The 288,358-nt window shown below is 41.5% G+C and overlaps 8 protein-coding genes, 3 long non-coding RNA genes and 1 other non-coding gene across 19 annotated transcripts in view; 8 read left to right on the top strand and 4 right to left on the bottom strand.

The window, feature by feature from the left end:
• The window catches only part of mtus2b (microtubule associated tumor suppressor candidate 2b), a 45,980-nt gene extending 43,524 nt beyond the window's left edge, over window positions 1-2,456 (top strand). For all 4 annotated transcript variants that reach the window (XM_031297483.2, XM_031297482.2, XM_031297486.2 and 1 more), the window contains one exon: window positions 1,218-2,456. In XM_031297483.2, coding sequence (XP_031153343.1) covers window positions 1,218-1,425 — 208 coding nt within the window. In that variant the 3' untranslated portion in view covers window positions 1,426-2,456. The remainder of the gene's footprint in view (window positions 1-1,217) is intronic.
• A 6,907-nt stretch (window positions 2,457-9,363) lies between these two features.
• Window positions 9,364-17,760, bottom strand: stoml3a (stomatin (EPB72)-like 3a). Of its 2 annotated transcripts, none has more exons than XM_031297488.2 (7): window positions 17,609-17,760; window positions 15,601-15,704; window positions 15,053-15,125; window positions 14,756-14,838; window positions 14,413-14,616; window positions 10,376-10,510; window positions 9,364-9,757 (listed from the first exon to the last, which is right to left on the bottom strand). In XM_031297488.2, the coding sequence occupies exons 1-7, from the start codon at window positions 17,685-17,687 to the stop codon at window positions 9,572-9,574; spliced, it is 864 nt and encodes a 287-aa protein (XP_031153348.1). In that variant the 5' UTR covers window positions 17,688-17,760; the 3' UTR covers window positions 9,364-9,571. The 2 variants fall into 2 exon arrangements, with proteins under 2 accessions (XP_031153348.1, XP_031153349.1); XM_031297489.2 differs by having other exon boundaries at window positions 15,611-15,704; window positions 17,609-17,755.
• LOC118495030 lies at window positions 9,882-26,766 on the top strand. Its single transcript, XR_004897318.1, has 3 exons — window positions 9,882-9,892; window positions 11,338-11,342; window positions 26,713-26,766. It is a non-coding gene; the product is annotated as an uncharacterized LOC118495030 (long non-coding RNA).
• On the bottom strand, window positions 18,855-27,021 carry slc25a15a (solute carrier family 25 member 15a). Its single transcript, XM_031297487.2, has 6 exons — window positions 26,885-27,021; window positions 25,526-25,784; window positions 23,142-23,282; window positions 22,059-22,234; window positions 21,792-21,950; window positions 18,855-20,729 (listed from the first exon to the last, which is right to left on the bottom strand). Exons 1-6 carry the CDS (start codon window positions 26,937-26,939, stop codon window positions 20,608-20,610), a joined length of 912 nt encoding a protein of 303 aa, XP_031153347.1. The 5' UTR covers window positions 26,940-27,021; the 3' UTR covers window positions 18,855-20,607.
• A 1,977-nt stretch (window positions 27,022-28,998) lies between these two features.
• Window positions 28,999-61,730, top strand: foxo1a (forkhead box O1 a). Its single transcript, XM_031297490.2, has 3 exons — window positions 28,999-29,631; window positions 58,002-58,193; window positions 58,839-61,730. The coding sequence occupies exons 1-3, from the start codon at window positions 28,999-29,001 to the stop codon at window positions 60,021-60,023; spliced, it is 2,010 nt and encodes a 669-aa protein (XP_031153350.1). The 3' UTR covers window positions 60,024-61,730.
• Window positions 61,731-89,612: 27,882 nt separating this feature from the next.
• Window positions 89,613-104,726, top strand: LOC116048388. Its single transcript, XR_004104619.2, has 4 exons — window positions 89,613-89,951; window positions 94,141-94,146; window positions 104,132-104,137; window positions 104,716-104,726. It is a non-coding gene; the product is annotated as an uncharacterized LOC116048388 (long non-coding RNA).
• Window positions 104,727-112,553: 7,827 nt separating this feature from the next.
• On the top strand, window positions 112,554-112,721 carry LOC118495031. Its single transcript, XR_004897319.1, has 2 exons — window positions 112,554-112,612; window positions 112,677-112,721. It is a non-coding gene; the product is annotated as an uncharacterized LOC118495031 (long non-coding RNA).
• Window positions 112,722-122,395: 9,674 nt separating this feature from the next.
• cog6 (component of oligomeric golgi complex 6) lies at window positions 122,396-156,048 on the bottom strand. Its single transcript, XM_031297491.2, has 19 exons — window positions 155,773-156,048; window positions 155,048-155,191; window positions 152,684-152,755; window positions 152,400-152,458; window positions 140,926-141,037; window positions 140,409-140,491; window positions 140,107-140,177; window positions 138,549-138,642; window positions 136,527-136,655; window positions 135,203-135,294; window positions 133,784-133,848; window positions 133,570-133,661; window positions 130,035-130,152; window positions 128,783-128,914; window positions 127,739-127,906; window positions 126,504-126,605; window positions 125,030-125,083; window positions 124,846-124,925; window positions 122,396-123,125 (listed from the first exon to the last, which is right to left on the bottom strand). Exons 1-19 carry the CDS (start codon window positions 155,908-155,910, stop codon window positions 122,978-122,980), a joined length of 1,953 nt encoding a protein of 650 aa, XP_031153351.1. The 5' UTR covers window positions 155,911-156,048; the 3' UTR covers window positions 122,396-122,977.
• Window positions 156,049-157,545: 1,497 nt separating this feature from the next.
• Window positions 157,546-217,936, top strand: LOC116048390 (LHFPL tetraspan subfamily member 6 protein). Its single transcript, XM_031297492.2, has 4 exons — window positions 157,546-157,861; window positions 158,707-159,224; window positions 211,499-211,597; window positions 217,395-217,936. The coding sequence occupies exons 2-4, from the start codon at window positions 158,840-158,842 to the stop codon at window positions 217,511-217,513; spliced, it is 603 nt and encodes a 200-aa protein (XP_031153352.1). The 5' UTR covers window positions 157,546-157,861; window positions 158,707-158,839; the 3' UTR covers window positions 217,514-217,936.
• Window positions 217,937-234,087: 16,151 nt separating this feature from the next.
• On the bottom strand, window positions 234,088-234,160 carry trnak-uuu. The gene has a single exon. It is a non-coding gene; the product is annotated as a tRNA-Lys (tRNA).
• A 395-nt stretch (window positions 234,161-234,555) lies between these two features.
• Window positions 234,556-243,514, top strand: nek3 (NIMA related kinase 3). Of its 2 annotated transcripts, none has more exons than XM_031297494.2 (13): window positions 234,556-234,909; window positions 235,258-235,351; window positions 235,444-235,541; window positions 235,629-235,712; window positions 236,786-236,853; window positions 236,967-237,053; window positions 238,416-238,470; window positions 238,688-238,888; window positions 239,186-239,300; window positions 239,908-240,060; window positions 240,182-240,304; window positions 242,515-242,632; window positions 243,121-243,514. In XM_031297494.2, the coding sequence occupies exons 1-13, from the start codon at window positions 234,793-234,795 to the stop codon at window positions 243,185-243,187; spliced, it is 1,380 nt and encodes a 459-aa protein (XP_031153354.1). In that variant the 5' UTR covers window positions 234,556-234,792; the 3' UTR covers window positions 243,188-243,514. The 2 variants fall into 2 exon arrangements, with proteins under 2 accessions (XP_031153354.1, XP_031153353.1); XM_031297493.2 differs by having other exon boundaries at window positions 234,557-234,909; window positions 239,908-240,075.
• Window positions 243,515-247,877: 4,363 nt separating this feature from the next.
• Window positions 247,878-280,605, top strand: LOC116048394 (plasma membrane calcium-transporting ATPase 1-like). Of its 3 annotated transcripts, none has more exons than XM_036001143.1 (22): window positions 247,878-248,008; window positions 249,716-249,944; window positions 250,478-250,675; window positions 251,203-251,460; window positions 252,472-252,597; window positions 253,245-253,364; window positions 253,892-253,894; window positions 255,686-255,829; window positions 256,580-256,794; window positions 258,498-258,740; window positions 264,360-264,601; window positions 264,679-264,916; window positions 265,788-265,967; window positions 268,310-268,397; window positions 268,772-268,878; window positions 272,087-272,278; window positions 274,183-274,396; window positions 274,732-274,943; window positions 275,627-275,734; window positions 277,474-277,659; window positions 277,989-278,159; window positions 280,292-280,605. In XM_036001143.1, exons 2-22 carry the CDS (start codon window positions 249,794-249,796, stop codon window positions 280,298-280,300), a joined length of 3,405 nt encoding a protein of 1,134 aa, XP_035857036.1. In that variant the 5' UTR covers window positions 247,878-248,008; window positions 249,716-249,793; the 3' UTR covers window positions 280,301-280,605. The 3 variants fall into 3 exon arrangements, with proteins under 3 accessions (XP_035857036.1, XP_031153357.1, XP_035857037.1); XM_036001144.1 differs by lacking the exon at window positions 247,878-248,008 and adding an exon at window positions 248,205-248,408; XM_031297497.2 differs by lacking the exon at window positions 253,892-253,894.
• Window positions 280,606-288,358: the final 7,753 nt, after the last annotated feature.

Here is a 288,358-nt window from a genome sequence, read left to right as displayed (position 1 = left end):
GTAGGCAGGCAGCCATCTGCCGCTGCCGGTTGGGACACATAGCCACTGATATACAGAAATATGATTCATTATAATTATAAATTGGCATGATGCACCATAGCACTTATAGTAACAACCCTGCAACCTGAAATGTTTGACTTCTGCCTTTGAAAGGAATGCTGCACTAGTCCATGGTAGTGTTGTTTTCATTTGAGTTTTAGTCTAGTCTTTGTGTCAAGCTGTCATTTTAGTTTTTATTCGTTTTAGTCATGTTCATACTCTTTTCAGTCTAGTCAAGTTTCAGTTGACTAAAAGTCTGAGCATTTAAGTCTTATTTTAGTCAGAATTATCCATGACTATCTTAGTCTAGTTTTAGTCGACAAAAACTGATGACGTTTGTCTTAGTCGTTTTCAGCTCCAGTGGTTAACGTCTAAAGCTAACGTTAAAATGAGATACATAAACCACAGCCTCATGAGTTGGCGTGAGATTTCTAAAATAGAAAGTAACGTTACGTTAATGTCATGACTTACCTCAATTTCATTATGGAATGCCTTGAGATGTCTCTTAAGGTTTGTGGTGTTTTTTCCTGTGATTTTGTGGCCGCATTTCTCCCCATCTTTTTCCACAACACATTCCGTTTTCTTTTCCACTGCTATGTAATGAAAGTTTTTCCAAATGTCGTTTCTTCTTTTTCTCCCAAACCCCGGCTGGCCGGCCATCGGCCCCTTTCTCTGTGTCAGACTTAATTTTGTTTGTTGTCGTTTACGCTAACTTACCACAGCTGCATCTTCTAAATAATGCCGCGAGTGGTCTTGAGGAAGTGACGTCGCCTGCGTCTGTGCAGGGTGACCTGATGCAGCCCCTTAAGTGAGACACAGGAAACAGAAATACTGCAAAATAATAATAATAATAATAATAACGCGACTAAACAAGACAAAGTAAAGTTATAACATTTCGTCTCGTCTCGTTTTGGTCAACGAAAATTAAGAGACATTTTAGCATAGGTTTTATTTTGTAAACCACATTTAGTCTCGTTTTTATTCGTCAACAATATTGCATTATACATTTAATTATAGTCATCGTCACATGACCAGCATTTATGTTGCGTCTTGTCTCATTTTCGTCACGTGATAAAGGTTCGTTGACGACAATATTTAGTCATAATTTTCGTTGACGAAAGCAACACTAGTCCATGGTCTTTATGTCTTGTCTTTCCCCTGTGCCTCGTCTTCCTCAGGCAACTCTCTGAGGATAATGCCAACCTGCAGGTGAACGTGGTGAAGGAGAGCAACGAGAAGAAGCGTCTGAGTCGCACTAACGAGGAACTGCTGTGGCGTCTTCAGACCGGCGAGCTGAGCCCTCGCATGTCCCCCAGCTCCTCCCCGATCCATCGACCCTCCTCCGGCCCAGGCTCCCCGGCCCGCCCACACTCCTACCATCAATGACTCTCTCAGTGGAAGCTCTTGTATCAAAACGCTTTCTTTTATCTGGCATCGGAAGCCCTGTTTTTTTTTTTTTTTACTCTTTGTCGAACATTACACTATTGAGATGGACGGACGCATTTCTTTTTGGAAATGCCGCTCACCCATGTGGTGCATTTCCCAAAGTCAAGCCCCAGGAATTTGAATCTCTGACCTAAAGAATTGTATTAATCACGCCTCTTATTGTTCAAAAGGGAATTCTCTGCCATCCTCTTTCACTTACACCTGAACGCCCCAACGAAACAGACATGCTGTGCTGTGCTACTGCAGCGGATTGTCATTGTCGACTTCAAAGAGTAGGATCAGAGTCCCGGTGCCTCATTTCCGTGTTTTTTTCGCCTCCCATCTACATCACCGCCTTCTCATCCAGCGCTCAGGATGATGGATGTACGAGACACAGCAAACATCCAAAAGTGCAACAAGGAACACAAGAAGCGCCTATGCCGTCCATTCTCTCCCACCAGCAATGTCTATCAAGGCATAGGCAAAAGTTTAAAAAAGAAATCACAAAACTACCTTCAGTAAGTTACAAAGTGTAGATTCTTCTCTGGGGTGTGTTAACCTTTTCATGTAGTGAAGTATTTCATATATCTGGAGTGTATGAATGACTACCCATTTAACCTCAATCATCCATCCTACTTTTTTCCTTAAACTACTGGATCTCAGTGTAGACCTTAAATGTATAATAACAACACAAGAACTGGCGCTGCAAAGATTAATCGATTAGTTGTCAACTATGAAATGAATCGCCAACTATTTTGTTAATCGATTAATGGGTTTATTCCTGCTTGTTAAATATGAATATTTTTGAGTTTCTTCACTCCTCTGTGACAGTAAAGTGAATATCTTTGAGTTGTGGACAAAATAAGACATTTGAGGACGTCATCTTGGGCTTTGGGAAACACTGATCGACAGTTTTCTGATATTTCATAGACCAAACAAACAACGGTAACACTTAACTTGAAGGTATCTACATAAAAGTGACATGACACAGTCATGACCAGTGTTGGGAAGGATACTTTCAAAACGTATTCCGTTACAGAATACAGAATACATGCCCAAAATGTCATTTGTATTTGTATTTGTATTCCGTTACGTTACTCAATTCTGAATACTTGGATTACTTCCACATTGAATTTCATTTTATAAGTGTAGGAATGCGGCCATCACATACAGCTTACTAAACAGGCCTATTATGGTGTGTTCTTCTGTTCCAACTGGCTGAATGTGTACCTAAACAAGCAGATAGATTTTTGTATTTGTAGTCCCGAACTGCATACTACAAAAATCTAACCGCAGTCTAAGCTACCACGAGCTAATTTTAGCTAACGTTAGCTAGCATGTCAAACGGGGCTAGTCAGTCTTTCAACAGCTCTGGGGCTAGTAAATCAGCACGTCAACTATAAAATAGCAAGGTGACCAGTAAAACTACAGCAGACGACTACCCTTAGCTAATTAAAAAAAAGAACTTACTTTAAGATGCTTTTTCAGGTTGGAGGTGGAGTCTTTGGACGCTGAAAGGAGGTCGGTTGCTGCCTCTGTTGTGCCGGTTCCGGCTCCATCTCTACCTCTAGCTCCTGCTGCTCCTCTCCATTGTGACTGATCACGCAAATAGCTAATTTTTTCGTTTTCATATTGGGGCTTCTGGGAAATGCATGTAGTTGCCTTAATTCATTCAGAGCGTGAATAAACTTGTGAAACAGAGAAGTATCGTCATGTAATCCATTGATTTCAACAATGTAATTGTATTCTAAATACCAACTATTTAAATTGTAACTGAAACGGAATACAGTTACTCATAATTTGTATTCTGAATACCTAACGCCGGTACATGTATTCCGTTACTCCCCAATGCTGGTCATGACACATGAACTCTAACCCTAACCATAACCATAACCATAACCATAACCATAACCATAACTTGTTATGACAAAAACCGAATGACACTTACTAAAAGTCATGAACATTTATGACTTGTTTATAATGTTTATGACACGTTCATGACAGTGTCATGTCACTCTTATGTAGATACACTCAAGTAAAGTGTAACCCAAACAACTAATCGATTAATCAAGAAAACAATCGCCAGATTAATTGACGATGAAAATAATCGTTAGATGCAGCCCTTATAACAACTCATAAATCCATTGAACTGCCAACACAGTATAACTATAGCATTGCATATACTTTTGTAAAAACTGTACATGTATATCTCTCTTTACAGCATGTTCTGTCTTCCAGTAAGGACTTCTATTTTAGGATTACCTACAGTGTGACTATATGGAGCAGAAGGGTAAAGGGGCAACACAAGTGACCTCTTATTCCTAATAAAAGCAGCCCAGGGTTCATTCAAATGAAACCAAGAAATTGCAGACAAATGGTGTCTCTTACTGGTCAGTAGGGATAGGAAAACATAATTATTTCCCACAAAAGTGCAGGATCTGTAGAAACCACCAAAGAGGAAATCATCAAACACAGCAGTTTGTCTGTTACTGTAGCTGTCATGTCTGGAGTTAAGCTCTGTCATTTATGCAGACATTGCAGTCAAAATGTGTTGACCTGGACACATCCAAAATCAAAAGTCAGTTATGTTGCATTGGTACACTTCTTTTTCTTTCTCTTTCTTTAAAGGGGAACTATGCAGTTTTTTTTAGCTTAATTTAACTTAAAGGGGTGGTTCAGAATTTTGGACATAGGACCTCATTTCCAAGTTAGCCAGTGTGTTATTTATGAGTGCAGACAGTTTTCAACACTTTTCATCCAGTCCTTCCAGTTGCAGAGTTCGACTACCATTAAAAGCAGTCTTACACACTCCACAGTACACCCGAGGCAAATAAATTATAACGCCAGACTATCGATGTAAATGTCTGTTGATAGAATAATGTTAGAATTAAAACTACCCTTGCATCGCATTGCAATAGTTATACTTTGTTCCCTGTAGTTGGTAGCGTAGGCTACAGCAGCGGCGGAGTGATATTACCTAGGCTACCGAGAAAGCCGGTTTACGTGACAATCACGCAAGTTTATTTACCTGCCGCTGTGAGCTCCAACTAATTCCACTCTGCCAGGCTATAACTCACATAACGTTAACCGGTACATGAAAGCACACAGGCTAGCAATTTGCATGTAAACTGTCCAAGCTTACGTGACGTTTCTGTCAGCAATTACATAAAGTTAGCGGTTAGCCCAGCCAGGTATCTACCAAGAGTGTAGCTATACCGTTAGCTAACGTTGTCACTCTCCACAATGCATTGAACTGTAACTGTTATCTCCACTAACGTTGTCAGTCTCAATCTATTAGTAGCAGCTAGGCTAACGTTATGAAAGGGGCTAGCTTTATTAGCTAGAGTAGCCTACCGAAAGTTATTACCTGTTCATCAGTAGCTGTTGGTGCATCTAGAAAGATGGATGGAACCGCATTCGTTGTCAGTGACTTGTGGTCCTTTAGATTGCGGGGTTTTTCAAAGTCGTCTGGTCTAAAATTATCACTACACATTTGCCACTTGAGTAGAGTCTCCGCCGGTATCTTGATGTCCAAGCCAGCAGCTACTAGGTGTCCCGACTGTAGTGTGCTTCTCTGTTTACTTTTTGGCGCAGTACTACTAACCGGAGCTAAGTAAAATTCCGGAGCTGCTGAGAAACTAGTCCCTCAAAATGTAATGCGATCATTGCGATGCAAGGGTAGTTTTATTTCTAACATTATTTTATCAACAGACATTTACATCGATAGTCTGGCGTTATAATTTATTTGCCTCAGGTGTACTGTGGAGTGTGTAAGACTGCTTTTAATGGCAGGCTAGCAGATACTGTTGACTTGAGCTAGCCTAGCCTAGCCCCAGCGAACTCTGCAACTGGAAGGACTGGATAAAAAGTGTTGAAAACTGTCTCCACTGATAAATAACACACTGGCTAACTTGGAAATGAGGTCCTGTGTCCAAAATTCTGAACCACCCCTTTAACTGAACAGCTTCGGAGTCATTGGAATGGTTATATGACTTTTTTTCGGGTTGAATGGTGGTCGTCTCGCTCCCCTCTAGCGCCTATGAGCGGAAAAGCCACCCTTGCAACTTTGGGCCGGTTCACACTATCGTCATGGCTGAGCCGGCAAAAAAGAAGCAGAAATCTAGGAAAGCATTGTCGGAGGAACAGCGAAAACATAGGACCTGCCAAATATCTATTCCGAAGCTGTAGGGGGAGCTCTATAGAGAAACCTGCATAGCGCCCCTTTAAGTGTACCTTATCAATGCTCTTGCAGCCGACTCAAACTATTGCTGTCTCTGTTTTCTGTTTTGAAATTCACCACAGAAAACCTTGTGAGCAAATATGATGGAAAATGTATTACGGCTTCCAAACGTTGTACATCTGATTGACTTTTGGCAAAAAAAATCCTTTTGAGAGGGAAAATACTAAATTTGACTTTGTTAAAGAACTCAAATTTGTCTAAATAAATAAGAAAATTGCGCAAATCTGCAAGCTGTTACCTCATTTCTCATTGTAGATAATAATCTCAGGTCTCGAGGAGAATTATGAGTCATCGAACGGAAGCAACTGCCATAATTTTGTTTTTGTATTGATTGTATTTTTTTATTTAAGCTTTTGCTCATGTTTACATAACCACTCAGCTCAACTGTCTGCTTTGCAAGATATCCTTTGTATAAAATGATTTGGATGCACAGAATATGTATAAATATTTTAAAAAGCACAGTGTAGTTAGCAAATATATACAAATACATTGAAGGGATATTGCTTTATTATAATAATGGGATATAATAATATACTCTCCCCAGACAGGAAATCTGCTCAAATAAGGATTTGGTTGTACATGAGGTTGAATATGTTTAACTTGGTGGGCTTTGGCTCTGACACACCAACCCGACGGCCGACCGTCGGCAGAAAAGGCAGTCGGACTGATCAGTCAAAAAAGTGCCTCGGAACACACACCGAAGCGACGCCGACTTGAGCATTAGAGGGTGACACAGGAATCAATTGTCACTCCCATCCCATCCCGAGCCCACGAAAATACTCCCATCACATCCCGATCACGTGACTGCATCCTGTCCTGCAAAATCCAGAGAGAAAGACTCCCAAATCCCGTCCCGCTCCAGTTTCGTTCCCTATGTTGTCTAAAGTTATCAGCCTCTGTGTGTGCCGTCTGTGTGTATGTGTTTGTGCACAGCTGCAGCGATGGCCCGAGGGAGCGAGAGCAGCTCCTCTGCTCTGCTGCGCTGATGTTGTGTGAATGCAGCGCTGCAGAGCAGAGCCATTTGTCTCTCACTGCTGGCTGGGTTAGGGTTAGGTAGTGACAATTTTTTTTCAAGACTCCTGCAGGTCACGGTATTCCCAATCAACAAATGTATTGTGAGTTGTAAGTGGTTCTCTTTTCTAAAACGAAATGCCTCACAAACTTTGGGCGCATTCACCGCATTGCAGCATAATTTTTTTATTTAATCTCCGGCTCCGTCCCGCTCCCGCCCGCTCCCGTTGATTTCTATGCTCTATCCGTCCCGAACACGTTACCGACAGTGAAATTGACTCCCGTACCGCGGGAATCACGTGACCCGCGGGAGTCCCGAAAAATTGTCACCCTCTGAGTGTACGTTCTGCGCGTGCGTGAGACGTAATACATCTCCATAACAGCAGGCGGCGCTACTCTGTATTGTCGCCCAAAAAATGAAATGACAGAACTTATCTCTAGACCTAGTAAACACAGAGCACACTGTCGTCAGTCATTGTTTTCATCAGAGAGTGTTGATAGTAGTCAAGAAGGATCTTTGTTGTCATTACTCGCTGAATGGAAGAAAATACGATGGCTAGTAATAAGAAGATACTGCCGTTGTCAACTCTCGGGCTTCTTGTTGTGGAAGAAGCACTGATTCGCTAGTCAAGGGCTAGCACTCCACCAATCAGATTGGTCATTGAGTCAGACCCACTGGCCGATTCAACAAGTCAAATCAGCCAAAATGAACGCCGACGGCTCCTCCGACTGACGATGGCAAGGAACACACCGAACAGACTCGAGTCACCGACCTCGCCAGACTGTCCGACGGCCAATTATCGGGTTGGTGTGTCAGAGGCTTTACTGTGTTCTGAAAGGGTGGAAATGATATTTCTCTCCATCAGGTACTCCGATTGCACTGATTGCCTCTGTGTCCTGTGGACATGACTCATTTACTGAATGTTTGTTTGACACTAGAATAAGAGGTTTTGTTTACAGTTTATATCCAATGTCAGAGAAGGTTGGTGTTTGACGTAGAGCTGGGTACATCTGTTGATTGGACTCCTGTTGTAAAGATTGTATTCAGTATTTCAGAAATTCATGCTCTGGATAAGTTTATATGAAAGCATGTCTTTATGAGGTTGCTGTGCATTGTTCTTTGTTTTACTTTTCTTGTGAATTTCATTGATTTATTTGTTGTCCTCCTCAAGATCTGCAACTGTAGCTTAGTTGGTTAAAATATTGTGGTCAGTGATGATGAGACACTAAAGTCTACACTGTATACGTTGCACTTTGTATTTAAGTATTAAATCACAATAAGAAAAAACGTGTACAAATGTGAGTTCTGGTGTGAATAGATCTTTAGAGGTGGGAGTGAATCACACGTCACAAGTCTCAAGTCACTGTGGTGAGAATCACGCAAGTCAAGTCGAGTCTCTGGTGTGGTGTTTGGTGTTTTAAGACTCCAATGTCGTCTTCCAGGCAGCGCTGCCTGGAAGGCACTAGGATTAGGCAATGGTTAGGGTTAGGTGCCTTGAAGTCGACGTTGGGGGCTTAAAACACCATCGAGCCTCTGCTGTAAGTCAAGCAAGTCACAAGTCAAGTCATACAGTCTGAAGTAGAGATGGCCCGATACCATTTTTTGCTTCCCGATAAGGATTCCGATACCTGAACTTGCGTATCGGCCGATACCGAGTACCGATCAGATACCAGTGTGTCATATATTTTATTATGTTTTGACAACTGTATACTACTATCCCTGTATGGATGTGATATTATTTCTATCTTTGTTGTCGGTCTGGCTCAGGTTAAACTCTTTGTGAAACATGAACAAACTTTCTTTTATTATCCAGTTTGACAGTCAGTTATAATGGAAAAAGAACATAAATAAACTACTTTAACATAGATTTTCTTTAGGGCTTTATTATGTGGTATCAGATCGGTGCATTAACTCCAGTACTTCCCGATACCGATACCAGCGTTTTAGGAAGTATCGGAGCTCATCTCTAGTCTGAAGTAGGTCAAAAATGTATATTTTCCTCCTATCTAATGTTTAAGCAGCCGATTTTTTTATCTAAAAAGACACATTCACCTAGCTTTCTTCGTGTGTTTTGTAGTGATGGATCAAGTTAGATGTTGTGGTGGTCGTGTCCGTGATTTCTGAGCTGCAGACCTTGCACACCACTGTTCTCTTCTTACTACGGTCATCGACTATACAGTATAATCCTTGAATCCAAATGTTATTATTTTTAGGATAACTCCCTGAATGACAGCTGCCTCCTGCAATGACCTCTGCTGTTCTACCACGCTCTGGAAGGTTGCCAGGTTGGCGCGCATTGCACGAAAAATCACCAGTCACAAGTCATGTTTCAAAAACAAACTTCTCAATGTCTTGAAAAGAGCAAATGAAAAAAAATGCTACATTAATAAGAAATCAGGTTCCTTCAAGTCATTTGTCTCAAGTCTTGAATACCAATTCAAAGGCCAGTCGTTTATCATTGGAAGTCAAGCAAGTCTCAAGTCCTCAAATTTGCGACTCGTCTGACTCGAGTCCCCCACCTCTGTTAAATACATAATGATTCTGTTTTGCCAATCTTATGAGGGTAAACTTTCTAGAAGAAGTGATAATGCAGACTGCTAGGTGTCTTAGACCTTACATTGTCTAAAAGAATACCACTGAAGCTTATATGAATGAATGAATAAATAATTTTTATTATTGTGTCATGCATAACAAAAAATATGCCCAGCTGAAACAGGCTTACAAAGACACCATTATTCACAGCAAAGGACCAGATACCAGAATAGCAATATAAATTGCATATAGTAAACAAATAAACCTTCTTGTCATTCCCCCCATGCTTTAACAGTAACAATAGCTATATAACAATAATATCATTACTTCATAAAATTCTGCAATATATCCATGGGCATAGGGAAGATGATGGTGGAGTTCTTCTCTGCTGCGATGGTATGGAGGGTCTGCAGGTATCGCAGCTGGAGAGCAGAGGGGGACTCCGAAATAATCAGAGAGGCTTCTTTCAGAGCCCTGGAGGCATTCATCTCTCCCTCTGCAGAAATGATCTGGAGCACACATAGAAAAACATTACTTTTTACAAATGTTCCCTCTCAGCATCCCTCCTTTTTCACTGTTATAGTGCATTAAGAGGGAAATTAAATGAAATCTTTCAATGCCCTCTAAAGGAGCCAAAATTGTAAGTAGTTATTATTTCAAGACTCCCCATATTTTGGTTCTAGTTCGGATCCACTTATTTTGATTGACAGATAAGCCATTGATTGGCAAATCGGCCACACCATAGTTATTGTGGGTGTGGTATGATTAATAAAGGGAAGTTGGAAACACAAGTACAATATTGTTTTGGAGTCCTAGCTTAAGTTGAGACCAAACACAGTTGTTTAACCATCAAATCACCTTGTTTCATCTCATTTCATATCATTAAAGAATCCATCAGTATTGTTTACTTTCCCTCATTCACACACATTAGCCTACAACGTTTTGGTAGGATCATAGAGATTTAATTCTGTAGGTATTTTTGAGTTTTATCATCATTTTCAAAACGACGACCGCATGGTGCCTTGATCAACAACAATAGAACAAAGGTGCATTAAACCCACTCTTCTATTGCTGGGACAGTGGCTATGATTTTGAAACGCAACAAAAAACTACAGCCTCTTCTTCACCTTGGCTCTGGCCTCCCGGCTGGCTTCTGCCTCTGCTGCCATGGCTCTCTGCAGCTGCTGAGGCAACTTCACATCCTTGATCTCCACACGCTCCACCTTAATACCCCACGGATTAGTGGCCACATCCAGAGATTCCTGCAGGGAAATAAGATAATAATGTCGAAAAAAAATGATGAAAAGTCATAGTATAGTATGTCAAAGGAAGTCATAGTATAGTATGTCGATAAAAGTCATAGTATAGAATGTTAAAAAAATCATGCCATAGTATATCGCAAGTATTGTATGTAGAAAAAAGTGCTAAAAAGTCATAGTATAGTATAGTATAGTATGTTTGAAAGAAGTCATACTAGAGCAGGAGTGGCCAACCAGTTAGGTATAAAGAGCCACAAAAAAAAACACACCATAGCAAAAAGCCACACAACACATGCATGTCCACACTACAACAGCAACAGTGTCTTCCAGATCTGATGACAGTCATAATACATAGCAGTTTTCATAGTTTTTTCTCACTTAGATTGACTCAGTGGGAAACCTGACAGTCTTTGTTATCCACAATCCCTTTCAGGTCTTGCTTGAACTCGGTTGTGGCCACTCGAAGCAACTCTCTCACTCATTTGTCACTAAAGGGGCTTTCAAACAATCGGATTCAGCAGTGAAAGGGTTAACGTGGAAGGTGATCTGTGGCCGCTGTTTTTCCTCAGGTTGCAGAATCTGTCCTCAAAACTCTGCTGCATTATTTTCCATTTTAAAATAATTGGCAAATGTATTGGCAGATGCATTCAAATGTGTTTTTTTTTTACTTATCTGAAATACTGTATGTTTCAGAAAAGTTAAAAACAACAATCAACCAATGACACAGCCCCCAGCCACACAGTAAGAGCCTCACAGGAGCAGGCAAAGAGCCGCATACGGCTCAAGAGCCACAGGTTCGCCACCCCTGTACTAGAGTATGTCAAAAAAAGTCATGGTATAGTAGTATGTCAAAGAAATGATAAAAAAGTTATAAAAAAGTGATGTAGTATGTCGAAAAAAGTGATAAAAAAGTCATAGTATAGTATGTCGAAAAAAATAACCTACAACCAATGTTCAAATGTACAAACAGCATTCTATCACACTTAACTAGCTCGAAGAAAATGATTAAAAAAAGTCATAGTATAGTATGTCGAAAGAAGTCATAGTATAGTATGTCTTAAAAAGTGATAAAAAATTCATAGTAAAGTTTGCCGAAAAAAGTGTTAAAGAAGTCATAGTGTAGTATGTCAAAAGTCATAGTACTGTATAGTATGTGGAAAAAAGTCATAGTATAGAATTTTGTAAAAAATTATGGCAAAGTATATCGAAAAAAGTCACAGTATAATATGTTTAATAAAGTGATAAAAAAAAGTGATAATAAAGTACGACAAAAAAAGTGATAAAATAGTGATGGTATATCAAACGTAGTCATACTATATAGTATGTCAAAAGAAGTCATAAAAACGTCAGAGTAGTATAGTTTGTCATAGAACGTCTGGAAGACCACGCAAACTCACACAAAAAGGCACAGTCTGCACCTTTGATCGAATCAGGTGCCTGAGTCTGCAGTGCCTACTTGCTGGTGCTGGTTGCAGCTAGTAAACCACTATTTAAAAGTCATGGTATTGTATAGTATGCCGCTAAACTTTGGAACTGACTGCCTTGTTTTTTTAAATTAAACTAAAGACGTATCTTTTTAATCTGGGCTTTACATTTTGAGTAATGTTTTTTCAGTGTTATTAATTGTTTTATAAATCATTTTTAACCCTATTATGGACATATTTTACAATAGAGTTCATTATCCATCTAGATTTTCAGGGTCCTGAAAAGCACAGTGATTGTCCTCTCTGCTATGCTTTCCTTTCAAATGTACGAATTGTGCACCTTGTCAAAACGCAAACAAATAAGCGTAAGGTAAATCTGAAGTTCAACAGTACAGCTTCAAAGTCTGCTGCACGAGCTGTCCGGAGAATGTTGATGGGTTACACATTGTATTCAAACTGTAAGTTCTTAGAAAAACACACAATGGCCCAATCCCAAAGTGAGCCCTGAGGAATAAGGGATCGTTCGGTATTTATGGAATGGACCACCGGAGGAAAATAGGGGAGGGTCATGTCTTTTTATTTTCTGCTGAGGGGAGGGTCATCCAACATTTTTTAGTCTGGGTGGGGGGGTCACCCAACTTTTTTATTCATGAAAAGAGCAAAATTTCAAAGGGGCTTGTTTGGTGCATATTTATCCATGTAGCTCTCAGTCTCGGCCCCCTAGCAGATGGTTCTGACCACATACGCGGAGTTTGCTGGGGGGGCAGGAGGCCCCCCTGGTGGCTCAAACGGGTAGTTGCATTGTTTCAAAATTAGTGGAATAATTACATCTGGCATGACCAGATATTAAATAAATATCGTTTATTCCACTTTGTTTAAACAGCGAAGTGGAGAGGCCTCATATGTGACGCTCATATCGGCCTTTCTGGATACACCGTATCATTTACCTTTTTGTGGATCTACTGATCGCTGTGGATTACTTTTTTTTGTGTCATTGGATTACGGCAAAATGCGGATCTTTTTTCTCAACGTGTCTTAACCTTTTATGGTGAGTTTGGAGAGGCATCTCAACAGACTGTAGGTCCAACACTGATTGTTCACTGTTACATTTTAGTTGAATTTAAGTGTCTGTCTATTGCATTCCAAAACAGCCGTGCCGCGATTGGATTTCATAAGGGCGAATTGTTAAATTGTTACAATGTAACTTAAAAACTTTAAAAATAAACATATCTGTTTTGGAATATAATGTTCAGCTTCGGCAGCTTTACCTATGTGCTAAAATATACAATGACGATAGTGACAAGTCCATAGCAACCGGTGTTGAATTGGTTATATCCCAGCGTCCTTTGCTGCATGGTCTCAGTGTTTTATTGTTTTATTTCATATGAATACTAGTTTACTAGAGGAGTAACTTAGTATTTGAAGTAATGCAGTAATGCATGAAGTGTGCATTTAGTTTCCATGCTTACTGTGTTTCCACAACAATGTTAATAAGTAAATCTACTGAAATGGCCACCACACCATAACAGAGGAGTGGGATGTGTAAGATGAGAATGCAGAGGTTAACTCCTGTATGTTATGGCTGTAAAAATCAAATGGTATCTATACTTCTTTGCTAAGTGCAAATTTGCACGCGAGGGGAGGGTCATAGGAAAATTATTACTGATGAGGGGAGGGTCACGTCTTTTTAGGTTAAAGGCCACAAAACTCTTCCTGTGGCCCCTTAATTAAATACAGTCCCTAAGGACTAAAGACTCACAGACTTAATTGATCTCAGGTGCTAAGTGTGTGCGTGTGTGAGGCCACATGGGCTCAGATAGGTATACATGGGATTGGGACAGCGCTTCACGAGCTCACGCGTTACCTTGGTGATGTTTAATAACAAAGATGTTGCTGACACTTGCCGGTTTGGGAATTATAATTTTAAGTTTGTTGCTTTCCACACGGCCAAGGTAAAGGAGACGGCTGCCTGATTCCAAATTTTTTCAAACTCTTGTTTTACAAGCTGGACAACAGGTTGGTCTGTGTTCCGTGGTCGTGTGTCGTGCCGTTGTTTACCTTTGTAATTTCCGGATTTCCCTATGGTCTCTGCGGTAAAACGCTTTGAACTGTGGGTAATTCCCTTTGGTGAAGTCTGCATCGATGCAAACTCACGGAAAGGGCTCGGTAAGTGTGTACTCAAACCCTCACGCCCTTTGAAATTCGACATTGGGACAACCCTAAGCCCTTACGGATTTCGCGAGGACGCGCACCAAAGTCTGTGAGTCTGTGAGTCCGGACTTTGGGATTGGTCCATTGACTTTAGTGTTTGGATGAAGACTAAAACAGAAGTAGTTGGTGTGTTTTGTTGTCCCTACGATGTCAAAAAGAATTCACTCATGAAGGGTTCACTGGAACATGAATTAATTTAGATTTTATGTTCAACCATTCCTTCTGCCCCCCAGCTCCTCATAAACCCTATTACCTAGAGTTTACCCTCACTTGCATACTGTGCGATATGCCCTCTCTGTCAGACAGCAGTTCTGCAAGGTTTTTGGTACCGAGTACATTCCTCAGGGTGGTTTGAGCAAGCAGCCGCGTAGATGAGTGTGCGTTGGACACATTGGCCACAGATGAGATGGGGCACTGTATGCAGAAGTACACCACGCCATCCACAGACACTGTCACGGAGTCTCTGGTTAGGATCTGCAAGGTAGAAAGCTACAATTAAGATCAGCTAGGGAGATGACAGTTTTCATTAATGATATAGACAAGCGTTGATACAGGAGAGACACAAATGATATTCCCACATGTAAAAACAACAAATGCACACAAAAAAATGTACCTCTTGTGGAGGGATGTCAAAGGACACAGTTCTCAGATCGACCTTCACAAAGGTATCCGTGCAAGGCAGAACAAAGAAAAGTCCTAGAAAGACATAAACCCTGCTTAGCGCTCTTTGAACACTGAATTGCTATTCTTTTAGCCTTTTCTTTAAACCAAGAGCACCATCTAGTGGGTTCAACAAATGCAACTAATGGTTCATGAAGCTTCATTTGGACATCACTACCAAATAGATCATAGTATGTAAAACTTTCTAAGCAGACTTTTTTTCACGTATGTAACACATTCAGTGACAGACCTGGCCCTTTAGGTTTCCTGTCGGTGATCCGGCCGAGTCTAAAAATGACGGCTCGCTCATACTCCTTCACTATCTGGATGTTAGAAATACAGCCAGAGAACATAAGAAAAAACAAAAGACAAAAACAAATTAGCGTAATGATGGTTTCTCTCAGAGCTCAGCCACTGTGTATAACGTGCACATTTCATCATTGGATTGGCCAACAATGCATTTTTCTGAATCCGTTTAAAAAGTATCATCTCTGAACAGATCCTGCCTAAATGTTCCTGGTTCTGTGTGTCACCTGTCCCCTTTATATATAAAATCAAAATGTTCTTTACTCAAAACAGCTTCTAAACTGTTTTGGCCAGACTGATACAATTAGTTAAAGCCTTTTCTGCCAAGAATTCACAAGGGAAATGTTTTAAACTTGGTTGGAATTTAAAAAATTGTCACAAAAACGGTCTAATTCCAGAGCAGTGAATACATATCCAAAACAAAGACATCTGTATAGGCATAAACAAATACTAGTCAAGCCACTTCATTAGTGTCCTGAGAATATACTCTACCTTAACACACATAAATATTGTGAGCGGAAGGGTCGCTGTTACAAAGAGGAGGGATATGAGGACCAACAGCCAACCGAAACATCCCAGTCCCTTTGTGTTTTTAGCTGTAGAGAGAGTAAAAAACACTTTACAAACTTGCATTGGAGTTGTAGTCATGCCACGACTGTCGAGTCCGAGTCAAGTCTAGAGTCCCAGTGTTCGAGTCCGACTTCAAGTCGGAGTCACCAAAAGGATAGTCCGAGTCGCGTCCGAGTCAAGTCACCATTACCTGAGTCCGAGTCAAATCCCAAGTCCAGAGAATAACGACTTGAGTCAGACTTGAGTCCAAGTCCAGGACCAGTCCGAGTTCATGACCTATTACAAATAAAAGTAGTCAGAAACTTCATCCAACTTCCAAGTCCTATTTGAATGCTTGAGTTCAAGTCCAGGTCATCAGTGTGTGAGTCCAAGTCCAATCACACGTCCAGAGAACAGTGACTCTAGTACTCCATCACTGAAGAGAGGTACATTATTTTGCACATTTTTCATCCCATTTTCATAATTTTCCATGACCTCTGTTCTGCATTAGTGAGCATTTAAATCCAGACCAAAGATTGTTGTGTTGTTCCCCTAATTAAACAGTAATATGATCTAGAGCTGAAGATCTTTGCCCGAACAGGTCTGGTCTTAATTTCTATCATTTTACACGGGCTCGGGCCGGACTCGGGCTTGCGCTCCGGGTTGCGCTGTAAATGAGCGGTCAGGTGATGCATTTCGATTAGTGCGAAAATGGATGCTGAGGAGGTGAAATGGGGGTTGGCCTCTGTAGGACTTATTTTATTTCTTTGTTCCAACTTCCAAGTGGCCTATAGCCTACGTTAGTTATGAATAAATTATGTTAAAAAATGTATAAATGATTCATTCTTGACAAAAGGCAAAAGAGCTGTGTGCGTGAGCACATTTGAATAATGTCGGGCTGTAAACAGGTTCAGGCTTTTAAAAAGCTGTCAATCAAAATGTACTTGTCGGGCTCGGGCCGAATTCTGTCAGGGTCGGGCCTTGTCGGGCCTAACCTTTAAGGACCAATTACAGCTCTAATATGATCCAGTGGGACAGCACCTTTTTATCAATGAGACACAAAACATCCATGCAATGAATGCAGTAATGTTACTTCACATACACATGCTACTGAACCTATTGATGCCCCATCCTTAAAATGCTTACCCTGTGATGTCGTTCTCTCTTTCAGTAATGTGTTAATTATTCGATCACTTATAAAATGTCAACACATTAGTAAAACAAATGCAAAACATCTTCAATTGCAGTCCAAAACACAAGGATATTGAATTTACAATGATGAGACGGAGAATAGAGGCTCAGGCTCAGATCTGAGAATCAGCGAATATTTGGCATTTTTTTTCTAAATTTGTTGCTCAATCAATCAACAAACTGCTCAGCATTTTTCAAGTGCTGTTAAAGGAAGAAGCTGGGACATTTTGGACTTCTCAGAGCAGTTTCACTGGAAAATACAATCATATTCAGTATCCAAATTTCCTAATTTTGTGCAAAAACACAAATTATGGAACACTATTACAAGCTATTGCTTGTAATAGTGTTCCATAATTTGTGTTACAAACCAATCCACGTTCCATTCCAAGTCCAAGTCTATTGACTTGGACTTGGAATGGAACGTGGATTGATTTTGTATTATGTTTTAATCCAAAATAAAATTACCCAAAAATTGGTAAGAATGTATTTTTTTTAAATCATACGAAATGGAATCCCAATTTAGGGTCTGAATCCGGTTTGATTGGACAAAGAGCTAATGTGCCAGCCAATCAGTATAACAGATAATTAATATATATTTTTGTTTATGTTTGGTATTTTTGCTATGTCTAGTTTTCTCCTTCTCTTCTCCTTGCCTTCCTGCTTGCACAATATATTGTAGTGCTGTAACGTTGTATTATTAGCGTGTAACATTAAAAAAAGAGATATACAATAATCAACACTGCTAGCAAAAAAACGTTACCTTCGACATTCTCCACAGCGTTGAGCTCCAGTTTACCTTGTGTAACCATGTCGGCCGTGCTGGACGTTGTTGAGATCATAAGTCCGTTTGTTGTCAGGTGCAAGTGGAGCGGCGATGCACCTGTTTACCTGTCTGTTCTTCCTGCAGGGTGTGGGTGTGGCCTGTCCCCTTCCCTCACACACACACACACACACACACACACACACACACACACACACACACACACACACACACACACACACACACACACACACACACACACACACACACACACACACACACACACACACACACATACGTGTGTCAGCAGGTAACATAACCCACAGAGCTTAACCAGCCCCTATGTGGATCCTGTTTTGGAAAGCGTAAAGCTCAGCTATATGTGCTTTTCCATTATTCTCCTACATTCATTTCCAGGAGTCTGACACCTGGTGAGGGCAGCTTATGAATAAACAATAAGTGGCATTAAAGTCGTGAAACATGAGCACTAGTGCAGGCACAGGGAGGTGTGAGCATGCTCATGTCTGTCCTCCCTCATAATGGAAATTTACCTATTCATCCATCTATTGTCATCCCCTTGATCCAGGTTTGGGTCGCAGTGGCAACAGGTCAAGTATGGTGGCCCAGACGTCCCTCTCCCCCAGGAGGCATCCATACCAGATGCACGAAGCACCTCGCCTGGCTCGGAAATTTACCCAAATTTAAAAAAAGAAAAAGAAAATATACTTATACATATTTCTTGCCAATTGTAATAGAATTGTTGAGTAACTGAGAGTAATGTAGATAATAATCACAGTATGTAAAACAGCCGGACTGACATGATGGGTGCATGTGAACCCAGCTTTAGTTATTCACGACACGACACACAACAGGCCCGCAGGTTTGTGGGTTTAAAATGCAAACTAGATCAATGTGTTAGTTTCTATGTGTGTACCTACCATCTATGGTGTGTACTCAGGGCTGTTTTATATTCAATCACGCGAGACCACTCATAATTTCTGGCAGTTTTTTTTTTTTAATTATTTCCAAAAAAGACAAATTCACTTAAAAAAAGACAAATTGAAATTCCTACTTATTTAGGTTATTATTTTTTGTCTTTAATTCCAAATTTTAAACTACAATTATAATCAGAACAAAATATATATATTTTTTGCAGCTTTACTTTGTTTTGTCCAATTTTCGATCCAGGCATCGTGCACCATGATCAAATGTATTCACAGCAGGAGAAGTATACCAATAAAACTGATGGATTTTAAGATTAAAACTTTATTTGAAATGACTGTGGCCAGCACTGTAGACAGTCCTGGGATACCAATAGCACCAATATGTTTAGGTCACATCTAATACGATACAACTTTTATTGTCAGCCTGAAATTCTTTTTGCATCCCTGGGAAGCACATATAAAAAGAGGACATAGATATACATACAGACATAAATAAGATGAATAGCACCAAAGGGCATACATGAAACATTACCACAAATTACACAAACACCCAAGTAAGAAAACAAAGCATACATGTATATAACAAGAGAAAATGACATGAACATACACACAGACAAGGTCTTGGAGACTTATAACCCTGAATAAATATTGCACTGGATTTAATGTAGCTGGTTTAACAATAGGATAGATTGATGTATGAAAGAGTTTTTAAGTCTGTTGCGATTGAAAGAATGAACTCTGAAGCGTCCGTTTGAAGGCAAAAGCTGATATTCTCTGTGCAAAACATGTGAGGAGTCATTTGAAATATTCCTGGCCAGTCTGAGCATACTATTATTGTGAGCTTCCTGAAAGGAGTGTGCTACAGGTAGTCCTATAATCTTTGAACAAATTTTAATTTGATCAAATAGCTTTGTTTTATTTTTAACTGATAGGCTACTCAGCCAAGCAGTGCTACAATAGAGCACGATACTCTGAATTACTGATGTGAAAAACAAAGAAATTATATGGCTACTAGCTCCAAAGGATCTCAATCTATGGAGAAAAACCCAGATATTTGTAGACTGGGACTTGACTGATTACTGAATTGTGAATCATCACTGGGGGCAGTTGACAATTCTGGGGTTTTCCAAAGATGATTTCCTCTGTCTTCGCAGTGTTAATAATGAGTGTTTTTATCACACCACTCAACTAACCAATCCACGTTGCCCTGGTACAGTGTAGGGTCATCAAATTTGGTAGACAGGGTCAATAGAGTGGAGTCATCTGAGTATTTTAACAGAAACTGGTTTGGCAAACTAGTGGTGCAGTCGGGAGGTATATAAAGTGAACAACACAGAGGAGCTAATACAGCCCTGGGGTACTCCAACATTAGTTGTATTTGGAGAAGAGAGTGTGTCATTTACTTTGACTAGCTGAACCCTGTTTGTGAGAAATTAAAAATACCAAAGAATAAGATAAGGATTAATCACTGCATCTTCCATACTACGACCTTGTTTATATGCAAATTGAAATGGGTCATGTTGCTTCCATAGATATTTGTTAAGGTGTTGAACCATGATCTTTTCCAGTGACTTCATGATCACAGATGTAAGGGCTATTGGCCGAAAATCATTATATTCTTTGGGACATTGTTTTTTTTTGGGAGGGGTCTAATGTGAGATGTTTTCCACGCTAGTGGGATGGTGTGTGTGTCAACTGACAACTGAAAGATGGATTTCCACACAGGGGCTAATTCCCAGGCAAAGGATTGTAGTATATGTGCACTGCTGTGGTCAGGCCCTAATGCCCTCTTTGGGTTGTTGCGCTGGAAAATACCCCTAACCTCCTCCACAGTTATGACAATCCTCTTAGCGTCAGAGGGTGTAATGGTCTTAATTACATTTACACATTCCTCACAGTGGGCAGTAGAGTCAAAGCGACAGAAAAAAATAATAATAATAATAATCATAATCAAACAGGACACAATAAAAACATTTGGTCATCTCATTTTAAAAATACACAGGGCAAGGCAGTGTTTCGGCACCATACTTTCTTCAGTTGCAAAGATGCTCCACATCATTCACCAGCTGTCTTCATCATGAACTTGCGACTGACCTCATAAGCCAGGAAGAGGGCTCCATTGGCAGGGAAGGTGCGTATCATGGTAGGAGTCAGGCCCGAGTACAGAGCAGTGAACCCTGTGGAACAAGAGATCCCCACAGGTGGTTAGGGTTAGTAATAAGTAACAAAATGCATTCACACTTTGTGTCACAGTAAGACCAGTAGTGGTGCATTCAGAGCTTTTCAAAGTCTTAAAGGTCCAATATTGTGAAAAGAGAGATTTCCATGTCTTTTTTATTATAAAGCAGGTCAGGGAGCTTTATAAATACTGTGAAAGTATCAAAAGGTTCACATCCACAGAGAAATGCACACAGCCTCTATTTAGGAGCTGTGCCTTTAATCGAGCCATTAGGACTTCCGTACGGTTGTAATGTCACAACTATACTTTATAAAGGTAGAAAGGGCCGATACAGTGCCGTTACAGTCATTCCCCGGGTGCAGTGAAGAATGCAGATGCAAAAGTTAGAAACGCTAACCAATCAGGGCAGACTGGGCTTTTTCTGGATGGGGGCTTAAAGACAAAAATGGAGCGTTACAGACAGAGGGTGAATACAGGTAGATTCAGACAGATAGTATGAGTTTTGTGAACATTAACATGTTCTAGTAGAAACCCAAAATACAAGTATAAACCTGATAATATGGGACCTTTAAAATTTTGGCTCCCCTTTTAACCCAGTCAGGGCTAGTTTTGTACTTTTCACTCAGGTTTTATGTCAATAGGAGGCTTAAGGTGTAAAGGTTTACTGTTTACACAGACGTTCAATATGAAAAAGTTACGCACTAAAGCTTTAACTCTTATAAACTATTAAAGTGAGAAGTGTGTCTCTGCAGAGGTTATTTCTGATTTCTGAATGTCTAAAGTGGTTATGAACCGAATGAAAGGGACAAGTCTAGACGGTAAGTGTGTGTTTGCATCAGCATTGTTCTCTACTGAACCAAGGTTATTCCCAAAAAGCCAAATTGTACAGTTGCTGTCTTTCAAACTATGATTGTATGGTCATGTGATGTAAACCAGTCAGCTGTGTTCCCCTGTTGTCGCAAATATGGTCTGGATGTAGAAACTTTAGAGGCATTTGAGAAGACAACAACAGACAAAAATTAATCATTTTCATCTGGTAAAATGCACGTTCAAATCTGACCTTCAGTGCGTATGATGCCCATGAAGGTCTTCATGAAGCCCTCTTGCCTCCCAGCTAGAGAGTACACCTGGATCCTGGACTTCACACAGTCTATGGGATAGACCATCAACCACAGACAAGCTCCCCCAAATCCACCACTGAACATGAGTGGAAGAACACCTGCAAAAACCAAAATGATTTTGTGGGTGCAGATCACAGAACCAAGTGCACATCATAAACTGCAAACATGTCTCATTAAATATAAATGAAAAAACAATATAACCATACCTATACTGTCCTTGTCCGTGCCCATGTGCTGCGCAAATTTAGACCGACACATTTCATAGGCTCCAAAGAAGCAGAAGTAACCTGGTATCTCCCTCACCATGGTGGATGTCAGTCCTTGGTAGAAACCCAGGGGGCCGTCTGTCTTCAACACTGTCTTCACTACGGCCCACACTGTGCTGAAGTCACACCACAAAACACAGTCAAAAGTGTATAAAATGATACTGAAACTGAACATGTTATTACACATTATTTTGGTCAATATTGAAATGGTGATTATTTACAACTCAGTCTCACGGCAGTTTGTGAAATGGTCACGTTATTTAATCTATTGTTTCGTGTACACGGACACGTTTATCTTGTTTTTTTCGTGGTGGTCAGCACGTTTTTTTAAACTAATGTATTTAAATGGGAAGCATCTTTCGTGATCACAGCACGACTACAGTAGCAAGTAGTATGAAATGCCAAAAATCCACGTAGGAGGGTTGGTCGGGGTAGTGGATGGGTCAAACAACACAGGACTTTCACCCCGGAGACCGGGGATTGTGTCCCGCGTGTTGCAGTTCCTTTCCCCATTCCATTCTTCTTTTCCTAAACCCAACCGTCCCGTTGTTGTCCCGTGTCCCCCAGAGACTGCGGATCGTGTCCTTTCCCCATTCTTCTTTTCCTAAACCTAACCTCCGTATAGATGCTTCCCATTACATGCTGACCACCAGGAAAAAAAAACGACATAAACGTGTCCGTGTACACGAATCAATAGATTAAAAATAACGTGACCATTTCACGAACTGCCATGAGATTGGGTTGTTATTTAACACGATTACTCATTGACTTTTGGAAAGATGATACATTTATTGAAAGCTAAAAAAACAGTGAAACAGTTAAACAAATCAACTGTGAAAACACCTTGAACAGTGAAATTTACCTTCATACTTTTACCATTTTCCATACGTTTTTTTTCTCTCCATTCTGAACACAAGACAATTCACTTAATCAAAATAATTGATTGTTAGGAGCTGAAATCGTAATCACGATTAAAATTTGATTAATTGCACAGCCCTACATTCTGTTTTTGGTCACACTAACCTTCTCTGTCCGCTTGTGATCCTGCCAGATGCTTCCATTTCGTGCATGGCCTGCAGGCGACATTTCACCAGCTCGGTGGGGCATATCGCCATGGAGGAGAAGATGGAGGCTAAAGACCCTGCGGATGCCTTCTGAATATCACTGATGAGCAATGAGAAGAAGTACAATGGAAGAAATGAATAATAAGGTTTTTTTTAAAGGTTTTTTTAGTGGATTTCACATTACGTTTCCAGCTGCCTCATCTGACAACCGCTATGTAAAGTTTCTGGGGGGCGCCACTGCACATCAACTGACAAATTATATTTCTCTCAGCTTGAACTACATCTGATACTTCAACTTCCCTGAGTGCTTACGCTTAAATGAACACTTCAGCTTCATTCAGTGCTTACACAAAAACAGAATCTTCAACTTGTTTCAGGACTTGCTTTGCGCAGGTAATCTACCTAGCTCAGTCTTTAGCAGGGCTGCCCACTCTTAGTCAATTAATCGACTAATCGGTCGTTTTGGTCTTTGTCGAGGAAGATTTCTTTAGTCGTTATTTTTATGATTTTTCATCCTGAATTACTTATTTCCAAGACACCTATGAGCATATCTCTGGTAAACACAAGTTTTAAAGTGTTTTTTTGCAAGATTCTTGTGGAGAAACTCAGTTTTACAGATCTGTCGATTAAATCAACTAATCGATTATTCGACAAAATCATGTGAGTGTTAGTCGCCAAAGAATTTCTTTAATCGAGGACAGCCTCAGTCTTTAGGATTACTCAGGACATTTAAATTCTTAAATAAAAACATACATTCCTGGGGTGACCTCTAGCTCACACAGTAGAATGTGCCCCCCCCCATGGAGTCCTTGGCAGTGGACCGGGTTTGAATCCAACCTGCGGCCCTTTGCTGCGTGTCATCCCCTCTCTATCTGTATCTGTACTATCTGATAAAGAAAAGCCCCCCAAAAATAACCTTTAAATAAAAAAAGAAATAAAAAAAGAAATTCTTTCCTAACCACAAATCCGAGGTCATTTTCTCTGCTGTAGTCTGCTGACACACAGATGCCCCGTATGTCTTTGAAAATGAAGTGCACTAAATGGAAAAGCATCCTATGAATGTACCCAAATTGATTTCCTTTGAGTGTGGTTACTAGTTCAGATCTGATAGAATTGAGGCTTCAGAGCACAAGGTAACCTTCTCATTAAATGCCAAGGGACTTACTCCTGGGCTGGCTACACACCATTCCCATCTAATATTTTTACATCCAATTACAGGAAGCATGTTGTTCCTCGTCACGTTGTTATATCTTTTCTCGAGATGCTCACTGTTCAGTTTGTCATGGAAAAGTTTAATCTCAGCAATGTAAAAGATTTAATTGGTTATAATGGTTTACAATATGGATAAGTTAGCATTTGGATTAAACAAGCAATTTTTAAAAAGGCTTCAAAAGGTCTCTTCTTGAAGCAGCCTGAGAGAAAATCCTGCAATGCAAAATCTAAATTTTCAGGTCTAAAACCAACTTTTTTTTTATTTACAGATGATTTTCAGAGAAAACCAACTAAACCAGTTGGATATATGGCAATAAAGGACATTGCTCTTTGTACTGGGGTCAACATTAATTGAGTTTAAAGGCTAATTCGTCCTGTTTGATCTGCTATGCCCTGCAGTGCCCTGCTATGCCATGAACTACTACAACTACTATTTCTAGTCACTGTTCCATTATCTTTACTGTGACTATTATTGCCACTGTTCATCACACCCCCAACCGGCACCGTCAGACACCGCCTACCAAGAGCCTGGGGTCTGTCCGAGGTTTCTTCCTAAAAAGGAGTTTTCCTCGCCACTGTCGCACTAAATGCTTGCTCTTAGGGGAATTACTGGAATTGTTGGGTCTTTGTAAATGATAGAGTGTGGTATAGACCTACTCTATCTGTAAAGTGTCTTGAGATAACTCTTGTTATGATTTGATACTATAAATAAAATTGAATTGAACTGAATTGAATTGAATTTGAAACAAGTTTAACGAGTTCTATGTTAGGGTGCAGCAAAGGATTAATTTTTGTTAGAGATGTATCTCTCGATTATTATCCAGTAGTGCATGGTGGAATGCTTTACTGCACAGAGTGTGGATAGAGGAAGCAGCACGTCATGGAGGACATGGAAGGAAATATGGAGGAGACGAGGAAATGTGAACCTTTGAAAATGTCATTAGCAGGAAAAACGTATGCCCAAGACAACTCATTGATGCTCTGGAAACTAGCTAAAGAACTACCGTCTTGGTTCATACTGTATTTGTTATGTCGTACAATACTAATATGTCAAATGTTGCTCCTCGCCACAGCAAGTTATGGAGCTTAGTGTATTATGGATACACAAATAAATACTATGAAATGTCAAACCTGAGACTGGCTCCTTTTTCCGTCCTGGACACAAAGCGGATGGCATCCTGGCAGAGACCATAACTCAAGAAGAGCACAGCGTTCTCACTGATGTTGGCTATGAGGGCTGGGCTCGAGCCTTTGTAGAGACCACGTAGTCCCACCTGCCTAAAGGTGGATGTAAAGCAGTGGATGAAGCCGCGGTACATGGTGGGGAATGTCTGCATCTTCACCTTTGTGGTGTCAAACGGCTGACCGCTCAGCACACAAGCTGTACCACCTGAGGAAGGATTTCAAGAGGCGTCTTAAGTTTCAGTTTATTTCCAAAAGGGAAAGTGTATATTAATGAACATTTCAAAGAATGTAAATATACAGGATTACAGCCAAAGACTAATTTCCATCATTAGTCCTTGACAGGTTGATGGTCCCTATAAATTAAAAATTACATAAATTACAGATCAACAACAGAGGACAAATTACAGATTATCCCAGCTAATGACAACAGGTGTGATTTTGCAGTAGCCATTTTTGTTTGGAAAATGAGGTGAGAGTTGATAATTCACGTATTGTGCTTGGTATACAGACAGTTCCACGTATTGGTTGCTCTAAAGGAAAAAATAGCCTGGCCAAATGCACTTTTCCTAAAGGGAACAGTGCAGTTACCTCTGGAGCCTGATCTGGTTGAGCTGTTTGAGTTCTTTTTTTATATATTCCTGTAAAGGAACTGTGTCAGATTCAATAAGAGACATACAACTGATGTCATGACTTATCAGAGCAGAAGTGTCCAAAGCAGAGCCCAGGAACAGTTTGAATTGAAAGTTCTCATACACCTAATAGAAGGAAAAAGGAAATACATGTACATGCATCTCACTGCTGTGTGTTTGAGTGGTTATCTTCAGCATACTATGATTATCAATGGAAAAAAGATTTGACTTTTTTAAGGCACTGAGGATGGACTAGATCACATGTGTCAAACTCAAAGACCGCTGGGAAAAATCCCCCCCCCCGCAAATTTTGATCAGGCCCGCATATCAATTTAGATTCACAATACATCTACATGTGCATCAAACCAAAAAGATGGGAAACTGTTTTTCAAACTGTAATAACGCAACATTTACAGTAAAGCAGAATTTGGCAGATTTGCCGACTTTGAGACTCATAAATTCCCACACAACCAGTGAGTTTGCATATTCATACCTGTGAAACAGGTTTTGCTTGACTTGCTAATCTCTATGATGGCTAAGGAACTTTTTTGCTGACTTTTTAGGGCGCAATGTCGATAGATTGATAGACAGATAGATAGATAGATAGATAGATAGATAGATAGATAGATAGATAGATAGATAGATAGATAGATAGATAGATAGATAGATAGCTCACCTATTGCTCCAGCCGAAAAGTCGATGATTGCCTGGATTACGGGATGTGGAGCCATTATAATTTATTAAATGCTGTGAATCTGAAAGTTAAAGTTATTTAACAAATAAAGAACAATAAAGTCACATTAGACTTGGTATCGAAGACTACAGATACAAGGCAGGAAAATTCAATATTTCAGTGAGAAAATCCGAACAAACTTTATGCTCGCCTCCCCTTCCTGCGGGAGTGTGTAATGCTTACTGTTCTTCCGCTTTCTCTGCAACGTCTTGTGAAATCCATCGGCGGATTGCAAGGTCGCTCGGATCCTTCCGTGCGTAAAAGTGTGCACTTTACGCACACCAAGCGCACAATGAGTTGCATCAAGCTATCCGGAGGAAGCCACAAAAATACAGGAAACTATTTATTTTAACCACGAAATGAAAGGATGTTAATTAGGCGTTGGCTATAATTAGACTGAACATCATGATGCGATGACTGTTGGCACTGCCGAGATTATTTTGATTGGATATTCGTCCTCCATCTTTGCTTTAAATAATTGTTCAATTAAAATGTATTTGGCAATTCATTTTATTTTGAAACTAAGTAGGCCCCTGTACATGTTCTATTTTTTAACTCAGACTTGCTTGACACTGTTGTCTGGTTGAAACAAAAGTAACACTGCATATCTTCACATTTTATTTGATAGCTGATAAGTTACAGCACAGAGTAGATGATAAGTAAATGGAGCACTGATGATAAAGAATCAACCTTGTGTTTTGGTGTGGCGTTAGTCTTTGTCACGCGGACTAAATAGAGAGCCAAATGCGGAAGAGATGATATAGTGACTGTGTCTGGTTGTAATGCCCACTTAAGCCACAAGATGTCAGTAAAGTCCATACTGAGGACACCCAGACAGCTTCTGGTCCAACAAAGCGCCGAAGAGCAGTACACCCTGCACCACCAGCTGAAGACAGCAACTGGTTGGTTGCGTTAAATTAACACTGAGCCTCGTTCCAATCAAAATATTCTTAAATATTAAAAAAAAAAAAAAAAAAAGTCTTTGTTTTTTTATTATACAGAGTTGGTATTATCATTATTTGTTTTAATGTAGCCCTGTTTATCTCAGTTTTGAGAATGTTTTTTAGGTGTTGTAAACACTGTCAACTCTATACTTTGAATTGGTACACGCTGTGAGTACTGGCTGTAGCAGCAGCAGTAGTAGTAGCGTATTCTTTTATGTGGATAACTTATTTAGAAACAGTCTTCTCAAAAGGAGGGGTATGGGGTGGCTGTTTTAATTTCAAATGTAAGTTGCTCAAAATATGGCTTGTTATCATCTCCAATAAAGATCAGATGGCAGATGAACTATTCACCCAAAAATATGTGTAATTAATGGATTAGGCTGAGAAATGAGAAGATATTTTCACATGAATTCCATTTTATTACCGTGTGACAAAACTACATCCAACATACATCCAAATATACATCCAAACACTGAGATCTAAGGAAAAGCAATGGCCTAATCACTAATCTCTGCAACGTGTGAACTGTTAGGCTACATCCAATTTGAAATCGAATACCGGTGAGCTGATCGCAATATTATCAGAGAGAGAAACACAATTGACAGAGAAAAGTTCCTTTTTTTTTTGGTCCTCAGATTAGATGTTTACTAGACGAAAGAATGAAAACAAGGACCGTTTCTTCACCCAACTTTCTCATTGGTGCTTTTCTGGTGTCAATCAAATGTGGGCGGTGTCAACTGACAAATGATACTTCCAGTAAATCCTCACATGCTGTACAACACAGAGAGTCAACAGGCTGTACGGGGCGCACACGGGACATCACTACGACTGGATAACAACAACAGAACAGTGGGTCGACACACTGTGGACACTCAACTTTTTTCACCGGAAAAGTCTTTTTAGAAACATACTTTTTATTACTGTTTTATTAGAATTTTACCGGTTTGGGATGTGACATTCAGTGTAGACTTTGCGCCCAGGCGGAGCACCATTTTCCCGGACAGATTTCTCTTGTATTCGCTCTCCTTTCAAAGGCGAAGTTGCGACTTTTGAGGGGCAACATTCGTCACTTTTACATGACATTGTAACACTTGGCTCCGTCACCTCTCAACCATGGCGGAAGCGGCCCAGCAGCCACACCTGGTGGAAATCGACCCGGATTTCGAGCCCCTGTCGCGGCCCCGGTCGTGCACTTGGCCTTTGCCCCGGCCGGAGTTTATCAACCCGGGCGACTCCAACACGTCCTCGCCGGTGCCGTCTGTGAAGCAGGAGCCCACCGGCAACGAGTTCATCAACAACCTTAGCCTGCTGGAGGAGACCGAGGACTTCGCGGAGCAGAAGCCTGTCATCCTGTGCACCGAGTTCCAGTGTCAGGAGAACTGCGTCCACCAGCAAGCTCCACAACAACAACATCAGCAACATCAGCCGCAGCATCAGCAGCAACATCAGCACCCGAACCCGCAACTCCCGCACCAGCAGCAGCAGCAGCAGGTGCCTCTGCTCTCCTCCCCGGTCGGCTCGGCGTCCCCGGCGGCAGCGGCCGCAGCTGCCGCCGCTGCCCAAAGGAAGAGCAGCTCCTCCCGGCGAAACGCATGGGGGAATATGTCATATGCAGACCTCATAACCAAAGCTATCGAAAGTTCTCCTGAAAATCGACTAACTCTCTCTCAGATTTACGACTGGATGGTGAAGAGTGTGCCTTATTTCAAGGACAAAGGAGACAGCAACAGCTCTGCAGGCTGGAAGGTAGGCTACGTTTGTTTTTTCCCTCTTTTTTTGGTACTTTTATCCATGAGATACAGTGCGCGTAAGTGTGTGTGTGTGTGTGTGTGTGTGTGTGTGTGTGTGTGTGTGTGTGTGTGTGTGTGTGTGTGTGTGTGTGTGGAGTTTACAGCATTATGCCCGGTAAAGCAGCTCCCTGTGCCAGTTCTCGTACAAAGTTTTGCAGTGGGCCAGTGGTTCTTAACACAGTGGGTTCACAGGGACTTAATTGTGCTGTTATGGTATGTTTCTATCTCCTGTGGTATCACTGTAACATCCCTCCAGGGATGTCTGGCTTTTCTGTAGCGTTTAATAGTTAGTGTATTGTATCTATTTATAATGCTTTTTGATCCCAGTTGTTTGTTATTAATCATCTATGCTTGTCACTGTTACCCCACACACACACACACACACACACACACACACAAATGTTTGACAAATAAGCACGCATGAAGAGTATCTGTAAAGTTGTTTATCATTTGCTCACAGTCATGGTCTGGTGAAACCATGTTCCCCGCTCATTGTCGTCCATCAATTTCATGGCAATTCAGTAAACTGGCCAATTGCAATTATGACCTTAGACAGTCATCTGACTTCTCCCTGCAGTATGTGATTTATATGAGTCTGCTGACTCAACAGGGTTCCCCCCCCTCCCTTCTTTGCCTTATTGCTTCCCTCAATGTGCTTTTTAAAAAAAATGGTGTGAGTTCTGACTTGGTATGTTTTTAGACAGCTCTCCTCTCCCTGCTGTTACTTTAGAATGTAATTTTAGATTTTAAGGCTAAATCACAGTTTTCCATATCAGAGTGTGTGCCTTGAATGAAACTGTGTTTGGACGTCTATGTCGCAAGGAGATACCAGAAGCATTCATGTGTCCTGGAAACTATCCAAAACATTACACAAGAGGGGACTTAAAATTTCTGATGTGGTGTGGCAGGCCCTCCCACTGAACACTATTGAAGGGCGTAAACCTCCCTTTGGAGACACATAGTTTCAGTGGTGTCTAACAATAAATTAATGACTGTCTACTTTCCCAGCAGGAAATCATATTGAGCCTGTAGTCACACATTGAGAGATTTATTACGTCTTCCCTGTGTTGTAGGCTGTCTGGGTTGCCAGTGAAATGTAAAGCAGTTGTGGAGGGTTTTTGTCTTCCCCTGTCAGAGCAGGCTCCAGTGTTTGAGTCATGTGTTGGGAGGTGACACATTCATGTCAGGCACAAATGCCAGCAAAAATGTCTTTTCTATTGTTTTTTTTTTACTGAATCACAAAGACAGATACAAAAAAGAATTCAGTCCAGACTTCTATATTTTGCCATGCACTGTTTTTTTTTTTAACCATTTAAATAAAAAAGTTGACTGAGCACAAATCCAAAACACCCTGCTCCATATTCATCCATTTTAACCGCAGTGTTGAGCTGTCAAACATAGTCCAGTCAGTCAAATGATGTGAGAGTGGAAAAACCCTTCAGTGTGTGTGGGAATAGGCTACACATAGTAAACAAAGCATGTACTGGGCAGATGTGGTGATATTGTCCAAGTAGGTTTTGTCCTTTTAAGAAAAACAATATAAAATCATTCTATATTGTTTAATGCAAGGGTCTCCAGGGCTTCTGTAAGAGGTGACTGTTAGACTCAATTTAGGAAGACTACATTTGGTCAATCAGCTTTTTCATTTACAGCAGTAGAAAAGTGGAACTTAATTCCACTTCACATTAGAGATTGTGTAAGTCTCAGCTGTTTGAAAATGTCCTTAAAGACTTGGCTGAAGGCGAAACAACTATGTGATCATTGATCAGTGATCACCATCTTTCTATAACATGGAATTTATATATTTTTGTATACTGGTTTATACGTTATGTAATGCTTGTTATATGTTGTTTGTTGTTAAATTTCTTTCTGTTTTGATAGTATTGTCTATATTGTCTATATTGTCCTTTTATCTCCCTTGCCCAAGGACCACAGATGTAAATTAGCTGTATAGCTAACTCTGGTACAGGGCCTGAACTGTTCATGTCAGGGGACAAATAAACTAATAAACTAAACTAAACTAAACATAGGGCTGCTCGATTATGGAAAGAATCATAATCACGATTATTTTGGTCAATATTGAAATCACGATTATTTTACACGATTACTCATTGACTTTTGGAAAGACGTTCCGTAATTATTGAATAAAAAACAAACAAACAGTTAAACAAATCAACAGTGAAAACACCTTGAACTGTGAAATTCCCCTCTAAATACCTTTCCCATTTGAGCTTTTTTTCTCTCCATCAAGAACACAGGACAAAATAAGAGTTGACTTTCAAAACGTAATGTGTAAAATAATCGTTTTTCTCGATTACACTGTTCTTGGGGTCGTTAGGAGCAGAAATCGTAATCACGATTAGAAATCGATTAATTGCACAGCCCTAGTTCAACATTACACATTGGTACTTTAAAAGGTTCAGCATCTATACTCTGTGTATTTTTGACATGGTGCTTTTAACTTAAAATGTGCTTTTCTGATCACTCCGTGTTAACCAGAGTCAAACTGTGTGTGTGTGTGTGTGTGTGTGTGTGTGTGTGTGTGTGTGTGTGTGTGTGTGTGTGTGTGTGTTGCTTTCCGTTAAGGACATTGTGCTTGAAAAGAGCAAAACATGTTTCCAAAAAAGCAGTGGATAATCCCAAATACTTATTGTTAATGAAACAAAATTAAGAGGAATGCATTCATGTGGAAATCCATTTCCGAGGACCCCACAATATCTGAATAAAGAATCTTTAGGCAGTGTGTGGCAAGGCGACGTTTCAAACACCTCCAGTGTTAGCCAAGTAGAGTCGGAGGTTGCGGCATATCAGAGAAGAAAATCAGGACTGTTGTGGACTTTAAAAGATAGGAGCGTCTTTCCCATGATCATTTTGTACTTTACAATGATGAAATTATCTTTTTTTGATGAGGAAGGAGACTTGTCACTTTGGCCCAAGGAGTGTCAGCAGTAGTAGCACCAGCACCTTGATGACCTTGAAACATGGTTATGGTCAACACTTACTCAGTGATACTCACTGGTTATAGTGTAATTAGAAAGTTATTATATAGCAGAGTGTAGTTAATACATCATTACAGACAATAGTAGATCATTGACATTTTGCAAAGGATGCAGCAGAGTCACAGTGACAAAGACTGTGAAAATGTCTGTGTCTAAAATAAACAGTGAAGTTTCTCAGTGTTGTTCCGTCTATTTAACCGTTATTGTGGGATTATTGGCTTGGAGAGGGGCGCTCAGTCAGCCACCGCCTGGGCTTGCTGCTTATCCTGCCATGTTGGGGGTGTAGACTGAGTAATACTGTGGGAAAGCAAAGTGCCATTCACTGCTGTGACGGGAGTTATTCATAGAGCTTCCCTCGGTTCCACACAGGGGGGCTATCACACATTGTCTCTGCTACTTCATAAGTAGCCTCAGAACCAGAGAGAAGCTGGGGAAAGATGAAAATGTTAAATGGTAATTTTGTGGCCAGCCATGTGATTTTTGTTGTGTTGTTTCTGCTTCAATGACCATTTGATGTAAATAGTAGTTTCCAGATGGTTTAGTTCATTATTCTGTATTTCAGTAATTGGTTCTCTCTATTTAAAATTTAACAAAATGTATATATTTTTTCTGTAAAATTCTCTAGTATAGCCTTTTCATCTGCGACGTCCTTGTTATGTTCTGTCCCGACTGAATGGAAACACGAAAATATGTAAATTGTGTGGCAGATCTCGTTCCAAAGACACCAGCTTTGCAAAAGGACTTACATATTCAAACAAAAGCACTAAAAATAATTAACAAACAACTTTTGATTTTCACTCGCTCTATCTTCAAGAGAGAATATAACAACACAAATGCGAACTATACATACATATAAATATACATATATATATATATATATATATATATATATATATATATAGCTGTGGTTTGTGGAAATATTGGGCGGAGTGTCATGTCATAAGTGAAGTTTGTGGTGGCTTCTTTTGTGCTGTAAAGACAGTGATCACGATGACAACAGGCACAACACAAATGCTTTGTTTCGAGGCACCAATGAGTGTTCAACACCCTCAAACACTGATTGTAATTCACTTTAGGTTGAGTCTTTTTGAAGTTAACCACGGATCATTTCTCCATGTGACTGATCTCTCTGAACAGATGGGGCTCTCTTGGAGGGAACAGGCTGAAGCACATGAAGTTTCCATTAATCTATGATTAAGGCTGTCTGCTCTGTAATTGTTTGAGGCCCGATGCCTGTTTCTCAGCGCTGCTGATCCTCCAACAGTCGGTCGTGTCTGAACTGAGTCATGACAGCCTCCACACTTCTCAGGCCGTCTGCGACAGTGTGAATTCTGAGGACAGTTGTGCCAGGTGGGACTGGCTTGGAGAAGCTCTCCGAGTGGACTGGACACTGGCCCTGGCACAGGACGCCAACAGGAAGAAGAGCAGATGGCCCAAATTATGTATCACCAAACCTCTCTGTAGAGCGGGTTATTTATTTTTTAATACATCCTGTTCTTTATTTCACGCCATAAAATGTTATTAATGCATATAGTTCAAGTCTTACAAACAGTGTTTCAGGCTGCAGAACACACACAAATTGCACACGTGCATTTTGCACACCATTTTGTAAACATAGCCATAATGAGAAATCCAGAGAGAGTTGTGTGGAGCTGATAGTCTTAATTAGCTTTGTAGCAACTCATTTGGCAATGGCTTGAATGTAACGGATGTTCAATAATATAAAATAGTCACGCGCTATAGCTTTAATACAGTACAATATATACATTACGCACACATCCTTGCATTCCTGCAAACAAAAAAGAAATCTGTTATTTCTTGTATTTCTCTACCATACGTATGTCACCACAGGATAAATATTTGGTTCCAGCCAGTGGAGCTGGATGGCTCAGGTGCTCTTTGATGTCAGTATCAGGATCAATTCGGTTGTAGCTTTTCTCTGTACATGGCGCTCTCTTGACCTGGAATTCCTCAACCTACGCTGGTAAACACTCCCACGGATCTCAAAACAAACTGTGCCGGAGCAGACAAACACGTAGGTCCGAGCAGATTGTACAGGAAGTGACACTAGGGTCATTACCATGTAAATGCACCCATTGACTCCACTGGTCGTACAGTCTTACAGTAAACACTCTAGGTATCAACGAGAGGAGAGGCTCAGATAGGTCGGGACGTAGCAAGTCGTGTGTGTGTGTGTGTGTGTGTGTGTGTGTGTGTGTGTGTGTGTGTGTGTGTGGCATCTCTAATTTTTTGACTTTTCAACCAAGTCATTGATCCCAGGGACCTGACTGGTGAATGATTAATGTCCAGAATGCAAAGTTGTGTTGTTTTAATTTAGTTACACTGACAGTATAAAGAGTCCATCTGAATATATAGAGCATCTCATTACCTTCAGGCTTCACTTTGCCTTTTGCGGCGTCCACCAGGATAATTATTAATTATTCTTGTCAGTGCTCCTTGGTGGAAAAACTATGTAGAGGTGACACTGTTTCTAAATCACCCCAAACTTAGTCTTCTGCCTGCAATTTCTTGTTACTTATCGTCTGACACATACAGTACGCCGATAACAGATATATCTGCAATAAGCTCACATCGTCTGATTTATCGGTGTAGCGCTGACCCCGCATTGGGTTTATCTGGCTGCTTATATTACAAGACAGGTTTCCAGAGACTGTGTTTTAATCTCGCCCATTGACAATGCAATAGAACTATACTGAGAAAAACAATAGAATATGTAGTTTACAGAGCCGTTATATTATGCAACTATCTTTCAGATGGGATTGCTCAGGCTTGAACTATAGCCAGATTTAAATAGTTATAGATAAGATGAGGCAACGTAAATGAAATCTTGTCAATCAAAGGGAGTACCACATTGGTACCAAATAGGTGTTGCCCAGCTAGCCTGGTTGACACCAGACCCTTTTCAGTTGTAACTGAGAGTGGGTCTGGGCAAGCTTCATTCACAGCTTATTTCCAAAGGGGCGTCACCAACGGACGCCGCTCAAATGCCTCTGGGCGCAATTGGATAGTCCTTCAACCAATCAGACCATCGATCCGGGTGATGTAGCAGCAACAGTGGCATCAACGGGTTGCTGCGCTTCGGTGGCCGTCATGTTGAATGTTAACAAAAAGCTGCTTGCCGTCGCTGCGCTATCGTCATCGTGTTGTGCCTCAACGGTTGTGATTGAATGGGCTCTTGGCCAGACTGACTTGCAGAGCAAATCTCAAAATTTTCCGGAAGTTCGTCAGGGTTTTCCCAGGCTATTGCCCAATCCTACTTGAAGTTACAATCTCAGAGATCTCTGCTTCGTTCTCTTTGGCGGCACCTATGGCGGTATGTGGTAAAGTATAAGGTGTGTTTTTGGATCTCACTTCCCAGAGATCCAAACAGTGTGTCGCCTGTGTGACATCAGTCAGTTGGCAGTTGAAGAGCAAGTCAGTTGCATTAGCTCTGCCTACCCTCTGTGGTGGACCGACCACTGCCGGGTTATAGAAAACGTGTCACTAACGGTGCGCCGCTTGTGATTTTTTTCTGGGAATGTCGCCACAGACACCCAGTTCATACTGTAATACTACAAATGTAGGGGCTTTCATCAGTGGGCCATAGGCTGGGTCGCCATCATGTTAGCTCATTCGGAGATAGATAGTGACATTTATTGAAATGAAAATCTCTGAGATTGTTACTTTAAAGGGTCATTTTAACTGCTTTAGGTTTAATTGATTAATAATTATGTCTTTGAGTCACATTGTACCTCTCTTTTGTGTTTTATCACCAATCCCAAACTGTGTGTTTCTCTAAGTCTGAATGTGTATTAGTAGGATAGGGAGCTGGATAGAACAGCAGTCCTCCTGTTTCTACTGGCTCAACACACACACACACACACACACACACACACACACCTCACCCCCCTGAGGCAGTCGAGGAGTCCGATCTTGGCACTGCCCCAAGACATGAGGGGCAGCTGTGTTTCTCAGGCAAAGAGCTGGGGGAGCTCTCCTCACCCTCCTCCCCATTTCCTGCCTGCGCCGCCTGCCTCTTCATTCCTGATTTTCTGCCTCTGCACAAAACAGGGCACACTTAGTGTTGTAAAGGGTTTCTTCCCCCCCTGCCCACCCACCGCTTACTGTCTTCAGAGAAAATGAAGAGATAAAGAGAGAGAGAGAGAGAGAGAGAGAGAGAGAGAGAGAGAGAGAGAGAGAAAGAGAGAGAGAGAGAGGCAGAGACTCAAAATGCTCTAAGTTCAGACTGGGTGACACTTGTTAGGAGTTGCATAACAAGACATTTACTGGAATCAGGGAGCCGCAGGCCAAAGTCTGGTGCCACTGGTTAGTCAGCGGAACTGTGAGGCACTGTGTTAGAGAGATGTGTGTGTGTGTGTGTGTGTGTGTGTGTGTGTGTGTGTGTGTGTGTGTGCGCGCACGCGTGCATGCACACATAACCTGGGCCTCATAATTAAAGCCCTGCTGCTGGCAGATGCACAGACAGACACGATGGCAGACAGACAGGCCGACGCAGGGAACATTTCTGCACAAACTTTTATATGTTTTTTTTATTGTGACTTGATATTCTGACTTTCCTTCTCTCCCCATCTGATTTCAATCTGGTATCTCCTTAAAACTGCTTGCCCCCCCCACACACACACACACACGCACACTTACAGTAGTACTTTGATGTGCCGAATCGCCACTGGCACACCGTTAGCAGCAGTGAGAAGTATTGATGAACACTACCTGTTAGTCTTTGATCTGCTCTGTGTAAGATGTCCTTTTCACTCGCAGTTAACATATTGATTACTTATTCCTTTCAATTTACAAATTTTTGAGTCTATATTATGTCAAAAAAGAGTGGAAATCCCCATCACAGGTTCCAAAAACCAAAGGTGACATCTTTAAAACCCAAAGCCTATTTCATTTATAATGATACAAAACCAATACGTAGGGCTGGGAGATATGGCAAAAAATATGATTTAATCAATATCAATATTTATCACAATATATAATTGTTAATGCTGCCAGTTTGAAGAGTATCCTGATAATAACTGAAGCCTGTTTCTCCCATTTCAGAAGAACCAGCGAATGTTTGTCTATTTTCTTTCAATGAGTGACTTAAATTATCAAAATGAATTGCTTAAGTCTACTTGTTGAGGTGTTTTTGGCTCAGCATGGTATACATTCGTGATGTAGATGAGTGACAAATGTTCAAAGTGATGTAACTGTGCCCATCCACACTGATCTGATTGGGCAACAGTGTGAAACTAGTAGCCCTGTAGATTGTTTCACAACCTCGTGTTGTCCTTCTGTCCCGCTCCACATGTGTTTACCTCTCAGCCCCGGCGTTCCTCTCTGCTGTCATCTGTCTCTTATTCCCTCTTCCAGGAAACATTTTAGGATATTAATGACCTCGAACCTCACTGGACGGAAATAAAAAAGAAAGCAGGCGTATCAAATAGTTTTTATGTCTGCGTGTGACACACACATGTTTTATTTATGGATCCAGCTACACTCCTACTCACCCATGCCAGCACATCACTCCAACTTTAAATGAGTATTGAAATTGACTCCATGTGCCGCTGCTGTCTGGGTCAGTGTTTCACAGTAAACCTTTAACAGCATGGTCCAGAATGCCATTGGAGGAATCCATCGGGCAACGGCAGAAGCTGTGAGACTTACATACCTCACACAGCAGATCATGTCTGTCTGTCTGGTTGTCTGTCTGAGTCGAAGAGGCTTTACGAGTTCAGATTCAGTTGTGTCATTGCTCTGCATGCCGGACCGTATTGTGAACACAATGATTTTCTTCACTCAAATGTCCCCCAAAAACATGCAGAACATGACATGCAAATAAGTTTGACTTCAAAGTGGCAATAATTGAGATTGCTGTTGCTCCGTAGAACAAAACAACCACAGTGGAGTTGCAGGGGGTTGACGTGCTTTTTGATGTTCCAGATGTTCAGCCAAACAGAACTCACTCAAGGCTTTTTGCTGCATCGAGAACCATCCATCTGAGCCACCGAATGAGAAATATTTGACAGCCGAAACAAAAACATCTTTCCTAACATTTTATGATATTTAGAAATGTTATAAAATGAGTGTGCTTCATTGCTTCATTAGACAGCCGTTGAATTTGAATGCTTTTGAAATCCCTTAAAGGTGCTGTAGGTAGGATTGCAAAGATCCAGGACTTGTGAACATCGACAAATTCTCAGTCCCTCCCCCCTTTCTGCTAAAGCCCTCCCCCCACGAGGGAGAATGAATGTGTGTGCATGAGCAGTGATTGACACGCAGTTAGACACCCCCCCTGGCCCTGATTGGTGCATCTGAACAGGGAGCGGTGGATTTTTGCAAATCGCACTACAGGCTGTAGGTGGTGCCAGAGGAGACGGATTTCTTTTTTAAATTACCTGCTTAGTGTAGTTCTACTGGAACATAGGGTCAGTTTCAGCAAATGTGACAGAAAGTTAGTTTTATAAGTCTTACCTACTGCACCTTTAATAGATTCATTTAGGTTTAGGCTAGAATTAAGGATATTTCACCAAAACTCCAAGTTTTCTAGTTAGATTACTTCTTTTCTATTTATCTCTATAATTATTATTTGAATGTTAAGTTGTTTTTGCTTTAAAAAAAAAAAGATTTGTTAGATTCAGAGCTCAATGAATGCAGAGACTTTACCTACTTGGAACCAATTTTATAAGACAGGTGAAAATAAAGTTAAACGTACTTAATTTGAGCATGATCTATTAAAACTGTATGTTTACTGAGCTTGAGTAATAGCTAAGTATAGTATCAGACACAGCTGGTAACGTGAACCTTATATAGGCTTTATCTCACTGGAAAGGACCCAGGAAAATCCCTGTAAAGTGCCCCTTTCATTTAGTGAATTCAAACAAATCATGTCAAATGTGCACACGGTTTCCACCCACCTCCGACACTGGCATCACACAACCCTGCAGCACTCCTGCCAGATTTTTGTTTTGTCAGTTCTTTCTCCGGATGTGGACCAGAGGACAGATCATTGAGTGAGTATAGAGCCCAGTAACTGCACAGAGAGTGTAAGTTGTATACAAAAAAAGATACCAGCAGAGAGTAGAGCCTCCTTCAACAGCACAGAGAGAAGGTGCCCACGCAGGATACACTACTCTGGAGTAAAAAAAGAAAAAAACCTAGTTGACATCCAGCGGCGTGGTCAGGTAAACAGTCATTTGGGATGAGTCAGACTGTTTTGTTTTTCTCCGTGCGGGTTTGGTAGTAGCAGGCCGAGAGCACGTGATTGTCTGTTTTGGCAGAGCGTTTGCCCAGGCCTGGCAGTTTCTCTCACAGAATATGCTGTTGCTCTGTCTACCACAACTTCTCATCAGTCAGAAATGTTGGAAAAAATCTCCCGTGGGGTTAACAGGAAGATCTCAGCATGGTTTTTTTTTTACAGTGCGAGAAGGGGAACCACTCTATGGATTTTGAATAATTTCACCATTCAAATGAGAAGTGAAAGCCCTTAACGCTTTTTTACACTTGAAAAATGTGGTGTCATATTAACTTCTCGTAGCTTCAGTGTGTCTGTGAACTGGCTGCAGTGCAGACACGCAGGGAGTGAGGAGGAGCAAACACTTTTACGGGACCGCTCACTGCTGAGGGCCCCTAACCACAGGCATTACCCAGACCCACATTGTTGTGCAATTCCCGCCCTAACGCGATTATGCACGGTGCCTGTGAGACTGGCCGGGCATTATCAAACAATCACACATGCATTCAGCCATGTGTGATTGTGTTCACACATATGATCGCTCACAGGAGCTCTGTGGCATGGGTGGAGATTGAAATGCGCACTTTAATCACAAGTGCTATTATGACTGTGCATCAGACAGCAGTATCCCTGCTTCGGTTGTCACGGGAACTAATAGTTTGTTTTAAGGTCAAAGTGTGTAACAGTGTAACTGAACCGCCCTCAGGAGTGTTGGAGGGTTTGCAATGGTGTCGCAACATCGCGGCACTATTGTCTGTGTTGTACTATAGCGAGGCTCTTGGCTGATGTAGTGTTTATAAAAGAAACAGCTCACAGGGAGAACAGAGGTTACCAGCAGTTAGGTTTCACTTGACATTTGCTTCTACCAGCACTATAGCTGCAAAGAATAATTGATTAATCTATCGGTTGTCAACTATTAAATTAAGTGCCAACTATTTTGATAATTGCGTAATCACGATTATTTACTTTTTAAGAAAGTAAAACAAATCTCTGATTCTAGCGACAGTCAACTGACTGTGACAGTCAACTGAATATCTTTGAGTTGTGGACAAAACGAGACATTTGAGGACGTCATCTTGGGCTCTGGGAAACTCTGTCCGACATTTTCTTACCATTTTCTGACATTTTGTAGACCCAACAACTAATCGATTAATTGAGAAAATAATCAACAGTATAATCTACAATGAAAATAACAGTTAGTTGCAGCCCTAACTTAACCTGGAAATCCAGAGTTCTCGCGAGAGCACAATTTGATTTTGCTCAGCGAGTCACTCTGGCACTCATGCCCCGTTTACACGTACATGGTTATGAGACATTTCCCTTCGTTTGTGCCCTTCGTTTACACGCAAACGGAGAATTCACCTCTGAAAACGATTCTTTCTAAAACCTCCGGCCAGAGTAGAGATTTTGGAAAACTTGTTTGCACGTTTGCATGTAAACTGAGACAAACGGAGAGGTTGAAATGTCCGTTTATGAAAATAGCCGGCCACGTGTAAACGTAGCATTAGTAATGATGCTCATTAACTATGCCCTTGTAGCTGAGCTGCACCAATCACATCGGTGTATCTGATATATAGGCGGGCCAGAGGCCAGCTAAACAGATGACGACAGCGCTGCCACGTCCAAGTCATTACTAAACATTGTAAGATGGCTACGGATGAACACCAGTTGCTTGAAACGGCTTTGGCTGCTACAATGAACGAGTTAGACTTGGCTTTTTATCTAAAAGAGGAACAGAAGACGGCGCTCCAATCGTTCCTTTGCACGAAGGACGTTTTTGCTGTTTTGCCGACTGGATACGGCAAGAGTTTAATCTACCAGTTAGCTCCGCTGGTAGCTAAGAGTTTAATCTACCAGTTAGCTCCGCCGGTAGCTAAGAGTTTAATCTACCAGTTAGCTCCTCTGGTAGCTAAGAGTTTAATCTACCAATTAGCTCTGCTGGTAGCTAAGAGTTTAATCTACCAGTTAGCTCCTCTGGTAGCTAAGAGTTTAATCTACCAGTTAGCTCCTCTGGTAGCTAAGAGTTTAATCTACCAGTTAGCTCCACTTGTAGCTAAGAGTTTAATCTACCAGTTAGCTCCGCTGGTAGCTAAGAGTTTAATCTACCAGTTAGCTCCGCTGGTAGCTAAGAGTCTAATCTACCAGTTAGCTCCGCTTGTAGCTAAGAGTTTAATCTACCAGGTAGCTCCGCTGGTAGCTAAGAGTCTAATCTACCAGTTAGCTCCACTGGTAACTAAGAGTTTAATCTACCAGTTAGCTCCGCTGGTAGCTAAGAGTCTAATCTACCAGTTAGCTCCGCTGGTAGCTAAGCGTATGGGTACGCTCTGGATACGTCACCCCCGTGTATTGTTGTGATTGGTCGTAGTGTTATCCAATTGAGTGCAGTGAGATTTTCAAATGCACACTTGGTGAGTTAGTCCGGACCCTTAATCTTTCGGATTTGGGTCTGGATTTCCAGGCTAGCCCTAACTAGCACCTACCGCTAAAAGCAGAATCACATCCAAAATAGATTTCTGTTAGCAATTTCCAAAGCAAGTGTTGGCTGTTGTTATTTTATCACCATGACTTGAGATGGACAAACATTTAGTTTTCCTGAGAGTATTTATGTATGCCCGGGGTACTGCTAGATATAAAATGTACTGTGTGGTTTGAGATTGTCATCTGTAGTTTCCCTCCAAGGTTCCTGTGTTGGATTCTACTGTAGGAAATGCAGCAGTGCCAGTCAGGCAGATTAGACATGTCACCACATGTGGACAAATTTTTTTCCTCTCTCAATGAATCATTCATGCCCTGGTTGAAGTAATTGACATGAGAGATTCCAACAAAAAAAAAAGGAATCGTGATCTGTTGACGACACTGGGTTTTGTCGTCATGTTAAAGAATGCAGACTCATTGTTCTCATTGTTTAAAGTGTTTAAAGAAACCGTCATTTGGAATTTTAGTCATATCAATCTCGACATGATCATAATTATTTTCACAGACGTTGACATACCAAAAGGTGAGAAATATTAGAAAGGTTTACTTTGTTTAAAGTTCTTTGCCTCCTTCTACCATGGTGCCATTTTTCCACTTCATCTCATATCTTCTATTCAGCACTAATATTAGGAGTTTAAACAAGACTGTCCTTCTCTGAGAACCGTTTGTTCAAGCAGCAATTACGACTCATCTTTACGTTTCCAGTGGCGGCGCCCTTTAGTTGCTGTAATAGTTACGACGGAGCTAAGCAGGAAGTAGGGTGATGAACTATGGGAGCGCCAAGTTCCTCATTAGGAGGCAGGTTGGAGTGATGGATGGGTCAAACAAACAGGACTTTCAGCCAGGAGACTGGGGTTTGTGCCCGGTTAAAAATAACAGCAAACGGTGAGTTTTTTTGAAAACTTTACAGAAGAAACAGAGTCAAGTCACGTTCAGCATCACATGCGTAACCGGAAGTAAAGTAACGTCTGATTTGAACCCAAACCACGATCTTTTTCTGAACTTAACTAAGTAGTTTTTGTGCCTAAACATCACCAAACTGGGACCGTTTCACAACGCTAGCGACCGTTACGTTCTCCGGTTTAAATATAAGGACATAAAATGCTCCTGTGGGTCGTATTAGATGGAATAAACGACCCACATCGTCGTATCTTTTGGAGGACTTGTTGCTTTAAACTGTTGTTGAGCTTATATCGTCAATCCAGTGATGTCAGGAGAATTATTCATTTAATGCCATTACTGTTATTGCCATTATCTGTTGAGTATATTAGTTATGATAGTTTTTTTAAGCCAGCACATGCAGCCTAGTTGTCTCCAGTGATTACACAAATGATCTATTTTGGAGAATCTATTACTTCTCTCTTCCTCCACCTGCTCCTCTCCCTTTTAAGAGATGCAAATTTCAGCCCGTGGCTGACAGGAAGTGGCAAAGCAGTACAAGGTTCGCAGTACCAGGGTAGTGATGTCATGAGGAGAGGAAGCAACACTGAACGTGACGCCAGATTCTGTGGCTTCTCCTTTTTCTAGTGTTCCCCTTCATTCTTTTTTAAAATTCTTCCGTTTATCTGCACTCAGAGCTGGGAAATGAAATGAATCGGTGTTATTGCCTAACGTTCCTTTAAATCATCATTTTAAATTCCCTGAATATTCATATTGAGATATTATGGTTCACACTCGTTTAAATAGAGCCAAAGTAAATTCTGGAGTGAGGCTTTGGTTTACTCATGTATGGCTCCTGTCCTGGACTGTACTGGTGCCAGCTTGATAATGACCCCTGTGACTGGGATGCCAAGTCCAGGTCTTGGTGCCCTGGTTTAATTACTCACATGCTATCTACTGTCCCTCACAAAAATGTGAGCCCTCACCATATACACATTTTTTTTCTTCAAATATTAATTACAGGGGCGCCTGGTTAGCTCACCTGGTGGAGCGTGCGCCCATATAGAGAGATTTGCTCCTCGATGCAGCGGCCATGGGTTCGACTTTGACCTGCGGCCCTTTGCCGCATGTCATTCCCCCCTCTCTCTCCTCTTTCAAGTCTAAGCTGTCCTATACAAATACAGGCCTAAAATGCCCCAAAAATAATCTTTAAAAAAATAAATAATATATTAATTAGAGGAGATTTTGGATAAATGTTGGGCAGCATTTCTGTAGTTCCACATTAAAACACTAACAGCACCCTTTTCATCTATTTATTGTATTTCCCTGGAGGACTTTCCACCAGCAAAATCAACACTTAGTAGCACAATGTAGCTTTTTTCATGGGGCTTGTATTTAACATTGCAACACACTTACAATTAATTGAATGAAGTGTGTCATCTAATGGTGCTGGTGCAGTAGCAACAAGGCCACATAACCAATCTTTCTAAGATTCCTTGCAAATAACAAGGACGCTTGTGATAACTAGTGAACAAAAACCAACCATACACAATTGTTAAACAGAGCAATATGTTTGTTATGTGTTTTGCATCTAAGATAGCCAAATGGAGTCACAATCTAGTAGTGAGCTTCTGTTTCAACACTTGAATAAAGTCCCCCAGTTCTGTGAGATTCACATTATGTATTTATTTTGCGGTGTCTCACTGTTATTTCCTTTTCATAATGAGCCCATGAAAAAACAGGACTTTCATAAAAAAAGACTACAATTGCTTCACTACACGTCATGAGGTTTCTTTTCATTTTTTTCTTTTGTGGCAGAGGATGAGTCATGCTCGTTTTAGAAACGGCAAACAGGTAAGTGCATTAGAGCCCTACGTACAGACTGCTTCAGGGACATTGTGCATATCGGAGAGTTTAAAGGAAAGGTAAGAAGCCTGTTTCAAAGAAATGTTTTTCTTGGAAAAATAGCATGGTTATTTTGTGACTTCAGACTGAGGCCATTATATTAGTATCCATCTCACATTTGGTAATATTATTGACAATATGCTAGGCATGACACAATTTCCATTTTAAATCAAAATCAAAAGCAGGATCGGCAATCCCCCAAGTATTTTTTTCTCTCTCCAACCTCGCCTACTTGCGCACGTACAAAGAAAACAACAGACACAGTGTAGCTTACCGGCTGGTAGCATGCAGCTAAAGACACAGGGTAATGTTAGCATACTGGCTGGTAGCATCCAGCTGAAGGCACAGCGTAATGTACCTGTAGCCTGCAGCTTGACTTTTCCAGACACCATGGCCACTGCTGGAGTCGGTGATGATGGAGAAACAACAGAACTTGAAAATCCTCCTGCTTCCCTGAAGCATATCGGTTTTTTACTGTTTATTCCTCGACGCAGCGGGCCCGGGTTCGACTCCGACCCGCGGCCCTTTGCTGCATGTCATTTCCCCCTCTCTCTCCCCTTTCATGTCTTCAGCTGTCCTGTCAAATAAAGGCCTAAAAAATAATCTAAAAAATGTTTTATATTTTATTATTTTGGTGACATTTTGGTGACAACAGGAATCATGGCGTTTAAGAGACGTTTTTCTTGTATTTTACTATTTTTATTCATTACAAACATTGTTTGTATATAGCATTTTTTCATAAAGACAGTTTAGAGGTGCACTTATTTAGTCAGTGCTTTACAGTGTAATAAAACCACACAGAAAAGAAGTGTACCAATGAGAAATCCTCTCAACTCTGCAAACAAATGGAGATTTATTGTCGGAATCAACATCCCACCATGAAAACAGCTCGGGGATATCCCCGTGTTTGCCAGGTTGAACTGGGGTAACAGGCGTGTACAATATAACCCCCCAAACACTCCACCCACCCTCGCGCGGTGGGTCAGGCCTTTGGACGTAGGCCGCCACACAGGCACCCAGCAGTGGTCTACACACTGCATCTTTATCCAGGCCGAGCAGGCAGCAGCCCAACCCAGCCGCTCTGCTGATCAGAGGCGAAAAATATCCCCGCTCCACAGACACAGCTCTGTGCATTTACAGACTCACATTGTGTTGCACATAGCAACACATGCACATATTTCAGCATGGTAAGCTTAGCCAGCACAACCCGGTCCCTGTCTGTACACATGAGCTGTGTGCTGCTTAATTCTGAGTCAGGAAATCAGCGAGCACAGGAGAGAACTCAGCACGTTAACACGCTGCTGGGACATTATTCTAAAAGTATTATAGTTGCACTTATCGGAAACAACATATGAATAGTCAGAAGAAAATACAAAATGTAATGTTAATCATCAGTCAGTGAGTCCCTGTCTCACCAAGGCAGCCAACATTTATGGGCCTTGCAGATGACACAAGGGCAGTAACCATTATAACACTATTTTATAGCATTAAATCACAATTTCTTTCAGAGAAAACTTGGGCGGAGTGATTTGCTTGCACCTGAGAAGCCCCGTGGTGTGGAGCAGAGAGTAGCAGTGCTTCGCCTTGCTGAGAATATAGTTCCCAATATGTATACTGTTAGAAGATGGCTGTGTCTCATGTGACCTTATTATTTGTACACGCTGTGACTATACAAATCACAACGTGTAAATAGGAAAATGTTGGCGTTATTTTGTCACTTATTGAGCCCGACAAGTACATCTATCAGCAGTGATTAGAGCGCATGTCGGAGAATAGCGCGGACATGCACTTCACACTGCGAGCGGGCACACGCACCACTCGGCGGAAAAGGGAGAGAAAGAAAAAAGAGACTGCGCCGCACGCACACAGCTCTTTTGTCTTTTGTCAAGAATGAGTCCTTTATACATGCTTTAACATCATTTATTCATGACTAACGTAGACTATCGGCCACTTGGAAGTTGGAACAAAGAGAATAAAATAAGTCCTCCAGAGGCCAACCTCCGTTTCACCTCCTCAGCATCCATTTTCGCACTAATCGAAACGCATCACCTGACCACTCATTTACCACGCAACCTGGCACGGGCCCGTGTAAAATGATAGAAATTAAGACCGAACCCGTCAGGTCCCGTCGGGTTCGGGCAACGATCTTCAGCTCTACAGTAGGCCAGATGGAGCCGGTTACCTCCAGGATCTGTGCTAAGCTAGGCTAGCGGTGGGGGCGTCAGACAGAGTTACGACACGCACAGAGATGAGAAGGGTATGTATGGACTTATCTAACTCTGGGGGATACGGGGAATAAGACAAAGTCCCAATAAGTCGGCGTGTTCCTTTAAAAGCAGTTGATGTTTCAGTTGAGGGCTAAAACAAAACGTTCAATAACTTATTTTATTAGTTTTTATTTGCAGTTTGCTGTGTAGCAGACATTTGTAAAATGCTAACATGAAATGATCATGTATCTTCACAATGCAATGACATTAAAACTCAATAAATGATCCAGCTGTGATAAGACAGCAGGCAATAAGTCCACATTTCTTCAACAACAGTGCTTTAGAGCAACTAAATGCTAATTTAAATTGACAACTTGGCCATTGTTATGAAGTAAAACGAGATTTGATTTGATTTTTATCTTACTGAGCTGAAACATATTAAGAGCTTGAAAAGAGAACCAATCAGCAAACATGAATTCGGTATTATTTTTTTAGAAATTACTTCATAGCTTTACCACTGATGCCAACAATGCTCCTGCATTATTCTTGCAGATGTTAATTACCATATAATTGGCTGTAGGCAACTTGTCATCCTTTTCTTATTGGCCTAGTGAAATGGAAAAGGGGAAGAGCAAAAAACAGATTGGGTTTTTAAGGTTTGTAGCCCAAGAAACATAAAATGTTCTTACAAATGTTCTGTTTGACTTGTTGGTTATAATATAATAATAATATATTGTTTAAAGTTTGAATGTAAGCCAAGTTTTCTTTTGGAGTGATTTGTCCAAATGTCAGACCTTGGCCAAACCAGAGGAAACGGCAGATGATGTATTATTCTCTCACCAAGTTCTGTTTGCTTGCATCCATAATGAGGGCAAATCATAAGTGGGGAACTGTTACTAAGATGTACAGTAAGAGCTTTATCCACCATTGTAATCCTGCTGGAAAAGCCTACCTGGACAAGGGCCCCTTCTTTCCTTTTTCCTCTTGTTTTGCCCAGTCAGACTACAGAGTTCTGAGTAGGAAGTAGTGGCTCTTGAACCCACTGTTTGCTTCAGCTAGTCCCTTTGCATTGCACCTACCAGGGTCCCATTCTGCAGTGTTTTGCATAGAAACCAGAGGCTTTAGTGGGATCAGTATCAGGACTGGCCAGCTCTTCCTGTGCGGATACAATGCAGCAGGAAGTTCGCTAATAGCCCCTCCACTGCGCCACTCGTCTCACACTATCATACGGCGATGAAAGACCCTGGAGTGTCAGTGGCTTTGCTGTTTCTCACCGTATGCACAAAACCACTTACGGACTATTTATCAATTGTCTGCAGCGGCTGTGAGAACGATCAATCTTAAGCTTAACCAATCATCATCCGCTCAGGCTTCCAAGTTCAGCTGTGTGTGTGTGTGTGTGTGTGTGTGTGTGCGTGCACTCAGATTCCTTGCAGAGGATTGTGAAAAGGAGATCCTGCCAAGAGGCCGTCAGTAAATACATTTGCAGACAGATTTGCTTCTGCATGACTTGCGTTTTCTGCCTTTCCATCTGCGCTTTATGATGGTCGTATAACTCAGCATCTCACAATGACCATTTTGAAGAGGCACTTTCCTGGAAGTCATAGACTGCTACTTGGGCTCATAGAACTCTAAAAGTGAATTTAAGGAGCTGCACACTGAGCACTCTGTGTCCAGGCCTCCTCTCTTTGCCAAATTGAATAATTGGAAGTTGATGTCAGCTGGTGAGAAAGGAAGCCTTTTTGCTGCAACACGAGTGTGAGATCAGCTGTGGCCAGTAGTGTACGTGCATGATGTCCCAGAGGAGCATGTGAAAAGGACAAGGGAGGAAAAGAAGACTAGGAAGGGGCCCGGATGGAGGGCGAGGGCAGAAATGATCTATTTCTGGTTCGAACCATGCCCTCTGGGTCAGGTTCCATTTTTAATCTGGGTTTTTTTATTTATTTTTTTACATAAATTGTGGCAAAACAGACTTATTTTTATATCACTGGACACATTTATGCTTCCCTGACTAGTCAAACCTGAGGCGATGTGCTGTGCGCTCGCTGCTACGCAACATTAATGACAACAATCATTTCCTTTTCTCCGGACTGTTTTAATGAAACCGAGAGTATAAATAATAATAAAAAGGCCCGAGGCTTTACATTTCCTTTGCTCTGCTTTTTATTTCCAGTGCCTTTTATGATCATTGCTTTATTGACTTTAGTAAATAGGTCAGTGATTATCACTCGTCAGTTCAAAATTGGTGCTGATGATAACTTATCAAACTGCAAACACATGAAGTCTTCGCAGTCTATGTAGATTGCTTCGGGAAATGTGGTAATGTGAAGGTGTATTGCTTTATTTTCTGTGTGTGTGTGTGTGTGTGTGTGTGTGTGTGTGTGTGTGTGTGTGTGTGTGTTCTTGTTAAACTACATTTGTGGGGTCCAAAAACCGTGAATACAGTATACTTGTGGGGTCTGGACAGCTTTGTGGGGCCAAAATGCTGGACCCCACAACTTTAAAGGGCTGTTTGAGGGTTAAGACTTGGTTTTAGGGTTATGGTTAGGGTGAGGGTAAGGGTTAAGGTTAGGCATTTAGTTGTGATGGTTAAGGTTAGGGTAAGGGGCTAGGGAATGCATTATGTCAATGACGGGTCCCCACAAAGATAGTAAGACGCACTACGTGTGTGTGTGTGTGTGTGTGTGTGTGTGTGTGTGTGTGTGTGTGTGTGTGTGTGTGTGTGTGTGTGCGTGTGAGAGAGCCAGATTCCTTGTATGTAGCTGAGCATGTGCGAAGATCAGTACGCCCAAACAGTGTCCTTTCTTTTTCAATTAAACACAAGACTAAAACTATCACCCTATAGATAAATACTGTCAAGCTATACCTGCTTAAACTATTACACCAATGACTATGACTATCCTATGAATAGCTTATGACTCAGCAAATCCTGTGATTCAGCAAATTAAGGTGGAATTTAGCTGCAGACTTGCAATTGCAATTCAAGTCTTTTGATCTTGTCTTTATTGACCATTGGTGTCTAATAAATCAGAAACCCCCCCATTTAAACAACCAGGCAGAAATCCCCCTAAAATAAAGCAAAAAAAAGAGAACAACCTTAAAAACAAGTTACATTTGATTTATAGCCGTTTTGAGGTAATTGGGTTTAGAAAGATTTAAAACAGCTTTCCAAAAACCTATTTGAAGTTGGGTCAACTCATAGTATCTTTAGCCAAGAAGAACCTACTCTATAAAAACAACTATTACCTCTTCTCTCTTTCTTACTCTTTCCCTGGCTGCAGGTGTTATCACTTTGATCTCAGCCAGTTCACCACAATATGCCTCCTTTAACCAACCTGATTTCATTATCTATTGGAATCAGTTGTAATCGGCCTCTGGATCACAGAATACTAAGTGCCTCTGACACGGAGGGGAATAACCTTGCCGCAAGTGTACCTTTTGATGACTTAGCGAGTAGAGTGGTACTCAGTGAGTGGTAGTTCCCCGTCACCTGTGGCCCCACCATCTCACCTGGAGCTGTGTGCTCAGCTCCATGTTGTTGTTAAGCGGGCAGACCTGCTGAGCTGGTGTTAGGCTAATAACAGGGTTACAGCTTTTCTGTCTTAACCATTGCTCTAACTCAGTCGGACTCAGCACAAAGCTCCAGACATGACCAAGCTACAGCTTTAGGGCTCTCTATAGGTTGTCCTCCTCCCAGCCGCAGACAGATTACACAGAAAATAGCTAGGTACAGTGCTGAAACACACCTACGGTTAAACCTGAAACATTGGTAATGAAAGGTGAAAAAGCCTGTTCAGGACAGCACCGTTTCTCAAATGAGTTCAGTGGAAATAGTGCAGGGAAACCACATTTTTTTCACTTTCATCGGTTCCATATCTCTGGTACATGTGTGTGAAACTTCTCAGAGAGCTTTTGGCGTGTGAATTTGTACCTGCTGCACGCTTTCAGTCAGTGAGGAGGGAGCATTGCTGCAAATGCTTTATAGCTATAGCTGTACGGGCTTTGCAGCTGAGGTTTCACTTGTGGCTTCACTTGATTCAAAGCAGCCCTGCAAGTAGGTGGTGTAGCGCTCTTCTGGGGATTTTTTCATTTAGACGAGTTGACATTTGAGCAGCTCTGAGAGCGTCAGCACCTCGGTCAGTGTGCCAGCATCGATCTGCCTCCAGTTTTCTGCAGGAACTTTGCTACTGTCTGCAGGGGAAACACAGGAGGAGAGCACAGGATAGGGTAGAAGTGAAGGAAGGGAAACAGAGGAGAGGGAGAGGAGGTGATAAGAAAGGAAACAGGATGAGATGAGAGGAGAAGGACACAAGATGAGGAGATGTAGGAGTTGGAAGGAGGTGACAGAAGAAGGAGAGGAGGGAAGGAAACACAAAGATGAAAGGAGAGGAAAGGACAAAGAAGGAGACCAGAGGAGGGGAGATGAAAGGAGTAGGAATAAGGCGAGAGGAGACAAGGTAAGAAGGAGAGTCCTTCATAAAGTGCTGTATTTTGCACATTAGAACTGGTTTGTTCATTAGTTAAGTTTGTTATTGTTTAGAGGTGCAACGATGAATCGATTAATCGATTAGTTGTCAACTATTGAATTAATCTCCAACTATTTTGATAATCGATTAATCGTTTGAGTCATTTTTTTATTAAAAAAAATAAGATTTCTCTGATTCCAGCTTGTTAAATGTGAATATCTTCTAGTTTCTTCTCTCCTTTGTGACAGTAAACTGAATATCTTTGAGTTTTGGACAAAACAAGACATTTGAGGACCTCTTAGGCTTTGGGAAACACTGATCCACATTTTTCACCATGTTTTGACATTTTTATAGATCAAACAGCTAATCGATTAAACGAGAAAATAATCGACAGATTAATCGACTATGAAAATAATCGTTAGTTGCAGCCCTATTATTGTTTAATAATTATTATTATTTTTATTTATTTTTTCTGGTATGATATGTAGCCTACTGTTTGTCTAGTTATAACTTGTATTTTGTAAAACTTTAATAAAGCTCTAAAAAAAAAAAGTAAGAAGGAGAATACAAAAAGAGGGAAAGGAGAGGAGAAATAAAGAGGCGGAGAGGAGGAGAGGGTGAAGTAGCAAACACTGTGGCCTTTCAGTAGTGCTGCCAGTGAGGGAGTTCAGACCAGCACAGTGTGTTCTTTACTGATCCATTCCCACTCTGTCACACACACACATACACACCCCTCTTTCTCTATTTCTTAAATAGCCTACACTCAAAACACATTCTCCTGCTCACACACACACACACACATACACACACACACACACACACACACACACACACGCACACGCACGTGCACGCACATCCAGACGTCCACACTACAGCCACTTGTTGAGTCATGACGTATCCAGTTAAACGTTTCAGCAGTCACACGACAACGGCACCACAACATTACTTTCATTTAATAAATATAGTGTGACATCAGGGATTCGTGCCAGTTGCTAAACATAAACTCTCTGGCAGTGGTGGGGTGGGGTTAGAGAAGGGGGCCGAAAGCTACATTTGCAATGTCCACTTGCCTCACGGCGTTGCGGCTTCGCATTCCATGCCTTTTTCTCTGCCTCACGACCGCTGTGTTTCCTGTGAGGCAGGAAGTCAGCTCTGTTTCCTGTCACAGTCCTCTTTCATGTGGTCACTTCCTCGTGTTTTGCCAGCACCGATCTGTTCTGTTGACTCGGAGAACGAAAGTTGGTGCATCTCGCGGCGGGTTCAGGCACAACAGAGAAAAGTCTTTTTCTTATCTCTTGCTACATGAGCTAGCCATCAGAGTTACAGTTATGTCAGGCCTGCTTTCATAACATTACAACATTTATTATGATTAGTATGATTCCTCAGTGCAACAAAAAGGTGTTTTTTTTTCACATTAACTATGTAATAATTGCAAGTAACATTGGATGTGTTGATATCATTTTGCAGGATACTCTGTCTTTGCACAATCTTTTCTTTCTTTTCCAAAGCTGTCTCCATTAATTTGTTGCATTTTTTTGTGGGAAGAAACAGAAACTCACTTTTGACATTGGACGGTGTTATTGTCATATTTTTATACAACACAAGATATAACCGTCCTCGAGCAACGGTTATCAGAGTTCACTTCTGTGAAATCGCGGGTTTTGTAACCTTGCTGAGGAATGTTGATTGTAATGGCTGCCTGGCTGGGAATCCTGCCTAAACTGTTTCCTAAGAGATACTAACAAGTTGGCTCTGATTACGATTGAACTTTGCACACAGTGATTAGCTGGAATGTTAAGATTCCTGTGTAATGCGGCCAGAGATAATTCAGTGTCACATACAGTCGCTGGATCCAAAAGAAAAAGTATGTATTTACATACAGTATATACATGTATATATGTATGTATAGACATAGACATACATATAAACATGTATATATGTATACATAGACATGTATATACATGTATATATGTATGTATAGACATAGACATACATACATACATGTATATATGTATGTATAGACATATACATGCACATATACATACATAAAAAATACATATATACAAACAAAGTAGACATATACATACATATATATGTACAAAGTAGCATATACTATGTATGTATAGGTTTGTTTTTATTCCCTCTGTATATGTTTAAGGTGTTCTGGTTCCCCAGTTTGGGATTAACGAAGTCTATCTATCTATCTATCTATCTATCTATCTATCTATCTATCTATCTATAAAACAAGTAAAATAAGTACATTAACAAATGTAGCAAGCCATGTGTCTACTGTTTTTGATTCATATATGCATGTCCTTGTGTGTGTGTGTGTGTGTGTGTGTGTGTGTGTGTGTGTTTGTTTCACTAAATGTCTGACTGTGTGTTCATGCGTGTGTGTTCATCCCATATCGCGTGTGTATTGAAACCACAATATCACTGGCTGCAGTGAAGAGAGCAACAAAATCAAACCCATACTGCGCTGCTGTTTGTCGTGTTGCCATTACACTAAAAACATGGGCTGGCTCTCTCTCTCTCACACACTCTCACACACACACACACACACACATACACACACACACACAGTGGGAGACAAGGCTTTTCCATTGGCCCAGACACCCTCAGCCACACTCCCCACACAGCACGCCGAGTTCTGCCGAGTTTTGGTATTTCCCATCAGAGCAGTTTTTATGACCCTTCACTTGTACTCCCCCTCTTGCGCCAAGACATTATTTCTTTTTTTTTCAAATGTTCTCCATCACCACAGCACCCAGCATATTGACTGTGAAATAAGCCAAAAGAGAAACTAGATCCTCCAAAGTGGACACTTAAGCTGTGAGTTTCAGCAGGGAGCTATAGGGCTGTAACAGGACATCCCGGCGTCTGCACTCACATTGCAGTCATTCTTTGTTGCAGCACAGCTGAAATTACCAGCACTCTTAGCGGTCATGGGAAAAAGAGGCTCATGACCAGACTTTACTCCTCGCATTTTGTCATAGCTACCGATGTGCACGAGGAGGACTGGTGGGGGGGGGGAGCATTTGCTAGGCTAATCAGGGAAGGGCTGTCACGGTCCTCAGATCATGCAAACTAGCCTGAGACTACTGGCTGAGGCAGTCAGGTCATTTGATTCAGCATTTTATTCATTCGTGAGCCCGAGCGCCTCAGGTCCTTCAGGGAGGAGAGGAAAGAGGCTGAGAGAAGGAGAAGTAGATACAGAGAAGGAGATGTTAAATGTTAAACAGGAAAAGGAAATAGGGTGTTGTGGCTGGAGTATTTGATAGAGCAGATTAGTCACTTAATTGATCAATTGATTGTCTGGAAGTTTGTCAGCAACACTTCTGATAAACGACTAAAGGGGGATTCCACCAATTTTACTCATGGAGGTCGGTTCACTTATCACGAGGGGTCCTACTCAAACACTCAATCTCAATCAATCTTCTGTGGCCCTGGTGGGAGCTTTTCAAAGTTTGATAAAATATGATGACACCACTATGACATCATCAGAGTTATCTCAGCTTGGGCTCAAGACATACAATTTTAAACTAAAAGCCATCGTTACAAACTGGGGCTGTGGCGTTTGAAAGATGTTGGCATTTAGGAGTCGGTGAGGGTCTAATAAAAGACGGAATTTAGTTGCATTTTGGAAAATGTAGGATGCAGTGTTTTAACCCTCCTGTTGTCCTCGGGTCAAATTTGACCCATTTTTTAAAAAAAAGTTTCCATTTCAGAAATGTTGGATTTCTTTCAACCAAATTGTCAAAGAAAATAAACCAACCATTACTCTTCACAAGTAAAATAAATGATCAGTTCACTACTGCTTTCTGAATTTGGGTGTTTTATTTAATTTGATCAAAATGAAAATTGAAAATGACAAAAGAACGTTGAAAAAAAAGTGACATAAATGTTGTAAAAAGCTTCAAAAACGTGAGAAAGAAATCGACAAAAATATCAAAAAAATCGCTGGAAACAAAACGACAAAGAAATCGCTGGAAAAATTCGACAAAAACATAAAAATAAAATTCTGGAAAAAATCGACAAAAACATCCAAAAAATCGTCAAAAAATTTCGGAAATAGCAACAAAAAATTGCTGGAGAAAAACGACGAAAACATCCAAAAAATTGCTGGAAAAAAATCGACAAAAACAAGATTCAAGAATGAGAAGAGATGGAAGAGATGAGGAGAAGCAGAGGTGAAGACTGTGAACCAGATGTGAAGCAGTGACTCACAGCAGGAACAGGCTTGATGACGTTAGCCACTCTGCACGCTAAGCTCTGCATGTGTGTGTGTGTGTGTGTGTGTGTGTGTGTCTGTGTGTGTGCTGGGAGTTCCAGCCTCTTCTTCCGAAACAACAAGCTTTACGCATGCACAGTAACGTCTGGCCAAGGCTCATTACTTCATGTTGTGGCCCGGACACAAAACGATATAGAGCCAGAGTGTAGATTATTCTCTGAGGGTGAATGGTCACTTCAATAACAGTTTGGGTTGATTTAGAGTTCATTTAGAAATCATAACAGGCTATAAAACAAAATCAAGTCTGAAGTGCCCCGGTACAGTACAGTGGTTCCAGTAAAGTAGGACAGAAACAGTGTCTCACGTTCTCTGGTTTGCTTAGCAGACATTTGCCCAATATTCCCCCTCTTGTTTGCCGTGTTTTAATAATGCTTCACTAGCTTCCTGCACAAAAAATAGTTTTTCCACTGGGGGTGTCACTAAGCAACGTTAGAGCGCTGTATTAATGTGTCTGTAAGGAGGAAAGATTAGTCTGTTTCCTCCCTTTGATTCTGTGCTGGTTCAGACAAGACACGTAGTCAGGTGGAATGTGAGTGTTTTACAATGGGCCCTTCTGTTTTTGTGAAGGAAATAAAGGCCCACATCTACAGTATGTTTGGAGATAAGAGTGTCTGCAGTGTAACCCTTACTGTAGTTCTGTTCAGGATGTATTGCTCATGAAATTAATTTTTGAGATCTAGTATGTGTGTGTGTGTGTGTATTTTTATTTATTATAAGGATCCCCATTAGTTGACGCCTAGACCAGTCATTCCCAAACTGTGGTCCGTGGACCACTAGTGGCCCGTTAGGGTACTGCAGGTGGTCCGTGGAAAAACAAAATAAAGTATAAAATAATTGTTTTTTAACCTTCATCTTACCAGGAAATTCCCATAAACATTAAGAATATGTATATTGATATACAATTTAAATTTAAATTAAATTGTTATTGTGTGATTACTAAAATAGGCGAGGTTTTGAAATTTTGACTATATCCAAGTGTTCTTATTACCGTATAGATTTAATACTCCATTGCTATGGAAATAAGCCTGTTTTTCAAATGAACGTGATTATGCCCTCGGGCGCTTGAGTAAATAAATAAATTAATTAAATATGTGGCAGCCGTTGTGTGCAGTAAACTTTCTTAAAGTTGGCCTATTAAGCGGTGCGGATTAATTCAAGTAGGACTGTGTGTAGGCATATTTTATTATGTGTATTATGAGGTGATGATTCTTGATTACAAATAGTGGTCCGCACACAAAAAGTTTGAAAACCCCTGGCCGTGACGACCAGCTAGTCTTCCTGGGGTCCAAAACAACATTTCATCAGACAATATTAAAACATTTCATGACGTTAAAAAATAAATAAAAGAAAACAAAATAAATACAACAATATCTGCTTACAGAACTAAATAACAAAAAAGACTCAAAAATTTAAATTAAAATAAAAAAAAACAATAACAAACCAAGCAAATAGAAAAATATCTTGAAAACAAATGTATATATTACAGCATATTACATGGCTAACATTAAGGTAGCTCACATAGACAAAGAAAAAAATCAAATATGTGTGTGTGTGTGTGTATGTGTGTGTGTGTGTGTGTGTGTGTGTGTGTGTGTGTGTGTGTGTGTGTGTGTGTGTGTGTTTGTGCACATGCATTTCTTTGAAATGCACATGGCATTAGATTGTTGAGTACCTAAAACAAATCTCCTCTTTCTCCTGTGTAATTCAGCTGAAGCCAGGCGTGTTTTTAAAAGACAACCACCTGTACGGATGGATTTGCACTTGTGTGCAAAAAGCAGATCGGAGGGGTTTCTGGGAAAAGGGCAAACGCAAATCTCTTTGTTTGTCTGCTCCTCACCCAGCTTCCCTCTTTCTCTCTCTCCTCCAGAACTCCATCAGACACAACCTGTCGCTGCACAGCCGCTTTATTCGCGTCCAGAATGAGGGGACGGGGAAGAGCTCGTGGTGGATGCTAAACCCGGAGGGCGGGAAAAGCGGCAAGTCCCCGCGACGCAGGGCAGCCTCCATGGACAACAACAGCAAGTTCACCAAGAGCAGAGGGAGAGCAGCAAAGAAGAAGGTACATGAATTAAAAAAAAAACAAACATCTAATGCTTTTTTTGCTCCGACATCGCTGATATTACATTTTTGAACCATGCCAAGATTTTCTTTTATCTCAATTGTCTCTACACTATTTGTCTATCTTTCAAATAAAAGGTCAGTGGGTGGCTCAATGTTGATTAGAGTGTTTTCATCAATTATTATCAAATATCATTTTGGTTTTTAAAGAGCTGGTTGATATGTCAACATAATGCATCATGATAAAGACCAGACATCATATGGGATATGGGTAATATTCTAAGCCAAAATTGGTCTTTTCTTGGTTTTACTGGCTACATTACAATTAAAAAATAAAATATTTTGGACTTAATAATTATCCTAGAGGAGAAGAAATTGAACTCTGAATGATTCAATGTGTTTACGTAGTCATATGCACACCTCTAACTTTTTTCTTATTGTTTCTTTAAGTCGTCATGTCTGTAATATTGTCACATTATTGATACAATATTTATTAGCAAGAATACTTTTGTATTATATTTTTAGTACCATTAAACCCTGTGTTTTATTGCCAGTGGTTTCTGCCCAAAGCATATGTTACACTGACTGTCTCTGGCACATACCATATGCCTATTGGTACACTGAGAGTGTCCCTGTCTCCCCACAGCTGTCCCTGCAGGGCGGCCCTGACGGAGGCGCAGACAGCCCAGGCTCCTACTCCAAGTGGCCTGGCAGCCCCAACTCCCACAGCAACGACGACTTTGATGCATGGAACAGCTTCAGGCCTCGGACCAGCTCCAACGCCAGCACTCTAAGCGGCCGCCTCTCCCCCTTCATGCCTGAGGATGACCTTGTGGAGGCAGACGTGCATATGGGCTACCCAGGAGCCCCCGGGGCCAAGATGACAGCCACGCTGCCCAGTCTCACAGAGATGACAGGCTCTCTGGGACACAGTTCGGAGAATGTCATGGAGAACCTTCTGGACAATCTGAACCTGCTCTCGCCCAACAACTCTCAGGTTGGAGGAGGGGCGACGACCCCTGGCTCCTCCCAGTCCTCCCCCTCTCCGATGATGCAGCCGAGCCCTGGGTACCCCTCTTACAGCTCCCCCAGCATGGTCGCTCATCCTCAGCAGGAGTACCGCAAGTGTGTGTACGGCCAAGCAGGAATGAACACACTGTCGTCAATGCCGATGCAGACATTGACCGAGAGTAAGCCCAGCTTCGGGCCCGGTATGGGCCAGTACAGCTGCCCCGCGGGGCTTCTGAAGGAGCTGCTGACGTCAGATACAGACCAGCACGGAGAGCTCATGCCGTCAGTGGACACTGTGGTGTCTCAGTCCAGTGGGGGCTGCATGCTGCCGCCATACAGCAGCAGCCAGCATGCAGCCAAACACATGGGAGGAGGGAATGGTCACCTGCACGGTCTCTCTCACACTCACCCCCACAATGTGCACAGCCAGGCCCAGGCCACGTCACCAGCTATGAATGGCCGCTTGCTCATGTCCCTGAGCCACAGCGGGGGCACCACGCGTTTGCCTATAGCTAAAAGCCCGATGCAGATGCCTTACGGCCTCTCCAGCCACCTCAGTGCGGGTATGCCTGGGGGCTTCTGCCCTCTCAACACCAACGGATACGGCCGACCAGGCCTGCCACAGCCCTTGCACCAGGAGAAGCTGCCCAGCGACCTGGACGACATGTCCATCGAGAAGTTTGAGTTTGACATGGAGACGGTTCTCCATGACACTCTGATGGACGGGGACTCTCTGGACTTCAACTTTGATCCGATGGTGACCCAACAAGGTTTCCCCCACGGAGTGAAGACCACCACACACAGCTGGGTGTCAGGGTAGAAAATCAAGTGCTGTTGCTGTTTTGGCACCATAAAAGGCACCATAAGAACTAATTTGAGAATATAAAAAAAGTGTATCTTAGGATGTTTAATACTCAACCAAACTTCATCCATCAACATTTCTGTTTCAAAAATACTCTTCGGATCACTTCAGCCGACTGAGACTAGTTGTGATCAGCTGAGGACACCCCTTTCCATTAGAGCCCCTGAAATGGTGAAGATGAAATCTGAATTATTTTTGAAATATCAAATAATTTGTACAAACTAAGTGCCAAACATTTTTGCCTTAACATAAGAGCCAAACTGAAACACGCCTCTCCGGTTTACTCACTAAAGTTACAGATGCTATACAGCGGTTGTGTCTGTGAATTTTTGCAAGAGACACAGCCAACTTTATCTCATCATCATCAGCAGCAGCAGCAGCACAATCTGTAGAAGTGCACCAACTCATACCATGATGTTTACTGTGTTTCCACAATCCAACTTTTTGTATGTACAGTGTAGTGATCATTGATTACCACTACGGAAGAATTATGAAGGCAATCTGGCTCATGGGTGTTTGTGGACTGACATGATGTAAAGTGAGAGACTTCTCAAGGGATCCTCGGATGATGTTACATAATAACTCGCTTTGTTGTTGCCCGAATGTACATAGTGTCATCATACGGTTTGTAAAATCAGGCATCTTAGTGTATTTTCTAAGACTGTAAATAGTGTTTACAGAGCAGAAGCAAAAGTCAAGGCAGCAGAAACTGGATCCGATTCTTTCAAACACGCGTGTCGAGTGGACCGATCTGTGCTTGAGGATTCTTCTCAATCAGGCTGTAAAAATGCTTACACACTTTCTGATTTCTTGTACATACATTAAAATGTATATTACAATGGTGTAGTAGATGTTTACTGGATTGAGTATAGAGTAGTAGAGTATATATGAGTATATATTTGAGACCTAAATTATTTGTGGTTAATATAGATTTATGCTGGTGCATAAGCTGCACTCAGACATCAGAATTGTTCTGAGTCATTGGTCACTCTGAACCTTAATACCACAGGGGCCTATTTATTGTGCCTAACAAAGTAGATATCGACTGCAGGCTTGAAGGGTTTTATATTATAGTATATTGTAAAATGTCTACGGTCCAGAAGATACTCAAATCCAGCAGTCTTGAAGAAAAGTACAGTGAAATCTTTATTTCCACTACCCTGCTTTCACTTTTTGGTTGTTGTTTTTTTTTTACAAGTTGAGAAGAAACGAGTGACTGTAGATTGTCACTGTTAGGGTTTCCTGAACGCTTCGCAGCTCTGTGAATGTTAAGAGGTCAAGGCAGGTTGGTGGATAAAAGATATTCTCAGTGCTTCTGAAGTCCCATACCTGTCCGAGATTGTCACTAGAGACACTGTGAGTAACCAACCTGTCCCGTGTTCAGTTTTAGAACTCTTTTTTTAAAATAAATGTTCTTCTTTGTCTCAAAAGGTTAGTGTGACTGAAACAGTACAGTCTGATTCCTTTTTGTCCAAAAAGAGCCCTCTGATGCTGTCAGTAGAATCAGCTTTACTGCTTTGAACGAGACTCCACTTTCACGCTGCCCCTCCTACCTCTACCCATCTCTATGTCTTTTTTAACATTTGATAGCATAAAGGTAACGTGACTCGATAGCTCCAATCATCTTCTTAATAACAAGTCTATTTGAATTATTTTTTAGCCCCTGAAAAAACGCCACTAAGTGTTAAGTATTTAATCTAGCATGTATATATTTGCATTTTCTGACTTGCTTTTCTCACTTATCGCTGTACTAACAATGAGCCTGTCAGCCTGTCAGTGACATATTATACAGAGTCACAAATAGTGTCCGAGATTGTGGCTACCTTTGTGAAGACGGTGTCTGGAAACATGACTGCTTCTAATGAAAGTCGACTGGTTCGGTGGCTGAAAGACCACGTGGTTTAGAGATAACAAACTAAAACTGCTTATTCTACATTATTGTCAATGTTTATTGCATGATTTATCCAGAAACCACACATATCAGCGTGTGTCTGATCATGTGTTGTCGAGGGCTCTGAGTATGCAGGTTTTTATTTAAAGTTCTTCAATTAGTTCGGTCTGTTCTCGTGAACCATTCTTACAAATAGCTACGAAAAAGGAATGCACTGTAATCCGTATGTATTTCACGTATTTATTGCTGATGCACCACAGTGACCACCGCTGTATAAGAGTGCTACAACACAGCGCTTTCGAGCGGGGGGGGGGGGGACGGAGTTTGCGCCCTGGGGAGAACACAAATCCAAACCACAATCTTTTTTCTAATCTTAACTAGTCGTTTTGGTGTCTAAACTTTACTGTGTCGATAGTATATATACACGACGTTCCACTTCCGGGATTGCTCCGGTGCCGCCGGAAAGATGTCACTCTTTTCGGATGTCTGTTACCTTCCGCTTTCTTTGTGTTGTAATTTTAAACTCCAGTGGATTTCTGAGGACTATGGTTAACTGCTCCTCAGATCTCTGCAGGGTAAATCCAGACAACTAGCTAGACTATCTGTCCAATCTGAGTTTTCTGTTACACGACTAAAACTACTTTTGAACGAACACGTTCCACCAAAACAAGTTCCTTCCTGAGGCTATTTTGCAGAGGCACCGTGGCTCATGTCGATTGTGATTGGTTTAAAGAAATGCCAATAAACCAGAGCACGGTTTTCTCCCATCCCGGAATGCTGTGTTGACTAGCCAGACCCTCCTCCGCAGCGCTGTGGAGGAAGGTCTGGCAATGCGAGACTACTGTGACGCTCACCATTTGTTGACTAAACTCAACTGAAATGACCGGCACCTCGCGGTTCTCTGTAGCTGGCTCACAGTCACCTTTTCTCAGCTAAATTTAGCTGTAAAGACGGCTGAACTTAACTGTCATGTGACCAGTGGTCACGTGACCAGCCGGCAGTCGCCAAATTTGGTAGGATGTCACACACATTGTTGTGCATTTCGTACAATATCATACGAACCCGGTAATGAGAATGCGTTGATTATTTTGGGTGTTTGGTTGAAATGAAAACTTGCATACTGCCAGTAATGGCACATGATCTGACATTGATGTTTAAGAAAGCCAGGGAGTGGGGCAGGTTTAAGAAGAGTCAAATGAAATCTTGACATTTCAAAAGGCCGTTAAAGAAGCTGCTGTTTGGCTTTGGTGCCAGGTGTTGCCTTTTCTTACCCAAACATGCCATAGTGTACTATAGCCAAATTTGCCTTTGAAGTCAAAGTGATATATTTAGCATTTTTATTATGTGATATGTTCAGAATTATATATGTTTGTGCCGGTCACTCAAGTCAGGATAAACTGTAATGAATCCATGTAGTCAGTGTCACAGGATTCACTCTAAAAGTAAGAGCTGTACTAAGTAAATTATATCTCTACATTTTTAAATGATTGAATCTATGCATTGTATTCCTTAATTTTATGTTGCTATTGTTATATTTTTTTCTTTGCTTTGAACTTATGACAGAGATATTTTATTGTAACATAGCGCTGTGAGATGATATGGTGTTGTTGTTGTCAAAACTCTATGTTCCAGATAGTTATATGGGGGAAAAAAATGAAGTTTATTTAGAAACTGACAATGTTGTATTTCTTGTATTTAGCTACAGTTTTTAGAAAATAGCATCAAAAAGCAAATTACTGAGAAAAACAAATGTAAAGATATATTGCATTTTTAAAATGGAAAAACACAATAGTCCTGCTCAGAATGCAGATTCTGGACCAATTTTTGTAATTTTATGAGTAGAAAGATATTGCACTTGTACTTACATTTTATAACAAAGTGCTCCTCGTAACAAAAGGAAGAGTTCCCATTAAATATTTTAAAAAATAAAAAATCTGTTACATTGAACTTATTTACAGGAATACATTGGAACTGTGCGGTGTAATTTGCAATCAATAAGAATATGTAACTCGTTCAATATTAATGTATTAAGACCTGAATAAATGTACTTCTGTGTTAAAGACGTGTCACATTTGTCATTCAACAATAACAAATATATAGCATGCAGAAGATGATATCAGCCCATTCTGGTTTGGTCCAAACATGTCCAAGAGACAGAGCTGCTCATAATCTGTCACCATTGGCTGAAGAAGGCTGGGAGATGAGGTGGAAAGCTAGTAAGTGGACTATTGAGCTTACATCATTTAGTTACATGCAGTAGAAGTAATCTACCTGGTTGTGTAAATGATCGATTGGTGGGACCTTATTATTTTTCAGAATAGAAGTAAGCTAGGTGGGAAACTTGAATAGCAAAACCAACCGTTTGAAATCCTATATGCAGGAATAATGATTACTTTTTCTTAAAGTGCAGATATTATGCTTTTTTGCTTTTTTCCCTTTCCTTTATTGTGTTATATCTTTTTGTGCATGGAATAGGTTTAGAAAGTGAAAAAGCCCAAAGTCCACCCCAAAGGCACTTACCATCTCCAACAGTAAACACTGTTCACAAACTGCTCCAAACAGCTCTATTGTAGTCCAGCCTTTACTTCAGAGACAAACGTGGTCACTTTGTAACACACGTTATAATGCTCGCCTAGCTGCTAGCGTGGCAATCCCTCATACTCTGTTTCTGACTGGCATGTGCGACTCCCAACAAAGATGGAACAGAAGTGAGATGTCTCACTCTGTAGCTAAAACAGAGAGCTCAACACACAGGGTGAAAAGAGGAGCTGCAGCAATGTGCAGTACAACAAAAATATGGTGTTTTCTGAAAATTAAACCATGTAAACCTATTCTGATATAACCTCTAAATACAATTATGAACCTGAAAATGAGTATAATGTGAACACTTTAATGCTGGGCAAAATACCAATATTATATCGACATCGATATATGAGGCTAGATATTGTCTTAAATTTTGGATATCGTGATATGACATAAGTGTTGTCTTTTCCTGGTTTTAAAGGCTGCATTACAGAAAAGTGATGTTTATTTTCTAAACTCACCAGACTGTTCTAGCTGTTTTATTATTTGCCTTTACCCACTTAGTCATTATATCCACATTATTGATGATTATTTATCAAAAGTCTCATTGTGTTAATATTTTGTGAAAGCAACAATAGTCGTACAATATCGCCGCAATGTCGACATCGATGTATTTGGTCAAAAATATCGTGATATTTGACTTATCGCCCAGCTCTAGTTTTTCCAATACATGCATGCATAATCATGGCAATAAAGTAACTGGAGTGATAATAGGCTAATGTGGCTAGTTTAAACTTAAAAAAAAGCTAAGTAAACAAGTGATACTCTTTTTTTTGGAAGCTACTAGCTCTAGGCTTCATAATATTAGCCACTACCGCTGATTCCAGCCTCCAGAGCAGTCAGTCACAAATTATTGTAAACCCAAAACTCCAATATGGGATATTATTTTCATCCATAGCACTAAGTACCTTAATACCTAAACTGTGGTTGTCTGGCCTAAGGTCACATTTTCATAATAAGCTTACTGACATTTCCAGGTCATAGTTGAGAGGGTTCTGTGTGGGTATGGGGAATTTACGGGGTGCTGTGTGAGTGTGAGGGGAATTTGGGTATGTGGGGTTGTGTTGTTGAGTGTTCATGTATGTTGTATTATGTGTTTTTAATGTGTGGACCCCAGGAAGAATGGGGGTCCAAGTAAAAAAAAATAACAAATAAATAAAAGTGAATCATGTAGTGAAGACCAGTACTTCACAAGACTAAAGCTTCTTTTTTTAATGATTATTGCATAGGGTTATTAGCAAAGCATAGTAGGATGTAACATAAGGTAGGCCTACTGTAGCATTTGTTACGTTTTGAATCGAAAAAAGTCAGGAGCTAAATGGCAAAAGCTATTGTGGATTGTCAGCTATCAACCTATAGTCTGAAAATCAAAGTATAGATGAAGAGTAAACTAAGTATATTTCCCGCTTTTTCATGCAGTGTCCACACTTAAAACCTGGAAAGTATGCATTGTCACAGGATGATAAAGGATCCCACAACAGGAGATTTAATCCATGTGCAGAGGCTTGTTGTATAAAAGACAGAAAAGTGAAAAGAGTTCTGGCGTCTCATTTCTTCCCTACAATGATTGCTCCTGGCTTTTTCTTACTGCCACATTCCGCACCATGCACCCCCTACCACTGAACCCATTCACCCCAGACAGCAAACTGCACAGCCTCTCTGGCCCCAGTGTCTTTGACTTTGAGTTGTGAGTAAAAGATAACCTTTAACTAGACAAGTCACTGGGGACTTGTCTCATAAAAAGCCCTGGCTAAAAGGTGTTCATAAGAGGTTGCAGTCTGGACTGGTTCCAGTGCTTGACTCTATTGTCTTTAACATTTTTGTCCTCCTGCTCGTTCCTACAGGGCTGAATTTCACTCTAAAGAAAATGTCTGTGGAATAAGTATCAGCGTGAGGAAATAAATCCCATCCCAGAAACTGCATGCAAAACAGAAGACAGTTTTGCCGCTTGCATTTTGAGGAGACCTTGGAAGGCTCAACTTAGTTCAAGAAGTGGCACACTGTATGTTTCACAGGGGGGGGAAAGATTTAGTGTTTGCATTTCGTTACAGTGCACAGCAATGTGGGCCAAGCTTTTGCTGTCAGAGCGAAGTGGGAGGGAGAGGGAGAGAGGGGGCAGAGAGGACGCTTGTGAGCACATAGCTGAGGAATGTGGGTGTGGACTCCTGCCAAAGGCATATGCGATCCTTATGTTCCCTTGGGTGCCAGAAGGCAAAATGTGATTAGACGGTTGGGGCCATGTCAGGACACAGACACAGTGTGAGGACGTAGTAATATGCCATGGACTTCACACTCTAGCTACATTTGTTGTTTTTACATTTTCCCTCCAGATTCCAACAAGTATTTTCTTGTGCACACATATTGAATTATATACACTGAGTTAAAGAAAAAAATGCAGCATTTTGAAATGAGGGAGAGAAAAAAAAGAGCTCCGTTAAAGGGTAACTACCGTTTTTTTCAACCTGGACCCTATTTTCCTATGTTTTTGTGTCTAAGGGCATTTTTACACCTGTAGTTCGTTTGCTTTGGTCCGAATCAGTTGGTGAGTTAGTAAACTTGGAGCGATTTGCCCTTGGTCGGTTTGGTTTGGTTTGATTTCACACCTGGAAAAATCCAAGCGTACCAAAATGCGTCATTACAAATCAGGCAAGAACGTCCAGCCCTCTTATTGGTCGGATATGTCTGGGGGCGGGAGCAAGAAAGTAAATACAGGAAGAAGGTCCTTGTGTTCTGGTCTAGTGGTCAAATCAGCTCATTTCATTACAATCATCAGACATCGTTTCACAAGAGACGTTACTACGCCTGCTCTGGTCACCGAGACTTCGCTCTGCTCTGCCGGCGTCTGTCTCCAATTTTAGCGGCAGCTGGTTTGACCACGGAGATACAAGTGACGGACGGGAAGCTTGACTACAGTCTATTTCTGTGATAGAAACACTGCAAGCTGCTACAGTTTGCTGCTCTTCTGCATCGCAGATTGCTAAACACACCTGACTACAGGAGACATTAGCTCAGACTTGCGGAGTGTGTATAGTTGGTGCGGTTCAAGTACGGATCACGTTCTCACCACAAACGAACCGCTCCAGAGTTCGACTGAAAGCGTACCGAGACCACCTCTTCAAGCAGGTCTCGGTACGCTCGTTTGGTCTGCTTTTGGTGCGCACCAGAGTTTGATTGCCACGTTCTCATCTGCCCAAACGAACCGCACCAGTGGGGCAAACCAACTCTAGTTCGATTCAACCGAACTAAACGAGGCAGGTGTGAAAACTCCCTAAGTGACTGATGTGAACAACAATCTTTGACATTGGTCCAGTATTAAGCGAGATCGCTGCAGTCGGCAGCAGTGATGGGAATAACGGCGTTATAAATAACGGTGTTACTAACGGCGTTACTTTTTTCAGTAACGAGTAATCTAATTGATTACTCTTCCCATCTTAATAACGCCGTTACCGTTACTGCCAAAAAATGCGGCGCGTTACTATATTTGAAGCTGTTTTTTTCATCAGACCAACTAGATCTCTGTGTCTGAGCCGAGAGGCAAATACTTTTTTTTATTGTTCTTCCCTGGTTAGTGGGCAGTGCACGACGCAAGCACATACATGCTGACGATTGGCTGAGGTTGAGTAAAATGTCATGGTGAGCCAATCAGAGGCAGAGTTGGGCGGGTGTTCAAAAGCACGCATAGTCGGACACAACGAACAACACAAGCGAGTCAGTCAACGAGAGAGAGACAGGTATGGCGTTATGAAATCAAGGAGAGGGTTAACTTTTCCTGCTACAGATTTTCCACCGTGGTCAGAAAGAACAGGGGAGACACTTTGTTTCTCTCACTATGACTCTAGAGTCACTACTCGATCGAACACTAATCGCCGTCACTCTCTCACTTCTCCCTCGCTCTATCACCTACTCCCCATGCACATGCACATGTATTTTAAGTTCCATTAAAGAGGGGTAGGTGAAGGTGGGGTCACATCAGTTTCTGAAGTAACTAGTTACTTTCATAATTTGTAACTGAATAACTAATTTAATTATTTTTTGGAAAAAGTAACTAATAACTGTAACTAATTACTTTTTAAAAGTAACTTGCCCAACACTGGTCGGCAGCGGCGAAACAAGCTACAATGTAAGTTAATGGGGCAATTGTCCAGCTTGTATTTACCTTCACAAAAGTGCTTGTTTTGCCACTGACAGGCTCAGATTAATATTCTGAGGGCCAGATGTACGTACATTTGCGAATGTAACGTTATCAGTGCCATGGCCAACCCGCAGAAAGCGCACGCTGTGATACTTCAGCTTACGTCGTATTTACCAAACCTGCAGCTCATCGGTTAATCAGCGCCTTTCTCCGCCCACTATACCGTAAATTGCTCTGTAGCAAAGCGTTAAGTACTTGTGCTATGATACGGCTGAGTGCAGACTGCGATATTCCCACTGCTGATGCTATGACTGTTTGAAATGATCCTAATGCCAATATTTGTAATGTAGCGAAGAGTTTAACAGCTGCCGGAATAGAATGTGAACGCTGAGTAAGAGATCCGATGTCAACTTTGATTTATTCCAGAAACTGTAATATTGCATGGCTGCTTAATCTGTAACGCTTAATGATTTTGTGTTCACTCAACTGAAAAAGTGTGATCCTTGTGGCAAAAATCCTTTCAGCTCGTCTCCTTGGCCTATGTCGTCTTGCTCGGATTACTGCTGCCATTTCACCAGGAGGCATATGAGAGGAAACCCGCGTCCAGATTTACACCTGCTTTTAAGAGGAAGAGAATTTTCACCGCAAAATAGAGGCGCGCTTTCACGGGCGGTTTTTGTACATACCGCGGAATACATAATTAGGCACACTTTACGCTTCCCCTCCCGTCTCTTTATGGGAAACTCTCACTTTTCCCTTGACCCTCCCGTGAATGCATATGCATGACACGGAAAAGCGCAATTTGCCATTTTCAGTTCCCGCGACAGGCAGTCTGCGCTTTTACCTCAGTACGTGCGGCCTGTTTGTACATACCTCACCATTCTTTTACGTGCACATTGTGAAACAAATACGCCTGAAGTGGGCGCAAAAGTGTTAGTACATCTGACCCTAATTGCTAGGAAAATGTAGCAAAATGGTGCACACCTGTTTTGAACAATGGATGCCGACAGGACAAGTTCACGGAGGAAGAGTTGGAACAAGAGGAGGAGGAGGAAGAGGAAGAGGAGGAGGGCAAAGTAGAGAAGGAAGGAGAGCCATCTGATGAGATCAGGGCCACACTTAGTGATCATGTGATCAAAAGTGGTGTCCATAATTCAAACCTGGTTTTACTGTAATAATGTGCTTTTATAATAATTCCTGAAAATAAGAACAGCTTTTACAAATGTCTTAAAGTGAGTCATATACAGCTAAAGCACAAGTGTTTTGAGGGAATTAAAAGTTTGAATTAAATAAGGTGATGTGTAGGATTAACTGATAATCAAAAAAAAACGTTCTGTGTGTTCTGTAGTCATGTAATTTATTGGTCATCTAAAGTGATGCATGATCTAACATGTTAGAGGCTAAATACTCTATATTGGGTCAGTACACTAAACTAAATTACTGTAATCATATCCTGAACCAAATCCAATGATGTCCTAGTTCAATAACACTGCCAGGTTAGTCTGTGATTTCAATGTAAGACCTACAGAGCTTTATTGTACAAAACATCTTTAAATTTTCAATCTGAATTCTATTGAACTCTGACTCTGTAATTAGGTTGGAAAATAACATACATAAGGATTTGATTATATAACAAAACATTTTTCAGGGGGACTGAACCAATTTAAATGTAAATAGAAAAACACACGAAAAACATTTTAAGACTTACTGTATCTACTTTATCACACTTGTCTTTTCCAGCTATCATGCAAGCCTGAGCATGCACAAGTGTGTGTGTGTGTGTGTGTGTGTGTGTGTGTGTGTGTGTGTGTGTGTGTGGGTGTGTGTGTGTGTGTGCGTGTCGAGGTGTTGGAGGTGTGTCTCCAGGGCTCTGTAGCTGAAACAAATAAGGCCAAGGGGCCTGTAACCAAGGGGGTAAGCTTCTCCTCGGACCGCAAACCTCCTATGGCGCCATTTTGATGCTAATAAGCCATCACCTCCCGTTAGCATCCCATTGACTCCCATTCATTTTGGCGCCACTTTGACAGCGAATAACTTTACATCTGAAGCGTTTAAAGACTCTATTTGTCCATTGTTTATTTCTAAAGAAACACGACAATGTATAAAAGGCTCCATTACCTTGTATCTCACGTTATGGCTCCGTAGCAGACGTTTTTGTAAAAATAGGCTAACGACTGTGTCACAACCACGCGACTTACTGTCGCACAGTAGAGAAATTACCGTACAGTACAGGAGAAGCGCGCAGGCAGTTTCGTTTCACATTAGCTGTTTAAGTTTAATTACTAATGTTAACTAGCATTTTAGTTAGCAATAATTAGCCTGTGCCTATGTTATCTCCTTACATATACCTACGCTCTCCGTCTCTGCAATATTCGGAATGATTGAGATTTCTCGTGGCACAGCTACCAGAAGACTTACAACTTTCAGACAGGTTGCTCACGTCACATTTACGTCATCTCTCTCAGTTGGAGGCTGCTCAGTAACGCTCAGCCATCACCGGAAAAGTACTTCTAATATCCTTCACTGGTCTCCGTCCAGAGACACGGGGTCTGTTGGTCCATTCTTATATACAGTCTATGCCTGTAACTAGTGAAGTGCCAACATGAATGACAGACCCTATCACTTCATCTAGTAGCTTTTTTTTTTTAATTTGTTTACCTGCTTGTCATACCTATATCCATAGTCTTGTCTGATGACAAATTATTTTATTTCAACCTGAAGGCCCTATGAACTGAAACGTCATAACTGCAACATTACAAATCAAAGAAATATCAGTTTGGACAACTCAGCCATCAGGTTTTGTTGCTGGATCCGGAATGACACTAATGTTTTATAACATCCAATGCGAAGCTGCATGTTTCTATTTAAAATAAAAAAATATATAAATATTTAATTGGGATATGTTCGGTTTCATTCTTCATTTTTTATTTTTAAATGAATTGCCTATAGGAACCTAAAATGACTGTTCGGTCAACTCAAATGCCCTCTGGTTGCAAATGCTCCTTTGGTAAGCCCAAGTTTCCGTGGAGTTGGCCCAAGTGCCCAGAGTTTGCTCACATGCCCCTCAGGTACAGTAAGTACCCTACTAGTTGGTTCAAGTACCCCTCTGGTTGGCCCAAATGCCCCTCTGGTAGGCCTACGTGTCCTTCCAGTTGGCATAAGGGCAACCTGAGCAGAGCTGAGTCGCCATTTTGGACTGAACGAAGGGCTCGCATTAATAACAGAGAAACATAAAATATGCCATTCCTACTTACGAGGGGGTTTATGCTAGTAAACAATGGCCATGGCAGTATTTAATCTAAACGTTTTCCCTACACCTTTACCTGCTTGTAGTATTAGTACTAGCTACTATGTTTTGCAATTAATGCCACAATACCTTGTAAAATCAATCCTGCTTTATCTGAAAGGTCATTAAAAACAGATGGATAAGGTTTCAGAAACTAGTGTGTTGCTGTTCTTTCTTTTTATTTCAGCTTACATGTAAAAATCTACTTGGCAATAAACCTCATTGTGATTCTGATTCATTACCAATATACATAAGCTATAAACAGCAAGATCACAATAACCATGAATAGCCTGTAGTCAAAGTTAATGCACAATGTTTAGTTGTCGAATTTTTAATTTCAGGATGCCAGCGATATTATCTGCCCAGAGGATAAGAGACTACAACTGCATTTCGTTGTGCAACCCTGTATTGTAGAATGACAATAAATGAACCTTGGGTCTTGATTTGACAGATGTATTTTGAACTGAATAATATTTTGTCATGGAAAGGCAAGGAAAGGACAGCCTTGTCTTAACTGACTTACTGGAATACAAGTCGACGCTAAAGCGTATAGTTAGGACACTTGTGGAAAACTTATGTAGCATTAACTAGCATGTTAGCATTTTTGCCAAGTCAGTTTGAAAAGTTCAGTCCGTCTTCAATTTCATCTTTTTGTTAATAATTACCTGTCGGGATTGCTTGTAAACCTAAAAGCTAGCTCTGGATTGCTTTGATAATTTGAGCAGAATAACACTGCTTGTGGCTGTTCATGACTGACATACAGGTAACTGATGCTTTATGCTTTTAATGGTACTTTGATATTTATCAGGGCAGCATTCAGTTCAAAATGCTCATACTTAGGGCGGTTGCGCAAAAAGAACGTGAGTGTCGCCTCTTTTTATGATTACCTCTTTGGTGACCCTCTGGTTGGCAATCCTAGTTGGCCTATAAGTGCCCTTTCAGATGGCTCAAGTGCCCCTGGGGATTACCTAAGTGCCCTTGTAGTAAGCCCTTGTAGTTGTCCCAAGTGCCCACAGTTTTTCCACATGCCTCTCTTGTTGGCCTAAGTGCCCTTTTGGTTGCTCCAAGTGCTCCACTGCTAAACCCAAGTGACCCTTTGGTTGGCACGGGTGCCCTTTTGGTAAGCCCAAAGCTTCTGTGGTTGGCTCAAGTGCTCATCTAATGTGACCCTGAGGCTAAACAAACCATAAAACTTAACATAAGCCTGCCTCTGAGCACCATATAGGTACCACCTCTTCTTCTTCTCTGCCCCACAGAAAGCCTGTGCAGGCTACTGATCAGATGACCAGTTGTGCTCCATTGCACTACACCTGATCATCCTGTATCAAAATAAACTCCACTTTTGGACCAACAAACGTCACTGCAAACCAACACACTTCAGGAGTGGAAAGAGACGTAGAGAGACGAAGCGAGTAAAAGAGAAACAGATGTAGCTTAATTGTTGTGTAAGTTGAGAGGAGACAGCCGAGCTTTGGGGTGTGATTTGTGTCCTGACTTGACCTCTCCAGCAGAACTGATAAGACACCCAACAGGCAGGACACACACACACACACACACACACACACACACTGATCTGATTCTTCCTCTCTGTCTTCATCTTTAATGTTTCTGATCGTGTTGCTGACCGTTGCAATGTATGCAGCACTGTAGTGCTGGGACCATATGCTTTTGTGACGATTTCATTCTTTCACGATACGTGGGTGCCGGTTCAATTTGTATTGTGATTTTCATTTATTGCGATTCTAGAAGTATTGCGATTCGATAGTATTGAGTTTTGCGATTTTCTTTTCCTCCTTAAAGAAAAACAAAAGTTGAATAATACACTTCTAGAGACAATATATATATCATGAGACATTTCTAAAAACGTATTGCTTTCTAAAAAGAATGCACATCACAAGCCAGTCAGTCAGTAAAGAAGTACATAACATGGATTTTTTTGCATTTTCTGCTTTCACTCTGTTTGGCTGGAAAAGAATATTTAATTTAATTTAATTTATACTTTTTTATTTATCCCCAGTGGGGGAATTACAATTTAGGAATATGATGTAGTCGGCGTCTGCAGTACCATATAAACAGAAAATATTTAGGTGAATAATTGGTTAAAAAAAAAAAAATTAGATTCTAAAGAAAAGAATCGATTTATAAAATCGTCGCCAAAAAAAATCACAATACATACGGTTTCTGATTTTTTTCCCCCACCCATACAACACTGGAACTGATTAGCCCCATATGACTTTAGCTTTCAGGTTAGTTATATTCCACATCAGTCTTTGCTCCTTGCAGCCATTGTACCGTCACACTTTCTTGCTTGAGGAGCCCTCCTTACCACCTCTGACATTATTTTAGTATCTATCATCGCAGCTCCAGATATATATTCCCAAGAGCTCTATTTATGTCATGTGAGGTAAGTAATCTTTGGAAGTGGAGCTAGACAGAGCAGAGTCTGTGAGAAAGTGTTTTGTTGAAGACCAAAGTGTGTCAGAGCCACCACTCCCTGACATCTGACATCTCAAAACAGGGTTCATTAAGGGAGTTTTCTTTCTTTCTTTCATGATGCCAAGCCCACTGGTACTGGGAGAAGAGGACTGAAGTGAAAAGTCAGGGCATTTCAAGTAGAGATGCACCGATTACAATTTTCTAGGCCGATTCCGATTTCCGATTTTTCATTGAGTTTGACCTGCCGATACCGATTTTAGCCAATTCCGATGTCGCTAACGTTAGCTTCTTGTCTCATCTGGGGTCTGATAAACAGTATATTCATCAAAGTCAGTGTGCCCAACGCTATTTTCCAATAAACTGTAGCTGTCATATTTCACGGGACCCGTGTGAGTGCGGTTTTCAGAGGGGAGAGAGAGCGGGTCACTGTTCGCCTGAGATCAGTAGAGCGACTGCTCTGCAGAGCCGTGTATAAATACAACTTTATAACATTTCATAAACAGCTGACGGAGCAGCGGTGCGCTGCTGGTACATGCATATAGCGAAAACCCTGCGTGTGGACGTGTAATGCTGATGTTGCGCGAGGTTAATCACGCGGCGCCCGAGTGCATTTGACCGGCATAAAATCGGCATATGTCAGACTGACCGGCCGGTCATGGCTGATCATGTGAAAATTGGCCAATTCCGGTCACCAGCCGGTCAATCGGTGCATCTCTAATTTCAAGCATTCAAAATAGATGCAAAGGTTTACTTCTCTTGTGGATTGCTCTTGACAGCCTGATAATATCTTACTACCAGGGGTTAAAGTGGGATATCTGACAGGTGGGGGAACCCTAAGGGCGCTGGCACACAGAGCCGATTATCGGCCATCGGACCGGCTGGCAAGGTCAGTGACTCGAGTCTGTTCTGTGTGTTCCGTGCCATTGTCCGTCCGAGGAGCCGTCGGCCTTCATTTGGGCCGACCCGACATGTTCAGTCGGAGACAGGGCAGTCGGGACTCATCTGGAAATGGTGAGCGGATGAGCCTCTCAAAATCTGACGAAAATCTTTTAAACTGACCTTTGTCGATCTGAAATGAAGACAGATTCAGCAACTGCATGGCCTATTTATTGCTTAAAATGTTTTCAGAAACACGTTTCGGTGAACTATTTTAGTACAATATGAGATCGTATTCTGAACAAGCCGCCATGACAGTCTGGCTTTGAATTTCCGGAGAAAAAAGACCCACGTGACGCATTCGTCCTATCAGCTGCCGGTTATGAAGGTAAATATGGTGCAAAAAGGGAGAGCTTGTAGAATACGATGTGAGAACTTGCAGAACAAAAAATCTGAAGTTGTATGTTAAAATTTGCACTTGTAAAAATTTAATTTGCACTTGTAAAAATAAAATTTGCACTTGTAAAAAATATTCACACACATGTGATCTGAATTTGAAGTCATACAAAGAAAAAAAACATGAGAGCTTGTAAAAAAAATCTGAACTTGTAAGTTGAAATTTGCACTTGTAGAAAATGTTCACACACCTGTATTCTGAATGTGAAGTTACAGAAAAAATATTCACAAATGTGTAGATTGATATTTACATGACACAATGACAGCTGCAAACTTATAATGCAACATTTACTCGTATACTTTTTTTTTTTATTCTGGTTCATTTTCCATCACAACCACAACTCAGTGATTACAACCTCTCGAATCTGTCACTGCAACTTCACATATGTGCTCTCTCGCATCACAAAGTGGCGAATCTGCGCACCTCGACTTTCACAACACTCTTGACGATACATTTGGTGCAAAACTAATTTGTACCTGTGGACTTAGGCTGTGGAGCTCTGAGCTAACAGAACGGGAAAAGCCTTCTTATATACAGTCTATGGGAAAATCAGGGTTTCTATCGCCAGATGAGGGACAACTCTGTCTGGCTTATTTATGTAGCATGGAAACTTGGTGGAATAGCATGCTAGCGTTAGCTAGCTACTAGCAGCCAGCCCGCTTCTAAATAAATACCTTTTAATTATCTAAACACTTTTTAACAGTCAAACTAAAACACTGGCGGTGAGCTCCAGGGCCTGCAGCCGCAGACGGACCGTCATCAGTGGGGATCGACCAGCGTAGCAACACTGCTTTTGCCAGAAAGCTTCGCTGCCGACCTCGACCTGCAGTCGGAGCTCCAGCGGGACACGGAGAGCCCCACATCCGGTAGCAGCGGCCCATCCCCCGGCCATGACCAGAGCTTGCTTTGCTGATGTTGTGCATCCCTGCTAAGAATTGCACCCGCTTGGGCAGAAACAATAATTTCTGCAGAATTCATTGCTGCCGAAAATTGCATCTAGGTAGCAAGGAAATGCTACTACAGAGTCTGATAAAACATTGATGTCTCTAAACCTTCTAAAATCCTAATCATTATTGATGAACATGACAAAGAGATTTACTATTGCCTAGTTTTTAAACAGTACTTTGCCTTATAAAATCATTATTTTCCCTAGTGGATGCAATTCTCGGCAGGGATGCGAAACTTGGCACCTGTTACCCACTGATGACAGTCCGTCTGCGGCTGCAGGCTTTTCCCGTTCTGTTAGCTCAGAGCTCCACAGCCTAAGTCCACAGGTACAAATTAGTTTTGCACCAAATGTATCGTCAAGAGTGTTGTGAAAGTCGAGGTGCGCAGATTCGCCACTTTGTGATGCGAGAGAGCACATATGTGAAGTTGCAGTGACAGATTCGAGAGGTTGTAATCACTGAGTTGTGGTTGTGATGGAAAATGAACCAGAATAAAAAAAAAAAGTATACGAGTAAATGTTGCATTATAAGTTTGCAGCTGTCATTGTGTCATGTAAATATCAATCTACACATTTGTGAATATTTTTTCTGTAACTTCACATTCAGAATACAGGTGTGTGAACATTTTCTACAAGTGCAAATTTCAACTTACAAGTTCAGATTTTTTTTACAAGCTCTCATGTTTTTTTTCTTTGTATGACTTCAAATTCAGATCACATGTGTGTGAATATTTTTTACAAGTGCAAATTTTATTTTTACAAGTGCAAATAAAATTTTTACAAGTGCAAATTTTAACATACAAGTTCAGATTTTTTGTTCTGCAAGTTCTCACATCGTATTCTACAAGCTCTCCCTTTTTGCACCATATTTACCTTCATAACCGGCAGCTGATAGGACGAATGCGTCACGTGGGTCTTTTTTCTCCGGAAATTCAAAGCCAGACTGTCATGGCGGCTTGTTCAGAATACGATCTCATATTGTACTAAAATAGTTCACCGAAACGTGTTTCTGAAAACATTTTAAGCAATAAATAGGCCATGCAGTTGCTGAATCTGTCTTCATTTCAGATCGACAAAGGTCAGTTTAAAAGATTTTCGTCAGATTTTGAGAGGCTCATCCGCTCACCATTTCCAGATGAGTCCCGACTGCCCTGTCTCCGACTGAACATGTCGGGTCGGCCCAAATGAAGGCCGACGGCTCCTCGGACGGACAACGGCACGGAACACACAGAACAGACTCGAGTCACTGACCTCGCCAGCCGGTCCGATGGCCGATAATCGGCTCTGTGTGCCAGCGCCCTTAGGGTTCCCCCACCTGTCAGATATCCCACTTTAACCCCTGGTAGTAAGATATTATCAGGCTGTCAAGAGCAATCCACAAGAGAAGTAAACCTTTGCATCTATTTTGAATGCTTGAAATTAGAGATGCACCGATTGACCGGCTGGTGACCGGAATTGGCCAATTTTCACATGATCAGCCATGACCGGCCGGTCAGTCTGACATATGCCGATTTTATGCCGGTCAAATGCACTCGGGCGCCGCGTGATTAACCTCGCGCAACATCAGCATTACACGTCCACACGCAGGGTTTTCGCTATATGCATGTACCAGCAGCGCACCGCTGCTCCGTCAGCTGTTTATGAAATGTTATAAAGTTGTATTTATACACGGCTCTGCAGAGCAGTCGCTCTACTGATCTCAGGCAAACAGTCACCCGCTCTCTCTGCAAATTTTATTTTTACAAGTGCAAATTAAATTTTTACAAGTGCAAATTTTAACATACAAGTTCAGATTTTTTGTTCTGCAAGTTCTCACATCGTATTCTACAAGCTCTCCCTTTTTGCACCATATTTACCTTCATAGCCGGTTTTCATTTTCTGGGAAACAATACAGAGAAGCACCGCCTGCTGCTATGGAGACGTATTACGTTTCGCGCATGCGCAGAGCGTACGCTCAAGTCAACGTCGCCTCGTGTTTTGAGGCATTTTTTTGGACCTCGGGGACCCGACTGATCAGTCCGACTGCCTTTTCTGCCGACGGTCGGCCATCTGGTTGGTGTGTAAGCACCTTAAGACTCTTAGACTCTTCAGACTTTCTTACTTTAAAGTCTTTATCCACTACACAACAAGAAAAGTCACTTTTAAAGCTAGTTCACCTGTTACTCTCCTTATTTCCTTCTTCCAAAAACAGTGGTGAAGAACACCAGCAATTGCCAGGAGCTGAGTTTGTTTGTTGAGCCAGATCAATCAGAGCACACAAGGCCAAATTGCCTGCTGAGTTACCGTATGACCGGTTGCTGACAAGCATTTAAAAGACCAACACTTAAAACACACCAGGGCTAAATTCACTTCCAGCAAACTTCACCGAGAACAATGAGGGCAAAACAGCATCACAGATCTGTTTTAACCGAATATTCTCTGTCTAGCTCAGCTAAAAACACTGGATCTGCAGCATGTTACCGTGTCATTCGCTACCGAGCCTGACATGTGAACTAACTACAGACACTCTCGCCTTGTTCAGGTGCGCTGCTGAGAGAGAAGAGGGGAAATCCTGAAATGGATATTTGACGTTACGAACAGGAAGACAATGATGTGCGAAACTGCCAATTAGATTAATTTACTTATCAATGGATCAGCCCACTTTAACCCCTGCTTGTGACCTATAGCTCAGCAATGCACAGAAACAATGAGAGCCCTTTTTCCCAGCTATACAACAGGCCATGGTTACAGTCTGCCTTTGTGTTGCTCAAGCTGTTACTACATGCAATGGGAGTCTATTTATGGCTGTTCACTCAGCCTGGCACTGGCTCGCTCACAGCCATTTTCCATGATTTATATGAAAAATGCCCCTCTCCACCCAGCTTGGGTTTGTGGTTAGCTGTGACTGGCACGCGACCCATGGTATTTCCTCCAGAATGATAGTAAGAGAGTCGCACACCGGCACTCTCAAGACTAAACAAGGTCTTCTTGAATGGCACACAGGATGTAAACACTGACGTTTCTATGGTCAAATTACAAGAGGACAAAGAGGGGAAGAAGTAAAAGATATGGACAGAGTGAAACGTCAACAGACAGAAGAAAGAAAGTTAGGTGAGGCAGGTTTGTTTGTGGAGCATCTTTCAAACATAGCTTTGCAGAAATAAAAGTGGCAGAAAGTAATCATTACCAAGCACTTTAGGGAAAGATGAAGGCATACATTTGCATCTTACAGTATGTGTTAAATCTGTCCTACAGAAACTACACTACTGTAAATAGCTGAATATTTCCTGTTTAACATTTGTACACTATTCCACTGATTCACTGAAATGGAAAGAACCCTGGTCCCTGACTTTCACATATTAAATATGCTTTGTTTTCAAATTCACCTTTTCCCAGAACTACATATGTGGTCTGTCTTACAAGAGAGACAAACGAAAAACAAATGTTCCATTTCATATATATAAATCAATCCAACACTGAATTCTTAATCTCTGTAAACAGATCGCAGCTGTACAATTCCACGGAGACTAAAAACAACAGGATGCTGTGCCTGTACTGTGCTGGGTTGGGGCTCGTGGTACAGTACATTTTCTGGTTTTGGAACAATGGAGCTCATTTGAATGTTTAACTCTCAACTTAATACAAGTGAGCCCACAACGATTGTCTACTCCTTCTTGAGGATGTTTTCATGACTGACAACTATGAGTTGTGGTTCTCTGGTTTTCCATTGAGAGAGCTGTTCATCCTAACAAGCTGAATTGGCCACTTTAGCTCCTGAGAATGAGACATTTTGTTGTTATCAAAATGTAATTTATATTTCAAATATAATTTATATAGTCAAAGGAAACACGTGTTAGTATTCACTACTGGTTGGCTTTAGCTTGCTATAAGTCATGGGTTTTAAGATGTCACTCATCAATGGCAGGGAATGGGAAAGGGTCATTCAAGCGGTGATGAAATTATTCATAAGTGTATTAGATTCTGTATCCCCTCCACTCATGCATGTCATAAGGTGTTTTACGCTTGTTTACGTTTTATCCAGGAACATATCGCTTACCTGAGCCCCGGCCTAATAATCTGCATCCAGGGTACATGTGGGTGAGAACCACGCATCAGCAGGACATTTGAAAACAACACCATCAACAACACTCACAGTGCGGCTGACAAACACTGATCGCTGATCCTAACAAAGCAGCATGTGTGTTTGGAAAAGTCTGGCACTGAGTTGCAGGTGGAGGCAGTCGGTCTCCTATTCAAACCGCAGGATTTGTCCCATCTTTGTTGCGGTCAAAGATTTGTCTTCTGATAACAGAGTCAACAACAACATCATTGTCTGGTTTTTGGTTTGTGGATGTCAGTTCGGCCTCTGGGCTATCCCTACACAGCACATTTAATCCACAGTGTCTTTGTAGATTTGCATATCAGGAATTTATAGTCTCATTGTTTTGTCAATGCAAGTTTACAGTAAGAGAAATATGCCAACGTGTGTTAAAAGCAGAGAGAGCCACAGCTAGAGCATTGTCAGTGTCAGCATTTTAGCTAATTACTTCATCTGCACAAAGCTGAGAAGCAGACATAATACAAGTGCAGAAAATCAAGCAGCGATGCATCCTGCAGAGAACAAAGCAAGGGAAATGGCAACCCGAAACCCTTTTTTTTTTTTAAATGACATTCTTTTTTCAGCTTTTATGCAACCAAAAGATTTTTGTTTGCCTGAGGTTTGTTGTGGTAAACACTCTTGCATTTCATGTCAAGTTATCAATTACATAAATGCTCAGTCTGTAACCTCCCCTCACTTCTTTCATCCTGACATTTATTGCCTTAACATTTACTTTTGAAGGTTTTATATCTATAAAGAGGGTATAAAATGTTTTTCTGTTTTGTTACAGACATACAAACTGACACAAAATGCTCTCAGTTTGGTCAAAGATGTTCCATTTACAACTCCAAAATATATGAATATATGCAGTTTAGAGTCATAAATAGTCATTAGACCTGTTTGATCATTGGCTGGTCTTTGACTTCCTCATACATATCAGCCTATTTTCATCAGGACATTAAATAAAATACTACTAATTGTTGCCTAATACACTTTTCTTTATGCTTTAATGACCTTAGTTAACTGACCTTTTCTGTTCTTATCCAGGTATTAACACCAACGGCTGCACTGTTGCTATGGTAATATCACATAACCTAGGTGTGCTTTTAAAATAACTCTTTTAATTTGATCAGAAAAAGCATCAGCCTGTGACTTCATCAAAATGGACTATGCCCACTGATAAAGGCTCTAAAAGGAGATCATCTGAACCATCACCGCTCATCATCTATGAGAAAACAATACATCTTTCACTAGCTGAGGGATGATAATACCTAATTATAGAGATTATATCAGAGAAAAAGAAACAACATCAACATCTGGGAGAGGATGACTCTGTAAAACTACCAACGTGCCAACTGGTTTTGGCCATTTCTTCGCTGTTTTCTCGCTTTTTGCTCGCAGGTTTCTCTATAGAGCCCCCCCTACAGCTTCAGAATAGATATTTGGCAGCTGCTATGCTGACTTCTCGCTTGGTCAGTCTGCAGTTTCCTCTTTCTCTGTTCCTCTGACAATGCTTTCCTAGCTTTCTGTTTCTTTTTTGCCTGCTCAGCCATGACAATAGTGTGAAAAACTCCATTGCTACCTTGTTAGCCGGTTCCTGAATGGGCGTATGTGTGCAGTGCCGTGAAGCAGTCCGTTACATCGCGAGACCTGATATCACAGGATACCTCCTGACGCTGAGGCCGGTGGCGGTGGTTTTTCTGCTCACAGGCGCTAGGGGGGAGCGAGACGACCACCATTCAACTCGAAAAAAGTCATATAACCATTCCAATGACTCCAAAGCTGTTCAGTTAACAACAGCTTTTTGTTTTCAGTTTAGCCTTGGGAATAGCCGACAGACCCCTGCTATAAGAACCACACAGTGTAGCTCATGGGGGATTAAACAGTCCAGGATTAGATGAACTGGTAACACTTTACATTAATGGTGCTTGAATTATCATTAATTCATGCATGACTTCATGCACTGATTTATTAATGATGTTCATGTCTTCTTCATAGGTAAATCTGTAGTTAAAGTGACAGGCTAAAGAAACTGAATTGTAGTGTTGTAATGATTAACTAACATAACAGATTTATTTTACGCTTTTATTTATTTATTTTTTAATTCAGTGCTTACTTGTGTTCAAGTTGTTGTTTTTTGTTTAGGACACTTGTAATTGTAATCATTCATTATCTATATAATCCCTCTCTTCCTTAGGTGAGACTCCTTCTATAAGCCCCTAGGGGTTTTCTTAATCTCACCTGCACAATCTTTATTTTTTTATTATTACATTTTTTGTGTGTTATTGTTTGTTTATTGTGCAAAATAAACAAATTCAAAAAAGAAAATTAAAAAAAAAAAACTACTTCATCATGTTTGTGGCCCTTCAAATAAAGTGCTGACCTGGTCCATTTTTAACATTAATTAATAAGATATGATTTATTTATGAGCACTTTATTTGAAGGGCCACAAATATGATAAAATAATGAAAAAGTAATGTTTAGTTAATCATGATAACAACACTACAATTCTTCAGAATATATGTACACTGCTATGACTGGTCAGTCATGAACATTATTAATAAATCAGAACTCATGATGATTAAAATATCTTAACTGATGCATTAATTAACGAATTGTTCCTGCATCATGTCATGCATGAGATAATATTACTCCTTGTGCATTACTGATAGTTCTTGAAGTACTACATGAGTGAATTCATGCTTTTTCATGCATGAAGTCATGCATTAATTCATGATAATTCATGCACCATTAATATAAAGCGTTACCAATGAACACAACTTCTTTGTATAATGTATGGTGGTGTCTTTGTGTCAGTTTTTTTTTTTTTTTTTGTATTGTTTTTTATGTACTTTTTATCTATGCAATGTTGTCTATTGAGGCAGATTTCAAACCATCTGTGTTGGTTGTAAAGCACTTTGTGTCAACGTATGTCGTTTTAAATGTGCTATATAAATAAAGTTGACTTGACTTGTATGTGTTGTGGTAACGTATGGGAGTCTCCTTTTAATAAGGGGAAAAAAAACTCTGCTGATTCTCTCCAAGTCCTTTTTTACTATTGCTCCAAATAATGTTATGGAGTTAGCACTCTGTGGATGGCCAAATGTGTGTGATCTGCGCTACTCAGTTATTGACTTTGAGAGCTCAGGAAGGAGCTCATGTCAATAAGATGGCCTGCCCCATGCTGGCTGCACCATACGGAGAGGTCTGGTTGTAATTCATGGGACAGGCCAGGGCATAGTGCCAGGGAATTAGAGAGGCGGGCAGCAAGAGACATTTTAATTTGTGCTGCCATGTGCAAAGGCATGCACCTCCAGCCTGGGTCGGTTCCTGTGATTACGCCGGCCAGCCTATTCTTAGAAGAGGGGAGGAGCACGAAAACACGGGGAAATAAAACAAGACTCAGGAAATGCTATTGATCCTCTAACATGAGCTGTCTTAATATAATGACGTTCAAATCATTAAAACATCTTTATCATGCTCAGATCCAGACAGCCGTTAAAGACCATTTCATTATAATCTAACACAGCAGACTAAGATTTAAAGTTCAATTTATCAATATTTTTATATAAACAATGGATCGTATTGCTATGTGCAATGTCAAAAGAGCCGCTCATAGTGTCATACCCAAAAATAATTTCAGCCAACTCTGCAGTTCCCCCTAGCTCTACCGAGCACTTTAGTATCTTCGAACTTATTCATTTGGATGTACACGTTGCAAATTACACTTTTATGAATGCCACATTGCCAGACCTTCCCCCACAGCGCTGCGGAGGAGGGTCTGGCTAGTCCACACAGCATTCCAGGATGGGAGAAAAACGTGCTTACTGGCATTTCTTTAAACTAATCACAATCATCTTGGGCAGCGCTAAGCCCCAAACACAATGATGGTGCCTCTGCAAAATAGTCTCGGGAAGGAACTTGTTTTGGTGGAACACGTGTACGTTCAAAGGATGTTTTAGTCATGCGACAGAAAACTCAGATTGGATAGATAGTCTAGCTAGCTGTCTGGATTTACCCTGCAGAGATCGGAGGAGCAGTTAACCATAGTCCTCATAAATCCACCAGAGTTTAGAATTCCAACACAAAGAAAACAGAAGGTACCGGACATCCGGCCGAAAAGAGGGACATCCAGCGGAATTTTCTGGCGGCAACGGAGCAATCCCGGAAGTGGAATGTCGTGGATATAGACTACACTTTTATTTACCCTGTTTTCTAGCAGCAGGCAGCTGTGTTCAGCAAAACTACTACTACTGATAAACCAACCATACTGTACACTACTTGTAGCACCAAATGGCAGGCAAACAAAGTTAACGATAGCTGGTGAAGAAAGTGGAACCAGTTATTTCCCTCAGGAATAAGTGGAGACCAAGACAGAGCTAGAAGGAGACTGCATATTGCACGTACATCGCTCTACATCTTATTTTGTTCTTGAAATAAGTGACACCTTTGTTAAGTTGTTGTTGCTTTAGGATTTGCACAAGTGTTATCACATAGTAAATTAATAATTAAATTTAATTAAATTAATAAAAACTGTAAAAACTTAAACCTTCAAGAAAAACTAAACTACAACTATATTGCCAGGTTTAAAAACGACTAAAAATAAAATGAAAATGAATGTAAATCATTTCAGTTTAACTTTTTCACTACTGAAAAAAAGGAGACAGCATGAATTTTCCTCAACTCTCGTGACATTGAATCACAGAAATTAAACGGACTAGACGTGAGACGGTGCTGTGCTGTAATTGCTTCACATCGGACACTAAAGTAGCGCAAAGATTCAACATTAAACATCATGGCTATTCTCCAACCATGTATTCTGTCTGTATACGGTACGTAGCTACATACTTTGAGACATTATACATGGCGGCCCTAACAAAGACAAACTAAAACTACTGTAAAACTAAGCTAAAATTTAATCGCCTGGAGTGGCCCTTTCTTTTCGCAGTCTTGAAAAAAATTAACATTGGTCCAAATTTAATGAAAATGATTCAGATACTCTATGTCAATCCATCAGCAAGGATCCAGACAAATGCTTATATATCGCCTTTCTTTCCCTTGTCAAGAGGAACACGTCAGGGCTGTCCCTTGTCCCCTCTGCTTTTCTCTCTGGCAATTGCGCCCCTCGCAGTCGCTATAACAGCTCACTCTACTATTGAGGGCATTGTGGTCGAGCAGGAAAAGCATGTCATTTCTCTTTACGCCGATGATATCTTGCTGTACCTGACCAACGTAGCATCGTCACTTGCCACCCTCAGTAATTTATTAGAGGAATATGGCTGTGTCTCTGGCTACAAAATAAACATAAACAAAAGTATGATATTACCTCTTAATACTGCGGCCCAACAACTACCAAGAGATAACATCTTATTTCGATGGGAATCCCATAAGATTTGTTATCTAGGGGTGCATATACCCAACAAATTAGACCAGGTTTTCCCTCTCAAAAAGTAGAAGTGAACTTGAGAAGGTGGAAGTCCCTACCTCTTTCCCTAATTGGACGAGTGAACAGCATAAAAATGAATGTCCTACCAAAATGTCTTTACCTATTTCAAGCACTCCCAACACCAGTTCCAAAAGCCTTCTTTAAAAAATTGGACAGCCAGATCTCTAGATTTCTGTGGAACAGTAAAGCTCCAAGAGTCAAGCTTAAAACTCTCTGTCGCCCCTGAACAGGGAGGGCTTACCTGATTTTCAGTTATACTAAATGGCTGCCCAATCTAAAACTATCTGGACTTGGATCACAAACCTACAACACCCTCCAGCATGGAAACAAATTGAACAATCCCATACAACTGAAGCTATCAAGTATTCCATTTATCCCCTCTTATCATAGTTTTAAAATTGTAATGAACCTGACGATCAAACATACTGTACAACCAAAATATGGCATGATATTAGAATAAAGCTTCAAAGTGAAAACTATATAGAGCTATCCCATTCCATTTTAACCCTGCTCTACCAGAGTCATTGAGAGATGTAATTACAAAGGACTGGTACAACAGAAGTATTTGTACATTTGGGCAACTACATGAACAAGATCATTTGAAGTCCTTTGAACAACTGAAATCCTCTTATGGGCTTTCTTCTATTCACTTTTTTAAGTTCTTGCAAGTCAAGGACTATATCAGAGTGCAGCAGGGAGGGAAACTTGTCAACCTGGAAGATTTTCAGATAGACATTATGACATAGGAAAAACACGATCTTAAAGGTTTTCTGTCTTTTGCCTATAAGAGGCTCATGTCCCTTATGGAAAATAAAGCTCTCAGTGCAAAGGTTAAATGGGAAATGGACATTGGTGAGGCTTTCGAGGATGCTGATTGGAACTTGATTTATGGTAGCTCTTAGTCATTCTCTTATAATAGTCGACACAAACTACTACAGTTCAACCTTATTAACAGAGTTTATTATACACCTGAACGACTCCATAAGATAAGTAGTAACTATCCAGAACACTGCGCTAGGTGTAAAGTTGAAACAGGATCTCTTATACATATGTTTTGTTTAGGATGTAAGTGCCTGGAGAACTATTGGCTATCTGTTCTGGACATTGTTAAAAAGGTAGTGGGGATGGAGATCCCAACCAACCCAAGGCTGATACTGCTGGGGGACACCTCAGTTTTGCCAATCGACTTCAGGGGTTACACATGCTTTGTCAGACCAGCCCTTATTGCGGCTAATAAATTTATAGCTACTCGCTGGAAAAGTGAGGAGCCCCCTGGGTTATCCATGTGGCTCAAAGACCTGTCATCATACATACCTTAAGAAAAGATTATGTTTAACCTCAAGAAGAAGCCATTTCTTTTTGACAGATGCTGGGGAGATTTTGTAACCTTTTTACACAACAGACCTTCTCTCAGAGATGATGCCCGTACTTGAAGCTTACTCATATTTGAGACCCTACTCAGCCAGGTGCACTGCAGCCTTATTAAGGTTAATACTTAAGCCTTTGAACATAACAATGCCCGTGTACATAGCATGGCCATCTCTGTAACTGACAACTAATATCATTTTTATAATTTATATATTTATTACAGGATACAGCAAGAGTTTAATCTGCCAGTTAGCTCCGCTGGTAGCTAAGCGTATGGGTACGCTCTGGATACGTCACCCCCGTGTATTGTTGTGATTGGTCGTAGTGTTATCCAATTGCGTGCAGTGAGATTTTCAAATGCATGCTTGGTGCCGCCCCTTGAGTTGGGCCATTTTCATTACTCATTGCCAGACCCTTCTTTCGGATTTGGGTCTGGATTTCCAGGCTAGTACTTTTTGCTTCTTCTCTTTTGTACTGCCCTCTATCTCTGCATGAAAAGAAAATGAAAATATACTAAATCCTTCTGAAAAACTGAAACTAAACTCAAACTAGCAAACCCACTCTGAAAACTAACTAACTAGTTCAAACTAAAATAAAATAAAAAAACTAATTGAAAATTCTAAACTATTTTCACCTTGTTTTGCACTTGTGCACCCCATGTACTGCAGGCCCAGGTCCAACCTGTAGAAAGAAGATACTCAGTGCAACCATGTTTAATCTGCCACTTGTTGCTGCTGCTGGAAACATACAATCCATTCTGCATCCTGCACGAAAACATCGATCCTGGGACAAAGGGATCCTATAAAAGTTGTTATTTTAAAGTTGTAATATTATTGAATGTTGGGCTTTTAATTAGCAGAGGAAACCAAATAATGGCCATTTACCTAAAAAGTTTCACAGATTGACTTTAAAGACTTTATTTATTCACCTTTTTTTTCTAAAGAAAAGGCTTTTGTGTTTTAATGCCAATATGAAGTCTATTTTCATTAGTCTGTTTTAATGTTTTTATTTCAGTATGTTTGTGATTTCCTATTAAATAAGAAGCAGGTACAGTATACTTTTCAGTGTCTCATTAAGCTCCGTGCCTCTGATTATCTCACCACGAAGAGTTAACTGGTGTCATTCTGAGGATGGATTTGGTCCAGTGGGATGTGCTGCTGTCTCCCCTGGCTCTGGGAGGGAGGGGGGAGGGAGGGAGGGAGCACCTCCACATCTCCACGGTGACAGATTCCCATGAAAGGAGCAGAGCAGCGCACTCAACAGCCACTGAAGATGAAGAGCTTTGTTCTATACAATGAGACATTCAGAAATGATTAATAAATAGAAAAAACAACTACTCTTTCTACCAAAACTGTGATCAAATTGTGAAACTGTTGTTAAAAATGGTGAGTAATCTGCCTTCAACATAGACCAAAATTTTGCTTTGTAAATACCTGTTTATATAAAGATACATGAGTTGAGCTGCACAGTGATGTTTGAAAGCCTTTACTTTGCCCTGAGCAGTGATTTATGTTCAGTAATCCTGTGTGGTAACCGGGAGCTGATCAAATTCACTGGAGGCTTGTCAGGTCTAAAGCTTTAAGCATTCCTCTGTTTCCTAGACAATGAGATTATGGGATATAGACAGTGAGATATGTCTAAAACCCGGGGGCAGCCTGGGTATAGGGAATGACTTTGCTCTCATTAACGAGCTGAGGACAGGATGGCAATTACTACCTCTGAGCCAGTAGCAACTCTGAAGGGACTTGTTAGGTGCGTGACACACTCTACACCTTTCTCTGCATGTGAGAGACTGCTGCATGGATGTACCTCTGTCCTGGTAAAGGGCAGCTAACGATGAGTTAATCAGGAGAATTTAGCATCTCACAGAACTTGAATTTCTTGAGTCTTTAGTTATGATAAGGATTGATTAAACCACTTTACCATACAGATGTTTGGAGGAGAGGACTAAGGAATAATGAATTGATAACTTATGTATTTCATTTCATTTCATTTATTATAAAGGAAAATTTAAAAGCAACAATTAAGTTACAATAAACGGGCCTGACTCAGTTTAAAAACTGGTTTACAGCAGGTTCCTGTTCTGCAGCAACATAGAACAATGAACACAATTTCAGCACATTTATACAGGACATTATTATTGACTAGACAGATGCAAACAAATAAAACATTAAATACGGAAAAACAAGACTAAAAACAATACATGAACAATCAGTGTGTGCAAGTATGACTATCAAGAAGAAACATGTTATATGACTTTTTGAAATATGTGATGGATGATAATGTTCAAATGTGATAGGGAATGTCATTCCAAATTTTAGTGTAAATATAGAAAAAGGATTTCTGACCGTAGTTGTTTTTGTATGGGGGAACTGGAATGAGTGCCTGTGAGACTGACCTAGTGAAGCATAGTGGTCTCATATTGTGTGTCGGAAGAAGAACTATAAGTGCTGGTAAAGAGCTATTTTGAATCTGAAAATAAAATGCAATAGCATGGCGGTTTACGTAGTTCTGGTAAGTCAAAGCATTTGTGCGTGTGAGCGCACTGCAATGAAGAGACCACTTTGGAAGATTACTGTGGATCTTAAGTGCTCGGTAGTATAGTCGTGCTATTGGTTCAGTAATGTACTTAGTGGTAAGGGACCAGATTGGAAGACAGTAGGACATTGTTGAAAACACAATGGCATGTAAGTAGGTTTCAGAAACCGAAAAGGAAAGATATGATCTAATCTTGTTATACACATAGAGTTTCTGATTCAACTTTTTTGTTAATTTAGAAATGTGTTCCCGATATGTAAGGTGTGAATCAAGTAGCACACCAAGGTAGTTGTAGGTCTTTGTGACGACAAGATCTTGGTTTGCAAAAGTAATAAAATCAGTAAAAGAAAGACTTTTTTTAAAGCAGCCATATTATGCTCATTTTCAGGTTCATAATTGTATTTTAAGGTTGTACCAGAATAGGTTTACATGGTTTAATTTTCAAAAAACACCATATTTTTGTTGTACTGCAGCGCTCTCTCTCACTGCTGCAGCTCCTCTTTTCAGCTGGTCTCTGTTTTAGCTACAGAGTGAGACCTCTTTTCTTCTTCTTCTTCTGTACTATCTTTGATTACACTTGCACATGCTCAGTAGCTCAGATGTAGATCATGTCAGCTAGCTAGCTCCATAGACAGTAAAAGAGGCTGTTTCTACAACTTCGGTCAGTTACAAGGCAGGATTAGCTGGGGGACTTCTAAATGAGGGCGCACATGGAAGTAGTTCTTTTGTAGATTATGGTGAACTTGTGTGTGTTGTAGCAGTGCTTTGCTATTGAGAACGAGGTAGCATGCTAGCGTTAGCATGCTAGCGTTAGCATGCTAACGCTACGAGCTAATGGTTGCGGTTAGCCTGCTCGTTTCGGCTTGTGACGTCACAAGCCGTGCCGATTTTGAACAGCTCACCCAGAGACTGAAGGCAGGACACATTCAGAAACCGTATCTCACTCTAAACACCATGGATGGATTTTTTTTCAAAGTTTGTATGTGTGTGGAAGCACCAGAGACACAACATAACACCCCAAATCCCAGAAAAAGTGATTTTTTCATAATATGGGCACTTTAAAGATTATTTTTTTGGGGCTTTTCCCTTTATTGTATTGACAGTGGATAGATGTGAAAGGGGGAGAGAGATGGGGGATGACACGCAGCAAAGGGCCGCAGGTCGGATTTGAACCCAAGCCGCTGCAGGACTCAGCCAACATGGGGCGAACGCTCTTACTGGGTGAGCTAGAGGCTGCCCCAAAACAAAGACTTTTTCTGGGTGAATGAAAATACATACATTCAGTTTTCTTTACACTGATGGTCAGATGGTTCTTTTTCAACCAATCATGTAAGAGGTGAAGATCAGATGATAGTTTGGAATTTATGACATTAGGATTTGAATCAGATTATTTATTTGTTCAACACAATGCGTAGTTTGGCATAAAGTTAGGGCCCGTGCAACATTTAGGATTTGAAGATTTCAAGAATGAGCCTTATTGAAGGGGCAAATGTCAATTTGACGAAATTATTTTGTCAAATTGTCATTTTTGCTATTGACACCTACAGTATGTTTGTTTCTATCAAGATGCCTCCTGATTGGACTTGCAGACAGCTGAAGCACGAGCCAATTAATCATGCCAAAATAATCTGTGCTTCTATTTGAAGTCAGATCACTTTATTCTCCAAACACACTGATGTAGAATGGTGATGTCATGATGAAAAAGGATTGAAGATACATGTGTGCGAACACGTGGCATGGTGATGGTGTGCATTCAGGTTGAGTGGTATAGCATTGATTGCTTGTGTTAAGCGATGTACATAATTTGGATACAAATTAGTACGGACACAACCAGCCTGAGTGCTTCTTCTCCTGCTATTTTCTACCCACGTTCATTTTTATTTTTTTTACAACCTGGGATTTTATGTCCATAGTCTAGGCCATCACTCACATTAGTGATAGACATTATTTTGTTCACTGGGTTCATTGCTGAGATATGGGAATGTGGCAGTTAATCCATTGCTTTATAACAGAGTGCATGGGTTAACAAGACAAACAATCAAACAAGTCCAGAATCCAATCATATTAAGCAAACTACTTATTTGGAAGTTACAACCACAATAACAACATAAACTCTAAAGGTTACTGTCAAGATTGTCCATTGTTATTGGTGACCTAGTCTGGTAGTACATTTCCAGGATAATTGCCTGACATCCTGCCCGTGATGTCCCTCCCTTTCCGCTCTGTGTGTGTGTGTTGCCGTTCTCAAACTTCGAGCTGGTAAGCTACACACTGAAAATGGCGAGTTTTAAAGAAAATTTGAATCGTGCGATAAAGCAGGCCTGCTTGGTTCACACGGTGATACACTGGTAAGAGCTTATGAGGTTTAACCATGGATCCAGCTAATTTAAATAGCTCACTTACTGTATTGTGTCAACAGTTAACTTCATTTAATATTGTATGTGGCGTTTTCTTTTGCGTGGTGCAAATGTTCCACCAAAACAAGTTCCTTCCTGAGACTATTTAGCAGAACCACCATCGCTGCGTCCGGAACTTAGCACCGCCCAAGACGATTGTGATTGGTTTAAAGAAATGCAAACACCTATCCCAGAATGTATGTGTGGTGTAGCCAGACCTTACTCCTCAGCTCTGTGGAGATAGGTAGATAGTGGTCCTGTTGCCCTATTTAACTCTGTATGTAAAACTATGTAAACTATGTAAATCTGTATCAGCGATGTCATCACACCCTCAGAAATGAGTGAGACAAATGTTATTGCAGAGTGTAATTTTCGAAGAATGATGGCCAAATCTACAGACTACGTTGCTCAAATAAGGATTTTCCATTTAGGTTTCACTCTGTCACTGACATTTTACAACACACAGTGGGAAAGAACAATAGACACAAGAAAGACATTATTCTATAATGGAGAAAGAAAAGCCTTTTAAAAGAGTCTTTATCTTGAGCAACATTGAATGAAGCATTCATTTTGGCCGACCCGACATGCTCAGTCAGAGACAGGGCAGTCGGGACTCACCCGGAAATGGCGAGCGGATGAGCCTCTCAAAATCTGACGAAAATCTTTTAAACTGACCTTTGTTGATCTGAAATGAAGACAGATTCAGCAACCGCACGGCCTATTTCTCGCTTAAAATGTTTTCAGAAACACGTTTCGGTGAACTATTTTAGTACAATATGAGCTCGTATTCTGAACAAGCCGCCATGACAGTCTGGCTGTGAATTTCCGGAGAAAAAAGACCCACGTGACGCGTTCATCCAATCAGCTGCCGGTTTTCATTTTCTGGGAAACAATCATAGACTGTTAATGGAAACAATACAGAGAAGCGCCGCCTGCTGCTATGGAGACGTATTACGTTTCGCGCAGAGTGTACGCTCAAGTCGGTGTCGCCTCATTGTGTTTTGAGCCATTTTTTTGGACCTCGGGGTGACTGATCAGTCCGACTGCCTTTTCGGTCAGCCATCTGGTTGGCGTGTAAGCACCTTAAGAGAATCTCGTAATGACAATTTAACCGATTGTAATCTCAAATTCACATCACATCACATTAGTGCCTTGTTAAAAACTGCCTCTTTACTAAGTATACACTGTATTAGTCACTGGCATAGTGTAAGAGTGACTCAGGATGACAAATGTGTACCAGTGTGTATGTTCGTGAGAGAAAGAAAAGCTGTGCATGCATGTGCTGGGGGAGAGACGATTCAGTGTTGCTAATGCCTGCCTTCCCATGAGCTTAATCAAAGATTTGTACATTTAATTGCCGTCAAGTCAGCGCTCACCACCTGCCACGTCTTGCCACACATGTGCTCACCCCCTCTCTGGGAGCATTTCCAGCTCCATCTATCATCCCTGGCTGAAGGCTGAGACAACACAACCTGCTGGGCAACCTGCACTCAGCTGTCCAGTCGGGCCCAGCCAGGCCTGCACAGCATGGACCCAGAGAGCCGGCTCAGCCCGCCGGGAGGTCTGTCAGCACCTGGGCCTTACAGTGCCAAACCATTCCCCACATACAGACTAGTCTAAAACTGACACCGAATAAAGCCAGTGAGATGTATGTTTTTTGTTTTCTTCTCTCACAGAGGCATTCACATGACGCGTAACCTGGCCGTGACATGAGATACATATCAAAGCAGAGGAGCTCTGTGAAACGCCGCCAACCTTGCTCCTCTACAGGCCTCACCCTTACTCCCACGCTAATCGCTATCACCGTGTGTGTGTGTGAAATTGGTGGTCTGCTCTGTCCCTCAACACAGCCTGGGATGGAATGTGGGCCTGATCTGTTATCAGTCTTGGTTTGTTTTCCCAGCTGATGCCCACAGGCCTGGTATAACGCAGCCACATTCTTGCACGAGCTGTGTGAGGATCTGTCAGGACCGTTCGCTAATGGTCTCACCTTTGGATTTGTGGGGCTACTATAGTTTGCATGACAGACAGTATTATAGTCCCCAAAGGCTCTCAATAGAGCTCAACAGTGACCGCTCACTTTTTGAACGGCCCTGGTTCCGGAAGTGATTTTCCCTCATTCAATATCTCCATCGACATTTTAGAAAATGCTTATATACAGTACATGTAAAGAGTTAAGCCTGGAACCAAGCCAACCAGCTACAAGATTAATCGTGACCATAAAACATTTGATTCGGTGAGAAAGAACATTTTAAAAATGGCAAAAAAAGGCAAAGATACAAGACTGTGTACAGAAACTCATAGACTTCAATAGTAGCAGCTCGCTTTAGTCGTTTGCATATTCGGTAAACATTTCCATGGTAACATCGAGTTCCACCAATCAAAGACATCGCAGGATTGTGGGTGTGTACGTACTTCTCCATGACATTGTGAATAAAACGTGTTTTTCTTAAAACAAGGTTGATTTCAGACAGACTTGTAGCTTCTACAGAGACTTAAACTTTTGTTTGACATTCTCGTAGATCATGGTAAGGCTACCTTGGATGGTTTAGACATTATGGCTGATAATCAAAATCCCTATGGAGAAAATGAATGGGATGTTTTACTTCTGGAACCACACTGTTGAGCTCTAGGAGCTACAGTAAAACACAGTAATGCAGCATCAAGTGGATTTTGAAATACTGGAAGGACCAACACAGTGCACTCTGCCAGACAGGCTCCAGTATGTGGGGGCTGTTTCGTGGACTGTTCCATGAGCACTTCGGATAGGTGGATGTAGTATCATAAATCCCTTTATCCTGCACCTGTGACTCAATTTTGGAGACCAAAATCCATTTTTTAAAGGTGCTGTAGGTGGGATTGCAAAGATCCAGGACTTAGCTAAAAAATGTGAACATCGACAACTTCTCAGTCCCTCCACCACTTTTTGCTGAAGCCCAAAACGGTCTCCTAAGCCCCTCCCCCACAAGGGAGAATGAATGCATGTGCATGAGCAGTGATTGACAAGCAGTTAGACACCCCCCCTGGCCCTGATTGGTGCATCTGAACAGGGAGTGGTGAATTTTTGCAAATCACATTACAGACTGTAGGTGGTGCCAGAGGAGACGGATTTTGTTTTTTATTACCTGCTTCATTTAGTTCTACTGGAACATAGAGTCAGTTTCAGCAAATATGACAGAAAGTTAGTTTTATAAGTCTTACCTACTGCACCTTTAACAACTTACTAACATTTAGAACTGTAGACTTGGTAAATTTGCTTGGTAAAGTGATAAACTCACTCAAACCTTTATTTATTTATTCAGCCATAAGTCAATAAATAAGGACATTATTAATGTCTATATAGCCTTAATAAATGGCTTAATATTCATGAATTAAGCCATGTGTGGCAAGTTATAAACCATCTATAAATTGTGGCTTATTAAAATGTTGTAATTTGGAAGATTTGTGAGATTTTAACCCAAAAAGAGCATCTAAAGTGATATTAATCTCCACTTTACACCTGTTTTAACCTCCTTTTCCAGTTACACACATTGTTAAATAAACATTTACAGTATTTGTATGAGAAAATGATCAAATAGGAAACTTAAAAGTAGTGGAATTTGGCTGTGGAAACAGATGTCAGACAGGTTTCACACATAACCAACCTTTCACACAAGATCACATGGTGGTGGCTCAGGTGTTACAGTTATTCTAATGTTATACTCATCCCTGAAAGTTTGCTAATTATGCCATACACGGCTCCGGGCTAGAGAGAAGAAAACAGGACCGACCTGTACGGTTGGTGTCAGTTTGACTGTAAGCGTGCAAGTCTGGACACGGCCCTCTGTAGCCTGGCATCTCCTGGGCCCAGAGCACTGCATGCAAGGTGTGATCTAGACCTGCTCCCATGGGTGCCTGAGCCAGGGAGCAGGTGGAAGGCTACGGCTGCCTGTTTGACTCCCTGAGCTCATCAGTGGCCCAGCCTTTTCCCTGTCTAGAGGAAAGGTGACTTGCCTCTATTCTATAGGCCTTCCAACAGGTTCTCTTTTTTTTACTTCACATTCTTTAAGCCAAGGGATTTCTTTTGATACTTCGATAAAATGTATGATGTCTGACAAAGAAAGTAGAGATTGTCTAGTAATAATGGTAACTTTTAAACCCACTTTGAAGACTTTTTTGCTCTTTAAATAGATAACTATAAAAGGAAGTGAAAATCAATCACCTTGGCTGATTTTAAAGTATATATCAAATCCTCCGTTGACTACCTGCAATTGTTAAATTCATTTATTATATATATTCTAGGTTATCTCCACCATTTTATTCAATTGCAGCTTTGTGTGTTGTTTTTAATTTTTAATTCTTTTTTGGGGCTTTTTGGCCATTTTATTTGATAGGGCAGATGAAGACAGAAAAGGGGGTAGAGAGACAGGGGGATGACATGCAGAAAAGGGCCGACTCGAACCCGGGCCGCTGCGGTAAGGACTGAGCCTTAGTACATGGGGCGCAGCCTAGGTGAGCTACCAGGGCACCCCGAGCGTGTTGTTTTTTTTAATCTTCTTTATACTTGAAGGAATAGTTTGAGATTTTGGGAAACACGGTTACTCGCTCTTTTGCCGAGGGTTAAATGAGAAGACTGATACCACTGACTGCTGAATGTGTAGGTGGAGCGTGGCCTGACCAAACTCGAAACAACATGTTAATTAGTGAGCTTTCCAGGTGGATTTTGTTACCTTTGGACAGAGACCATCGTTCCCAGTCTTTATGCTAATCTAAGCTAACAGGCAGCTGGATTCAGCTTCATGTTTACCAGACAGATGTGATAGCAGTGTCAATCTTCTCATCTGACTCTTAGCAATAAGGCAGTCCTTCCAGAAAAATGCGGAGTTTTTTTGTGATTGTTGCGGGCAAAAATCCTTGATTATGCGGCACGTTTTCTTAAAAAATGCGATGGAATATGCGGGATATTTATGCAGTTTTATGTGATGAAATTGGGGGAACTTGCAAAAACTGCGGTTTCATCATGGCTTCATCGCGGGGTTTGCAGCTTTTCGATGATGTTCACGTCGCGTAATTACGTCACTTCATGACGTTCCCATGGCAACAGGGGAAAATGGCTGCTGTTGTGTGAAGTAAACGCAACATTTTTTAACTTTCTGCTAAGATATATGTGACTTTTTTGCAACGCAATGGATTGTGAAATAATGCAAGTCCCCGCAAATTTGCGCGGAAATCTGCAATTTATGCGGCGAAAGTGCAGCGTATTTGAAAAACCTAACCTAACCTTTGGCTGATTATGCATTGAATTATGCGATCGCATAATCACGTTTTTTCTGGAGGGACTGATAAGGCGAAACACACACATTTCCCAAAATGGTGAACAATTCTTTTTAAGATTGCAACATGTACTATCTAGTTTTACTGTCCTTAAGAGAGAGTAAACAACTCTACTCGGACCAGCCTTAAAGCAACACTAAAGAACTTTTCCCGCTTCGGTCCCCCTACAGGTTGGAAGTGGATTGTCCATTACATTACATTATGCAAGATTGCCAGATCGGGTAGCAGATCTGTAGTTCGAATGAGATATAATGAGACATTACGACAGCGGTAATGGACAATTCCGCTTCCAACCTGTAGGGGGACCGAAGCGGGAAAAGTTCTTTAGTGTTGCTTTAAAGGGGAACTATGCAGTGTTTTTTTTTAGCTCAATTTACCTTAACTGAACAGCTTCGGAGTCATTGGAATGGTTATATGACTTTTTTCGAGTTGAATGGTGGTAGGCCCCCCTAGCGCATGTGAGCCGAAAAACCACCCTTGCAACTTTTGGCCGGTGAGCCGCTAACGGATTGCTTCACGGCACTGCACACATATGCCCATTCAGGAACCGGCTAACAAGGTAGCGATGGAGTTTTTCACACTATCGTCATGGCTGAGCCGGCAAAAAAGAAGCAGAAAGCTAGAAAAGCATTCGGAAGAACAGAGAAAGAGGAAACGGCAGACTGACCGAGCGAGTTTTTACACAGTGTTGCCAAATATCTATACCGAAGCTGTAGGGGGAGCTCTATAGAGAAACCTGCGAGCAAAAAGCGAGAAAACAGCGAAAAAATGGCCAAAACTGCATAGCGCCCCTTTAAAATCTCCTCACATTCAACTCTCGTCATTACTGAAGTGGCTTTAATTGGTGAAATCAGAGGCCTTAATCTGACTTCACAGCTTCTTTTATAGCACTGTTTAATTATCAGAGTACATTGATGCAGCAAATGCAAATGCTTTGGATGATTTTAATGGCAGCAATACATACATATTGTTCCTTCTCATTGCATAATGCGGCATATTGCTGCTTCTGATTCATTTCACATCAGTGTTCCTTGAGCTTGAATCTAGAGAAAAACCGAGCAGACATCCCAGTTTGAGGATCGCGCCAACAAAAAGGAGGCTCGACCATATGGCCGCTCTCTTCAGGGAATAAAAAATAGATGGAGTTCACGATCTCCCTCATATCGTGACAGTAGATGCAATCCAAGTGGTGTGTTTCGCTGACTCACATGCTGGGCCACCCACGTATGAGAGCGGCAAGCTAAAATCACACACTGTTTCCACGACAACCATAATTTATACCTTCAAAACAACTTTTTCTTTCATCTCACACAAAAAAATGTAATTCTGGACTCATGTCATAAATACTGCATTTTTGCAAAGTTTGAGCAAAATAAATATAACACAGAGATCCTGTTCCTTTCTTGGAGAGGAATAAGCTTTGCATAACAGGTAAGCTAAACTCCAATGAAAACAATGGGTTGTGATCTTTTTGATAATTTGGCATGTTGCCTTCACGGATGTTGAAACGAGGCAAAGGTAAAAACAAATCCACATAAATCACACTGCAAGATAAGCGGAAAAGTGTTTTGTATAAGCCTGATCCTCCATTCTTGAATTTTATCAAACTTCCTACTGTGATTTCCTAGTTCAGGTCAAACACAGCTTCCTACTTCTTGATCAATCTGGAGCATTTGATATGTTGGAGCCAAGATATCACTTAAGAGAAAGTCAAGACCTTTCAGCGTATGAATGGGAGGAAATGGCCGAAGAGTTTAGCCACTATGCCACATTCAATAATAACACCCTTTCTTTGCTTCTGTGCACTCAGGTTAAATCCTGAAGCTTGTTTCCTCTGCATGGATTTGATATGCTTCCATGATTTGAAACTGACCGTTTAAAAAACATTCTGTGGAAAGTTTTCAGATCTCTCTCCTCTCCCGCCTCCTCAGTAACAAAACAGGGCCTAATCTGGCCCCGGCCCCCGGCTTGTTGGGACAGCTGCTCAGATGATCTGGGCTCTCTGCAGGTTCCGTGACTCATTTTCTGAGTCAACAACACCAACTTGAGATTCGACCTCAATGCAGTCGTACATCACGGGAAGATTTGTAAATTTGAATGATTACTCAATTTCATGTGTACAGCATAAATATTTAGTGTGTCTTTCACATAGATGCTGTGTTAGAAAAAGGCAATAAAACAAGTGACTTAACAATGACGGTTTTGAAAAATAGACTTTTTCAAAACAAGAATATTGCACAGCTTTGATAAACAAAAAAAAGAGTTGTCTCTCTTTTCTGAGACTCTAATATGTCAAGGCTGCTGACGGATACGGGAAGTACTGCTGTGGTGTTTTTGAACTTCACATCTCAAAAACGATTTTTTTTGTTGATTTTGATCATGGATTGCACCATTATTCATTCAAACAAATAAAAGGTAAAGAATGGGGAGGACTATTTTGCACAAACGTATGTGAAAAAATAGGTATATATGTGTATATATATATATATATATATATATACCTCTCCGGGAACCATCACCTTATCGTGGTGGAGAGGTTTGTGTGTCCCTATGAACCTGAGGGCTGTGTTGTCTGGAGCTTTGTGCTCCTGGTAGGGTCTCCCAAGGCAAAGTGGTCTCAGGTGAGGGGCCAGACAAAGAATGGTTCAAAAACCCTATGAGTGACCGAGGAAGAGATGGAGTGACCCTGCCCGGAGGAAGCCCGGGGCCCCCGTCTGGAGCCAGGCCCAGATGGAGGGCTCGTCAGCGAGCGTCTGGTGGCCGGGTTTGCCACGGAGCCCGGCCGGGCACAACCCGAAAAAGCTACGTGGCATCCATCTCTCCATCCCATAGGCCCACCACCTGTGGGAGGAACCGCTGGGGTCGGGTGCGCTGCCAAATGGGTGGCAGTGAAGGTCAGGGGCCTCGACGGACCAGACCCGGGCAGCAGACGCTGGCTCTGGGGACGTGGAATGTCACCTCTCTGTGGGCGAAGGAGCCGGAACTGGTGCGGGAGGTGGAGCGCTACCGGTTAGATCTGGTGCGGCTTACCTCTACGCACAGTCTCGGTTCTGGAACCATACTCCTGGATAGGGGCTGGACTCTTTTCTTCTCCGGAGTTGCCCAGGGTGTGAGGCGACAGGCGGGTGTGGGGATACTCACAAGCCCCCGACTGAGCGCCGCTACGTTGGAGTTTACCCCGGTGGACGAGAGGGTCGCCTCCCTACGCCTGCGGGTTGTGGGGGGGAAAACTCTGACTGTTGTTTGTGCGTATGCACCAAACAAGAGTTCGGAGTATTCGGCCTTCTTGGAGACCTTGAGTGGAGTCCTGTATTGGGCTCCAGTGGGGGACTCCATAGTTCTGCTGGGGGACTTCAACGCACACGTGGGCAATGATGGAGACACATGTAGAGGCTTGATTGGGAGGAACGGCCTCCCTGATCTAAACCAGAGTGGTTGTTTGTTGTTGGACTTCTGTGCTAGTCATGGATTGTCTATAACGAACACCATGTTCAAACATAGGGATGCTCATATGTGTACTTGGTACCAGAGCACCCTAGGCCAAAGGTCAATGATCGATTTTATAATCGTTTCATCTGATCTGAGGCCGTATGTTTTGGACACTCGGGTGAAGAGAGGGGCAGAGCTGTCAACCGATCACCATCTGGTGGTGAGTTGGTCAGGGCGTGGGGGAAGACTCTGGACAGACCTGGTAAGCCCAAACGGGTAGTGCGGGTAAATTGGGAACATCTGGAGGAGGCCCCTGTCCGACAGACTTTCAACTCACACCTCCGGCGTTGTGACGAAAAGAGAGCTGAGCCAGAAGACAAAGCTCTCGATCTACCGGTCAGTTTTCTTTCCTACCCTCACCTATGGTCATGAAGGCTGGGTCATGACCGAAAGAACGAGATCCAGGGTACAAGCGGCCAAAATGGGTTTCCTCAGGAGGGTGGCTGGTGTCTCCCTTAGAGATAGGGTGAGAAGCTCAGTCATCCGTGAGGAGCTCGGAGTAGAGCCACTGCTCCTTCGCGTCGAAAGGAGCCAGTTGAGGTGGTTCGGGCATCTGGTAAGGATGCCCCCTGGGCGCCTCCCTAGGGAGGTGTTCCAGGCACGTCCAGCTGGGAGGAGGCCTTGGGGAAGACCCAGGACTAGGTGGAGGGATTATATCTCCAACCTGGCCTGGGAACGCCTCGGGATCCCCCAGTCGGAGCTGGTTGATGTGGCTCGGGAAAGGGAAGTTTGGGGCCCTGCTGGAGCTGCTTTTTATATATATATATATATATATAAAATATTATAGAAATATAAATAAAAAAGTAAAAAGCACCAAAAACAACAACCAAAAAAATAGTCTATATACAAGTCCAGCGTTTCTGTGAGTTGTAAACTATACCAATAGTGCAAAGAAATAAATACTGAATGGATACACATGGACTGGATGATAATGTGCAGTATGTGCATACATGTCTATATACTGTATATACAGCATTCTACAAAATGGTGCATTTAAACTGTGAAAGTATAGTCTATATTGGGAGCAAGTGGATGTTTTGGTGTTACAGGGTTAAGTGTATTTAAGTCTTCTTCAGAGTGATGGCTCACTTATACGGCTAGATTTGTATGTGTAAATAAACTACACAACAGTGTGTAAAAATGACCCCTCCTTCAACAGGTTAATATACCACTAGTCTCGCATTGTGTCAGCGCTGTGAATGGAGAGGTCTTTTCTTTTTCTCGCTCATTGCAATCCGTCAGCCAACCTGAAAGAACTATCGCCTCATGTCTTCTGTAAAAAGCTGCACCTGAACAGAACAAACGCTACAGCCGACATCCAGTTTACTGCCAACATGCATATGTGCTCTGTGCCTGCATGAGAGGAAATAACTAGTCTGTAGTCTGCACGTGTCCTCCAAAAAACATTGCAGAGATAGACTGGAGTAGGACTGGCTACACCACATATTCTGGGATAGGAGAAATAACCCCGCTCTGGATGGTTTGCATTTCTTTAAACCAATCACAATGGTCCTGGGCGGCACTAAGCTACAGATGCAGCGATGATGACTCTGCAAAATGGTCTCTGGAAGGTACTTGTTTTGGTGGAACATTTGCACGTAGCTATTTAAATTTGCTGGATACATGGTTAAACGTAATTTGCTCTTACCAGTGTATCGCCGTGTGTCCATAGCAATCCCCACCAATCGGTGCCGGAACGTTGGCAGGATGGCTCTCCATCTATCGTTGCCAACGAATGTTTCTGGTGATCTGTATAAGATGGAGAACTGGCAGCAGCAATTTTTACGTTGTTGTCTTTATCTTGCCCAGTGTAATAAGCTGCAAGGTTTTCACCTGGTCCTTAATTATCGCGACCAAGGCGGACACAATCAAACCCACGGCATTTTCACACCATGTCTCTGTGATTAACGTTACCTTAGCTCACTGCGGACGATAGGCCCTGCTTTGAAAATAAAACTTTTCCCATAACCGGTAGGAAAACATGCTAGCTAGAGTGCTAGCGTAAACATCCATCCATCCATCCATTCATCTTCATCCGCTTATCCGGGGTCGGATCGCGGGGGTAGCAGCTCCAGCAGGGGACCCCAAACTTCCCTTTCCTGAGCCACATTAACCAGCTCCGACTGGGGGATCCCGAGGTGTTCCCAGGTCAGGTTGGAGATATAATCCCTCCACCTAGTCCTGGGTCTTCCCGAGGCCTCCTCCCAGCTGGACGTGCCTGGAACACCTCCTTAGGGAGGCGCCCAGGGGGCATCCTTACCAGATGCCCGAACCACCTCAACTGGCTCCTTTCAACGCAAAGGAGCAGTGGCTCTACTCTGAGCTCCTCACGGATGACTGAGCTTCTCACCCTATCTCTAAGGGAGACGCCAGCCACCCTCCTGAGGAAACCCATTTCGGCCACTTGTACCATGGATCTCGTTCTTTCGGTCATGACCCAACCTTCATGACCATAGGTGAGAGTAGGAACGAAAATTGACCAGTAGATTGAAAGCTTTGCCTTTTGGCTCAGCTCTCTTTTTGTCACAACGGTGCAATAAATTGAATGTAATCCTGCTCCCGCTGCGCCGATTCTCCGACCAATCTCCCGCTCCACTGTCCCCTCACTCGCGAACAAGACCCCAAGGTACTTGAACTCCTTCACTTGAAACATATTCTTTGTAAATCTTTATCATTCATTAAAATAACCAAGCAGGCCTGCCTTATTGCACAATTAAAATTTTTGTCAAAACTTGCCATTTTCAGAGTGTAGCTCGAAGGTTGTTGTTTCCTGTAGCGAAAGGATTTCGAGAACGGCAACACACAGAGAGAGCAGAAGCGAAGGGGCAAAGCCTTATGTCAGGCTTTATCCTGGCAATGTACTTCAGTTGTGATAAGATTTCAGATACATTTAAAGGTCTCATGTTCTGTATAAAGTGTAATAATTCAAGCCACTATACTGTTAATTTGTGCTATTTAAAGTGCCCATATTATGAAAAAATCACTTTTTCTGGGATTTGGGGTGTTATGTTGTGTCTCTGGTGCTTCCACACACATACAAACTTTGAAAAAAATCCATCCATGGTGTTTAGAGTGAGATACGGTTTCTGAATGTGTCCTGCCTTCAGTCTCTGGGTGAGCTGTTCAAAATCAGCACGGCTTGTGACGTCACAAGCCGAAACGAGCAGGCTAACCGCAACCATTAGCTCGTAGCGTTAGCATGCTAACGCTATGGCTAACGCTATCATGCTAACGCTAGCATGCTACCTCGTTCTCAATAGCAAAGCACTGCTACAACACACACAAGTTCACCATAATCTACAAAAGAACTACTTACATGTGCGCCTTCATTTAGAAGTCTCCCAGCTAATCCTGCCTTGTAACTGACTGAAGTTGTAGAAACAGCCTTTCTTTTACTGTCTATGGAGCTAGCTAGCTGACATGATCTACATCTGAGCTACTGGGCATGTGCAGTGCAATCAAAGATAGTACAGAAGAAGAAGAAGAAAAGAGGTCTCACTCTGTAGCTAAAACAGAGACCAGCTGAAAAGAGGATCTGCAGCAGTGAGAGAGAGCGGTGCAGTACAACAAAAATATGGTGTTTTTTGAAAATTAAACCATGTAAACCTATTCTGGTACAACCTTAAAATACAATTATGAACCTGAAAATGAGCATAATATGGCTGCTTTAAAGTGGCCATATTATGCTCATTTTCAGGTTCATAATTGTAATTTGAGATGGTATCAGAATAGGTTTACATAGTTTAATTTTCAAAAAACACCATATTTTTGTTGTACTGCACATCTCCTGCAGCTCCTCTTTTCACCCTGTGTTCAGGTTGTTCTGTTTTAGCTAGAGTGAGACCTTGCAACTTCTGTAACATCTTTGTTGTCAGTCGCACATGCGCAGTAGCTAGGTAAGGATTACATGAGCTAGCTAGCTGTTTCTCCAACTTCGGCCTGTACAAGGCACTTCCAACTTTGTGAGGAATACCTGCAGAACAGGTACATGAAAGTAGTTCTATACAATTTATTTTGTAGATTAGGGTGAATTCATGTGGGTTGTAGCAGTGTTTTGCCATTGAGAACGAGCATGCTAATGGTTAGCCTAGGCCCCTCGTCTCGGCTAGTTACGTAGAAAGCCGTGCAGAGTTTGAACAACTCACCCGGAGACTGAAGGCAGGACACATTCAGAAACCCGTATCTCACTCAAAACAGCATGGATGGGTTTTTTTCAAAGTTTGTATGCATGTGGAAGCACCAGAGACGCAAAATAACTCCCCAAAAAAAAAAAGTGATTTTTTAATAATATGAGCACTTTAATGGGCTTCACAACTCCCAAAATACTCAAGTAAACACTACAGTAAAGTTTTCTGACAGAAATGTGATTATGCTCTAATACTAATAACACATTTTAGAGCTTTCAGTCACATAATGAAGTTCCTCACCCAGACTTCTCATTCCCATGATGGGAATGAGAAGTCTGCTAAACATCATGGATAATTTATTCAATTTTCTATGAATATAAAATGACTCATTTGTTATTAACAGTGATGGGCACAGGCCAAATTGCTTAAACTTGTACATACTTATACTTAAGCTACGATTTTACATATGTCTAGTGTATTTTTGACATAACACATTTTTTATTCATTACTCATTCAATACTTGCAAAACATGTTTGCGATGACATGGAATAATGTACTCTGTAGTGTGAGAAAGCACACCTTTTTTTTCTCTGAGACAGGGCATTACCAGAAAAACTCCTAGTCGCACCCATATGATGAGGGAACAGGCGAAAGTTTCAGTGTGGCTGATCTGGTTCACACTAGTTCTGCTCCTCACCCGGGACTGAATTAGCAGCCCGTCTCTCAGCCGGTACCTCCCTTACCAGTCTAGCATGGAGTGTGTGGGCTGGGATGGATTAATGATGTCAGGCCAGCAGTTTTGCTACAGCCACTCCCAGTCTGCGTACAAAGCCACTAATCACCAATCTACCTTCTGCAGACTACTCAGAGTTCCCTGCTCATGCTAAATATTATTGTTGTGAGTTGTAGGTCTAGTGACTCATACTTTCCATTGACATCTTACTCATTCAGCCGCTACAATGGGAAGGAGTGGCTTTCTGCTGACACAGTGGTGCACGCATTCCCACACACTTCTCCAGACAGCCGTAGTCAACTGTAGTTTATGCTCCACAAAGTTCACTTGTGCCTTACTTTCAAGCAGCATAAGCCTTTTTGAAACTTTACCAGTGACTAATGACTTTGCAAGAGCACCATTCTGTTCCGGAGGCCTGTAAGTGAAGCAAATAATTAAGTGATGTGTTCAGAAATATTAAGTTTCCTAGCTAATTAGAAAATCCATTACAAAGTGAAGAAGATACAACAATATAGGAACGCACTCACTGGAGTGATAAACCTGCTTTGTCAGGTTTGTTAACATTCATAGCTGTAATGTTTTGTGATTTTGGACACTCCTGGCAATCCGTCAGCCAACCTGAAAGAACGATCGCTCGCAAAGACCGACGGATGCATCGCCTCATTGCTTCTGTTAAAAGTTGCACTGGGGCACACAGCAAATGCTACAGCCGACTTCCATTTACTGCCGACATGCATAGCATATACGTTCCTTGCCTGCACGAGAGGAAATAACTAATGTAAATGGACTGTATTTATATAGCGCTTTTCTAGTCTACTCAAAGCGCTTTCATAGTACAGGAACCATTCACCATTCATACGCTGGTGGCCGAGGCTGCCATACAAGGTGGCACCTGCTCATCAGAGCAACATTCACACTCATGGTGCAGCATCAGGGGAAATTTGGGGCTTCAGTGTCTTGCCCAAGGACACTTTGACATGGAACTGCAGGGTCAGGGATCGAACCACCAACCTTCCAATAGGTAGCCGACTGCTCTTACCACCTGAGCCACAGCCAGCCCTAGTCTGTAGTCTGCACGGGTCCTCCAAAAAACATTGCAGAGATAAACAAACACACTAGCAAACCACAGTGAATCAGATTATCTCGTCATGTGCTCAGAATAGAAATTGTGAATCCATCTGATAAAAACAACATGACATCATGACTTCGCGTAAACATACACACCACTTTCCTAAAGCCAAGTGGCGTATTATCGCGACTTGTGAGGCTACGCGTTATCGCGAGGCTACGGTTAGGTTTAGGAAAAGAAGAACGTGGTTGGGTTTAGGAAAAGAAGAACCGGTTAGGATTAAGCACGTTGTTGGGTTTAGGAAAAGAACAAACGTGGAAAGGAAACGTCACACGCTGGTCACGAAGGAAACGATCCCCGCTCTCCTGCGGATTTTTGCCCTTTCATACAACTCACTACGGCGTCAATTCACACGCAATCGCAAGGTAACGTAGGTCAATGGAGGACAAACGGCGTTGATAAACAGGCTAAAAAGCGAGTGTGCGTCTTCATAACACGCCAATAATGGCATACGAATTGGCATGTCATACATACGCCACTTCATGAGATCAGTCTGGATAAAAAGATGAATCTGGCAACATAAAGTTTTGCTTTGTGTTGTCAGCCCAAAGTAAAGGTTATGGCGTAACATGGAGAAACCTGACTAAATGCTGACGCCAGCTTACCTTGCACGGCAGCTGAATTCTCGTGACATCACAAGGTCACGTGAGAATCGCGAGGTCACATATCACACAAAAATCCATGTTGTCAGGCTTAAAGTAATACGTTTGTGTCAGCAGCGGACTGAACCAATCCATGGCCTACTGGCAGCTACGGGCGCCAGGGGTTTAGGTGTGTGTGACGGCCGCGACTGTTCATTCAAAACAACAATGGCGGACGTGATAGACAGATGGTTCATCTAATCATCTGCCAGGTATTTTCTGAAAGCGCCTGCCCTTTTACAAACAGTTTCCAATGACTCACATGGCTTTGTGTTATAAAAACCATCTGGCATGAATCTGGCTGAATGCTAGCTGCCTCCAACGTCAATACAAAACGTTCAATCTGTCGAATGGCCCCTACACTACAGTGGACCACACATGGCCCAACGGCACCCGATAGTTTGGTGTGTCAGGGCCCTTAAGCGTGTGAAAGTGAGTTCTAAATCTCAGCACAGTGAGGCAAGTGTTAAAGTGCTCATATTATGCTTTTTGGCTTTTTCCCTTTCCTTTATTGTGTTATATATCTTTTTTTGTACATGTAATAGGTATACAAAGTGAAAAAGCCCAAAGTCCACCCCAAAGGGACTTACCATCTCCAACAGAAAACACTGATCACAAACTGCTCCAAACAGCTCTATTGTAGTCCAGCCTTTACTTCAGAGACAAACGTGGTCACTTTGTAACACACGTTATAATGCTCGCCTAGCTGCTAGAATGGCACGCCCTCATACTCTGCTTCTGACTGGCTAGTAGTCCTTACCTAGCTACTGCACATGTGCAACTCCCAACAAAGATGGAACAGAAGTGAGATGTCTCACTCTGTAGCTAAAACAGAGAGCTCAACACACAGGGTGAAAAGAGGAGCTGCAGCAATGTGCAGTACAACAAAAATATGGTGTTTTTTGAAAATTAAACCATGTAAACCTCTAAATACAATTATGAACCTGAAAATGAGCATAATATGAGCACTTTAAGTCATAATAGGATACGACGCAACTTTGTGAGTTCACACCGAAATTCATGTTGCCTTCCCGAACAGAAGAAATAAAAAGAAAAATACACACAGAGCCAGTCAACAATTACACATATGGTACAAAGATGAAGACGTAACTTAATAAGTACTTAATAAGTACTGACCAACAACCAAGTCAAATCGTAACAGACATGGTGTCATGAATGACGACCGGAGAGGAGGCTTTTCGAGTCTCAATGCGTGTATTTATTAACAAAAACACCACCAAAACATACTTAAACCAAAATACAAAAACAGAATATTAAACTGAGGCAAAAAAACAGCAAACAAACAAAACGGTCTGCCACAGCAAGCTGCCAACCCTTGTTTCTTCTCCTGATGCTCTTTTAACTCAGCCCCCCCCCCCCCCGCCTAATTGGACCATACCACCTACACAGGTGATTATAGGGTGATGATAGGTATATGAGCTAACCTGAGCTGAGAAACATTAACACTGACGTTTCTCAAAACAATTGCATAGATCCATTACTGCTAACATTATTATTTATACATATATGTGTACCCACTGCAATAGGCACCCCAAATATTATAAACATGTCATTTACTGCAGAAATATCTTACCCATTGTTTTTCACCTTAGGATTGCCCAGCCCTTCCCTTCAGAAAAGACCTCATGAGGCAAACCTGTATCCACTCTCCTTGATTAAGCTGGTGAGAAGCTGAGCTACCCCCCCACATCACAGGCAGAACCATAGAAAAACACTATGAACCCATAAAACCTGCAAACAGGCCTATGTCAAATAATAAAGTAACAAACTAAAACAATAACCCACAAAATAACAGTGTAATTACATGGGCGTAAATCTGATCTAACAGTAGGGGGGGGCAATAAACATAAAATTTCTGAAGAGCAATTTTTGAAGGGGACACAAATAATACAGCCATAATTATACTCGTAGAGGACATGAGTACACAAGCCACAAAAATACCTTAAAACACAATGACTTATTGTGAAAAAGTGTCCCCATATAAAAGAAATACAATGCTTTTGTACACTTGTTAAATTAGCTGATCATAATGTAAATTAGTGAGCCACTAGTAAAGCTCATCAAATATGAATTAGGTTCATAGGTTCACCACGCGGTCATATGATAATTATAAAATGATCTTGCGTCCTCTGCATAAATATTAGGTTTTGTCTGGGACAGAGGATATATATTTAACTGCAGCAAACCCACTGATCAGCCACTTCAAACACAACTGTAGATCTTCAATATTAACCCTGACAGTTCACACACATAACGTTAGGTTTATCGCCGTGGTAACGTTAGTTGTAGTGGGTGCATTTCTATCCAACAAGCTATTAAACAAGCTAGCTAACGTTACATTATATTACACTAACATAGCAAACTTTTTGTCATAACTAATTCATTAATTACTCAGCATCATTTCTATTTGAGAAAAGAACAACTTCATCCGATGTTTAATGTGAATAAAATAGCCTTGAACCGCCTACTTACTAGCTACATTCCTGTCACTACCGATGTGACTGTGCAGATCCATCCGATTCCTAACGTACAGCATGCAGTGGACCAAACCACTGTGAGGCAAGGGAGGGGGGACTCAAAATGTTTCTAAACTTAAAAAGCATTTTTTGTGGTTTGTATTGTTTTACTACTTACACAGATATTTTAAGTATACATCATTATGTTATTTACAATACACAGCATTGTTTTAATGATATTTCTAGGGGGGGACAACCTTTAGAAGGGGGGGGTCCTGACCCCCCCGACCCCCCTGGGATTTACGCCCTTGTGTAATTAACAATTAAGCAGACACCAAACAGTCTTAATGTTGGGAACAGGGCCTAGTGAAAAGGGAGAAAGGCAGCCTTTTCACACATGGTATATTCTGGTCATTTTGTGTTACGGGACAGTCAAAATCACACATAATCCACCTTTAAGATGCTGCTATTTTGCTTGATCTGCTGTCAAGGGAAACTCTACTTAATGGTCTTGTGAGTGTGTGCTGCTGGGAATCTCTGTCACTGGCTAAGCTTTTTGGTGTGTGTGTGTGTGTGTGTGTGTGTGTGTTTGAGTGCACACTATGGGGAGTCAGCATACAGGCCCACTTCACGTGGTTCGGAAGGTGAAAGGCTATTAGGGGAAAGGTGAGTATGGGACTGCTGCTCTGGGTTACTCAGTAACTGGGGCTCTCTCCTTCCCCTTTTAGGCCTCTAATGCTGTTCCTGTGCAACCACCCCTACCTCTCTCTCTCACACACACACACACACACACAGCAGGTGTATCACTGTTTTCCCTTTTTTTTCTTGCATTTTCTTTTTGAAAGAAAAAATAATGACACAATACTCTCATATTCATTTCCCAACCCGTCTTTACCCAAAAAAACGACCATATGGATCAATTGTGCATGCAGCATGACAACCCACAATTATGTTTCTTGTTAGGCGGCGACCTCTCGTTGCCGTAGTAATCATCGCGAGAGCAAACGAGGAAGTGAGATGACATAGCATACGAGCGCGAAATTGTGGCTAGGTCAAACAAACAGGACCTTCACTCAGAGACTGGGGTCAAATGACAGTTGACTTGTGGTGTCTGCCATGTGACACCAAAAGTCAACTGTCATTTGGAAATAGAGAGGCAAAGTCCCTCCCCTTCCGGTGGACCACCACTGGACCTTACTTTGGAACAAATATGTACTGCAGTGAAAGACGAGAGAAAAATAATGATTTGATCACGTTTGAAATGAGCAATATGATGTTCGTCAATTTAAAAAGATCATTTTGCACGTCAAGAAAGTCTCAGTTTGTCATAAAACTGTTGAAGTATAAGACTGTGAAAATATGTAATTAGAAAGACTACTCACCTCACGCATAAGTGACGTCTCGCTGAAGCTAAGGTGTCTGTGTGTTTTGTACCGGGGTGTAACCTTACTCACACAGAGGCAGGTCTTGCTAGTTCTTTCTCTTCTCGGCTGATAAAGACGCTGGATAGAACACATCGGGTAAGATAAAGTTACGTGTTGTGAAACAGAGCTAAGCTAGCAAAGCCGAGCAGCAAGTAAGGTGACGTAAATAGTGGGAGACGAGAGATGTAGTTCACGGAGCGGTTTCACACAAAACTAAGTGGTACTACGACAAACCTACGACAAATTGTGACTTTCTTGACTTTCAAATTGACGAACATCATGTGTGTAATTCATGGCTTAATTCAAACCGATCAAAACACCACACCAAGAAGACCAAAGAGCTCATTGTGGACTTCAGGAAGTCCAAAGCTAGCACACACCCCCCCCCATTTCTCATCAACGGGACTGAGGTGGAGCGTGTCACCAGCTTCAAGTTTGTGGGTGTCCAGATCTCTGAGGAGCTCTCTTGGACCCTCAACACCTCTATCCTGATCAAGAAAGCTCACCTTCTTTCTGAGGAGACTCAAGAAGGTCCACCTGTCTCCTCAGATCCTGGTGAACTTCTACCGCTGCACCATCGAGAGCATCCTCGCCAACTGTGTCAAAGTTTGGTATGGCAACTGCTCTTCCAACCTGATCTCACAGAATTCCCTGAAATGAACACGGCTCCTTAACTCAAAATCTGTGGCAGTTTCACGGAATTGCAAAACATTTCGTGATGGGCCCACGGAAGAATTCCGTGAAATAAACACGGCCCCTTAAGTTAAGGAAAAGATCATGGGTGGGCTTATGGTTCCGTGACACGTGGGAAGAACGGGACGGTTGGGTTCAGGAAAAGGTCGTAGGTGGGCTTACAGTTCCGTGACATGCGGGAAGAACGGGACGGAAAAGAAGAAAGCAACTTTAGGAAACTTGACGTGCGGGACACGAACCCTGGTCTCCTGGGTGCAAGTCCTGTGTTTGACCCATCCACCACCCCAACCAACCTCCTTACGCGGAATTTCGGCCTTACATAGTACTTTCTACCGTAGTTGCTCCTAATGCTACGTCATCTTCTCATTGACTTTACATTGGCATTGTTTTCCGTGGTGGCCACACAGATTTTTCACACATTCGGTGCCACCACCACGTAATGCGCTGTTAACAATTCGTGATCATTTCACGGAATTCTGTGCGACCAGGCTGGCTTTGCCCATGACTGAAAAGCACTGCAGAGGGTGGTGAAAACTGCCCAATGCGCAGCATCACCAAAGACTGTTCTCACCCCAACCACAGACTGTTCACCCCACTCCCCTCCGGGAGGCGCTACAGGTCTCTCTGCACCCAAACCAGCAGGTTCAGAGGAAGCTTCTTTCCTGCGGCTGTCACCCTACTGAACTCTAGCTCTGCATCCCAGTGACATCCAACCAACTAAACTCCCTCATTTTAATCCAATCCCTGATGTTTGACTAACCCCAAGTATTTATGTTGCCTAAACTTAACTAGTTCCGTTTCACGTTTACTATTGCCGTTTTTCCATTACATGGGACCTGCTCGACTCTAGTCTACTCGGCTCGACCGCAGTGCCCCGTCCTCCATTTTCCATTGCAGATTTAGTACCGCCTCACGCCTGAGGCGAGCGTGGCTGGTCGTCATAGTGACGCAGCAGGAAACTGCCGTGACCTAACGCGACACACACACAGAACGTCGAAGGTGTGTTGTTTTTTGATTCTCGACATTGAAGAGAAAAATTTCAAAAGAAGCTAGAGGCAGCAAAAAAAAAAACACCGCTGACTAAACTATTTAAAAATGGCAGGTTTGTTCAGGACACCGCCGTCTGTCGCTAGCAATGATGATGCAGTGATTAGTGACGATTCTCTCCGACCAATCAGTGGTCTGCAGGTTTTCACGTCACCTTTTGGTATCGCCTCGGCTCACTTGGAAACTCGATGGAGGTCATACTAAAAAAAGAACGTGTTAGCAGATACCAGGGACTTTTTTTCATAATGGAAAACCAAAAAAGGCAAGGCGAGGCGAGCAGGTACCATGTAATGGAAAAACGCCAAGTGTTTAAACGTTGGCCTTTACGTTAAACAGAAGGGTCACACGATTACGGTCACATGATTAAACTGCCACCACACGGCAGTAAATACAACGGTCGTGTGTGTCGTTTTGGGATCTTTGGAAATCCACCTATAATGTTGTTTAGTTATAACAATGTGTTGTCGGAAAACTTCAAAGTTTATGTGTATACATATCTGTCACAAACTGGCTCAAGGAATGTGAGAAGGAGGAGTCCATGCAAGGGATTTACTTAAAATCAACATAATTGATTAAACTAAGGTTTAAAACCAACAATGGATTGGGTAGATTACAGCAATGAAAGCAGCGCATGGATGTGTGTTGTGTGCTGTGGAGGTGTTGAAGGCGCAAAACAATAATGATGTAGGGTGGATGTCAGCTGTAGGAAGGGAGAGCCAGAATGAACACATGGCCCAGCTTTGATAGCCTAAAGGCCCATGGTCGCCTAATCAGCTGACGACCCTCCCATGTCAGCTAATGGACTTCTGAGGTTGTCAAGGACAGCCTCCAAGACAGAGGGAGGGGCATCACAATATCCAAAATAAGTGTCATTAAAGTTTTACACCACAAGAGTACTGCAGGAATGAGTTTTATAATCCAGAAATGAGTTTGCATTTCTGCACTTCTGGTTCCCTTGTCTCGAAGTCAATGGGTTTTTTGAATGGTTAGATGCCTGAAATAGGGTCTGTGGTTAACACAAGTTAAGAGATTTCCTACTTTTTTCTCTACAACATAAAATACGTCAGTAAATACTGGAGATGTTTCGATACCAGCATCGGGAAAAGCCTCCGATGCTGCCTAAAATGCTGGTCACGGCAAGTACTGGAGTTTATGTAGCCATCCCATACAGCGTAATTTAGACCCGAAGAAATACTACTTTAACGTAGTTTATATATGTTCTTTCTCCGTTAAGACTCACTGTCAAACCGGATAATAAAAGAACGTTCTATGGCGTTCATTGTTTGTGTTTGTTCATGTTTCACAAAAAGTTTAACCTGAGCCAAGGCCATACAACAAAGATGGAAATCATATCACATCCATTCAGGGATAGTAGTATGCAGCTGTTAAATCATAGTAAAATGTATGACACGCTGGTATCGGATCAGTACTAGGTATCGGCCGATACGCAAGTTTAGGTATTCTAATCTACTGAGCGGCTGGTAAAAGCTGAACATTGACTAGCCGTTTTGCTGTTGGACGAAAAAGTTCACTGTGAACCCTGCATATATGTTTATATTTTAAGGATTTTGAGCTACAGAGAAATGCCATTGGGTGTGTGAAAGCTACTTGTTCTAGGGTGCTCCAAAAAAAAATGTTTTGGGTCAATCCTGAAAAATAATTTAAGAAAGATATAACACCGCTAAATCATTGACCTCATCAGTTTACCTTACATATACAAAAGGCAGTGTTACTGATCTGAGGATGAGATACAGATGGAACGACCATGGATGGAATAGAATAGATCTTTTTTGTCATCGTTTTCAACAACGTAACAGAGTTAAGCAGCTCTCAATAGGACAGACAAACAGAAATATGAAATTTAAATAGTAAAATATAAAACAACAAAATAGAACATTTAAAGTGCTCATATTATGCTTTTTGGCTTTTCCCCGTTACTTTGTGTTATATATCTTTTTTGTGCACGTTATAGGTTTACTAAGTGAAAAAGCCCAAAGTCCACCCCAAAGGGACTTACCATCTCCAACAGAAAACACTGTTCACAAACTGCTCCAAACAGCTCTATGACAAACGGTCGTCACTTTGTAACACACGTTATAATGCTCGCCTAGCTGCTAGCGTGGCACGCCCTCATACTCTGCAAGCGACTAGCTAGCTGTACTTACTGAGCATGTGCGACTCCCAACAAAGATGGAACAGAAGTGAGATGTCTCACTCTGTAGCTAAAACAGAGAGCTCAACACACAGGGTGAAAAGAGGAGCTGCAGCAATGTGCAGTACAACAAATATGTTTTTTGTTTTTTTTAAATTAAACCATGTAAACCTATTCTGATACAACCTCTAAATACAATTATGAACCTGAAAATGAGCACAATATGAACACTTTAACTGTAAAATATAAAATAACAACAAAATAGAACATTTAAATCTCAGTTTTAGTGTACTGTACATATGCTGCTGATGTTCGTTTCAAAAAAAGCTGCTCAAACTTGAAGAGCACTGGGCTGCTGCATCTGCACGCGGTGCCATCTTAGTGCAGAACCAGTGCGGATGTTGCCGCCTTTGACTGGATCACAGCCTCCTACCGTTGCATCACCTTCCAGGCACTCTGGCGTCATAACACAGCCGTGTGTAATGCAGCTATAGTTAATGCTCACAGCCATCTTTGTTTACTGACCCTGAGCAGGGACACATGAAAGTGGGGTGAGCGGGTCTTTGGCCGTGACCACGGCGACAAGAACAACCCCTGTCCATATAATCACTGCCTTTCTTCCTCCGCTGCACCCAACACAGCTCGGCCCTGGGTCTTTCGCCTTGCGATGGGAGTCACGGGACTGTGCTTTGAAGAAGCACACAGCAGGTCCACATTCAGACCAATGAGAGCGGAGACAGCGCTCTCTGTGTGAGTAATGATTGACAGCATGTTGGATTACTCACAGAGGCATTAGTCATGCTGAATTTGTTACATGTTCTTGTTCTCTATTCTGTTAGTGTGAATAGATCTCTCTGCGTGTCAGGTTTATGGGTTTGGTCGCGTGCCGGTGGCAAACCTGGTGACCAAGGTTTGGCCCAAAAAAAAAAAAAAACATTCTAAAATTCTCAGAATTTATTATAGTAAACAATCTACAAGTGATGTGAATACACGTGTCACATTTCAATAAATCTTTATAGTTTAATCCAAAAATCTCTCTTTTGTGACACACAAAATATATCAGGTTCATGCTGAAAAAAAAGACAAGGGAGATTTTTCATGGGTGACTAAAATACAACAACACAGGACAGATCTGGTCATTAGTGAAACAATTCAGAAATCACTGAACATGCTTATGCTCGGCCCCAGGACTCGGTACAAAGTGTTCATACCGGCAAAAGCAAACAAATGTTTCTGCTGGGAGGAAAAGCTTACACAATGAAGTATCACAGCCACACGCAATACTGTACAAGCATTCTGGGGCACCATCGGGGGGTCCAACCTTTTCCAACAGCGTGAGGGCAATGCAGCTCCATCATTGGCTAATCTTTGGCAGGAGAGAGCCAGTCATCTCTGCGCTCTCCTCTCATCCCACAACTAACCAAACACTGTGCTGTTAGTGTCTCTGATATGCTCTGTTTATCAGGCCACCTGGACAAGCATCTGGTCAGCCAGGGAGTATGCCTGTCAATAGCAATGCCAGATGGACATGCATTAATAACTATGTGCCAAAATCACAAGCTGCAAATGCTGACTTATGAGGTAGTTTTGAAGTTTCTCAAGCCCAGCGTTATGGTGACGGGAACAGCAGAGAATCAGAAAAAGAAAATTAATTACCGCACACTACTGTTTCAGGTCAGTACTTCACAGTGTCCCCCTTCCTGTGCTAATAGACAAATTACATAATAGCTTCCAAAGAGAGCTTTGACACGAGGTAACCTTTCCCAATAATAAAAGCAATGTGGAGAAATAATTATGAGTTGTAATGATATGAGGCAGGAGATATTTGATCTTCATAATAAGATGGATGAGCAAGCCCCATGCTTGAAGCAGCTAGTGCACAAAGCATGGAGAGCATAATAGTTACATAAATTATGTCTCTATTCTACCGGGCTTAATAAAGTATGTTAGGGGTGAGGGGGATGAGTGGCTCAATTCAAACCAAGAATTTGGTTAGGTGATGAAATTCAGAAACAAAGCATCCTGCAAGTATTAAACTAAGACCACATTACACATAATGACATATACATACATTAGATTATTAGATTTGTGTTCAATGTTTGTTAGGGCATGATGTAACTGTCCATAATCTGCAAGTACAGCACAGTTCGTGAAATGACATGTTTATATTGTACACATTACAGTGGTCTTACTTTGTAGTTTAGTGGCACAAAGTCCATTATTTCGTCATTCATTTCTTAACGACTTCCTTTCGGAGATAATGTTATCTGCGTGGGAAGATTAGAGCTGGAAGGTAGAAGAAGGCATTTTACCTGGAGTGTTACTCACTGGTAAAGAAACACACCAGCAGTTATAAAGTTTATTTCTAGGCTCAGCATGTTCCAAATCCCCTGCTGTTATCATTTTAGTCCATCTGGGGTAACCAGTTTGGAGTTTGTATTGACCTAGTCTCACAGTGCCAGACCTATCTCCACAGTGCTGTGGAGTAAGGTCTGGCTGCAGCACACATACATTAATTCCTTGATAGGAGAAGAAAAGGCCACATACAGTATTAAATGCAGTTTAACTGTTGAAACAATACAGTAACGTGAGCTATTTAAAGTAGCTGAATACATGGTTAAAGGTGCTCTAAGCGATGTTGGGTGACGTCACTTCTTGTTGACGTTTCGAAATATTGTCAAACAAAATGGAGGCTAGCTCGTCCCTCCCTCCTCATCCCGTCCCCTCCCTTCTGCGCACTAACCCCCCAACCCACACCCCCAAATCCTTCTTGTCGGTTATTGGCTGGAACGCTGGAAGACTGTTTGTTATGTTTGGTGGTGCAGGTTGGCACAGTTTGTTTTTGTTGCCGTTTGTGGAGCCTGGGCTGTCTACAGAGACAGTGTTTTTTTTTGTTTTTTTTTTACAGTGTATTCAGGGGACAGGCAGCTAGCGGATAGTGAGGAGATGTTTGCTGTATGTGACAAAAAATATTGTAGCCTAAAAAACGCGTGGCATCACTTAGAGCACCTTTAAACGTAATATGCTCTTACCAGTGTATCGCTGTGTGGACTTTGTCCACAGCAATCCCACCAATAGGTCCCAAAATGCCCCAGTTAGAGAGGAAATGCTGTAAACATATTCTTTGTAAATCTTTACAATGATTCCCTGAAAGAATCTTTGGCCTCAGGCCTGCCTTGTTGGACAATCCAAATTTTCTTTAAAACTTGCCATTTTCAGTGTGTAGCTTGCTAGCTCGAAGGTTGTTGTTTCCCGTAGCGGAGGGATTTTGAGAACAGCAACACACAGAGAGAGGAAGGTGGGGGACATCCGGTGTGTGAGCCACGCCCCGGATGTCAGGCAATTATCTTGGAAAGGTACTTCTGTTGATCCAGACTAGTACTGACCTATTTGTTTTATATAAAAAATTTAATATTTCATTTTTTATTTTTTTATTATTTTTTTTTTGGGACGTTTCCCTTTATTTGAAAGTGGATAAACATGAAAGGGGGAGAGAGATGGGGGCTGACACGCAGCAAAGGGCAGCAGGTCGGATTCGAACCCTGCAGCCGCTGCAGGACTGGGTGAGCTAGAGGTCGCCCCAATATTTCATTTTTAATATTCTGTCCATTCTACTTCTTAGGGTCGGGTCATGTTTGATCAGAACTAGTTTAAAAAAATATATTGTCCAAACACAGAGAGAGGTAACTCAGAGAGTTAACTATGGAAGATGGGAGTTAACGGCAGTGACAGTTGACCTGGGCTCTAGGGGCATTAGTCCATTCAGTTAATATAGTTATGCTTATCACTGTGGCCATTAAAATAGAAATTACATTTTAGTATATGTAAGCAGTGTATTTAATTTACAGAAAGAAATTCTGATGGAGCAATAGACACAACACGATTTTGTTTTAGTACAATGACTGATGTGTTGTTGTGACTGATATGTAAAAAAGTAGCTCTTCCCACATCTGTCCTGAATTGAATTGTGTCTTCAATGCAACACATTAGAACAGCATCACTATATTGTGACACATAACCTCCTTATTCCTCTTGTTCAACTAGTTACCAAATCCTACTTTAAGGAGCTGATGATTCATTTCTAATGCGAGGGAGCAACTCATGACATTTCTAAGCCTGAACAGAGAGAAAGAGCAGCATTAGTTCAGTAAGTGTGCAGTAAGCTGTGCATTTCTTTGAGTCATTTTTCCTTTCACCCTTTCTGCTGAGGCAATAGATAAGACTCAAGTTGTTAGCTCTGGACTGACATTAATCATCAGTCACTGGAGCGAGAGGGAGGGGGAAAAAAAAAACTCAATATTATCCTTTAACCTAGATTCCTGCTGGTCTCATGCTTCAGCAGGCAAACGCTTGGTGACCGCTGTCATATGGAGCGGATGATGGGATGAATGTTTGCCACCCTGCTCACCACTACCTGCCTCTAAGTGGTGACTCCATCACATCTCACATCTGCTAAGTCATTAATACAGCCACCGGCAGGGGGGAAAAAAAAAGCTCTCACGTGCTGAACTGTGAAGGCCACATGTATTCACACACAACCGATGTGAAGCTGAGTAAGTGAGGGCGTGTACTGTGTGTATTGTTACACATGGACAATATGTTATTCAGTAATCCTGCATCTCAAACATCATCCCACTTTCTGCCAAAGAGTGCTGTGTAAAAACACTCAAGAATCCAGCTTGTATCCGACCGGAGCCAAGCAGAACTGGAAGAGAGACAGAGCTGGTCTATTTAAAGGACTTAAGAAACGCCGTCCAGATGCTGAACTTTGTGGTATTCCATTTATTCCTAGTACTCAATGTCCTGGCCAATGATATCTGAGTAACATCCGGTGAGCTGGGGAAATCCTGGGTCTCATTGCTGGCAGCGCTGAAAAGATCTGCCTGTTGCCATGAACCTTGATGTCAGATATCAGAAATGAAATGCTGCCTCTCAGGCCAGATACCATAACAACAGACTGGATCAATATTTACTTATCTTTACTGTTTCAGTTGTGCTTTATTGGGGATTATGTGGCCTGATGTGATATTAAACGCCATCATGTCACAACAGTCCATTTTGGACTATTTTGAGAGATGAAAAAATACCACACTTTGGGATCAACTGTATGTGTATTTAGAAATAACTTAAGAGTGTGGTTACTTTAAAGATAATATAGCAAATAATTGCTTTTGGATAGATCTAAAGATCTAAACTGATGAAAGCTGGAGATTGTCCTCGTGAAACCAAAGCCGTTTTAAATCTTTTATGCATGCATTTCATTTAAAACGAGCAATCGACAATGCTACATTCCTTTATTACAGGTACCACTGCATTATATAGAGAAAACTTTTTCATATATTAAAACATCAGTTAAAATATCAAAACATAAACGACTAGAAGGTATATTGGGTCCAAAAGACAGAACATTGTGAGAAAGTTAGTTAGTTCAGTTCTCTGGGATATGTTTTCATGCTAATCGAATGTGACCAGTTTTAGTGCAAACCGCTAATTAGCTTATAACCAAGGGGGTAAGCCTCTCCCCGGAACGGGTAGCTCCTATGGTGCCATTTTGATGCTAACAAGCCATCACCTCCCGTTAGCATTCCATTGACTGCCATTCATTTTGGCGCCACTTTGACAGCGAATAACTTTACATCTGAAGCGTTTGAAGACTATTTGTCCATTGTTTATTTCTAAAGAAACACAACAATGTATACCGTACAGTACAGGAGAAGCTCGCAGGCAGTTTCGATTCACATTAGCTGTTTAAGTTTAATTACTAATGTTAACTAGCATTTTAGTTAGCCTGTGCCTATGTTATCTCCTTACATATACCTACGCTCTCCGTCTCTGCAAAATTGGGAATGATTGAGATTTCTCTTGGCACAGCTACCAGAAGACTTACAACTTTCAGACAGGTTTCTCATGTCACATTTACGTCGTCTTTCTCAGTTGGAGGCTGCTCAGTAACGCTCAGCCATCACCGGAAAAGTGCTTCTAATATCCTTCACTGGTCTCCGTCCAGAGCAACGGGATCTGTTGGTCCATTTTATATATGTCAATGCTTATAAAGCTAGTCGTCAGGGCAGAGGGTAAAGTAAAAAGAAATCACTATTTCTATACCACTAACAAGGCTCAAAATAGCACCACACTTCCACGGTAGCATAATGAGGGTCCCTACATGTAAACCGAAGCATTGAGAACTTTGTAAGTGTACAGACAGTTTATTAAAAAGATAGTTTAGAAAGACAGTACCGTTCACGTAGACAGGCGGGCGCCATCTTGGGAAAACAGTCACGACCAGTCGAACGCCGTGTAACCAGTAACCAGTAACATAGCTCAAACACGGCGTTTGGTCGTCTTTTTACTTTACCCTCTGCCTCGACGACTAGCGTTATAAGCTAATTAGCGGTTTGCGCTAAAACTGGTCACATCGATTAGCATGAAAACATATCCCAGAGAACGGTCGACTCAGACACGTGTTATTAACCCCTAGGTTCATTTTGTGCCGGATTTGTCCTTTAATGTGGCACTACTGGAGAATACATCATTTATTTCTCCACCTATTTAATACAACATAATGTGTTTTATATGGTCATAGTTTATTTAAAGGTAGAATGTATGGTAAATGATTAAATCCAGTATTATTCTAGTCTGATTTATGCATCTTAGTCAGCATGGTAGACATTGTTTTTTAAAGCCAAGCGAGATGGTAAAACAGATTTTCCATTGTGTCCCTACAATTCAAAACAGTTGAGATGAAAGTAAACAACGCTGGTGCTGAAGCTTCTTGAGGTTCCTCTTAACATTGTGCCGGGATTTTTCCTGACCACTCTAAAGTGTGGAAAAATAAGACGAGTCTCTTAAAAATTAAGTGTATCCTTTTGATTTATATAATGTTCAATGTTTTCATAAAAACAAAAAAGACATTGTTTTGTACAATTATGGACATGGTAGAGTACATGGTGGGAAATCAGACAGAAAAAAAGGAAACGTGCTTTACAGAGAGAAAAACAAGTCGACTGTCTGCAGCAGTGAAAGTAAATGGATCATATTCATATAATGTTCTTTCCTCCAGGAGTGTCTCTCTCTGAGGTCAGCGACCCACAGCCCCCATTTCCCACAAAGAACTGCACCTTAACAACTACTTTTATATACATCTGTGGTATTATGCTGTACAAATTACACAGCTCTTTAAATAACCTGCAGGCTGTCCTTCACTGGGGCTCACCTCGTGCTTTTGAGATCAACCAGGTGTGACAGAAGTGTCTCTCAGGACAGCAAGGCCTGAACCTGCTGAGGTGATCGGGGTAGCAGGTTCTCAGGGTCTTTGTAGCCGTTAGCTGGGCTGGTCAGCGCGCTGTAAACCTCCCCATAGGCTCTGCACACCAGCTCTGTGGACTGACGGAAAATCTGCTCCCTGCACAAACAGATACAACTCTACATTTTTATACCTTTTTTTTTTTTTACATTTCAACATTTCAGGTCTAAATCAGACATACAGAGCTATGCCGTGATTAGTCACTGATCAAGAGCTGAATAAATTAGCCATGAGTAAGAATTTGTCCTAATTGCTGTTTTTGTTTTGTTCAGTGACCATTGTGTGCCCCCTGTGTCAAAACAATGAGTGGCAGTATGTGGTGCACACTGCCATCTATGGATACACATTACAGCATAAATGCATAAGCATCAGCTGTCAGCCACAGCAGCATTATATACTGATTCAGCAAAGAAAAGACTCTTCGAATAAGAATATTGTATTCCCTCTAATCATATTAGAGGCATCTATTAATCGTACAGTGTTATTTTTTTGTTTTCCTTTAGAGCTGCAACAATACGTCAATCGAAAGAAAACTACTTAGCAACTATTTTGATTATCGTTTTAGTCATTTTTCAAGCAAAAATGCCAAACATTTCATGGTTTCATGTTCTCAAATGTGAGAATCAGCTGCATCGCTTGTTATATTATATTATAGTAAATTTGATCTATTTGGGCTGTTGGTTGGACAAAACACGGCAGTTGCGGCACGATTTTCTTTCTCATTGTTATAAAAAAATCTAATTAGAAACCACCTATCTTCTCTTCTTTGGATTTTTGTCTATCATTTTAGTTCTTATGTACGGTTTTTTTCCTCTAATTAATTTGCCATAAAAATCTCAACATGTACCGTTGACTGAAGGACATTATGTACTTCTAGTGGAGTACAAATGGAGGATACAACAGTCGGACCAAAGAGCCCAGCGAGATGACTCAAGGACACAGTGGGAGCGCCTCGGTTGTATCCAACTCAGGCTCTTGAGATCCATATTTTTAATTGGCCCACAGAGAACACCGAACCATAGTGCTGTGTATACCACCTTGCTCCATACCAAGTGCACTAACACGAAATGTGAAACAATGGGAGTCTGAAAAGTGCATTCCCATTATTTGTGCACTCCAGGAGTGTTTTCAGAGTGCTGGCGGGTGTTTTTGTGTATTTAGGTGAGCAGAAAAGCAGACTTGAGAGATAGCAGGAGAGAGAGTTAGCAGGAGAGAGAGAGAGAGAGAGAGAGAGAGAGAGAGAGAGAGAGAGAGAGAGAGAGATGGAGGAGGAAGGAGAGGAGGGAACGAGTGTGAGTGAGAAATGGACCAGAAGCTAATTAATGGCGTCCTGCCCATCAGTCCTCCCATGTCCATTAATAGAGAACATTAACCTGAGGTACAGAGTGCTCCTCAAGCCTGCTGCACTTCCCAGTAAACGTGACTCACAGAAAGAGCCCTCCAATGTAGCAGCTGGATTGAGCTAAAAGCATGTGCATTTTCTGATCAGTAAGACAAATACAGGCAGTCTGGCCGACCACTCTCTCAGTGTGTCGGCGGCTTTGGCAATTTAGCATCCAAACTCGCCATGCATTTACTGTAGTCGAGTGTTTTGTTTGGAATGCAGTAATGATCGTATTACATCTGGGAAACTAATGAATGTTGAACATTATTAGGCCAACGCTCCTGTTCTATTTTTAATCACTCTGTACATGCTCTTTACCCTGCTGAAACACAATGTGCTGTTGTAAACATCTAACATCAAGCCTGAATGTTGCATGTTTGCTGTATTTTCCCTGAACGGAGAGAGCTACTATCAACAATAGGGAAAGGGACTCACTTGATGGCTGCGCTGAGCAGGAAGTTGAGCTGTGGCATCACAAGAGTGTCAGGCGATGACAAGTACCGATCGAACTGGACCTGTTGTTTGTGCAAGAGAGTTATGAGCAGGTGATGAGTCAGCGAGTGAGAATGTATTGATTCTTGCAGGGAAATTTGCTTGGTTAATACACAGTGTAACTCGCCATGGCTGCTTTCACAGAAGAGCTGTCCATGCTGGGGAGGAGGGACAGAGGACCCTAAGACAGACAGACAAGGAAACATCAGCTCAGGATCCAACTCAAAGTCACAGTGTTTCAACAGCAACAATGTTGAATCTCCGAACCGAACACAAATCAAGTGGCCGAGGTCCTTTAATCATTCAGGTTTGCAGGCAGTGTTGAAACGCTTTCTTCCTTTCTGTCTACACTGCACCTCAGCAGCTACTAAAAATGGATAGAGGCAGGGCCACAATGATGGCTGAATGAATGATCTTCCCTTTTACTTTTTAAATGGCTGATTGGTTGGTTAAATGTCATGGGATGATGCAGCACTTCTCCATTGAATTATATGGGATTCAGACGTATTCATATATTGAAAACTGTTTGCTAGAAAACTAATTTACAGTACTGAGGAAAAGAAGTTTTTCTGAATACACTAAACTTGAACATGGTGAATCTTGATTTGTAAACAGAGAAAACTAATTCCCACCCTAAATCTTGATCGGTAAAGCCATGACTTTGTGAACACAGGTACAGCAGGTACCTTCAAGGCAATTAGCTGACACTGATTATCCAGAATGGCAACATTAAGTCAGGCTTAAATGCCTAAATTGCCAACATTAAAAGCAGCAAATAGAAGGCAGTGCAAGGGTCAAAGCTACAGTGCAGTGATTTTATGGGGATATGGGCACATTAACAAACACACTATGAGCCTGCAAACTCATCTGCTGGCTGCACGCCAGTGTTGTTTTAATTACTCTTTTCTTGTGCCTGACTGTTCATCTGATATATCACAGAAAATAACAAGGGATACAACTTTAAGCAGATAGCGAAAGTAAACCTGAAAAGTCTAAAATAACCCTGGGGATTCTTTTCAGTCGTTGACATCTGGTATGCCGTCGAGTGTGGACAGCTAGACTTAATCGTTTCAAACAGAAGACTATTTAAAGCAAACCCCAGGACAGGCCACCCGAGGAGAGAGGTAGTGTGCAGAAGAATGACAGTTCTTGATTGAGCTTTGCGTTCAGCAGCAGCAGGGTGTGGTGTGTCCTGACATGACCCAGGGTTTCAAGACTCGCATGCTAAACCACAACTATGGCTCATAGTCAGCCCAGTGGCAAAGTGTGTTACAAAGAGGGAGGGAGGGAGGGAGAGTCCAGGGCATCGGCTCTCTCATCTGCACACGACAATTCTGGAGAAGCTATAAGATTTGTAATATGATCTGACTCCTTCTGTCCGTTTCTCAACTGAACATGTGAAAAAAATGCTATTATGCCCTAATAAAGACATTGGCCATGTGGTAACCATAGCAATAGTAGTGTAAACAATACGGTTAGTGGCTGTTTAGTATAAAAGACGACCATTAGGGACTCTAAAAGGAGAGATGTGAGAGAAAAAATCCACAGTTCTATAACGAGTGAGTGCATGTGGATGTGTGGTTAAGTGCTCCGTGTGAGACCTGCTCAGTGTTCTGGACACAGCTGTAGATGTAACTCAGTCCGGCCCTGGTCAGCACGTAGGAAGCCTGCTCGTTGATCAGAGTGTCAAGGTGAGCCTCGATCTAGAAAAGGCGGGAGAGAGAGTGGCTTAACATCCAAACCGAGCCTGCATTGTGCATCAATGGTACTTGTGGTTAATAGAGAACCGCTGTGCCACTGATAATAAAACTTCCACAGGAGCTCTTGTGGTGCTCAGTTACAAAAGACGTGCTAAAAATAGAGAATAGATGGCGCAGTTTAGAATGAACAATACATGACGCACAGCCTTCTACGAAACAGCAAATTACATCTTTTTAATAAAAGATTTGGGCTCTATGGGTTGTGGGTTATGAAAGGAACAAGAATAATTTTTAATGAACAATACCCCTATGCACAGACAATGTTATGACTGTAAGCTGCGTTTTAAAGTTGAAGTTTAATGATTCGGTTTGTCTTGTGCGACTACAGTGTGACCTGTCATTACTAGTTTCATGCCCTTGACTAATTGTAATGAAATGTCAAAAGGTACCTAAAACATGAACAAAATCACCTAATTGACTGATTCATTATTCGTACAATTCTTATGATATTAATATTGGTCTTTCAGGTAGTGGTGGGCAGGGTCCGACTGACGTGACATGAGGGGGGAGTGGTTGAGTGCTGATTTAACGTGGACAGTCACAGGTGTGGGCCTTGATTGGGATTTTGGAGCAGGTGTCTTCCAGCGGGAGTTAGTCGGAAAGACCGGGCCTCAAGCGAACGACTGTGGAACACATGTCGCTAGACGAAGAACACTACGAAAGACAATAGACTGAAATATTTTCTTGTTTAACCCCATCACAAGCTTTGGTATATACACCTTTTTTAACAATCTGAACTGAGACAACAAAAGAAGGCTCTGGGCTGGCCCAGCAAGGACACGGTTGGAGCAGAGCCAATTAAGCACCGGAGCGGTCCCAGAGGCAGTTGTCGTCGTCCGAACACAAATTATCAGAGTCAGTGACACCACGCAAACCCCTCCAGAAGTAGGAAAGCCTTGCACTCACCCAGGTTGGTTAGTTTCACACTGAATGCAACACGTAGGGAAAAGGAGGCAGAGGGATGTTTTTCTGTTACCGGCTAGGTTATGCTGTAGAATTTGTGGTCTTTGTGGTTTTAACGAGCCCGCTTAGTTTTGCGCGCTTCGAAACAATAATCATTTACAATTAGGACAGACCTGGAACTCGAGCATCTCAAGCCTCTTGTCAGTGAACTCAAAGAGAGCCAGGGTTGTCTTCATGACATACAGCGAGTTGACCATGTAGGTAGCCATGTCAGCAGTGCCGAGGTTGCTGGCAGACACAGTGCATAGCTGTAGGAGGGGATCCAAGATGCAGGAGAGCACCTGGGAAAGACAGAGTACAACAGAACCTTAAGAGATGTGTGAAGTATCACTGGCGTTGGTCAAAAACAAATATTAACACATTTATTTCAGACAGATTCACAACAACTGGTAAATATGACAATGTAGGGAGATACGTTTGACTTTCCTCAGAATCAGAAGAGGATTTATCAGAATCAGATTTAAAAAAAAAAAAAAAAGGATTTACTGCCAAGTAACACAAGGAAGGAATACAAGGAATTTGTCTTGGTGGTTGGTGCATACATAAACAAACATATATACAATAATATAAAATAAACAAATACAGAAACAAACAAAAAATACAAAATAGCTGTTTAACATATTTAAAGTGCTCATATTATGCTCATTTTCAGGTTCATAATTGTATTTAGAGGTTATGTCAGAATAGGTTTACATGGTTTAATTTTCAAAAAACACCATATTTTTGTTGTACTGCACATTGCTGCAGCTCCTCTTTTCACCCTGTGTGTTGAGCTCTCTGTTTTAGCTACAGAGTGAGACATCTCACTTCTGTTCCATCTTTGTTGGGAGTCGCACATGCTCAGTACCTAGGTAAGGACTACTAGCCAGTCAGAAGCAGAGTATGAGGGCGTGCCATGCTAGCAGCTAGGCGAGCATTATAACGTGTGTTCCAAAGTGACCACGTTTGTCTCTGAAGTAAAGGCTGGACTACAATAGAGCTGTTTGGAGCAGTTTGTGAACAGTGTTTTCTGTTGGAGATGGTAAGTCCCTTTGGGGTGGACTTTGGGCTTTTTCACTTTGTAAACCTATAACGTGCACAAAAAGGATATATAACACAATAAAGGAAAGATGAGCACTTTAAGGAAAAAGAGGCTGTATGGTTAAGTATAAGTTTACCTGAGCAAAGTCAGCCTGGCGGGCATCCAGGGGAACCACTGACGAGTCGTGGGAGGCCAGCACCTCCCTGAGGAGGGAGAGTGTCTGAGTGAGGGAGGCTGTGGGTCCCAGGTCTGCAGGCGGTAGCTCCACCTGCCCAGGCACACACAGCCACAACAAGCCAAGGTTGATACCTTGTAGATGGAGCGAAAGAGCAAGCGCTCCACATTATCAAAGCATTGAGTAAGGGATAATGTAGAGCGTGCAGGTCATGATTGTGAAGTTCTTCAATCCCCCTGAAGGGATTTTAATTTGCAATAACTCTACATTATCCCGCTTATTACACAAGTCTACTTATTAAAGAAATCAATGATTTGACACAAAATATGGTGATTTAATGGATTTAAAAATGGTCCTCCAGAGTCTATGATCAGAACTGCGTCCATAGCAACGGTCTGTTATTCACAGTAGCGGTCTGCTACACAGAAATAACAGACTGTAAAATGCTGTAATTGACCAATCAGAATTGAGTATTCAACAAAGCCGCGTAATAAACATCCCTAATGAGCAGCATGATAGACTGAATATACAACTGCTTCCTGCTGCTACTGAGAGCCTCAGCTTGTTCGGAGTCAGTAGAGCTTTTTTTAATGAAAAGGGTTTTGATTTCATTGGCTTCTGGATACACAACACAGAACTGAGGCCAGCCACCGTTGTCCACCTAATAGAGCAAATTATGAGAAGGCTGTGTTCCTGGCATTAGCTGGAATTGACACCAAAACCCTGAGGGCCTCCAATTGGATTAACACCGAGCTACAGGGATAATTCTTGTAACTGCTATTGATCAGGACACAAGCCAGCATGTTATGTGGAAAAGCTCCCGCTCGTGCTGAGGTATACTTGGATGGCAATTTAACTAAAAGGTAACAAGTTTGGTGTTTTTTGGCAGCTAGTACCATTTCGATGCTCTGGCCAGCAGACTGAAACTGTTTACAAGCATAAGGGCTTCAGAAATAGCCTTGTTGTCTTTGAGGGTTTCGACGCTGAGCTGAAATACACAATGTGTGTCCACAGGGTGCATACTGAACTTCTTTCGTCATTTAAGCGATTTTATGAAAGAACATTGCGTCTCAATTTAAAAGAAACAAGGATGATTCTTCTTCTTCTCCTCAGGTGATGGCATTGTTTTCCCAGCAGTCACTTTCTCACAACTGTACAAGAGAAAACAATATCTTTGATTATTCAAATAGAAATAATCTTACTCGTACTGTACCTTGTCCATAAGTCTGCTTGCATGAAGGCTCAGGCTGTTGAAGAACATTTTTTTGCTGAGGATGTGCATTTCTTCAATAGTGATGAGCAATGAGGCCACACTGGTCCCAATGATGGAGCTGGACAAAGATCAAATATGTGGACAAGTCAGTCAGGACTGCATCTGGGGATTACTTACATTATCAATTATGTTTTTATTTCGAGTCATCAAAAAATTGTTAAATCTACAAAATGTCTAAATACAGCAAACAAATGCTCATCACAAGTGCCAAGAGCCCAAAGTGACATCTTCAAACTGCTTGCTTTGTCTAGATGACAGTGCAAAACAAAAAAGGTATTCAATTTACAATGATACAAAACAGAGAAAAGCAGCAAATTCCCAAATTAGCACCAAAAAATTAATTAATCGCTGAATTTATATAGTTAATTACGATTAATCGCATGTTTTATCACATGATTAAAATTCTATTATTTTACATTTCAGAGCTGTTTTTAAGTACAGATTAACAATGGAAAGCAATTCTTACCAGTGTATCTTGATTTGGATTTATGCAAAGAAAGTTACTTTATGAACTTGACTTTAAGATTTGTATTTGTTTATTATTTATTTACTGTAAACAAAAGAAAAATGTGTGAATCTGTCGTTATTGCACAATTCAGAACATGCCAACCGTAGTACGTCTTTAAGACCTGAGTCTTCTACGATGCTGACAGGTTTGCAGGTAGTTGCCACCCATTTTGCAAGAGTTGTAGTTATTTTTTTGGATTTGGTTTCATCAACAGGTCGGCAAGTAGCACTCTCCAAAATAGTGCTTTGCCTGAGCCCGCTAGCATCAACCTGAGTCACGTTAACTGTACTACTATGCTTAGCTCGTAGGTGGTAGCTAAAGCTTGACGTGCTTCGGTGATATTTTAATTTGGCTTTACACAATGTGCATATGGCTTTCGACTTGTCTACTGAGTCGTCCGGGAGTTTTGGAAAATAAAAAGCTCCATTCAGAATTTTCTGCTGTCTTTCTCCATCATGCCTGCAGCCTGCAGCAGCAGGATGTGATACAAGGAAGTTGCAGCTTGATGATAAGTAAAGGTGCAGCAAAGGGTCAAAATAGTAGCCTAGCTAGATTCTAGTGATTTTAGAACAGCTAAGGGGCGTTGTTAGGCACGACGCGAAGCCAAGTGAAGTGTAAAATAAACTAGAACTGCAAGCAGTTATGACGGGGCCCAAGCCACCCACGCCAGTCGCCCCCGACGCGCCGGGAAGCGTGCGAAAGCGGAACCCAAAGCCGGGCGGCGGGGAGGCAAACGTCGATAAACATCCAGAGGCGCGAGCGGCGACGTCTGCGGTACGTCGCCGTTGCAAACGTAGCGGTCAACAGTTCACCTCCACGCATATACAGACCACCTTTAAGAATTCTCTACAACAAACAAACTTCTTACCCCCCTGACCACAGGAGACAGCAGAGATAAATGAGAGATTGACTGAGAGGGTGAAGGGGGGGAGGCAGGTGTGGTGGTTGAAGGAGCAGGGGAGGTGGTCACGTTGTTGCAAACGGCGTCATAGACGCCGATTTATGTTTTCCTCCGTGGATGCTTCGTGGGAAATTAAGAATCAATGACACCAACATAACCAATCACACTATGACAGACTCTCCACTTAGCACCAACTGCAATGTTTAATTGCACGGTATCGGCTCCTACGAATGGTGTTGATTTTGGATTGAAAAAGTGAGTAAAAGAGTTGCATTGCATGCACACAAAAGTAAAAACCAAAATGTAATGGTAGGAGGCAAACATCAGTAATTATTGAGAAGTGTGAGCTGCAAGGTCTGTGGTACATTTCCATTGCAAATACCCCATTAACATTGAGTTAAAGTGCCAAAACCGGTCTACGTTGATTATAGCGCCCCCTAATGGCCGATCTTCGCCAAATTTGGTACAGAGCCTCAGAGCCGCATGTCGAACGAGCACCACAAGTTTCGTGGGGATTGCTTTTACTGTGGCAGAGATAGGGCATATGCAAATTTTCCATTTAAATGCATTGAGTTATTGGCCAAAACAAATAAACGTTGCTTATAGCGCCCCCTAAAGGCCGATCTTCGCCAAATTTGGTACAGAGCATCATAGTGGCATGTTGAACAATGAACTCAAGTTCCTTGCTGATAACATTTAATTTGGCCGAGATAATATTTGATACGTGTGTGGTAGCTAGCTATGAAAATTTGTTTGGTCGTCAAATGCGCATACTTTAACGTAGCAAAATTCCTTGAGTAACTTTTGGTCAGGTCGATCTGATGATGCTACCTACCAGTTTTCGTGCTGATCCGTCGCACGGCCTAGGACGAGTTTGAAAAAGTTGGTTTTGCGCATTGGCCGATATTGCGAAAACAATTTTAAGCAAAAATGGGCGTGGCCTATATCATGTGATTTAGCTTGATTCAAGGAACACGTGGATGTAAGGATTTCTAATGTGCGATGTGTAATGTGGGAGTTAAAGGCAAAAAAACATTATAGCGCCACCTAGTGGTCCACATGTGTAATTTTTGGTAGGTGTGGTCCATGACTCATTGTCTATCTACCCTGTAAATTTAAAGTTGTTCACATTAGTGTAAGTGGTGAATCTAGACTTGGGTCCCATAGGCCACGCCCACTTTGACCCCTCAGTACCCCACTCTAGAGATGGCCTCAGGAGTCACCGTAGATGGCACCTATCAAATTTTGTAAAAATCGGATGAGCCGTTCATGAGATATAAACTTTTTGTAATTGTAGCGCCCCCTAGTGACCAATTTTCATAAAAAGCGAAGGAGTCCTCCAGTGGGTCATGTCAAACAAGAATCTAAAGTTTGGCGTTGAAATAATTTATTTTGGCTGAGATATGGCAAAGTTGGTGTTTTCATAGTTAGCTACACAAATTTGTTCGTGCGTAATATGCGCAATTTTTATCCTATAAAAATTCTTTTTAGTAACTTTTTGTCAGGTCAGTCTGGAGATGCTACGGTCCAAGTTTCGTGCAGATCGGTCGCACGGTCTAGGAGGAGTTTGAAAAAGTAGGTTTTTGATAAATCGCGATTTTTCACGCATAAAAGTCTAGGCGGAAATGGGCGTGGCCTATATCACGTGATTCAGTTGGATCCAGGGAACACGTGGATATATGGATTTTAAATGTCAGGTGTACGGTGTGGGAGTTATAGGGTCAAACGCGTTTTTTCTGCTATAGCGCCACCTAGTGGTGGAAGTGGGTCAATTTTTGCGCCTGAGGTCCTTGCGGAGTTTGGGACCAGTCCTGAAAACGGCAACCCCCCACCATGTACGGTTTAGGCTGTAGTCGGAGTTTTAGGCGGAGAAGAAGAATAATAAAAACCTTTAGAAAAACAATAGGGTTCTACAGCCCTGCTGTATGAACGGCATAGCTTTGCTATTGCCCGTTCTTACAGACTCGGGCTTGGACCCCTAATTAATAAATGGCGGCATGCGATTAAAAATCGGCCCTTAATCGCATCGCGATTAACGCGTTAATGCTGACAGCCCTACAGAATACCTGATAGTGTGGTGGTAGAACTTGAGAAGGTTGGACAGCTTGTAAAGCAGGACAGCACCTGGCTCAGCCACAATGACCTGTTCTATCCGAACCTGAGGGACAGAAGCACAACACACCGAGTGACGACAACGAGCTGAACATGACAGAGCACGATATGCATTTAAGGAGCTGGTTGGTTTCTTTAATAGCGTTTTGAACATATTTGGTTGCTCACTTTCAGTGGTCTGCAGACTCCCTCAGTGATGTGTCCAACCACCTCCTGCATGTTCTCATCCACATCTAATGTAAGAGGGCCAGAGACAGACAGAAAGAATGTATTTAAGTCCACTTGAAGGGAACAATTTACAGGGACATAAATATTATAGATGCAATTAAATACATATACAAAATCATGGGCCATTGGCATACATACAGCCATAATATTAAGCATATGCCTGTGTTCACATGGGTATAAGTAACAGCGTCTTCGCCATATATGGCGGCTGCATATGATAGCAGACAGAGCACAGTACTTTGCTAACCTTTTAGCCCTCTTTTGGGGCATCCCAAGCTGATGAAGCCCTTTTACAACCAGCCTGTGTGTGTCCAAAAAAAACCTCTTTTGGAACCAAAGTAAATGTAGGCTACATGTACAGTATAACACTACAGAATGACATAGGGACACAACATTCCTAATTCATTCCTGTATTAGTCTTAGGATGTGTTCACACATTCATGTTAACTCCAACGTTTACATTTCTATTTTTGAGCAATGCTCGTTGGCAACTTAATTCTTGTTCTCAGGCTGCCTCCAACAATGCTACTATAACATATATGTAACATGTAGTAGTAGTAGTAGTAGTAGTAAAAATGAGAATCCAAGATATTAGACATAAAATAGTGCAGAAGTTAAAATATAGGAATTAAATAGAATATATATTTAATAGAATAAAATGAAATGTAAGATAAGATATAAAATAGTATACCGTGGTAGACAGTAGTGATAAAATAAATAAACTGTAATATAGACAGGATAAAAATATAAAACAGGTAGTAGAGGCAGTATACAGGTGGCACTGTGTAGCCACACTGACACCTGCCTGCAGGGCTCAAACTTTTTCCAAGTCAAATATCAAATGAATTGTCAGGAGTGAAACGATAATCACAATTAACTGCAGAAAACAGGGTGTAAGGAGATAAATGTTGACACTTGATAACCTGGATGTTAAAGCTCAGCATATAAAAATGGACCATGGACAAACCCCAGTCTGGATGGATCCCCCCTTCTTAACTGCTATGAGAACCAAGAAATGTTTTTAAAAGAAAAGCACAGCATCAGTCCATCAGCTGGACTAAATGTACTGGAGTTAGATTGGTTCACACCGTACTGAACGACTGGTTACCCAAACTCTGTCCAATAAACAAGCTACATGTGCCTCTGTGTGATATTTGTTTACAGGTACCTGGTTCACCTATAAAAGACACCTAATTAATAGATGCAACAAGGCAAACATGTCCAATGAGGGCAACATTAAAACAAAAGGGGGAAAAAACAGGTGTAGGTGTGATCACACCCCTTGAAATTTAAGCTGTGGCATGAACCGCAGATGATGGAGAACTGCAGTGTGAAATTAGCATGCAGGAAACATCATACCTTGCAGAGTGACTTGTTTCAGCAGAGCTTCTAGGTGCTCTTTCTCCGACGCGGTGGCTTGGTGCAGCCAGGCCACCATGTCCCCAACATACCTGAAAGAGCAACAAAACAGCCTGTAATAAACAGTACGTCACTGAGGGGCCAACCTGAGGGCTAATCTTACCACGACCAGACCACAGCTACATCCAAGCGTTGGTCATCGTGTTTCACACACAAACACACAAATGGCTTTTGGGGTTACATAATGTTGGAAAACAGCAAGGTTAAACTTGAATTATTGTGTGTAAGCCTGTGTGTGTGTGTGTGTGTGTGTGTGTGTGTGTGTTTGTGTTTGTGAGCGTATGAGGACATAGGAGGGTGAGAAAGAACTTGATGTTCTTAGAACTGCTGATGCCTCCTATAAAGTGGAGGTGATTCTGTGTTTGTTACACATGGCTGGTATTCTGAGAAAATCTCCCCTTGGCTCCTGGGCATTGGAGGAAGAGGGAAGAGGATGTGGTAGAGCAGGAAACACAGACACACTCAGACACTGATCGAATAAGACTAAAATCTTCTTGAACTGGATTTTAAAAGTTAAGAATCTCTGGTGCTTAGAACTAAATCTAATAGATTTATAGTTCAGGAGTCACGAGATTTACAATCAAACAATAGTTACACTGTACAATAGCTGTATCTTAAATATTTATTAAAAGGGATAGTTGTGTTTTTGAGGACTTGTAATATATTACTGTAATATATTTAGACAAACCCATTGATTTAATTTGAATGTCTCTGTATGTAATGTAGTTTGAAGTTCTGCTAAATTTAATATTTTGTGAGCATGACAAGTGTTTTTCAAAAGTTCATGCAAAATCCTAATAATTGCAGAACAGTCTGGCATTACTACATGAATTTTACAAAAGATATACACGGTATGTGTATTCATCAGCTCTGGTTGTGGCCACATGTAAATGGGAAACAGGTTGAAAGTTTGATGAATTGTTTAATAAAAGTGAAGTTAGCGACTGTACAAGTACATAAATAACAACTTGTGGTTAAGTTCCAGTAGCCATTCATCTTTGGAGCATGCATAACCGTATATGTTCCTATCTTAAAGGGGAGATCATCTCTGATTTCATGGGCATCCTTTAATTGAGCTAAACTAAACTCATCATTCAACAACATCCCGTCAAACTCAAGGCAGAGATGTGAGGAAGCATCCATGAGTTTCTCCAATTTTAATTTATATTGAAAAAAATACTTAATTTTCCATCCAAACTGATTTTTTCTTTTGGTTTTATAAGAGTAAGAAATGGCAACGTTCAGGTCATACATGACATGGTACCTCATAGGGTCATGTGAATGCATCTCTATGGGGCGGGGAGTCCCTCCCAGCCCGCCGCGGGTGAGGGCGTCGATGAAGCCTCGGACCACTGCACTCCTGCGCGCAGTCCCAAACTCATCCAGAGTGTACCTGACAAAACAGAAGAGAAAGCGGGCAGCATTCAACGCCCGAGCCTCATGAGAAAGAAGGCGTCCGCAGTTGTTTGCGTGCAGACTGTGTGTCGGAGGTCAGTCGCTGACATACATCAACAATGCAGGCAGCTTGTTTAAAAAGGAAAGACTTTTGAGGTTGTTTTGATTATTTGGCGGGGGCAGGCTCTGTGACAGACTAAACAGACGATAGGGCAGAACTGAAGTTTCCAGGAACACTGGCCTCCACTTTCTCAGCCTCAACATCCCCAGCCAGCGCATGGCCTTGAAACACTCGCTGGGTACTGAGACAGGTGCATTTCAGAGAATGCAGACAGACAGAATGAGGGTTTGCCATGAAAACATATCTTGGGGTAACATGGGAAACTTTCCTTTGTGTTGTTTTGTTATAGCGACAAAGTTACACTGACACTAAGCTACAGGAAATCTGCGAGCACTTTCCTGTGAAAGACGGTATAAATCATCATCTTTTGCATGGATATTGACGTTACAGTGCTTTTAAAACATCTTACTTCACTCTATCATTATGTATTGTGCTTGTCTTAAAATAACTGAGTAATGGGCATTTGTAATACTTGCTTGTGCTTCAGGCATTTTAAAGCACTAAAAGGTTTTTATGACCCCAAGGTATAGTATATACTGTACTCATGAAACTCTGTTTTTCAGCTAACCCACTAGAAGAACTTGAATTGAAAGAGTTTAATGAGGATTCAAAACAAAACCGACAAGGGGGAATTTGGAACGTAGCTGCTTTAAATGAATGTCATATGATGTCTCATATACATCAGGAAACATATTTACTGGACATAATCAGAATGATTTCAGTCTTTTTGAGCACTGCTTTATTAAACTATGAGGGAATATATTTGGATTCATTCATGCAAAGTATACACTTGACATTTGTACTCATACATTATTTGTAATAAAGCTGCAGATGCAGAGTTTGTTACAATGCTGATTTGTTTGCTGGTGTCTTTCTTCTTTGTTTTGGTGGATTTGCACTTTTCATCTTCGGCTGGCTGGATGGTGGCGCCATTTTCTCTTGCTTTAGGCTGTTTGCTCTGTTGTTTTCCAAGAAAACACCTCTATGTTTATCTCACCAAGAACACAGTGACAAGCATCTCCTTGGTAATAAGTTCTCAAAATTCACCTGCGTGTGTCCACAGAAGACAGAGGCAGATTGAAATACAGAGCCTTATAATTAGTAGGGGAAACTGCCACATCATTTTCAATGTAACTGGCATGCATTTCTGCTCCTATGATGAATGGCAGTGCCTGTCTGGCAGATATATAGTTAACAGAAGTGGTTGGAAAACATTTTGAGGGCTACAGGTCCCTTTACATTTGAATAAATGAATGAATAAATGAGTATCCATCTCTTGATTTTGGACATTTTCAAAACATCCACCATTACACAGGTCTACCAGCTGTTAAAGCTTTAGCGCGTAACTTTTTGATATTAATGAACGTACGTTACATTCAAGCCATTGCCAAATGAGTTGCTACAAAGCTAATTAAGACTATCAGCTCCACACAACTCTCTCTGTATTTCTCAGTATGACTATGTTCAGAAGATTGTGGCGTCCGGTGACTTTCCCGCGCAGAAACTAGAGTGAAGATAATGACCTCTTCTGAAGAGTCCATCGTGTTTTTTAATCCTCCGTGTCCTCCTTGGATACAAGTCTGCGTGGGGGGGGACAGAAAACTACGCACTATAGCTGTTAATGCTCTTAGAAGAGATGTAAACACTGATTGACATGGAGAGGAAGATAAACGAAGAAATGGACCATACAACATGTGATGTGTGTGTGTGAGTGTGTGTGTGTGTGTGTGTGTGTGTGTGTGTGTGTGTGTGTGTGTGTGTGTACGTTACTTGTAAAGGACAGGTCGGTCTTGTAAGGCTTCCATGGCTTGAGTCAACACAGGGCAGATATCACAGTTCTCTTGGGTCAGTCCTCTGCATTCATCTTTGTAGAAAGAAGGAAAAAAGGGACAGGAAATGTATCTATAGGAATATAGTCTATATCAACAACGTTCCACTTCCGGGATTGCTCCGGTGCTGCAGGAAATTCCGCCGGATGCATGTCTTTTCACCGATGTCCGTTTCCTTCCATTTTCTTTGTGTTGGCGTTCTAAACTCCGGTGGATTTACGAGGACTATGGTTAACTGCTCCTCAGATCTCTGCAGGGTAAATCCAGACAGCTAGCTAGAGTATCTGTCCAATCTGAGTTTTCTCTCACACGACTAAAACAATTTTTTAACGTACACTTTCCACCAAAACAAGTTCCTTCCCGAGGCTATTTTGCAGCGGCTCTGTGCGGAGCTTAGAACCGCCCATGACGATTGTGATTGGTTTTAGAAATGCCAATAAACCAGAGCACGTTTTTCTCTGATCACGGAACGCTATGTGGACTAGCCAGACCCTCCTCCGCTCCGCAGCATGTGGAGGATGGTCTGGCAAAGCGAGACTAATAGGAATAGGACACTATTATCCAACTAATAAATAGCTGCAGTCTTTCTGGTAACTATGCTTGCATTGTGCTTCATTCATTGTTGCTAAATATTTCGGGCCATGGCAACCCTGTTGTCAAGAAGCAAATCAAAGCACCAAGAACATTTTTCAATCATATTTTCCAATGAGTTTGTCCCAAGAAGCCAGTCAGTTTACTTATGCTTCAGACAATACAAACAATGAGCAGGCAGTGACCAATCTTCCAGACTGTGGGGAAAATGGGTCAAAACACTCCACTATTGTCGGACCATACCTAATGCTTGAAATACAAGTAAATGCCCTCTTTAAACAACACGCAGTACTATTTTTGTAAAAATGTAGTTCTCCCTCATAAACTGCTGACAAATGCATGTATAGAAGAGAGCCTTCACAAAATAGACTTACTTCTACTACATGCAGAGAAATAAAAAAACAACGTTATAACTGACAGCTCTTTCATTTGACCATTACCGAACGTTGACTTTCACAATTTAGTAGACGCTTTATATATTTGTTATTATGTGTATTTATAAAAATGAGTTTTCTGTGATCTAAAATGGTTTATTTCCATTTTAATTTCAATGGCAAAACACATGGCTAAGCTGAGGAAAAATTGGGTTTCTGGCATTCTTTTGGTAAAACTCAGTGGTTATGAGTCACGTGTCCTCAAATGTGTCCTAGACACGCAATTACTCTCACTTGAAAGAGCACAATTCTGTATTTAGCTCCATCCATCAACAGTAGAAACTTAAAGACAAAAACTTGTGACAAAAAAATTCAAAGACTCAAAAGCCTGATTATGGGAGGAAACTTTTCATACATTTCATTCCTTTTTTCAAAATGCACTTGCTTCATTGTCAAGTTCAAGTTCAGTATGGAGGCCTTGAACAATGAGGGTTACTGTGAGTCAGTGGTATTAACTCTGTGTGCTGTACTCACTCTGAGCCCAGCGGTAGAGCTGCTCATAAGAGGTCTCCTGTAACACGGCCATCTGCTCCATGATCTCTAACCTGCAAATAGCACACAAACCAAGAGCACATATTACATACCCATAACCTGCAGCATAGTGTCAGATCCCCGACGGTGACATAAATACCAGACTTGGATGGGTTTGTTTTTCCATTCAGGCTGAAAATGAATTTGACAACTAGAACAGCATGGCTGTAAACTACACTGTTGTTTCATTCTGTCAGAGGAAGTGGAGCACAGAGTAACACTATGGAGTGAGACGTGCACCTTACCCCGCAGTTTGCTGGTTGGTTCGCAAGAGGATTTTCACATCCTCATGGATGTGCTTCACTCGGCTGAGAGCTTTGAAGAAATCCTGGGAAATTAAATGGCACATGAACATATTAGGAGCGATATGGGTTGCAGATTTGCAGAAGTCAATATAGTTTGTTTTTTTTAAGTCAAAAAACAAATTATAGCTTTGGTAAAAAAAAAAATTCTGGTGTGACCAAGGACAGCTTTTGGAACTCAGAAAAAAAAAAAATCAGAAACTTTGGTTAATGGATGTGGAATGGATCTTGACCACATCTTACAACATATTCGATACTGTAGCAGCATGTTGGCAGAGTGAGAAGCTCAAACTTCAACTACAGGACACAGATAATGAGCCTCTCAAGCAAAAAACTGAAGGGAAGTGACAGCTACAGATCGGCAAGACACTCATGTGTACCCGATATTGCCTCCTCCCATCCCGTGGGTGCAGATGGGAGGATTCTTTCACTGGCTAGTCTACATTATAATGGAGAATACCTCAGTAATGGGTGCATCCCGAGCCCCTCGCAGTGTGGACATCTCCTCATTAGACAGCTGGAACTTGGCAAGGAAAGCCTGAGCAACCTGAGCTCTTACCTCCAGGCGGTGACTGAGGGGAAATAGAGATACACGTTATCATTTGCCATTGTCGCACTTTAATGTCTTTATAGATAATTATTTTCTCCTCATAATGCTTTGTCATTTAGTTTCTGTTCAGTTCAGTTGGCCCTTTGCCTGTAATCACAATACGATTTGTTTTGTCTGTCTTCAAGGTTCAATCCTTGTGGATTTTTATCTCCCAAAAGCGTCCTTCCGTCTTCCATTGTTGAGTTTTATCACTGTATTATGTCGCCCCCCCTCCTTGTGCTTTCTTACTGCGCAGATAAAAAGACCTGTCAGTGTGGAAAACTGGCACAAAGTATGTATGCTTTTATTAAACAAAAAAAGTATGCATGTTGTCAACAAGCTGTAATGTTTGGAGTCCTGCAGCAGATGGCAGTCATACTCCTCACACACACACGCACACAGCTTTGCTCACAGTGAGTCTCACACAGTCAGAGTGAGACAACAGGGTGGGACACAGAGTTAAGATATCATGTGCAGGAATAAATAACAGCGGAAGACAAGAGACACACAAAGAATACAGAGCCAGATACTGGCCAGGTTTTGTCACTACCGACAAAAGCAGAGCGATCACTATCAGGGTCACGATAAGTGTCTCAACACAACAGTGACCATGGCAACCGCCCCAGTCAAACAGGGAACTCTGTCACGGGACAGCAGAACAACAGCGAGCACTCCCTCTGTCCCCATCTTTCCATCCAAACCACCTTGTCTATAACCCCCCCCACTCCGGTCTGCAAAAACAAGGCTGGATCAGTAAATCACCAGGTTGTTTGGTGGAGGAGAAGAAGAACCCAACATTATCTGACCATTGTCTCTCACGCGGCTATTACCAGAGCTCAGCCAGCTGAGAGTAAAGGGTTGTAAATCTGTTACAGGATTCTATGATTTACTATTTCTCTGTACAGATCGTGGAGCCTCACATGCAGAACCTCAAGGCATCTTTGCCCTTTATGTGTTTTGTGTGTTGAGATTGTGTCGCAACGCACAAAGAGGACAGCGTGGCTGGACTAGCATATAATTCCATGCACAGATAGCAACCCAGCTACAATATTTAAAATTCTAAGTAGTGACAATAATTATTATAACGGTTTCATTTTATCTACACAGCAGGCCTGTCTCTACTTTAAAAAAAAGGCTACACGCTTTCACTGTGAGATTGTCCAAAGCAATCTTTAAGTCTGTCACAAATATTTAAAATGACGGTCTGTTATTTAGGTAATATAACAGATCAAACAAATGTATTAAATGTATCATTTGTATTAAATTATACCCGTCACTGCCCAACCTTGCACACGTGAGGACAAAAACACATTGAAGTTCAAGACAGAGTAGAGGAAAGTAATGGGAAAATGCACCATGCTACTGAGAGATAAGTTAAAATACGAGGCACTTCAGTTACCTCATATTCTATCATATTAACAGTAATATATAAAAAATAAACTATGCTAATTCATTAAAATGAGTGATGCATAAATTAGAGAAACTAATTCCATGTGAACATGCTTGTCTTCACACAATACGAGCAATATTAATGTAACAACTGGCAACTCGTGTACAATGAGAAGCTACAAGAAAGGAGATTTTATCACTAATATGCAAATTTATGCAGCAAGCTTTTACAATAATCAGAAACTCACACATGCACAACATGGGATAAAAGGTCCCACATACATACCAGTTTTATGGGAGATAAAAAATGAAGTGGCCATCCGATCCTTATAGCCATAAAAGCTTCATAAGCCTTATCTCATTATTCACATTTTACACGCCATAGTTTGGAATTTAATTCATGAAGCATTAAAGCCGCAGACTGCATTTCCACCAACAGTTGGTGCCTTAAAAGTTGGTCGTGTTCACTGTGTCTATGTAAGGAGTTGACTTGCATGACCCAGTGATGTTGTATTCATGATGTATGAGATACACTTAAATCTATCTAAACAGTTATATTTTAATATATGTTATCAATTACTTCACACTTGAAATGCCAAAAAACACAAAATCATTATCAAGTTTTAAAATTGGACCAAGGCAATGTCTGTTTTTATTGTCAGTCACCTTGCAACAGCTTTCTTACGGTTAAACCACTTGACCAGCAATTATATAATTCACTCAGCTCCTAGTCTGGATCGACAACAGTTCATTTACTGGCGCTGCCGGATGTCCCTCGCCATGCAAAATTCTGTTCGTTTTGGGAGCAACTAACAACCTTCGCGCTAGCAAGCTACACGATGAAAATGGCAAGTTTTGAAGCAAATTTGGATCGCACAACAAGAAAGGCCTGCTTGGTTCTTTCGGGGAATGATTGTAGAGATTTACAAAGAATATGTTTACGGCATTTACTCTCTAACTGGGACGTTTTGGGACCGATTGGCGGGGATTTGCTACGGACACAATACACACGGCGTTACACTAGTAAGAGCAAATGAGGTTTAACCATGCGTCATGACCTGGCTCAAAGGTATGACAAAATGTGGAGAACACACACGTTTAAATGTATTTAAATAAACAAAGGTAAACATGCTATCAGTTTATCGGTAATGTGTGTAGTGTATGGATGTGTGTAGGTGTAGCAATGTTAGAATGCAAAAGTAACTCAACCCAAAGTCCAAACAAACCAAGCAACCTTGAGGAGGGAGAGCAGTCACACGTGTATCAGCTAATTTAAATAGCTCACGTTACTGTATTAGTGTACTGTATAAGTTAACTTCATTTAATATTGTATGTGGCGTTTTCTTTTGCGGGGTGGAAATGTTTCACCAAAACAAGTTCCTTCTGAAGTCCATTTAGCAGATCCAATGTCTTTGCGTGCGGAGCTTAGCGCCGCCCAAGACTATTGTGATTGGTTTAAAGAAATGGGAACAACCCAGAGCGTTTTTTCACCTATCCCAGAATGTATGTGTGGAGGGGCCAGACCTTACTCCACAGCGCTGTGGAGATAGATATCTGGCAATGCGAGACTACTCTGCTCCAATGTCAGAAATATGAACTCGGGAGTTTCATTTCAAGGCAGCAATTGTTCCCAATCCCTTGTTCATTAGTGTTTCTATCCATTGGCGTGTTGCGAACGGAAGCACCAGCAGAGAAAACACGTCAAACAGATTCACCCCTGGAAGATAAGAAATGCCTCCAATTTCTCAAGCTCAGGCCAAAAGTGACAGACCTGTTCCTCCAAGATGTTAATCACAACAAAAGACATAGGTTGCGAAGCCTGCACAAGGTGAGGAGAGGGGTACCGCGGGAGCTGTAGCAGCCGAGCAAAGGAGAGCAAGGGAACGGTGGTGGAGCGGCAGCAGGATCGTTTTCTACAGCGCTGTCAGGACATGACACATTCTTCTCCAGACTGTAATTAACAAATACCAGAGAGAGGAAACATCCTTGAGTGAATCTGCAGTGTCCCACTGGCAAGTATGTAGAGACTCTAGAGGAGGCTAGTGGTTCAAAGGATGAACTCAATATGTATGCTTTTCTGCAAAGTAAAATTAGATCCAGGTTACATAATGTTACATGATGGGATGAAAACAAGTTACAATGTTTCTCTTTAGGTCCGTTTGTGTGCGTGTGCGTGCTCAGATTTCTCAAGCAGGCCAATTGATTTTGTCTGTTCAAGCACAGAAATCGTTTAAGCAATATAACGCAGCACAATCTCATAAACAGCTTTGTCAAAACTGAAACACTGAAATTACCAAAGCCTATTTAATAAGCTGATGGTGCAGCACCAAGTTTATAAAAACTTGACCAGTGAAAAACATTTAAATTTCATTTATTCTTTTAAATTACACATTTGATTTCTTTAGATTTACAAGACATTTCTGAATGATAATCACACAGAATGAATAAGAAGAAGATCAGCTGTTCTCTGTAACAAGCGTATGTCTAAACCCTCTCAGAAGTTGTAAACCGTGTGTGTTGATCATCCATTAAAATCTATTAGTGGCCATTTCAAAGGCTTGCGTGGAAATGTGGCATCCACAAAGCTGTTAGTTAGCCACACGCCAATGATCACAGTCCTATCAGACAATACAAAGGCACATTCACAGCCATACCCTCATTAACAGCCTGCTGAGCCTTAATAAGGCGCAAGTGTCATATTACCCAGGTTGTCATTTTCACTTTGATGTCCCTGATCGTTCTCTCGGGGGTTTCAGAGCTCCTGATTTAGTAATGACCTACACAGAAGTCATACTTAAACATTTGCTTTGTTTTCAGGACCAAAATGGTCTCACTAATGGCGTTTTTCCATTACGTGGTACCTGCTCGACTCGCCTCGACTCTACTCGCCTTGACTCGACACACTGTGCGTCCGTTTTCCATTGCAGATTTTAGTACCGCCTCAGCGTGGCTGGTCGTCTTATATGCCGGCTCGACGCACACACCAGCGCACAAGTATGAACATCACAACTGTAAAACAAGCGGCGCCGCAGTAAACTGCCGTGACTGGAATGGAAAACCTGGAATGGAAAACCAAAAAAGGCGAGTAAAGTCGAGGCGAGTCGAGCAGGTACCATGTAATGGAAAAGCGCCATAAAACACACACTCATCATATGCTGTAGGAATTACTGCGGCAAGCAAATGGCTGCTAGGGATGGGGGGTTATCGATACAGCATAGTATCGCGATAATTTCCGTTGCAATACTGTATCGATACACGGACGCCAAGGATCGGTCTTTTATTATATAAAGTGCACATGAGAATTTAACTTTTTGGGACTAGAATAATAAAATCAATTGTTTTTCCAGTTCACTAGATGGTGCAGTTGAGTTTCTAGTCAAATTTACCTTTTTAGATAAAACAGATGTTGACAAAGTTTTTCTTTGGGGACTTAGTTTGAATTAGGAAAAAATCTTATAAATTGCAATGTAGGGACGGCCTCTAGCTCACCCAGTAAGAGCGTTCGCCCCATGTTGGCTGAGTCCTGCAGCGGCGCAGGTTCGAATCCGACCTGCTGCCCTTTGCTGCGTGTCGTCCCCCCATCATCTCTACCCACTGTCACTGTACAATAAAAGGGAAAAGCCCCCAAAAAATACTATTTAAAAAATTGCAATGCATCGCAGATTATTGCAATATGTTTAAATATATCGCAATAATATCACATTGGGACATAAGTATCGTGATAATACCGTATCATGGGGGTGATTCCCACCCCTAGTGGCTGCTACAAGCCAAAAAGCAAAGCGGTTAACTCTTAGTTGTGGTTACTACATGTATCTACATTGCTCTATGGCATGCAACCAAGTAGGCCTACTGTAGCTGCCTGAGTGGTTCAGTAATAGCTGGAGAACTAAACCAACAGAGTGGCTCCTTCAGCTCGGGCTGCTGCTGAGGCCATACAGTTCACAGAAACATCCGTTTGGGAGACGTCTCAACTTGTTCAGCAGATAACATGTCACGCTAATGCAAAGATCACACAGTGCAGGGCAGCTGGGTAGCGTTACGTTTCATTATGGAACAACACACAACACCTATTTACTGCTCTTGCTGACAGCGTCTTTGAACAGGACCAGCCCAAAACAAAAGAGCAGCACGCCTTAAAGCTGGCAGACAAACAAAGGTTGTCCATTCTCACTGGCCCGCCTCTCCCACCTTTGCTCCTGCACACTGTAAGCAATGGTTCCTTTCCGTTTCATTAGAGCTGACAAATGACACAGCGCCACTGGCAGATAAGATAGCAAACAGTCCAGGACAGGCCAGCTCTGTCGGGTAAATACACATCAGGAGCATCTGCAGAGCTTTGCAGAGCACAAAATATCAGATTATACTGCTATAATAAGGGTTAGGGCTGCATGATACTGTATATCCTTTTTTTTTTATTGTCATCGCGATATCAACTGGCTATAAACGAATAAACACATCGCAAAAGGCTGCGACATATCGCGAAATTCACTCAGATAGATTTTTTTCAATGTTTAAATTGTTCAATTAAAGAATGTTGGAAATTTTGTTTGTTTTAAACTCGACAAGCAATTTGTTATATTTTAGCAGAATACTGAAAGCAGCAGAAATGCAGAACGGAGTACATATTGATATCTGTTTATTTATCGCAAGTAATATCGTTATCGCGATATTCAACAGCGTTATCGCATATTTTCCTCATATCGTGCAGCCCTAATAAGGGTCAATAGGAGAAACGTACAAAAACAACACGACAAAAAGACAGTGGCCTGGGACTGCAGAGGATTGTGTGACCAGGAATAGATGTGACCGAGAAAACTGGAGAGGTGTGGTGCAGTGGGCTGACTGGTGGGTGGCTGAAGGAGGACAGCTTGACTGCACACTTCCCCTGGCAGCTCTTCTGAGACACAATCACTAAAGACAAGGTCAAAGCCCAGCGTGCCGACACTATCCCATCTGGCTGTGGGGTCATTGTAGTTCTGCGAATGAAAATGTCACGCAGATGGACAGCAGTTCCCAACGGGACCACTATGCAAAGAAAAAGACAAGACGGGAGGGGAGTGGGGGCACTCGGAAGGGCATTCAAGTAGAACCTCTGACATTCAACAAGAAACCCTTCACAAAAACGACATGTTTATTTCATATTTTAATGCATTCATTGTGTCAGCACGGATTCACCGGTGGCTTTGTCCCCGCTGGTGTCTTTCACTGCTCTCAGATTCAGAGCCCCTCCCCTCCCGTGTCACCTTTACGTCAAGGAGGTCCTGCAGCTGTGCCATCGGAGCATGGAATTGCCTCGATACGTCACAGCTGTAAGCGGTGTCTTTTGCCAGAAATCTACACTATCATTGCCCGCGCCTCTATGTCAACTCACACGGTCGCTGAGCGGTAAGCTCACAGCCGCCACAAAATTCTAATAAACCCCAACCAACCCCCAACCCCAACCCCTCAGCTATCAGCCAACAGGAGAAGGAGTTTCATTATCAAATTCCCTGTCAACACTCTGCCCAGCCTAACTCATAGATTAATGATACCTAGATTAATTTTATTGGCAGGCTTTCAACCAAAAACAAAGATACCAGAGATGCACTGTCTGACTCCACTCATGACTCTATGCCATGGTGCGCAGTACTGGATCTGCATATCTGATGGCTCTTAATAAGTGTTGTCAGCAAATCTCAATGCAAATGCTCAAATACAGGAACAGTGTGACGGGCTGCTCTCCAGCTGTAATAGCCTGGCTTCAATGAGATAAGGAGCAACGCAGGGTAAACAAGAACTACTTTGATGTGTATCTCAGGGCCAGACATCACAGGACATGACAAATAAAACAAATAGAGCTTCATTAATGATGAGTGCTGCCCTCCTTATGCAAATAGACAACTGCAGGAGAAATATTCATCAAGCTCATGAATCATTCATCCCTCCTCATCAAAAATAAAGACGTGCTTGCCAGCCCCTCCTGCCCTGCACCATATCGCGCTAACTTTTGACACTTAAGAGAAGCAGCATTTCACAGACTAGAAATTTTCTCTTCAACGTATTAAGGCGCTGACACACCGGGCCGATAATCGGCCGTTGGACAGTCTGGCGAGGTCAGTGACTCGAGTCTGTTCGGTGTGTTCCGTGCCGTCGTCCGTCCGAGGGGCCGTCGTCCTTCATTTTGGCCGATTTGACATGTATAATCGGCGGGGCGGGCACTGCCGGCAGTCGGACTCAAATGACCCATCTGATTGGTAGAGTGCTAACCCGGAAACGGGGAGCGGAATGAGCGTGACTAGAGTCTCTCAAAATCTGACGAAAATCTTTTAAATTGACCTGAAATGAAATGAAGACAGATTCAGCAACTGCATGGCCTATTTCTCGCTTAAAATGTTTTCAGAAACACGTTTCGGTGAACTATTTTAGTACAACATGAGATCGTATTCTGAACGAGCCACCATGACAGTCTGTCTTTGAATTTCCGGAGAAACCAGACCCACGTGACGTGTTCGTCCAATCAACTGCTGGTTTTCATTTTTGGGCAACAATACAGATTAGTGCCGCCTGCTGTTATGGAGATGTATTACGTCTCGCTGCTTTGGTGTGTTCCGAGGCACTTTTTTGACCAATTTGGGGAGACTGATCAGTCCAACTGCCTTTTCTGCCGACGTTTGGCCGTCGGCTCTGTGTGTCTGGGCCTTCAGTGTTCAAACTTGGTGGGTCATGTCTTTATTTGTGCAAATATTTCAAATGATCATTATATAATTTTGAGTGTAATGGTATGGCTCTAATTAACCACACAGTGGCAACTCATTTACTACTTTACTCCTTTAAAACAAGGAAGTGCTAGCACATCAAGCAAGGTCCTACTTTCCAAACAGCATGTGTGCAATAAACGCTTATCACCATGTCGTACCTGTAGTGTGCCATGATTGATTTGTCTGGAAACTTAAATAGAAAAAGAGGACATTTTCTGTGTGAAGGGAAATGAGACCAAAGAGAGAGTGAACTGATTGTGTCTAGCTTTGGACTGATGACGATGCCTATCAGTGACACGTGTGATAGGTTTCCAAAATTACTTCTAGCCTCAGAACTGATAACGGGGGGAAAAATGGCAGTACAAGATTTCTTTGAAATTTCGGCAGATATTTTAAAATAAACTAGCCGTCTTATCTTTCACTGACATTTTGGTTGAAATGTTCAGGGCGGCAGCCTCATCCTATGGTTTCATTTTACATTTTCTTTACAATCAGATTGAGAAACGTGTGCTTGCTGTGATAGATTAAGAAAAAAGCTGAGTCCCTCGGATAATTCCCATATCAACAGTTGTTTGAAAGTGAAAAATGCTACAAAACGTGTTCAATGTAATCCATCCTAACAGCCCTACAATTAACAGTGCCAAGTTCAGTTTTTGTTAAAACTACTACTGAAGTTCTTGGGAGTGCTCACAGAGCAATTTGAGGCTGTACATTATGAACATGTAGAGCAAGTTGACAGATCCCTGATGACTTTGTTTTACAGTCGATTTTTACTTTTTGTTTTATCTTTTCGTATGCTTCTCTTAATCTAAAACAGAAAAATGCATTAACAAAATTGTATAAAATAAGTTTGTAAGGAAAAAGAAGAAGAATCCGCGCCAGGGTTGAGGGGGGGTCAGGGTGGGCGATTCTCATTTACATATTGACATAGATTTTGGTTGACGTACCAAGGTCTGTAGGAGTATCACGGGTACTCAACCAAAAAAGTCTGTCCGATTTGTATAACAAGACATTGTTAAAGAAAGCAGAATCCATTCTGTCTGACAGCACCCCCCCCCCTGGAGTTTCAGACCTTGCATTCTGGTTCCCGCTTCAAAACCCCACTAGTCAAAGCCAACAGATATAAAAACACTCCTTTGTACCCTCAGCCATCTCACTGCTAAACTCAATAGGATAAGGTAATAACAGCTTGACCACCCAACCCCGCTTGGTAAATATGGCTTTTTAATTATGTTTTTTACTATTTATTATTATATGTTGTTGATTGATTGATCTTTTGTGATTACTGTTGTCACTGCTGCAAAACCAATTGGCCCCTCTGGGAACAAATAAAGTTCTACTTGACTTATAGGCAAACAAAGTCAAAGGCAGCTGGATTTGCTGTTTTCTCCACTGATTCATTATGTCTATCTTAGTTCAAATATACACTCACCTTGAAGATTATTAGGAACACCTGTTCAATTTTTCGTTAATGCAATTATCTAATCAACCAATCACTTGGAAGCTGCTTCAATGCATTTAGGGGTGTTGTCCAGGTCTAGACAATCTCCTGAACTCCAAACTGAATGTCAGAATGGGAAAGAAAGGTGATCTAAACTACTTTGAGCGTGGCATGGTTGTTGGTGCCAGACGGGCTGGTTCGAGTATTTTCCAATCTGCTCAGTTACTGGGATTTTCATGCACAACCATTTCTAGGGTTTAAAAAGAATGGTCTGAAAAAGGAAAAACATCCAGTATGTGGTAGTCCTGTGGGCGAAAACGCCTTGTTGATGCTAGAGGTCAGAGGAGAATGGGCCGACTAATTCCAGCTGATAGAAGATCAACTTTGACTCAAATAACCAGGTGATGGTGTAATGGTGTGGGGGATGTTTTCTTGGCACACTTTAGGCCCCTTAGTACCAATTGGGCATCGTTTAAATGCCACAGCCTACCTGAGCATTGTTTCTGACCATGTCCATCCCTTTATGACCACCATGTACCCATCCTCTGATGGCTACTTCCAGCAGGATAATGCACCATGTCACAAAGCTCAAATCATTTCAAATTGGTTTCTTGAACATGACAATGAGTTCACCGTACTAAAATGGCCCCCACAGTCACCAGATCTCAACCCAATAGAACATCTTTGGGATGTGGTGGAACGGGAGCTTCGTGCCCTTGATGTGCATCCCACAAGTCTCCATCAACTTCAAGATGCTATCCTATCAATATGGGCCAACATTTCTAAAGAATGCTTCCAGCACCTTGTTGAATCAATACCACGAAGAATTAAGGCAGTTCTGAAGGTGAAAGGGGCTCAAACACGCTATTAGTAGGGTGTTCCTAATAATCTTCAAGGTGAGTGTACATACAGTGCTCAGCATAAGTGAATACACCCATGCTAAAGTTGACTAAAAAGAGGTATTAAAAAACCTTTAAGGACACCAATTTTCTTTGTGAATGAATAATGTATCGTAAATAAATAAATGTTCTTCCTTAAAATACATGGGGCATAAGTCAGTACACCCCTATGTTAAAGTGCCATAGAGGCAGGCAGATTTTAATTTTGAAAGGCCAGTTATTTCATGGATCCAGGATACTATGCATCCTGATAAAGTTCCCTTGGCCTTTGGAATTAAAATAGCCCCACATCATCACATCCCCTTCACCATACCTAGAGACTGGCATGGTTTTATTTCAGTTAGCCTAATAGCTGGTTTGATTTGCATTGAGAGATGATTTCATGGAAAGTACCCCATGCCAATCTCTAGGTATGGTGAAGGGGATGTGATGATGTGGGGCTATTTTAATTCCAAAGGCCAAGGGAACTTTATCAGGATGCATAGTATCCTGGATCCATGAAATAACTGCCCTTTAAAAATTAAAATCCGCCTGCCTCTATGGGAATTTAACATAGGGGTGTACTGACTTATGCCCCCTGTATTTTAAGGAAGAACATTTATTTATTTACGATACATTATTCATTCACAAAGAAAATTGGTGTCCTTAAAGATTGTATTTCTCCTAATTCTTTTTTAATTAAGGCATTAAGATCAATTTCCAAAAGAGGATTTTTTTATTCCTGTTTTTAGTCACCTTTAGCATGGGTGTATTCACTTATGCTGAGCACTGTATGTCAGGTTATAAGGTTAACCCTGGGCAGTAACACATGCACACATACATCCCCACATATGCAAACACACACACATCATGTTTACCCCTTTAGGTTCAACTCACTTTTCTCCCTGCAGCTTGTTGGTTTTCACTATGAGGTCTTGAGTTTGCTCCTTCGCAGCCTGTTGAAGAGAAGTTGCTGTGTTTTTAAAAGATGGCTTACAAACATTGTTCTCAAAAGAAATGTAATAAATCTGTCATATGACGTGTTAGATTGATGTTTCACATTTGATACACACCATACACAAATATATACATAATATATGTTGTTATGAAGAGTCTAGCTTCAGTATATCATCATATGTACAGGAGAATTTCAAACAACAGGCAGAGATGATATACCGTACCTTTAATCTATTGGTCATTTCTTCACAACATGTGCTCATGGCCTGGACATCCTCATGAACACTTTCAAGCTCCTATGGAGAACATGAAGTCACAGTTACAACAACAACGAGGCAGATGCAACTCCGTTCACACATGCAAAGTCAAACGAGTGCCGCAACTGTTAAAAAGTAGCCTGCTTTAATCACAGGTTTTCAGATGCTCCATTACAGTCGTTGGTCTTGTGATGATGCTGCCAATACATTCTCAAAAAAATCTTAAACATTAAACCTAAAACTCCATGTCACTCCCTGAACATTAAAATACACTTCCTAAATTGGATCTGTGGTTATACAACACTATCACAGCTGTGTCTCTGGGAACTTTTAATCTAATCACCAAACACCAGGCCAGTCTGTGATTGACTGATAGATAGATAGATAGATAGATAGATAGATCTTTATTGTCATTGTATGCAGTACAACAAAATTACATCCTCTCCAAATAGCAGCATAGAGTAAAAAAAGAAATATATATATATATATATATATACACATACACATACACACACTCACCCAAGCACATCTCGCACTTACACATTCATTCCATGTTCTCAATAAATAGCTATAAAACAGTAAACACAGCAGTTATTGCACAGAGTCGGATTGCACTAAGGGGGGTAAGGGATGTGTGTATCTTTTTATGTTTGTATGTGTGGATGATTTCTGTAATATGTTCACAGCTCTGGGGAAGTAGCTGTTCCAGAGTCTATTTGTGCGTGTGCTGGGGGTTCTCAGTCTGCCTGAGGGGAGGGTGGTGAACAGGGAGTGTCCGGGGTGTGAGGTGTCCTGCCTGATGTTTGTGTTGTTGGCTCCATATTGCAAAAAGAGAGATTTCCATATCTTTTTGATTATAAAGCAGGTCGGGGTGCTATATAAATACTGTGAAAGTATCAAAATGCTCAAATCCACAGAGAAATGCACAAAGTTCGTATTCAGAAACTGTGCCTTTAAACGAGCCGTCAGGACTCACAACCATACTATAGCTAGAAAGTGCCGCTACAATGCCGTTACAGTCATTCCCTGGCTGCAGTGACAATGCAAGGACTCCAAGATCGCAGATGCGGAAGACCTGAAAACGCTGATCAATCAGAGCAGACTGGGCTTTTTTCTGGAGGGGGACTTAAAGAGACAGGAGCTACAATGGAGCGTTTCAGACAGAGGGGGAACACAGGTATATTCAGACAGGCAGTATGAGGAAAAAAGAATGTTTTTGGACATTAAGCATGTAACCACGTTCTAGTAGAAACCCAAAATACAAGTATGAACCTGAAATGAGCAGAATATGGGACCTTTAACAATTTGGATGTGAAACTACATAACAGCCTGAATGAGAGAACAGTTGTTAACCCACCTCATCTTTAAAAAGGAATCACTGCACAGTAGGCCTGGGCAATATATCGATATTATATCGATATCATGATATGAGACTAGATATCGTCTTAGATTTTGGATATTGTAATATCGTAATATGGCATAAGTGTTGTCTTTTCCTGGTTTTAAAGGCTGCTTTACAGTAGTGATGTCATTTTCTGAACTTACCAGACTCTTGTAGCTGTTCTATTATCTGCCTTTACCCACTTAGTCATTATAGCCACATTACTGATGATTATTTATCTAAAATCTAAGTGTAAAGATATTTTGTGAAAGCACCAATAGTCAACACTATAATATCAGTCCCTCCAGAAAAACGCGATTATGCGATCGCATAATTCATTGCATAATCAGCCAAAGTCCGCATATTTATGCGGGGGGGGCGCATTTTTTCAAATACGCCGCACTTTCGCCGCATAAATTGCCGATTTCCGCGCAAAATATGCGGGGCTTGAATGATTTCATAATCCCCGCATTTTCGTTGCAAAAAAGTCACATATATCTTAGCAGAAAGTTGAAAAATGTGTTTACTTCACACAAGAACAGCAATTTTCCCCTGTTGCCATGGGAACATTATGAAGTGACGTGAACATCATCGAAAAGCTGCAAAACCCCGCAATGAAGCCATGATGAAACCACAGTTTTTGCAAGTTCCCGCAATTTCGTCGCACAAAATTGCATAAATATCCCACATATTCCATCGCATTTTTTAAGAAAATGTGCCACATAATCAAGGATTTTTGCCCGCAACAATCACAAAAAAACTCTGCATTTTTCTGGAAGGACTGTAATATCGTTGCGGTATCGATATCGAGGTATTTGGTAAAAAATATCGTGATATTTGATTTTCTCCATATCGCCCAGCACTACTGCACAGGCGCTTTAGCTGGTTAAAAGGAGTATTTTAAGGTGTAAGGGTAATAAACTGTATTTTATTGCAAATCTCTATGTTACCTCTTTTACGTCCTTAAATATTCGTGCAAACTCCTCGTTGATCGAAAGGCTTCGTCTCTCAATGTCACCGCGAAGATTTCTCCTCGTGCGTAAACTGTTTTCAGTGAAGAACACAGAGAGCGCCTTCAGAGCCTCCAGCATCTCCTGAAAGCACATATACCGATATCATGTTAGTTGGGTGTTGTGACCAGGGTTCAGAATTAGCACCATTTACCAGCCAAATGCTGGTAAAGTATGCAAGTGGCTGGTAGATTTGCTTCACTCACCAGCCAAAAAAAGCAATGGTAATCTATAGAGTGGCTTGTCAAATGTGAACATTCACTAGCCATTCGGCTGGTGGACCAAAAAGTTCATTTTGAACCCTGGTTGTGACAAATATTGCATCACTGAGAATACGTTAGCCTTGTGCACAAACCTGCGCGGAACAAGCTGCATCAATCACCGGCAGAATACGTTTCCCTTCGTTAACGTGGACTAATGCTTAACCTTCAGTACCTTGGATTGGGAATCTGTTTGTGATGGGGCTACAAGCTAGGCCACGACACACACGTTTATACAGTCTATACTAGGCGTTGTGGGTGAGGAACTGTATCATTTCTCCCTGTGTGGTTGACAACAACATCACCTAAGAGCAGAATTATGTTCAGTTGTGACGCGACTAGCTTGCATTTTCAGCTAACGTTAATGTTGGCTGGCTAGCCAGAAGCTAAACTCTTCCATCTTACCTTGTCATTGTCAAGCCTCGTCTCCAGTATTTTGTTAAGCTTCCTTGACAGCGGGTTATTGGGTTGTTGAGAAGCCGCATTTGTGTTCTGTGTTACAGTGGAGCTATCAGTTGAAATTTCTACTTTAGTATCAGCCATTGTACACAAACACCTCCACGTCAACTTTCGGGGAAATGTTTTGGTCCGTCTGAAATTAACGTCCGGTGGGCGTGTAGATCCATGGAGGAGAACGATAGGTTCCGCTACGCGGGTATATTTTTATTTTTGTTAAAATACGTTGTTTACAAAAGAGTTGATGTCATCAAGGACTGATGACGACAATGACGGCAATGTTATCATGCAAATATAATATTTATTCCTATTTAGGCTTCCTCGATCCTTGAAGAAGCTGTGTTATTGTATTATTCTGGAGTTTTAATGTCATATGCTTTAACGTTACAAGGTAGAGCGGTGGGGTTAGGGTTAGCCAGTTCATTAGCCAGTTCATTGGGTCGGTATCTGAGTCCGATTAACTTTTAGAGATAAGAGAAACAAGACCATAATTTAAAGAGGGGATGTTTTAAAGTGAGCGAGCAAAGAGCAATGCTGCGTTAAAATGCGGTTGGAAATATGTAAATAAATGATTATAATAATTGTTATATCAATAAATAAGTCAGATCAAATTAATGATGTAAAAGAAAATCTAATTCAAACATCCTCAAGTAGACAGATTTTTGAACAAATCCTCAAGCTTACAGTAAACAGTGATAGTAGGCTATGGTGCTAATATGACTTGATTTATTAATGAACCGCAGATATATTATAATTGCTATCAGTTTATAAAGGGCAAAGTACACACAGGCCGTACAGTAGTTAATAGTAGTGTTAATATATCAGGCTTAATATCGGATTGTGCTGCTTTAAAATCAACTGATACTTCCAAACTATTTCTTTAGTCGTATTTATTAATCGACAGAACACATTGACTCCAAAAGGTCACATGTTAATGTGAGAACACTTATCTTCAACACTGTCTCAAGAAGTTATAAATACCAAGGCAGACTCAACATGCAACACACATAAAACACAAAAAAAATGAAGAAACGTTTAAAACCATAATTATACCAAATGTAAGATATTTATTAATAATGATAATTACCATATTCTACTACACTTAACTAATACCTTCATCACTCACTTTCCTAACTTTGATTGCTACAACAACGCCATTGACTTGCACTATATTTATATTTATATTTAAATCTTAAATCTCTGATATTGCACTATACCTTCCCTCTCTTCAATTGTTATTGTATATTTCTTGTCAATTTGTAAATCCTATTGTATTGTTTTAATGTATACTTAACAGTATTTTCATTTTATATTTCTTACTGTCCTTTCTGTTTTTATTCTTTATGTGTTAAATGAGTGTTGTACTTTGAGAGCGAAGACTAACCAGAGTTTGTTTACGCAAACCTGGTCAATAAAGCTGATTCTGATTCTGATTCTTACTAGATTAGATTCAGAATTGTTATTTCCAAGTCTACTGTAGCAGTTTACGAGGCGTCCTTGAATGCATCAGGAGCATACATGTAGGGAATGATAGTAGGCCTGGCGGTGAGTCCAGCCTCTGGATGGGGATTTGTGTGATTGATGGTCACCTCCCGGGAGAGTTTCATGGACACGCCCCCTCCTCTCCCCGCCTCTCTCTCTCTCTCTCTCTCTCTCTCTCTCTCTCTCTCTCTCTCTCTCTCTCTCTCTCTCTCTCTCTCTCTCTCTCTCTCTCTCTCTCTCTCTCTCTCTCTCTGAGCAGGAATGTGGAAACAGGAGTCCAGTCAGTGATCGCTGCGCGTTTCTCCACAGCACAGGAGTGAATAATTGATCTGTGCCTCGGCCAAATATATTGATGAGGAAGAAGTGATTTGTGAACGGATTCTGCGGTCACTTTTGGGATTTACGTTCTTTGCTCGAACGAATTATTTCTTCTTCTTTTTTTTTCTCCTCGGCTGAAGAAAAGTTTGCTTTGAGACCCAACACAGCTGGAGTCAGCAGATGGAAATAAGCTCTCAGTGTCCACCGAGCGCACCTTATTCCGGAGCTCTCCCAACATGTAAGCTTATTTCTTCCTCTTTTATTTCGTCCTTTTTCTTTGCCTCGTTGTCCTGATTCACATTCCTACAGTGTGAGCACTGCGATAATACAGCGTGTTCCGTGAGGTCACCCCTAACGAAAAATCACTATATGTTCCTAGTGGCTGCTCCTGCAGGGACTTTCTACTGTCTATCCTTAACCAAATGTCCAGTTTCCTTTGCGTCTGTGGTACTTAATGGCTATTTCATATGGTATTATACTCCTATAACAGGCTGCATTGTTTGTAGTTCTGCTGTGATGTGTGTATGATATCATTATAAAGTTTATAATAGGAATGCTATGGCTGTTAACTAAATCCACAGTAACTATTCCTAATAATACTAGTTGTTCAAATAATAGCCTACCTGTAGGGGTATTCTAGTTGTTATGCATATCCACTGCAGCCTCAAATGTGCTGAATTATGTATGTGAACTAACAGCTAGGATTGTTAATTATTTCTCAACATTCCTATATGTTGATGAACGAAATGCTTAAAGAAATAAGTAAGATGTATGAAATGTACGCCTGAGTTTGATCATTTTTGGATTGTGTTTGCCAATTTGTTAAGTGTATATATCTGCTTACCTCGTGGTTTAGGGAAAAGTGCTTTAGCCTACAGGAGAAAAAAAGATCTAACAAACTAATGAGTAATACTCTCTACTTGGATTCTTTCATATCTGTGTTTATAGCTGCACTTATAATGACTGCGGAACAGGTTTTTGGTTTTCAGCTTATCCAGCTGTGGCTTTTCATGTTATTCCAAAAGCCAACAACTTGTTCCCACAGATGACTTTTCTGTCTTCTGTTTGTCTTCCTCCTGACAGGGACCCAGAGTCACTGAGAAGGTGAAGGCTGCTGGTGTTAAATGCTCACTGCCAGGCTTCCCACAACACACTGACTGCTCAAATAACTGCTGTTAGTTCAGTGACTGTGTGAACCGTTCGCAGACTGTTTACCATGGCTTCTAGTCTGACATGTACGGGTGTTATCTGGGCCCTGCTGTCCCTGCTGTGTGCTGCTGCCTCCTGCGTTGGCTTCTTCATGCCCTACTGGCTGCTGGGGACACAGATGGACAAGCCAGTGTCCTTTGGCACGTTCAGGCGCTGCTCCTACCCGGTGAGGGACGAGGAGAAGCAAGCCACGGTGATGCTGGAGCAGTGTGGGCGCTACGCTTCCTTCAACGGCATCCCAAGTCTGGAGTGGAGGATCTGCACAGTGGTGACGGGCGTGGGATGTGGCCTCCTCCTGCTGGTGGCCCTCACAGCTCTCATGGGCTGCTGCATCTCTGACCTCATCTCGCGTACAATCGGCCGGGTGGCCGGCGGCATCCAGTTTGTTGGAGGTGAGTTTACGTCTCTGTGATTTGTTTGTGTTTATGTCTGCAGTGGGTAGTTCTGTTCTGACTGAGGGGGATGCAGAGCAGAGGTTGTTTGGATGGTTTGCTTTGCACTGAAAGACTACAGGAAGACGACAGGTTTTAATTTAACTCCTAAGAAATAGATTTTGTATAGAGAACTGGGAGGTTTTAATGGTTGTAATTAACTTCTCATAAAATTTGTTATGAACTCTCTGACAGGGAGTGCAGCAAGATCACATTGGTGAGGGAACAAAGAGGCATAGAAATCTTGATAACCATGAAAATGTCACCTCTGGCCAACTTTTCTTTGCCAACAAACCTGCTGTCGGCCCAGAAAAGCTGTTGTTTCCATAGATACCCGGCTCCACAAGAAATTAAAAGTGTCCCAATGAGATGTGGTCATGTAATTCGGTTAATAGTCTGGATCAACAGAAGTACATTTCCACACAATAAAGCCCCGACATGTCAGGCTTTGTCCCCCACCTTCCTCTCTCTGTGTGTTGCTGTTCTCAAAATCCCTCCGCTACGGGAAACGACAACAAACTTCGAGCTAGCAAGCTACACGCTGAAAATGGCAAGCTTTAAAGAAAATTTGGATTGTCCAACGAGGCGGGCCTGCTTGGTTCTTTCAGGGAATCATCGTAAAGATTTACAAAGAATAAGTTTACGGCCTTTACTCTCTAACTGGGGCGTTTTGGGACCGAAAGGTGGGATTGCTGTGGACGAAGTACACACGGAGATACACTGCAAGAGCCAATGAGGTTTAACCATAGACTGTTAGTATTAATGGACAACGCATCCGGTTAGGCGAAGTGCTGCAAATGCGGAAGTGCCTTAAACCTGCATTCTATCTGAATTCTTGCAGGGGGCGACACGTGCGATTGCAAAAGGAGGTCGGTTTCTGTAGAAGTCTCTGAGAAAGTGACCCACTTCTCACTTGATTTATTACCTCGGTAAACATTTTCATAATGAGTTTATGGTCTCAATCGCTAGATTTAAGTCTTCTGCAATACAGAATGATGTTCATTTTTTGAATTATGGTCTCGTTGATTTTAAAATCGGCGATAAAGCAGGGGGTGTTTTAGGGTGTGGCTATGATGGGATTGCCAGTGAAAGTGTGTAACGTAACGTAGAGTGTAAGCAGCTCCTCCATCGTCACATCCGCAACCAGGATGGCTGCGTCAAAGCCGGTCTACGGAAAGCCGTTCCACTCCCTATTTAGCCCCATTGTACCGAATTTGGTTACAGTTCTACCAGAGTTCCATTGGGGGTGATCACAGTCCAGTGCAAAATGAATGGGAATCTATGGAGCTAGACGGCTAAATTTGTCTCTTTCGCCTGATTTTCGTTGAGAAATCTCAGATTTGATTGTAGTTTTTGCAAATTCAACATGGATTATAGGTCGAAAGTTGAATGAACGACTACTTATGTCCTTTCGATTTCTTACAGGTTGAGTCGTTGTTGCCCGTAACCCGCTAGCATTCTGCTAATGAATGCTGATTGGTCAATGAAGGACTGATTACGATCGGAGATCCTGCTTGACGGCATCCGAAGCAGAACCAGAATGTCAGAGTGAATATTTCGGCGTGGTCTTTAAAACATTAGCAAACCTCTTTCTAGCACATGTATTAACAGGGAGAGCCTAACCTGTCAGCTGTGTTGTCGATGCCTCGAGAGAAAAAAGGAAGCGACTCAGAGTTTGCCGTAAAGCAGTATCTCTGGCCGTACGATGTGCATGACGTCATTGATATTTTAAAAGGCAAACAAAAAAGCCACTTTAAAAAAATCTAACACCCAGCAGTGTGTATTTTCTTAGCCTCCCCTTTCGAATGCAACATTCAAATTACTAGACAAAAAATGATATCCTGAGAAAAGTGGATTTTGAGGGGTATAGCTCCATAGAGTCCCATTCATTCCGCACTGGCCTGTGAGCGCCCCCTATATGGAACTCTGGTGGAACTGCAAGCAGTTCAGAAGCCGGAAGTAACGAGAGAGTGGAACTTCTTCCCTTATTAGAAATTCTTTGGCTGCGCCCGTAACGGCAAACTCGACGACGGATAGCAGATCTCCACAAACCAATGGGTGACGTCACACATGCGCTGTCCATTAATATACAGTCTATGGGTTTAACTGTGTATCCAACTGATTTAAATAGCTCACCGTACTGTATTGTGTGAACAGTTAACTTCATTTAATATTGTATGTGGCGTTTTCTTTTGAGGGATGCAAATGTTCCACCAAAACAAGTTCCTTCCCGAGACTATTTAGCAGAGCCACCGTCGCTGCGTCCGGAACTTAGCGCCGCCCACGACGATTGTGATTGGTGTAAAGAAATGCAAACAACCCAGAGAGTTTTTTTCTCCTATCCCAGAATGTATGTGTGGAGGGGCCAGACCTCACTCCACAGCGCTGTGGAGATAGGTCTGGCAACGCGAGACTACTAATGACGTCGTTTTACTTTACATTTCTTAACTCATGACTGCAGTTTAAAAGCAACACACACAATTCTGCACATTGCTGTATTGGACTGAGTGAATATTTGAAAGAACGTTTCAATAAATTGATTTGATTTGATGAGTTGATTTCACATCAAGTGTGTTGGTGCCAAAGGTGTGGCTTTAGCGCCATTTTAAAAAGCTTGGATTGGGCGCACGTATTGTAAACATCGGTGGAGCATATAGTTTGATGAAGAGAACTTTTCCTTTTCTTAATACCTTCCTGTGTTTTACTATATGTGCTGCATATTTTGGCATGAATTCATATATTTTGTGTTTAGTTTGGCTGATGAAATGATGGAAAATTGAGCTTAATTTGGGCTGCCCAAAATATATCTGTGATTTTGTGCTCTGGTTTTGATCCACAATGCCCCCCTTAGAGTTGAAAGGAAACCCACGCCCTTTCTATTTCTCTTTGCAAAAATAGAGTCCTGTCCACGCTGCAGCTCTGGCCATGGAAATGTCTTTCTGTCTGTCTGTTTGTTTGTTTGATTGCAGTAAGTGGACACAGCTCCACACGGCACCAGCTTTGTTTAAGTGTACCGTTGGTTTTGCACGTGTTGTCCCGGGACGCGAGGTCTGAGGGAATGCTTCCACCAAAGTAACAAGTTTCTCTGCCCTAGTTTAAGAAGCTGCAGTGCTCCAGCCCTCTCATTAACTCCAAAACGTTTGCTCGCATACTGTGGCTCACCACTCTGCTATTTACAATCCCCATCACTTCAGTGTGGCTTTAAAAAGTTATGTGACAGAAAAACAGGTTGCAGGCAGATTTGGCAGAGCTAAATCTACAGAGGACCACCACAACGTGCCACGTCCTAGTTCTTAGCTACTTAGGAACATCAGTATTAATGATGTATAATATGGAGGATGATTAAGGTGAAGGCTGGTTGGCTTATTCAGAAATGTGCACTTTCATGTAAGGGGAGCTCATTTTAAGCTCACAGCAGTCCCATACATACAGTATTACAGCAAACTGCTATTTTTGGTTATAGGATTAAAAAAAAATCCCTGTCTGTCTTTCTTGCGATTTCTCTCTTTCGTAGACTCACACATGCAGACACACATGAATTTAGATGGAGGGAGAGCGAAGGAAGGCGGGGTGCAATACAAGGGGTGCCGCTCAGTTCTCTTAAACTTGAATGCTGGTGAGCCAAAGGGCATATTTCTCAGAAGGGCTAATTGGAAGTGACACAATTGGGAAGCTCAGTGGGCTGCTCCATGTATTGTCTTCAATCACTTACAAAGAGTGTAGAAATGTGGAAGCGGGCAGGGTAAATTGGGAGTGAGAAGGGAGAAAAAAAAAATACCTGATGATTGAAACATTCAGCATTTACTTCTTATTAACCAAGAACCTCTCTGAGAAATAAAGAGCCGCAGGGGGAAAACCAGAATGTGTGCCGAGAGATATGATCAAATCTCAGCGATTAGCGGGAGCAGTGAGAGGGAATAAATGAGGCAAACAGTTGGTGAGGCAACGCATTTGAAATCACCAGATGCAAAGGAGCCTCATGGTTTACTGTATGATGCCGGTGTCTTCCTCCTGTTGTGTTTCCTCTGCTCCTTTTGTAGGCCACTACTGAAGAGTATCTTACCAGGGAGGCCAGGGCCTCTGGGCTGCCACGAGTAAAACATCCACTTTATATCCCCCTGTAATTTATCTCAATCCCAAGCAATAGATTAGATGTTGATAGGATTTATCAGGGCTTTAACTCATTAGCTATAGCTCTGACTGAAGGAATACCTTTTAACAATAACTATTATTGTTCCTAGTGTTGTTGCTTGCCTCTTATAATGTATTTTTCTTCCCAGTTCACTATGGGCAAGTTGTTCCAGAGTTGGTTAATTGCTGATGGCAAAGGCCCATATTTCCTCTACAGGCCAGAGAGTCTGAGTATGAGACTATGAGACTGTTCTGGCTCATAAATCAAAGGCCTGAGAGCTCTGTGCTGCTTACATTAAACAACTGCCTGTACTGTAGTTTCTTGTCTTAGTTATGCAGCGGTGAAGACTCCAAACCACTGTTTCGCAGACATGAAAAGATTCTTGACTTGGATTTGGTTGTTAGGGATTTTGTCCCCCCCCCACCCCCCCTGCAGAGCCTCGCCTTGTCTTTGGGTTCCTCAAGCAGAACTGTGCACAGCGGGAGGAAAGCTATTTATCTCTATGTACTAGGGCCGGTCCGAATACCATTTTTTGAGCTTCGAAGCTTCGGTAGTAATGAGCATCGAATATTCAAAGCTTCGGAGAGAGGACATATTATTATCTCTCTATAAATTGCAGGAACGTCTTTCTGTCTGTCTGGGTTTTATGCGAATATCTCTCGAACCGTTAGTCCGATGGATTTCAAACTTGACATGTGTCTTGCTACGGGCACGAGTAAGTGCAGTGCCAAGTTTGACGTTGTTTGGATTATAAATGCAAAAGACATCGTTAAATTTATATCGCTAAAAGAAGCACACATTGGCTTTTGCCGCTCTAGCCGCTGGCCACTCCCCCTCTCACCCTGAGGACCAGAGACAGAGCGCCGGTTCTGGTGGTTGATGAACGCAGATGTGCTGATTAGCGTTCATAACGGGCCAGGGGGGTAGCGCACTGCCATGAGTCCATGACGCTAACGTCTGATTACTGTCTGATATTTTGTGATTACATTTTTAAAAATGTAAAAGAGAGTATTATATTTCGAACATATTCAAGCGCGAATGAGAACCGTTTGGAGAGGGATGCCAGGTTGTGCAAAAAAAAAACAAACAAAAAAAAAAAAAAAAACGAATATTCGAATGTCAAATTTTCAAATTGAATACCAACCCACTGAACGAATTCGAATATTCGGGTCCAGCCCTACTATGTACCTTTTTTAAAACACTTACCCGGTTCAATAACCTGCTTTTAATTTGTGCTTTTGTGTCCTTGTTTATTTCATCTCTTTCCTCTCTGCACCTGACAGGTAGTTTGGTTTTGACATTTTATTTGATTGCCTCTTGATGACTGACAGGCCCTGTGATTGGATGACAGGTCTGCTCCCTCACCAATTAAATATTAGGGATAGCGATGGGTGCGTCAGGCCTCCCATCACTATCTTGGTCGGGCTATCTTTTCATACTCAGATACTACTTTCACTTTATAATATTTCTGATTTTGTATGGGCTTATAAAAGTGAGATGCCTGATCTGCTTATGGGATGGTTTGGGAATGTTTCAATATCTTAGATAAATTAAATTTAACTTTCTCAAATGACTGTGGTGCAGTTGGAGTTTGAGAAAGAATACCAGTACACAGCAGTCAGAATTTTTGTGAACTGTGCTGAAAAAGACAATAAGGGCTAGATGCCAAATTTGGAAAAGTAGCTAAGAAAAGCAGTTTGAAATGATTGTCTGTGCTAGAGCCAGAGGTAAATTATAAAAGCAAGTTAAAATAGCTATACCTAGATTGTGCACCATCTGATTTTAATATTATATATATTTTATTGTGGATGTCAAAGTATTTCATTTGTTTTGCCTTCTCTGAAGTGTGGTGATGTCCATTTAGTAACATGAATTGCAAAGACCCAGTAGACCCAGTTTACGTCAGTGACAACTACACCCTGTTGCCCTTTCAAGACAATCAATCAAATACAACTGCTGTGACCCAAAAAAACAAAGGTTCCAAATGTTGATTTGCAGCATTTGAAGCCCAAATAACATCACAAGTCACATTAGGAGAGCCAGTGATAAAGCATTGTTCCAAAACATGCCTGAAATCTCAAAAAGAAAATACGATTGCATTGACCCGCGGAGAATGTCAGCTGGATTGAGATTACTTTAACTCTTGATAAAAATGTCAGGAGATCTAGCTGCTCCAGGCTGGAGGATAAAGGCTTTATTTCATTGAGTTATAGAACTGGTGTTGAACTGCTGCGTCCTTGAAAGTGAAGGCGAAATAACAAGACAAACAATATGATGCATGACAGGCTGTACTTGGTCTTTTACAAGGTGTTTGTTGGGGCAGTATGTAGGGTGCAAGCAGAGCATTTCATAAGAGCTGCTGCTGTTTTAGAGAAGGTGCAGACCTATGAGGTGTACTGTCCCAAAGGGATGTAACAAAACAACTTAAAAAAGCTCAACACAGCATATTTCACTGTCACAAGAGAAGGTTGTGGTCAGCAGGGAATCTATACGGTGTAATTTTGTCTGTCATTGTTGGGAGAAGTACCGAGAACTCTTTACAGCTTTAGGAGGCATTTTCAATGCCATCACTCCAGGATGGGCTAAAAACATTTATTATTGATTGGAGACATTAAATGTCTATTGCATTAAATATTACCACTGGGTTCTGGCAGTGCTTTGATGAAATGGGATAAGAAAAGTGTGGGTTTTCACACATGCATTTCTGCTTCGTGATGCTCCCATGTGAGGTCTTTCAGAGTGAGATGACAACATTTATGTTTTGACCAGTTGCAAAACTTTTTTTTATTGGTTTTATTTTTTAATTTCTTCAAAGCACAGTTGAAGAAATAGCTAAAATGCCAATGAGAGTGCCAATGAAAGTGAAACTAGATGAAAGGGTATGACGCTGGTTTGTCTGAACAAAAGCACATGTTTCAGGGGGAAACCATGTTTGCACAGGCTTACTGGCCGTGCTGGTTGAATACATCCCACACCAGCATCCAGTGATGCTGCAGTTGATCTGACCTATCAAATAATTGGCTGTGTTGCCTTCTGGGAAAGCTTCTCTATTTCGTTTTCTGGCTGATTGGCTCTGTTTACACCTCTGTGCCAGCATCTCGTCTGCCCACACTGGTGTGCGATGTCAGTAAATGAACAATATGAAGCCGCGGAGAGAAAACACAATGGAGAAACTCTTTCACCTAAGTTTGCCTCCATTTTAAGTGTATCATTTTCCGAGTATAGCTCTACCGTTTCACCAGAGGTGACCTGTAACATGTAATAAAGTTTTCAAGTCAATTTATCACATCGTTCTGCCCTACCTCTGTGGCTCAACGTGTATGTCAAGGGCACGAGCGCGAGCGATGCATTTAAAGACATGTAAATAAATTACAGATGGGCTGCCATTTTGGCTTCCGTAATGTTGCCAAGGGCTGTTTGGCACAGGAGTGTGTTGTCCTGTTTGAGAGCCATACCGACACAGCCAGGAGCTTTGTCCTTGTGTCGGCTTTGTGAGTTCTTGCCAGCTGGATCCCGCCCAGTCCCAGAATGTGTGCTTCCACTCCCCTCTCACCACCAGCACCTCATTTTCAAGAGGTACAACAAAAATGAAATCGCATCCATATGAGGAAGGCTTTGGGATGAAGAGCTCATGTTTCCGGTGGAATATTCTGTCTCTTGACAGTCATTGTTTCATGGTGTCGGATCACAAGACATTTCCGGGGCGGTGGCCAAATATTCCCTGACGCGCCGTGTTATCCTTTTACTTCCAAAATCTGTATTCCTTCCTCCTCATATGCCTGCCAGTTTGATGTGATGATGATGGACTACACTGTCTCATCTGCCATGTAGGCATTGCATAAAAACTAATGAAATAGCACCGGCCCATATGTTAGAGAGGAGGAAGCCAGGCCTTTTCACTACTGACAAGAGTCTTGTGTAACGGTTTTTAGAACGCTATCTCGCTCTTCATTGCTTACGTTTCCGGCCGCTGATGGTTATAAAGTGGATGTCTCTTCCTCTGAGTTGATTGATCACCTAAAGTGCAGACCACTCTTGCAACACTGTAAGGCACTCATTGAGCCCAGCAGCTATTTTTGCTCAACATACAGTTCCCTAAACCCCCACCAACATTACCACAAGGGTGTTTGGAGAGCAGTGAAACGTTGCCATTGCACCACAGGCAGTCTATTCTCTCCAATGCTCTGGTCTATCTTTCTCCTTCCCCTTTCTAACCTTTCGGGTGACAGTATTATTTCCAGTGCTCAGTCTTTAACTCTCCGGTTCAGGCTTGTTTCACCTTTCCCCTAATGATGAGCTTGATGTCCACCCCTCTGTGTCCTTCCTCTCTCCTTCTCCATCTCCTTCCTCACTCTCCTCCTCCTCCTCCTTGCAGTGGCTGTGCACATTGCTGTCTGCTGCAAGCTAAAAGAAAAATAGATTGGGCCAGTACCCAGTGACCCGAAGAGTGGACCTGGGCTTCGACAGAATGAGAGAACGGATGAAAAAAAAAAAAAGAGTGAGACAGAAACAGAGGGAAACAGGGCGGAAAGCCCAGCATCAACAGGGATTTAGTTTTGTCAAACAGGAAGTCTGGGGAACCAAAGGACAGACAGAAGGGTTATTTCAGTCTGTTCCTCTGTTAAGTCATTGTTTTCACTGTCATAGTAGCAGGCGTGCTGCATATCGGGTTGTTTTTGTCACTCAGAACACAACTGTTCCAGAAAACGTGTCTGGTGTTTCTGCGATCATGTCTGGCATTAATGCAGCTATAAAAACAGAGAGCAAGGGAGCCTGACAGTTGTGTGGAATTCATGAGTTTGGGATATACATTTGATAGTGTTAATTGTTAATTTGTAAGTAATTTACCAAGCAACAATGTCAAACATTTGCTGGTTCCAGCTTCTTAAATGTGAGGATTCTTTGTTTCTTTCTTTTTTAAAGATCTGGTTTTGGGATGCTGGTTAGACAAAAGAAGCACTTTGACTGTGGATTCAACAATGAGGATTTATTTTTATGATCCAACAACAACAAGACTAATGCCACATTTCCACTGCATGGTACAGCACGGCTCTACTCAACTTGACCCACTCTTTTTTGGTTTTCCATTAGCAGAAGTTGTGGATAGTACTGGTACCTTATTTGGTACTACCTTGGTTGAGGTTCCAAGTGAGCTGAGCCAAAACTAGAAGGTGGAGTTAAAACACTGCAGACCAGTTTGGTCAGCGAGAATCGTCATTAGTGCGACACGGGGCATCCTGCACAAACCCGCCATTTTCAAATAGCCATGAATGCTAGTTAACATTAGTAATTAAACTTAAACAGCGAATGTAAGTCGAAACTGCCTGCGAGCTTCTCCTGTACTATACGGTAATTCCTCTACTATGCGACAGTAAGTCGCGTGGTTATGACACAATCGTTAGCCTATTTTTACAAAAACGTCTGCTACGGAGCCATAACGTGAGGTACAAGGTAATGGAGCCTTTTATACATTGTCGTGTTTCTTCAGAAATAAACAATGGACAAATAAAGTCTTTAAACTCTTCAGATGTAAAGTTATTCGCTGTCAAAGTGACGTCAAAATGAATGGCAGTCAGTGGGATGCTAAAGGGAGGTGATGGCTTGGTAGCATCAAAATGGCGCCATAGGAGCTACGCGTTCCGGGGAGAAGCTTACCCCCTTGCATAAGAGTTGGCCATGCTAGTGGCTAAATGCTAACATCAGCATGCTAACACAATCGTAATGACAATGCTAGTGTGCTGATGTTAAGCTGGTAGGTTTCCCTTTTTTTTTGTGCTAATTTTAGTTTAGCCTGTTAGCATGCTAACATTTAACCAACATTTCTTTAGGATGAAAATAATAGTTGGAATGGAACTCAGGAACCTGTTTTAAATTCCTTGGGAAGACATTGTTTCCTGGGATGATTACCCAGGCTGTTCTTCTCTGCTTAAACAGGGGCAAAGCAGACAGAAAAGTTGATAACACATATCACGTCTTTGCCACTGACACCTAAAACAGCGAATATGTGTGAATAGACAGATGCTTAACAGATGGTGGAGGCTCTACTTCTCTGTTTCACCGATGACACACATTGTGGAGGGCATGTTTGATGTCAGTGCCCTAGCCTGTACTTACAGTGAGCAATACTTCAGTCACAGGTAGGCAAACAAGAATAAACCCCCTTCATGCAGTTTGAGCCGCCTTAGTCATTGTTTCTGTGGCAGATAAACCATATTGTGTGAGCAGAAACACACAGACAAAACAAGGGAAAGAAAAAAATAACTGTTTTCCTGAATTTCACCACATGTTATGTCTAATTAGGGACGAAGAAGATGGAAAGCCCACGTTTGACCTGTCTCTGAGGGAGTCAGAGGCCATGAGTCGGCTGAATAAATGAATAAGTATGGATTGGATGGATTGGGTCTGAGTCCTTTGGGATAAAGTAGTTTGCTCAGTATTCCTACGCTGTTTTACAGTCTCAGAGGCTCCGTGTCTTTAACACTGCAGTTAATTATACCCTGTTCTTCCTGGTGAGGGGGAATGTGAGGTCAATACTCCTTTTGTGCTGCCTTCTCGTAGGTCAAATAGCAGGCCAGCGAGGAAATCGAATATGGGTTGGATGTATGGAGTCAGATCTGCGAATAACATGGCGGCGTAAAATAGCCGGGAGAGGAGTCTATTTTTGGTAAAAGAATCCACAGTAATTGCCTGTCTTTAGTTTCTTTACCCTCAAACCAGATACAGTATATTGTAAATTTCCATGTCCCAAAGAGGCAATGCGAATAACCTACAAGAATGAGCAATTCTTCTCTATTTCGCCACTTTGACTCGTGGATGTCTCATTTAATTTGAGTCATTGCGGCAGAGTATCTCCTGCGTCTTAACCCTGAAAGGCCAGGAATAGCATTAAGAGCTGTACAAAGAGCCAGCGCTCCCATGGTTAGTAATGTGTGGAAAAGAGTCGCCTCTGTCTCTGGGAGAATTAGATCAGGGTCAGTGTGCAGCTCTGGGAGACAAGCTTTGTCCCTCAGTTGGTCACTCAAACACATGTGGTCATGCTGCTCGACAGTGAGGACAGGTGAAGGTGGCGTAAAAAGGCAGCTAAAGATCAGATCAGAGGAGGGGGGGGGAGGGGTCTGTTAATGACTAGGTAACGGTATTTGCATGTGTGAAAGGGACATGTGCTCTTTTAAAGTGTGAATTTGTTGTTTCCTGTATCTTTCTGTTGTTTTAGGGGTGCCTGCAGTTTAGCCTGCATGTGGCTGAGTTTATTAATGTCCCGTGTGCTGAGGCCAGTGCCTGCCTATTCTGTCTGCCTTGAGTAATGCTGGGAATTTAGGGTAAACATATTCTGGTGCCTCCTACCCCCGCTAACACAAGAGAAAGTGTTAGAATTGAATACATTTCAGAATCAGAATCAGAATCAGAACATTTCACAGCTTTCTATGGTCAGAACATTTCACAGCTTTCTATGGTTGTCTTTATAGTAGTGGGCTAAAATCTGCATTTAGCTTATGACTGTAAATGATAACAGAGTCAGGGATTTTTTCCATTATGAATTTTGCTTATATAAGTTAGAAGCGACCAGACCCTTGAGAGAATGAGTGTTTGTGTGTTTAGTGATCAACACAAATAAGACTTCATGTGGAATGTGCATTGTGGGCTTTTTTAAAGCCTCGCAGAAACAAACCATCAAAGGCACCTTTGCGTGGTAATAAGCAAAATGTCACTCCTGCCATTATCATAAAATGACAAGCATGTAATTGTGCCGCATGAAATTATGTCTCAGAAAAAGAAAAGTGTGCATCCCCTCAGTTTTTATAAGGCTGACACAAGCTGAATAATGCCCACGGCAGTACTTGTGTGGAGACTGGGCAGGGTTTAGTGTTTGGGTGGAAGGCGATGCAGTGTGATTCCAGTTTTGCTTTGCTTCCCAGGCTCTCATTCCAGCTGGTTGGGTGGGCTCTCCCCTTATAGGATCTGGTTTCCACAGCAGCAGGGGGTGCAGACCCCAAGCACATAGAGAGTGAGGGAAAGGCAGGGTCAACATTTGGAAAAATCCCCCGAGTCTTGTAGCAGTCAGTGTTCTGTTGCTTATGATAAACTTAGTTAAGCTGCAAGTTGCCTTTAGATACAAGAAACAGCACACCCCCATTCTGCTAATGGTCAGTTCAGCTCTAAAAGTCTATTTTTACCTTCCGTGAGCAGTTTTCAGTCAAGCCTCTACAGTTAAACAGCACCTTGTTGACTGGCCTTCCTTAAAGCCCTAATAAGAGAAAAACAGCCAGACATAAACAAAAACCCAGCAAGAAAGGCCTTGAAGCCAGGCATCTAGCCAGCAGTCAAAGTTAGTGAAAGTGCTGTAGAATACGAGGCCCGTAAGCCAGAGAGGCTGGATGTATTTTGAGCCACTCTGACCAAAATGCAGCCCTGGGAAAGCATAACACAAGGTCTCTGGAATGCTCAAAGAGAGCTCCAATCTCAGAGAGAGCTAGAGGAGGCTATAAACAGGACAGAAGATGGGCTCTACCCATATTTGTATGTGTTTATGAAGATCAGCAAGAGCTGATGGCCATATATAGGATTGTTGTGAAAAACAGCTTGGTGGAAGAGCTGTACAGAGCTGGCTGAGGTTTTATTCAACACCATGCAGAGACAATTGTTGAGTTGAAAATGAAATTAATGTTGGAGTTGAAATCTGAGGAACCCAACTGAAAGGTCAGATGCAGCTTACAAATAGCTGTATGATAGGTGGGGATAATGATATCAGCATTGATACCTTATCTCTTCCTTCACCTGTTATCAGAGCAGAGAACATTAGACAATCTGCCCTTCATGCTCGATCCACCTCTTCCTCTGCCGCTTTCATACACTCTATTACCATTAGTCACGTATTCTCTTTTCAGTTTTCACTTGTTTCTTGCTTGACTCATGTGTACGTTCTCTTTGCTTGAGCAGGAACAAAACGTCACAGAAAACTGAAATGAAAAGCAAAAAGCTGAGAGTTGTGCTGCTTTACAAAGGGAGCATGGGAACAAAGGTACTCTTTGATCCAGCAGATTGACTCTGCTCTCTGCACTAATTCGGGGTCTTGACCAGTCTGAGCCCCCTGGTGAGGTTTTCCCAGGCCTGACAAGCCCAGCTTCACCCACTTCATGGCCCATGGGCTCACTGGGGGTCTCCATGGCTACGGCAACCTGGCTCTAGTTACCGTTACAAACAGAATATTATAGAAAGTTTTCCTGGGAGTGATTTAGAGTCATAGTGTGACTGAACCCAGGGCTTTTTAATCACATACTCCAGCTATTGCTTGAGCTGGCTCTCGAGTTACTGTCTTTAGCGGGAGATGGTGTGGATGAATGGAAATGATCAAACATGACTTATTCTCTGGCTTTATAGACTCCCCAACATAATGAAAACACCAATCTTCAGTGTCTAGCTCCAAGATAATACAAACATTAACCACCGTCATTTGTATGCTTTGTGTTGTGGCGTTCATTTTAAAATAAATTGTCACAAGACAAAGTAATCTCAATCCCTTCGAAAGTTTAATCGGATCAAATATATTCTTTCTGGCAGTGTATGAGCTGTTCTAGTATCCACAAAAAAAAAAAAAATATTGATTTTTTTTTCAGTCTCCACACCCAAGTGTTATATACTGTAGTATGTCTTGTGAATATCATTAAGTGGGAAAATTGGAAGAAAACCAGAAGGCTTTTAACAGACACAACTAAATGTGATTGGGTGTTTGGTGTTTTAAGCCCCTAACGTCGTCTTCCAGGCAGCGCTGCCTGGAAGGCACTAGGATTAGGCAATGGTTATGGTTAGGGTTAGGGTTAGGTGCCTTGAAGTCGACGGTCGCAGCGCTGCCTTGAACATGTGATTGTCTGTCATTCATTCTTCTTTTGGATTTCTGGCTGATTAGATGCCTTGCAGCACATTCCTGCCTCTCACAGCTCGGGTTGATAAGACAAAATAAAACGTTATATATCCCGGGGAAGAATTGCTATGCAGCAGTTTCAATACACAGGGTGCAAAAGCATGGATTGCACCATCAGTGTAATATTTTGCACCCTCCGTTTAATTTTGCATAATAAATGCCAAGCAAAAGGTGGTAAGGCACACGTGTGGGCATGTCTCCATGCGCACCATGCAAAAGGGCTGGGTGAGGGTGAATATAGATCAGCGGCTGTGGTGATTATTAAATACTCTCCATCACATCACTGGTCTCATAGCTCTGAAACAGCTGTGCCAATCAGTTAAACGTGACAACGACTGCTCAGCAAACGGAAAGATTTACCTCAGGAAATGTCTGAATGGTTCAGAGCACGACCACATGAACAGACATCAAGACAGATGTATGATTTTTCCACCAGGTAGTAGCTTTAATAATGATAACCATTAAAAATAAAGAATGAAGAATAATAATTCTAATGTATCTCAGCTCGTACATAGTCACATGCTTAACGTACAGTAATTAACATTACACAACAGCGTTTTCACTGCAGTGTATTTCAAGAATAAAACATGAGATACTAACTTTTGCTCAAAAAGAAAGTTAGAAAAGAGGCTATGATGAGCCCTGGGAACTGGACGTTGCCATCATAAAAAAGCTGAATATGGAGTCATAATCGACCAGTCTGATGTGTGTAGAGGCTGGTACTGTATGTGCGTAACGGCACTTCTCAGAGGCTGCACATTTTTACATTACATGTCATTTAGCTGACGTTTTTATCCAAAGCGACTTACAATTGCTATATATGTCAGAGGTCGCACACCTCTGGAGCAACTATGGGTTAAGTGTCTTGCTCAGGGACACATTGGTTGACGTGTCGCAGAGGGATTCAAACCCAGGTCTCCCACACCAAAGGCATGTGTCATATCCACTGCGCCATCACCACCATATCAGTCCAGCTGCCTTTAGATGCTGCAGGAATTTACTGACAGACAGTGCATCCAATGAGCGACGAGGAATCACTGTCCAATACGTACCTACCTTTTCCGATTTGAGTCTCACCAAATGCCGTTGTGTTTTTCTTTTCTTTTGCTGTGTTTTGTGAAATGTTGAGTTTTGTGAAATCTAGCTGTGCTTTTTGAAATGTCGTTGTGTTTTGTGCTTCAGGGCCACCGTATTACTGTCCTGATAGTGCTACTCTAATGCTGGTCCTTTGTTGGCATTCCCTTCAGGCTGCCTCCTCTCTCTCTGCTACAGCACGTAGATGCAGGAAAACTGAAGATATGGCTTTCATTAGAACATTTTCAAAGTGGCTTTTCGGATTTGGCTCTTTCACAAGGCACGCACTTGATGTGATTATTTCAGGGCAAAATTACGCAAATAAAAGGAGATTCAGCTGATTGCTTGTCATAACAGAATAGTTTCAGCGGCTAGCTGAACTCTTCTGACAATGTGATGGCAGGTTAGAAGTGGATGTTATTTTTTGTAACATTGCTGAATCTCTCTGAGAGCTGCTGGATCAGGACGTGAAGTCCTTCAAAGCTGTTCTGCTCAACATGTTTCAGCCCGACCGTGATGTGCTTCACCATCTGACATTTGAAGATAACCACGGAGTAAGTGGCTGGCCGGAGTGTGATTTTTTTTTCTCTCAAACAGAGAGCACTCAGCCTCACTCATGATGGATGCCGAAAAGCCTTGTCATGTGCAAAGAGAGAGATAATAGAAGCGGAGAAATCAGGCACTCGGGCCTGCTGATAACACAGTGCAGACTGTCAGTCACACTCTAGAGTGGACAAAGTGTAGGTTGTACTATTTTGATTGCCTGCTTGATATCTGGTTTTTGATTTGATGTTATATCGATGTCTTTCTCTCACAGTCGACTGGCCCAGAAATGAAATGTTACCCAATATTGTTTTTTTCCGCCTCTGTAACTGCATCAGCTCTCTGGTGGTTTGGGTTGGCAGAGGTGGCTATTATAGAGGTGGGTGAGTTTGACATCCGTCATTCAGTAGTTACACTGCACATCACCCATGAACAGCAGGGGCGTCAAGGTTAGTCTGTAAGCCATCCGGTAAACTGACCCAGGCTGCATGAACAAAATGTCAATAAAGGCAGAGATAGCTGTGCGGTGTACAGAGACCCTGCAATACCCTGCTGGGTTTTGGCCACTAAATGTCCATTATTCTCTCAGCATCGTACCCTCCAGCCTCCACTGAGTCTGGAGCTTTGACATCATTAAGCTTCCACTTCCTCAGGCAGTGCAGTTGGAGATGAGTTATCCATTATTTGGCTTGTCCAAAAAGACGAGAAACAGCTGAAAAGCATGTGGACTCGCTGGCTGGTGATCTGTGCTGGAAATGTCCTCTAGGATACAAGCAGGATTTTATTATGTATCTTGGCGGATGCACCCACATGATCAACTTTAAGATCAGACTGCCAAGCCAGAGCTGCACTGCTTAATGTAAATCAAGTGGCTGCTCTGCAGTCAGAAACTGGGACATCTGTCCATTCTACAATGGATTTCAGTTAGTATTATTGTTGCACGTTGGTGCAAAACGTCTAGAAAGGAGCTCTTGATCAGATCTCAAATGTTTTAGCGTGGAACCAAAACCTGATGTTTACTGTGGACGTTTACATCACTGAAGACTGACATGACTGTACTAAATATACATTGGCATGTTGTTAACCAGTTATCTGCAGGAATAATATGAAAATATTCCCTAAACCAAACTGAAAATAGGCATAATTTGAAACAACATACAGTGTTCCTGGGTAGGGCTGTGTATTGGCAAGAATCTGGCGATACGATACGTATCACGATACATGGGTCACGATTCAATATATTGCAATATATTCCGATACTGTGCGTAAGGCGATATATTGGGATTTTTTTCAAGTATAATTTTAGAAAAACTAATATTTATAAAAAAGACATGATGTGCATAAAAGTCAAAGTTTACTTTAGGTAAACAATTCAGTACACAAAAAAATCAAACTGCCGGTTTGGGATTGTGGTTCACAGGTTCTTAGTGAGCAAATGTTTATATGTTAAAGTAGGCCAAAGTTCAGCCATAGCTACGTTGTTAGCTTCTAGCAAAAAGTCAGGCACTGCTAGGCACTGTTAGGCAAGGACACTAGTGGTGTGTCTCAGCATAGCCATCTAGCAGTAGGGGGTTCAAACACAACATAAACGTCAACCACTGTCTTAAATGAACATTTTTGCACATAAACTAAAAAAAAAAATCTAAAATAAATCTATATTGCGTTTTTGAAAATCGATATATCGCGATACTCAAGTGTATCGATTTTTTCTAACACCCCTATTCCTGTGTGGAGTTTCCCTCTAAGGGCAAATTCACACTAGTGAATCTGATCCGACGATTCGCCGCAAGGTTGTGCGGTGGTGAGAGTGTCACTTTAACGGCCCACTTGGGTGAATTCCTGTTGTGTTATTCCCCCTCGTTGCAGGCCGCTGACTTTTTTTGGCTCCGTACCCTGCGGCCCAACCGCCGCAGCCCAAATCCACTACCCCCATTCAAAATGAATTGGCAGACCTGCGTTTGTGCCGCACCGTCTGAGGACTTAAACAATAAGCTGGACTGGACTAGACACGCCGAGGCTGTCTACAAAAAGGGCCAAAGTCGACTCTTTTTCCTGAGGAGGCTGAGGTCCTTTAACATCGGTCGGACGATGCTGAGGATGTTCTATCAGTCTGTCGTGGCCAGTGCTATCTTCTTCGCTGTCACATGCTGGGGCATTGGGATGAAGGTCGCAGACACCAACAGACTGAACAAACTGATCAGGAGGGCTGGTGATGTTGTGGGGGAGGAGCTGGACACACTGACGACCGTGGCTGAGAGGAGGATGCTGTCCAGGCTTCAGTCCATCTTGGATAATGTCTCAAACCCTCTCTACGACACACTGGCCCAGCAGAGGAGCACCTTCAGCAGAAGACTCCTCTCACCCAGATGCACCACAGAGCGCCACAGGAAATCGTTCCTGCCTGTGGTCATTAAACTCTACAACACCTCCCTCAGAGAGTCGAACACCCCCTCTCTGTAATCATCTCATCTCAAACATAGACAATTCACTTCTCTTTTTATTGCACTATAATCATCTCAACATAGACAATAATATTCTCTTTTTATTGCACTATTTGCACTGTACATTTCATATTTTATTTATTATTACTGTATATTTGTTTTTATTATATATGTTAAAAGTCTGGATAATATATGTTGTTTGTATACCTGGAGTGGTAACAAAAATAATTGCCCCCTGGGATTATTAAAGTATTTCTGATTCTGATTCTGATTCTGATTCTGACTGACACAGTCAATGTGAATGCAGCTCAAAGCTGCCAGCATTCATATAACTGTAAAGTATCAATATGACTATATCTACAGCCCATTTAGGATTGAAAATACATATGTGAGGGCGCTTGGATAGCTCAGTTGGTCGAGCGGGCGCCCATATATAGAGGTTTACTCCTCGACGCAGCGGGCCCGGGTTCGACTCTGACCTATGGCCATTTGCTGCATGTTAATCCCCCTCTCTCTCCCCCCTTTTCTGTCTTCAGCTGTCCTATAAAAATAAAGGCCTAAAATGTCTAAAAAAAATTATAAAAATAAAAATACATATGTGGTTTACCCTCGACAGGATAAACAGTAGAGACAAACGGTCTGAAACAAAATGTCAAGGGTTTCAAAGGAAATCTGACAGCTTATTATATCAAAGGACTGCATTCCCAATGGTTTGGAGCTTTTTTTGTGCTGGTGTGAAACTCACAGTCTCTGCCTCTCTATCAGGCTCCCAACCTAAAGAAAAATGGCAAAGATATGGTTGCTGGTCAATCCACAGCTTTGTTCTCTATCCTCCAGAGACGCTTACAGTGAAAAGACTTTGAGCTGAGCACTTTTTCCCGAGCAGTTGTCGGCCGGCTACTGGCAACTGGCGCGTGGAGATTTCCCCGGCGACATAGATTCAGTTTAAAAAGACACATTTATAGCACACATACGCCACTCCAAACTTCAAACAAAAAAGGCACTAGTGTTCAACAATAACTTTCAGCATAGTCACTATGAAATTGTTTTCACTGCTGTAACGTGTGATAGAGGGATCGCAGCCCAAAGTAAAAACCTGCATGGTTTGATAAGAAAGCCAGATACAACGGATGGTTCTTATTCTTTGGGCAAGAAGTTGTGATTTCCTTTATGGAAAAAAAATATCTAGTCATAAGCTCCCCTGGGTTTCAATATCCTCTCTCTTGGAAAGGCAACTGAACAAAACAACATTTCAAAGAAGACAGCTTGTACAGTGGTATCGTGGGGATTTAAAGGTGTGTTGTCGTCGAGCCAAAGTATTCAACAGTCATCCTTCCCACTGCTTATTGATGGGCTCTCAGCAGGGTGTCGCTGAGTCAGGAAGACACCTGCCCTAAGCCCCAGAAAGCTGTAATCATGATCAAAGCTCAGATCCGTCAGCTGGGAGCCCGGTAGTGTCCTTGCTCTAGGCTTTGTTGTTTACAGCGTGCTCTTCTACCCTTGGCAAGCCCTGCAGGCATTACACAGGAGGGTAGTGGTAGAGGGGACAGTGCAATATGGAGACACGAGCAGGCACTAGGCCCGCGCTCGTGACAGGGCCGTCTGCAGGACTTATTGATCTGTGAAAAGAGATATACATCCTCTCCGGAGCTACCGACAGACCACTATTTGGCACTAGATGATGAGCGACCATGGCTGAATCTAGGACTGGGCTATATATCAATATCATTTCAATATATTAGGCTTGATATCGTCTCCTCCTCAAAAGCTACAGACACAGAAATGGCACATACTAAGTAAAGCTCATTGTGGGACTGGCTCTAGTGGCTGTAATTCTGCACCAAGGCTGAATTTCGGATTTCGAATTTCAGATACAGTATTAGGGGACCACTAAGGTCTATATAAAAGCACCCAAAAAGCACCATGGCATGGGACCTTTAACCACGTAGTCATTATATCCACATTACTGATGATTATTTATCTAAAATCTCATTGTGTACATATTTTGTGAAAGCACCAATAGCCACAATATACAGTACACCCTACACAGTATCACCGAAATATCGATCTCGATGTATTTGGTCAAAAATATTGTGATTTGATTTTCTCCATATGGCCCCAGCTCAAGCTGAAACTCACTTCCCTTAAATTGCATCCTTCACTTTCTTCCCTTTCTCGCTTCCTAGTCCGTACCACCGAGGAAGCATGGGAGAGACGCAAGGAAGGAGAGGAAATAAGTAAATGTGTTTTAGAGGGATGAGACCTCCTTTCTTCTGAAGCGTAACGTTAATACAGTTATACGGGCGGGGTTAGCAATGGCTTCCAGCTGCACGGCTTCCAGGAACGCCGCTCTGGTGTATCCTTGCCGGTAGCTCCTCAGAGATCAATCCTCGCCCCTCGCTCCTCGATGATCCCTCCTCGATGCTCGTTCCTCGGGGCAGGGATAACCCTACAGTCACATTAGCTACAAAAGAGAATGACATGCACTCGCTTCTGGGGGCTCCTGGGCGTGCCTAGCCTACTCCTGGTTGCTTGGCAACAGTGAACAGAAATTCTCCGTTGCTACTTTCAACCACGTCTTACAAGTCACTTCAGAGGTATTGTCAAGTCACAAGAACGATGTTTTTGGATTTAAAAGTATTTATTTCTCGATAAAAGTAACAAAATATATGAGATAAAATGCCAAACATATCAGATATATACAGAAATACGATGTCCTGAAGCGTTTTCCGCCATCTTGAATTATTTTCTTCGACCCGAGCCACTGACATACACGTCACGCTGCCCTCACGCTGCCTTCACTCCGATTGGCAGTCGCTTTGTTGCATCGCTCAGCATTTGCATAAAATAGACTTGTCTATTTTGGCCCCTCCTTGCTTGTGGCAGCGGCAAGCTCGTCACTGGCAAACGGCCACCCCCATTGAAAATGAATGGTAGCCTGTCGCTTTGTCTCTGTCTCTTGTGGCTAATGTGACTGTAGGGTAAGAGCTTTGAGTGTGTTTCTCCTAACGCCTTCTCTTTTAGAAATCTTGATCGACATTCTTCACATACGGCACTTTTGTTCTCTTTCTTTTTTTTAAGATTATTTCTTGGGCTTTTCTGCCTTTAATTGATAGGACAGCTTAGGTGAGAAAGGGGAGAGAGAGAGAGGGAGAAGACATGCAGGAAATCATCACAGGTCGGACTCGAACCCTGGACCTCTGCATCGAGGCATAAGCCTCTCAGTATATGTGCGCCTGCTCTACCCACTGAGCCAACCCGGCCACATTTGTTCTCTTTCTGACATCCAGCCACTGTCCTCTGATTTTGCCTTGTCTTTAAAAAAACAACAACAATGATTGATCCTACACCAAGCGTTTAGCAATTAAGGAACCCCCCATGCACTTTGGGTAAACATATCATTCTCTACATCCTCCTTTATCTCACCCCTCTGTGATAATTACCCCGTTGTTAGACCTTGAGCTTGAGAAGTAACACTTAACCAAGGGCAACGTGTCGCGTGCAGAGCAGGACTGTGATTCATTGGCATGTATATGGCTGCCTATATATCTTCAGGAAGCAGTAATAGGTGGGGGTGGTGAGGGGAACATGGGGGAAATGGGCTGCTGCCGCTTGAGTGGCTGCTAATGTGCTCTTTCCCGTGATAATACGAAACCGTTGAAAGGACGATCTGTTATTATTATGTTCTAATGGTCTAAACAATACAAATGAAATGCTGTACATAGGTTCTCCATGATCTATATTATTATGTATAGGGGTGCAACTCATTTCCTCGAGGCCAAGGTGACGCCTTCAAATTGCTTGTTTTGTCCAACCAACAGTCCAATACCTAAGGATATTCAATTTACCATGATATAAAACAGAGAAAAGGCCAATCCTCACATCCAAAAAGCTGGAACCAGTCAATGTTTGGCATTTTTTGCTTAATAAATGACTAAAAGGTCCAATGTGTAGGAATTTCTCCCATCTAGCGTTGAGATCATATATCGCAATCAACTCAACTCACCACGCAGTTCAAAGTACGTATTATAGCTACGGTAGCCTTCACGCTTCAAAAAGCCGCTCTCTTGCTCTTTTCAATCTCCTTTTTCTTTTTCTGGGCGAAGAAGAAGAAGACTCCTGTTCCTGAAATTTGGATTTTGAATACGTGTGGTCCTCCATGTTTCCTTCTTCAAACTTGCCGGGGCCGGGAAGCTACAATACCCGTTAGCAGCATTAGCAGCACCTGTGAGTTTATCATGTGACAGCGAAAACGCGAAAGGCGGAGCAGTATGTCCTGTATGTCCCTTACCGGCTAACGTGTTTCAAGATGGAGCATGAATATGGAGCGTCTACCCCAGTTCATGCGAATGCAAATGTTAAATTTCAAGACAAAAGGAATACTTGGAATTGATGGTGGTGGTAAATATTCATGAAAAAGGACAAGTTTGTGAACGGGCAACACAGATTTTGATAATGAACAACTAAACATGTTACACACTGGACCTTTAACAAATGACTTAAACCATTACATATAATTTTCTTTTGATTGAATAATTGATTATCTGACTAATTGTATTAGAGCTGCAAAGATTAATCGACTAGTTGTTGACAATTAATAAATCGGTTTAAGTACTTTTTTATGAAAACAAAAAGGTCAAAATTCTCTGATTCCAGCATGTTGAATGTGAATATTTTCTGGTCTCTTCTCTCCTCTGGGACAGTAAACTGAATATCTTTGAGTTGTGGACAAAACGGTTCTAACCATCTCAAACACCAGATCACATGTTGGCTGCTCCACTTTTGAAGTCGAGAGAAACACTCCACCCTCTCTCTCTCTCCGCCATCCCATTGCTTTCTGCAGTGGCACGTCAAGTGTGATCCAGACCTAATCTACCAGGCCAATAGTGAGGTCCCTGCAGGGAGCCAGGGGGCCCCAGGCCCAGCACCGTTGCCTCATCCGTCTTCAAGACAGGCTGCAGGCCGGGTCCAGCCTAGCGCCTGTCCTGTCCTGCTTGCATATGCAGAGCTACGAGGGGGATGCTGAACCCTAAAGCCTTCATCTGGTCACCAGGTGGGCACCGGAGCAGTGGCGTGTCTCTTCCCCCGCGCTCTGTTGGTATGCGTGGAAATGAAAATCAGTAAAGAATGCCCTTTTTCTCTGCGGGGAGCCTTCAGCCACCTCGGAGGCAACAAGCAGGCGTGACCGCTCTCACACTCAGAGGTGACGATGAGCAAATAGCCTGGGAAGTTAGTTTCACTGGCTGTGCTGTTCGTGCTCTTTCCTGTTTTCATTCTGGGTTCCATTTTGTTTTGGAAGCTGCTCACATATCATACATAAATATTTGCTGAAAGAACATTTAATATCATTGTTTTCTTGCTGTTGTAAATTTCCGTCGTAGCTTTGTCACGTAGCCAGAGTAGAGCAAACAATCAAGTCTCTCAAAGTTATGCAAACACATGCACATGGTGCACAGGCAGCCAAAGATGGTCCTTGTCAGTGTGTTGTTCTCTGCCACGCAAAGATTTTAGAAGACAAAGGACTGTTTGCAAGTCATTCGTGTGCCTTTTTTGCTTGGGTTTTGTCACACAATACATCCATCTGGCTGTGGTTTGAAGGCTTCACAGTCTGTTTTAGCAGCATTGTGTGAATCGGTAGAAGTCAGTATAGTGGTTAACGGCAAATAATAGAACAGCTACAACAGTCTGGTAAGTTCAGAAAATGACATCACTTTACTGTAATGCAGCCTTTAAAACCAGGAAAAGACACGATATCCAAAATCTAAAACGGTATCTAGTCTCATAGCACAATATCGATATAATATCAATGTATTGCCCAGCCCTATCATAAAGTACAATCTTGGTGTTTTGAAACACATCTGTATATAGTTCAGCATTCAACAATAAAGCTCCGTCAGACAGACGGCCAGCCTCATGGTGAGTTATTTACTCTGGCAAGTACACTCAGAAAGTCTTGCAATTGTGGCAAAGTGAATGACATGTTGTCCCTGACAAAGCTGCTGAAGGCCGAGCTCCTTGTTTGCTCCTTTCGAGAGGAAGTCAAATACAGCTTCAACAAACTTCAACTTAACACTGCAGTGAAGGAAACAAACGGCCTGTTTCAGCTGAAGCCAGATGCTGATTTATCATCGGATTTGAAATTGCCCAATTTGAAAGTTTTTTTCTTTTTTCTTTTTTTTTTTTTACCAGCAGAAAAATAACCCATGAAATGAGACATTTGAGATAGCAGCTCATCTTTAACCGCCCCTTCCCTCATTTCACCCACTTCTCTCTGCACCAGCATACTGAGTAAAGAATACATTAGAGGGTAATGAAATCAGGGCATTTAAAGAAAGATTTGAATTGAGTGTCAGTCATGGGCAGATGATCACATTACCACTTGTCCGTTGCAATGACTTTCCTTCCCATTAAGAGGTATTATGATCTCCTCTAAAATGAAATTATAGAGGAAATGGGCTCATGTCTGTGCTGCTGAAATGTTCAGGAATATACAGAGAATTTTATTTTTGCTATTTTTTTTCTTGAAGTTGGTGCCCTGCCTATGTCTGTTTTTTTGGGGGGTTTTTTTAGGCTTCATTAAATCATAAAATCATCTTATGGCAGCTCGGCTATCCTGCCCTACATTTCCTGCTGAGTGCTTTTACATGAAATGAAATCCATTTCCACCTACACTCGCTCCATTTGTAGGTACAAATCCCTGCACATCTTAATATCGAGGTAGAAGGAGAACCAGACATGGAAGTCGGAGGGTGAAGATGATTTTTAATCAGCCTCTTCCTCCTCTGTGCCCCAAACCTCAGCTCTGTTACTGGGGCTGCTGAAGGTTTGATGGGAGCTCAGGCTGGGGGAGGGTTGTGTAAGGAAAAGGGGCTCTGGAGGCCGCCTGTGGAATCTTTGCATACCACCAGAGAAAGTGGGAGGGATTTCTTTTTTTTCACCTCCACAGACTCCAGATACCCCCCTCTTCATAATGCCTCCCAGCCAGCATCATAAACTGCAGCAGCAGCTGGTGTCAGAGCAAAAAAGACGGAGAGAGGAGCAACGCCCTGCTATCTCACTTACCATCTTCTTTAAATAAAGGCCAGTAAGAAGAGTGGGGGGAGGGGGGGGGGATTGCACAGAAGAGCAGAAGATGTGGCACCCATCCCTACAACGAATCACCAGATAGAGCAGATCTAAATCAAGTTCTCCCTGCTATAAATACAATGGAAAACAGGCAAACACAGGGAATAACAAGCAGCAGCACATGCTGTGGTCAACCTCTGTGGTGCTATTCCTCCATGCTTGGCATTTCTCCTCTGAATTCATCCATGAAGGCGCTCAGTTTAGCACGCACCAGAGGAAGGCAGAGGAAGCCCAGGCAGCAGGACATGCCAATCAGACCAGTGGCCCTATTTTCATGTTTTCTCTGCTGAGGAAAAACAAGTTGCATCCAATGAAAATTAAGTTATGTGATAAAACGCTGCATTCACCTTTATTGTCCAGCAGCTGCTCGATATTACAAGAGACTCAGTGCCTTACCACTTCTGTAATTGAATGTTGAACAAGAGGCCAGTTGGGTTAAAAGCTGCTGTGGTCCCCATCCTATCATGTATCATAATCTCTGGATGGGTGGAGGAGGGTTTACTTTGTTGGCCCTCAAGGATCAATTAAGTCATCAGGAGGGAGAGACAGTAATAAGACATGTAATGGAAGGCCCTGGTTTCTTGGGGAACAGTGTTAAATTCATCACCGCCTCATGTTCGCACATTTATCACTGGCACATTACAACTTGTAATCAGTCACAGATGTCAGGGGTGGCGCTGACTCTCTGTCACTTCTCAAGTGTTGACACCGGTATCAGTTACTCCATAATGTATTTAATGTACTGTATGTCCCTGCAAACTGCGGAGCTCTGTGCGAGGATTTCATGTGGACAGATGGAACTCATTAGATAATTAATTATAATATTTTAACATCACATTTTGTAGTACCTCTGATTCACAGATGGAAGATTTTCAACACAAAATGGTCAAAGTTCAGTTTGCTTCCAAAGTGATGCCTGTGCAGAGGACATGTGATAACACCTTCCCATTTGAAATGAGCGTCTAGAGAGTAGCTTACTCAACATGAAGTGTGACCCTGTGGTACCAATGCTTCATCTTCACACTATAACACATAGTCCACCTGTCTGTCTGCCACCACAGTTTGGTGAGTCTATTCAGAACTTTCTCTCCAGATTTGGTTTCACACTTCCTTCCCACGAGTTGGTTTCATTCTAATACTGCTGGTGCCAAAAACGGGGAAGAAAAACCCCCGCTATTTGTCAGAATAAACTAAAGCGCAAAAAACATTAACTAAGGTGCTTGATGTTTCTCTTTCTTTCAACCAGTGTGGTAGTCGAATCACCAAGTCAAGTCTCAAGTCCCCTGTGCTCGAGTCCGAGTCACCAAAGTCACCAAAGAAGGAGTCTCGCTTTGACTAGTCCGCGCAGCATTCCGGGGTGGGAGGAAAACGTGCTCTGGTTTATTGGCATTTCTTTAAACCAATCACAATCGTCTTGGGCGGTGCTACACGCCGGACAGACCCACGGCGCCGCTGCAAAATAGCCTCGGGAAGGAACTTGTTTTGGTGGAACGTGTACATTCTAAAGTTGTTTTAGTCGTGCAACAGAAAACTCAGATTGGACAGATAGTCTAGCTAGCTGTCTGGATTTACCCTGCAGAGATCTGAGGAGCAGTTAACCATAGTCCTCACAAATCCACCGGAGTTTCTGGACATCCAGCTGAAATGAAAGACATCAGGCGTAATTTCCGGCAGCACCTAAACAATCCCAGAAGTGAAACGTCGTGGATATAGACTACCAATGAAGAGTCCGAGTCGAGTCCCCATTACCTGAGTCCATGTCGAGTCACAAGTCCAGAGAATAGCGACTCAAGTCCAGGACTCGAGTACTCCATCACTGGCCCCTGCATGAAGCAGTTATATTTTATATTTTATTTTTATGACTTATTACACATAAAAGTAGTCAGAAACATTATCCAACTTCCGAGTCCTATTTCATAAATCTTCGAGTGGGACTCGATTACTCCATCACTGCTTTCAACCAATCACAATACAGCCTGACTCGCAAGCTGAGGAGCTGACATTGACACTGGCATTCCAGCAGTCCAGCAAATTACTGCTGCACCTTGTAATTTCTGCATTTTGAAATAAAATGGTTTGCTCACACAGCAAACACACACATTTCACCCATTATGGTCTGGCAAGAATTTCAACCACACTGTACCTGTCACTCCTGCATTAGTCTATATCCTTGACGTTCCACTTCCGGGATTGCACTGGTGCCGCAGGATATTCCGCCGGATGCATGTATTTTCGCTGATGTCCGTTACCTTCTGCTTTCTTTGTGTTGTAATTTTAAACTCCGGTGGATTTCTGAGGACTATGGTTAACTGCTCCTCAGATCTCTGCAGGGTAAATCCAGACAGCTAGCTAGACTATCTGTCCAATCTGAGTTTTCTCTCACACAACTATTTTGCAGTGGCTCCGTGCGGAGCTTAGCGCCGCCCATGACGATTGTGACTGGTTTAAAGAAATGCCAATAAACCAGAGCACGTTTTTCTCCCATCCCGGAATGCTGTGTGGACTAGCCAGACCCTCCTCCGCTCCACAGCATGTGGATGGTCTACTCATGCATGAATATAAACCCTTCCTGCACCTGAATGGATGAACACACCACTCACTTGCATTTTCTGTAATGATTTTTGACAGGTGTTTTTCTGTATTTTGATATTGATAACAGAAATGTCCATTTAAAGGTACAGAGGATATAACAGAAATGTCTGTAAACTTAACAGAAAAGGCACTGGTACATTTCTGCCAGGACATTATCCATTTTTCTACAGATTTTGCTCTTACAGTGTGGCTGCCTTTCCATCTGATTTCCAAATTAATGAATTGTTTAAATTCATTCATTTCCAAGTTATTGTCAGCGTTTGTCAACATTCTCATAAATTACCCAGCAAAACTGGTCTAACATGTGCCATGCTGCTACAGAATCACACTTCATTTTACACCCACAGCATGTAGTGGAAGTAGTTATTCTCCAGGTTTTGGAGTGTAGAGAGTTCTGACTCATGTCATCATCAGAACTGCTCCCCATAGTTCAGTGATTGCTTTGCCAGCTGTCAGGCTAAGTCCATTCTTAGTGGATGTTTTCTGAGTTTACAAGCAGTATGGTGGAGTAAGAAGGAGGGTTTTGTCTTCCAGGCAAACTCCCTCTACCACTCAACTACGTCCTGAAAAAACTATTTTTAATGAAGACCTCATGATGCACAAATAGAGGCTCTTACCTGAAAACCTGAGGCCAGCCGCAGACGTGTGGACCACCTGTTATCCATCGTGGTCTGTTCTACTAATTGCTTTGCAGCCTTGCTGTGCTGTGCTCCGATTGTATATGAGTTGGTATGTACTGTATGTGTATTTTCTATACGCAGTAATAACCCTCTGTAAGTGGTTTATTGGGTCCCTTGAAGAAAACACGGATACCGGAGATGCTGTGAGAGTCTCGCGGTGCGCTGCCTGCCTAGTTGGCCTTGCCATATGGTGTTGGCCAAGGAGCCAGCGCCTGGGGACGATGCAGCCGTATGGTGGCAGGAAATACACAGACACAGCAGTATGGCAAAACAAGACAGAAGAGGAATGCGAGCCTCTTTACTGCAATGCAAAAACAACAGACCTAACATGAGTACATGCAGTATGACAGAGACAGATGAATGAGAGGAGAAGAATGGAGACGGGTCAAACACGACCTGCAGACTAAATTACAAGGTGCACAGCGATTCATTTGTTCTCTGCGCGGCCATAAAGACTAATGTCTTTTTCATACTAATCACTCTGCATCGCTCCCTTCTTGCTTCCTGTTCCATTAAACATCATAACAAAAGAGCTGCGTTAAAATCTGTTTTCCTCTAAAGCTTTTTATTGAATTCAGCCATTGCTGCGATCTCATCAATGACAGCAAGTCAGACCTGCTGCCGTTTGACATTTTGAAGGCATTTCTGTTCTGCTCTCTGTTACACACTTGAAAAGAATGATTGTGGAGCATTCAGAGGATTGATGAGAGACTAAAAGCCCGAGCCGAAACCAGCCCGAGGAATCTGTAAGCAGCAGTGGATAGGTGGGTGAGTAGGTGGCTCTCCTGTATTTGTGTGTGACCTTTTCAGAACGACTCTGAGGATTTGGGTGTCATCTGTGCCCTCCGGGTACAACTAATCCCATTGCAGCTACACTCAGTACTTAAACTTTTGCAACATGCCCTTGATCTTAGTCACACACACTCATATACACATAAACACACTCCTTTCTTTGTTGCTGTTTCCTCTGGAACACATGTCATATATCTCCCTTTGCATTTTTGTTTTTACTTCTTGCATTAGTGTCATTGTGTTTTAGTGTGATTTATAGTTCATGCTTACTCTGCTTTTCTGTGGACATTTTGTCAAAACATATTAGGCAATTTGCTAGAAATAATATATTACTTTGCTACTCTGTAATAACCTACTCATTAAATACCTTAACTAACACACATACACTAAATTAATTAACATAGACGCATGCTAGACATTTCAGAAACATCAAATAGGGTTTTCCTTATTTTGACTTGAACTTGAATGCAACTGAAGATGTATTTATTGGAGCTGTTGTTGCCGCCGCATCCGTTTCTGTCCATCTCAAAATGCATTTTCAGCCAGCGCAGATTCCTCTTTATTCTTTCGTATTCTCCCTTAACCCCGTCGGCTGAACTTTGAAGTACTCCCTTCTTCCTAAATAAAAGTGCTTGGCCTGGGTGTGTTTATCGACTCGCTCGTGCTGTCACGTTCATGCTTATGTGCCTGCCATGCCTGGGCTCCAAAAGAAAATCTTTTGAGACAGAATACTTTGGTCCCTGCTGAGAGGAAGCCTTTTTTTTTTCTTTTTTCTTTTTTCTTTTTTTTCTTTTTTCTTTTTGCTTTGACTCCATGACAAAAATCTAGATATGGTGCAAAGGAATTCCAATCCTGTATTGATCCCACAAAGGATTAATGAATTCATTCTAAGATGTGAACTGATACTTAAGCTCACTCACCACCACCACCTCCAAAGTCAGCATTATTCTTGATGTTGGTGATCTATCCTCGGCAATCTCTGGCAACTTCATTTCCACTCTTGTTGTGACCGCATGTGTGTGTGTGTGTGTGTGTGTGTGTGTGTGTGTGTGTGTGTGTGTGTGTGTGTGTCAGAAAAGGTTTGTCAATTTGTTTTTGTTTGACACTAGTCTTGCCTCTAGTCTGGCTATCACCAGACCAAGCTCAATCTTTTAAGATTGAACATTAGTCTGGGGAGTCTGCTCTGGATTTCCTACTGCACAAGAGGCGTGATCAATGGGCATAGTTCAAATGACTCTGTACGCAATTGGAGAGTCCTTCAACCAATCAGACCAACGATCCGGGTGACGTACTTTGCAGAGCGAAATCTTTTAAAACAGCGGCGACAGCAGCATCAACGAGTTGCTGCCATGGATGTATTAAGAGAACGGTTGCTGTGCTTCGGTGGCCGCCATGTTGAATGTAAACAAAAAGCTGCTCGCCGTCGCTTCTCTATCGTCATCGTGTTAAACCCGCCAATAGTGCGCCAGGTGGATAAGCCAGTTTGTGATTGGCAGATTAGTAACGGAAGCAGGATAGAAAAACGTACAGGTTTCCAGCCTGAGCTCCAGGGAGAAATCAAATCACCGGCAGATCGGGCTGGGTTTACCCAGTCTAACTAGCCTCTGTAGTTTGGTTTGCTGTTGAGTGTGTTGCAGCTTCTCAAGGTTTTCTGCTTTTCTTTTCATGACAGTTCACCTCATTTTCCTCTGCTCTGCATTCCCTCGTGTGGCAAACCAAACTTTTACGCCCTGACTTGGCTTTCCTCTTCTCCTGGTGAGTGAGATACAGTTGATTAGGTGATCAAAGTCTTTCTTCCTCATTGTGGTGGAGGAAAACAGAAAGAAGCCTCAGGATATGGCACAGAGGTCTCTCTGGGATACACACTGTGGACTGCCAGAAGCTGCTCTTGGTATTATTCTCCTTTTTTTTTTTTTTTTTTTTTATGGTAATTAGTTTTATTGCGAACACCTTAAAACTGAGATCTTTCCTTAGCAATCAAGAGACCACTTGAGGCAAAACAGAGAAGCCTATATTGTGATATTAAACCCTGGGGGGAGTGTTTCTGCCCCTGTCTGATAATTCTCTCATAATTAGAGAATCATTTTCAGACGTAGGAAGTGATGACGAAAAGATTTGTATTTGGAGCTCCAGGTCAAATTGATAACAGCGGGATGGAAGAAACACTCAAGATTGACAGTCCAGCAGTGAGAGGAGAGTTTAGCCAAACTCTAATGGATTTGTGCACCGTAGCCATATGCAATATTTTCTCCTCGCCTGTGATTTATTATTGTGAAGCTCTCATGCAGGACAGCTTTTTTTGGGTTGTTTTTCATTAAACTGGCTGAAGTGTGTAAGCGCTTCCCTAAGGAACGATTCATCACCAGTTTGCCGGGACGCAAACCAAAGCCCGCTCCCTAACGTATGAACCATTGGAGCAGCCGGAAGAGTTTTCTACCTGGTGTGTCGTCCCCGGATCTCTGCTGTTCATTCATCTTAACATTGATTTTTAATAGTTGGGGAGGTGGGGGTGAGGGCAGTGAGGGGGCGCAACTTTTGAGGAATGGATGGTCTGCGGGCTACAAAGTCTTATCTCATTTATATTTTTTTATGGCTCACAAGGGGAACCACTATATTATAACACAGCACAACAACACTCTCTCCTGGGTGATAAATTGTGGGTGATTGCCTTTGGGTTCAATCAAGCCAAAAGTCAAACTCACACTTACCATTTTCTGAGGCACAGTGCAGATCTGTGCATGCTGGCAACAACACAACATGTGCAAATAAAGATCTTAACATTGAGCCCCAGCACCGCTGTTTGCCTGTGATCATCAGATCAGTAGCTGGGTAAGGACATGGTAACCTTCAGGTTTGGGGGATGGGGGTATTTTTTTCCTCTGTAGGGACTTACCCAGTGGGCTGAACTCAACCTCTCCTCCATCAAGAGTCCCCATGTTCCCAGACACCAGCAATTGTGTCTTAATGAATTCACTGAATACTAATCAGGCAGCCTAAGTCCAGGGGGTGGGGCAGGGTTTAACACAGGCAAGGTCCTGTATAAATATGCAGAGGAATTTCTTCTCCCGCCGTCATCACATTCCTTCTGATTTAGAAAACAACAAAAATGAAATTGGGGCTCTTGCCTTTGAGATGTGTCTTTCAGTGTAGTCTGTTTTGTCGCTTGTGTTCATTTGTCGGTTAATGCGCTTGTTTGCCTCATTACGGAGTTGTGACAGTTCTGTTTTGATTTAGTTTGTGTCCTGAGGGTACCCTGTGATTGTTTCGTCCTCACTGACTTCAAATTGCTCCAATTCAGCATGCGTATATTTTGCCGCCGAGACCCTGTATATATATATAGCCTACTGTAAATCTATCAGCACCACTGGCCAGAGGTTATGTCCTCTAACATTAATCAAGACTCAACAGACTTCTAATCTTTTATCCAAGTCCTGTTAGCCCCATGGACAAACTTTATGACTCAATCAGACTGACTAGCTCTGAAATGTCCAGTGGTACATTCCCAACAGCCCCTGTCAGGCTATTCAGTCACTGTGAGGCTACAGTAAACAGTGCTACAGTGATCAACATTCAAGAAAAAGATTCATCCCTGACAAAAAGAAAAGTGTTTGCACATGCATTAGCCTATGATCTTGGATAATTCCGTCGTAATGTGTGAGCAGGAACAAGTCCCTCTTCGAGCCACATGCACTCAGACTGATGATCAGGAGACGTATTGTGGACGAGCTTTTTCGACAGTGAATGGGAGCCTTTGTGGACACATGACATTACACAGGCGAGCTTTTCTGCCTCATCACTGGGAGCTCTATAATAAGTTAATTTCGCTGTGAAGTTTCACAGTTTCATCCTACAAAGTTGATATCTAATTCATCGTCAGTGCAGCAGAGCCACATTTTATCTCTGGTTTTAAGCTTCTGAAGAGACCCGTTCATGTTTATGAATACTGATGGAACTTTATAAAGCTCTACAGTATTTGCACAGAACTAATTTAACCTGAGGTTGGGAAGTGATCGTTGATGATTTTAATCCTGATGCGCGTCTGCCATGGTTGTAATTTAAGCAAAATTCCAGTGCAAATAGAGCTGGGCGATATGGAGAAAATCAAATATCACGATATTTTGGACCAAACACCTCGATATCGATATTGTAGTGTTGACTATTGGTGCTTTCACAAAATATTTACACATGAGATTTTTGACAAATACTCATCAGTTACGTGGATATAATGACTAAGTGGGTAAAGGCAAATAATAAAACAGCTAGAACAGTCTGGTAAATTCAGAAAATGACATCAATTTATTGTAATGCAGCCTTTAAAAACAGGAAAAGACAACACTTATTCCATATTACGATATAATGATATCCAAAATCTAAGACGATATCTAATCTTTTATCACGATATCGATACATAATCAATATATTGCCCAGCCCTAAGTGCAAATTACCTGCCACATCTTGGTGAAGTCAGAGGTCCCAGAGTAATGCATACTAATCCCAAGCAAATTGAACTTGCTTTTGGTATCCAATGATGTCTTTTTCTTTTAGATGCAAAATGTTGTGCACTTATAAGACTGGAGGTAGTAGTGGAAACTGTTGAGGACGGTTGCGAATGCTTTTGGGAGGCAATTTGAAGCGTTTAGCTTTGGATCGTGACAAACTGTAAAATGATTCACTTCACAGACTTGTATCCAACGTTCTGAATTTCATTTTCAGGTCCTTATGCTTTGAAGTAAGTAGCTAATTGATTAATTCCATGAGTTCTGAACATACTGTGCCATTAGTCCTGCGCGAATTGAGCGTGAGGCAGTAAGAGTGGAAATGCACTCTAACCACCATGACTGCAGGGTGAAACCACTGGTGCTTAAATAGCATTGTTCCTTTCTTCTGATTTTCTTCTCTTTGAAACATCTCAGCGAGAGGTACTTTTGCTAGGGCTCAGGGAACTATTGATTTTCAGTCGCCCTTGCTCCCATGCTATAATCTGTGGATTCATGCCATCCACTGACTCGTGTGACATGAATGCCTGCAGCTTAATTGAAGCCACATGTTTGTGGGAGGCAGTAGTGTAATAGAGGTGTTAAGGCTGCATTGTCTGAAGCATATTCAAAAATAAACCAGGGCACCAACCTGTTTTTAAAAGTTCTCGCTTTATTAGAAATCATGTTGGATAACTGCCTCATTGTTCATTCTGCATTACATCATAGTGTTTCCACATTTCCCTAAGTGGATACAGGAATAAACAAAGCAAAGCCATGGATGTATTCCAAATAATGATGTGCGTTTTCAGTGTTCTCTGTAATTAGCCATATAAACTGCTTCATTTTCAGCCCACCTGCTAGTGCTCAAACCTTTGGGTTTACACTTGTCTGGGTTCATGCTGAACCCGCAGGTTCTGCTTCTTTACCTTAAACGTTTTTGATTTAGATTGCCTCAGGGCTTAACTGACGAAAATGCAAACTGTTAAACAATATGAATATTTAATAAATCTGTCAAAACAAGAACCAAGTCATCGCGTTTAGGCAGTGCTCTAACCAAGAAGCAAAAATGATCATCTGTTTTGGAAAAACACTCAGGCGTAACACATATTTCATCATATTTTAACACAGCATGCCTTTTTAACACAACGGCAAAATAAACATGTGTCACTGTCATGTATATTTTCCACACAATCAGCGTTAAGAAACTGAAGTTTATTCTAGATGTTATTTTATTACCTGTGGGTTCAAAGGACTCTCTAACAGCACTATTAAGAAGACAAGGCATCACCCGGAGGCTGCAGATTCATCACTAACATTTATCTCAACATAAAAGCATTCGCTTCAATTTACTGAGTACTTATTACTCCCCTGTCAAAGTTGGCACGGCGACAAAAAAAATGCAAGATAATGTTCATATCAAATGGAATTGGTAGCCTTTCCTTGACATCTGTTTAGTTTCAGTCTGTTGAATCACCAGGGCAGAAATAGCTTTTCATCCTTGAGCAGACAGGATCAACCAGATATTATATGATTATGTAGGATCACAATACCAATTCAGTATCATTCGAAATGCCAAAGGCACACACTGTCTCGCACAAACTGATCTCTGCCTCTCCATTGTATTGCCCTATTGTGTTGCTCAAAGATGATATGACATGTTACATAATTGTTCTCATTTCGACTATACTCCTCTTCCTCAAAGGCTCTCAAATGTCACCATAACTGCCACTTGAGCTTCATCATATAATCTCTATCTATCTATCTATCTAATTATCTATTAGGGCTGCACGATATGAAGAAAATATCAAATTGCGATTATTTTGACTGATATTGCGATTGCGATATGATTCACGATATTGGAGGGCATGATCGTTTTTGTATCATTATTCTCATTTTCATTGAAAATTATTAACATTGAAAGAAATTAAAATGATTATAGTGTGATTTTTTGCGAGGATCTGTACCAAACAAAGATTTTTTTCTTTAGTCTGTAGGATACGATTTGTAGGCCGGGACATCACCACAATACTTAATTCAGAATGGCTTGACACATATTTTTCCATTAACAAATATTGCACCCCCCCTGCGATTTGGATATTGCACTAGTCCATATTGCGATTTCGATACAATTGCGATTAATTGTCCAGCCCTACTATCTAATCCATCTATCTATCTATCTAGCTGTCTATCTATCTGTCTGTCTGTCCGTCTATCTATCTGTCTATACAAAAGTAAGATTTTTTTTTTTAAAAGGTCACTTCCACGAGCTTTGACTTGTTTAGAAACATCAGCATGTTAATTCGTGAGCTTCAGGGGTGGTGGGCGGAATGGGACAGAGTCAGGCTGGCTAGCTGGTCTTTGTGCTAAGCTAAGCTAAGCTAACTGGCTGCTAGTGGTAGCTTAATGAACTTACAGACGTGAGACTGGTGTTGATTATTTTTCATCTAACTCCAGGCACACTCTAAGCACATTCCCAAAATGTCTAATTTTTCCTTTGGGAAAATCATAAAGATCACATCAAGCTGTTCAGGTTTAGGTGAACTCTTATTGTTAACTGTTGTATCTATGAAACAGTTCAGTCATTAAACTTTACTTCTAAAATTGGTTCAAATCTACTTCTGTGGTTTTATGCTTTGTTTTGAATATATATGTGCTATAATGTATCACTTTATATTCTGGTGTTGTTACAACCTTTCTAGGGCTAAAAGTGAGCCTCTTCTCCTACTGAGATTCCCACTCTTACTGAACGGTTTTCACATCACACCCACACAATGAAATGCTGGGAGCAAAAGTGACCAGTTAGTTTAGGGAATGTTTGATTTTTGGGAGTTTGGTAAGGCTGCTTAAACTCAATCCCCCAGGGTAATAAGCTAGCCTGGTGTGTGTCCCAGAAGACGGCGTGAATGCAGTGGGCCGGCACTTTAATCACATGCAACGGAGTACTTTGTACACTTGGCAGTGGGAGTCAGTTTTTCCTGGATCCCTGAAGCGTTGCATTGTCTTCTGAAAGGAGGCTCTTTGTGTTTGCAGTATGGAGTTGCTCACATGATGAGCCCCAGTACTGTCAGAGAGGCATTTTGATGTACGCCAGCGTTGTGTGGAAGATACTAAAATATTCATTGCATATTTGGATGCTATTAACATGAACATTAAAGTGTAAATTGCAGTGCCTTTGATTCCCCTCTCCCCAGAAGGTCTTGCGTTAGCATGTTTACTGCTCATTGTAAAGGGTAATTAAGGCAGGAGCGCATCGCTGTAGGTATATGCTGACTTTCGGACACGTGGCCTACCATCATGCTTTTCTATCAGTGGGAAGAGGGTGCTGCTTAACACATCAGACATGACCCAGTTAGAAGAGCTACACTTGTAGGACCCTATAAAGTGGATCCTACCCTGAGGAGGATTTCCATACCCTTTGGCTTTGTTGTTCTCCTCACACACTTTCTTCTTGCCTCGCCTCTCTGATGGATGCAGCAGCCATCACTTTTTAAATTGAAATTCCAGACTAGCATGCTGATTTGTTCAACAGTTTGTAGAAGGTTCTCATATATCCGTGTTAGCATTTTTTTTCCCCACTTACTTTGATTTTCTTTTTTTTTTAAATTACTGAAATTTCAGTTAAATAAGGGCTGAAGAACTGCTGGCCAGAATCTTGGCTTTGACTTTATCTTTGTCGTGTGCAAGTAAAGTAGCTTATTGTCACCACCCTGCCACCAAGCCTCACAATGACAATAAGTCATTCAAATATTGCAAGATATTTGCAAAAGCTAATCTTCCCTTTGACTTCGGTGGGGGGAAAAAAACACAAGGCAGCAAATTGACACCAGTGTAGCGTGGCAGCAGGTTTTCTCAGATAGCCTGCTAACATACAGTACATGAGCTCATTGTTTCCACAGTTCTTCGTGCATTCCAACACTAGTTTAGCACAGGGGTGACTACATTAACAAGACAAAGGTAAAATTGTGCAACATTTTGGAAAAGCTAGAGGAGGAATTTCAGGAATTTCAGATGCTGCTGAAGTCCTTCCCTTGCTTTTTTTTTTTATTTCTCCTCTTAACTGAAAGGAGGGGGGAGAATGTCCAATTTGCAATATGAGATCAGAGGAGACATGGTTGAGGTCGCAGGGAGGCGTGGGTTTGTAGCTGGAAAGAGTGAGACATACAGAAAATATCTGCACCCTAATGTGAAAAGCTCATTTCCCCCCACACATCCAGAAGACATTGCCTTTCCAAAGTTATTTGCTACGTATTTAGCACGCTCCAGTTTAATCTCTATGCACTGTGTTGTTAGCCTGACAAGCCAGACCCACATCAAGATGTTGGGTCTGGGAACTCACCATTAACGGAGCTCAATCCGAGGGGCGGGATAAACGGTTGTCTGTCAAATTCCCTCTGCACGCAATAGGATAGCGCTACAACCAAGCAGAGCAACGAAGAAGGCAGCGGAGCCAGTTGGTAGATTAAACTTTTGCCGTATCCGGTCGGCAAAACTCCGAACACATCTTCTTTTTTATGGATGACTTCAGTGCCCTTCTTTGTTCTTTTCTAAAAGAAAAGCTTAAGTCTTCCAGAGTCACGGCCAAAGCCGATTCGAAAGACCGCTGTTCGCCAGCAGCAGCAGCCATAAGCCCGCCCACCGACTCTAGACACGATGTGATTGGCCCGACCAGAGTTTGGTTTTTCCAGCTCGCAAGCCAACAGAGAGTTGCTAGACTGACCCTGGCTGCAAATTACATTTGCTGCCGCTAGGGTGCGTCTAGATTTCTAGGCTACTGTGTTGTGCTCCAGAGCTGTAGACCTGATGTTTTTTTTTCCTGCTTAATGTGCACTGCTTAATGAACCAGAAGTTCATTTTGCTATTGTAATTGGTGTGTTTAATAATTACCGGTTGTAGCCGGAAACTGTGTGACAAATGAATGGTGTGATTAGATAAGACCAGATCCTGACAGAAAGCCTGTAGCAAAAGGGCTGAAACAGATCAATATAACACAAGCTGCTCTGTCTGCCCAGGGCCAGTGATGGTGACTGATGGGTGGACATGGGAATGAAATGAGAGTGGCACAAACCAACAAACCAGCACATACTGTACATCACTTTGGGCTTATTGTTGGCCTGTTCCTTAGGAATATGTAATCAAAATTGACAATGTGACATTTAACATTTTTGACTGTTTTTCCATTACCATAACCTTTCCACAAAGTGTGAACTTTTAAGTACCTAGGTTGTTCTTTGCATTTTTGTTGTTGCTTTACAAACTAGGATGGTGGCCCAAAACAGCATCCAGCGCATTTTTTGTTTGCTCTGCTGCACGCTTAACCTTTCTTCTGTAGTGTGTCTGTCGAACACCCCAACCCTTTTTTTCGCATTCACATTTGCTTGACCAATAACATTTAACAGCACAGCTAGCACTGCCAGAGCGCACCTGGATTTAGCATCACCTCCTCAGCTAGTTAGTTCTAGGAGGATCTCTCCAAAGCATGCACAGAACAATTGCAATAAAAGCACAATGAGTGACAATAGCTACATTACTTTCCATTCTGTTAAGTTCCTGTAGTGAAAAAGATGCTTTTCAGAACCAAATTTTAGAATGATCTTAGGGTGTTTGACCCCCTAGTGTACTGATTAAAACAGTAATAGTTATGTTCACTTTATTATTAATTGGTCCCAGAGAGAAATTGATATACAGCAGAGAAAACAAGACAAACAAAGAAGCAATAGGTGACAAAACAGCTAGTGGAAACACGTGAAAACAAAGGTCTGTTTGCAAGACGATATTAAAATATAACCATGCAGACCTCACATTAACACGACCTAACAATGAGTCTTGTTAAGTTCTTTGATGGCTGCTGGGATAAAGGACTGTTTGTAACGGTTTGACCTTTTCTTGGGCCGGCGGCAGCAGATACCAGAGGAAAAAAGGAGAAATTGGTCATGGAGAGGATGGTCACACTCAGAATAAATAGTCAGAGCCTGCTGTAGAGCTTGTTTGTCACAGAGCTCTGTTCTTACTGGTCAGTAATACAGTTCCCTGTGTTTGATATTCAAGTTGTAAAGCCAAAAAAAGCATGGAGAAACATAAAACAGACTCAGAATACTGCAGGCTGGAAGAGCTTCTGTGTAGTCACCCAGCACACAGTGGGAAATATATCTCAAGATATTACAGTTGGGAGGAAACATCGTTCAACTGGAAAAACACCTTCGCTATGAACACACCTCATCCAACTGGATGATTGAGGTGTCATTTTTGGGAAGCGCTGTGCAGAAAAAACAGTTAGCAGAGTAATATTAATAAAAACAACAGACTATTGGCTAAATAACGCTTATTTTAGTGTTTATATGCATCACTTTGCACATCACACACGTACTTCACATACTCTCTTTATATCCCTCCTTTCTCTGCATCCCCCTCACGCTCCATCTCTCACAGCTCCAGAATCTAACGTTTCAACCGAGTCTCCAGATCCCCGTCTCTCTCACATAAAAAACACCAGCTTCGGTGGCAAAAATGCTCACATAGGAGTAAGCCCTTCTGAAAATGACTGTGTTGATCCAACTTGATTGACAGAGCGAATCAGAGAGCATCATAAGAAAAGCAGAGATGCAAGCTGTACATGCTGATGTGTGCCTTGTGTTTCAAGTGAGGGAACGAACATGCCTTAACATGCAGGGGCGGTGCGGTTGACAGATCGCTCACATAGGCTGTGACACTGTGGGACCTGTTTACAATATCATATTAAGCCAATTATACTAAAGAATTATTTTTATTGATTAATTACATGCGAGGACCCACGTGTGACATTTGATTAAATTGAGCACAATTGTTCACACGTTGTTACCAGCTATCTTGTGGGTAAAGGCGACATTGCACAACATGTCTTCATTTTGAATTTGTCGTCCTGGTTGTGTGGCGACGCCCACAGTAACCATGGTATCAGCAAGTGTGGTTTCATACTACAGCTAACACCAGTGCCTGAATTGGACCAAAAAAGGTGCTAGTATTATAATTCAGCAGTTGCATGACATGATCATCGCATGTGTCTTGGATATATGTATACGCGTATCTTGGTAATATATGACTTTAAATGTGTTTTTGTATGCATTTCATTGCATACATTCAGGGCTTGACATGAACTTTTTTTGCTCACCAGCCCTTCTGGCTAGGGGTCTTCCAAATTTAGCCACACAGCATTTTCCCTAGCCACTGTTTTGTGGAAAGTTTGATTTGATTAAAGTTGACTGTGGTGAGATACAGTTTATTTAAAAAACTAGATTTACAGCTCTTTTAAATGGTGGCCTAAAGGTTAAAGAAGCGAGCTTGGCACCGGGAAATCACCGGTTCAATCCCCAGACCAGCAGAATGGAACATAGGCAGTAAAATAATGGACACATCTACACCATATATTTCCACGGAGACCAGTGAAGTCACTTCCCCCCCCCAATAGCATTTAAAGCTACAGACACAGAAATGGCACATCCTAAGGAAAGCTCATTGTGGGACTGGCTCTAGTGGCTGGAATTCTGCACCAAGGCTGAATTTCAGGAAAGAGACTTCAGATACAGTATTAGGGGACCACTAAGGCCTATATAAAAGAGACTTCAGATACAGTATTAGGGGACCACTAAGGTCTATATAAAAGAGACTTCAGATACAGTATAAGGGGACCACTAAGGCCTATATAAAAGAGACTTCAGATACAGTATAAGGGGACCACTAAGGCCTATATAAAAGAGACTTCAGATACAGTATAAGGGGACCACTAAGGTCTATATAAAAGAGACTTCAGATACAGTATTAGGGGACCACTAAGGTCTATATAAAAGAGACTTCAGATACAGTATAAGGGGACCACTAAGGCCTATATAAAAGCATCCAAAAAGCAGCATGTCATAGGACCTTTGAAGTTGACTGTGGTGGGATACAGTTTATTTAAAAAACTAGATTTACAACCCTTTTAAATGTAAATGACCACCCAAATTAAGATTACATAAACTGTAGGCTGTAACACTACAGTCATGAAATATTTAGCTCAGAAAAGGTTGGTTGTGTGTAAAGATTTGGTGTGGACAGGCCACCATGCTCAGACCGTGGGCTGCCCATAGGATCACAGTTGTGCTTCTGTGTCGGGCGGTGGGCACAGTGGCACAACAGCCTACTCCAGTGACCAGTGTTACACTAATATGTTCATCCAATATCCATGTTAACAAGTATATTTTCAGCGCTGTTTTCTCCGTGTTAAGCTTCTATGTGAGAGAGGCAGTTACGCAGGTGTTTAGGGCTGCGTGCCTACTCTGCACAGGAGTTGGCAGTGCGCAATTAGAAATAAGGGTACTCATGTGGACAAAAATCAGAAGTGCCGGTACTCAGTACTGGTGAGTACCGACCCATTTCCGCCACTGGCTAACGCTCCTACAGCAACTGGTATATTTGTTTAAAGGGCAGCCAAACAAACTCTCTTTAGGAGTCAGAAGGTTGCTCTTTCTTGTTTCATTACTACCTTGTCATATTTAAACGTCTCATTGTTTTCGATGAATGATTGCTGTCAGCACCACCATCAGAGTGTGTTTTGCCATTTAAAGGCTTTTAATGTGAAGCAGCAGCAGGAAATGTCATAATAATCTGATATGGTTGAGGAGAGTGAGCAGTAAGCGGTGTTACTAATATCAATGAGATGGCATTAAAAACAGTAGCAGTGGATTACATGCTGCATTGCTGAATCCCTCATACACAGGCAATTTGTATTCAGTGTGGTAATGGTCGGACTCCACCACTAACAAGGAAAATTACAATATAGAGAGATAATTACAGAATGTAAATGTGTTCAACGGCTACTGCTGAACAATTTGATTCCATGATAATCTTAAGGATTCTTACTTAAGCTACTCATTTAGTGTTTAACTTTTTCTAGTGCTGTTGTCGTGAGATACCTTTTTTGCAACTGGTTTTGTTAACATATTTAGGCATTTCACTAATCCTACCAGCCTGCCTTATTCTTTTGTTTCTTCATGATATTATAGCACCAGTGGTGTAGCTTAATGTATTGTAGTGGGTATACTGTACTGTATATTGGCCAGAATCTGCTTTTGGGGGAGGGGGGGCCATGTCATAGTGGGGGGTATTCCCCCAGGAAAGTTTTGAGCACCAACGACTTCATTTCCTATATTCTGATACACTTTTATGCACCAACTTACGGTGGAAATCCCTTTTTTTAGCGAATGTGAAGAAGAAAAACACAGATGACAATTCAAAATATATCAAAACTATAATGGAAAGTAGGTAGTTGTGGGTCATTGGGCATTTTTAAGTGGGTATATGGAAATCCTGGAGCTTTCTTAGTGGGTATACTGCGTACACCTGTGTATCACGTAGACTACACCACTGTATAGCACGTATCTGGAAAACTACCTGACTTGATGAACAGCATTGAAAATAACTGGAATTATTATTTCTAACAGAAAAAGTCCAAAGGACATGTAAAAGTGGATAGTATGTTGGCACAGCACAGGCCTGCTCTCCTGTGGTGTGGTTGCTCTTAAGACCCAGACACACAGACCAGACAGCCGACCCTCGGCAGAAAAGGCAGTTGGACTGATCAGTCAAAAAAACCAAAGCGACGTAATACGTCTCCATAACAGCAGGCAGCGCTAATCTGTATTGTCGCCCAAAAATGAAAATAGATCGACAAAGGTCAGTTTAAAAGATTTCCGTCAGATTTTGAGAGACTCTAGTCTAGACGGCCCCTCGCTAGACGACGGCACGGAAGACACCGAACAGACTCGAGTCACTGACCTCGCCAGACTGTCCGACGGACGATTATCGGCTCGGTGTGTAGTCACCTTTACATTCCCCTCACTCTTCTGCGCCATCCTCCAAGCCCAAAAGAGAATTTCTTGCAATAAGCCGGCCCATTCAGGCACATCCCCACTCCAATTCCCTGGCCACCAAAATTCTCTCCAGCTTAGCGGCAGCCTTTTCTCCCTGTCCTCTTTGGCCTTTTGAATGATAACCTTGAATGGTATTGTCTCGGGGCATGAAGGAGGGTAAAGAAATTCCTTTGCTTCTTGACAGAGAGCAGGAAAGCTTGACAAAAGGCATCAACACTCCCTAAATCAGAGAATGTGGGGGATATGAAAAGGGGGCAGTTTTTCATTCAGGTAAAAAGCGTTGACAGAAAAAGGATGGGTAACAATAGAGCAGCTCCCATGGAACAGAGCACTTCTCTGTGTGCTTTTTAAGGCAATTTCAAAAGTGAGCTCAACTACAATGATGAAATCCAAGGCAAGGATATGCAGAAGAAAGTTCACTGTATTAGAGCGGATTTGATGGATTGAACACTGATATGTGGGACTGATTGTATTTGGTTAAGTTCATTCATCTGAACTATTTCCCAGTTCATAGAATAGCCTTTCAGAGAAGCCATTAGGCCTGAGATAGTCATTTTGATAACGACCTCATGGAGATCAATTGAAACTCGATCTGTGAATAAGTTGTCTGGCCTCTCAGATTCGGCACGGCGCGCGCTCTCCGACCCTCTCGTCCTCCTCTTCATCTCCTCTGCCAGAGAAGACTATCAGCATCAGCTGGCTGCCATGGCAACTGAAACGAGATTCCAAAACGGCCTAAGGTTTGGAAAGCGTGGTGTTGGAAAAAAAAACAGCAAAGTAAACAAACAGACCTCCCAGGCCTGTGTTGATATAGCAACATGTGAATCTCTCCCGCTCTCCCAGAAAGCTCAGGGGCATCTTTAAGTTGGACCTGAGGGCACGGTTGATGCTGCTAAAGGGAAACTTTGATTCTTAAAAACATCTGTGGAAGGCACGTAGAGTGTCTGTGGATGCAGGTGATGGCAGATTTCTCACATTTATGATCTTTTCTGTCCGTCAGTTGTTCAACAGTGTAATGTAGTAGCTGTCTATAGTTGAATTAAAGGACAATTCCGGCGCAAAATGAACCTATAGGGTTTAATAACAGATGTGTACCCACTCGATCGCTCTCTGGGACATGTTTTCATGCTAATCGAATGTGTTTGGAGCTTGAAACAAGCTAGCGCGGACCGCTGATTAGCTTACAGCGCTAGTATTCGGGGCACAGGGAAAGTAAAAACAAATCGCTTATTATACCACTAAAAAGGCTCAAAATATCACCACACTTCAACGGTAGCATAATGAGGTTCCCTAAATGTTAACTGAAGCATTGAGAACATTGTAAGTGTACAGACAGTTTATTAAAAAGATAGTTTAGAAAGACAGTAGCTCCCAAGACGGCAGCCGCCTGTATACGAGAACGTGACTGTCTTTATAAACTCTTCTCTCTGTACACTTACAATGTTCTCAATGCTTTGGTTAACATTTAGGGACCCTCATTATGCTACCGTTGAAGTGTGGTGATTTTTTGAGCCTTTTTAGTGGTATAATAAGCGATTTGTTTTTACTTTCCCTGTCCTCAGCGGTCTGCGCTAGCTTGTTTCAAGCTACAAACACATTCGATTAGCATGAAAACATGTCCCAGAGAGCGATCGAGTGGGTACACATCTGTTATTAACCCCTATAGGTTCGTTATGCGCCGGCAGCTTAGTGGAGTTCTGCAATCATTTCATCATGAGACGGCCATCTGCTCACAGAACAATTAGCCGCTTGTTGAAGTTGATTATGTATATGTTATTTAGGCTTTATTTAACCAGGAGTAGATAAAACATCTTTTTTCAAGAGTGTCTTGGTCAAGACAGGAAGCAGCACAACTAACACCGTTGCAGAACATGTGAAAGATTTAAATGAAAACAGAAAAAAAATCAAGAATTATAAGATTTGAAAAAAAAAAAATAAAAAACATTGGAAACAGTTACAGCCAGATGTGCCTGCTTCCAAATCATTTAGAATCACTATAAATGCATCCAATGAGACCAGCCTCTGAAGATTGGGGGGATTTTGCAACTGATTCCAAGCTTAAACGCCTGTTTTCCCATCATGTTGTCTGAAAGAGGAGAGAACTGCTCTGTGGTTTGGAAAAAGCATTGAAATTCACAAAGGGTATTATTGAAGCCAATATGGGTGTTTCAATTTTCGGTAAAGTCATTTGGCATTTGAACTTTGTCACTTTGACTGTGAATTACGTTTTTGCTAATCTGTCTCTTAATTTTTCTACTACAGCGAACCAATTTTTCCCAAGGGGGTCATTAAGTTTTGTCTTATCTTATGAAGTCGGGCATGTGGTTTAGTGCTTGTGATTGTAGCGTGTGCACTGATAGCTCAGTGTTCCCTTAAGCCGGAGGCCAGGACACCAGATTTAGGTCAAGAAATTTTGGGGGAAAAAACACATTTCGTGATACAAAGTGTAGAGCTGTAATTCTGTCGGGGTCGGGCCTTGTTGGGCCTAACTTTTAAGGCCCAACAGAATTCGGCCCGAGCCCAACAAGTACATTTTGATTGACAGCTTTTTAAAAGCCCAAACCCGTTTACAGCCCGACATTATTCAAATGTGAAAAGAGCATGCACACAGCTCTTTTGCCTTTTGTCAAGAATGAGTAATTTCTTAATTTTTTAACATCATTTATTCATGACTAACGTAGGCTATAGGCAGGGGTTAAATTGGGATTCGTTATGTGGGGGGGCTCTCCCTAGGGGGGTCCAGGGATATGCCCCCCCCCCCGGGAATTTTTTTTGAAAAATAAACCATTAAATGGCACTTTCTGGAGAGTTTTGTGCAAAGAAATGGAGAAATCAAGTCTTACATGATATGTGCAAAACTGCAAGGTTAAGAGCCTATACTTTGTATTGTTGTTGTATTAACAAGGTATTAGGGCATTTAGCATTTACATTACTGTTAATCAGTCATCACTTTATTACATATTGTATTACCTTATGATATAAGAAGTGACCCATACAATGTGCCAAACATAATGTGTCACATGAAGAGACACACACACACACACACACACACACACACACGTGCGTGTGGGGACCGGTTCAGCATCTTGGTCAGCGACATGAACTCGTAGCGGCCGTTGGAGCTTCCGAGCACCGGGCTTCCACCGTTGCGAACATGGTTTTTTAGCTTTAGGAGAAGGCATTTTATCTGTTAATCCTACCGAGGTAGACACTAAAGGCGTTCTGTAGTTGACCCGCAGTGGTGAATTGTCTGCAGTGCTGCGCGGGTTGTTGCCGTGTTCCGATTGTTCTCATCTCAGCTCCGCCGAGACAAAATAGACATGCCATTTCAAAAATCTTTCATTTATTGTCAGAAATATCATGTTTTCAAAAGCATCACTTTCATTAAATTTTATGTGACATATTTCCAGTAGGCAGCTGACTGCAAGCAGGCACATCCTGACACAAACGAGCAGGCTTATGTGCCGGGGCTGAGCCCCGGAGATCCCCGGCTCAATTTAACCATTGGCTATCGGCCACTTGGAAGTTGGAACAAAGAAATAAAATAAGTCCTCCAGAGGCCAACCTCCGTTTTACCTCCTCAGCATCCATTTTCGCGCTAATCGAAACGCATCACCTGACCGCTCATTTACCGCGCAACCCGGAGCGCGTCAGGTTCGGGCAAAGATCTTCAGCTCTCAGATCTTATGGGAGGTCAAGAGTACAGTTTAAGAGGTCACATGCCCAAAAGGTTGAGAAGCACTGCTGTAGCTGACAACCACATGCTAAATGACACAAATCCCCAACAGTCTGTTTGGGCATCTGTGTCAGCTTAGGAAAATAAGAAGGACAGGAAGTATCAGTACGCATTGAGAATCAGAGCCTGGGGTAGCTGCCTCTCACAAGTCCACACTTCTCTCGAGCAGCTTGCCTCATAAACATTATGTGAAAAAACCCATTTTCCGTTCTTGGTTAATCTGTCTCCCACATCCCAGTCAGCAGCCTGCCTACCTCTGGTTCTCAATAACCCACATAGTGAGTGTGGAGGATGGGATTTGATGGAATTAGCTATAGTGGCAGAAAATAAATGAATCAAATAAATAAAAAGCCAAAAGAGAAGCACATATGATACCAACTTGAATTACATCTTGGCGATGTGTTTATATTTTTGATCCGCTCCTTTTGCAGTATCTGTCTCCATAGTGTCATGGTAACATGTGAGTGCTCACATTGATTTCACCCACAGGCTCAGTGAGTTTAGACCCAAAACCAACAGAAACCACATGGCGGTTCACCTGGAAACCTTTGATTTTCTTAGTAGTTACACAATGGAACTGAGCTTTTGTCTTTGTTGTTGCAGTAATTTCCCACCTGTCCGTAGTCCTACATTTTTTGCGTTCCATGTCATCATCATCGTCATCGTCTGACCTGATGTGGAAACTATGCACTGAAGTCTTTCTTTCCCCATTCTTCTCTCTGAGGGGCCTGCTACAGAGCAGCAGCTCTTTATGGGTTTGATCATTTTAACAAATGCGATAATCAAAGAATGACTAAGAATCCACATAAATCTTGATTTTTTTTCAAATGGAAATATTACAGTTTGCGGGATAGAATAACATGTCTTTGGGATAGAAAGCCACGTTCTGCCTGGCGCTATTTCTTTTTCCTCCCTTGTGCTGCAAGGAAATTCAATTTGATTACATGCTGCTGTATCTCTCTGCATTACACAACACTTGAAAGAGAATTTTTGATTTTGTTTAATATTAATCATGAATACATTATCGCATGCTTTACAGTCTTTACTGTTACAAATTTAAATTGAACTGACATATAACTGGGGGTATTTTAATGACGTGTGTATGTTCACTTGCTCCTAAATGCATTTCTGTACCTTGTAGAATAGTGGGTTTTTTTATGTTCATCAGAGGTCCACAGTGTGCGCTTGTACAGGGATTTACATCCAATGCCCCTATGTTACTTTGACTGTACTGCCCAGCTAAAGGTATTCATTTTGGATCTGAAGCAGAAACTCCTCTGAAGTTTTTCTTAAGGGATCTGAAGAAGAAACGGCTGAGTTGTTAGGCAGGACAATCCCTGGATCCCCTCTGATCCTGAGCTGTAATGACACAGACTTGGTCAGAGCCTTTTTATATCCCTTCATTCTCATCAACGTAGAGAGTTTCACTGAATTGATTATCTACCACAGGTGCCATAATCAGCCAGTCTATTTTCTCCCAGAAGCGAGCCGATGACGTTTTCGCCGTCCTTTTGGCTGCGACTGTGGAAACACACAGATGTCTTTTTCACTTTTCCTACTGCAGATGTGGGCCAGACCCATCTGCATTAGCATGTGGATTAATTCCTGCTTGTTATCTAGGCCTAGATGTAATAAGGCAGCCCTGGATGGCAGGGGTAATCAGGTTGGAAGGCAGAGCTTTCTTTGCCTTCTCTTCCTCCGCTGCCATCCTCACATCCCAAAACCGAAAGCAGCATAGACACTTCGGAGGGGATTAAGCTAATGTGATGGCAGAGCCACCTACAGGGTAATTTCAAGAGACAGGCCTTGGCATCCAGGGAATCACTTGTCAAGACCTGGCTGTAGGCTAACATTGAGGATATTAATCCTTAATGTAAATGGCCCTGACTTGATTTTACTCTTGTCTCTGTGTGCAGCTTTCAGTCTCTTTAATCACTGACATAAAGCAGTCCCTCTAGGATTTTTCCAGTTTTACAGTAATTATTGCTTACCAAAAAAAGGGCTTGGTTTTCCCACTGTTGCCTCTGTGATAAATTGCCAAGCCATTTGCATATGTGCGTTGTTCATTTGCAGCGTTTTGTATGAGCTGCTGGCAGGAGTGCTTTGTTTTGTTGCTGTAAAAACGTGATGAAGTCTTGAAATCCCAATCCGTGTCATTTTACAAAGGGATTTGAGGCGTGTTAGGTGAAACTGTTGGAACAGGTCGGAGCTGCCTCCCCATCAGTATCAGCTGGAAACGGTTGATAAGGTGAAGAAAGAAAAAAAAGTCATTGAGGTGGGGGTCACACGCATCACTCTGCTGTCTTTTTGATCATTTTAATTAAAACATAAATCAAAAAAATGAGAGAGAATCCACACAAAACCCGAGTTTGAATTCAATTCACCTTGCAGGATATCTGGATGCAACAAAGAAAAGAAAAAAAAACAACACACTGCTTTGCATTTTTTCTTCCTCGTTCATGAAAAGATTGTTAAATTATGAAAACCCACATAGGCAAGGTTAAAAACAATACAGACCTCCCTCAAGGAGCCGAGTGAACACCTTGATGGTGAGTTTGTCCTTGCTGCAGTTGTCCCCTGAGGGCTGGGTACCCAATTCACTTTTTTTAGGCACTGACCGAATAAATTATCAAGTATCGAAAAATGCCTCGTCATTCAATACCCGCTTTCAATCCCTAAAGACTGTTTTATGGTTCTGCGGAGGCTCCACGCAGAGCTTTCGCCGTAGCGTACGTAAGTGTGTGTGTGTGTGTGTGTGTGTGTGTGTGTGTGTGTGTGTGTGTGTGTGGGTGATAGAGGGAGAAGTGAGAGAGTGACGGCGATTTGCTTCAGAGCGAGTACCGACTCTAGAGTCATAGTGAGAGAAACAAAGTGTCTCCCCTGTTCTTTCTGACCACGATGGGAAATCTGGAGCAGGAAAAGTTAACCCACTCTTTGCCTGCTCGTTTGTGTCAGGATGTGCCTGCTTGCAGTCAGTTGCCTACTGGAAATATGTCACATACAATTTAATGAAAGTGATGCTTTTGAAAACATGATATTTCTGACAATAAATGAAAGATTTTTGAAATGGCATGTCTATTTTGTCTCGGCGGAGCTGAGATGAGAACAATCGGAACACGGCAACAACCCGCGCAGCACTGCAGACAATTCACCACTGCGGGTCAACTACAGAACGCCTTTAGCGGCTACCTCGATAGGATTAACAGATAAAATGCCTTCTCCTAAAGCTAAAAACCCCGTTCGCAACGGTGGAAACCCGGTGCTCGGAGTTTATGGAGAAGGAGAAGCAGAAAAGGAGTCGGGGGAAATGCAACGCTACCAAGCCACGGCCGAGCGACATGCATCGCTGCGACGTGTAGTTACATTTTTCGAGAGGTGCACGTCAAGCTACGGCATAGGCGTAGTCGATTCGATGCAGAAGCATGAAACGGCCTTAAGGAGTACATCCCATCAGTGTCAGTGAGCCAATAAGCACGCAGCATGCAGCATGCAGCATGCTTCTACCAAGATCTAATATAGGGCTGCACGATATGAGGAAAATATGCGATAACGTTGTTGAATATCCTGATAACAATATTACTTGCGATAAATAAACAGATATTATTAAGTGTACTCAGTTCTGCCTTTCTGTTGCTTTCACTATTCTGCTAAAAAAACAAGAAATTGCTTTTTGAATTTAAAACAAATGAAAGGAAATCATTCCCAACTTTCTTTTATTGAATAAATTAAACATTGAATTCAATATTAAAGGCAAGAAAAAGAAAAAAGAATGACTTCAAAGTGCAGTTTTCTACTGATATTTTCTTTCAACTAAGACAAAAAATCGTCCGCGACATGTCACAGCCTTTCGTAATGTGTATATCGCGCCAGTTGATATTGCGATGACGATAAAAAAGCGATATATTATGCAGCCCTTATCTAATAATGTTTGTTATTGGCTGTGTAACGTTACACGTCGTAGAGACAGGCAGGAAAAAATCCACGTTACACAGAGAGACGGGGATCACGTAGTAGGAGCTGGATAATAAATACAAAGATTTGTGCTGTAATATGTAATTTCTTTTTGTTTTTATAAAAAAAAAAAATGAATCATTTAGGAACCGATATCGAAGTCACGGTATTGGTATCGATCGGTACGCGATCTGTGCTGCCTGCACGATCCGATATGCGCATGCGCATAAATAGGTAGAAGAAAAACGTGACGGTTTCCCTACACTTGACGGCGAGGCGGCACAGCTGCCGGCATATTTTTGTAGGCTGCATTTTATGTTATTCATTATGCTGTTCACGGCGGGTCTGTTTTATAAAGATATTTAAATTAAGTACTTATTGACACTGATCCAAAACCGCATATCGACGTCTGTGTACTACGCCTTGGCGACATTGTTATTTTTGTGACGTAGTGTGATGTGATTGTGATGTTTTTAAATGTAGCTTACGCTACGCATTACGAGGTGTTTACGCGGTTGCCAATCCAAAATAATAAAGGAGTTGTTACATGTTACATGACCGTACACCATTTTGGTTACATGTGGAATGAAGTCTGAGTCTTTCTGTCACTGCAAACCTTCAGTTTCCTCCACATTCCCTGTCGGTACGCAATCTCTGCTGCCTGCTTGCGCATGCGCATGTCGGATCGTGCAGGCAGCACAGATCGCGTACCCGCAGGTACCGGCATGGAAACATTTTGAACGCTATTCAGCGCTAGACTCGCCTCACAATCGTCTCTTGTGTCTTTTCGGCCTCCAGTCATATTTTGTGATGTTTTTTTTGAAACCCCAGGGATCAGTCGAGCCACTGCGATTCCTTCATCACTCACAGACTCTCTTTCTCTCGTCTCAGGTCTGCTCATAGGATCTGGCTGTGCACTCTACCCATTGGGATGGGACAGTGAGGAGGTACAACAGACCTGCAACAACAGCTCAGACCAGTTTCAACTAGGTAAGCTGTCCACCGGGCAGATCCAGTATGCACACACACCTACAGCCTACGCAACAGCGCCTAAACTACACACTGATGCTTCAACCATGACTGGGTAAATGTGTCCTGTGTTCGCTGAATGTTCTGGTCCCAGAACAGATAACAGATGTATGAGAAAGTTGGAAACTGAGAACATACTTTTATATCTGGCCCTTGACATTCTGCCTTCTTTTTTAAACGCATCAGACACAGCTCTCTGCTGCTGTCATATACTGAGGAGACCTGATCCCTTGGTATTTAAAATGTATGATAAAAAGTCAACACAACCTCCAGTTGCTGTCGATTTCTGAAGTGTTTTATAGCTATAAATATGTGCTGAGCAGGAGCTTGATTGGTGCTCTGTATTCAGCTGGCGTTCTCAGGACTCTTTCATAGACAATAATATGCTACTGTATCAGACACTGGAGGTGCTATTCATACTGCAGCTGCTCTTTTATTTGATGCTAATCAAACAGCGTTCTGATCTTCTACTTAATGTACACAGAGAGATTAATTTGGTGTGATTGTAATATTTTAATTACATGTCAAAGGTACATTTGTGATAGCGCTGTTGAGCCCATAACCTACTTCATCTGTTACACTTAGATCTGCTCTCTCTTTCAATTTACATTGATGTCCAGCATGCTAGAGTCTCTGCCACTTTTATTCCATCTTTTCTACTTTCTTCCTCACACATTAGATAGATAGATAGAGATACTTTATTTATCCCAAAGGAAATTAAGGTGTCCAATAGCTTATACACATCATACATACACATAGGCACACAGACAATATGACACAGACAATATGACATCCACGCACACATACATACTACATACTACGGTGTGGGAAAAGTGTGGAAAAAATGCAGAAAGGTGCAATTGTATCATAGTGCAATCAGTCCAGTCCAGGCTAGTCCAGGGTAGATTATGTGTATGTATAAAGGCACCCAGATGAAGGCATGGTACAAAGGGCAGTGTGCAGAGCAGACTTAAACACTTAAGTCAATCCCCCTCCTCCCCTTCTGTGTAGCATTGAAGAGCGTGATGGCCCTAGGGAAAAAGGACCTGTCAGTTTTGCAGAGACAGGAGCCTACTACTGAACATGCTCTTCTGCTTGGAGAAAGTGGTGTGCAGGGGTTGGCAGTCATTGTCCATTATAGAGAGCAGTCTGCTCAGGGTCCTCTTATCTGCAAGTGATGTCAGTGACTCCAGCTCCATGCCCACCACAGAGCCAGCTTTTCTCACCAGCCTGTCCAGTTGTCCAGCAGAGAGATACGCAGAGCTTCTGTGTGTTCATTGAACCGGATTACTATAATATATCTATTAACTGCTGAGCGAAAAAGGTGCAGCTTGTTACAAGGCAACTAGTCCCCATGAGGGTGTGACATCGAAGCATTAGTTTTTGCCATCAATCGGTGTTAATCCAGGGCACGTTTTGACCTGACAGTGACACTCGTCAGTGATTTGTTTTATGACAATCTGGTCAGTCGTTGGTGAGATATTACTCCGGACAGATGGGTGAAGAAACTCCCTGAAAGACCAACCAAACATCACCCTTCTTTAAAACCATTACCAACAAGGCAAACATAATTGTATTAGTTCTATATATATAAAACAATATATATATATTTCGCCGTTGCCGTGGTCCTGATGCACGCCCTGCTATGCCCTGCTACGCTCTGCAGTGTCCTGCTATGTCCTGTAATGCCCTGCAGTGCCCTGCTATGCCATGAACTACTACAACTACTATTTCTAGTCACTGTTCCATTATCTTTATTGTGACTATTATCGCCACTGTTCATCACACCCCCAACCGGCACCGTCAGACACCGCCTACCAAGAGCCTGGGTCTACCGAGGTTTCTTCCTAAAAGGGAGTTTTCCTCGCCACTGTCGCACTAAATGCTTGCTCTTGGGGGAATTACTGGAATTGTTGGGTCTTTGTAAATTATAGAGTGTGGTATAGACCTACTCTATCTGTAAAGTGTCTTGAGATAACTCTTGTTATGATTTGATACTATAAATAAAATTGAATCGAAGATGAATTGAAGATTATTTATTTATATATATATATATATATATATATATATATATATATATATATATATATATATATATACGGGTGCTGCCATCTTGTAATTTTGGAGCCAGAGTCTGCGCAGTAGTAGTCTATAGCGACGACGTTTCATTTACTGGATTGTTCCAGTGCCGCCGGAAAGTTCCGCTAAATGTCCCTCAGGCTACATTTACATTGCTACGTTTTAGTTTTTAAGCGGAGTTTGAGCCAAAAGCGATCACTGTGTTTTTATCTCCAGTAGAAGAACTGATCTCCGTTTAAACTAACACGCCCAATCCGCATATCTCATCAACATTCTCGTATACTGGGCATGCGCGTGCCGGGGTAAACAGGACGCAGCATGTATACTCTTCCCGATGCTGGTAGTTGCCATGGTAACATTAGTAGCTTAGTCTCAAAGAACGAGACGTCATGACCCAATCAGGCGGCGAAACGGCGTCAGTGTCAATGTTGCCGAAGGTCTCCGTTTGCAGCCGTGGAGACTGCAACACAACCCCGCAGATTCCAAACCAAAACGGGGTCAGAAGTGTTTTTAAATGTCGCCGGTTTAGGAACTCTGAAACGCCTAAACATAGCAAAAGATATTCACTTTTTAAACCAAAACGTAGCAATGTAAATGTAGCCTCATTTTCGTTCGGATATCTCTCACCTTCCGCTTTCTTTGTGTTGGCATTCTAAACTCTGGTCAATTCGGGAAACATCCTCTGAGCTAGAACCGACAATCAAATTATATATATATCCTTTTTTTTGAGTAAAAGTCTCATCACACACTTGACAGCCATTTTAATTCCAGAGCTTGCCTCCCTACGTGCACGTTCCACTAAAACAAGTTCCTTCCCGAGGCTATTTTGCAGAGGCACCGTTGCTCTGTCCGGCGGTTAGCACCGCCCATGACGATTGTGATTGCTTTAAAGAAATGCCAATAAACCAGAACACGTTTTTCTCCCTTCCTGAAATGCTGTGTGGACTAGCCAGACCCTCCTCTGCAGCGCTGTGGAGGAAGGTCTGGCAAAGCGAGACTAGTGCAGTAGTGATCGGGTGGTGGAGCTGTGATATCGAGGTCCCGCCCATACACCCTCTTGACCAATCACAGTCAATCAAAGCTTTAAATCATGATGTTTTAGCCCGTTTTTATCGCATCAAATAACTGATAAAAACCAAACTTATCAGGAAAATGAACACTTGAGCAAACATCAGCGTGATAAGAAGTTCCTAAAATGACAGAAATAATCTTTGGAGAAAAAAATGTTGGCGTCTACTTTAACTTTTTTTACTTTGGCCCATGTTCCATCCGCTAACATGGAGGGGGCGGGATTTATGACCTATACTGCAGCCAGCCACCAGGGGGTGATCAAGATGTTTTGGCTTCACTTATGCATCTACCCATGACACATACAGATTACAGTAGCCAATATGTCAGCAGAAAGATTTGACTGTTCTTGCAGCATTTAAATCTAAACCATATAATCTAAACCACATGTAAGTCAGACAGATATAATTCGGACTGATTTAAATTCCTAAACATATCAGCTTAACTACTGAATAGCCAGCCCTTGTCCCCAGAAGTAATTATGTTGGAAATTAGGTTTTAATTTTGTGATTTCCTCTTTGAAAGAACAGGCTCAGTACATGTAAATTGTTGTTAACAAGTGTGTTTGCATCAGCGTGTTCCGTTGAAGAGGACTGCATCTCACTTATTCTGGTTTCACCTCTTTCTTTCTTCATGACAAGACTGTGATGTTTTCCCATGAGACTGTTCTCATGGCTTTCACGCTTTTCAAATCTCTGTCTCGTAGACATGTGATTAATCATGACAGGCAGTACTTGTTGCAGAACACATCAATTGCATGTTATGTGCAACATGAAAAGGTTGATGAAATAATGATCCAACCTATGTCCACAGAATGAATGCATGAAAAATCCAAGTCTTAGCTTTGACCTGACATGTTCTACTATTCCCACATTATGTTAATAGAAAGAATAGAACTACAGCCACGTTTTCAAAAGAGGGGAAGCTCATTTTCATTTAGTGTGACACTGACACAGAGATAAATTTGCAACAGAAGATGAGACTTGGAGAAATAAGTATTTTCAGTTTTGGCTGCTGAATCAGACGGCTGATATGATTTGATATGATTTGTTAATGAGACGCCTCCTCCTCCTCCCCTTACACGGCTGGTAATTACATAACTACAATCAATCAGACATTCTCCCAAGATGTAATGTTTAAAATGAGAAGTCTTAATGCTCATAACATTTTCCAAATTTAGAATCAAATGTAGGTCCTATCCTTGCTTAATAATGCACATAATGTCCTTTTGAGGATTATAGAAGATGCGTATTAAGGAGGCCCTTTATGTGTTAATTTGTTCTTGCTTTTGGCTTTTGGCTCAGTTCCATCATATTTTGCCACTGGTGTGCTTTCCAAAAATGCATTTGTTTGCAAATGAAGTAAAACTATGTTCCGAGCATTTGCTAACTCTTTTTTAGCCTGGAAAAACCCTGACGAACTTCCGGCAAATTTGAGATTTGCTCTGCAAGTCCGTCTGGCCAAGAGCCCATTCAAGCCCATTTCCAATTTTTCCAAATCGAGGCACCAATCACAACCGTTGAGGCGGGCTTTACACGACGACGATAGCGCAGCGACGGCGAGCAGCTTTTTGTTTACATTCAACATGACGGCCAACGAAGCGCAGCAACCCGTTGATGCCGCTGTTGCTGCTACGTCACCCGAATCGTTGGTCTGATTGGTTGAAGGACTATCCAATTGCGCCCAGAGGCATTTGAGCGGCGTCCGTTGGTGACGCCCCTTTGGAAATGCGCTGCGAATGAAGGTCTTTGGTGTTTTTTGCCCCCAACGGCTCCTTCCAGGCAGCGTGGCAATGGTTATGTTTAGGGTTAAGGTTAGGGTTAGCTGCCTGGAAGGCGCAGTTGGAGGCAAAAAACACCATTGAGCGCGAATGAAGCTTGCCCAGACCCACTCTCAGTTACAACTGAGAAGGGTCTGGTGTCGACCAGGCAAACTCTTTTTCTCAAGAGGAAGGGAAATGCTGTGGCTTGACCTTAGTTCTACCAAGATCTAATAATGTCTGTGATTGGCTTTCTAACGTTGCACGTCGTAGAGACACGCAGGAAAAACTCCACGTTACACAGAGACGGGGCTCACGTCGTAGGAGCTGAAAAATAAAGAAATGGATTTGTGCCGTAATGTGTAATGTTGGAATTTCTTTTTGTTTTATAAAATTGGAATCGTTCAGGAACCGGTATCAAGATCGTGGTATTGGTATCGGTACCGGTATCAAAAATTTTGAATGATACCCAGCCCTAGTATTCCCGAAAAAAGCTCCATAGCCTGATGTTTCTGCCATCTTGCTACAGGGATTCCATGAAAGATCTTGATAAGAGAGAGCTGATTTATTACCCATTATTTGTATAACTTTTGGTTGTATGTATGTAACTGAGCCAGTGTTGTTTTTGGTTGATTTGTTTGTAATCCTTGTTTTATTTGTTGTAAATGTGAAAATTTATAAAACAAATAAATAAAAATGAGTTGGTCCCCGGCCAAAGGCTTATGGGTCCATATGTCATTGAAATCCATTCAAGGGTTTTTGTAGATATCCTGCTGACAGACGGACAGATAAAATACAAAGGTGAAAAAAAAAGAAGATATGCTCCTGAATCCTTTTTGCTTTGTTCTCCAGGTTCCTGCCAGATCGGCTGGGCGTATTACTGCACAGGGGCAGGGGCGGCGGTTGCCATGCTGCTGTGCACCTGGCTGTCATGTTTCGCAGGGAAGAAGCAGAAGCAGTACCCGTACTGAAGGGAGCATCAGAGAGACGGGAACAGGCCCGAGACCTCAGGCGGCGCGATAAAAGGGGACTCTGACTCTGTGGACTCACACTAGTACAGCACATCAGGCACCAAAGACAAGTCCTTATGGTGCTCTGGACGGCATGGTACACAACTCATCTGACAACTGCAGGGACTGTTTCATAATGCAACACACACATACACACACACACACACACACACACACACACACACACACACACGGCTTTGAAAACTGGTTCTTCTCTCATAAGCTGTTCTTAAATGAAAATGTATGGACCAATCCTATTTGTGAAATTGTTTCATTTCTTTAACAAGATGAGTATTCTCTTTCTTTCCTTCTTTTCCCGGTCATTGATGTTTATGTGATGGTGTGCCCTGTGATGATGAGAAAAGTAATGTTGCTTCATTGTTACGTGAAGTGTTTCCGTCTCCTCTTCATGTCTCATCTTTGCCTTAAACACAAACAGAAATGCAATAATCCCTATAATGTAAACCAATCCAACACTGGCTGCCTGCTTCCTCGACCTTTTCCGAACCCCCAAACAAAATCTACGCATAGTTTATTTAACACATACATAAGATATACGTTGTGTATGATAATGTATTTTGTCATATTTAGCACATGTTTTATATTCACTCTTACTTATTCTTTGTCATTCTTTTCGTTTTGTAAATAAATGTTTATTGGAATTCTGGATTTAAAGCGTTGTTTTTTTTCACTGAATACAACCTGAGGTAAACTGAACAGTAGGGTTGGGTGGTAATACGGTAATACGGTATACCGCGGGGTCTTAAAACTAGCAACGGTATCAGTTTCAATACCGTCATTAAAAAAAATGCAATGCACTTATATAGGAGACAAGGATTAAATATTAAATATAATTTATGTAATTATGTGTGGTTGTCATCATGTGACAGTGTGGAGGAGAGAGTAGTTTTTTTGAAAGTTGTTATGTTATTGTTTCAGTATTAGTGTTTGGTATTCAGTTTCTGAACGGTGCACAAGCCAACAGTTTGGTGACGCCGTCTGAGCCTTACGTCATCATTTTTAATTAGTCACGGTAATACCGTATACCGCGGTAAAATAGGGAGGAGGTTTGACGGTATCAAAATTTGGATACTGCCCAACCCTACTGAACAGGCCTCCTCTTACATTCCTAAAAAAGCTATTCTCATGACCTCTTGATCTGGATAGTGTTCACGACATGTGGGAGTCCTTTCGAATAGTTAGAGGATAAGGATGGGCAGTGCTGTGAAGTTACCTTTTCCCTATTATTGATGAAGTAAATCCTGTGACCTCTTGCCAGATTATTTGCCTTCTGGCGATCAGGTTACTCAACTGTAAAGCGTCCCTGTCTTCCAGACAAAGCCTGAGATATAATCATACCCGGGGACATAAAGTCTCTGTGCATTCATCAGCTTAATGTCAAGGAGCACCTCGCAGTTCCTCAACCTGCCTTCACAGTGCGAATAACAATAATGGCGACCTTTTCATAGCAATTACCACAGCTGTATGTGTCATCAGAAGGTGAGACCTGCACTCAGCCTTTCCAGTTACTATTTTTAGTCATTTGCTCCTCTCCGTTTTTTCCCCCCTTTGATTAACAAACAACGCTTCAGAGATTCATCCGAGCTCAAGTATACAAAGTCAGCTCATTTATAATGCAGCTGTTCTCATTAGCATGCCCGTTTTCTCACAATGCATCCCCCCCAGATGACGGCAACCCACCTCTCATTTGAGAACTCTCTCCCTCTCAGTACTTGCTCTGTTTAATATGTTAGCGCGGCTCCTTTTCATTCTTCTCTCTCTGTCTCTCTTTGATCTGCTGTGCTGATTGATTACACCAGTGATTGTTACAGAGTGTCAACCAGATGCCTCATCAGCGGAGGCTGACACATTGGGGTCAGGTTGGAGCGTTTAAAATCAGTACCTGTACCTCAGACTGACAGGGTGTACCGTGCAACCTGAGGTCTTGTTACTTGTAGGCGGCTGATTGTCTTAAAACATGCTAAATGTGTGGTAAGTACAGCTGCTCTCATCAGCTGCTGAGTCAAAGGGATATTACAGCTGCTGGAACTGATTCAAGATGACCAAAGCTGCTGGGAGCACTTCTTTAATACCTTGAGGAACATACAATGATTTATAATCCCTACCATTGTATTGGGATAGAGGCCGAAATCTCTGACAGATTTCAATCAGGAGAGACTTCATTTAGGAGTGAAATATGTTTATTTAACATGGTGCATAATCAGTTGATATGTTAAGAGTCTTTGGCGATTAGACTCCATCGCAACGTTAAATAAATTTAAACGATAAATTTAAAGAGGCCATGGATATACAGGATCATCCCCTCCGATGGAGTCTAGACACTGCTGGTGGTGATAAAGGAGGCCTGAAGATCTGGATGGATGCGATGAGGAGAGGGGCTTCTGATGATGGAGGAAGCCTGGGCGCTGCTGGGAATGATGATGAGAGCTAGGAGGTGAACGGGGTGGAGGAGGGTCGCATCGATTTAGCCTGGAATGACAACTGACAGCAGCAGAGAGGAGAACAGGTTGAAGTATGGCTGCAACAACGCAGTAGCTCCCGGTAATCGTTGCATAATCTGGTTGCTTTAACTGAAAGAGTGAAGGCCCAGTCAGCTCTGAGAGAGAGAAAAAATGTAAAGCATAGAAATCTTACTGAGTGAACATACGTTAAGCTTCATGTGTCAAAACCTGGAAAAATAAAACCCAAACCAAAAATCTGCGAGGGTTAGACACCAACAGAGAAAAATGGGTTTTGTAGTTGGGGTGAACTGACCCTTTACAAGCACCTTTCACACCTACAGGATTTTATGCATTGCATGCAAATGATCAAAGTGCAATTTGCTTTGATTTGATTGTTGGAGTATCACTTGTAATGGGTGGAGCCAAGAAACATAGGAACATTTGCCAACATTTGAAATATAGTCAAAATAACAAAACATGTATTTAAATAGGACTTTGATTGCCTTTTTTTTTTTTTTTACATTCATGGCCATAACATTTATGATTTGGTAAAGACCAGCAGGATTACAGACTATAATTTGATCAGCTACAATGAGACAAACTCAAACAATTTAGCAGCTGGATCGGAAAAGTACAAAAAAAAAAAAAACTTTTAATTTCCTAATTCATTTTCTTAAACCTTGACGGAAAATGCCATGAGGGGAAGAAAACCTAAGGTGAAATCAGCAAAGACAATTGTATTGCGTGAGTTGAAAACAGCGGGGATTATTTAATGAGAAAAGCACTGAATTACCTTCAGATAGTTCAACCTGGGCAGACAGATACTTTCACATCAATTCATTATTTGTAATTGTGTTTCTCCCCCCCCCCCCCAACAGTACCCTAGTGAGATAATTACTGCCCTTAAAAGCAACTCTGCTTAAAAAAGGTTTTGTGCTACTACAACCCCAATCTCCATAAATATATTTCACAATTGATATTGCTGCAGGATAGTAAGATAGTGAGCCATAACTGCAGTCATATAGAGCCTTTATAGCAAATTCGTGATCTGTCACTCCTCAGCAGCAGTTATTTTGTTGTGTAATAAATGTGAATATACTGGCAGTGGAGTAATTAACTGTTATATGTACAGTGCTGCTCATGAGTTAAAGAACCCATGCTAAAGTTGACTAAAAAGAGGAATAAAATTTTTTTTTTTTTAAAAATCATCTTTTATAAATTGATCTTAATGCCTTAATTAAAAAAAATTGGAAAATCCAACCTTTGAGAACAGCAATTTGCTTTGTGAATGAATAATGTATCATAAATAAATGTTCTTCCTTAAAATACAGGGGGCATAAGTATACATACCTCTATGTTAAATTCCCATAGAGGCAGGCCGATTTTTATTTTTAAAGGCCAGTTATTTCATGGATCCAGGATACTATGCATCCTGATAAAGTTCCCTTGGCCTTTGGAATTAAAATAGCCCCACATCATCACATACCCTTCACCATACCTAGAGATTGGCATGGGGTACTTTCCATGAAATCATCTCTCAATGCAAATCAAACCAGCTATTAGGCTAACTGAAATAAAACCATGCCAATCTCTAGGTATGGTGAAGGGTATGTGATGATGTGGGGCTATTTTAATTCCAAAGGCCAAGGGAACTTTATCAGGATGCATAGTATCCTGGATGATCCACGAAATAACTGACCTTTAAAAATCAAAATCTTCCTGCCTCTATGTAACATAGGGGTGTACTTACTTATGCCCCCTGTATTTTAAGGAAGAACATTTATTTAGTTACGATGCATTATTCATTCACAAAGAAAATTGGTGTCCTTAAAGGTTGGATTTTTCCAATTTTTTTAAGGCATTAAGATCAATTTCCAAAATATGATTTTTGTATTCCTCTTTTTAGTCAACTTTAGCATGGGTTCCTAAACTCATGAACAGCACTGTAGGCTCAGTCCTTGCCAGCGACCAGAGTTCGAATCCAACCCGAGGCCCTTTGCTGCATGTCATCCCCCCTCTCTCTCCCCCCCAATTTTCTGTCCCTCTTCAGCTATAACTGTAATATGAAAAAGAAATCCAAGTACTAAAGTATACGCAGCACAATAACTACTGTAACACAGGTGTTTCACATTAACTAGAATGCAAACAATCAGTGTGCCCAGAAAGTAGAGTCGTTTAGGCCAACATTCTTTAAAGTCTCTCAATATTATTGTTTTAAAATGAAACTCCACCCACATATTCTGTTCTGCGTTTCCTACTGTGCTTTACAAGTCCCCACTGTACTTAAAGGTGTATGTTAATTATTGTGTTTATATGGACAGGGAAATGGGAATTCATGATAACATACATCAGGAAACCTACATCAACATGGAGGATCAGAGGCTGTTACTCACAGCTCACAGACAGGGAGGGATATACTGTATGGATCACAGCTCAAATTCACTTCACTAGTTCACCTACAGGGAAACAATGGAGGCAGCAGTTAGTAGAGTTCTAAATTAGCAGTTTGATTGAACTCAAGAAAAGATCATCCTCATACTGAGGGGACGCATTTTAATAAGACAAAATGTCAGTCGCCTCAATATTACTGTAATAGTGCCACTGTTTACCTGTTAAAGGCCACGCACACAGGTGTTTCCAATTCTGGCTGATTACATCTTCAAGGAAGGTGGAGCTATGCTGGGGACTCCTAATAGGCTTTTTTCATAGCAGCAGTTTTGATTTGTCATAGTAGGAAAAGCACAGGTGATGATAATAACTTTAACGATGAGTTCAATTCAAGTGTCCCAGTAAGCCATGATATTGTGACAGGGAGCCAGCATGCACTGTTACAGGTTACAGGGAATGGAGGACCCAAATGCAGAGAGCAGGCGGAAGTTTGTTGCTTGAGGATTTATTTCACAAACAAAAACGAAGCACATACCAAAAGAGTCCAGAATGCAACAGACAACAACTAATTCCAGAACAAACAGAACAGGATCTCAAAACCTGGAACACAGAGACAAAAGGTAGACTCCATGAATGAACACACTAACAGAAACGCAATACAATGATCTAACAAAAGACAGGGGGAACACAAAGACTAAATACAGAGGGTAACGAGGTAACAACAGACAGGTGACACAAGGGCTGGGAAACAGGTGAAACACATTAGGGCTGGGCAGAACAATCAAAAAAGGCGGGAAAACACAAGGGAGGAAGTAAAACCAGACAAGACAAGACAGAAAACCAGATTACCAAAATAAAACAGGAAACAGAAACATACACAACCATAACATGCACAATACTAGAACAAGTGGAACCAGCCCCCCTAAATTTCATCTCAGCACCCCTAAAAATTATAATAATAAAAAACACATACATTTTTTAAATATTTTTTTAAATCAATTTTAGTGCTTCAAGTTAGAGTTAGTGAACTTGTCTGTGTGACAGAGGGCAAACAATTACAGGTTCAAGGAAACCTGTGTCGCTGTTGCCAATGCTATGCACCTGTAACCCAGTCAAGGACATTTTTATTTATTTATTGTTTACACCTCATTATCATTTCGTTTGATTCTGGTAGTCCATAAAGGAACTATCGTATATTTTTTATATGTTCAATATTTTTCACTTATCCACTGATTTAGCAGGGGGGGGTTAAAACTTTTGCAAGGCACTGTATGTATCCGTGTCACATTCTCATTAGGGGGCTGAGCCCCCCTAAAGGTCTGATCCTAAAATCGCCCCTGACTATAACCCTGAAACCAGATGGAATGCAGCCATCATTCTTTTCTTTTCTTTTTTTTAAACCTGTGGTTTTCCTACTGTGACATGTCAAAATGTCTTGTGTGGACAAGGCCTATGATAAAGGTGTAATTTTTTCCCCACCCTAACATGTGCAACAAAGCTTACAAAATAGTGCCAGAGATGTCAACCAAGCGTTGTCTGTGCATGCTCAGTCACCATGATGCTCACACAGTCCTGAGAAAAGGTCTGATCAGCATGAGCAATTACAAGCACCTGTGTGGGATTAACATAGGTGGGCACAGCCTTAAAAGTAAAGGGGGATTATCAAAAATCTGACAAATTAGGGACAATTTGAGGATGTAGCATAATGTTGTAAGTTGCTTGCATGCAAGATGATAGCTCCTCACTGATTTCTATTTTATTATCTTTTTTTAATGTTATTTATAGGCAAGTATGTAAACCTATGCCACACACCACAACATTTATAGCCTAATAATTTGCAATACCTGTCCCTAGATGGATCTTTAAAATACATAAAACTCAACAATAAATACATAAAAGACAGAACAAAACACAAACTCAACGATAGATACGTAACTAGCCGAGACTAGGGGCCTAGGGGTCTAACCGTTAGCATGCTAGCTCGTTCTCAACACTGCTACAACACACACAAATTCACCCTAATCTACAAAATAAATTGTATAGAACTACTTACATGTCCCTGTTCTGCAGGTATTCCACACAAAGTTGGAAGTGCGCCCTCATTTAGAAGAAGTCTCCCTGCTAATTCTGCCTTGTACAGGCCAAAGTTGCAGAAACAGCTAGCTAGCTGATGTAATCCTTACCTAGCTACTGCGCATGTGCGACTGACAACAAAGATGTTACAGAAGTTGAGAGGTCTCACTGTAGCTAAAACAGAGACCTGACACAGGGTGAAAAGAGGAGCTGCAACAATGTGCACTACAACAAAAATATGGTGTTTTTTGAAAATTAAACCATGTAAACCTATTCTGATACAACCTCAAATTACAATTATGAACCTGAAAATGAGCATAATATGGCCACTTTAAATTGCAAAACTCAGAACTCAACAAGAAAATACATACAAAACAATGCAAGACAGACTAATATCTATGTATGTACAGGACAGACGTCTACTTCTGTGTTGCCTTCTAAAGTTTTAAGCATGTTGCCCTGTGACTAGACCCAATTAGATGTCTCAGCAGTTGTTTTCTATTTTTCTATCAGCTTTCAAAAGCTAATTCGAGCTACCTTCTCAGACATCAGAAATAAACCTATGGGCTATGTGTCTGGACCAGTTCATCAATAACAGATGTCAATTTTTCATGATAGAGAAGTAATAAACATCCAAATCCCAAATGGCCTCCATGTTCCCTTACTCCTCCTCTTCACCACTTCATTCCATTGTCTCCTCCAGTTGTTTCCTAGCAAGAGAAGAGTGGCGCTGAGGGATGGATGGGAGGAAAGAAGCAAGAGTGAAAAGGCTTTGGTATCCTCCCACAGATGTCTTCCCTGTGTGCAGCTAGCGTCAATGAAAAACTCTAGAAAGCAGGCTGGCATGGCCTTTCAAGCCACTTCAGTTAAAGTTAAAACGCATGCAGTAGCTTTTTTTTTCCAAGCCTGGGTGAGACCTAAAGACACAAAGTAACGAGAACTGAAATCATACCTCTGGGCACAGTCTTAAAGAAAAAACAAACATTGTGAGCTTCTCAAAGCTTGCAGAGATGGCACAGTTTCCATTCAGTGCTGAATGGAGTCCCTGAAATGAGTTCTGTAGCACTATAGTTTAAAAAAAAAATAAAAAATAAAATAAAAAGCTTTGCAGCCTTCTCTTTTCTCCGGGAACATAAACCCCTATAGAGCATGAACATGACAGACAATTAAGAGAGTGTATATATTCCAGGACCCTATGGAAGACCTACTGTAGTGTGAGATATATGCAGAGAAGATGCAAGAGCAGCATTCTGAGTTCCTATCTAATAATTGCGACAACACCAACGTTACTGTTCAGTGTAATCATCTCTGCTATCAAGCCTCTGCCAAACACGATCCTCCCAGCAGAAACATGCTGATTCTTTTATCCTTTACCAAAAGCTTGTGAGCAATGGTTTGCAAATCTGCTGCTGTTTTAAACTTATTTTCCTATCACGTTTTTAAAGAGAGGTTAGTCATATGAAGTTCATCACCTGTCCCCAAAATGTTGACCCAGCTGAGCTCTTCAGAGAGATCTTTGATACATTTAATCGCAGCATCTTATCAGTCCTTAACAGCTCTCTGGCCACTAGTATTATCATATCCAGGTTCAAGCTAACAGTAGTTCAGCTCCTATTTAATAATCCAGCCTTGATCCCGTAATCCTCAGTAACTATGGACCGAAAATTTAAACTGCTGTTTTTGAAAAGTTACTTTAACCCAACAGATACCGAGACCTGTTAAACTAAGACAGCCCATCACGAAGTAAGTCACAGTCCTTGTTTAACTGCAGGTGAAGATCCCTCCACGGGTATTTCTAATTGTGATAAACCCACTGCACGCTAATGTCCAGCACTCAATAGCATAGCATGGCATTTAAAGAGCTAAATATGTTTTTCTCAAGAACAAGTGGACACCGCAACAAGACATTTCCAGAGGTAAAATACTGTATGTTCTGCTTTACCGGTACCCCGAGGTTTTGAGGTAACTTCTTCTAGTACTTTTTGTGTCCCTGTGACATTTTCCTCTGGCATCTAACATTTTCCTGTGGGACTGAGAGATTTGTTTGGAATTTTGGGACATCTACCACAGGAATGTAGCTCAGGTTCTCTTGTTCTGCATGTGGTACGGTCCTGTGTTAAATGGGTCAGGGTACACCTAGATGTATCAAAAATACCTCTCAAGTCTCTGTACTGGAGTATTGGAATATATATCACATGAACACAAAACGTACCATAGGAATTATAGTACATGGAGTACCAGCGTATGACATGTTATCACAGGGAATATGGTAACTCACTGTCAGAAATGAATGTCTTGTCTATTTTTAAGGATTTGTTCAATTTTTTCAGTCTTATGTCTCTTTTGTAAACAGTTAGAGAAGCAGTACATAATATGTATGTTATGTATTATGTAGAAAACTGCAGGTCCGCTGTAACTCTCAGTTCTTTTAAATCAAGACTGAAGACTTTTCTTTTTGATGCTGCCTTTCTTTAAAAAAAGCGTGGTCACGGAAGGCTTGTATCATGTGGACGCGCTGACAGTTTTGTTGTCATTACTTAGAATGCATCATGGGTGCGGCAGAAACTACGCACTATAGCTTTAATGTTTTATTGAAAGCACTTTGAATTGCCTTGTTGCTGAAATGTGCTATACAAGTAAAGCTGCCTTGCCTTGCTTATGTTTACCTCATCATCCCTCAAATAATTCAGAGGCCTCCTTCTTTAACAACAGTCCAATATCCAACCCACACAGGTCCAGACTTTGATGCATTCCAGTAAGGATTAAAGCGGTTTAACTAGAGCTTTATTAGGTAACTGATGATCATATTGTTTGGTCTTTTCCTCCTTCCTGTAGGTGTGGTACAGTACATGTGCTGCTGAACTCTCTCAAACTGCTGTAGAAGCTGTAACCTGCTAATATGGTGATGTCATCATATCTGTGAATACATAATACATCTGGCAGGTCTCCTGTGCATTAGTAAACTGTAACTGTTGTCTCTAAAAACGTAATAACTAAATAAATTAAAAGGAGAAAAGGCAGCCTGATACATCCCCAAAGCCTGTGAAGGATAAACCGATTAACAGCTCTGAAGACAGTGAACTGAAACAGAGGGACAAGGTGAAAGTGTCCGAGATAATTACGTAGGGATCAACATATGCTCTCGGGTTAAGAATGGTGATAAAACCTCTGTTATAACTTTGGATCGTTCCACAAAGTGACTTTCACCATCCACAAGGCAGCTCCACTGACACGGCACAATTGATTACAGTTTTGTTTCTTTGATGTCCATCTTTAATAGCCTGATTATTCCTTTTCCAATTATTTGAATCGCTGAACAATTTCAAGATGTGATCCAGTGGTTTGGAACCAGGCTACATCTTTAATGTTACCTCAATGAGCTGGCTCTTTATATCAATGGCATAACTGAACACAATTGTTGCTCTATATAATTTTAGTTATGTAATTTCTCACAGGATACATACATACATTTGAAAATTTAGCATTGACATCTTAATTTACCTTATACACTTAAATGTGTCACCTAGGCAACGAGATATTATCCCATATCCTACATAGTTATTTTAATGGGCCTCTGATGGACTTAAGTATTCACCTTCTCAGGCAGTGGATTTCCAACCGTCCCCATTAAGGACCATTTGATGGCTTTCAATAAAATTGAACCTTCTCTTAGAAATTAGATTGGCAAGACATCAAGATTTTTTTACATTAAGAGTAGTCTCGCATTGCTAAACCTTCCTCCACAGTGCTGCGGAGGAGGGTCTGGCTAGTCCACACAGCATTCCGGGATGAGAGAAAAACGTGCTCTGGTTTATTGGCATTTCTTTAAACCAATCACAATCGCCTTGGGTGGTGCTAAACGTGGAGCGGAGCCACGGTGCCTCTGCAAAATAGCCTCGGGAAGGAATTTGTTTTGGTGGAACGTGTACGTTCAAAGTTTGTTTTAGTTGTGCAACAGAAAACTCAGATTGGACAGATAGTCTAGCTAGCTGTCTGGATTTACCCTGCAGAGATCTGAGGAGCAGTTAACCATAGTCCTCAGAAATCCACCGGAGTTTAGAACGCCAACACAAAGAAAGTGGAAGGAAACAGGACATCTGAAAACGGACATCCAAAAAGAGTGACATCTGGCTGAATGTCCGGCAGAACGAGAGCAATCCCGGAAGTGGAACGTCGTGGATATAGACTATGTTAAGAGATGTAAATAATAACAGATTTTATGACACAGGCAACTGCTGCAAGTCATCCCCACGTCATCAGCAAAAACAGTTAATTTTAGTACATTTGATACTTTACAAATGTCATTTAGGTAGAGGATAAACAGTTTCGGGCCTAATACTGACCCCTGTGGAATGCCACAGGAAGTACTAAGGCTCACTGACCGGTGATTACCCATTTGAACAAACTGACTCATGTTTTTTTATCCCCCTCTTATAGCCCCACCTCTGATGCCATACCATTTTTTTTAACAGGATTTCATGATCAACAGTATCAAATGCTTTTTTTAGATAAATGAAAATCCCCACTACATAGTTTTTGTTTTCAATACAATTTGTTAATCTTTCTACTAACTCAGTGCCATAGACGTTGATCTACCAGATCTGAATCCATACTGACTGTCCATTGGTAAATTGTTTTTATCAATGAAATTATCTAGCCTTGTGATAAATAGTTTTTCAAGTATTTTTGAGAACTGAGAAAGCAAGGATACCGGTCTATAGTTATTGAAAATATGTGAGTCACCAGATTTATACAATGGGATGACTTTAGCTACTTTCATCTTCGTCGTCAGGAAATACTCCAGTTTTAAATGATAAATTATCATTTGATTAATCAAGTCATCAGAAAAGAAATGATTTTGCTTTATTAAAGAGCATTAATATACATAAGAGAAAATAAGACAGGTCTCTTAAAATCAACAACTAAGTTAATCAGCTAACCAGCTCTGTGTCACCGCAGTGTGGGCAGTGTGGTTCATCCACCAGACGGGCAACTCTGAACATAACTAGCAATCATATTAATTTACGCTAAATGCTAACGTTAACACTATGTCGGGTCCGCTCCGTGGACTTGAAATGATCCCAAACTTTGGACACTTTCTGTCAGTTTCTCTGGCCTGTCTCTTCTCTTGGCGCCTTGCTGTTTTCTCTCTCTTCCCCGTTTTGCATTCCACATTGTGTGACATTATTATGTTATAATTATCTGTGCAAAACACAGTGAGCACTGGTGGCAGCAAGGCAGATGCTGGCTGCCATAAAACACCAACAAGAAGAAGACAATGGACTGCATATAGTTTTATGGATTAAACAAAGCTTTGATGCAAAGAATTTGCATCAATTTACTTGAGTTACCCAAGGAACCGCTCCAGCCCTAGCTGAATGTAGAAGATGTGATGATATCTTTAAAACTGGCTTATGTCAAACAAATATGAATAAACAAGTCTTAGAAATCACTCTGAACGTCAAGGAGACCCGCATGGGGGCCCGACCCCAGGATTGAGAAACCTCTACACTAAAGGTTCTTAATGTCATTCAGTTTTAATTTGTATTGCCCCACAGCTGCTTAATGTCAGTCATCTGTCAACACATATTAGAAGAGAAGTGTCACACCATCTGACAAGTACCATATGTTATGATTTTGCATTTAAATGCTCTCTCAGCACCACAAACAGCTACAGAAATGCCCGTTTTTGGCAAAACATGATCTTTATCTACAAATTAAATGTTTTGTTAATTTGTGATTAAAGCTCTCTCTCTCTCTCTCTGTCTCACACACACACACACACACACACACGCACGCATGCACGCACATACACACTTGCACAACTTCCTTTGGATTCTATATTTAATAACCAGTAATGAATGATTCGATAGGCCTATAGTTTGACATGTGAAAGAGCACACTCAAACAAACAGCCCGACAGTGGTTCCTAGAGTCTCTAAAAGTAAAATGGGAGCCAGAGCCTTCAGCTACCAGGCTCCTCTCCTGTGGAACCAGCTCCCAGTCTGGGTTCGGGGGGCAGACCCTCACCACATTTAAGAGTAAACTTAAAACTCTCCTCTTTGATAAAGCTTATAGTTAGGGAGTGAGGAATTGCAGCGTCCGCCTAACCCGGCCCACCTGCTCTCTTCATAGTCGTCAGATTAATTTACCATATAATCAATAATATAATAAAAATAGAGGGAGGCAGGCCAATACAGCCTGATCCGGTTGGGGAGAGTTCTAGCCCGACCAGGCTCCTCTCCTTAACCTGTCTCTCTTAATTATGCTGTTATAGTTTTATACTGCTGGGGGACTTCTTTTGACACACTGAGCTTCTCTCTCCTCTCTCTTATCATTTGTGTGTCCCAGAAATGCTTGTTACTAACCTAACTCTGGGGAGCTTATTCTAAGATGACCAGATTTCTGAGACAAAATCTTGGGACATTTTCAGCTCAGAATTGTTAATACCTCCCAATAAGGTAATGTTTTTATCTTTGTAAAACTTAAAACGGGGACACTGCCCCAGGGGCATCACTGAAGAAAATGTTGTCTATTTTAACGTTTAAATGCCTCAATCTGGTGCACTTTGAAAAGAAATTCAGAGGTTAGACTTGATTATTGTTATCTATGGATGGAAATATTTGTGCTGTAGCCTGAACTATTTTGCACTTCAGAATTATAACCATGCACACACAGGTGGAATAGTTTTTTCTTCATATTTTTCCATTAATGTCACTAGGAAGCATACCAGTAGAAATATATATTCATATTTGTAAGTGGATAAGTAAGTGGGATTATCTGGAATCTGGCAATATAATAACCATTATGGTGGGATACACTGGCTAAGCAATTAACAAAAATGTCTGTGCTTACATAAATAGTTTACATGAGAATACATTATAATTTTGGCCCTTTGGCTGAGTCTCTATCTGTCAGAGGGAGAGCAGGAGTGCGGTTGTGAAGAAGTTGGTAATTTCATGGCGCAGATTAACACTTTTGCATGCACTATATCCATGTCACATTCTCATTAGGGGCTGAGCTCCCCTAAAGGTCTGATCCTAGAATCGCCCCTGCTGCTACTTCATACTTGTACTCCACTACTCCTCAGAGGGAAATGTTGTAATGTTTACTGCACTACATTTATCTGACAGCTTTTGCTTTATTGCTTCACGCTGGTCTTGTTTCTGCAACAGCTCATTGAGTTTCAGATACAATTAAAACTATTGAGGAAATATTTTCCTTTGACATTGGTCCAGTATTAAATGAGATCGCTGCAGTTGGCAACGGTGAAACAAGCTACAATGTAAGTTAATAGGATGTCAATTGTCCAGCTTGTATTTACGTTCATAAAAGTGCTTGTTTTGCCACTGACAGGCTCAGATTAATATTCTAAGTGTCTGACAACATTATGGAAAAAAAAAATTCTAAGGAGGTCGATCTTTCTGTTAAAGAGTAAGATACTTTTTTAAAACAAAAAAAAGTCCATGAAATTGCGTTCGCTAAACCCACCAGACTCCATGTAAATAAACAGTAATTTTAGCATTGTAAAATGGGTATTCTAGAACATCTCTGAGCTCTGAGGCTTGCTCTGGCTGTCTTGAGCCTGTGCGTGTAGGGTGCACCAGTATTTCATTCCAATTTCAGGTCTGTCAGTCACAGTGAAAACCGGGGACATTTCCGGGGACAGCTCCAGCCGGGGACGTCTGGTCACCCTAGCTTATTCCCCGGAGTCCTTACGTTTTTGTTTTTGCCCAACATATTTCCTTGGATTAGGGCGGCACCAAAATCTGATGCGTCCTGCTGCATCCTGCTACGTCCTGCTATGCTCTGCGCTGCTCTCCAGTGTCCTGCTATGTCCTGCTATGCTCAGCTGTGCCATGCTACATCCTGTAACGCCCTGCAGTGGCCTGCTATGCCATGAACTACAACAACTACTATTTCTAGTCACTGTTCCATTATCTTTACTGTGACTATTATTGCCACTGTTCATCACACCCCCAACCGGCACCGTCAGACACCACCTACCAAGAGCCTGGGTCTGTCCGATGTTTCTCCTTAAAAGGAAGTTTTTCCTCGCCACTGTCGCACTAAATGCTTGCTCTTAGGGGAATTACTGGAATTGTTGGGTCTTTGTAAATTATAGTGTGGTATAGACCTACTCTATCTGTAAAGTGTCCTGAGATAACTTTTGTTATGATTTGATACTATAAATAAAATTGAATTGAAATTGAATTGAATTGAATTATTGTACTTTAGCCCATTATACAAACAAACACTTTGTTACACTTCACAGAAGACGATGCTCAACTGCTATTTGGGGTTAAAAATGTAGGCCTAGTTTAGAAACTATAGATGTAGGGCACGGAAAATGCTTTCACTCTCAGTTTATCGAGGTTTTATTTGTAGAACAGAGTTTACTGATCCTTTAAAACTTGAATAGGTAAAATCAAATGTCGAATTTCAAGTCGATGAAATTGTATGAGGGTCTTCCCAATAACAATGTGTATTTATATGTGTATATATTTTTTAATATGTTTTCTTTATTCTAAAACTACAATTATTTGTGTGTAGGACTTGTGATTTTACCTTGTGAAAATCCCCAGCTGGAGTTTGCAGTGATTTACATTCGAATTAGATTATATAATGTGAAGTGAAGAGCTCACTGCTGTCTTGTCTTCTTAGGAATGGTTCACACAAACTGTATGAAAATACAGTCACCATCGCTTAACTGAGGGTTGTACAGGGCTTCTTCCCAAACCAGCGGGTTAGGGATTTGAACCTACTGTCCGGCTGTTCTGTGTGGAGTTTGCATGTTCTTCCAGTGTGGGCGACTATTCATGTTCTTCCTCCCACAGTCCAAAGACATGCAGGTAAGGTTACCTCGGAATTAACGCTATAAATTGCAGTGAAGGGTTATGTGTCAGCTCTAGGATTGATTGGCGACATGCATGTCCAGGGTGTACCCCGCCTCTCGCCCGATGATCAGCTTGGATCGGTTCCAGCCCCCTTTAAAGAGTTAATTGATGGATCTTTTCCGCTCCAAAAAAATAAACCAAAAAAATGTCCATCACATTTCCAAAACGAAGTGCAGCATAATCCAGTGAGCTGTACACAAACTGTTGCTCCATGCACAATATTTACCTCATTGTTGCCTTTATTTTCCTCCTGTGGAAAATGATTGGCTGAGAGGGCTGCAGAGGACTGCCAGAGAGCACGCAGAAACGCAGGAGGCAATGAGGCAAAAATTAGACATTTGACATGCTACAGTTTGGCTAAGCATTGAATGCGACAGAAGATGATTCTTGGTCCATATTATACCAGTGTGTTTTCAAGTTTCAGCTCCTTAACTGCAAAACACGTACACTTCACATTTGTGCAGAACGTCAGTCTTGCATTATTTTTTTGTCAGTTTTTCATTATCGTTGCACTGTGATACAGTCAAACACATCTTCTCATAATGTGACATCTTACGGATGTGAACAGACTTGTGCCAGATGAGGAAGCACTCTTCTGTACCATCTCCACCACCGATTGTGTTACCCCAGCAACTCCACTTGTTGTCAGAGTGGTAGATTGTTTTTAACTGCAAGTTTCATCTTTAATCTATCTAAAGCTGTTTAAAAACATTATCGCCCGAACAGGGACTTGAACCCTGGACCCTCAGATTAAAAGTCTGATGCTCTACCGACTGAGCTATCCGGGCTCTGGCAGAGTACAAACGTAGGACTGTTAAAACTTGTCTGTCCACACGTCTATTTTGTAATTATGATTTAATAATTCCGACCGGGATCGGCAAACATGGCAGCAAAAAGCAACATCATGCAGAAAGCCTACAGTGTAAACATAATAACACTGCGTAACGTTATGGAATGAAAAACATATGCATCGAGTAAAAGTGGAAACATTTAAAGATAATACATTAGGCTTATATAAGCACTTGAATAACAGAGCGTTCTAATATGAAACTAGACTCCTAGGACAAATTATTATAACAGTAGGCCTAATGTAGTCGGTGCGGTAACTCTATGGTCTCTAAGATTTAGAGATAACAATCTACCGTCATCTAGCGGCCATGCCGCGCAGTACAGGTCATGCTGTCTCGCCCTACGTCATACAATAATAGGGAAGTAGCGGCCAAACAAACTACACGAGTCCCAGGTAGAATTCTTTAGGTGCATTAGTCTTTTATTACACTTTGTAAATGTCTCAATTTGAGCACTGAAGAGCAAAATAAGACAATCTTCTCGCTGTAATCCCGGCCCAGTCTGTTGTAGCTAGATTAGTTGTTGTGTTTATCCTTTGTGGTCTCTTTATTGTGGTTTATGAAGGAGCTCTATGGAGAGATACCTAATCCAGAAAGTCGTCGGTGAGGGTTCTTTCGGTCGGGCTTTGTTAGTCCGGTGTAAAAGCAGTCAGGAGAACTATGTGGTCAAGGAAATCCAGCTGCCAAAGGTATGTGCAAACAAATATATTCTATACTGTATATACTGTAGCTTTATCCTCACCTGTGAGCTTCCTACCTGTGTGGTGGAACAGGTAACATGATCCCCCTACGCAGCAAGCCTCTCTGGGGGTAAAAAAAAAAAGAAGCATATTACTGTATAATAAAATAGTGAATTAAACAAAAAGATGCTGGATACGTACCACCACGTTGCTGCTGACTAGAAAACTATGTTATAGCCTGGGGTATGATATGGAAATGTTATTTGCTCTGTGCTGATAACCTATACCAGAGACGTGGAAACTGTTTGTTTTTGCATAATAGAGAATGCATCCATGCTTGTATTTGCATTTTTATAGAATCACTCCAAATTGGAGAATTGGAGGAGAGAAGCCATCCTACTGTCTAGAATGAAACATCCTAATATTGTGGCCTTCAGGGAGGCATTGGAAGGTATTCACAAACCAAACTCTCTTATTACAAGACATACAGTTATTATTACTATTTGGATTGTGGGAAAAGGCAGTGTGATTGTGTTTGTTCAGCTGATGACCTCCTGTGTATCGTTATGGAGTACTGCAGTGGAGGAGACCTGCTCCAGAGGATCCAGCAACAGAAAACTACACAGTTCTGGGTTGATGATGTAGGCCTCAACTTCCTGCAACTAACACTTTTATCCTATCCTAACCTGTTTTGTTCTACTATCATTTTATTTTTATTTTATTTTCAGATCTTGAGGTGGTTTGCTCAAATGTGTGCTGGCGCACAGCATATCCATGATAAACGGGTTTTGCACAGAGATCTGAAGTCCAAGGTATAGTTTAGGGTTGCACGATATTGACACAGTGTGATATTGTGATATAGATATTCATTTAGATATTTTTAAACATATGTAAAATTACAAAAGTTATGGGAAAACGCATCAAAATAGATTCATAACAAATACAACAAGTTTTCTTACAACACAAGGTTTATTTCAACTGAAAGTCATATTGGACTGGTCCAATATGAATAAATAAATAACGACCATGTCTACAGAACACGTTTCACTGCTCCTACAGTATAAAAACAATAAAAAAATAGAACAGGACATGGTTTACTGGTTGTACAGTATAAAATATATAGGACACAACTTTTCTTTTGCTTCTCTGATTTGTTCCGTTTTGTTGTCTCTATCTATTTCTTCACTTCCACTGTCACTCTGTTGAAATATGCAGACACGTGGTACGCTCCATAGGGTTTGTCACGTAGTGGACCCGTGCGCTGACGTGCAATAACATGTGCAAGTGGCACGGTAACTGGCCAATGAAATGATGATCATTATCGTCTCAAGCGGGCTCTAAATCAAACACAACTAAGCCACACAGCCAACGGACGGGACGCAGCGCTCCACAAAATAAACTAAATATTGCATACTTATTGCAACACTTTCGATATATTGCGATAACGATATTGAGTCGATATATCTTGCACCCCTAGATATAATATTGCGCAGCGTGATATTGCGATAACGATACTGAGTCGATATATCTTGCACCCCTGGTATAGCAGTCTCTAGACATTACAGTTTAGAATGACTATACATGGTAATAGATTTTATTTTATGTTACAACAGGTTACATACATAGATACATAAGAACAGACATTATGAACTCATGAGGAAGATTTTCTTTGTTGTTCCCTGAATCTGAACAGGAAGTCGATAATTGAGTTTATTGGTTGGATGCGTGTTGATAAAATCTCATCAGAGTGAGCGCTGTGGAGTGAAATGATGAGATCGCGATAAGATCACAACATTATCTCCCACTTGTGCATAATATCATCATTTTGCCATGGTTGGCTGCTCTTCATGTTAAGTCATCACTTCTCTTTTATTTCCCTACCCAGAACATTTTCCTGACAGATAATGGGACAATCAAGCTCGGGGATTTTGGCTCAGCGTGTATTCTGAACAGGTACAGGAAGAGAAAGGCATAAATTTATAGTTTGCCTTTTTTTTTAAAAGTCAATGCTCAGTGCTGGATTTGCTGCTGTTACATTTCTGATTATTTTTGTAATTGTGTTGCAGCTCAAAGGCATACGCTCATACATATGTTGGGACGCCATATTATGTGGCTCCAGAAATCTGGGACAATAAGCCATACAACAATAAGAGGTATGTTACCATGTTTGTTTAGCCGGCTTCTGCATTGTGTATGGCACAAGATCAAATGAAAATGAATTGAAACCTTCAGTTCAGTTCAGTTCAGTCACTTTATTATACCAGATGAGAAAGTTGATTTGCTGTCAGGAGCGCAAGAAAAATATGCAAGTACAAATAATTGAAAAGCCAACAATACAAAAACCAAAAGGACAACCTTTATGACTTTGGATCAATATCCATGTGCGGAAAATATTGGATATGGCAATAACTGTGTACCCCCAAATAAAGAACAACATAGGCGAACATAAAGCTGATATATGAATAGATATAACTATATGCATACATATAATCCGTAAAATGTGCCATATGCATATACAGACAGTGTCCAGGCTTATGTTGATGCATTTAGGTCGGCCTTATCGGATGTGCAGTCTGTGTGTGCAGATGTACGTGTCTTTTTACTATCTATTTTGCAAGAGCATCGTCGTTGCATCCTTGGCTTAGTACTGCCCAAGACAATTGTGATTGGTTTAAAGAAATACAAACAAGCCAGAGCTTTTTTTTCCCCTATCCCAGGATGTTTACTCGTGCATCCAGACCATACACTAACGCTGACACAGCACTGTGGACTTAGGTCTAGCAATGCGAGACGTATAAGATATCTGCAGAATGTGCACGTGTTATTTACTTAAACCCTTAGATGGATTGACCATATGTGCAGAAAAATTACAATGTCAATCCCCATCAGACAAAATTTAGCCTAACTAGAAACAGACAAGACAGGTACACATGGAATCAAAAGTTAGATATCTGTATACGGGGCGTTACCATATGTAATGTTTGTACAAAACCAATAATGCACTTTTATGATATTCCAGTATATCTGTTTTGAATATTACGTTGGAGGTGTTGCACATGCAGACAGTGTACCACATTGCTAAAATGTATAGAAAATACAGCCATACTGTATAGGCTCTGTTTTCTTTACATTATTATTGCATAGTTACGTAGGAGCACAAACAGTTTTCAAATCTCCCGTCGATAGTACTTTGAAGGGACACTCTGATATCTGAGACATGATGTCATTCATTGGCCAAACAGACAACAGATAGACTTTTTTAACTGCAAAAACAATCCCATGATCTTTGCTCAATTTCCATGTTTGGTTAGAGTTTCCCTTCCATCAACATAGCTTGTGAACACAATGCTTTTTATTAATGAGTTTTCAAAACAGTCTGTGTTCTCAGCTCAGCAGTGATTATGTAACACATGCGTGGGTCAACCGGTCGTGTATCTTTTTGACTGTGCCAGTACAATACATGACGAATGTCTGGTGTGAATGAATAAGCATCTCTATGTTTATGTGTTCTGCAGTGATGTGTGGTCTCTGGGCTGCGTTCTCTACGAGCTCTGCACCCTGCGACACCCGGTACTTCCCCTCCCTCATCTCTCCATGTTCCACGGGTTTGACTCTGGGCCTCTCTCTAAATATTGTCAATGAATCATTGTATGAAATACTTGTGTGGAATGATGGAGGCCCAGTATCTTCAGCTGAGTTAGATTATCTGCTGTGTATTTTTTGTGGCTCAGATGTTGCGGTGTGGTTTGTTGTCCGGGAGATCCTCACACCTCACTCTTGTGTCCAGTTCCAGGCACCCAGCTGGAAGAGCCTGATTCTTAAGGTGTGTCGGGGTGCGTACCCTCCCCTCCCCAGTCACCTGCCCTACGAGCTGCAGTATTTGGTTAAACAGATGTTTAAGACAAACCCAAAAGACAGGCCATCCCTGCACAGCATCCTGACCTCTCACCGGGTTTCCAGACTCCTGCGTGCACATCTGCCCTCCCAGGTACAGACACAAGTCAACACATGTGCTCTTACAAGTGCTGTTCACTGCAGTTGAGCTTCCTGCGTGGTGACAGCTGCTCAAACAGTTGAACCTGAAGTGATTTTATGGCTGCTCATCCATCAGTGCGACATACTATCACAACAGGGTGTCAAAGTGGGAATTTAAACTCTTACACAGTTTCCTCAGCTGTGGTGAGCTTATGTGGAATCTGACCTTTGACCAGCTGCTGTTAGTTCAGATGGCCACGGAGCTCATGTTATTCGTTTGATTTTCTGCAGTGCTTTTCATCTTTTACAGGCGCTAGAGATGCAGGCACAGGGGAGGCGTCCGGGTCGATGGGATAGAGAAGAGGGAAAGAAGGTGGCTAATTTTCTGAGAGAGAAGAGTTTAATGAAAACGTCAACATCTGAAGGTAGAGTCCAGGTCAAAGTTAACAATATCGTCATGAAAAAAGGATATACTGCTACAATCATCGCAGATATTTTTGCGAAGACTGGTGGGAACCTACATGTGGTTGTCAGTGAAAAAATGTCAAATATGTTACATGATTTTATTCTATTTTTTTCAAACTATATAAAAACACAATGAAAGATTTGATAATTCGGACAAGACTCAGCTAAATCTACTCAACACAGCCATACCCAAAACATGAAAAGTATCCTCTGTTATTTCTATAATACTTTTAGATATTTTATTTTATGAAAACCTGAGAAAGGTAAAGGAAGGAGCAATTGGCGCTAAAAGCAATAGTAAAAATGAATAATCCATTCATGTTGCAACTGAAACTAATATTTATGATCATGATTACCTCTTCATTGCTCTCTGCTAGAACATCTCTTGTAGCAACAGAGGTTCCCGAATCTTTTACATTTTCCTTTGTTTATTGATATATTTTTCTCTTCTTGCTCTTTGTGTTTTTATGCATGCATCATCTACAGAGTAGATGATGTCCTTGTCAGGACTCTCTTGAAAACAAGAAATATAACAACAAAATGATCCTAAGTAACCCTTTACCTCAGGCGTGGAGTTACCTGAAGCCCACTGTGAAAGCAGAGAGCCGGGTCCTCGGAAGCAATGGGCCGCTCAGCCATCAGATACTGTGCTGCAGATGTTGGCCAATGCCAGCCTCGTCTCATCTGACAGCATGACATCAACTAGCCAGACCCTCACAGGTTCGTCTCATGGAAGTATGATAGCAGCAGCAGTGTTTTCACATTCTAATTTTTGACTAAACTCAAGTTTGGAGAATGAAATACTGCATGAGCTGTATCCCTGTGTTTCCCGGTGTGTCAGAGGCGCCAGAAGCCAGCACGCAGAGGAGACGATGGGACAGGGATCCTCCTGAGAAGCTTCTGAGTCTGTTGGAGAAGGCCCAGCTGAGCAGAGCCTTTAGCACCTTTTTAATAAACACAGGAGGTCGGTGTATGTCTGAATACACATTATTGTGTGAATGTGTGAATTCAGCATCAAATATTTAAATGTTCAGCTCTTTAAGCACATAATGCTACTTCTTCAACATCTGTTCTGATATTTATACTTTTTAAAATATTAAGCTTTTTTTATTTAAACTTTTACAATTAATGTCAATGAGAGCAGGCTTCAAATCCTCTTCTACTTCAAAATGCTACTCCTACTTCATACTTTTACCTACAGACACCAATCAAACTTTAAACCATTCACAAAAACTTCAGCTATTGGGCTCTATCTCAGCAGTTTGATATCTTTAATAGTTTTTGTGAAAATTAAGTTTAAGTTTAGTGTTCCTTTCAGGAAGCTTATAATAGGTGTGTATTGCGTGACTTACAGTGGGTGATGTTATCGCTAGAGCACGGACCTTAAACAAATTATCTTAGTCCCTTCTCTATAACTTGCTCTCACGCCCACAATTTTTCCTTGTCATACAACATATATACATCAAAACGTTGGTATGCTTGCCTACTTTCAGCCAATGTGCTCATTTAAGCAATAGGACTTATACATTTTGCTTGGTGAGCTTACAAATGACAACACTTCCAAATCTTCCTCCATTCGCTGCCCATGTTAAACATCCTTGACATTTCCACGCAAAGGCACAGCGAACCACTTTTTTGAATCGCTGATATGCCCACATTTTAAAATTTTTCCACATAGATTTTATATCAATACATTCCCAAAGGACTTGTGGCGCCGTAGATGAGGTCATTTCACTTATGCCACCTATAGTTTAGGCTGTCTGAGCCTTTCTTTCACAGGTCGCTCTCAGGCTATGTTTAGACGGAAACGATCTGAAGAGAAAACGCAAAAGTGGCGTTGGTTCTCACTTTTTATTCTGCGTTTAGACGAGCGTTATGGGGGTTGAAATCTGCGTGCATATGGTGACGCAAAAGTGTGTGAAATGTGATCCACCAAGTCCGCGCGCCTGCGTAGAACCTTCCTTCTACTTGTCTCCCTCTCCTCCTCCTCTCTCCTCCTCTCCTCTCCCCAGTAGCGCGAAGCGAACAACAAAAGCTGACAATTTTGTCTGGACAGACGAGGAGGTGGAGTTATTGCTCCAGACAATGCACACACACGGCACACACACACACACACACGGAACACACACACCGCACACACACACACATATACACACACACACTCACACTCACACAGTGCGTTTTTACCCTTTAGACGGGAACGCGACGGTGGAGCGTTTTTAAGATTTCCACTCTGGAGGGTGGTTTCACTTTTTAGCGTTTTTAAGCCCCAAAAATGCCGTCGCCGTCTAAACGAAAGGCACATCTGATAAAATATGTTGTTGTTTTCACCAGAGAGCGTATTCGTGTAAACAGGGCCTCAGTGTCCATTAATGTCAGCAGTCTGACACAGGTGACAGGTCGTTAGCTGATTACAAACACCAGAGATCAAAGGGATCTCCTCTGTGTTTACAAACATGGCCACTGATTAGTAAGCATGACGCAGCATTTTCGCCAGACAGTCAAATTGCAACTACAGACAGTAATATGTCACGCGCTTAGTGGTGTTATTCAACTTGTCAATGAAATTCATACTAATTAAAACCATTCCCACTTTTCCAAGTCTTCTCATTACTTCAACTTCTTCTTACAGATTTAAGCTGTTAATCCAGTTTAGCTTTAGAAATTTAGCTATTCAGCATTCACACGCATTTTCTGCAGGAAATGCATTTTCTAGTTTTCAAGTAACTTTGCTGTACACACAGTTATTCGAATGTGAATGTTTTCATTAAATTTCAGAGTCATTTATATCTTGGTAGGAATATGTCTGTGTAGCAGGCAGTGTTTCTGTCCAGTCCCAGTCAAGTCTCAAGTCCCAGTGTTCGAGTCCGAGTCCGAGTCACCAAAGAATAGTTTGAGTCGAGTCACCATTACCTGAGAGAGAGTCTGAGTCGAGTCCAGAGTCCAGGACCTGAGTACTCCATCACTTCCTGTTACACATAAAAGTAAACGTCATCCAACTTCCGAGTCCTATTTCATGAATGCTTTCATAAATCCTCCGGTCCAAGTCCAAGTCATCAGTCAAAGTCGAGTCACGAGTCTAGAGAATAGCGACTTGAGTCAGAGTCCAGGACTCGAGTACTCCGTCACTGGTAGGGGAGGAAATAAACAGTCCCCTTTGGTTTCCATTTTCAGGTGAGGACCCTCTGGTGGGACCCCTCTCCCAGCCACAGGGTGACGACCCTGACGGTCCCGAGCCTGAAGTGGTCCTAGACGAGGACCGTCTGCAGCCTCGCTCTGATGACGAGGACACGTAAGTAACCCTGACTAATGGCTGTAAATACATGACATTACCAAGGAGGGGCACATTTCATTGAATCTGACTGGTACAGTACATCAGCAGGACAAAAAGAGAAATACTTGTAGGAAGTCCTGGTGATTGACGTCCCTGATGGAGTCATTAGTCATACAAATCTTGTAAAGACACTAATGCCTAATGTGTTGGTTATGACAAAAGGTATGGGGTGGGAAATAGGTCAATTTCTTTTCCAAAATAAACATATGCTGCAAAACAATAATACAAAAAAAAATCAATGAAGCACCTGGAAAAATAAACATCAAAATTCACATTAAATATTAATTATAAATAATACTAATAAATATAATTAATTAGGGTTGTATGAATCTGTGTTTGATAGCTGTAGAATGTATGGAATGTACTGTTTTTGTATCATTTGTATATGTGACGTCTAATATAAAACATATTTAAAATGTATTACACTGTTACTTCTCTGTTCACAGAGACTTTGAGGAAGAATCTCCATGTGACTGGATGGATGAAGTTGAGAAAATGTTTTTGGATCACTAAAGCCTTAGTTCTGAGCCTACACAGTCAACAAGGCTGTCATTGATGTTTACATTCACTAAAGACACTTCCAAAAATAATTTCACTTCATGTACATAAGACCGTCTTGATCTTAGAAATGAGGACCAAATTTGTTTTTATAGCGGGTTATATTCAAGTTTACAAAAACCCAGTTAAGCTCAGACAGTAACAGTGACACTGTAAGCTTTTCTTAATGTTATGTTTCAAGCTCTGCACTAATTGTTGTGAACACTGATGCGACAACATTTGAATTATTGTTTGACTTGTTGTCATAAAAAACATTTTTTACATAAAGATGTTTGAGATGTGTGTGCATGTACTGTCTCTTGTTTGATTTGAACATCTGCTGCGTACTGTTCAGGTTACCAATGATAACATTCCCAGTAGATTGAGGCCGTCTGGAAGCTCCTGTTTGGCTTGTCGGGGAAGCAGGAAATATCCGACTCAGAGCAGCTGGGTCTCCATGGGCTCAAACCATTGTGAGCCCGCCCACACCTTTTGATGTTCATTTCCTCTGCAATATCAAAAGTAGACTAAACATGTTCAGTCATTGCTATTCTATGTCTTTTATTCTCTTGGCGAGACACTAACAAACCACACATCCGGACCCTTTAGCTGTTGTGGTATTTTGAATTTGCTGTGACCATAATGATGCCGACACAGAGAGATGACAGCTGGTCTTCCTACAGTTGGCTAAGTGTTAATTATGTACCACTAGGTGGAGTCCAAATCACTGAAGTAAACCTTCTGTAGTAGGCAGGAGTGAGAAATGTTAGATTCTGGCTCAGATAACTTTTGCTGAAATCATCATTTTTGATCAATCAATGTATTTGTGACATTAAATCATGTAAAACACAATTCCAGTGAAAGGTAATCCTGTCAGATTTCCATGTTTCTTTCGCCATGTAGTTAAAAATGGATTTTAAGCAACCAGTCTTGTCAGCATTCATTTGACATTTTGACAACCTGTTTTTATAACTTTGTTTGGTGGAATTATGAACTCATACTATGTGAGTTGAGGCAGTGGTAACCCCAGATCTCATTCAGGTCAGTGTCCAACATAACCTAATAACCTTTCCAGGCAGAGGAGTACTTCAACTTTGTGCCTCCATAGCTTCAGGGAATCTAGGCAGCTGCGTGATAAGGCAAGGCAAGGCAAGGCAGCTTTATTTGTATAGCACATTTCAGCAACAGGGCAATTCAAAGTGCTTTACATAAAAACAATTAAAATACAAGAATAAAAGTTACAGTGCAGTATAAGTAATGGAACATTAAAGAGCAGTTAAAAATAGTTACAAATATAAAAGCAGATAAAATACGAGATTTTATGGTGCTAGTATGGGACAATGTATGAGCCGTTGTTCTATACACATAATACACCCGCAACCCTTGCCGTTCCCAGAACGGGCCGGTCCCAGCGGTCTTACTTTTTAATTTCTCCTTATATGCTTATATTGATTTTCATACAGTTTCAACAATGCAACTTCAGTAATATGATCAGGATAAGGGATACTTATACAGTTACTAAACCTGTAAAACTTGATTTTACCAGTTCTATAGTTTCCTAATAATCTCATATGTAACTGTAGCTCCTTAGAAAGGTTCCCAGAAAGAACTAGGCAACCTGGTACTAGCCTGATATGTATATATAGGTAAAATGGAAGAATGAATTGGTAGCGAACCACTGAACGCACAATTTCATTTCATTTTATTTATTCATAAGGACAGCACACATTATTCCACATTTCTGTAAATGTGCCAGTGTTAGCCAGCTGGCTAATTTTCAACTGCAGTCCTTTGGCCAGATGTTTTGAAACCAGAGCAACAGGAAACAGCAAGACATTAGTACAGGTTAAAATGTACAGATGGAAGACAACTAGACACCATAAAGACAGCAACAAAATAAGCATTCTCAAGAAGCCATGCAGAGCAACAGGAAGCAGCAAGACATTAGTACAGTAATTCATCAACAGTATTCACATTTAGTACATGTAGCCATGCAAGCAAGCAACAAAATACAGCCAAGCAACACTGATTATAGTCATTTTCTTAAAACATGCAAGCATCCAGTGCAGCAATAAGCAATGAGACAAAAAAATGTCAAATAAAATACAACACTCATGATGGAGATCTTGATAGAATTTTAAAAGTCGCAGTACAAGTTAATAAGATGGTAAAACAATTAAAGTACAAGTGAATATTTCATACGTGCCCAGGCCATGCAGAGCTTATGATGTCTGACGGGCAAGACGTGGGAAGTTAAATGTAGTGGTGTGGTAAATCCTAAAACACCCAATGCTCCCATTATAGATTCTAATTTTACAGTTTTGAATGCACTAATTTTTTTACCATATCATCTGTCACTGTCAACATAAATCCTACATGCTGTATATTAGGGCCGCATGATATTTTGTTTCATCGTCTACAGCGCGATGTGCGCATGCTCGATAATCACATCGCAGGACGTTGCAATGTGTTCTCTTAATACATCCATGATGTTGACGTTAAAACTTTTTTTCTGCTTGATAGAAAAGTAAACTTTCGCCGTTATCCTTTTACATGAGTATGGAAATGTGTAGCCATGTGGGAAGCGTGTGTATGCGACAGGGTTTATTGTTATAGAAAGTCAGGCTCTCCGTGTTAGGGGTGTAAGAAAAAAATCGATACATTTGAGTATCGCGATATTTTATTTAGCAATACTGTATCGATTTTCAAAAACGGAATATTGATTTTTTTTTTTTGTTTATGTGCAAAAATATTCATGTAAGACAGTGGTTGACGTTTATGTTGTGTTTAAACCCCCTACTGCTAGATGGCTATGCTGAGACGCACCACTAGTGTCCTTGCCTAACAGTGCCTAGCAGTGTCTGACTTTTTGCAATAAGCTAACAATGTAGCTATGGCTGAACTTTGGCCTACTTTAGCATATCAAAATGTGCTCACTAAGAACCTGTGAACCACAATCCCAAACTGGCAGTTTGATTTTCTGTGTACTGAATTGTTTACCTAAAGTAAACTTCTTTTACTTTTATGCACATCATGTCTTTTTTAAAATATTAGTTTTTCTAAAATTATACTATACTAAAATCCCAATATATCGCCTTACGCACAGTATCGAAATATATTGCAATATATTGAATCGTGACCCATGTATCGTGATACGTATCGTATCGCCAGATTCTTGCCAATACACAGCCCTACTCTGTGTGTAGAAAAGTACCGTAAGCACATACTCTCAATGGGTAGTGAAGCTACAGCTTATGGTGTTGAAGTTTGGGGTACAACATATAAAACAATCACCAATCCAATGTTCTTACTTCAAAAGAGAGCAATCAGAATCATAAATGGGGCAAATTATTGTGAACCGACAAATTTGTTATTTATAAACTTACAGGTACATAAATTTAGTGAACTTGTCGACCTTACAATAGCATCACTAATGTACAAAGTATATAATAGCATGTTGCCAGATTGTATCCAGAGGCTGTTTCAAATAAGAGAATGTCAATATGAACTGAGGGGAAGCTGTATTTTCCCTAAACCAAATAGCAGAACAAATGTAAAACAAAGATGTGTTTCGGTGTATGGAGTTAAACTGTGGAATGAATTAGAAATTGACATGAAAATGTGTAACACAATCGACCGATTAAAAAAATTATTTAAACATAAAGTGCTTAACAAATATACAACAGAAGTGTGAATACCAGAAGGTACACAAAACGTATGGGATTTTTTGTGTTGTACTGGGTTATATAGTGTATACTTAGTTTCTGTAACTTTCACCTTCGTATGTATATATATATATATATGACTTGGCTTAAAACAAGGACAACAAAGCTGAACAAGGTATATGTAATTTGACTGTACAGACATAAGTTTGTATATAAAAAAGTGTATATATAGGCTATACACATGCATAAACATACATATGTACATACACACAAATAGATCTAGGAGGAAGTATGTAAGACAATAGAGCTAATGCAAATGTGCAAATGGTGCTGGAATAAATTAAGAAGGTATATAAAAAGGTTGTTTATATAAAAGATCATTAGAACATCATATCTATAAACATCATGAATATATACAACTTGATTTTTCATATACTTGTGTACAAAATAGTCCTGTCTATTCGCTATTTGATCAACTTTGTTGCCCTTGTTCTTAGCTGTTATGTCTGTTTCTGTGTACATTGAGAGCAATGCAAGAAATTCCTGTGAACACATTCTTGGCCAATAAAGCTGATTGATGGTTTAAAAAAAACAGAGAATCATGTTTTCAGTAAGTAAATGAATTTTACTTTTTTTATGGATCTATTTTAGCTTTTCCAATCAATACGAATTTAACAGTTGTTTTTTTAAATCGTCTGATAATGAAGAACTGATCATTTCCATCTTAAGCATCAAGTCAAGTGCATGGTCATATCTATTTCAGATATCTTTGTCTGTCTTCCCTGTAATTATGGTATATAGGCTATCATTCAATTGACAATATTTAAATGAAAATATATTATATATTGTCAAATTTGCTGGAATGTGGCATACTTGACAATGAACGTAACGCCAGTTTGAGTCATTTTAAATATCGTGCAGTAGTTTAACATTACTGACGGTAGTCACTGTAGCCAAATATTCACTTAAAATAAGTTTTAAAATGTCAGTCTTTTGGTTTCCATGGTTTCATAACGGTTTATCGTTCTGTGGGCGTGTCTTGTTGGTCCAACGGCAGCAGAGCGGTGCATTTGGCTTTTTAAAATTAACACTAGGCTAATTTAATAGCTACACGTAATAAGTAAAGTGAAAGGTAAGCAGATATAGCTAGCTATAGCTTTAGCTACGTTTTTGTCGACACTAAGCTAACGTTAACGAAACATATTCCCTTCAGTGTTGAATGAATTTTGATCAGAGATTTATAATATAATGTTCGATTAAATTTATCCGAGGCTAACGTTAATGTTGCGGCAGTTAACTCTAAAATGAACGTTAGCTTATGATTAGCTACGTTTTGTCGACACTAAGCTAACGTTAACGAAAAATATTCCCTTCGGTGTTGAGTGAATTTTTATCAGAGATTTATAATATAATGTTCGATTAAATTTATCCGAGGCTAACGTTAATGTTGCGGCAGTTAACTGTAAAACGAACGTTAGCTTATGATAGCTAGTTCTACGTAGCTAACACGCCAGTTAATGTTTAAAAACGCGGTAAGTTAATTAAACGGCCTGTCCGCTGAGTATTTGATGAATACATCGCCTTTTATTAATTAATAAGAATGCATAATGCTGTAACGTTAATCAATAATTTTATAATTATTCACTAACGTTTCTCCGAACTAAGGTAGCTAGCTAGCTAACTTTACAGGTAAATTAACGTTAACGTCAGCTAGCTAATGTTAATGCACGACGGATGTCCATTGACGACGGAGGCCAGAACCGTTGCATCCTGCGAAGTCTATTAATTCCTGACAATGGACACCTCGAAGGCCATTATTAATCAGCTTATACCATGGTCACTTGGCACATAACCTATTTCAAGACAATTTATTTATATTTTAATAAGTTTTACAATCGAGGGTTTGACTAATACCTGAAACAATCATTCCAATCCCATAAGGTTAGCCAGCTAGATAAATATGCACTGCAGACGTTGTTCACTACTCCAGGAAATAGGACTGACCTAAGATACGACTTGCCAGGCTTAGCAACGGGAGATATTTACAGTCCGTTATGAGCCAGAAAGCTAATGAAAAGTTTCACTGGAACTCCTCAGTAACGTTAGTTAGATACCTAGCTAGCTCGCTAGGTGTCCTATATACTTTTTATGGACACCCTGCAGCCAATCAGAACGAGTTTTCACCCAGACCATGGTAAAAAAAATTAAATAGTAACGTTAAGAGAGAGACAGAGATTAACGTTACACCTGTAGCGTCACATGCACAGACTATAGATGACATCGGTTTGACACAGATTTAGGTAAGAGGAAACACATACTACATGGAATCAGTTTTTGACAGAACACTGGTCTTATGTTTGGGAGTGCAAATTTACTGCACATGTGCAAAGCCTATGGCTAAAGCCACTGACCCGGTCAACTGTGTTCTGTTTCTTCTTCGTGTTTGTCCCATGCATATGGTCTGCCCTCAGTTTTTTTTGTAATTTACCTTACAGTGAGAAAGCCAATTTTGTCAGACAGTGACTTATGTATACATTAATTCAAGGTTCTTTATTGGCCACATGCACAACAGTAACAGAAGTAGCGTTAGTCATTGGCGATGAAAATCTCGGGCCCGACCAACAATGCTCAAATTCACTTCTTCCTCAGAATGTTATCTTAGATGGTAACTACAGTATGTTAACATATTAAGTTCATCATAATGCTGAGGGTTATGGACACAATTGAGACAATTCTTTTTATGGTGATACACAACGTATATCTCGGTATTTTCCAGGAAGTGGGCTAAATGTTCAGTTGTAAGTCATCCTCTGAAATTACCTGATTTATCCCCCTACAGTCACAGAGTCCCTGTCAGACCAGATCTGCACCTCAGGCCGACCCCTGAGTCTGTGTTCTTTGCCAGGCCTCTGTCGATATGACCAACCGCAAAATGCACTTCAGATGCTCATTGCAGGAGCTGCGCTCCCTCATGGAGCTAAGAGGAGAAGAGTCAGTGACCATCATCAAGGAGAAATACGGAGATGTTAACGAACTGTGTGCCAGACTGAGAACATCACCTGTTGAAGGTAAATGTATTTAGAAACTGCTTCTGTGTTCAGTTTGTATCTTCCACAGTCTTTCTGAAGCCGAAAAACATCTTTTACATGTACTTACATATATACATACATACATTTGGCTGCATACATTTGCTAGTTTACTACGATGTGTGCGATAAAGAAGAGAGCAACAGGACATGCATGGATTCAGATGGACAGTGCATTTTAGGATCATCCCTTTCCCATTGGAGTACATGACACGGCCTGTTTGATTTATTACAGATTAAATACTAAATATTTTTCTACTTTTTTATGGTAGTTTAAATCTAGTGTAGTTTTTACCCCATCAAAAAGGTTCAGTATAATCAAAATATTTGCCCTAATCCTGCAAGTGTGAGCCTAAAATTATATGATTCATATTTGTTAATGATTAGAAATGTTGAAACACTTGTGACATTACTTTGGATCAAAAGCTGTTACATTAAATATAAACTCAGGTAAATGGTGTAAGCCAGGATCAGGAGGACTTGTCTCTGATGTTGCCTTTTTGTCTCCTGCTGCAGGTTTGGATGGAACATCGAAGGACATCGTCAGAAGGACAGAAGAGTTTGGCCAGAACTTCATCCCTCCACAAAAACCAAAAACATTTGTGGAGCTAGTGTGGGAAGCACTGCAGGATGTCACCCTGATCATCCTGATGCTGGCAGCCATCTTTTCACTGGCCCTGTCGTTCTACCACCCGCCCACGCATATACGACAGAGTACGTTTTTATTTTTATTTTACACAGTCAGATGAACGGTCAGAATGTGTTCCCTTCACAATGTGTTGTCTTCAGTCAGTGAGTGGTTCTGGGGCCCCATTTTCACCTGTTAATTAAATCAGATCTAAGGCAATCAGATCACAAGAGGATAGCTCTAAGTATAGGTGAAAATACTCTCAGGACATCACTAAAAGCACATTCTGAGGTGGTCTGAGCCACATTTGTCCACATTCTCATAGCAGTGAGAACGGGTATGTGTCCTGAGCCACATTAAAAACCACCTACTCAACTGTGAGTGAAACTTCCTACTCATTTTAAGTATTTCTCATGTCACAGAAACCACTGAGTGAATGGTGTGTTTTGGATGTTATTATCATACTGTCGCTGTTTTTGTTTTCTGTTGCTGCCTGTTCCTATATCCCTAGCTGTCTGGAGCTCTGTGCATTCTGCACTTTTTGAGTGTGTAAAGAAGCAGGGGAACACGTGTTCAAAAAACTAAAACTCCAGCCTGCGCTGTCTCTGTTCAGACTGTGGCAAAGCGTCTGGTGGCGTGGAGGATGAAGGTGAGGCAGCGGCTGGATGGATCGAAGGCACTGCCATCCTGCTGTCGGTGCTCTGCGTGGTCCTGGTGACAGCCTTTAACGACTGGAGCAAAGAGAAGCAGTTCCGCGGCCTCCAGAACCGCATCGAGCAGGACCAGAATTTCGCCGTTATCCGAGGGGGGCAGGTGATCCAGATCAAAGTGTCCGAGATCGTCGTCGGAGACATAGCGCAAGCCAAATACGGTGAGAAAACACAAAGCATGCACTTAGCAGAGCTTCCATTGGTTGAAAGTGATAATTAGAGCTGGATATTAAATCCACATACTTTTCTGGTACTGACTGTAATGCATCCGTAGCACAGAAGATAAGAAAAATTGTGCACAATCTTGTTGACTTATTCTTTGATCATTCCAGTTTTTACAACTTTGGCATCTTTTGCTCAGTGAAAAAAAGTTACTGTTGACCAACTCAACAGTAGTTACCTAGAATGAATGTCTTTATGGTGGGAGGAAACCAGCGCACAGAAGAAAAGCTCATGCGAACACGGTGAGAACAGGAGGAGAACATGCAAATTCCACATCGAAAGGCCCTGCACGAACTGGGGAGTTTAATCAGCTGTTAGTTTTGGTAGAATTGCACACTTGGTAGTGTGTGTGTATGTGCGTATTTGTCTGCAGCTAATATGTACTTTTTTTGCACATTTATTGTGGCGTTGTGTTTAAATGCATCAATCTGGTGTACTTTGGCAGCTAAATTATGAGGCTAGATCTATCAGATCACCTCATGTTTTTAGAAATGTAGCTTTTTCAAGGTACATACATTATGTGCGGGACTTTACAGTATGATGTGGTGCCTAATTTTTTTTATCAATTCTCCAAATTGATACAGTACAAATGCTTGATTTTGAGTCTGTTTAGTCTGAGTTGCCTTTAGTTGAACTTTAGTCATTGTCAGGATTTTTCCTATCCAGTTAATCCAATTCATCTTATTTACATATATGTATTTGGTATATGCTTCGTGTTCACACCTTTTTTGAAAAGCGGACATAGTCATGTGTATCCTGGGCCATTTCAATGTCGTTACCGTAAAGGTCAAAAGAATGCAATGCAATGAATGTAGTGTAAGAAAATTCAGGTAACCTATGGGAAGTAACTAGTATTGAAAATCTTGTATTTCTGATTTACCCACAGAGCCCACTGCCAGCAGATCATTAGGACTGTTATTACAGTGTACCTGTGTGTATTGGTTTTCCAGGTGACCTCCTCCCTGCTGATGGCATCGTAATTCAGGCCAATGATTTGAAGATTGATGAGAGCTCTCTGACCGGAGAGTCGGATCATGTCAAGAAGAGTGTCAACAAAGATCCCATGTTGCTGTCAGGTGCTTCAACTCTTCTCCATTCACATCAAATTACAGCCCATTTCGGTGTGACCTTAGCTGTTACTGTCAGCTCTTAGCAGCCAGTTTCTGCTGCTTATTTTCGACTTAAATCTGTTCATCTCTCTGGCTTTCACACCTACAGATGGAACACTAAACCTCTTCCTACACTGAAATAATACAACTTTGAACCACCTAAAATACTGAAAAAAATGACAATATTTTTTATGTTAACTTAGTGTGTCATGGCCATGGTTATTTTAGTGAGACCCACCGCAGTAACAGTGAGTGATGATTTAAAAATAGATAATTTTAGGGGGTTTCCTATTGGACCAGAACTCGCCTTTTGTATGGTTCTCATGCCGAGCTGTGCAGAAATGCACACATTCCTGCAAAGGGTGCATGGACTCGGTTTGTGCCTCCCAAAATACAACATCGACAATCAGATCACCAATGTAGTGTTAGTGAAAGGAACATGGATGCTGTACAAAGCGCCATACAGCCACTGTAAAAGTTTTAACTAAGATCTGTCACTTTTATTGCTTTCTTTTTCTACAGTGGCCTTCCTGTGTGCTTGCAGTAGATCTGTCCACAGCTCCCACTATGGTAAAATATCTCTCTCTCTCTCTCTCTCTCTCTCTCTCTCTCAGGCACCCATGTGATGGAGGGCTCTGGCAAGTTTTTGGTCACCGCTGTAGGTGTGAACTCTCAGACAGGAATCATCTTAACACTGCTTGCTGCTGGTGAAGATGAGAAGAATGACAAAAAAAGTAAGTTCGGTTTGTAAGTCTCACAGAGAAGATACACTTCTAGGACACATAAGAACAGGAATAGTGGTAGTAGTAGTAGAAAAGTACAGATAAATAAAAAATGAATAATTAGTATTAATAATATAAGTATATAAAAATAGACGTAAAGGTTGGAACTAAACAGTACAATTGCAATTAAAGACAAAATGATGAGGTCCATTGTAGAGCTGCACAGATTAGTATATTAATCAATTAGTCATTTGACAATTAATTCGCAACTATTTTGATAATCGGTAATCGTTTTAGTAACATTTGCTGGTTTCATGCTTCCTAAATGTGAGAATTTGATGCTTTTCATAGTCATACATGATAATAAACTTAATAGCTTTGGATTTTTGGACTGTTGGTCAGATAAAAAAAAAAAATAGCCTACCACTTGGGCTCTGGGAAATTACACAGGGCATTTATCAGTATTCTCTGACATTTTATTGACAAAACAATCAATCAATTAATCGAGAAAATAATGAGCATATTAATCAATGGTTGAGAAAGTGTGAAACGTAGTGGCCACGAAGACGGCACCCCTCTCGAGGACGACACAGGGACTTGAGGTCAGGAAACTGGAGACTTCTGCTGCTCAGCACAAACTTGTGACTGGGACTCAGATCCCTACTTGTCTGTGAATGGTAAATAGTTAATGATTGGTTAACGAGGGTTGGCTATTGGCTAGCATCCCTAGCTGGAAGTGTCAATTTCATTGACAGCAGTTAACATTGATAAAAAAACAACAACCTGACTATTATAAAAGACTCCATTATTTGAATACTGGCTTTAATTCGAGAATTTATGCTGTACATACCATCAGTGTTGGGCAATTTACTTCCAAAACGTAATACATTATAGATTACTAGTTACTGTAATTTGAGAGTAATTAGTTATATTACAATATTACTGTCTCTGAATTGTAATGCTTTACATTAGAGCCCGACCAATAAAGGATTTTTAAGGCCTATACCGATACAAATATTTGATGATTTAAAAATCCGTTATTCTGATATATCGGCCGATATATATTTTTAAAAAAATCCAGAAATGAGTAACTTAAGATATAAAACTAAAAGTCCTTTTAACAAAAAGACAATAACAACAAAAAAATCAAAGAGTGTTGCCAACAGGGACGTTGTAGAGTGCCCTCTGGTGGACAAACATGGTTAAAGGGTGTTTCGTCCATTTTTATTTTATTTTTTTAATATTCAATTATCAGAATCATTTGTCATTATAAATGATTCTGATGAATGAATATTTAAAAAAAAATATATATATTATTATTATTTTTTTTTAATCGTCCATTATAAATGCAGATGTCGATAGTTTGGGAAATGCCTAATATCAGCCTATAATATCGGCCCACCGATATATCAGTCGGGCTCTTCTTTACATTACTTTTGCGTTACTCACCAAAATGACAGCGGAAGTTTGACTTGGCAGGTAGCTTGTGAATTTCATCACGGGATCAATAAAGTCTCATCTTTATCCATTTTAATACATCATAGATTATTCATAATATTTTGTTTAATTAATGTGAATATGCAAAGTAACTAACGCTATTAAATTAATAATTACGTAAAATGTACATTAGGCCTACTTGACTTTGAATTGTAGTGGAGTAGAAGTATAAAGTAGGAGAAAATGAAAATACTCAATTAAAAGTACCTTACAATTGTATTGAAGTACGGCATAGTTAGGCTACTTTCTACCGCTGATAAGCCTAAACATTAATTCCCAACATGTTTCTATCTGTCAGCAGCTCAGACACACGGCTGTCTGCGCTGACGTACCGTCTGGGACACAGATGTTGTCTGTACCGTCTCTGGTTCTGGCTCTGACTACGTGAACAGTGACGGGACAGCACCTTGCTTAAACGCAGTGTAAATAACTCCTAAAAATAATATCCATCTCGCAAATGTATCCGTCTCTGCAGTCATCCCAGACATTGAATTCCAGCAACAGGAAATAACACTCGCAGACTTTTCTCTGTCGAAATGTTTCGCAGTGTCAGTGAATTGTTAAAAAAAAAAAATGTCGGGACTAAATGCGTTGTAACTCGCGTTACTGAGATTGTAACAGGTGTAATATTACCAAAATTTAATTTGTAATGTGTTACAGCAAAAGGGAATACAATACTGTAATTGCGTTACTTTTGTAACGCGTTACTCCCAACACTGCATACCATACATTGCATGGTAGACCCTAATAAAATTGGTTTTGACCTGACAGCAGCTGGTTTGATGGTTTTTGTCCAAACACCTGAATGTTTTAATGACTTGCTGTCTCCTCTGTAGAAAAAACCCAGGTTGCACCCATGGTAGAGATGCAACCGCTTAACCAGGAGAAAGAACCAGACAAGAAGAAAACCCCACCAAAGAAGGAGAAGTCTGTTCTCCAGGGGAAGCTGTGCAAAATGGCTATGCAGATCGGCAAAGCAGGTGTTTACAAAGAATCACATCAATGATAAACAGAGTGTGAATGTCACAGGGATGTACATACATTACAACACCACCTCCCTGCTGGGTAGAGTCCACATGTTACTGTGCTCTTCCACAATGAAACAATCCACGGGACTTTTATTGTAGATAGATGAAACTGCACATGTGGTGGACATGAGGGATTGATTAAACTTTAGTACAAATCTTTTTTTATAATAATGAAGTCTGTTACATTCAAGCCATATCCAAATGAGTTGATATTAAGCTAATTAAGAGTGCCACAAAACTTCTCAGTATGGCTACTTGGCTACTAACTTAACACGCAGTTAACTCTTAACTGCGTGTCAGTCACTGCTCATGCACACGCAATGAATCTCCATTGTGGGGGGAGGGGCTTAGGAGACTGGTTTTGAGCTTTAGCAGAAAGGGGGGAGGGACTGAGAAGTTGTTGATGTTCAAACATTTTGGCTAAGTCCTGGATCTTCACAATCCTACCTACAGCACCTTTAAAAATATATTATTAAAAATGTTTTTTTGTATGTAATGTAAGTAAATTCATCTCATGGGGGCAACAAGTGCAACCACACTTTTATTGGAGTAGCTTCTTGAAGAGTTGCACAGAACAGGTTCTTCACTGCTCCTCATTGTACATAACATGCCAGGTTCAGGTTTATAGCTGAACTAAACCTACTGTCTTTTCCTTTCTTTGTCTGCATCTGTCTCTCTCTGTCTTTCTGTCTATGTCTTTAGGTCTGATCGTTTCAACTCTCACTGTTGCCATTCTCATCATTCGCTTCCTGATCGATACCTTCTTGATTGAGAAGGTCCTCTGGTCCAAAGCGTGTCTGCCCATCTATGTGCAGTTCTTGGTCAAGTTCTTCATCATCGGCGTGACGGTGCTGGTGGTGGCCGTGCCTGAAGGTCTTCCTCTGGCTGTCACCATCTCCCTGGCCTTTTCAGTCAAGGTCTCTTATATTTACAGCATTATACATCCTGTCACTCTGAACATATACAGCCTGTCTGCTAGAGCTCTCAATCTTTCTCTATAATACCATTAGAATAGCATTCCTTGTTATTTGTTCAAATTATATTCGAATATTCAATGCTCAAATTTAGCTTTTCAATAATATTTACTACACTACTCAGGCGTATGCATTGCCAATGCGGTTGTTGTTATATGTTCTGTCCATTGAAACATTAGCCTAGAAGTAGTATTGCATTGCCAGACCTTCCTCCACAGTGCTGCGGAGGAGGGACTGGCGAGTCCACACAGCATTCTGGGATGGGAGAAAAATGTGCTCTGGATTATTGGCATTTCTTTAAACCAATCATAACCCTATTGGGCAGCGCTAAGTGCCGGACGGAGCAACGGTGCCGCGACAAAATAGCCTCGGGAAGGAACTTGTTTTGGTGGAACATGTAAACTCAGATTGGACAGATAGTCTAGCTACCTGTCTGGATTTACCCTGCAGAGATCTGAGGAGCAGTTATAGTCCTCATAAATCCACCGGAGTTTAGAATGTCAACACAAAGAAAGAGGAAGGTGACGGACATCTGGTCCAAATGAGGGCCATCCGGCGGAATTTCCAGGGGCACCTGAACAATCCCAGAAATTAATTGTCGTCAATATAGACTAGCCTTGAAGTGGCAACTATGCATGTCATGGCACATTGCGGTCTTGGTATAAGTTGTTTTCTGGCACATTGCTTTGTTTACATTTATTTTTAACCACGAGCACTCAGCGACAAACATGAATCAACAGAGAACCCTGTAATGAAGCATTATTTAACAAGTGTATGAAGCGGCTCTGTCGCAAATGCTAACGGTGCTCGGTTAGCACACTGACGGTAGTTTGAAAGCACAGCTGAAATAGAGTCATAAACATTAACGTTAGTGTTAGCCACCATGCTATGAGCATTGATAACTTTGCCAAAAGGTGGTTTTTTTTGCAGTTTATTAGCGAACAGTTTTTTTTTGCAGATAATCATGTTAGATGTTACTAGAATACAGCTATTAGAAGATAATATATGAAGTCAAAGCTGACTCTGACAGCTAAAGGGGAGCTAACGTTAATAATGCTGTAAATAAAAAAATTTAATTTTTTTTTTTTAAACAGCTGAGCTCATATAACTCACCGCGCAGTTAGGAAACAAGAACGAGCTAATTGATGATAACATAAGCATTTTGACTTGGTGAATGTCAATTTTTATTTCATGTTTAAAGAGTATTTCCTATGCATTCAATTCACAGCCGCTCTCTCCCTACTACCTAGTCTCTACCGGAGTTATGCCCAAAGATCTCACAATGCCTTATGTTGCTCACTCCTGCAAACGTATTGTTCATCAGACGTGACGTGACTTAAGCATTTTGTTTTCACATGCGGGTAGGCCAAAGCAAAAAGGACAACGTTTGCCAACACATAATAAATGTCAGTTTTCAATTAGTATAGGATAGATAATACTTCTGATGTAATTTTTATATTTTTTTAGGCACTCAGCGGATGTAAAGTTCTTACAGAATTGTGTATTGCCCCCCTTGGTTGGAGCAGTGACCCCCTAGGCCCATTTGAACCCTCCAGCCAATCCTGGATCAAACACTGTTCATTCTGTAAATGTTTTTAGTAAATTGCTCAGTATCAGGTAACTCTGCTTTCCTCTTTTTTTTTCAGAAAATGATGAAGGACAACAATTTGGTTCGCCACCTGGATGCCTGTGAGACGATGGGCAATGCCACGGCCATCTGCTCTGACAAGACGGGCACGCTCACTATGAACCGCATGACTGTGGTGCAGACATACATCGCTGGACGCTACCACAAGACGTTGCCAAAGCCGGACCAAATCCCTGCCCCGATCCTGGACATTCTTGTCCAGGGCATCGGGGTCAACTGCGCCTATACCAGCAAGATTATGGTGAGCTGTAAAAAAAAAAACTAAAAACAAATCTGTGAGTTAAGCATTTGGCTAAGAGAGCAGGTTTGTTTGGAGAACTGCCACTGCAGCTCAAGATTCATCTGATCACTGCCTCCTGGATCCACTGTACAGACCAGAGCACACATATCTCATATCAGTTATCACTGTCAGTTATTATTATTTATATTTATGATTATTTCTCAACTAAACTTACCTAAAAATATTTGTTTATCGATCAATCACTATGTTCCTGTTTTAGCAGTAGGACACCTAAAAATGGCAGGAGGAAACTTTAAAGTTATTTTCCATGTTTTTGAATTTTAAAGGGTAACTACCATTTTTTTTTTCGCAACCTGGGCCCCATTTCCCCATGCATTTGTGTCTAATAGACTGGTGTGACACAAAATCTTTGAATTTTGTTCAGTATTGAGCGAGATTGCAATGACGGGCCAGCGCAAATCGAGCTGCAATGTAACCTAATGGGGCAATTGTAGAGCCTTGATTTTGTCCAATAAAAGTGATATTGTTTTGGTACTGCTCAGATTGTTACTAAAAGTGTCTGACAACATTATCTCAGGACGTGATTTTTAAGTCCGAAGAGAGCGGTGTGGAGCGTGAAACGCGAGACAAGAAAAAGGCATTCAGGTAGTCTATTGTTACGGAGTAGGCTATAGAAATTGTAGGCTCCTGTTATCTAATAGATTTTCAGTGTAATTGCTCAATATTTAAATTATTTTGACAATGTGGATGGCCGCCCGTATTCATTTGAGCCAGAGTACAGGCTATGGATAAAGTGGCCTATAGGTTAGAGAGAGAGAGAGAGAGAGAGAGAGAGAGAGAGAGAGAGAGAGAACGAACGAGGGGAGAGAGAGAGAGGCTGCAGCTGTAGTGTTTTGTGCGGTCATTAGGCTATAATACATTATTAGGCTATACACACTAAAAGATTTTTAATAAAAACAATGGTTCGTGTTTGCTCATGTCACAGCCCTGTTGATTACAGGAGGAAATCCTCTGACGTGGTGACACAGCGTTGTGTCCACAGATATCTGGCAGCAATAGGTCCCACTCCTGACAACGTATTCTTTGGGCTTATAGGGGCACAGCACCCACGGGAACACTACCAATATCCAGTGCCCCGCAGCCCTCCAGCCGCTGCCTCACCCTCCTCCGCCCGCTGCCTCTCGCAACTCGCTCTCTCTTTGTCCGTAACGTAGGCTACCCTGGCTGAAATTAATACAGGTGGTCATCGAACTATAACGACCTCATCCACATTGAAATCATTTAAATATTGAGCCATTACATTGAAAATCTTTTAGATAACAGGAGGCTATAATTTCTGCAGCCTACTCCGTAACAACAGACTACCTGAATGCCTTTTTCTTGTCTCGCGTTTCACTCTCCACACCGCTGTCTTCGGATAAAAAATCATGTCCTGAGATAATGTTGTCAGACACTTTCAGTAACAATCTGAGCCTGTAAGTAGGGCTGGATGATTAATCGAAAAATAATCGTAACCGAAATTCAGAGCCTATAACCGACGTAATTTTACCAAGTCGGTTATTTCGGTCTTTTAATCCTATTAATATTTCCGCGGCCACCCACTGTGTGTTAATGTACTTTCCCCTTAAAACATATTACGGCCGCCGCGTGTGTAGTCACGTGACTCCGCCCCGTCGAGTCTGCGACCATAGGTGCTTTCCGATCGGATAGTACTTGTACTTTTTAGAGGAAAAGTACACTTCTAAGCAGTTCTAAGAACTACTCTCCCCCAAAATCTTTTTTCCCGTTTGTATTCCCACTGGCCAAGTGGCCATAGGGACTGGTAGGAGGGGTAAGGGAGCGACGCAAGCACGGCAACGGTCTTTATGGCATCGTCACTAGACCTTAGTGTCACATACAACAACAACAAATGATGCTAATACTTGTACTTGTGTGTGTGTGCGTGTGTGTGTGTGTGTGTGTGTGTGTGTGTGTGTGTGTGTGTGTGTGTGTGTGACGACCTGCGAGCCACAGGACACGGTTGTGGAGTTTAACTCCGAAAAGACAGTTAACCACAGGTTCCCTTTAATCTTATGATGGACATTTATTATTTATTTTCTACATTTTTAGGAAACTTTTTTTTTTTTTACATTAAAACTTAAATTACTTTTTTATAAGACGTTTTTATTTCATTGTAAAATCTACTGTTGTAGATTTCAGTCCAGTTGTTTGAAATATTTAATAAATAAGCATTCATTGCTATCTGTGTGTTGTTTCCTTATTTTAGAATCACAAAGATAGGATTATGCACTCTTTCATTAGAAAAAATAACCGTGAACATATTTACAGTACAAGAAAAGAAAAAAAAATTAAAATAATCGTTCAATAATCGTAATCGAGGTAACTTGTTCGATTAATCGTGATTATGATTTTAGCCAAAATCGTCCAGCCCTACCTGTAAGTAGCAAAAAAAAAATCACTTTTATTCGTCATTGTGATCTCGCTCAATACTGGAAGATTTTTGGTCACATCAGTCTATTAGACACAAATGTATGGGGAAATGGGACCCAGGTTAAAAAAAAGACGGTAGTTACCCTTTAACTACAAATCCCGTAACTTTGCGCTAAATTAAAATCGATGCACCGAAGAGAGCAAAGAAGAAATAAACAATAAAGTTGTTAGGTGGTAGAAAATGTACATTGTAGGTTTCAGTTTGCCCATGAATAAATGCTGCTCAAGACCAACATTTGAGGTTGTGGTTCATAATTGCCATGGAATGAAAGATAGGTTTGGTCTGTTTAACAACTTAACATTAATTACACACTTCAGATGAGTAATCCAATACAAGAAATTGTTGAAAATAGCATGATTACATTGCTGAAGTCATTAAATTTAAGCAGTCCTCAATAATTTGTCTCAAACATAGTTTAACCATGTCATATGATTTGCTACTTCAGTACACTTTAAGAAAAGATATTACTGGGACCACTACATATGAACATTTAATATCCAGGAATTCAGATTATTGACAACACCGCTTACTTTCCCTGAAACAATTTAGCCACAATTAAGCACATAGACCTCACAGTCCCGCCCACAGCCGGTTCCTGAAGTAAGAATGCCATTGGTTTTCTCCATAAGGATTTAGACTATCAGTTATAATGTCTAAACCAGGGGTGGCGAACCTGTGGCTCTTGAGCCGTATGCGGCTCTTTGCCTGCTCCTTTGAGGCTCTTACTGTGTGGCTGGGGGCTGTGCTATTGGTGGATTTATTTATTTATTTTTTTTTTACTTTTTGAAACATTTCAGATAAGTACAAAAAAAAATGGAATGCACTTGCCAATACATTTGCCAATTATTTTAAAATAAAAAATAATGCAGCAGAGTTTTGAGGACAAATTCTGCAACCCGAGGAAAAAAAAGCTGCCACAGATCACCTTCCTCATTAACCCTTTCACTGCTGAATCAGATTGTTTGAAAGCCCCTCTAGTGACAAACAAGTGAAAGAGTCGCTTCGGGTGGCACAACCGAGTTCTAGCAAGACCTGAAAAGGATTGTGGCTAACAAAGACTGTCAGGTTTCCCACTGAGTCATTCTAAGTAAGAAAAAAAACTATGAAAACTGCTATGTATTATGACTGTCATCAGATCTGGAAGTCACTGTTGCAGTGTGGACGTGCATGTGTTGTGTGGCTTTTTGCTATGGTGCGGGTTTTTTTGTGGCTCTTTATGCTGAACTGGTTGGCCACCCCTGGTCTAAACCATCCAAGGTAGACTCACCACGAGCTACGAGGTTGTGAAACGAAAGTTTCTGCTCCTGTAGAAGCTAGAAGTCTGTATGAAATCAACCTTGTTTTAAGAAAAACATGTTAGCTGCGATCTTATGGAGAAAAACTACAGTACCCATAACCCTAAGCGCAACAGCAACGTCTCTGATTGGTCCAACTCGCTGTTACCATAGAAATGTTAGCGAACGGCTAGAGCGAGCTTCTACCATTGAAGTCTATGATAGTTTCTGTACCCGGTCTTGTAGCTTTCCTTTTTTTGCCGTTTTCAAAATGTTTTTTTGCGCCGAATCAAATGTTTCATGTTCACTATTCGTCTTGTAGCTGGTTGGCTTGGTTACAGGCTTAAAACTCTATATATAAGCAATTTTGGAAACGTCAATAAAACAGTTGAATGGGGGTAAACAATTCCAGAACCAGAGCCATTATAAAAGTGGGCGGTCACTGTTGAGTTCTATTGACCATACATGGTCCAGCCATATACTACGTTTCAACTTAGTCTTGTTAAAGTGAATAGAATATAATACTGCATACAGAGATGGAAAGTAACGAAGTACAAATACTTCGCTACTGTACTCAAGTAGATTTTTCAGATATTTTTACTTTACTTTACTATTTATTTTTCTGCCGACTTTTTACTTTTACTCCTTACATTTTTAACACAAATATCAGTACCTTCTACTCCTTACATTTTACAAAATTGGTTCGTTACTTTAGTTTCAAATAAATTCAGTGGAGTACCGTTATTATTTTTCGCGTCATCAATACCGAATTCAATCTAATTGGATGGGAATATACGTTGCACTTGACGCACCACTACAAGACGACTCGACAGATTCGGCGGCATTCATTCGCGGCAAATCATTGCAGCTTGATGGCGGCAACGTTAGCCCATAGTAGTATGGACGGTGACGTGATTGAAAATGAAGAAAACGGAGATCCCAGAGATTCGAAATTGTGAGCCTGACATATTACATTTATTATTATTAGCACTCCATGTTCAAAGATTTACTAGCTGTCAGTTCATTTCGTATACGCTGCTGCCATCTAGTGGTTGTTGGTTGTAACTCTAAAAGTATGGGGATCTTCTTAATTACTGTAATAATTGTCTGTTTAGTAATATTTTATCCTTTATTTTCTTTCCAGAAGACATATTTGAGCACATGTAGATTCCTTTAAATGTTAAGGGGAAAATTAAAAAAGAGAAACTGGATCTGTGAATTCTCACGGAATCACAATTGAATTCATATCTTGCTACTCAGTCAGAATCTTATTAACCTGGAGTCCCAGTCTCTGTCACAATACTCATCTATGTGATGTTTTAGGCCTATTGGCAGACATCCATTTAAAATGTAGGCAGTGGCATATAAAGAGCCTTTTTTTCCATGTCCGCTGAAGTTTCTCAGCTTGCACTCTTGTAACATTTGTGTGGTCCAGGTAGCTTTGCATAAAAAATGGTTGTCATTCGCAAGGCTACTTTTACTTTTATACTTTAAGTACATTTCCCAGCCTGTACTTTATTACTTTTACTTGATTAAAGAAGTTAAATCAGTACTTCTACTTTTACCAGAGTAGTTTTTAACACACGTAAAAAGTATCTGTACTTCTACTTGAGTGTGGGAAGTGAGTACTTTTGCCATCTCTGACAGCATATTATACCTTTGACCGTGAAAACTGAACACTGTTACCTGCTTTGTGTTCGTTGAAAGTTGTGTCTTGTTGCTGTTATTAGATTAATGTTATTGTTATGTGCTGCTGCAGTTATGCGTTTAATTACCACACCATGTGAAGAAGCAGATTTGTCATTAAAAACTCTTGCTGTGATTTAACATCCTCTCTGCCGCTGCTTCCTGCAGCCACCAGAGAAGGAGGGCGGGCTGGCTCGCCAGGTAGGAAACAAGACTGAATGTGCCTTACTGGGATTTTCCCTTGACCTGCACCGAGACTACCAGAACATCCGCCGCAAAATTCCAGAAGAGAAGCTGTTCAAGGTCTACACCTTCAACTCTTCGAGGAAGTCCATGAGCACCGTGCTAAAGAACCACGATGGCAGCTACCGAATGTACACCAAGGGGGCTTCTGAGATCCTGCTCAGGAAGTAGGTTGACTGCTGCTGCTCACACAGCTCTGTGCGCAGTTAGATGATGATCACATAACTCTTTCCTGTGGTTCCAGGTGCTGTAAGATCCTGATAGAGCACGGCAAGACCAAAGCCTTCAAACGTCAGGACCAAGAAAACCTGGTGAAGAAGGTGGTTGAGCCAATGGCGTCAGAGGGCCTAAGGACCATCTGCCTCGCCTACAGAGACTTTCCTACCACTGACGGAGAGCCTAACTGGGAAGACGAGGCCCACATCCTCATCAACCTAACCTGTATTGCACTGGTTGGCATTGAGGATCCTGTACGACCTGAGGTATGTCAGCCCCTCTTTTTAAAGAGACACAGGGAGGCAACCGGCCAATCACAGTAAAAATACTCAGACTGCAAGTCACTGCTCACAGAATATCTGAAGAGAAGCTCCTTGAAACAACATGGTCCGTTCTTATTTTAAGACTCTTTAGTGTTTGATGTAAAATTACTTCATGAGGCTTTTTCACTCATAAAATCATGGCTTGTATTTTACTTTAGCATCTTAGAGTAAGTGGGCATTCACACAGCCTGCATCGGCCGGTGCGGCAAAAACGCAGGTCTTTCCATTTATTTTGAATAAGGTAGTGCGTTTAGGCGGTGGGGTTTGCCGCAGGGGCGAAAAGTTAAGACCGACTCAGCTTTTGGAGAAACGCAACCCTACGTCACGCTGCAGTGGCAAATCATGTAACCGGCAATCAGACTTGTCGGTGTGTTTTGAGGCGGTGTGAGAATCCCGTACAGTAAAAAGGAAACATCACTGCCTTTATTGCTGCCACAAAAAGTTTTAAAATACTATGAGGGTAAAAACTTGCACTTGCTCTGTCTCGATCGTCTCTTTTTCTTTGTGAAATAAAGCTGCCTTCAAAAAAACGACAGTAATTGTGAAATATAAAGTCTACTTGTGCTATGTTGGGGGGTTAAGTAACACAACAAGACGTCACACAAATGGGCCTTTCAATGACACAACACTGCGGCAAATCGTCGAATCGCTTTTACTGGTCTGAATGTAGCTCAAGGATGAATGACTACTATCTGTGCTGATATTTAGCAGAGGTGTCTGCAGGAAATGGAGGCCAGGCAGTGACATTTTCTTGGAGGAGAGATGTTATAATGACAGTGAGGGTATTCAAATTTTGTTCTTTTGTTCTCATCAGGTACCAGAAGCAATCAGAAAGTGCCAGCAGGCCGGGATCACGGTCCGCATGGTGACCGGAGACAATATCGATACTGCCCGGGCCATCGCCATCAAATGTGGCATCCTGCAACCTGGAGACGAATTCCTGTGTTTGGTGGGCAAAGAGTTCAACCAACGGATCCACAACAGCCGGGGAGAGGTCAGACACACACATCTAACACTCCAGATAGGGCTAGGCGATACAGAGAAACCAAATACACGATATTTTTGACCAAATACATCAATGACGATATTATGACGATATATATATTGTAGGGTTGACAGTTGGTGCTTTAACAAAATATTTTCACAATGAGATTTTAGATAAATAATCGTCCATAATGTGGATATAATGGCTAGGTGGGTAAAAGCAAATAACAGAACAGCTAGAACAGTCTGGTAAGTTCAGAAAATTACATCACTTTACTGTATTGCAGCTTTTTTAAATCAGGAAAAGACAACGCTTGTGCCATATGACGATATCCACAATCTTTGACGATATCTAGTCTGATATCACGATATTGATATAATATCGATATATTGCCCAGCCCTAACTCTAGATATAATTACGCTCTAAGATTTCTCCTAGCGCCACTTTCAGATAATTCATCATGCTGCTTCTCCACTGTTGAAGAGCTTTGTTTAGCTCCGCTCTGGGCAAATGAGCAGAGCTTCAATGTCTGCCTCAAGGGCAAATTGTAGCATCCCTACACAAGGCTCCACAATCTGCCTTTTCTTTTAAAGCCATAAAAGAATGCAATAAGCTCCCCATCAATCTGAAAACCTGCACAGATTTACATGTTTTTTCCCAGAAAGTTAAAAAATGGATTTTAAGCAACCAGTCTTGTCAGCATTAATTTGACATTTATTAATAACTTGGGATATATGTATATACTGTACATATGTATGTATTATTTTAATATTTGATCCTATGTGTGTGTATATGCTTATGCCTGTGTGGCCCATTAATAGTGGAAGTAATAGGTTTTCCTCTGTTTTTTATTGTGTCCTTGTACCTGCCCTTTACCTGCCAATAAACTAAACTCAGGACAACTTTATAATTAGTTCCTACTGGCAACACTCTAAGAATAGTTAAATCAGTTGGTTCATATTGTGGCTATAACGAACACTGCAGCCTCATTTTTAGCTGTTTAATAAAAAGTGATTTTCCATGTCAGACTGTTTTATTTGAACAGTTTCAGGTGCCGGATTTTTTTCCTGACCAATAGTCGACCCTCGCTAACCACTGGGAGCATCGTCCAGAAGAGAACAACAAACTTAGCAGAAAGAAGAGCTTAAAATGCAACTAGCCTATTTATTTTTTTTAGGGCTGTCAATCGATTAAAAAATTTAATCTAATTAATTAAATACTCTGTGATTAATGAATCTAAATTAATCGCATACATAATTAATGGTGCCTGAACCGATTTTAAGAAAGTAAACAAAGAAAAGAAAAAAAAAGGGTACTAAACAACAGTCGGTGACATTAAAGAACGGCTTGTTTATTGCTAAGGCCATATGGTCAAAATTAAATGATTTAATAATAATGTATAACAATAACAATAACTTATTTCACTAGTAAATTGCTGTTGAACGACAAAAACAACCACCAGATGGGAAAAGTACATTTACAATAACTTCAAATGCACCACGAGACTGTAGTTTACTAGTTTCATTGAACGCACCGTCTGTGTTGTTTCTCCGACGGCAGCTGCAGATTGTTACATACCGGTGTTGAATCCTCTACAGTAAAACACAGTCAAACTTTACACCGTTCAGCGTTAGCTGTCAGCATTGTAACCGTGTTTAATCCAGCTACTAGCTAGCGGTAGGCTAACGTTAGCAGCTGTTAAATGTAAATGTTCCAGTTAATGATCCAGGCAGCACATTCTCGTCTCCCTCCTTCATTTTACAGTCCAATGGTGGCTAGAACGGCTCCGGGTCAAACGTCAATATGGAATGGATTAATCTGTTATTTTTGCAAAAACCTTATATATATATATATATATATATATATATATATATATATATATATATATATATATATATATATATATACATATAAGGTTTATATATAATGTTTTAACTGTTTAACTGATAGTATTAATTGATCAAAATTCTTATTGTCGGTTAAACAGTTAATCATCAACATTAACATTTCAGCAGACTTTTGTCATTTTTTTATTTCCTGCCACAGACGATGTTCTCGCAAACCCCTTTGCTTCTCTTTTGACCCCTTTCAGAGGCATCCACCACTGATTTACAGGACCCCAGCAGGACATCAGTCAGATAAACTGATTAGATGAATGTTTCGCAACTAACCATGGAAACAGAACGCCATCTTGGGGGGTTTAAACAGATGTGATTACAGCTTTTTGAGAAATGAGTTTTGTGTGTGAATAAATAGCAGCAGGGATGTGCTGCAAAAGAGATAAGCTACCGACCTTGCCATGTCAGCGATTCCTACAGCTTTATTTTTATGTCTTCTCTCTATCTGTGCAGATTGAGCAGGAGCGTCTTGATAAGATTTGGCCAAATTTGAGAGTCCTCGCCAGATCATCTCCAACGGACAAACACACTCTGGTCAAAGGTTAGACACACTTTAACCAGGTCACGACAGACAGTCAGACAGACGTAGGGGTTAGACTGACAGGGGGATAGAGATAGGAAAGGCAAAGGGAAACATATTTATACTGTGCAATTTATACATGAGGCAGTTTAAAGCACTTTACTTACATGTACTGTATACATCAAAGTGAATAGAAAACAAACTTTAGAAGAGTGAATTAAAGGAAATGTGAGGTGAGCATATATAGAAATTCAGAGGAAAAGACATGAAAACCAAATAAAAGTGATAAACACAGCAGGGGAAAAATGGGTTTAAGCCAATTTTAAAAGCGATCAGAGTTTGGGCACATCCTCATTTGGTCCATAAGTGTGTGTCTCTGTCTCTCAACATCTCAGGTATGATCGACAGCACCGTGCTGGAGGAGAGGCAGGTTGTTGCGGTAACTGGAGACGGAACAAATGATGGCCCCGCCCTCAAGAAAGCAGATGTTGGCTTCGCCATGGTAACGATTGTAGCTGATGTCGTCACACTGCTTTGTAACATTTACAGCAGCGTAAATTACAAAACCGTAAATACAGTAATCAGTACATAAATGTTAAAAAAAACAAACGTTTTTAACCAGTTAACTCGTTCATGTGAGCTGATTTAAATGACAATAAGGTGTGAACTTATTTGTAAATGTAATATGAAATAAATTATTCAGATATCAGATGCATATTAATTTGCCACGTTTTGAAGTTAATGGAAGATAAACAAAATTAATGTCCAAATAACTGTTGGACAGCCTGTCTGTGGCCCCGTCCCTCAGACCTTTATTCTGACATTTTTGTTTCTATCAGGTTTTGATCCAGAGCAGCCAGGAGGTTAAAGGACAAACAATTCATTATTCTATTAATTTTAACTTATTTGATGATGGATTCTTCTTTTTGAATCAGAATCAGAATCAGAAAGGGCTTTATTGCCAAGTACGTTGTACATACGAGGAATTTGTCATGGTGTTGTTGGAGCATGAGCTCTAGGTTGTTTTGCTTGCACCAGGTCACCAGGTGGTCAGCCTCCCACCTGTAGGCGGACTCGTCTCCATCAGAGATGAGTCCGATGAGGGAGGTGTCGTCCGCAAACTTCAGAAGCTTGACGGACTGGTGACCGGAAGTGCAGCTGTTGGTGTACAGGGAGAAGAGCAGAGGAGAAAGAACGCAGCCCTGGGGCGATCCGGTGCTGATGGACTGTGAGTCAGAGACGTGTTTCCCCAGCTTCACATGCTGCTTCCTGTCAGACAGGAAGTCAGTGATCCACCTGCAGGTGGAGTCAGGCACACCAAGCTGGGAGAGCTTCTCCTGAAGCAGAGCCGGGATGATGGTATTGAAGGCAGAGCTGAAGTCCACAAACAGGATCCTGGCGTAGGTTCCTGCGGAGTCCAGGTGCCGGAGGATGTAGTGGAGGGCCAGGTTGACTGCATCATCTACAGACCTATTGGCTCTGTAGGCAAACTGCAGGGGGTCCAGGAGGGGGTCGGTGATGGCTTTGAGGTGTGAAAGCACAAGGCGCTCAAAGGACTTCATAACCACAGAGGTCAGGGCGACGGGTCTGAAGTCATTAAGTCCTGTGGTCCTTGGCTTCTTGGGGACAGGGATTATGGTTGAGGTCTTGAAGCAGGCTGGCACGTGACATGTCTCCAGTGAGGTGTTAAAAATGTCTGTGAACACTGGAGACAGCTGATCAGCGCAGTGCTTCAAGCTGGATGGGGAGACAGCATCCGGTCCAGCAGCTTTCCTGGGATTCTGTCTCCTAAAGAGTCTGTTGACGTCCCTCTCGTGAATGGAGAGAGTCGTCACTGAGGTGGGAGGGGGGGTGGAGGTGGAGGGGACCTTTAAGGAGGGCATTGGTGGGGGGGCCCAGGACCCTGCTGAGGTGGGCGAGGTGGAGGTGATGCACAGTGGCTGTAGCTGTAGGGAGGTGTCGTGGGGGATGGTGTCAGGACTGTCCTTTTGTCTTTCAAATCGACAGTAGAACTCGTTCAGGTCGTTGGCTAGGTGTCGGTCATTGAAGGAGTTTTTAGGCTTGTAGTTGGTGATCTGCCTAAGTCCTTTCCAGACAGTCGCAGAGTCATTAGCTGAGAACTGGCGTTGGAGCTTCTCAGAGTACCGATGTTTAGCCTCCTTCACTGCCTTGCTAAATTTGTACTTTGACTCTTTAAATCTGTCTTTGTCCCCACTCCTGAACGAGTCTTCCTTAGCCAGCCTTAACCTTCTGAGTTTGGCTGTGAACCAGGGTTTGTCATTGTTGTACCTCACCCTGGTGCTTGATGGAACACAGCAGTCCTCACAGAAGCTGATGTATGACGTCACAGCCTCTGTGTACTCATCCAGACTGTTGGTAGCAGTCCTGAACACATCCCAGTCAGTACAATCCAAACACGACTGGAGATCCTCCACAGCCTCACTGGTCCACTTCCTTGATGTCCTCGCTACAGGTTTGCAGAGCTTTAGTTTCTGCCTGTAGGCGGGGATCAGGTGGACCATGACGTGGTCAGAGTGCCCCAGTGCAGCACGGGGGACGGCGTGATAAGCATCCCTGACTGTGGTGTAACAGTGATCCAGAATGTTCTCCTCTCTGGTCGGGCATTTAATATGTTGTCTATATTTAGGGAGTTCATGAGTGAGGTTCCCTTTATTAAAGTCACCAAGGACAATAACTAGGGAGTCCGGGTTGGTCCGCTCCACACACAGTATCTGGTCGGCAAGCATGCGCTGCGCGTCCTGCACGTTGGCCTGCGGTGAGATGTAAACACCTACCAGAATGAATGAATGGAACTCACGGGGTGAATAAAAAGGCTTACAGTTTATGATGAAATACTCCAGGTCAGGAGAACAATGCTGCTGGATCACTGTCACGTCGTTGCATCAACCGCTGTTGATGTAGAAACAGATTCCTCCACCTTTAGTTTTGCCAGAGAGGTCCGTGTCTCTGTCCGCTCTGAAAAGCTGGAAGCCTGCCAGCTGCAGCGCAGAGTCCGGTATTATTCCACAGAACCACGTCTCCGTGAAGCACAAAACAGCAGATGAAGAAAAGTCCCTGTTTCCCCCCAACAGCAGTTGTAATTCCTCCACTTTGTTGGGCAGAGAGCGCACGTTAGAGAGGAATATTCCAGGTAACGGTGTGCGTGATCCTCGCTGGCGGAGACGCACCAGCGCACCGGCCCGTTTCCCTCTCCTGCGGCGTTTCGCTGCGTGAGCAAAGGTGAGCGCACCTTTGACCAGAATGTCCAAAATTTCCAGTGAAGGGAGAAGAAAAGTGGGAAATAAGTCTGATGGTGTTGTTGCCCTGAAGTTCACGAGCTCTTCACTTGTGAATGAGATACGGGTACCATCGCAAGAAACAAAGTTAAAACACAAAACAAAACAAAACAGAGCGCTCCAACACACCGTGTCGCCATTCTGCGGCGCCATCTTGGTTGATCTTCTTCTTTTTGGTTTTTATTATTATCATCTCATCCACTTTATCGATTCCTTTCAGAAAGATTTAATTGATAAATTAAATATCCACTCTTCCAAGTCTTCCAAAACCCCATTCCATCATTGTGCTTCCAATGTCAGAACATGTGGGCATCCAGTGTGGGGATCCACTGAATCAGAAGAGTCCTGAACACCCCTGGGGTCCAGGTTTAGTGTAAACTTTATGTAAGCTAACCAACATGCTGCGTTCTGCAGGGCATTGCGGGGACGGATGTGGCAAAGGAGGCATCTGACATCATCCTGACAGACGATAACTTCAGAAGCATCGTGAAGGCTGTGATGTGGGGCAGAAACGTCTACGACAGCATCGCCAAGTTCCTGCAGTTCCAGCTCACGGTCAATGTGGTCGCCGTCATCGTGGCTTTCATGGGAGCCTGCATCACCCAGGTCAGAGACACTGACAGGCACTGCTGCTGCCTACATTAGTGGCCGACATAATAATAGTAGCGTTTGACACTCTACTAGCCCAGTCTAACTGACAGTGGGGACCTATTTTTCACCGGGCATGTCTGCGCTACGTTGGAGGCGACTCGACCATCATGAACAATCGCAGCCGTTTATGTCAATGCTTGATATTCCACCACTCGCGTCGCAGCGCCCCAGAGGTGTGCGTAAAGTGGCTCTTTGCTCCACTAAAAGGAGTTTAATTACAGAGAGCTTGGAGTGGAAGGTAGATACTAGCTTAATAATAACGTTAGTTCTTTCAAGTACTTGTAGAGACAATAAAATCTGCAAGTCGCACAGACAAGACGCTCCGCTTCTGAGAGGCTACCGGTGTGGTATGGGGTGTGGCTGAGGACGGAACACAGCACGCCTCTGTGAAAAACAGGGGTTAGAGACCTTGTCATCACATTGACAGTTCAGACTAACAGGATTTCTGCTGAAGTTGATATCACTTATTCCCACGCACCGATCAGAGTTTGGCAACATTTTAATTAAAATAGGGTTTCCGCTGGGTCTTAAAAAGTCTAAAAAAGTATCACATTTAAAAATAAAAATTATAGGCCTTATTTTTAACAGGTCTTAATTTTCCTATGTCAATGCAACGCTACCTCTAATGCTCACTGAAACTCTCCCACAGTGCTTTAGAATGTTTTTTGTTTTTTTTATTCTGTGGTGTTGTAGTTCTTTCTGTCGCTAGTCCAAATATAATTCGCTGTATTAGGACTACAAACGAGACCAACATGCAACTTATATTGCAGCCAATCTAGATACCAGTCCTATAATGCCAGTGAGCAAATTGGAGAATTGTTGACAATGTTTCTGGACTCTGACATCCGTCTTTTTTTTTTTGGTTGTTGTGAGGATCTTAAATTTCATTCAAAATGCAGGGCTCAACATAAACAATGGCCCGATGGCCCGGGGCCAGTAAAAACGTATGTCGGGCTAGTTGATTGGCCAGTCAGGCAGACTGTGTTCCATCCTAAAACATTAGGTAGATCATTTAAATTAAATTAGGTAATAAAGTAAATTAAGAATAAGGGCCTTCCAATTGGCCCGTCAGCTAACCTGGACTTTAAAACAAGAAAAAGTCTTTTACATTAAAAATCTCTTTTATAACATGACAGATAACATATAAAATACAGGACACACAATCACTGTAACCTCTAAAAGTCAAATACTGTCAACCAAAAAACTCTGAGACTCAAATACTAAATTTAGAAGATAATTCTTACAGTGGTGCTCATAAGTTTATAAAGCCATGCTAAAGTTGACTAAAAAGAGGAATACAAAAATCATCTTTTGGAAATTGATCTTAATGCCTTAATTAAAAAAAGAAATCTCCAATCTCTAGGTATGGTGAAGGGGATGTGATGATGTGGGGCTATTTTGATTCCAAAGGCCAAGGGAACTTTATCAGGATGCATAGTATCCTGGATCCATGAAATAATTGGCCTTAAAAAATTAAAATCTGCCTGCCTCTATGGGAATTTTAACATAGGGGTGTACTTACTTATGCCCCCTGTATTTTAAGGAAGAACATTTATTTATTTACGATACATTATTCATTCACAAAGAAAATTGGTGTCCTTAAAGGTTGGATTTTTCCTATTTTTTTAATTAAGGCATTAAGATCAATTTCCAAAAGATGATTTTTTTATCAAAAAACTATCAACTTTAGCATGGGTTGTTAACTTATGAGCACCACTGTAGTTTAAAGATTTGTGATGATGTAAATATTATCAAATCCGATGTTTTAATTTGAAAAAGTTCTGAAATTCCAAGATGGAGCTTGTGGTTTCTCTGCTAATAGACACTGACAGTATATCTGTGTGTGCGTGTGTTTCAAGGACTCTCCTCTGAAAGCTGTGCAGATGTTGTGGGTCAACCTCATCATGGACACCTTCGCTGCACTGGCTCTCGCCACCGAGCAGCCAACCGAGGAGCTGCTGCTGAGGAAACCGTACGGTCGCAACAAGGCGCTCATTTCCCGCACCATGTTGAAGAACATCCTTGGACACGCCATCTACCAGCTAGCCGTAATCTTCACCCTGCTCTTCTATGGTCAGCGAACACAACCACAGCTACATTATCTGAAGCAGACTTACTTAAAAAATCCTTAAAAACCATTAACTTGTGTATAGAAAACATCCAAATATCCTAATTACAAGGCACTTACTAATTAATCGTATATTCATTATTGTTTAAATGAATGGGATTTTTTATGTAAAAACATGAAGATTAAGTTGATTAACACACCTTTTTCTATTGATACATGTATTTGACAGGGACAGTGCATATTAATGAACATTGCTGTAAATATGCCAGAATTAGCCAAAAGGCTAGTTTTCAACTGTAGTCTCTGCTAAGTACTAGTGCTTTGACCCTCCCTTTCACAGGTGAGAAGCTGTTTAACATTGACAGTGGCAGGGACGCCCCTCTCCACGCCCCGCCTTCTGAGCACTACACCATCGTGTTCAACGTGTTTGTTCTGATGCAGATCTTTAACGAGATTAACGCCCGCAAGATTCATGGCGAGAGGAATGTGTTTAAGGGCATCTTCAATAACCGCATCTTCTGCTTTATCCTCCTGGGAACCATTGTCGTACAGGTAACCTGTGAGAGGCGAGGCAATCGTCATACCTGGTCAGGGTCACAGTGTAAAGTTACCATAGACTGTAAAACTGAATGTATATGGACGTAGCCACTGTGACATAACCTATTGGTTAAAGCACTTCTGCATAGAGCTTAACGGTGTGATTTCGGAAAATCCCATTAATTTTCTCTATAAGGACTTTGATTATCAACCATCATTTCTGAACCATCCAGGGTAGCCTTACTACGATCTACGAGATTGCGAAACGATGGTATAAGCTCCTGTAGAAGCCAACGGCCACATCTCTGATTGGTGGAGCTCGTTGTTACCATAGAAATGTTGACCGCACCTGTGAACTGCTAGTGAGCTGCTACCACTATGATTGTTTATGTACATACACAGTCTTGTAGCTTTGCCTTTTTTTTCAGTTTTCAAAATGTTTGACGTTGACAAATGAAAGGTTTTATGTTCACGTTCATCTCTCAGCTGATTGGCTTGGTTCTAGGCTTAACACTTTCATATGAGCAATTTCTGAAACGTCAATGGAGCATTTCAATAAGGAAATTATCTTCCGGTACCAGAGCAGTTCAAAAAGTGGTCACTGTTGAGTTCTATTGGCTTCACTTTTCAGGCCCGGAGGCTGTATCCACCTCTGTTGAAGATTCCCTGTATGATGTCACCTCTCTTTCCTCCTGTAGATCATCATTATTCAGTTTGGTGGTAAACCATTCAGCTGTGCTGGTCTGGCCATCGATCAGTGGCTGTGGTGTGTCTTCCTGGGTTTCGGCAGCCTCCTGTGGGGACAGGTGAGACACTTTAACCATCATTTCAATAGTAAAGGAGGGGAGATAGGGATGACCTGCAACAAAGGTTCTAGCCAAACTGGGGTGTTGTGATTACATGGTCAGTATCTTAAAACCCACATTTACTACCAGGCTGCAAATTAACAATATAATTTCGCATGAATGCTGAATAATGATTTGAACTTTATAGGCTATTTGTGCAGTAGTGACTTTTAACTTGCGGCCTACATCTTTCTTCATCGCTCCTGTCATGCCCACAACAGGGCGCTGGTATGAACTACGATCTGTAAATGAAACTCATTCAGGGTTCATACGTTTTGAAAAAACCTGGAAAAGTTATGGAATTTGAAAAATGCAAATTCCAGGCCTGGAAAGGTTTTGGAAACAAAAAAAGACCCAGAAAGTTTTGGAAAAGTCATGGAATTTGTTTTTAACACAGCATAATAATATGTGATTAATAAATGTATTTTCACGTCGTCCTAACCTCAACGTTCTCTTCGGGGCGCGATATTACGAATCCCACTATGAACCACATACATTGTCATTAATTTTATTGTTAAACCTCTGACTTAAACTTTAACACAGATTTTTATTCTTATTGTATAATGTCGACTGACATTTTCAGGAATACATAGTCATGGAAATTTGCCAAAAAGTCATGGAAAAGTATTGGTTAAAATGCGTATGAACCCTGCTCATTACTTCTCCAGAGGTTTCACATGTAAAACCTTCCAACAGCTTGCTGCGCAATTAAGTCCGTTCACACCAAGAATGATACCTATAAACTTTGACGACATGAGCATCCACACGGCTGAACGATAACGTTGTGTGAATGTTGGCGTCAAGCACGCACTGCACGCTCCAGATGATGATAATACATAATACACTGATACAGCAGACCTTGCAATGTAAGATTAAAGAAATATCTGTAGTAATATTCTACATATTTGTGGATTCAGGTACATTTTATGAACCAAAAAGGCAAAAAATGCGCACAGAGCTCAAGAGAACATCAACAATCGTCATGGGTGATGCTAAGCACCGTACGGAGCCACGGTCCCGCCGCAAAATAGCCTCGGGAAGGAACTTGTTTTGTTGGAACAACATGTTTGTCAAAAGTTGTTTTAGTCGAGCAACAGAAAACTCAGATTGGACAGATAGTCTAGCTAGCTGTCTGGATTTACCCTGCAGAGATCTGAGGAGCAGTTAACCACAGTCCTCAGAAATCCACCGGAGTTTAAAATTCCAACACAAAGAAAGCGGAAGGTAACAGACATCCGGCCGAAAAGAGTGACATGTGGCAGAGTTTCAGGCGGCAACGGAGCAATCCCGGAAGTGGAACATTGTGGATATAGACTACCGGCAGTATAATAAAATCCAAAACACAAGATTCACTCTCAGTGGTTTCTGTGACATTAGAAATAGTTTTTAAGTACTAATGTCACGCCACGCCACTGACCACCTGTGTGGAACCAATCTCTTCGCAGTGTCATGTTGTAAATTTAGATGGATTTTGATTATCTGTCAGTGTTTCTATCATTCATCAAATCGCTCTGAATCGTTCTTGGTGTGGACAGCCCTTAGTTTCCTCCCAAATTATAAAATAAATATTGTAATGAAGACCTGGTTCTCCGTGCAGCTGATCATCATCATTAGACAATAAAAACTGTCTCCAAAACTCCAGGGGGTTCAGGTCACAGAGATGTTGAGGAAAAGGATGTTTGTGTCTGTCCCCCTCTCAGCTGGTAACCAGTGTCCCCACTAGCTGGCTGAAGTTCATGAGGCTGCCAGGTCAAGGCATGCAGCAGGAGGAGATCCCTGAGGGTGAGCTGGATGAGGCCAAGACTCAGGAAGAGATCGACCACGCTGAGAAGGAGCAAATGAAGAGAAAGAGGTGGCTCCGCAGCTACAACCGCATTTTGACGCAGGTATTGTTTCACCTTTGAAATTCCATCTGGGTCCTACTCTCATAGCACTGTCCACTCTGACTATGATGAAGAGATTCAGGATTGACAAAACAAGGTCTTGTCTTGTTCTCATGAACCCAATATCGTGGATGGTCTCGTGAGCCGAGTGTCTCGTCACACCTCTATTTACGATATGTGCTGCCTGCTCTGATATGCGTTTCAGAGACACTTATTATTATGATCCGTAGTCAGAACAGACAATTTAGAATGAGAATAAGACCAGGATAGAAAACACTAAAATGTTCCTTTAACATAAAACCCTGAGCTGGCTGTTTTTCCTCATCTTTCAGACTCGTGTAGTGGATGCCTTCAGACACAGCGTGTCTCCCCGCAAAGGTCTGGAGAAACCTGAGTCTTGCAACTCCATCCACAGCTTCGCAAACAGCCCGGAGTCCTGCATGGAGGACTCGGTTTCTCAGGGCCCCCTGATCGACGAAGATGATGCTGCTATCGATGAAGTGGTATGAAGATTTCATATCATAATTTTATCAGTTATTAGTATTCTCTGTACTGTTCAAATGTGCTGAAAATGTTTAAAAAGTAATTATACAAAAACTGAACTGATTTCACCAAGTTTTATATTGAAAACCACAAATCAAATTATCAGCACTATGCACTTTTTGTTTGCATAAACATTAAATTATAATACTGAGTCAGATCTAGTCTTTTACAGAAGACCACACTTCAAAGGGTGATTTAGCCATTTTTCAACCTGAACCCAAAGTTCCCATGCATTTGTTTCTAAGTAACTAACGTGAACAAAAATCTTTGAAATTGGTCCAGTATTGAGTGAGAAGGCTGTATCGGATGCGCTGGGTAGGATTTCTTCTCCTTTTTGGCTGGCAGTAGTCATCTGCGCTGTGAATGGTCACTGCAGAGCTGATGGTCTGCAAGACGCAGTATATGGACCTAAGTGTTAGGATCCTTCTGTAGCTGGAGCACAACGTTCTACAACTTCAGCCTGTCCACATCCAAATGTAACATCTATGAAAGCTGTGTAAAGTGTAGCTCGGCATTCCGTTGGCATAATTCGGGCGATATGGAGAAAACCAAATATCACGTTTTTTTTTGTTTTTTTTTGACCAAATACCTCAATGTCGATATCACAGTGGGTAAAGGCAAATAAAGGAACAGCTAGAATAGTCCGCTATGTTGAGAAAATGACATCACTTTACTGTAATGCAGCCTTTAAACTAGGAGTGGACAACGCATCATGTCATATTGCCATATTACCATATCCAAAATCTAAAACGATATCTAATGTTGTATCACGATATCAATATACTGTAACATCGATATATATTGCCCAGCCATAAATGCGCAATTGAAAATCTTTTAGATAACACAAAGCTTCGCTTTCTGTACTCCACAACAACAAACTCCCCAGAACTCCTCTCTCCCCACTCACCTTCCACATCGCTGTCTTCAACGTGTCACCTCGCGAGATTTCAGAACGAGACTTCACCATGTTCCTATAATCAAGTCACTTATACAGCGTTCACACTAAATACTGGAACAGTTTCAAAGATTTTTGTTCACAATTGTCACTTGGGCACAAACAAACATGGGAAAATAGGGTCCAGGATGAAAAATGGAAGGGAAAACTAAAGAACTGACAAAAGCAAACCTCTAAATCACGTCAAACCCAAGCACCAACTGCAGCTGAGGTCAGAAAGTGGAGAGAGAGGGAGCCAAGGTTCCTGTCCTCCAATCAGGCATGACTAGAGCTGAGAGAGAACAACATCAAGAGTCACAGGCATAAGCACTTTATAATCGGCAGGGGGAAGCATTAACACAATCTTAAAGGTGCAGTAAGTGATTATGTGCAAAGATTGTTGATATTTGAACTCAACTGCCAAACAAATACAACCCCCCCCCCCCCCTTCATAAGCTCCGCCCCCCAGATTCACGAACAGGTAACTACTGGCTGGCACATCCAAATGCTGCCTCCCCCCCTCCCGCCCCTACCATCAACTGTCGCCGCCTGTTGCCGATTGGCTGGAATAGTGTTTTGTGGCTCGTGCACTCCTTTCTGTTTGTTTTCCATTTACACAGCCAGGGCTGTATACAGTGCTACTCATGAGTATTGGAACCCCTGCTACAGTTGACTAAAACGAGGAATACAAAAAAAAATTGGAATTTTGGAAATTGATCTTAATGCCTTAATTGAAAAAATTTGGAAAAATCCAACCTTTGAGAACAGCAATTTTCTTTGTGAATGAATAATGTATCGTAAATAAATAAATGTTCTTCCTTAAAATACAGGGGGCATAAGTATAGATACCCCTATGTTAAATTCCCATAGAGGCAGGAAGATTTTTATTTTTAAAGGCCAGTTATTTCATGGATCCAGGATACTATGCATCCTGATAAAGTTCCCTTGGCCTTTGGAATTAAAATAGCCCCACATCATCACATCCCCTTCACCATACCTAGAGATTGGCATGGGTTTATTTCAGTTAGCCTAATAGCTGGTTTGATTTGCATTGACAGATGATTTTATGGAAAGTACATCATGCCAATCTCTAGGTATGGTGAAAACAGTACATTGGTTAAAATCAGTCAATTACATCTTTGCCCAACACCTCCACAGGTGGTATGAATGGCCAAACACACGTGAGCTGAGAGAGACAGAGGAGCGAGAAGATTCTCATCAATGAGAGAAGAGATTCAAAATATGTACAATAACGTTAACGACTTGCATTTTGTAAATTGATCATTTCCTGTAAGTGACTTGCTTTCGTTGAGTTGATAGGTTTGTGTGACACTGACAGACAAAGTCACAGCATGGAGATGCAATTAACCTTGTTGTAGTTGTAAATGTAGTAGCTGGACTTAAAGTTCTTGTTTTGTTTTGTTATTTTGGCATTTCTGTGACTTCTACTAAGGGTAAACTTAACTTTGTATTGCCTAAATTTGGGGGGGGGAATGCTACGTTGATAGTTTTGGGGTGGTCACAGGGTGGTGATTAACTTTCTTGTAGTTGTAAAAGAGCTGAGACCCAAGGGTATTAAATGTAACAGCTGGACTTGAAGTTCTTGTTTTTTTATATGTTCACTAGCTGGGAATAACCCATAAAAAGTTCAGATTAAAGGTTGTACGGATGGCATTTTAGATAAAATAATTAACTGTAACATCGAAACCCTTGGATATCCTCAATAATATGAACTGTGATACTTTTAGTTTTGTTCACATCTTTTAAAATAAAAGTAAACTTTCAAAAAGGAAGACCCGCTGATGATTGGAAAACAGGAAAAATGTTGATTGATTTGATCAATAAAGTCATAGTCCTTAGTGTGTGTGTGTGTGTGTGTGTGTGTGTGTGTGTGTGTGTGTGTGTGTGTGTGTCTCTGTCTGTCTGTCTGTCTGTCTGTCTGTCTGTGTGTGTTCCTGGGTGAAGATTACACAATCATTTCCAGCTGTCATTCATATACGATGACCCACACCTACTGGCCAGAATCCGCTACCTTCTTCCCGGCCTTAACAGGGAGAAAAGGCTGTAACCTGGGTGGTTGAGATCTCTAATGATTCTCTTAGCCTTATTTTAGCAGCACCTGGTGGTGAGCGTGTGGGGGGGCTCGCTTGTAATCTGTCATAGTTGGATCTTGCCACATGCATTGCTCTCCTGAATTTATAGAGCATTTGATATTAAGAACCAATATAGTCAGATGAATCTGGGAGGTCTTGCCCTGCTTATATGTGAATTTAAGGGACTATGTTCTTGGTAATTACAATAATAATTCATTACATTTGTATAGCGCTTTATTATAGTCACTCAAAGTGCTTCAGGGAGGGGAGCTACTCTCTACCGCCACCAATGTGTAGCATGGGTGGGTGATGCACGGCAGTCTTACGACGCCAGACGCTCACCACACATCAGCTCAGTAGACAGGGAGGGGAACATGTTTTTAGTGGTGGGGGAAACCAGAACACCCAGAGAAAACCCATGCAGACACGGGGAGAACATGCAAACCCAGTACCTTCTTGCTGTGTGAGGCCACAGTGCCAACCATCGGGCCACCGTGCTGCTTAAATTATTTTAAGCAGCATATAATTGGCACCCTGAAGAGCATTAAGACATTAAATATAAGGGAACAAGCTGTTCCTTCAATTGGGCAAATTAGAAGCTCTACAATATTGAGTCAAATTGAAGGAGTAAAACATGTTTGGCGACAGTAAAACAAAAAGCAAGCCTCTCCTGTGACAGTTTGGGCTCAACAGGATATAGATACTACAGATCCTTAAGTCAACAAAACCATAATGGTGCTGATTCACCAACAGTCACACCAGGGATGGAATATCCAACTGCCAACGTGACTGAAGCCTCCCATTGGCTGACAGGAGGACTACGCTATATGAGAGTCTTTTTTCCAGATATCTGCACACAATGTGTTTTATTGAGGAAGCCCGGGGCTGCAGTTTGCCCCTTATCTTGAGTCTGCACTGAATCCCCCTCCATGGGCTCACACCCCAGCCCCCTGCTTTTTTTTAATCTTACGCGAGCTAGACAGCATCTTTATAGCTCAGCCATCTAATGTGAACTAAGTAGTCTGGGGTGCTGGGATCGTATAATGAGAATTGTGTTATTAAGGACTGTTATAAAGGTTTTAGAGGCTTTCTTTTATTAAACTTCAGTACTTTTGTATCAACTGAAATCTGGACATAAGCCTCGGATATCAAAAAGTGTCAGATTATGTTATTTATTTATTCTATGATCAAATACTTTTTTTTCTGATCAAAATTAGAACACTTTACTTTTAGAATGTATTTTTGGGTAGACACTGATACTGAGCGATAGCAATTTTGCATATTGTGTGCAATCTTTATGTTCCTCAAGCTAAGGTATCAGAAAACAAGTGCTGATTGGCTACAATGTCAAAACTTGTACACCCAACCCTGACATCAGGTGTGGTTACATGTTTATGTAATATTGGCTTTAATAGACTCATAATACTTTTTGTCCTGAAATCAATAACCTGTTGCAAGTAACAGGGTTCATGTGTTTTGAAAAAACCTGAAAAGGTTTTGGAATTTGAAAAATGCAAATTCCAGGCCTGGAAAGGTTTTGGAAACATTAAAAGACCCAGAAAGTTTTGGAAAAGTCATGGAATTTTTTTTTAACACAGCATAATAATGTGTGATTAATAAATGTATTTCACGTCGTCCTAACCTCAACGTTCTATTCGGGGCGCGATATTACGAATCCCACAATGAACCACATACATTGTCATTCATTTTAGTGTTAAACCTCTGAGGGTGAACTTTAACACAGATTTTTATTCTTATTGTATAATGTCGACTGACATTTTCAGGAATACATAGTCATGGAAATTTGCCAAAAAGTCATGGAAAAGTATTGGTTAAAATGCGTATGAACCCTGAAGTAAGGGGGGGGGGGGTTAAAAGAACAGAGGATTATAGTATATACAGTATATTTTTGTCTTCTGTGTGCTATATTTATTTTTCCTTATTATTCACTTTGTTTCTCATTTTTTTGCCCATCTTTCTTATTCTAAATATCTAGATTATATTAATAACTTCATAGGGCTCAGTGGCACTAATATGACAAGCCAGGAAATATGGCCTTTTAAAGCTCAAGTCACAGCATCTGCTGTGGGCCTAAATTCCTTCCTTGTGTGTCCTTTTCTGGAAACCATTTACATGAACAGAGTATGTCAATTAATAACCCACATCTAACACTACATTGCTGTTTATTATTAAAAAAAAGGATTATTTTTTGGGCATTTTAGGCAATTATTTGTATAGGACAGCTGAAGACATGAAAGGGGAGAGAGGGAATGACATGCAGCAAAGGGCCGCAGGTCGGAGTCGAACTCTGGGCCTCTGCGTCGAGGTGTAAGCCTCTACATGTGGGTGCGCACTCTACCAGGTGAGCTACCCAGGTGCCCAGCATATATTGCTGTTCATTTAAAAAAAAAAAGTCTCAACAAAAATGTAACAAATAAACGATTAGAAGACTATTCATTTGCATAAAATTGTGCAGATGTTCTTGTTATTTAGTCCACCCTCTTTAACTGTTGAGTCAAGGGAGGTCGAGTCAAAGAATCAAGACCTGGCTTGGAAGAAACAAAATCCTGACTGAACAATTTAAAGGTCCCATGGCATGAAAATTTCACTTTATGAGGTTTTTTAACATTAATATGCATTCCCCCAGCCTGCCTATGGTGCTCCAGTGGCTGGAAATGGTGATAGGTGTAAACCGAGCCCTGGGTATCCTGCTCTGCCTTTGAGAAAATGAAAGCTCAGATGGGCCAATCTGGAATCTCCTCCTTATGAGGTCATAAGGGGAAAGGTTACCTCCTCTTTCTCTGCTTTGCCCACACAGAGAATTTGGCCCACTCATGAGAGAGAGAGAGACATCATGGCTTTCAAATGAGCAAAGTGGCAGTTGGTCAAGGCCACACCCCCACCTTCCACCTTGCCCCTCTCCTCCTCAAAGGCTACAGACACAGAAATGGCACATCCTAAGGAAAGCTCATTGTGGGACTGGCTCTAGTGGCTATAATTCTGCACTAAGGCTGAATTTCGGGAAAGAGACTTCAGATACAGTATTAGGGGACCAGTAAGGTCTATATAAAAGAGACTTCAGATACAGTATTAGGGGACCAGTAAGGTCTATATAAAAGAGACTTCAGATACAGTATTAGGGGACCAGTAAGGTCTATATAAAAGAGACTTCAGATACAGTATTAGGGGACCACTAAGGCCTATATAAAAGAGACTTCAGATACAGTATTAGGGGACCAGTAAGGTCTATATAAAAGAGACTTCAGATACAGTATTAGGGGACCAGTAAGGTCTATATAAAAGAGACTTCAGATACAGTATTAGGGGACCAGTAAGGTCTATATAAAAGAGACTTCAGATACAGTATTAGGGGACCAGTAAGGCCTATATAAAAGAGACTTCAGATACAGTATTAGGGGACCAGTAAGGTCTATATAAAAGAGACTTCAGATACAGTATTAGGGGACCACTAAGGTCTATATAAAAGAGACTTCAGATACAGTATTAGGGGACCACTAAGGCCTATATAAAAGCATCCAAAGAGCACCATGTCATGGGACCTTTAATGAAGTTGTAACTTTAGAACATACAGAGCCAAACATGCCAACGAACAGGGGCTTCCTCTTGCAGGAAGGATGTGGAATGGTGTCTGCTGTATCTCAATGGCAAAAAATGGGTCAAAAAATAAAAAATTCTCTTTGAATGAATTATATGTGTTTTCACACAAGTGCAAACAGTAGGGTTGTCAGTCTGATGGTACAACTCATTGCGCTGACAGGAACAAACACTGAGAAGTGAAATGTCCCACAACACCTCTGTGTCACTTTCGGAGGTAACGATACCTCTGTGAACGCACGCACTGTAGTGTTTTGTTGATAGGTACAAGCAAAACCACAATGTCCTGACTTTGTACTTCACATGCGAGCTGAGCAGCTCGCCTGTGAACAATCAGTGGAACTGAGGGCACACATGGTGATGCATTTCCTCTCTCTCTCTCTCTCTCTTTCTATGTTTGTCTTTTATTAAGTCTTACTTATATTAAAGGTCTCATGGCATGAAAATTTCACTTTATGAGATTTTTTAACATTAATATGAGTACCCCCAGCCTGCCTATGGTCCCCCAGTGGCTAGAAATGGCGATAGGTGTAAACCGAGCCCTGGGTATCCTGCTCTGCCTTCGAGAAAAAGAAAAATGGGTCGATCTGGAATCTTCCCTTTATGAGGTCATAAGGGGAAAAGTTACCTCCCCTTTCTGTGCTTTGCCCACCCAGAGAATTTGGCCCGCCCATGAGAAAGAGAGAGACATCATGGCTTGCAAACAAGCGAAGCATCATTGACATATATAATGGACCAACAGATCCCGTGTCTCTGGACGGAGACCAGTGAAGTCTATTAGAAGCACTTTTCCGGTGATGGCTGAGCGTTACTGCGCAGCCTCCAACTGAGCTCGAAGACGTAGATGTGACGTGAGCAACCTGTCTGAAAGTTGTAAGTCTTCTGGTAGCTGTGCCAAGAGAAATCTCAATCATTCCCAATCTTGCAGAGACGGAGAGCGTAGGTATATGTAAGGAGATAACATGGACACAGGCTAATTACTAACTAAAATGCATTAGTAATTAACATTAGTAATTAAACTTAAACAGCTAATGTGAGTCGAAACTGTCTGCAAGCTTCTCCTGTACTGTATGGTAATTTCTCTACTGTGCGACAGTCGCGTGGTTATGACACAATCGTTAGCCTATTTTTACAAAAACGTCTGCTACGGAGCCATAATGTGAGATACAAGATAATGGAGCCTTTTATACATTGTCGTGTTTCTTTAGAAATAAACAGTGGACAAATAGAGTCTTTAAACGACTTCAGATGTAAAGTTATTCGCTGTCAAAGTGGCGCCAAAATGAATGGCAGTCAATGGAATGCTAACGTTGGGTGATCGTTTGGTAGCATCAAAATGGCGCCATAGGAGCTACGCGTTCCGAGGAGAAGCTTAGCCCCTTGCGAAGCATGGCAGTTGGTCAAGGCCACACCCCCACTCTCCACCTTGCCCCCCCCTCTCTCCTCCTCAATAGCATTTAAAGCTACAGACACAGAAATGGCACATCCTAAGGAAAGTTCATTGTGGGACTGGCTCTAGTGGCTGTAATTCTGCACTAAGGCTGAATTTCAGGAAAGAGACTTCAGATACAGTATTAGGGGACCACTAAGGTCTATATAAAAGAGACTTCAGATACAGTATTAGGGGACCACTAAGGCCTATATAAAAGAGACTTCAGATACAGTATTAGGGGACCACTAAGGTCTATATAAAAGAGACTTCAGATACAGTATTAGGGGACCACTAAGGCCTATATAAAAACATCCAAAAAGCAGCATGTCATAGAAAACATGCTATATTCAGTATTTCAGTAGCTACTCAGTCACAGTGAGGCTGGCTCTCTATAGCCACTTATCAGACATCTTATATGAAGTGCTATATTGATTTTCTGCCTGCTCATCCAGGTGACCTGATAGCCCCACCTATCAAATGATGCACAAAAGACCTTTCATTTATTCTTGGTTTTTAGAGATTGTCTGCACGCCTTGACCCCGCAGCTTCTGTCATCACCCTTGATGAAATATCCACGCTTGTTATCCGTACCAATCTCTGTTCCCTTTTTTGTCCGTCTGTCACAGGGCCTGCTTTCTGAGTGCCCCAGCTTCACACAGGAAGAGCGCTGCAGATGCAAGATGACCCAGTGATCTCTGTCTGGCTACCCATGCTTAGAAAGGCATTTTCTACCAAAGTCCTCTTTTCGTTTTTCTTATTCAGAGCAAACTCAGGGAACCTTAGTGTTGACATTTCTACCGTTTTTATTTGTATTTTCAGAGAATTTCAGCTACATTAGTTTCTGTACTGTATTTTTGTTTTTAGTAGACATTTATAGCCTCAGTGGTATCAACCACACAGTGAGGGAAACAATGAAACCTGCCACTATGACTCACCCAGTAAAGAGAAGTGCTGTTTATTCTTCACGGGGAGCAGCTCTTCCTGTTAATAACCGAGCACTTAGGCGCTGCAGTTGGGAGTCTCTTTGCAACAATAAATATAGGAGCTGTCATTGTTATGATTATTTCAAGCCCTCTGCAGTGACCCTCATTGTCTTCTGCCAGGGTTTTGTTGCTTCAGTATGTATCAGACAAAAGACAAAAGCAGGGTTTGTCTCCACAATTCATCAGCTGCTCACAGTAAAAGAAAAAGGTCAGGAACAGTTAAATTTGGATCCCTCTGTGCAGGTTATCGGCCCATTTGTAGTTTTAAACGCTGCTATTTTTTGTGGCTCACACGCATGCTGACTCCTGATGGGCTGGTCCACCTTCAGGCAGGGTCACAGGCTCGGCTGGCCTGTCCCTGTTCCATCCTTCCTTTGAGCCAATAATAGAGTCAATTCAATTCAATTTTATTTAGAGTATCAAATCATAACAAGAGTTATCTCGAGACACTTTACAGATAGAGTAGGTCTAGACCATACTCTATAATTTACAAAACCTCAACAATTCCCGTAATTCCCCCAAGAGCAAGCATTAGCAGTGACTAACGCGACAGTGGCGAGGAAAAACTCCCTTTTAGGGAGAAACCTCGGCAGACCCAGGCTCTTGGTAGGCGGTGTCTGACGGTGCCGGTTGGGGGTGTGATGAACAGTGGCGATAATAGTCACAAAGATAAATAACTTTGGACATGGTCTTGATCTTTAAAAGTGTTCCCTTTTTAGCCAGCCTACATACAGTTCACTGAAATCAGCTTCATTACATTTTGTTTTCGAATGAAGTAGGAAGTACAAACTATGCCAGAGCCGTGTATGTGTATAATTTCATCAAAACGATGTGAACACACTGTGACGTCGTGGCAGACATTTTGCTCACAACCCCTTATGTTGCGTCAGCCGTTGCCAGTTAGGCCTGCAAGCTAACAAAGCACAGATCTGGGTTCGGGGTGGTGTTTTTGACATCCTGAAACACCGCCAGTCAGCAAATCCACGCAATTGAAAACAAGATTTCACAAAATCAGAGTTCACCAGAAAAATTTCTCAAAGGGGGGAGAAAGAGTAATCTGACTCCGCTAGATGGATTGCTTCGAACCTGTGGCTCGTGAGCC

This window comes from Sander lucioperca, chromosome 5 (assembly GCF_008315115.2).
Source record: "Sander lucioperca isolate FBNREF2018 chromosome 5, SLUC_FBN_1.2, whole genome shotgun sequence".
NCBI lineage: Eukaryota > Metazoa > Chordata > Actinopteri > Perciformes > Percidae > Sander > Sander lucioperca.
Note: the sequence above shows the minus strand (reverse complement) of the source record. Positions and strands in the feature narration are given on the sequence as shown.

Bases quoted from the DNA above. Each gene is read 5' to 3' on its own strand.
- stoml3a (XM_031297488.2), bottom strand. From the start codon at position 17,687: ATGATCTCAACAACGTCCAGCACGGCCGACATGGTTACACAAGGTAAA. The intron at 15,126-15,600 runs GTAGAGTATATT...TCTAACATCCAG, and splicing joins CAATATTTATGTGTGTTAAG to ATAGTGAAGGAGTATGAGCG. The intron at 14,839-15,052 runs GTCTGTCACTGA...ATGTCTTTCTAG, and splicing joins CAGGAAACCTAAAGGGCCAG to GACTTTTCTTTGTTCTGCCT.
- slc25a15a (XM_031297487.2), bottom strand. From the start codon at position 26,939: ATGGCTCCACATCCCGTAATCCAGGCAATCATCGACTTTTCGGCTGGA. The intron at 25,785-26,884 runs GTGAGCTATCTA...ATCCTTCCTCAG, and splicing joins CTTTTCGGCTGGAGCAATAG to GTGGTACAGCTTGTGTGCTG. The intron at 20,730-21,791 runs GTCAGATTTGAA...CTTGTTCCACAG, and splicing joins GGGCATCATACGCACTGAAG to GGTTCACTGCTCTGTACTCG.
- foxo1a (XM_031297490.2), top strand. From the start codon at position 28,999: ATGGCGGAAGCGGCCCAGCAGCCACACCTGGTGGAAATCGACCCGGAT. The intron at 29,632-58,001 runs GTAGGCTACGTT...TCTCTCCTCCAG, and splicing joins ACAGCTCTGCAGGCTGGAAG to AACTCCATCAGACACAACCT. The intron at 58,194-58,838 runs GTACATGAATTA...GTCTCCCCACAG, and splicing joins GGAGAGCAGCAAAGAAGAAG to CTGTCCCTGCAGGGCGGCCC.
- cog6 (XM_031297491.2), bottom strand. From the start codon at position 155,910: ATGGCTGATACTAAAGTAGAAATTTCAACTGATAGCTCCACTGTAACA. The intron at 152,756-155,047 runs GTAACATAGAGA...TGTTCTCCATAG, and splicing joins TATTTAAGGACGTAAAAGAG to GAGCTTGAAAGTGTTCATGA. The intron at 140,492-140,925 runs GTATTCTCCATT...TTAATTTCCCAG, and splicing joins GGGATGCACCCATTACTGAG to GATTTCTTCAAAGCTCTCAG.
- LOC116048390 (XM_031297492.2), top strand. From the start codon at position 158,840: ATGGCTTCTAGTCTGACATGTACGGGTGTTATCTGGGCCCTGCTGTCC. The intron at 159,225-211,498 runs GTGAGTTTACGT...CTCTCGTCTCAG, and splicing joins CGGCATCCAGTTTGTTGGAG to GTCTGCTCATAGGATCTGGC. The intron at 211,598-217,394 runs GTAAGCTGTCCA...TTTGTTCTCCAG, and splicing joins CTCAGACCAGTTTCAACTAG to GTTCCTGCCAGATCGGCTGG.
- nek3 (XM_031297493.2), top strand. From the start codon at position 234,793: ATGGAGAGATACCTAATCCAGAAAGTCGTCGGTGAGGGTTCTTTCGGT. The intron at 238,889-239,185 runs GTACAGACACAA...CATCTTTTACAG, and splicing joins GTGCACATCTGCCCTCCCAG to GCGCTAGAGATGCAGGCACA. The intron at 240,305-242,514 runs GTCGGTGTATGT...TTCCATTTTCAG, and splicing joins CTTTTTAATAAACACAGGAG to GTGAGGACCCTCTGGTGGGA.
- LOC116048394 (XM_036001143.1), top strand. From the start codon at position 249,794: ATGACCAACCGCAAAATGCACTTCAGATGCTCATTGCAGGAGCTGCGC. The intron at 249,945-250,477 runs GTAAATGTATTT...CTCCTGCTGCAG, and splicing joins GAGAACATCACCTGTTGAAG to GTTTGGATGGAACATCGAAG. The intron at 251,461-252,471 runs GTGAGAAAACAC...TTGGTTTTCCAG, and splicing joins CATAGCGCAAGCCAAATACG to GTGACCTCCTCCCTGCTGAT.